Source organism: Phyllostomus discolor, chromosome 8 (genome assembly GCF_004126475.2).
Source record: "Phyllostomus discolor isolate MPI-MPIP mPhyDis1 chromosome 8, mPhyDis1.pri.v3, whole genome shotgun sequence".
NCBI lineage: Eukaryota > Metazoa > Chordata > Mammalia > Chiroptera > Phyllostomidae > Phyllostomus > Phyllostomus discolor.
Genome location: NC_040910.2, coordinates 114,121,066 through 114,374,488, shown reverse-complemented (window position 1 = coordinate 114,374,488; position 253,423 = coordinate 114,121,066). Strand labels below are relative to the sequence as shown.

The window sequence follows — 253,423 nt, the reverse complement described above, 5'->3', positions numbered from 1 at the left end:
TGGGCGCGGGTGAGGGGAACCCAGGGGGCCCAGGTCAGTTCCTGGTGGCGGAGCCAATTTAGGGTGAGGCCAGGAGGAAAGGAGGTGAGGACGACGGCTGCCCCCACGTCCCCCGCTCCCTGGGAGGGGACCCCACCAAATATAGCCCGAGCGCCTGGCCCGCCGCGGGCCGAGCTATTTATACCCGGGACCTGGCCGGGGCCCCGGGCGCAGCCATCTCCTGGCTGGAGCCCAGCCCCCGAGGGCTGTGTGGCTGCGCTGGGCAGAGGGAGTCGACCTCGGGCCGCCTGGGTCCGGGGGCGTGGAGGGGGCTGCCCCTGGGAAGCTCTGGGGCACACCCGCAAGGGGCGGGAGGCTGGTCCGGGCCCCGGCGCCCGGGACCGGGAGGGGCAGGGGCGAGCGGAGGGAAAGCGCGGGCTCAGTGCCCGGGGGACTGGAAGGTCCCGGCGCTGGCCCCCGGCCGGTGCAGAGCATCCGGGCCGAGCCTACCTGCTGCCACCCGTCGGCCGGCTCCTGCCCGCCTTCCTGGCCGCTGGGTCCGCACTGGGGGCCACCGGGCGCCCCGGCTGCTCGCGCCGCACGTCCCCTGTGCACGTCACGGCTGCCGGCGCCGCCCCCGCTGCCCCGCCCGGACCCCACACAGCCGAGGGAGGGGCGTCCCCTGCTCCCAGACCACGGCCGCCGCGCTCCCACCGGGCCCAGCGGCCCCAGAGCCTGCCCAGCCGGGGGACGGGACTCCTCGTCCGGCTCGTCCCGCGCCCTCTGAACCCTCCGTCAGGCTGCCCGGCCGCCTCCCGCTCCTCCGCCTACGGCTTCAGTGCCGCTGGTTTCCAACTCCGGCCATCCCGGGACCTCCCTCCCGGGCAGGGATCCCTCTCGCCCCTGCTCCCGGGGCCGCGCGTCCACCAGCAGCCCTCGTGCAGCGGTGTTTGCGGACCCCTGGGTTTCCCGTCTCCGGCCCCCTCCCCAGCCCCACGCGGGGTCTGCACCCCCATCCAAACCTGCGCTTCCTCGGGGGCCTGGCCTGGGCTGGGGCTGGGGCGCGCTGGGGCGGGCCCTGCGCTGCCTGTGTGATCTCCCCGGGTGAGGCGGCACCCCCCTGAACTTCCGTTTCCCCGTGTGGCTCAGGGCTCTGCGAAGCCGGATAAAGCCGCTCTCCTTCCCCTCACGCACCCAGCACCTTGGGCCGTGTGGGCCGTGTGGGCCGCAGGACACGTCCGCCCTCCCGCAGACACTCGCTTCTGGGGGGGGCGACTCTGCCGGCAGGGGGCAAGGTGCTCAACCCCCCGGGTCTCCTCTGCCACTGGGGAGAACTAAGGTCTGGGGGGCGCCAGGCAGTGTGACTCTGGGGGCGGCACTGGGGCTGGGGCCACGGGAACACTTCCCAGCCACCCCACCTGGAGGGGCACCGAGGCTCCTGGGCTGCGGCAGGCAGGGGCACTGCCCACTCTGGGCTTTATCACAGACATCTCAGCAGGGCGGGGGGCGGGGGGGGTCAGTGGGGGATAACCTCCCAGGAGCCTCGGGGGCCCCCACCCCACACGCAAAGTGGGGCGGGATTGGCCTCCTGGCCGAGTCCACCGTGTCACCACGCCGAGTCCACCGTGTCACCACCTCTTCCGAGGTGCCAAGTCCCTGCTTTTTGTTCTGGACGCTGAGACCCCTCCCCCAAGCTCCTCCCCATGCCCTTGGCCCCAGCCACGGGGAGTCACTGCTGCAGGCCCACGTGCTCCAGGGGTCTCCAGGGCTGTCCCCACCCACCCTCCCCGGCTGGCCCAGGCTTGGGGGCGTGCCCCGCCTTCTGTCTGCTTGTGCGCGGAGGGGACGGAGGAGTTCCAGAAATGACGCTGGGAACCTGGAGAAGCTTCTGAGGGTCTTGGTGGCAGGACCCAGGGAGGCGAGGGGACAGGCCTCCTGTTCCTCCCGGGCCAGGTCCCAGGCTCCAGGGAAGCTCCCGGGGCCTGGTGGAGCCACACAGCACCCAGCCTTCAAGCCCCCACCGGACGTCAGGCCTGTGGTCTGCCCAGCAGCCTGACACCACCCCGCGGACAGGGCCGGGGCAGGCCCGGCGGCGTCAGCGAAGACAGCCGGGTTGTGGGGCAGACGCTCCTGCCCAGCCACCACCCCTGCCCTGGGGCCCACAGGGGTCCCGGCTCAGGAGAGACCCTGCTCTCCTCAGGGGCCCAGTGCACGGTGGCCCGAGCCCCTCTTCACGCGCCCCCTGCCCCGTGGCCACACCTCCCCCGACTCCGGGTGGGAGAGGCCGGCCCGGCCCGACTCAGCTGTGCTCTCGGCCCAGGCGGCTGCCGTGGGGCTCGGCTGGTAAGTGGGGCTGGGGGTCGGGGTGTCCTGCTCCTTGATGAGCCGCTGCCCCCAGCCCCATCCTCGGCCTGTTCCCGGCGTGCCCTGCGGCAGGAGCCACACGCCTCTCGGCCTCTCGTAACCGGCTGCTCTCCCTCGGGTGCTCTCACCTGGCCAACGTCTCCGAGGCTCCTCCGCGCAGCAGCCTTCGCCACGTCACCCCGGTTACGGCCGAGCGACAGACACTCTGCTGTGTGGACACACCCCACTTGTCTGCCGGGGGCGCCGAGGTCCCTGCCGCCTCCCGGCTGCCGTGAGCGACGTGCTGCACCCACACAGACACCACCCCCCCGCGGAGTGTCTGTGGGGAGCCGTCTTCCTCTGTCTGGGGGAGCACGGAGCCGCCCCGGCAGCGGGGACCCGGTTCCTCCACGCCTGGACCGCGAGGCTCCCCGCTCCTGTCCCTAGAGCCGCGCTGGTGGCGTTGACTCGCACCCCCTGAGGACTGACGCCCCCGGAGCGCCTTCCCCTGGGCCTGGGGCGCTCGAGGGCGCTCGGGTCTCTCCACAGGAGAACCGTCCGCTCGCGCCTTTTCGCCAAGTGCCACGAGGTCGGGTTCTGGGCCCTCCGAGACATGTGGCTTGCAGGTGTCTGCCCCCGTCTCCCGGGCGGTGGTTTCACTCTCTGCTGTGAGTTTTTTTTCTCTTTTAAAGATTTTATTTATTTATTTTTAGAGAGGGAAGGGAAGGAGAAAGAGAGAGAGAGAGAAACATCAATGTGCGGTTGCTGGAGGTCATGGCCTGCAACCCAGACATGTACCCTGACTGGGAATCGAACCTGTGACGCTTTGGTTCGCAGCCCGTGCTCCATCCACTGAGCTACGCCAGCCAGGGCTCCTCCGGTGAGCCTCGACGTGCAAAAGCTTTGTCTCCAATTCTTGGGCAGCTGTGTGTTTGCTGTCGTGTCCGACGGCCCCGTGTGGTGAAGACCTACCCCCAGGTTTCCTCCTGAGAGCTTTGCGGGCTTAGCTCTCAGGTCGCGGTTGGCCCATGTGGAGGGGTTTTCCGTATGTGGTGTGGGGGACAGGGCACCTCCTTCCGCTTGTGGACATCCGGCCGTCCCAGCCCTAGCAGGGGTAAGTCCCTGTGGTCAGCCCGCTCCCACACTGAAGCCAGAGTGGGCGGTGCCAGGCAGGGGCCTCCTTGTGGGGCGGGAGGCTGCCCTGGGTGTCCCCTTTCCACTCCTGGGGCAGCAAAGCCCCGCCCCCACCCCTCGCCACCCACAGTGCTGGAGCCTCACACAGGAGGCCCTAGTGAAGGGCACGGAGCAGGGGCAGGCCCATGTGGGTGCTGGGGGAGCAGCTCTCCCTGGCACGAAGGGCGCGAGGTGCCTGCAGCCTCGGCTGCTCTGGGGGGCCACGGGCTCTGTGGAGCCATTGGAGCCCCGCCTCTGCTTTGGGCTGGAGGCTGGACAGGAAATGGCCCTGCACATTGGGGCTTCCCCAGTACCCAGGCCCTTTGGGTCCAGCGCCCAGGGCACTTATCCTCCTGGTTCCACTGCCCCTTCCCATCCTGAGCTATGGGTGGGGTTGGGGGTCCTTGGGGCCCCCTGCCCAGCTAGGCCGGCCCTGGGGGCAGTGCTGGGACACAGGGAAACATGAACCAGTGGGACCTTCACTCGATTCGCCCCTCAGGCTGGATCCCCTCACTGCCCTGTTTGCTGCCTGTGCTGGTGCCTCCAGGCCGCCCGAGCTGCCCTTCCAGCCTCCGTGGGAGGGTCCCGCTGCCTGCTCCTCCCTCCCCTCCTCCTGGAGGTCCCCAGCCCCGCTCTGCTGCTGCCCACAGGCCTGTCCCCACCCCGAGTCCCACAGGCACAGGGAAGGTACACTCCCTAGCTCAGGGACAGCTGTCCACTTCATCTGTGGACGTCTGCCCCCAGGTCTGGGCTGAGTGAGGTGTCGCTGAGAAGCTGTGGGGTGGCCAGGCAAGGACGCAGGATGCTGTCCGTGAAAGGCTGGTGGCCAGAGCTCCACTGGGGTGTGGGGTGTGGCCCTCCCGTGGCTCGGCCTGGCCCCCAGCTTCTGCAGTCTTCTGAGGAGGGGCCCGGGACAGAGCTGGTGGCTGCACGGCTTCTGCTGGCAGGGGCCTGCTCCCGGGTCTGAGGGCAGCCACGCGGTACCTGCTGACCAGGTGAGGTTTGGCACCTGTCACAGGTTGGGGACCACTGAGCTCAACACGGCACACACAGACCCTCCTCAGTTAGGGACCTAGCAGCCCTGGGTGAAAACACACTGCCCCATTCCTGTCCAGGCCTCCAGCCCCAAACGTAGTGGCCGCTTCTCGGGCCTCACTCAGACCTGTGGCCAGACGATGCTCAACTTCTCTCTGCAGCTGCCTCTGGCCCCCAGGGCCCCTCTGCTGGCTCTCCCCTGCAGCTCCCAACGCTTCCCCCAGCTCCCCTCACCCACGCCCACCCAGCTGGAGAGTGGGACCTGGAGCTGCAGCTCCCCACGTGCCCCCCAATCTCAGTTCGAAGCGTCCCAGCCCCTGCCCCAAGGCGGAGGGTGGGCACCTCTTCCCCAGGCCAGGTGGAGGGTGGCAGCCAGGCTTTGTGGGGCAGTGGGAGGGGGCTCGGCTGTGTGCCAAGCCCTGCACATCCCCTCCAGCCCGTGCAGAGCTCGAGGCCTTGCACGACCTTCCTGTGCCAACCGCAGCCCTTCCTCCCCGTGACTCGGCACCCACTGCTACCCGAGGGGCCACCCAGGGGCTCAGAGGAGCAGGACGCCTCCCAGGGGCAGCTGACAGCCCTTGCCCATCCCTTGTCCTCACAGTGACTCCAGCTCAAGGGCAAGCTTCCATGTGGGGCATGTGAAACTGGGAGGTGTGCAGGGTTGCCCGGGGCCTCACGGGCTCTTGGCTTCCTCCTCACGCAGAGGTGGACATCATGGTCCCTGGGGAGTGAGGTGCATGCTGCAAGCCCCCCAGGGAACCCCCAGGCCCCCAGTCACCTTCCACTCACTGGCTGTCTTCTACACAGGGGGCGGGATCGTAAACAAGGTGGATGCCAGCCCCCTTGAAAGACAGCTGGGGGTCCACGTGGCCAAATGCCCACTTGGTGCCCACTGTCCGGACATCTCTCACTGGACCCTTGGGAGACCCTGACACCTTCCACTTCCCACGAAGCCTGGCTTATTGATCTGCCTGATATTTAGTACCTTCTGGACCCCGCTCTGGAAACTGCCTCCTACGGCAGAGCCTTTCTCGTTATTAACCGGGTTGGGACGTTTGCCCAGCACTGGCACAACCAACTTGGGGATGGAGAAAACGGACGCGAGGGGCCTCTGTGCCCATCGCTGCCTGGAGCCCCACAGTGCCACCTCCAGGCGGGGTGAGCACACGTTTTGTCTTTACTTGGGGCAACCGTGTCCCCCTCAGCTCCAGAGGACTGGTGACCGGTGTCCTTACCCAGAAACTGCCTGCAAAGGTGCTTTTGCTTCTCTTTGCAACGTGTGATCGAACTCATGCACAAAAGCGCACCGGCTGCGAGCGCTCGCGGCGGACGAAGTCTCACAAACCAAACCTTCCAACAGCGCCCAGCCCGGAAGACCTGCCCAGCCGCGCCCTGTCGCTGCCCGGGGGACGCACACCGCCCCCTGCAGCCCCTGCCGCCGCTCAGGTCCGCCCTCTGGGTTCAAGACGAGCGCGCTCCGGGAGCTCCCGATCTGGAGGCGCCTCGGGCCCTCCGGCCCACTCCGCCACCCCAAACGGTCGGCGGCCCTCCTCACTCGGCTGGCCCCGCTCGGAGACGGGTCGGCCGGGTGCCCCATGTTCCACGCAGCGCCCGCGCACGGAGCCGGGAGGGGTCGGGCGGGAAGGAAGGAACCTGGAGCCCGGCCGGCGTTTCCCGCCGGCGGGACCTGAGCGCTGCACCGCGCTCGTCCGGATCGCGGCGGACGGACTCGTGTCGCTATGGCAACGCGGCGGGAGCGTAGGTTGCTCAGGGCCCCGCGCTCCGGGTGAGACGAGGGCGCGCGCAAGGGTCCTTCGCTCGCGGTCTCTCGTCGCTTTCCTGGAAAAACTCGGAGAAACTCGAGACTTCGCAGTCCGCGGTGTGGGCGCCAGAGCCGGGCCGCGGAGCCCTGCACGCGGGTCCCCTGCAGACGCTCGCCGGCTCCAGGTTCGTGCGGCCCAACCTTTGCGTCCCTGCGGCGCCCACCCGCGGGCGAGGCTGCCTGCAGGGCGGCGGTTGAGAAAGTATGTGGAACTTATTTTAAAGTGTTAGAGGCAGTACAGGGATTCGTCCAGTCCCGTTTGCCGAGGTCCCCCGACCCCCTGCGGGAGCACAGGGGGTCTGGCAGGCTGACACCGCAAACGGACAGGGAACTCGGGGAGCGAACGCTGTGGCCCGAGTCAAGCCTGAGGCCACCTAAGTCACAGCCTTGGGCGACCGATGCACGTGGAAGGCTGTTGTTACGGGCCCTGGAAGGCGCCACCGCGCGACTCCAGGAGGCGACAAGCCGACCTCGCGCCCCCAGCGTCGGCGAGCCCCGGAGACGCACCGGACCCCGCGTGTCCCAGGGTTAGGGACTGCCTCTGCTGCGATAAAGATAAAGAACTGAGATCAGCAGATGCAGAAATCCTAGGGAAACGGGCTCTGCTCAGCCTTTTTCCCAAACCCCTCCCCTGCCCTTTTCTTCTCAAACAGAGGTCGCCCTGAGAGGAGAGGTTAGGAAGGACTTTAGGGTCCGTACCCCACCGACTCCTCAGACCCGCATCCGGAGGAAGCCGCGTAAAGGCTCAGTCCTGGCCTCCCCCGAGTGGCTCTGGGGGCAACAGGCGGCAGCACGGCCGACCCTTCCGGTTTCCAAATCAGGGTCCCGCGGACAGGGCTCGCCGACCTGGGGCCGGGGCGACTTGACTGCCCAGGGTCCAGCCCACGGCCGGCCGTCCCCGCCCTCCTCTCCTGCGATCCGGAGCAGTTCCTGGCCCGGCTTTGACTTTCACAGTCGGTTACTTTGTAGACTCCTCCTCAGCTTGGGTTTATCTGACGGCTCCTCCTGAGTTGTAATGTCAAGTTCCGCACTTTCCGTGAGAAAACCTGAACGGGGAAATGGTGCTCTTCTCCGTGCATCTCGGCAGCGGGCAGACGGTGTCACTTCGTGCCGTTGCGAGCGGGTCACATGGCCTGCGTGGTGTCTCCCGGGGTCTCCGTCAGAGTCCGTCACTTTTCCCGGGTGATTCATAGGTGCCTCATGGGGAGAGGCCTCGAGACCGAGTCTCTGTCTGTGGCCCCGCTGCTTGTCGCTGGTCTCAGCATCCAGCCCGTGAACGAGTGTTTTCTGACACATGTGCGTCATAGTTGCCAAACGGTGACTTTTCCCCATTACTGTCATTCCTTCCACGTGTGTTAGCAGGGTGTCTACTGTAAGGAGGAATCTTTCTCTCCATTCTCCTGTTTATTCTGTTCGTTGTGTGGGTGTTGACCGTTTTTTCTTTTTCTTTTTTTTTTAAAGATTTTATTTATTTATTTTTAGAGAGGGAAGGGAGGGAGAGAGAGAGAGAGAAACATCAATGTGCGGTTGCTGGGGGCCGTGGCCTGCAACCCAGGCATGTGCCCTGACTGGGAATCGAACCTGTGATGCTTTGGTTCGCAGCCTGAGCTCAATCCACTGAGCTACGCCAGCCAGGTTGACAGTTTTTCTTAATTCCACGGGTTCTAATCCATCACCACCATTTATTCGGCTGCTCTGCTTGTCCGGGTTCAGGCGTGAGGCGCCCCGTCCCGCTGACTTCCGCACGCACTCTGCTTGCGTGTCCCCGCTTGTCTGACCCCTCCTCCTCCCCCGGGCTCCACGCGCCGCTCCAGGCCCACCCGGGGCTTCTTGGGACCGAGCCTGGACTCAGGCGCTTCTCCCTGGGGTGCTGGCGCTTCTGCTGTAGAAGGTGACTTCTGCTCGGGATCACCGTCCCCTGGGGTCGTCCCCACCGGCTCCCTGTGTGACAGCCACCCATGGAGGCCAGAGCACCACCTTGTTGCCCCACGCCCCGGCTTCCCCTGACCTTCGTGGCTGGCCTGGAGCAGCCTGGCCCGGCCCTGGTTTCCCAGAGAGCCTGGCGCCAGCGCAGGGCCCCGGCCCGACCCATGCTGCACACAGGTCACCCACGGCAGGTGTCGCTCATGCGTGCTACCTCCTGTGTGTGTGGTGTGCCGTTTTTGACAGGCGTGTCCCGTGCATGTCACTCGTGACGTGTGTGCCGCCCAGGACCCTCCCGGCCGAGGGAGCCCCTCGCACTGCAGGGCCCGGGGTGACCAGGCAGCAGGGCGCTGGCCAGAGCCCCCGCTGCCCCCGGTAGGGACAGCGGCCGGTGTCAGCGAGGCTCCACGGGGACCCTGTGCGAGGACAGCGGGAGTCCCTGACGGCGCCGCCCCCTCTCGCTGCAGCTGCTGCGATGCCGCCGCCCCCCTCGGAGCAGGCCCTGGGCGAGCTGCTGGCCCGCAAGGAGGAGGAGTGGAGGGCGCTGCAGGCCCAGCGCGCGCGGCTGCAGGAGGCGGCGCTGCAGGAGGCGCAGGGCCGGCTGGAGGAGGCGCAGGGCCGGCTGCGGCGGCTGCAGGAGGACTTCGTCTACAACCTGCAGGTGCTGGAGGAGCGGGACCGCGAGCTGGAGCGCTACGACGCCGCCTTCGCCCAGGCCCAGCGGCTGGAGGGCGCCCGGCAGGCCGAGGTGAGCGAGCTGAAGGTCGAGGCGGCCCGGCTGCGGCAGGCGCTGGCCAGGGAGGCCCAGCGGCGGGAGGAGCTGCAGCAGCAGCTCCAGCAGAAGGAGCAGGAGCACCGCCTGGCGCTGCGGCGGGCCCACAGGTGAGGACCTGCCCGCCCCTGCCCCGTGCGCCAGCCCACACCCCTGCCGGCGGGTGCCTGGCCGTCCCCTCGGACGGGCCCAGAGCCAGGCCTCGGGCCCTCTGAACGGTGTCCACGCCCTGCCCCGCCTCCCTGGGGTCCCGGGCACGAGCGGTGGCCTTCTGCCCAGGCCAGCCCCTCCGGGAGCCCGAGGGTCTCAGCCGCCCACCGCTCACCACCGGCCGCCGCAGATGGCGGTCGTGCACTCGCAGGGCCCTCCATGGGCCGCTGGTCCCCCCCCTCACGCCCGCCTAGCGTCCAGAGTGTCCTTGAGGTGCTTTCCGTTGCTCTGCGACTGTCTCCTCCGGTCCTTTGCCCACTCATTCTTGTCCAATTCGGGGCATTTTCAGCCATTAGTTCCCTGGGATGCATTTCCGTTCCCCCCCTCAGTGTCCTGTGTCCTGGGACCCGGACATGAGTGCTGGCGCTCCTGTTGCCGCCCCGCGGCCCCTCGGCCTGTGCTTTCAGCCCCTTCCCCCTCTTCTCTGGTCCGGTGCTGTCCGTTGGGTGCCATCTGTTGTTCTGTCTGCAAGTCCCGCCTCTTTCCTCTGTCGTCCTCACGCTGCGGTTGAGCCCGGGGCTCTCCCTCGTGTCGGCTCCCGGACGTCCACCGGACCCTCTGCTGAGTCTCCCCCGCCCCCACGGAGGGTCCCCTCCGTTCTGAGCGGGCCCTGCATCTCCGGCTGGGGCGTGCTGATGGTGGGGCTCTCACACCTGGGGGGGGCAGTGCCAGCTGCTGACCCCTTGGCGTCAGCACCTGCCGGCCTCCTGTCCCACCCCAGCGAGCGGAGATCTCCTTGGCCCCCGGCGTGCTTCCTGGACTCCCCGGGGGCGGGCGCTGCGGCGAGGCTCCGCCCCCCTTCCGCGCTCTGCCGCATGCGCAGGCGGTCGCCCGTCTGCGTGCAGCGAGCAGGCGGGGTGGAGGGTGTGAGCGCAGCCCCCGGGGCTCCCCACAAGCCGCCTCTGCAGAGCAGAGCGTCGGCTCAGGCCCCTCAGGCTCACCCCGCAACTGCGTCCTTCTGGGGACGCTGGCCGAGCTGCGTCCCAACGCCGCTGTCTCCGCTCAGCGACAAGAGCGGCGAGGTCGACCGGCAGCGGGAGCAGTACGAGAAGCTGCAGCGGACGCTGGAGAGGAAGCTGGAGGAGCTCGATGGCCAGCTGGCCCTGCAGAGGCAGGTGGGGCGAGTGGCGTCGGGCCCCCGCGTGGGCCGCCCTGTCCCGAGTGTCGTTGTGTCGGCGGCAGGGGGACGACCGTGGGGGCTGCCCGGAGTCCGGGGGGCGAGGCCGGGTGGAGGGGGGGCCCTCGGCGGTCTGTCTGCCCCGGGACCCTGCGCTGCCGGCCGCGAGCTCCGGCCGGGACAGAGCGGGCACTCCTGTGGGCCGCCCCGCCTCGTGCCCGCTGTCGACGCAGAAACGCAGTGGGCCCCGCGCTGGTGACGACCTTTCTCTCGAGAAAGGCAGCGTGAGCGGAGGGGACCCGGCGGCAGGCTGTGCTGCTGGGCGGGCTTGGGGCCAGGGCCCCGGGGCAGAGCGGGGTGACGGACAGAGGGGCTCCTGCCGCGCTGCCCTGCCCGAGGGGGTGTCACCCGCGGGACGAGGTGGGCAGGGCTGACCTCCTCACTCGGGGGTCAGAAGGGAGTCCCGAGAACAGGACACGTGAGCCCACGTCTGCAGGGGCAGAGGGTGAGGGAGCCTCGGCCCCCGTTTGCCCAGGGAGTTGGGGGCCAGCGTCGGCGGGTGCAGGGGCCCTGGGGGCGGGGCTCCCGGGCCCTGCCCAGGAGGGGCTTTGCTCCAGGGGCGAGGGCTCCGGCTTTGGGCTGGGAGCAGCGTGTGCCCCGTGAGCTCAGTCGTGACGCGTGGGCTGGCCAAGGAGTTCGTTTGTTTTTTTCTGTACGACGGCTCTAGTGGCGCTTAGCTGCCTGTAATTTCATTCAAAGCAATTTTGTTAGATTGTATTGTGACAGCTGTCATGTCAGCGTGCGTTCAAAAAAGCGTGCCAAACTTGGTGAGTTTTGTGCAGACATTTTAATATTGAGGTGGAAGAAAACATGCAACATTCTCAGCAGATTGTACTTTATTATTTCCAGAAAGGTAAAATGCAACTGGAACACATAAAAAGCTTTGTGCCGTGTGTGGAGGAGGTGCTGGGGTTGATCAGATGTGACGGGAGTGGTCGGTGAGGCTCGGTGCCGGAGACCTCTCGCCGGACGACGCCCCAGGGGCGGGTGCATCGGCTCAGGTTGATAGTGGGAGGTTTCCCGCGGTCAGACCGAGACATTACTCGAGGGCGATCAGCGTTCCACTGTGTGGGGGGGTCACCAACATACTCAGAGTGTCCCAGTCAACAAGTTACCGGTGAAACTGGAAAGTGTGTCTTTTGAGTTTGTGGGGAAAAGCCACGTGGACTTCGAGGCCCGATGAGAGTTCATGGGCCGTGGGGCCGAGGACGGGCCGTGGGGCTGGGCCGGGGCAGTGAGGAGGCTGCTGCAGGCTGGGGGGGGGGGGGGGGGGGGGGAGTGGGTGCGGAGGACACACTGACGGGCCGTGTGCAGAGATGGGATCGGGTGGGGAGGGCGTTTGCTCGGGCCGCGGGGCAGCGGGCCTCAGAGAGGGAGGTGGGGGCCCCCCAGGGGAGGATGAAGACAAAGTGAGGTCCGGTTGGGGCCGTCTGCTTGAGGGGAGACGGGGCCGGTGAGGGGGCTGTGGCTGCAGGGCGCCAGAGCGGGACTAGGGGGAGGGGACTCCCGGGGCAAGAGGAAAGGGCGGCCAGGAGGCGGGCGTGTCTGGGGGCGGTGGGGGCAGAGGGTGGTGGGCACAGCGGCACATGGGCGGTGGGTCCTCCTGCCCGGGCTGACACCCCTCTGTGTCTGCCCTACTTACCTGGCCCCATGGTCCCAGGCCTGGGGCCGGCTGCCCCCTGGTGGCCGCAGCCTGCAGCGCCCCAGCCACTGGGCTGGCAGCCCGCTTATGGGGGTGCTCCGGGAGGGGCCCCAATGCCGAGCAGAAGGTGTCGGCACTGAGCGTGCACCGCAAGCCTGTCGGTGCGACCAGCTCACGCGAGTGCTGGTCTCCGCGGGGACCTGCCCCACTCACCCTGAGCACCCCCCCCCATCCCCCACCCCAGGAGCTGCTGCTGGAGTTTGAATCCGAAACGCAGAAGCGGGAGCAGGCCTTCCGGCTGCACGCGGACAGCGTGAGCGGCGTGGTCTTGGCACATGAGCTCAAGGTAGCGGGCGCGTCCCCCGGGCAGGGGCCTGCGCTGGGGGGCGGGTCCCCACGAGGCTGCCCCCTCTGCAGGAGCACGGCGCTGCCAGGGCTTGGGGTGGGGGGCGCACACGCCTGGCCTCTGGCTCCAAGGCTCTGGTCTGCAGGGGTGGGCTCAGCAGGGGAGGCGGAAGTCGGGGCAGCGCCCACCCTGCCCAGCGGCCCTGGGGGGGCCCCCGCCCCTCTCGGCCCCCTGGGCCTTGCCTGCCCTTCTGAGCAAGTCCCTGGACTGCTCCCCCCAGAGCAGTGCTGCCCAGACCTCAGGGCTGGGGCTGCCCACAAGGGACCCTCACCAGGACACTGGGGGAGAAGGGACCTGTGGGGGTCACCCTGTGCTCCACAGTGTCGGGGCACACGATCGGGGGAGGGGCTGCAGGGTGGGGGGCTGTGCAGACCCTGCCCCCCTCTGCTATGGGGGTAGGTCACAGACTCTGGACGCCGGCTGCCCGCCCCTCGCCTCCTCCACCCGCTCCCCAGGCAGTGAGTGCGTGGCCAGGGTCTGGGTCACATTCTCTCAGCCCCCGCCTGCACCTGTGAGCCCGGATTTAAATACTGTTCACAGCACGTGCCAGGCGACAGGGCAGGTCGTGGGGCCGCTGGGGGGGGGGCACGGGCTGGGTCATGCCGGCCCCACTGGGGGCGCCCTGCTGCCGGCGGGGCCGTGTGAGGACACCGTCTCCCCGTCCTGACACGGGGTGACGCCAGGCCGCGGCCTCACTCTGAAGGCCCTCCCTGTCTCCCAGGTGAAGCTTCTGAACGAGGAGCTGGGGGCCCTGAAGGAGGCTGGCGCCCAGGCGGCCGAGTCCCTGCGGAGCGCGCAGGCCGCCAACTCGGAGCTGGAGGACAGGCTGCGGCGGGCGGCCTGGGAGCTCCGGGACCTCGCCGCCGTGAAGGACGCCCGGTGCGGGTCCCTCCCGCGTCCTCTCCGGGGCGGGGGGGGGCACCCTGCCACCCGTGGGGACCCTGCCTGGAGCGGGTGCCGGCCCTGGCCACAGGCCGGCCCTGCGCCAACACCTGGTGGTTTTCAGGATAAAGGAGCTGGAGGGCAGACTCCAGTCCACGCAGCTGACCCGGGAGAAGGAGGAGGAGACCTTCAGGAGGAAGTGAGTACCCCCGGCTCCCGGCACCCATGGTGTCGACGGGCACATGGGCCCTGGTCTCGAGGGCCCGCCCCTGCCGGCAGTGCCAGACACAGTCCGCCCGTGGCCTTGGCCCAAGAGGCTGGAGAAGCACCGTCCCTCCTGGTCTGAGTTCACAGCTACATCCAGAACCTCTTACGCCGTGAACTGAAACCGCTGACAGTGAACGTGATTTCCAGCACACGGCGAATGCTGCCATTGAGAGCTACGACGGCTCAGTGATTCCAGTGTGTGCGTGTGTGCGGAAACGCCACGCCAACGCCACGCCCACCGCTGCCAGCGGTCAGAGAGTGCGGGCTGCCCAGGGCCGCCCCTCTCCCTCCGGGGCCCCTGCCTCGGCCCCTGCCTCGGCCCCGCCCCGCCCTCCGCAGTGCCGCCTGGACAGAGTGCGCTGCCCTGCAGTCGGCACCTGCGAGCCCACACGTGGGGAATTGGAGCTCCTGGGGCCACTGGTTCCACGTTCAGACGTTGCGAGGATCATGAGCGTGGACTCGACCGAACAGCAGCACGAGCGGCGAAGCCAGTGTGGTTGACGGACTGTCACGTGCACTCGGGACCGAGCGGCTCTGCTGCCAGGAGAAGGGCCCCCCCAGGCCTCCGAGCCCCGACCAGGACCTGCTGGGCACCGGCAGCTCCGCAGGGGCTGAGTGCCTCCCAGGTCACGCCCCCGGGAGTGGCGCTGGGCCATCTACTGGCCCGGCCACTGCAGAAGCGCCTGCAGCCCGGAGGCCGGAGGCCGGGCAGTGCCCGCTGGCACGGGGGCTGCCCCCAGTGGGCAGCCTAGTCCACCCTGGCAGCTTCCCGAGTTCAGGCGGAAGGCTCTGGGAAGACGTGCCTGTGACCATTGCGGGTGCCTGATGCCTCCTTAGCTGGACGGGGACCCCGGGGCTCGGAGAGGGGCGGACGCCCCACACCGAGTGCACCGCGCCACAGCGGCTGCACAGCACATGCTCCCGTCTCCTCTCGGCCCTCGGTTCCCTGGACCCTCCGACCCGAGGACTTGGCCTCAGGCCGGGCAGGGGTTCACACCCCTGGGAGCCACCTCCTGCAGGGCCAGGGGCCAGGGTAGCTCAGACGCCCCCGTGTGCGTTTGCAGCGGGCCGTCGGGCACACCTGGGGTGACAAGTGCCCACGACCTCGGGGGAGGAGAGTTCAGTGTGTAGGTGCCAGACCACCGACTCCCCACCCATGAGCACGGTCAGCCCGGCGCCGCGCCTGGGACGGCCCCTGAGCTGCAGCTCGGGTGACACGCGTGTGCGTGTCCTCGGCCGGAGGCCTGGCGTTCGCCTTTACAGATGGATGGTGGGCCTGCCATGCAGCCTGGAAAACCTCCGTCCGTCCCTGCCGCCCTGTGGGCGAGCCTTTCCTGTGACTCGGTGCCTGAGAAGGCTCGGGTGGGCGCACAAGGGGGCATGGGGCATTGGGCTCCGGCGCATCCTGGGCGCTGACCCTGGATCCACGCCGGCGGACCTGAGAGGAGCCATGGGAAGCACGGTTTTCAGGGCCTTTGCTTCTGTCGGGACCAAACAGAAGCAGGTCGTGAGCGTCCCCTGCCAGGCGCAGCGGCTCACACCTGGCAGCCTGGTGTGTGCTCCAGCTGGACATCTCCTGGTGGCCGGGTCCCTCAGCTCGGCCCCCTCGGCAGTGCAGGGCGGGCCTCCCCCCAGAGTGGAGCCGGGCCCGAGTGGGGGGGACTCCAGGGGCGCCCACAGCACTTTGCTGTCAGAGGTGACGGCAATGCTGCCGGGCCGTCGCCGGTGCGCTGGACGGAAGCATCTTCCTCTGGCCTCTCCCTGCTTCAGGGCTGCCAGCCCCGGGGGCCGGCCTGCGTCTGGTGCCTCCAGCTGCTCAGCCCCAGCTCTGGGGCGGTGGTGGGCAAAGGAGCGGTCTCCCACCCCCACGGCGACGCCCGCACAGCCCCCACCCCGCAGAACTGGGCGCGCGGCAGGCCCTGCGTGAGCCCTGCGGCCCCGCTGTCTTCCAGGCACGAGGAGCTGGACCGCACGGCCCGGGAAAGGGACGCGGTGCTGGCGTCGGTGAAGGACGCCCACGCGGAGCAGCTGCGGGCGCTGGAGGCGCGGGTCCGCGAGCTGCAGGCCCAGTGCGAGGCGCTGGAGCTGCAGGCCCGCCGGGCGGAGTGGCGGCAGGCGGACGCGCTGCGGGAGAAGGACGCCGCCATCGCCAGGTGAGCGCGGCCGCGCCGCGTGGGAGGCGCATGCGCACTGACGGGGAGGGCGTCAGCCGCGCCGGGAAGGTCGCTGCGGCCCGCTCGGCGTCTCCGAGCGCCCAGTCGGTGCTCCGGAGCCCGTGCAGCCCGCGGGCCCCGCGCCGGGGCCCCATGGGCCCGGCGTGAACGTTGCTGAAGCTCTTCCTCTTGGGGAAGAGTCCCAATTTCTGGCGATTTCACCGGGGAACCGACGGGCTGTTTAGACCCTCGTTTACTGTCCAGTTTGAAGACACGCGTCGAACGTCTGCACGTCGAGGGGCGGGGCCCGGCGCGGGGGCGGGCCCTCGAGCCCCGAGCACCCGGGGCTCACCGTCCCCCGCTGGCCTGGCGGGCCCGGCTCGTCCTGTGGCAGCCGCTCGGCCCGTGGCCCCAGGCCCCTGGGAGGGGGCCGTCTGGTGCTGCCGCCCGTGCAGACACAGGAGGGCGGGAGCGGCACTGGCCCGCTGTGTCCGCCCCCCAGGGCCGCGCCGTGGGCTGTGTCTGTGCTGGGCGCGTGCGCGAGGCCCTGCACGGGAGAGTCGGCGTACACTCACCACTGCCTTCCCGCCTAGACTCCGGGAGGAGGCGTCCACGCTGAGGTCTGACTGGGACGCCCAGGTCGCCCAGCTGTCCAAGGAGATGACCTCCAGAGACCTGCGGGTCCAGTCGCTGCAGCAGGAGGAGGCGGAGCTCCAGGCGCAGCTGGCCCGGTGCCAGCAGGACGTCGGCAGGTGACTGTCCCCTGGGCGCTGGGCGCCGGCCTGGGCCCAGGGCCCCTGGTTTGCCTCCCGCTGGGAAGGGGGGCAAGGGCAGAGACAGAAGCAGGGCTTCCTGGGCTGTCTTTCCGGTGTCAGCTTCGTAGGTGCCTAGGCGTCTCCTTCGGCTTTCCCTCGAGGCCGTTGGAGGGCCTGGGGGCAGGGTCTTGGGGGACTGGCTTCGGACCGTCCCCTTCCCGAAGAAACACAAGCTGTGGTCTAACGCTAGGAACTCTTTCAGTCGCTGCTTGGTTGCAGCCCACACGTTCTGATGTTCCCTAATTTCCTCGTGATTTCTCCGCTGGCCCGTGGGTCACTGTGGACCCAAGAGGCATGTGGCTGGGCTCCCCGTGGCTCTGAGATTTCCAGACACCGTTCCGTTGCCGATTTCTCGCCCAGGGCTGCTCTGGGCGGAGAGCGCGTCCGTGTCTGGCCGTCCTCCCGACCGGCGGCCGGCCTGCAGCGACCTGGCTGTCACGCGCCGGGCAGGGTGTGAGCGGATGTGAGTCCCCGGCCGTCTGCGCGGTGACGTCCCCGCGGTGTCTGACGTGCCACGCAGGCCGCGAGTTTCCGCTTCAGGCCTTTCGCTGTTGGTCCCTCCCTCGCTGTGCACACAGCCGCCTCCGACGACCCCGAAGCGTGCTTTCGGCCGACTCCGGCATCACTGTCTCTGGCCGCTGCTGAGCTGCGGGCCTCTGCGGCTGCATCTTTGCCTCCTCGAGGGGCTGCCGGCGGCCCCTCTGGGTCTCAGCCCGTCGGTGTGACCTCGCTGCCGCCCTGGGGCCACGGCTGCGGCCTGGGCGCCATTTGTCTGTGCCCACTGGTCTCCCGGGCTCCTGGCACGGCTCGGCGGGGGGGCCCCCCTGGGGCCCAGGAGGCTGGCCCTGCCGGCTGCCCGCACTGACTTCCTGCAGGCCGCTGGGCAGGCTGCAGGGTCACCCCACACCGCCAGCCCCTGGAGTGGCTGTCCTCCCCGTGCCTGGCCCTCACTCGGGAGGCTGCGCCGCGCCTGGGCTGGTGTCTGCGCGGCCCCTCGAGCCCTCGGCTGGGCACCTGGGGGCGATCCCACCCGGGCACCGGCCTCTCCCGGAGCGCGCTTCCGCCTGCGTCTCCTCGCTGGCTTCTTCCCTCTGCTCCGGTCTCTCCAGCCCCCTGTGGGGCGGGTGTGTCCCCCGCTCCCGGGGGCTCACGGCCGCACCCAGGCTGCGTCCACCACCGTGCTCCTCTGGGGGCACATTCCCGAGCTCTGGGGTTGGGTCCCAGCGCAGGCCCCGCCCCCTTCCTCCTGCGCGCTGGCTCTCCTCTTGCTTGAGTCTGGCCACATCTTTCCCGGGCTGGGTGTTCTCGGTGCTGGGAGGCCCCTGGCTGTGTAGCTGGCCACCGTGCCCGCTCCTGTCCAAGGTTTGTGCCTCGTCCATGTCCCAATGCAGAAACCCCTCAGCCACCAGCCACGAGCAGGCGGGTGTCCGAACGCACGGGGGCAGGCTGGCCCAGAGCAGGTGGGAGCGGGTGGCCACAGCCCCGGGGCGGCCATCTCCCCGGCGCGCCGCGCAGCAGGCCCAGAGGACGGGCGACACCGGTGACTCTGACGCCCGCAGGTACCAGCGGCAGCTGGCCCTGGCCGCGGAGAGGGAGCAGAGCCTGGAGCGTGACAAGGCGCAGCTGGGCCTGGACTGGCAGCGGCGCTGTGCCGGCCTGGAGAGGGACCACTACCGCCAGTCCGAGGAGCTGGTCCAGGGGCTGACCGCGGCCCGGGAGCAGGTGAGCGCCCCCAGCCCCGCCGTGGGCCGCGCGCTCCGTGGAGGCGGGGTCTGGGCCCCTTACCCTTCGATTTGGAAACGCGATCCTCGAGAAGCGCTCCCACTTGAGACGGCCCCCGCTGTCCTGACCCGCGTGCCCCTGCCTGGCCACAAGCCTCTCACGGTGCGTCCTTAGCTGCGTCCCCGACTGGCCGGTTGGGACAGTGCCCAGGTCCCTGTGCAGCAGGTCCGGGCAGCCTCCGGGGGGTGGGGGGCAATGAGGGAGGGGCCACGCCTGGGGCCCCAGTGCCCACCCAGAGTGCTGGGGCGCCGTCACCGTGCATCGCCAGAGGGAGTCCTGCCCCCGCCCCCCCCTGAGGTGAGCGCATCCCATCCCCCAGGCTGTTGCCAAGCTCCAGGAGGCGGAGCGCAAGCTGCGCGAGCAGGAGGCGGTGCTGCGGGCCGTGACCCTCGAGAGAGACCAGGCCCTGCAGGCCCTGAGGACCCACGGGCTCCTCCCTGAGCAGGAGCTCCAGGTGAGCGCTCCCGCCTCCCTGCCCTCCCCCCACGTCTCTCCTGGCTGCTGGTCCGCCCCGTGCTCGAGGGTGAGCGTTCGGTTTCCTGCCTGTCTGCGTCCGCCAGCTCCTCTCCGGCCGCGTCCGATCTGCTCTCCGACCGTCCGGTCTGGTCGGCCCCAGCCCCCAGCCCCTCCCCGGGCAGCGCCTGCCCTCTCGCTGGGCTCTGTCTGTCTGCGTGTCTCCACACCACGGCCGTCACCGGTGTCACCAGGGGGCATGCACGAGCACGCTTCCACACAGACACGGCGGCTCCCGTGGGCGCGGCCCTGGGGGCGGTGCTCGGGGCTCCCTCTCTCCACGTCCTCGCCGGCGCCCGTCCCCGTCTGTGTCTCTGTCGCAGGCACCTGGCAGGTGACTGAGGGCTGTTTCACTGAAAAGGGGGGTCCGCGAATTTCTCAGTAGAAGTTACGTCCGAAAAGTATCGCCACCTGGTGACACAGGAGAAAGGTCGTCTGTGCCCCCCGTCAGCGCAGGCGGGACCCCTGCGCAGGGCGACTCGAGGACCGAGGAGGGGCGTGGGGGAGGGGCGAGGGGCAGGGGGGCGGGGGCGCGGGGTCCAGAGGGCGGCGTGGCTGAGGCTGTCGCCCCGCCTTGACCTTTGTCTTTGGCGTGTGCTCGGCAGGTGCTCCTGGGGCGCCGGGGGGAAGAAGCCGGCGGCAGCTTCCCGTCGGGGGAGATCCAGCGGCTGCAGCGGCAGAACGCGAGCCTGCGGGACGCCGTCGCCCGCATGAGGACGCAGATGGAGGCTCTGAGCCAGCAGGTGCTGCCCCCCACCCAGCCGGCTGGGGGCGGAGCCTCAGCCCCCACACCGCAGCCAGACACGCAGCCGGACCTGCAGCCGGACGCACAGCCGGAGGCGCAGCCAGACCTGCAGTCGGACACACAGCCGGTCGCACAGTCGGGTGCACAGTCGGGCGCACAGGCCGCCACCCCTGGTGAGCGAGGAGCCGGGACGGTGCTCCCCTGGGCCCCCAGGTGTCTCTGGAGCTCGGGACCGAGCACCCCGGTCATGAACCGCGTCGGAGTCGGACAGCCGCCATCCCCCAGGGCCGGGGGCCGGGGGCAGTTTCGCACGTGGGTGGAGAGTGCAAGGGGAAGTGAAGGGTACCTGACACGCTTAAAAGCCAGAGTGAGACTCGGGCCCGGCTGGGCTGGCCCACCCCTGGTGGACGGCAGGCCTGGCCTGGGGAGGGTGCCCGCTGGGGCGCAGCCAGTCCCCGCCCGCAGGGGCAGAAGGGGTCCCGCCGCGGAGGCGGCTGCCCTCAAGGCTCCATCGCTGCGTCTGTCGCCGAGGCTCGCAGGGGCGCGGGAGGCGTGCCCTCTCCTGGGGGCTGAGCCGGGCGAGCTGGCGGCCACACACGGCACTCCGGCGGCCCAGGGGGGCGTGGCCCACCGGCACCGGGACTCGGGGGGCTGAGGACAGGGCAGCGAGGGGAGCAGCTCCAGCCGCGGGAGCCCTGCTGACGGCAGGACATCCGTCCCCCCGTCCCTCCGTCCCTGCACGCACGTGCCTACTGGGTTGCCCGTTTTATTTGGCAGATTATGTTCTGGGCCTTGAAGCAGAAATACGAAACCTCAAGTGCAAGTTGGAGACGCTGGAAGAACAGCTGGGAGATGTGCCCCAGAGCGACGGCCCGCCCGGCCTCCCTCCCGCAGCTGAGGCCACCGGTGAGCCTCCCGTCCCCCTGTCCTCCGTGCCGTGGGCCAGCCCGCCGGCTCCTGGTCAGCATGCATATGTGCATGTGGACCTCTGTGACCGCCCCCCCCCACCCCCCCCCCCGCGTCGGGCCTGAGGTGGCTTCTCTCGGGCAGCGGGCAGCATGCGTGTTCACCCGCACTGCGCTCCTGTGTCTGCCTAAGGCCGCACCCGGCTTCGGGGTGGGGGTGGGGGTGGGGGGCGCTGGGTGGGGGGCTCCCGGGCCTCAGCCGAGCGGGTGCGCTGGCTCCCGTGGGGCTCCTCCGGGCCCTACCAACGCCGTGAGGAAAGCCTTTCCGGGGACCAGCGTGGGTCTGGGGGCCTCCAGCCGCACGCTCGCTCTGCCTCCCCGCCCCTCGCGTCCCTTTGTCCTCGCGTCCGCTCTGCGGGTGGCCCCCCCTTCCCCCTTTCTGAGTGGGTGTCGGCGCCCGGGGTGTCCAGCCTCCCTCCCTCGGGGAACGAGCCTCTGGCTGTGGGCGTGTCTGGGGGGTGGCTGTGGGCGTGTTCCCGGAGCTCCGTCCCCAGGGTCTGCAGGGCACAGTCGAGGGCAGCGTCCGACGCCCCTGTGCTTCCTGGGCCCGTGGCCGCGCGGCGTCTGTCTGAACGCCCGCTCGGACGCGGAGGCTCGGGGTGGGTGTCTTCCCGCAGGGACCCCGCTTCCTCGGTGTGAGGGCGAGACTCCATGCCGACCTCGCTCTGTTCCCCCATCCCCGCGGGGCCCCCCTGCCCGCGGTCGCGTCAGGGGCCAGCGGTGACAGGGCGTCCTGGGTGGAGGCGGAGGCAGAGAAGCACACGCCTGCCCCAGACGACCCGGGGCCCTCGGGGTGGGGTTCGGGCCTGACGGGCCTGTCTCCCCACAGGGGACGCCGCGGCCCCCGACAGCGTCGCCGTGGGGCTGGCGCTCGGGCGGCTGGGCGACCGGACGCGTCTGCTGAACCTGCTGGTGGCCCGGCTGCGGCAGGAGGTACGGCCCCCGCAGGCCGTGCGGGTCTGTGACCGGGGTGGGGGCGTCCCCGGGAGGGCGGCTGCCACGTGATCGCTGTGCCGTCCCCTTCGTGCCACGTGGCGTCTCCGCACCCGCGCCCCTGCCAGGAGGCGGTGCCCGTGGCCCCACGAACACACGGGAGGGCACTCGAGCCCACACCCACCACAGCAGGGAGGGGCTCGCACGCGGGGCCTCACGGCTGCCACGCTTCCCAGGCGCCATCCCAGGCGCCCGGCGCACGCCCACCCCCGCCCAGGGACGGGCGCTGCCTGCGAGACTGGGGTTTTGTCGGGGAGCTCACAGGCGGTTCCATCTTCCGGGGAGAGGGACCCCCTCCACCTCGAAGTGGTTTTTATTTCTTATCTGACTTCTTATCTGTTCCTTTTTTTAAAGGGTTTATTTATTTATTTTTAGAGAGAGGAGAAGGGAGGGAGAAAGGCAGAGAAACATCAACGTGTGGCTGTCTCTCATGCGTCCCCTACTGGGGACCCGGCCCTCAACCCAGGCCTGTGCCCCGACTGGGGATCGAACTGCCAACCCTTTGGTTTGCCGGCTGGCGCTCAGCCCGCTGAGCCACACCAGCCAGGGTGTGTTTATTTTTTAATTAGCAGCGTCTCCCAAGCCATCAGGTTCTCTAGTGTGTGTGTGGCAGACGTGAGGGCTCCACGTCAGGGTCCCCGTGTCTGACCCTGCCGAGGGTGCGACAGGGAGAGGGTCAGGGGTCTCTCCAGGGGCCTGTCCATGTCCCTCTGGACGGCGGGAGGACGGCAGGCATGGGGCAGGGCAGGGAGGCTGCCCGGGCCCCACCCACACCGCCGCCTGCTGTCCCTAGCCTTCCGCCCAGGCCTGCTCCCAGCCCCCCCGCCCACCCCCTTTCAGAGTGGAGCCCCCTCCCACCCACCCTGAGCCTGATGTCCTCCTCGGGGCCTGTGTTCCTGAGACTCTTTCCCGCGCCCCCTGGGCTCCACCTGGGGGGCTTCAGTCCCCGCTCCGTCCGGATGCCTCCCAGCAGGCTCTACCCCAGGCGCTCCCCCGCCCGTGCAGACGGGCGGGCGGGTCCCCTGGGGCCAGTCTGGGGGGGCTGGAGGGCAGTGGCTCGGGTCCCCAGGGTTGAGCACCTCAAACAAATGAGAGGAGGGCCCGAGGGCCGTGTGTCCCTTCTGATTTTCCGGAACCTCCCACCACCGCCCCCTGCTGCTCTGTCCCCCAGCCCCATCCACGGTGGCTGCCTCCTCCCTAACGCTGCCTCCGACGGCCCCCAGGCCCTGCAGGAGCCCCGGAAGGTGGGCGCCACCCAGTGTGCGCTCCCCCACACGGCGGACCAGGTGCAGCTGGAGGCACTGGAGCTGCAGGGGCAGGTGGCTGAGCTGCAGAGGCACCTGGGGACGGCGGGACCGAGCCGCTGCGTGGCTCTCGGGAGACAGGTGGGTGCCCTGCGCCGGCCTCGGGTGCACCCCAGCTGCTGGCCGTCCTGGGTCCTGCTGCAGGGGTCGCCCTGGGGGCTGCCCTCACAGTGGCCAGCAGAGCCCGGCCTGGGGCTGCCCCCCGCAGCCCCCTGCCATCTCCCTCCCCCTCCCCTGCCGCCTCTCTCGCCCACTCTCCCTTGCTGCAGGCGCGCTGCTGCAGGGCCGGGGCGGCCTGCTCCTCCCGGCCTTCTCGACCTGCCCCTCGGGTCGGGAGCCAGGCCTAGGGCACCTGCGCCTGTGCCCGGGGCCGGGCTCTGTCCTCCCGGAGGCCCCGCGGGGCCTTGAAGCCGTGTGCTGACTCAGGGCCTCCTTCCAGAGGGCCCTGTGGCTCCCGTAAGCTTCTCGGTGGCTGAGGCAGGGCCCCCTGTGCAGGAGGCGGGGCCCCCACCCGGGCTCCTGCTGGCCCCACTGCCCCCGGCGGTCCAGCCAGGCCAGGCCGCCTTTCCTCTACTGAGGACACCTTGTGACGTGCCTCCTGAGACCTCTGTCAGTCCCGAGGTGACCTCTGGTGACCTGCTCGTCAGGGATGGTGAAATGCTGCCTGGCAGGTGCTGGAGGTTCTCCAACAGGCACAGACGCTGAAGACACCACGGCCCCCGGCCCTCACGCGGCCCCCCACCCCGGCCCCACGCTCGCCCCAGGGCCAGGCTTGGAGAGAGGGACCGAGGGACAGACGCCAGGACACACCGCCGGGGCCACGGGGTCCAGGCTCGGGGGGAGCTGTGGTCTGCGGCGCTACCTGCCCAGGGCACGCGAGGATGGGGTGGGGGGAGCAGTGGGTGGGGAGGTGCGGTGCCGGCCCGCCCCCCGCGAGTCCTGGTCCAGCAGGTGCTGTCCCAGCCGCCCGGGTCCGCTGCGTGTCCCCAGCGCTGGCAGCAGGTGGAGCCCTCGAGCCCCAGCTGCTCGCGACCTCGCTCGTCGGAGTGGGAGTGGAGGGAGAGGGGTCGCGCCGGAGAGCGGGGCTCGGACTCCAGGACGTGCCCCGGGGTCGAGGGGCCGGGCCCTAGTTCTGCCCGGCGCTCGGGGTCTCCCGCTGCCCCGAGTCCGAGCCTCCCATGACCCTGGGGAAGGCCGTTCCTGGGCAAGAGACCCCAGGCAAGGAGACCCAGGGGCTGCCTCCCCTCCCCTGCTCCCCTGCTCCCCTCAGCAACCACCCAGGCCCCCCGGCCGCGTGTCTGGGGCCGGGACATCATGAGAGGGGATGGGGCACCCGGAGCCATGTGACACGTGTCCGGACACAGGGCTCTGAGTCTCCCGCGCTCTCGGGAGGAGCCAGGGTGAGTGGCGGGTTCCTTCATGGGGACATTCAGGGGACAGGAGTGGGGGGTGACCCGCTGACCGACGGTGTCCTCGCCTTCACCCTCCGCCCGGCCTGCCGGCCGCTCAGCCCTCCTCCCCGCAAGCAACAGCCCGGCAGGGACATGCGGGTCCACTGGGGGGCAGTGTCCGCCGTCCGTCCCCGCTGGCTCTGCGGGACGCCGGGCACCTGCTCAGGGGTTTGATGCAGGCGTGACCAGCCGAGAGCTGCCCGTCCCATCACCGTGCTCTCTGTGGCCCTCGTCTGAGCTGATGCCCGTGGCGGCCCAGGCCCCAGCCCCCTGGGGCTGCCACACGCTGCCCCGCCCCCCCCACCAGCTCGGAAGCCACTCTGATACCTCAACAGGCTGAGCTGCCCCCCCCCCCCCCCACGTTCTCCTTCCTCGTCACGGGGCAGGTCTGGCCCCGGGCCAGCGCGGCGAGCAGGGCAGCAGTGCGGGCCCCGGCGCCCGTGTGGGAGCTCTCGCCGTCAGTGGGGACCCTCGCCCGAGCGCCCCCAGGGCAAAATCGCCCCCCCAGGAGCCCAGCCCCCTTGCCGCGGGGCTGTGGAGACCAGAGCCCTGGTGCTCGGATGGGAGGCCGGGCAGTGCTGCTGCGTCATCACTCGTGCCCGGGGGACGTTGGGGGGGGCATCCCCTCCCAAGCCCCCAAGGGCCCTGGGGTTGTGAAGCCCGCCCTCAGGGTCACTTTCTCCTCGTGTGAGGAAACACGGAGTCGCACAGTGTGTTCCGGGGCGGCCGGGCCTCGGGCGTGGACGCTGGCCAGGCTCTCACCTCTGGCCCGGCCGCCCCGGCCGGAGCGCCTGCAAGGCCACGACACGCACCAGCAGTCGGGTCAGCCTTGGGGGTGCGTGGGGCCCTGCACACGGGTAGCCTGCTCTGGGCTCTGGCCTCAGGCCTGCCCCTGCCCCGACCCCTCTGCCGGCCCGGGGCCTGGGGGACCCTGGCGGCCTCCAGGCCACTGAGGCCCGTGGCACCTGCAGCACCAGGGCGTTGGCGGCAGCGCCGGGGCCGCCTGGGGAGGGGTGCCTCGAGGGCGGGTGCCTGCCAGGCCCACAGAGGCCCTGGGGGAGAGGGGTCAGGACAGGGCGTGCTGGCCTGGGCCGGGGACGCGGAGCCGCTCCCCTGTGCCTGGGCCAGGGCAGCGGCCCGGACAGGCACACTGTGGCTGTCTCCGGTGTCGGCGGCTAAGTAGGCCACCTGCTTCCCTCGGGGCCGGGCCCCTCCGGCCCCTCCTGGCCCCTGCCTGGCACAGAACCTGCCCCTCTCCCTCCCTTGTCCTCCAGGCCCCGCCTCCCGTGGGGCCGCTGTCCCTGAGGAGCCGAGGGGGGTCCGGGGCTCGGGACCGGAGGGGCTCAGGCCCCGAGTGTTGTCCCCAATGTTCTCCCGTGGCTCTGTGTCCCCGGCCCCTCGGTCAGGGTGGTGGGGAGCCTGGGCCCACCTGCCGCCCCAGGGGAGCCAGAGGGCAGGCGGGCTCGGTGCCTGGGCCGAGGGGCCCAGGAGCTCGGTCGCGGGCGGAGCACAGGGTGGGAGGGGGACTGTGGAGAGGGGTGAGCCTGCAGCCCCAGGGTCCCTTCCAGCCTCTGCTGGGCCATGGCCCCCCAGGGTCCTGTCCCAGGCCCGGCCCGCATGGGTCCGAGGGTCGCTGGGGGGGGCCAGGCGAGGGTGCTGGCTGGGTCTTCACTGAGCTCCCTGAGAAGGCCCTCGGCGGGGGAGGGGGAGGGCGGGGGCGCAGGGCCCGGGCCGGGACGCCACCACCCCCGTCCCCTCCCCCACCCCTGTGGGTTTCCTTTCCAGGTCCTGGCAGCTGGGGGACCCTCCGGGACCGGGGACCCCGGGGCACCTCCCCCACTGGCCCCGTCGGTGCCGCAGCTGCAGCGGAAACTGAGGGCGGCGGCCCAGGCAGCCCTCCGCCTGCAGCGGGAGAAGGAGCAGCTGCTGGAGCTGGGCAACCGGCTGCGCGCCAGGCTGGGCCGGCCCGCAGGTGAGCCCTCGGTCCTGGGGGCGAGGGGCCCGGCGGGGGAACGGCGGCACCCCCGTGGGCGGGTGCGGGTCCAAAGACGGGGTGGGGGGGGGCCCGCATCCAGAGGGACCCTGGGAGCCCGCTCACGGGCCGCCGTTGTGAGGAACACTGCGGGTCTGCGGCGCCGGCCGTGGGGTCCAGGCCGCACGACCTCCGCACCGCAGCTGCCCGGGCCCCGCTGCTCGCGGCCGCCGGGGCCGGGGCCGGGGCTGCGCCGCCCTCCGGCAGCCCTGTCTCCTTGGGCGCTGTTTCCGAGGAAAGGCCGGGGCGCTCTGGTAGTGCCCTGCCGTCAAGACTTTATGCATTTGTTTGTTTGTTTGTTTGTTTGTTTTTAGAGAGAAGGGGAGGGGGGAGGGAGGGACAGAAACATCCGTGTGTGGTGGCCTCTCGTGTGTCCCCTACCCGGGACCTGGCCTGCAACCCAGGCACGTGCCCTGACTGGGAATCGAACCGGCGACCTTTCGCTTCTCCAGACAGGGTTCAACGCTGGCCCCCACCGCCCAGGGCGGCCTCACTCATTAAAAAGATGCGCGCGGCCCTGGCTGGTGGCTGGGTAGGTTGGAGCGCCCTCTCCCAGATGGGAAGGTCACGGGCCGCAGGAAGGCGGCCGATCCATGTCTCCCGGAAAGCAACGAAAAGCTGTCCTTGGGTGCGGGCGAGCAAAACACAGAGGATGCACCCGCGTCCCAAGCGTGCGGGGCACGACCGGCGCCGCCCTAGCCGCACACGCACTTCTGCGCAGGCGCACTCTGGTCGCAGACTGGGGGGAGGGCCCGCCCCGCCCCGCCCCGCCCCGCCCCGCCCCGCCCCGCCCCTCCCCTCCTGCAGCTCCGACCCAGGTCCCCAGGTCTCGCGTGGCTTCCCCCGTCCGTTGTTTGCGAGTTCCCGTGGGGACTGCAATGTGCAGGGCTTTGTGGACGAGACCCTGAGGCCGTCCCCTCGCTCCTGTCCGTGGCCTGAACGCCGGCCACCCGGGGTCCTGCCGAGGCAGAGCGCCCCGGCGACCACGGAGGGGCCGGGGAGCGCTCCCCTGCCGGCCCCCAGCGCCGCGTTCTGAGCAGCAGTCCGAGAGAAACGGGAACCGTCGCTGGCAGAGGGTTGGACCCGCTTCCAGGCCCGGGGACAGTTCGTCACGGTGCCGTCCACCGGCAGTTTGCTTCCGTGATGCAGCTTGTCCAGGTGACAGCTGCACTCGTGGCGGGGGGCCCGTGCCAGGGCACGGCGGACTTCCTGGAGCCCCGCACACTCTCTGGGCGCTGCCGCCCGTTGGCGGACACCTGCCCTGCAGGTCAGCACCCAGCGGCCCGGCCTCCCTTCCGCAAAGAGAGAGGACAGTTCCTCTGAAATGTTCCAGGGCCTTCCAGGAAACGTCAGGGCTTCCTCAAACCTTCCTCGAGCTAAAGAGGGGACGTAGTGTTTGGTGTCGGGGAAGTTTGTGAAACCGCCTGGCCAGACAAGCGGAGGGGAGCCGTGAGCTGGCCCCCAGCCGCCGCTCAGGCACGTGGCAGAGCCCCCGGCAAACGCGGGAGCAGGCGGGTCCTGCACGGAGCAGCGTTCTGATAGGACAGGAAACCTTGCTTTCCGAGTCGATCACTTAAAAAGTGAAGTGGCACTCACAGTCTGTTATCCAAAGCAAACCAGAAGTTCAGGAAAACTTTGTCCTTTTTTTTGAAGACTTTGTTTATTCACTTTTAGAGAGGTGGGGGACAGAGGAAGAAAGAGAGGGAGAGAAACACCAATGTGTGGCTGCCTCTCGTGCACCCCCTACTGGGGACCTGGCCCACAACCCAGGCATGTGCCCCGACTGGGGATCGAACCAGCGACTCCTTGATTCGCAGCCCGTGCTCAATGCACTGAGCCACACCAGCCAGGACAACACTTTGCCCTTGTAACAGAAAGAGAAAACCAGTGAACTTTGGGTATTAAAACCCAGTTTGAAATAAGCATATCTTAGTCTCAGCTTGACCGTGCGTAAAGTCCCTTCCCAAAGGCTGACTCTCCCCAGACGGTCTGCGTGTTTCTGGTTCCACGTTCACACTCTGCCCTCCAGACGCATCCCTCCTCCCTCGCAAACGCGTTTCCACGCCTCGGACCCTTTCTGCTGAAACACACACTCGACCTCCCTGGTGCAGGGGGGGCTTCCCGTGCTGCTGCTGCTGCAGCCGTCGTGCCACACGTCCACGGGGGCGTCTCGCCCTCCGAGACCCCCGTGCCCAGAACGCCACCGGCTCCTCGACCCCAGGAGGCCGAGAGCCGGGGCCGGCAGGTCCGCCGGGCTGGGCCGTCGCTTGCTGCCCTCATTGGAAAGGTCGCGGGCCGGCAGCGCAGGCCGGCAGCGCAGGCCGGCAGCACGCGCTGGCCATGCACTCCCGCTGGACGCGCGGCTCTGAGGGCACGAGTTGCCCAAGGGACTCCGGCTGGTTAAGCAAACACGGCCGCGTCCTTGCAACAGAGCCGGTGCTCATCTCAAGTCCATCTCCTCAGCTTGTTTGCTTTTCGTCACCTCCCGGGTGGTGACTCACGGGGACCTTGCCACAGCGGTCCCCAACCTATTTGGCGCCAGGAGTTGGCTTCATGGAAGATGGTTTTTCCTTGGGCCGGGCGGGGGGTGGGGACGGGAGGGGAGCTCAGGCGGTGCAGCCAGCTTGTCCGGCAGTCACCTGTTGCCCTGAGGCTCCTGTGACAGGCCGCTGACCGCCACAATTTGTGGCCTGGGGGCTGGGACCCCTGCCTGATGAGGTGTTAGACAAGGTCAGCTGCTATCCCAGGCTGTGTTTCTTCTCTTCTTAAAAAACATTTAATTCATTTATTTTAGAGAGAGGGAAAGGGAGGGAGAGAGAGAGAGAGAAACATCCATGTGTGGCTTGCCTCTCACGTGCCCCGTACTGGGGACCTGGCCCACAACCCAGGCCTGTGCCCTGACCGGGAATAGAACTGGTGACCTTTGGGCTCTCAGGCTGGCACTCAATCCACTGAGCCACACCAGCCAGGGCTATATTTCTTAAAAAAAAAAAAAAAAAAAAAAAAGATTTTATTTATTCAATTTTAGAGAGAGGGGACAGGAGGGAGAAAGAGGAGGAGAGAAACATTAACCAGTTGCTTCTGGTATGTGCCCTGACTGGGAATCAAACTGGTGACCTTTCAGTTTGTGGGGCGACACCAGGCCCAGGCCGTCTGTAGCAGTGACGGCATGGAGCTGCCTGACCCACGGCTGAGGCGGCGCCCCGGGGCCTCGGGGAGGGCGGTCCCCACGGGTGGGCCTGCAAGCAAGGCCCAAACCCCCTGTTGTGTCTGACCGAGTGCTGGGCCCCCAAAGGACGGTTCCCCCGAGCCAAGTTCACGAAACAAACTCACGATTTTCTGGGTTGGGACTTCTCTAAGAAAATATTTTTTCAGTTCAGGTGGTTTGCCCATTTGAAGGGTTTATGTCAATAGTGACTCAAGCCGATAAGCCTCTCGTGGCTCCACCGAGGATGCGAGCACCCCGGAGAGAGCAGCCCCCACAGGCTGTGCCCACAGCCCCCGAGAGCGGGGGGCCTGCAGCCTCCAGCCCGGGACCCTCGGCCCCAGCAGGCTCCCCTGCACGGGGGTCCCGGGGGCCCCTCGTGCCGCTCCCCTGAGGGCAGCGGTGCTCCGAGCCTGGTCTGTTTTGCTGGCCACCAGGTGCCCCCGGGCAGCGCACCCTCCCGATGGTGGGGACAAGGAAGCTGTCCGCCCCCCCCCCCCCCCCCCCCCCGTCACAAAGGCCAGCTCCCAGGACCAAGTGGCCACAGAGACAGAGAGGTGGCGTCCCCGGGAAAGGCTGCCAATGGGACCCGGGAGCGTCGTCACGTGTCACGGGGCCGCCAGCCCGGGGCCCGCGTCTCAGATCCCGCCTCCCTCCGGCCCGCGTGCAGAGGAAGGAGGCGGCCCTGACACTCTCCCTTCCCTGGGCCCTGGAGCCCAGGCCCGGGAGGTGGGTGGGGGCCTGGCAGGGACTGAGGGACACAGCGGCTGCCAGTCCCAGAGGCCACCCCCTCCTGGGAAGCGCCCACCTTCTGAGGTTATTCCGGCCGGGGCAATAATTCAGTTGACTCAAGACAGATCAAAGGGAGAAAAAATAACCTAACTTGTGCATGAGGAGGCCTCGCAGAAGTGAGGCCTAAAGGAACGGCCGAAGCAGCTGGCTTTCACGCCTTCAGACAGAGAACCTGTGAGCTCGGGAGGCTCTGGCAGGACCCAGAACCCCGGGCTGGGGGCTCAGCGAGGAGCTTGCTGACCCCGCCCCCTGGGCCCCAGCCCCTGTGGCGGCCACAGGGAGACGGCCCCTCCTTGGGGAGCAGCTGCACGGACCCCTCACCAGGCGGGTCGGGGGCGTCAGCCCAGGCTCCAGTCCTCCTGGGTCTCCCTCCTGGAGAGGCTCCCGGTCACCTCGGCCAGCCCTGCCTGCTGACCCCGTGCGTCCGGGCAGCTGCCTCGAGGTGGGCACATCCCCGCGGCCTTCCTCACGTCCCCTCCCTGATCCCTGTGCGAACCGCCCCTCCCCCGGCTCGTGAAACCCTGCTTCCGGGCGTTGCTGTCCGTGCGGTTCAGGTCCGAGTAAACTTGGCAATGCCCCACAGGTGTGGGCGTTCCTCCCGTCAGGAGCGCGTCTCGGGGGGGGGGGTGCCCCGAGCCGCCTGCGCCCCCCCTCCCGCCTGCCCCCCGAGATGCTGCGGGTGTCAGAGGCCCACCCCCTGAGGCCCCGGCGCCCGGGTCACTGGTGGGTGTTCAGCTGTCTTTGCCTTTTCTTCTGTGACAATCGTCTGCCGGTTTCCCGCCTCCTCTCGGGCCGTGGTGACCACCCACACTTCGGTGAGAGGCTGCCCTTTCTCTCTGTCCAGCCTGCAGGGCGCCCCCCTAGGGGACATGCAGTGGCCCGGGCCGCTGACCCCGGGGTGCTGGCCCTCCGTCCTCCGTGGACATCACACGGGCCATCACGTGGGGTCGGCGGATCCACCTCCCCCGACACTGCTGGTTGTGCAGTGGGAAACACCCCGAAATGAGAGGGAAAGAGGGACAGCGGTCGGTCGCCTTCTGCACACCACCCCCGGCCTGGGGCCGGAGCCGCAGCCCAGACGGGCGCCCGACCCGGAATCGGCCCTTGAGACCCTTTCTGTCGGTGGGTCGACGCCCAGCCCCCGGGCCACAGCAGGTGGGGCCTGCGATGCAGGGTTCTGGGGCTTCGAGCCTCGAAGGAGGTGCGGGTGCGTGCATTGGGCCTCCTTGAACAACCACAGGAAGGACAACGACAAACTTACAAAAAACTTCCCTGGCTGGTGTGGCTCAGTGGGTTGAGCGCTGGCCTGCAAACCAAAGGGTCGCTGGTTCGATTCCCAGTCAGGGCACACGCCTGGGTTGCAGGCCAGGTCCCCAGTTGAGGCACATGAAAGGCAACCACACGTGGCTATTTCTCTCTCTTCCTCCTTGCCTTCCCCTCTCGTTAAAAATAAATAAATAAATAAATAAAGTCTTAAAAAAAAAGCCTTTAGGAAGAGACCTTGTTCTAGGTCCACAAGGGTGGGCCGTGGGGTCCTGGGTGCTGCCGTCTGCGTGCACTTCTCAGACGGGGGATGGCAGGCGCCCCGGGGCCCCTGAGTTCCCGTGAGGTCCCGTGGGGGGTGCTTCTGTCCGACAGTGGAGTCGGGCAGCTGCTCACGCCGACCCTCATCTCCCGTGTCTGCTCGGCCCCAGCCGGGTCCTGCCACCCGAGCAAGACCCAGCCGGCGCATGGCTGCGTGTGCACCCGCAAGCGACAGGCTGAAGGAGCGCATGGCCCCCTGCGCTCCCGGGCTCCCGGGAGAGACCGCACAGGCGGGCGGGCCCGGGGGGGAGGGAGCGCCGCAGTGGTCAGCAGGGCCTCCGGCCCTCGGCCCTCCGCTCCGCGGGGAGGCGTCCTGTGTGAGGTCCCCGGTGGGTGCGAGGGCTTCGGCGAGACCCGTCTGTGGTAAGCTGTGTGCCGCATCCCCCGGCGCCCGGCCAGGCAGGCGGACCCCCGGGTCGGCTGCCTCTGGGCTGGGCCTGGCCCTGGCCCTGCTGAGCCCTGTGCCCCCCTGTGCCCCGCCGGCTCGGGTTGGGTCTTCGGGCCTGCGTCCCGGCCGGGCAGCAGGTGCGTGAGGGCCGCAGGCCGGGCGCCCTGGGTGGGGTGGAGAGCGCGCGTGGACCTTGCTCCTCACTCTCCTCTGCGTCCCTCTGCCACGGCAAGGGGCCGGGCCAGGGCCTGCGTGTCTGCGGGTGCGCGCCCCCGCCTGCGGCGTGGGGGTGAAGGGAGGTGGGTCTGCAGGAGGGACACGGGGGACTCGTGTCCGTCTCCAGGAGGGAATAGCCCAGAAGTGCTGTGCACGCAGAGCCCACCCTCTCACTCACCTTGTCTCCAGGGACACCCGGCCGCCCCTGCCCCGGCCCGGGGGCCCGGAACCCAGGGGAGGGGCCTGAGACGACCTGGGAGCACGGCCGGCCTCTGAGACAGCTGCAGCCCCACCTCGCCAGCCAGGTAACTGTCACCTCAGAAACATCTCTTCAACAACCGTGGCTAACTGGCTTCCTTTCTTTTTTTTTAGACTGTATTTATTTTAGAGAGAGGGAAGGGAGGGAGAGAGAGGGAGAGAAACACTGGTTGGTTGCCTCTTGCACCCCTCCAGCCGGGGACCTGGCCGGGTCCGGGCTTCCCTCTCGAGGCGGCGGCCCCCCCTCGTCCTCCCTCCCCCCTCCCTCCCCTCTTCCCCAAACTGAAGAAGTTTCCTTAAAGCATGACAGCGCACACACCTGTGACCTGGGCTCACCCCAGGTGCTAACTTCCTGCTGCCCTTCCCCCGTCGCCTTCCCTCCCCCGCGCCTTCCTTGCGTGTCGGTCAGAGGCAGCGGACGGACGGACAGACGGCTGACCCCAGGCCAGGGAGCGTGAGCCCCAGACCTCAGGCTGCAGTGTGTCCAGCGGGGGCCCCACACGCAGACGGTCACCGCAGGAGCCGCCACCATCGGGGACACGCACGCCCTGCAGACTCGGCCCCGGGCCGCACGCTCCCTGCTCCGTCTCTGCCGTCCGCTCTGTTGGGCCGTGCTCAGCCTCGCAGCCGGTCCCCAGTGTGCCCGTGCGCGTGTGCAAGCACGTGCATGTGTGCACGTGTGTGCTGACGTGAGCATGGGGGCCCGTGTGTGTGAGTGTGTGTGTATGTGTCTCCTTCAACCGGGGGCCGGTGCTGCCGCCCAGCCGGTCGTGTTTGCACCCGGCGGCTGCGCTCTGCACGGCGGGGAGGCTCTGCCCTCTTCGGCACGGAGCGGGTCTGGGCGCCGACCCTCGTCCGTCGGGCGTCCCGCGGACGTCGGTATGTGGTCGGCTCTGCAGCTGGCCCGGCGTGAACCAACATCAGAGGGAGCCGGGCGGCGGGCGGCCGGCGCTGCCTCAAGTGCCCAGTTCGCGCTCAGGGAGCGGCCGGGAGGGGCAGGGCTGGGCAGCCACCTGCTCGGCTGGGGGCGGGCGCTGGTGTGGGCACCCCGGGAGCGGCCGGGGTGGGGGCTCCGTCTGTCCTGGCTGGTGGGCACCAGCCTGCCCCTCCCTCCGGGCTTGTGACCGGGCAGAGGAAGTCCCTGGTGCCCGCGATCCTGGAGTGACCCCTCCCGGCCTCGAGGGGAAGCTCAGTGACGCGACCTGTCGATGACCCACCCACGCTGACCTCCCTTGCGGGCGTCCCGTGGCAGGGCTCGAGGAGCGCCGACGGGGGACGCCCAGGAGAGGCCCCGCCCCACGCGGCAGCTGCGGTCGGCAGAGACGGCGCTCCCCACGGCACGGCGGCAGGCACAGCGGGGCCGGGGCAGGTACGCGGGCCCCGGAGCGCTGGATGTGTGCACGGTGTTGGGGATGCAGCGCTGAGTGTCTCGGGAGAGGCCCGTGGTGGCCTCCAGCGGCTGGCCTCTCAGTGGCTGGGCGCTGCCGGAGGGTGGCGGCGGGCTGCAGAGGGCCGGACACCAGGGCCTCGGGCGCGGGCCACCCCCTACCCCTCGCTGTGTTCCCCAGGGACCTGGCGACCCGAGCTGCCGACCCAGGCCTCTCTCCTGGTCCTTGGGGTCCCTCTGTCCCGTCAGCTCCCCAAGGGGCGCGGGGAGCCCTGTCGTTCCCTCTGGGTTGGGGAGAGGGCGGTTCTCGAGGGTAATCCTGTCTTTTCCGGATTTTACAGAAGCGACCCAGCGTCTCCACGGCGACTTGCAAGTCGGCCCGTGAGAAGGAGAACCGGTCCCCGGAGCCGCGGCAGGCTCCCGGGCCTCGCCAGGGCCGCGGCCCCCACACCCCAAGGTCCTCGTCGCTCACCAGCGGCTCCCTGCAGGACACCTGGAGGCTACTCGACCTGGGGTCCAGCCCTTCCGGCCTAGCCTCCCAGGATGACCCGGCGCCCGCAGGTGAGAACGTGCGTCCGGGGCGCTGCCGTGGGCCGCGGGCCGTGGACGGCAGTGAGCAGGGTGGCGGCTGCACCCAGGCCGACGGGTGGACGGGGCTCCCCGTGCGCCTCGAGCATTTGAGCCGCACGGCTACATTGCCTGTGGGACGGCTCTGCTGGGCTCAGGGCCCCCGTCAGCCTCGTGGGCCGGGAAGAGCTCTGGCCAAGACGCAGGCGGGCCCGCACCGACGCGCCGCACGGCGTGGGGGGGGGGCCCGGGGGAGGAGGCGACAGTGGCCACGGGGCAGTTTAGCAGCTTCCGGCCTCAGCGTGGGATCCCACGGGCGGCTTTCGCAGCCTGGTCTTTTGCAGAGGGTACCACGGTCTTGGTTTTGAGGTGGGGCTGGAGCCATCTGGGCCTGCCCCGCCCCCCCATGCCTCACAGGTGTGCATGCTCTGCACTTTGCCCACCTGGCCAGGGCTGCTGTCCTCACTCAGGACAGGGACCCAGCGTGCTCCCCGGGGCCCTCGGTCCAGATGACCCTGCCGTGCCCGGGACCTGGACCTCAGGGTGGACACAGCTCCTCCTCCTTGCTCTCCGAGGGTGTGGAGCCCACACCCGCCCTGCCACCTCCCCCCACCCCCTGCCCGTGTTTTGCGGCAGCTGTGGGCCCTCCCCTGCAAGGCCTCCAGGCCTTGTGTTTCCGGCTGCAGGGGCTGCACCTCCCTTCCCGCCCCTCCTGCCGCCCCTGCTGTGCACCGTGGACCCTGTGCCCTGAGGCCCCCACCCCCTGGCTCCTGCCACCCCAGCCCCAGCCCCCATAGGTCCCTCTGTCTCATCCATCTTCACTCTGTCGGCTGCGGGGAGAGTGTGGGTGGGGCCCAGCATTGTCCCTGACCCTTGACCCCTTACCTGCAGGGCGGGCTGACAGTGGGGGAGGGGACAGGTGTTCAGGGAGAGGGCTGGGAGGGGCAACCAGGTGCGCCGGGGGGGGGGGGGGGGGGGGGGGGCTGGGATGGAACCCAGAAACCGGCAGCCACAGGAGGGAGTGTGTGCGAGGGACTGGAACGTCACCCTGGCCCCGTGGCTCGGTGGGCTGGATGTTGTTCTGGGAGGCGAGGGGTCACCCCCCATTTGGTCTCCGGGGGGACACGGGCCTGGGCGGCCGGCCCAGTCCCTGCTCGGGGCCCACGCGAGAGGCAGCTGATCAGTGTCTCTGTCCCTCTCTTTCTCCCTCCTTCGCCCTCTCCCTAAAAATAAATAAAATCTTTTAAAAAAAATCCTTGGGTAAGGATTTTCTAAAAATCACAAATATCTAAGGTAGTTCTTTTTTTGACCGCCAAAATAATCAAACTGGAGGGACATTCTTTTCTTTCTTTCCTTTTTTTTTTTTTTACCCCCACGAGCATGGAAAGACGTGCTTGAGCAACAGACAAGGGCAGCCCCGCGAGTCCCGGAGCCCAGCCTGGAGCCACGCGCCGAGCGGCTGGGCCGCGCTGGGAAGCAGCCAGCTGCGGGGAGCCCCCGCCCCCGGGGCCGGGAGGGCGGGCGCGCGGCCCGCTGGGAGCGCAAGGTGTCGCGGCTGCCCTGCGGCCGGGGCTCGGCGGCCACTGGGGCAAAGGGAGCTCGGCCCCCGCGGCCGGGGAGCCTCCGCCTCTGCTCCTCGCGGCCGCGGCCGCCGCGCCAGGGGGACGGAGAGTGAGGAGGCTTGGAGGTGAAGAGTGAGCGGCCGCCCTCCGCCCCCTCCTCCCCCTGCCCCCAGGCCACGCCCACCCCACTCCCCGGTGGAGGGAGTCTCCCGGCGCCCGCGGGCAGCCGGCCTCGGAGTGCACTTCCGCCCCTCCCCCTCCCCCTCCCTCCTGCTCCGTCTCCAGGTGCTCCCTCCCCAGGTGCTCCCCCCTCCCCCCACCCCCAGCGTCTCCTTCCTCCCCAGTCTGATAGGCGAAAGGCGGGATTCCGTCACTGGTTTACGTTTACGTTTTCATTTATTTTATTTTTTCGCCGACGTCACTCAGTGGGCTCTCGGTTGGGGCGACACCGGCGGGCAGAGTCACGCGGGTCCCGGGGGCGCGGTCCTCCGACGGCCGCCCCGGTGCGGCCCTGCGCTGCGGCGTGGAAGCCGCGAGTGCCCTCGCCCAGCGGCGACCCCGCCTCGGTCGGCCGGCCTCAGGCTTTCGGAAGTGGCCGTGTGCGGTGCGGTGCCCTGCCCGGGGCTCTGCACCGCTCACGGCCGCGGTCCCGGCCGGCGCACTGCGCCGCGCACCAACCACGCAGCGCAACGCCTGGCCGCCGGCACCTCACACTCAGGCCCTTCGCCCTTCCCGCACTTGACAGCGGCCCGCTTCCAGCACCCGCCTGAAGGTGCCCCCGCCCGCTGCCGCGCGGCCTGGGCGGCCCCACTGGAGGCTCCGTGGGCCCGCGGGTCCCTGTGTCACCCTTGCCTGCAAGGGTCAACCGGTGTCCGCTCTCTCTCCCTTTCCGAACGAGGAGTAAGACGGAAACGGCTGTTCCCTGCCGTTTCGGCCGCTCTGGAAGTTCCGTGGGAGCAGCCTCGTCGCCTCCCCAGCGGCGTGGGGGGTGGCGGGGGTCCTGGGAGGGGAGGTGCCCCGTCTAGGTCCCAATCCCCCTCCCGGCGGCCCGATGGGCGACATGCCGTTGTGTTTGGCCCTGGTTTCAGAATTCCCCGTGAATTCCGCCAAACTGGGCTTCCTGCACCCCACACGGCCCTGCCCCTTTGTCCCCCCTGCTCCCCGCCCCCCGGCGCCGGTCAGTCTTGCTAGTGTCCACGCACCGCAGGCCCGGGGTTCTGTTCCTGCTCCTGGGGCTCCCGTTCCCCCTAAGTTCGCCTGTACGATTTCGTCGTTTCTGGTTCTGGTGCGTTCTTCCAGCTTCTCAGGCGGGAAGGAGGCGGTCACCTCCGGGTGGCCGTGGCGTCTCCCGGCGGGTGGCAGCGTGTCCTCCGGGTTCGGCTGCAAGGTCCCTGGCTCATCTCCGGCCTCCTCCTCCAGCCGGGCGTCACTCCGCCAGGGGCTGGGCGGCCCCCAGGCCGAGGCGATTTGGGGTCTGCTCCCAGGTCGATTCCGTCCGTGTGGACTGGGACGCGCTCTGCCCCGGCCACGGCCGGCTCCCACGTCTGATGGTGGCACCGACCGGCACAGTCTCCGTGGCGCAGGCTGCAGCCCCCCCCCCCCCCCCCGAGGGTGGGCGAGTGGAGGAGCTGCAGCAGCCGCTGGGGACCGCGTGGCCCTGCCCGCTCTGCCTCGGCCGGCGCCTGTGGCCGACTTCCGCCCCCTTCGTTCCAGCCCCACGTGTCCTCACCCCCCGGGGGTCGGGTCTCACCTGCCACTCAAACCCAGTCTGAGGCGCTCGTGTCCGTGGACTCGGCATACTCACCCGTGACTCGCACCGGGATTCCGATGCGTTGGGACGCCCTCTCCGGGACTACGTGCGTCTCCCACGCCTTCACCTCCTGGCCCGTGCCCGCGTCGCCCAGGCCCGGGCACAGCCCCGGCCTCGCCTCCGGCGTCCTCGCGGCGTCTGCTGGGAGTCCCCTCCGGACACGTCCTCTGGGAGCTGCAGGGCCATTGTCCCCAGGGAGCGCGAGGCCCCCCCGGGACTCGGGAGGGACCGCAAGGGGCTTCCCGGGCCCGGCCGCTGCAGCGGGGGGGGGGGGGGGGGGGGGCGAGGCGGCACGCTCGGACTCCGTTACACGCCCGCCATGGTCGCGATGCCGCAGGCTTCACACCCGGCAGGCGGGGGCCTTGCACGACAAAGCTCGCAGTGTGGTCCCGCGGACGCTGCTCCCAGAGGCCCCAGACAGGCCCTAGGGACCCCCGGGCCTGCTGCCCACTCGGGCCAAGTCAGGCAGGGAGCAGCAGAGACGCCGGGAGCACCCCTCCCCCCACCCCACCCCAGAGTGGCCGCGCTTCTGTGCGAAAGGAGAGCCTTGCCTCACCGGCCGCCGTCCTCCGGCCAAGGGGAGCAGAGGGCGGCCAGTGGCCGTGTGGCCCGCTGGGGGCCCCAGGCCGGGGCGCGAGGACCCCGAGGGGCTGGGAGTGCCTGGGTCGGGGCCGGCCTGGCTGACCCCAAGGTGCAGCCCCCACGGGTCCCTCTGGAAAATGTATCTTTCATGAATTTTATCTCCTTTATCCAGGTTGTAGGCTTGGATCCCTGTGAGCCCATAGTCATAAAGGGGCTCAGGGCGAGGGTGAGGGGGCGTGGGGTGTTGGACGCGGGGCGTGTGGGGTCCCGTGGAAACAGGAAGTCTCAGAGGAAGCGAGGGCCATCCGCACAGGCAGGTCGTCGCCCCGAAGAAGGGAAGATGGGGGGACAGGCCCGGCTGAAGAGGCCTCCTCCTGAGTCCCACTCCAGCCCCAGGCGGGGGGCGGGCGGCGGGCGGCTCTGGGGAGCCAGGGCGGGCACAGGCTCGGCGTCCACAGCCTCCCAGCATCCGTCCAGAGCCCCGGCCGGACGTGGACGGGGCTGGACGAGGGCTCCGAGCCGGCAGGGAGCCGGGACCAGGGCTGCCCCTCGGAGGACACTCCTCCACTCCACACGGGTCCACAGGGTCCATCCAGGCCCTAGGGCCAGGCCCACGTGCTGGGCACCGTCGGCCAGGGAGCTGCCCCCGGGAGGGGCTGGCGGGCTCGGTCCCGCTTGGTGCCCAGGGACGGGGCCTTGGTCTCGGGGACCAGCAGCAGCCCCATGGGAAGCAGGAGCCCGCCCTGTGCCCGCCGTCTCCCGGGGCCCACCGGGGGCCAGGGCCGGAGGAGACACCCGGGCTGGGCTGGCCGAACAGGTCGGGTGAGAAGGAGAAGGCGAGCTAGCCACTAGACGGAGCGGGGGCACAGGTCGGGCCACTTGGGTGGGACGGCAGCCACAGGGGGTGCCAGGGCCAGCACCCTGTCCTTGGGCTCAGAGTCCCCCCTGCCCCCCCACCCCCAGCCCGCGTCTCAGGGTGCCCAGGTGGCAGGAAGGAAGTGACCGCTGACCGAGGTCGGAGCCTGCCGGTTTGCTTGTCAAGAGGGGCTGGGATCTGAGGCCTCCGCCGCCCCCCCCCGCCCCCCACCAGGAGTGGGCGCTCAGAGGCCAGGCAGTAGGAGGGTCCAAGAGCGAGGGAGGGAGGCCCTGGGGGGTGGGAGCCCAAGGTGGCTTCAGGGAAGCACAGGAGGAAAGAAGGGGCCCCAGGGGAGGTCCCGCAGACCTCTGCCCCAGCACTGGCAGGCCACGGCGCGCCTCCCCGGCCGGTCCTCCCGCGGCCCCCGCCCCACGCAGCCCTGTGCCTCCCTCCCCAGGCTGCCCCGCTGGCCCTCTCCCCCTCAGGCCCGCCAGTGCCTCACACGGCCAGGTGCTGGGCGGCCACAAGACCTCACTCCCCTCACAGCCGGGCGCTGTGCGGAGAGCGGGCATCACCCAGGCCTCCAGCCCGGCCTGCTGGCCCCCACGAGGGGGACCTAATCCTGGGCTTGCATCTTACGATTACTTCTTTTTTATTCATTTTTTAAAAGATTTTATTTTTAGAGAAGGAAGGGAGGGAGATAGAGAGAGAGAGAGAGAGAGAGAGAAACATCAATGTGCGGTTGCTGGGGGTCACAGCCTGCAACCCAGGCATGTGCCCTGGCTGGGAATCGAACCTGCGACACTTTGGTTCGCAGACGATTGCTTCTTAATGACAGCATCATTATTGTACAGAAGAAATACATCCTTAGTTCCAGACATTTGGAAAAACAGCGGAATCTCTAAGGGTAAAGTTCGGGGCTGCCGGGCAGTTGGAGGTGCTCAGGGCCCAGTGCAGGGCAGGCCCAGGCCCACGAAACCTCGGGACCCCAGGGTGGGTCCTTGCTGCCTGCACTGCACGGCCGGCCCCTGTGGGAGGGCCCCTGGCCCGTGTGGGCTCCTGTGGAGAGGACCAGGGCGCAGGGCGGCTGGGCCCCGCCCCTGAAACCCACACCTCCAGCCCCGTGAGGTGACACGCTCTCCTCTGGTTTCTCTCCACCTGGCAGAGCTCACGGCGCCTGCAGCGGCCGACCGCCTGAGACCCGCCAACGGGAGCCCCAGGGAGACGCGGGCGGCCTTCGCCATCCAGGGGGTGAAGATGGACGCCCAGGCCAAGGCCAAGCCCGCCAGACCCCCCCGGGCTCACCCTGCGAACCCTAAACGCTGCCAGCGGGCCCCCAAGATCCGGAACTACAATGTCAAGGACTGACTTCGCCCCTCCCCTCCTCTCTCTCCACAGCGGGGGGTGCGTGTGTGCACACGGGGTGGGGGGGTGGGGGTACCGTGAGCCACAGCACGGGCTCCCCCGCGCTGGTGCGGCATCTCGCAGACGGGGTGCGGATCCCATTAAAGCTGTGCCCCCCCCCACTCGCCAGGGTGTTGTTCACCTGGCCTACTTGGGCAGCAGTGCCAGGGCCTCGCCAGCGGCCCGAGTCGCCGCCCACAGCCAGCCACCTGTGCGCTGCCTGGCAGAGAGCAGTCGGGATGCCCACCCGCAACCAACAGCGAAAGCCCCCCAGAGAGCACTGTGCAGGGGTGGGGGTAGGGGTGGTCCACAGTGAAAGTGGTGGAGCTGGGTGACCCCATGTGTCCAGATGGGGCCCCCGCCGTGTCCTGCACGCCAGGGCGCCCGTGCCAGGGTGCCGCTGGGGTGGATGTGGCCACAGACCCAGCACGTGCAAGAAGGACAAACACGGAAACCGGTGTCTCCCGTTCCGCGTGTTACAAGGCCCCACACCCAACTCCCCCACGAGGAAACCGTGTCCCAAGGACCGTGACCACTGGTCCCGGCACTCGGGGTTCTCTGTGCTGAGTCGGCAGCCAGCCTCAGGCGCCCGTCCCGGGAGGCAGTGGTCGGGAAGGCAGCCCTGGACTCCTCAGCTCCTCCGAAGCCCTCGGCCCTTTTCTCCTCTGTCGTCTGCACCTGGTTGGCACAGCCAGAGGGCTCCCGCCTGCAGCACTGAGGAGGGTCAGGGAGGCCGTCCCCACCCCAGGTTGGGGTGGCAGGCCACATGGCCGGCCTTCAGGCAGGTCGAGGCTTCCCAGTAGGTGCAGCCAGCTCTCCCAGCGGGCTGGGGGTGGGGGGCTATGCCTCCGGCAGGGTCGCACCCCGCCTCCCTGCTGTATGACCCGGGCACATCAGGCGGCCTTTGTGGCCGCAGTGTCCTGAGCCCGCCCAGCTCACAGGTGTGAGGGCACAGGGCGGCACCGAGGCAGGGCCCAGGATCCCAGACCCAGGATTCAGGGGTGCTCAGTGGCTCCTGCCTCACCCTGCGCATCAGAAATTGCTTCCCTCGGCTCCCTGTAAACACCAGTGGGCACGGGGGCCCTCCCCAAGAGGTGAGTTCTGCCCAGGGTGGGGGTCTCAGCAGGGCTCAGGGCGCTGCTGCTTCCACATGCCCCTTCCAGTGAGGCGTGGCCGCACGACTTCCTTTAGCTGAGAAAGGGAACAGAGCTGCCAGGTCACCTTCCCTAGAAGCACCTCAGAGCCCCCGAGCAAGTCTCCGACTGGCACAGCCGCTCCTGGCTCTGGGTACCAGGTATCGTGAGAAAGAAACCTCTACGGAGAGGTGGTTCAGAACAGCAATTCAGCTGTCGGACCTCGGAGCCCTCTGGCCCTTTTTCCTTTTCTGCCCTTCTTTCCACCGCGCGGGAGTCAGAAACCACCCCTCCACCCCCCGAGAGCCTCGGGGCTGGAGCTGAATTCAGGTCGGTAACTGAGCAGGATTACAAGGGAAGGCGCGCCAGTGAGCCGAGGCACAGGGCTGAGCCTCCGCCGGTGCGCCTGCGCGCGCGTGGGTGTGCGTGGCCATGTGCGTGCGCGAGGGCCTCTGCCCAGGGAGGCTCCTTTGTTCCAACCACACCGAGTGGTGTTGGTGAAGAGCCCGCTCGCCAGATGGCCGCGCCCCCAACCCAAGGCCTGCTCCAGGGAGCCGGCGATGCGCCCGCTCGGCTACTGCCGGGCCTCGGAGGGGTCCCCGGTTTGTCGCGCCGGCACCGCCAAGTGGGACTGCAGAGCAGGAAGGACCAGGCCCGCGCTGCAGTGACCAGCAGTAACCCCGCCGGGGGCTCTGGCCGGGTCAACGACCGCGCTAGCCCGAGGCGTCCCGCTCAGTCCGAGACCAGCCCATCACCCTATCGCCTAGCAACGCCCACTCGCACGCCGCCATTGGGCCCGCGAGCACGCCCCCGGCCCCTGATTGGGCGCCGCTGCGGAGCGAGCCACGCCCCGCCCCGCTCTGCGCGGCCCGGACGCGGGCTCGCGCGTCGGTCCTCTCCGTGTGCCGGGCTCCCAGTGTGGCCCCAGTGTGACCCCCCTAGTGGCCCAAACACACCCCGCTCCGTTTCACCCCCGTGCCGCGCACACGTGGTCTCCTTGGCCCCGGGGGTGGGGGCGGCCCGGGAAGGCATGGGGCGGGGGCAAGCCACGTGCCCTCCAAGCGGGGAACGGAAGTAGGGGCCCACCATCTCAGCGCCCCCGGGCGCGCCCCCGCGCGGGGTCCCGGCGCGCGCCCGCGGCGCGCCGCATCACCCCACTGGCGGCGGCGCGCCGGGTCCCGGGGCGCAGCCCCGACGCTCATTGGCCTGGGAGGCGCAGCCAAGCTGTCAGCCCATGTGGCGTGTCCGCTCGGGGACGGCCGCGGTTAAATAGAGTCGGCGCCGGCCTAGAGGGAGCCAGAGAGACGGCAGCGGTCGGCCTCCCCACCTCCGCGGTGCTCCATCCTCGCTCTCCGCCGCCCGCCCGCACTGCCGCCCGCGCTCAGATCAGGTACCAGCCGAGGGCCGGGCCGGGCCGGGTTCGGAGCCGGGGCGGCGCGGCCGGGCTCCGGGGCGGCCGCCAGCCCGCATCCTCCTGCCCCAGGAAGCGCACGGTCCGCCCGTGGTGAGGGGTCGCCCCAAGAGGCCGCCCCGGGTCTCGCGGTCCGAGGCCCCGTCCGCTGGGCGAGCCACCGCGGAGCTTCCGGGGCCGGGCGGTGAAGGGCCGGCGCGCCGCACCCCAGGCCCGGTGGGGCAGGTGGGCGATGGCGAGGGGCGGCCGCCGGGGAGGCCCGCGAACAGCCATTTTGGTCTCGAGGTGGGCCGAGGACCGGTAGGAGCCCCTGCCGCCCGGTGCGCGCCCGGCCTCAGCGCCCACAAAGGTCTCCATGCGGGCCGGGCCGCTGGGCCCCTCCATCTGCGGCACCCTGCGCCCCCGACAGCCGGGAAGCCGAGGCTCAGCCCGACCCAGGGGCGCCTTTTCAGCCAACTGGAGGGCCAGGAAGAAGGGAGGGAGATGGCCGGGAGGCCCCGGAGCCGGGTACCGGGAAGTTTCCCCACCACGTGGGCGCAGCCCCGAGCCCCCAAAGTTCTGGGAGATGAGCAGCTCCCGCCGGGTGCGGTGGCGGCGGGGCGGGGCGCGCTGCGGGGGTCTCCACCCCCGCCTCCTCCGCCGCGGGACTCCGGGTGAATAGCAAGTAGGGGAGAACAGAGCCGGCGCTTTCTGGAGGAAGCAGCCGCCTGGGAGCTGGTGCCCTGGGCCGGCAAAGGACTCTTTATTCAGCGCCGGGGGAGGAGGCTCCCTCCCTGCGGGAACAGCGGGAAGCCGGGCCACCCAAGGCAGTCTCTGCTGTCCTCCACCCACCCACCCTTGCTCAGAGACCTGGGAGTGTCGGTGGTTCGCGGGGCCACAGGTTATAAGCACCAAGAGGCCCCGGGGCCTCGGTGGAAGTTGCGAGACCAACCTTGGCTCTGCCCCGACCCTCGGGGGCTGTGGAGGCGCCTTGGGAACCTGGGTCTGGGCGCTCAGGCCGGCCACAGGGAGCTGAGCCGGGGCGCCCTGCGGCTTCGCCCGCACAGGTGCACGGCCTGGCAGCACTGTGCTGGCGCCCAACCAGGAGAGGCTCCCCAGGCTGGCCCACCGGCACGCGCAGGCCGCCTTCCCCCAGAGCCCCGCCGGGCCTGCGCACCCGAGCTGCCCTGGCGGCCCGGTCCTTGGTTCCTCCCGAGTCCTGGCACCTCCAGGCTGTTCTCGCGGGCTGGTGTCCTCCCCTCCCCACATTTCCCTCCATCGGACTTTGGCGCCTCTTCCCCTCGCCCACTTGAGCCCTGGGCCAGCTCCTAGCTGCTGGGCGGGGAGGCGGGGGATCTTGTCCCCACTGGGTGGCCTCCTGCAGGAGGTCGCAGAGGCCACTGGCTGCGGTGGGGTCACCCCAGGCCAGGGCCCCAGCTGTGATGGGCCAGTGCTGACCGCAGTGGGAGGTTAGGGCCTGATGGACCCGGTTTTGCCACCCCAGACCCCCTGCACACACACACAACCAGGCGTCCATCAGGGCGTCCGCCCCTTGGTCTGGGGCTGTCTGAGCTGCGGCTCTCAGACCTGCGGGTGGGCCACGTGGAGGGGTGGGCGGTGCAGGTCGAGCAAAGCCGTGTCTGGCCCCACAGGGAGCAGCATGGAGGAGGTGGTGATTGCCGGCATGTCCGGGAAGCTTCCCGAGTCGGAGAACCTGGAGGAGTTCTGGGCCAACCTCATCGGCGGTGTGGACATGGTGACGGAGGACGACAGGCGGTGGAAGGCCGGTGAGTGGGCGGCCTGCTCCGCCGAACCCCCTCCCCTTGCTGCCTGGGGCTGCCTGGCTCCCCCTGGAGATGGGGCCGCAGTGGGGTCTGGGCTCCGGCCCCTGGAGGCTGCAGGTCGGCCCTGGCACGGGGCCTTGCCTGTTTCTGCGCCGGGTTGGGTGACCTGCCGGGGTCCAGAGCCTGGGGCACGGCCAGGGCAAGGCCAAGTGGGTCAGCGCCCCTGCCCGCCCACTGCCCTGTCCCCGCGGAGCCGCAGGCCACTGCCGGCCCACGTGTCCGAGGTTAGATAACACGCCGGGCGCTGGGGAAGCTGGTTTGACTCCCTCGTGCCTGTAGGCTCCTCCGCAGAGCCGCCCTACCTGATCTGCGGGGTGTGAGTCAGCGCCGCGGAGCCCGGCCCGGCAGAGCCCAGGCGGGGGTCTGCGGCCGGGGTAGCGGGGCCCCTGCCCGCCCTCCTCCGGGGGAGCACACACACAGCTCCCTGCCCATCCCCTGGGCCCGTGACACCCTCCCCCCCACCTGTGTCCACAGGGCTGTATGGCCTGCCCCGGCGGTCCGGCAAGCTGAAGGACCTGTCCAAGTTTGACGCCACCTTCTTCGGGGTCCACGCCAAGCAGGCGCACACGATGGACCCCCAACTGCGCCTGCTGCTGGAGGCCGCCTACGAGGCCATCGTGGACGGAGGTGGGTCACCGGGCGGCCTGTGGCCGGTCTGGGGTCACAGCAGGACGACAGCATTCCCGGTTTATTTTTCCTCTTCTGAAACCAACACGTGTCCAGAGCCGGGCGAGCACCTCTGGCCCAGGAGGACGGCCAGTGCCTGCGGCTCCACAGGGGCAGTCCCTGGGGCCGGTCAGGTTTCACAACCACCCCTCAGGGCTCCGGGTGTGCCCTGGCGCCCCAGTTTCTTCATCTGCATCCAAGGGCTGGTCTTGGGCCGAGCGGGAGACAGGGTTCTGTCCCCAGGACCTCTGCCCTCCCCTGGGCTGGGACTGACCCAGAGGCAGCTGTCCCTTTGTCCTGGGGTGCAGACCTACCCCTGCTGCGCCCCCACGCACCTAGGAGAAGGGACGGGAGGCCAGCACCCCCCCCCATTTTGGTCAGCAGACGCAGCCGCCCCTGGGGTCGTCACTGAGCAGGGTCTGGGGCAGTGGGAGGGCAGGCGGACCCCCACTGGGCTCCCTGGGGGCTGGGGGAGGTGGAGGCCCGGCGCCACCCAAAGGCCTTGAGAGTCTCTCCCCTGGGGCGATCCCTCCCTCCTCCAGGAGCCGGACACTCAGCCTTTGTCTTCCTTTGTCCCCTTATCTCCGGGCGGGCCACCCTCGGGGCCTGGGTGCTCATTGGCCCGGGGCTCACCAGACCCTGCCTGCGTCAGGGCTGGGGAAGCAGCCTGGGGACAATGACGCCCTCTGTCTGCACCTCTGGCGTCTGCGGCAGCCGCCTGACCCGGGGCCCCGAGCCTCACCTGGCGCCGCCCCCACGGGTCCCGGTGTCTTCGGTTTCCCGTGACCTGGTTCCCAGGCCGTGGCACCTCCGGTTGGGCCAGGCTGGGGGACGCTCTCTCTCCAGCCAGAGAGGCCGGGTGGAGGCCCGCCCAGCAGGCCCGGGTAGGGGGCACGGTGCAGCCCCCTGGCTGACCGCTGCCCCCTGCAGGCATCAACCCGGCCTCGCTCCGAGGGACGCACACGGGCGTCTGGGTGGGCGCGAGCGGCTCCGAGGCCTCCGAGGCGCTGAGCCGGGACCCTGAGACGCTGCTGGGCTACAGCATGGTGGGCTGCCAGCGGGCCATGATGGCTAACCGCCTCTCCTTCTTCTTCGACCTAAAAGGTGAGTGCCCGCGGCGGGGCCCGGGCCCCAGGGCAGCGGGCCCCCTCCAGGCCCGGCCGCCCCTCTTGCCCGGGCAGGCCGGCAGGGCCTCCGGAGGCTGACGCCCGTGCCGTGCCTTTGGCTGCAGGTCCCAGCATGACGCTGGACACGGCCTGCTCCTCCAGCCTGCAGGCCTTGCACAGCGCCTACCAGGCCATCAGCAGCGGGGAGTGCCCCATGGCCCTGGTGGGCGGCATCAACATCCTGCTCAAGCCCAACACCTCCGTGCAGTTCATGAAGCTGGGCATGCTGAGCCCCGAGGGCACCTGCAAGTCCTTCGACGAGGCCGGTGAGGGCACGGGCCGGGGCCCGGGGCAGCACCCCCCCCCAACACACTCCCCCCCACCCCCGCCCTCCCCCCGGGCGGACGCCGTGCCCTGAGCCAGCCTCGCCCTCAGGGAACGGGTACTGCCGCTCGGAGGCCGTGGTGGCCATGCTGCTGACCAAGAAGTCCCTGGCCCGGCGGGTGTACGCCACCGTCCTGTGCTCCGGCACCAACACGGACGGCGCCAAGGAGCAAGGTGGGTGTGCAGCTGGGGCAGGGGGCGGGGGCGGGGGCGGCGCGGGTGGAGCGGTGCTGAGGCCCGGCCCTGTCCTGCAGGCGTGACCTTCCCCTCCGGAGAGGCCCAGGAGCAGCTCATCCGCTCCGTGTACCTGGGGGCCGGCTTGGCCCCTGAGGACCTGGAGTACATCGAAGCCCACGGCACGGGCACCAAGGTGAGGCCTCGCCCGCACCCCGCCGCCGGGCCGCCCGGCTGCCATGCCGACCTGCCCCGTGCCGACCTTCCCTGTGTCCCCCACAGGTGGGCGACCCCCAGGAGCTGAACAGCATCGTCCGAGCCCTGTGTGCCAGCCGCCGGGACCCCCTGCTGGTCGGGTCCACCAAGTCCAACATGGGGCATCCGGAGCCCGCCTCGGGGCTGGCGGCGCTGGCCAAGGTGGGTGGGGGGCCGCCCCCGAGGCCCGGGTGGCTGGCTGTGGACAGGGGGCTGGTCCCTGCCCTGGTTCGCTGTGGGGCCGGCGTTCTGCACGGCACCCCTGGACAGGGCCGCGGGGCGGGGACACAGCGGGAGTGGCCACCCACAGGACCCTGGCCACCGCCGCTCAGGTTCCTCGGCGTGGGGGCTGCGGGCAGCTGCCTCTCTGCCGGTCTCACGCCAGGACCCGCGTGGGCCTGGCCGAGGTGGCCCCTGAGCCCGGGCCGGGGAGGCGAGGGACCGAAGGGGAAGGGCGGGGGCTTCGCGGCGACCCCGGGCGGTGGTGGGGGAGCTGCGGGGGGCGAGCGGAGCGGCAGGGCCCAGGCCTTCATTCCCGCCTGCCGCCCGCAGGTGCTGCTGTCCCTGGAGCACGGGCTCTGGGCCCCCAACCTGCACTTCCACACCCCGAACCCCGAGATCCCCGGGCTGCGGGACGGGCGGCTGCAGGTGGTGGAGCGGCCGCTGCCCGTGCGCGGGGGCGACGTGGCCATCAACTCCTTCGGCTTTGGCGGCTCCAATGTGCACGCGGTCCTCAGGCCTAACCGGCGCCCGCCCCCGGCGCCTGCCCCGCACGCTGCCCTGCCCCGCCTGCTGCTGGCCAGCGGGCGCACGCCGGAGGCCGTGCAGGCCCTGCTGCAGCAGGGCCAGCAGCACAGCCAGAACCTGGCCTTCGTGAGCATGCTCAACGAGATCGCAGCCACCCCCGTCGCCGCCATGCCCTTCCGGGGCTGCGCCGTGCTGGGCGGCGGGGAGGGCGGCCAGGAGGTGCAGCAGGTGGCCCCCGGCCAGCGCCCACTCTGGTTCATCTGCTCCGGTGAGTTGTCCCAGGCCCCCCCTGGGGTGGGGGGCACGCCGCCGGGCGGGGCGGCCCCACCCCTGACACCTCCCGCCCCCCAGGGATGGGCACGCAGTGGCGCGGCATGGGGCTCAGCCTCATGCGGCTGCCCGCCTTCCGGGACTCCATCCTGCGGTCCGACAAGGCCGTGAAGCACCTGGGCCTGCAGGTGTCCGACCTGCTGATGAGCCCCAATGAGGCCACCTTCGACGACACCGTCAACGCCTTCGTGAGCCTGACCGCCATCCAGGTGGGGTCCGGGGCCAGAGGGCCCGGGGCGGGAGACGGGCCACGGGCCTGGGCCCGGCGGGGCGGCCCCCAGGACTGACGGGCCGGGCCGTGGTCCCCCCCACCCCGCAGGTCGCCCTCATAGACCTGCTGACCGCCATGGGCCTGAAGCCGGACGGCATCATCGGGCACTCGCTGGGCGAGGTGGCCTGCGGCTACGCCGACGGCTGTCTCTCGCATGAGGAGGCCGTCCTCGCCGCCTACTGGAGGGGCCAGTGCATCAAGGAGGCCAACATCCCGCCGGGCGCCATGGCGGCCGTGGGTAGGTGGGGCCTGGGGGGCCGCCAGGGGGCGCCGACCGGGGCCGGGGTGGGGACCGTGGTGCCAGCAGCCCAGCCGATGGCCGGCAACCAAGGCCAGTGCGGTGTTCTCGAGAGCCTGACTTAATCCCTCAGCCGTTCTGATGAAGTCGGGGTGTCGGGGCTGCTCGCCCCGGCTCCTGCCCGTGGGACGGAGGGGCCTTGGGTGTCAGGGCTGGGGGGGGGCTGGGAAGGTGATGACGCCTTCACCCAAGAGGAGGAAGCGCGGGGTGGGGGGGGAGGGCCTTGTAAAGGCGCTGCCGTCTCCGTGGCCGCCCTCCGAGTGTCTGCGCCCACAGGCCTGTCCTGGGAGGAGTGCAAGCAGCGCTGCCCGCCCAGCGTCGTCCCCGCCTGCCACAACTCCGTGGACACCGTGACCATCTCTGGGCCTCAGGTGCGCACAGGGGGGCGAGGCCAGGGCCCCGAGTCCCCGCCCCCACCCCCGGGGGGCGCCCAGCCCGAGGGCCCGGGACCACCCTCCGTCCCTGCCCCCGCAGGCCGCCGTGTCGGAGTTCGTGGAGCAGCTGAGGCAGGAGGGTGTGTTCGCCAAGGAGGTGCGGACGGGCGGCTACGCCTTCCACTCGCGCTTCATGGAGGCCATCGCCCCCTCGCTGCTGCGGGCGCTCAAGAAGGTGGGCCGGCCGCCCCGGGGGCCGCCCGGAGTGGGGCTGCTGGGGGGGGCGGGCGGCGAGCCCGAGCCCTGGGCTGACCCTCCCCCGCGGTGCTCGCAGGTGATCCGGGAGCCGCGGCCCCGCTCCGCCCGCTGGCTCAGCACCTCCATCCCCGAGGCCGAGTGGCAGGGCAGCCTGGCCCGCACGCTCTCCGCCGAGTACAACGTCAACAACCTGGTGAGCCCCGTGCTGTTCCAGGAGGCGCTGTGGCACGTGCCCGAGGGCGCCGTGGTGCTGGAGATCGCCCCCCACGGCCTGCTGCAGGTACGCCGGCGCGGCCCCCGGGGAGGAGGTGGGGGCGGCCCCCGGGGGGGGGCGGGGCCCCAGGGTCCGGGAGCCCAGGGTCCGCACCTCGTGGGCGCAGGGGGTGGGGGGCCGGCAGGACCCCGCCCGACTCTGTGCGCCCCCCCCCCGCCCCCCCAGGCCGTCCTGAAGAGAGGCCTCAAGCCGGGCTGCACCGTCATCCCCCTGATGAAGAAGGACCACGAGGACAACCTGCGATTCTTCCTCAGCAACGCCGGCCGGCTGCACCTGGCGGGGTGGGTCCGCGCCTCCCGCCGGGGCCCCTCCCTGGAGCGAGGGGGGTGAGGTGCAGGGGGCCCCCGGCCCAGGCGTGCCGCTGACCCGGCCCCCCCGCCCCCCCCCAGCATCGACATCAACCCCAACGGCCTGTTCCCGCCCGTGGAGTTCCCGGCCCCCCGAGGGACCCCCCTCATCTCCCCTCACATCAAGTGGGACCACAGCCAGACCTGGGACGTGCCAGCCGTGGAGGACTTCCCCAACGGCTCCAACGGCTCCTCCGCCGTCGTCTACAACATCGGTGAGGGCGGGGGGCAGGGTGCGGGCGGGGGCGGGCGGGGCTCAGCCGCCCTTGCTCCCCAGCTGGCGCACTGAGGCCCGTGCCCTCGCAGACGCCAGCCCCGAGTCCCCCGACCACTACCTGGTGGACCACTGCATCGACGGCCGCGTCATCTTCCCGGCCACCGGCTACCTGTGCCTGGTCTGGAGGACGCTGGCGCGCACCCTGGACACAGACATGGAGCAGCTGCCCGTGGCCTTTGAGGACGTGACGCTGCACCGGGCCACCATGCTGCCCAAGACCGGTGAGGCGGGGGGGCCAGGAGGCGCCGTGCGGGGCGGTGCTGACGGCCGACCCCCGCTCACCTCCGACCCTGCTGCCCGCAGGGACCGTCCCCCTGGAGGTGCGGCTCCTGGAGGCGTCCCGCGCCTTTGAGGTGTCCCAGAGCGGCAACGTGGTCGCGACCGGTGAGTGTGGCGCCGGCCCCGGGGTCCCTGGCGGGCCGCTCTGGGCGGGCCCCCGGCTGCCAGTGCGCGGCTCCCTCCCGCCCTCAGACCCCCGCCGCCCCGCCCGCAGGGAAGGTGTACCGGTGGGAGGACCCCGACCCCACGCTCTTCAACAACCGAGACGGCCTGGGCCCCGAGGACCCGGCGGACCCCGGGGCGGCGCTGCGCCTGGCCAAGGGGGACGTGTACAAGATGCTGCGGCTGCGAGGCTACGACTACGGGCCCCACTTCCAGGGCATCCTGGACGCCAACCTGGAAGGTGGGGCGCGAGGGGTCCCGCCTCGCCGGGTTCGGCCTCTCCCGAGGGCAGATGCGGCCGGGCCCGGCCCGGGGGGAGGGCGGGCCGGTCACAGGTGGGGGCGGCCCCAGACACCCGGCCGGGGAGCGCGGAGAGGGTGCGCGGGGCCTGACCCGGGGGCTGACAGCCTCCCTGCCGCAGGCACCACGGGCCAGCTGCTGTGGAGGGACAACTGGGTGACCTTCCTGGACACGATGCTGCAGATGTCCATCCTGGGCTCCCACCAGCGCGCCCTGTACCTGCCCACCCGCATCTCCGCCGTGCACATCGACCCCGTCGCCCACCGGCAGCTGGTGCGCGCGCCGCAGGGTGAGGACCGAGGTAGCCGGCCCGTGTCCCCGTGGCGCCCGCGCCCGCCTGTGCCCACGGTGTCGGCATGGAGGTGACACACCCGCCCGTCCCCACAGCGGTCGACGTGGTGGTGAACCAGTGCCTGAGCAGCACCGCGGCGGGGGCCGTGCTCATCTCGCGGCTCCACACCTCGGCGGCCCCACGCAAGCAGGAGCAGCTGGTGCCCACCCTGGAGAAGTTCTGCTTCACGCCCTACGTGGAGGACGGCTGCCTGGCGGACAGCACGGCCCTGCAGAAGCAGCTGCTGCTGTGCAGAGGTGAGCCCTCCCGGCTGGGCCCGCTGGCCTCCCCCCTCGCAGCCGGTCCCCAGGGCCTGGCCCAGCTTCGCGTCTCCCTCGGGGGGTGCCAGCCCTGCCCTTGCTGGGGGGCCCCTTGTGGGCCCCCCAGGCCCGCTCCTCAAGCCACGCAGACGACGGCTACCTACACTCCCTACCCCAGTCCTCAGAGGGGCCGGGCCTCAAAGGTGACCGGCTGCGCCCCGCCCCCAGCCGCTCAGGCCCGTGGCCCATAGGGCTGGACTGGACCCCCCGAGCGGCTGCCGCGGAGGGGGCGGGGGCCTCGAGCAGTGAGCTCAGCGTCTGTGCAGCCCACCCCCCCGACGGCGCGTAGGCCTCGGCGGGGTGCACAGCAGCCCTTGTCCGGGGGCCCTCGGCGGTCAGCCCAACCCCTGGGCGGCTGAGCTGCACGGTTCCTCCCCCCGCCTCTGCTTGTCCGGTCGGCAGGGCTGAGCGGTGGGCCCTGAGAGCAGGCCGCAAGGGTCCCGGTCAGCGCGAGCCCCTGCTCCAGCCGGACCCTTGCTGCCTGGGGGGCCTGGATCCTGCCCAGCAGGCCCCGCCCAGCACCTGTCTCCCCCACCTCCCAGGGCTGGCCCGGGCCCTGCAGACCAAGGCTGCCCAGCAGGGGCTGAAGATGGCAGTGTCGGGGCTGGACGGGGCCCAGGCCCCCCTGGAGCCCCCGCAGCAGGGCCTGCCCCGGCTGCTGGCGTTGGCTTGCCAGCTGCAGCTGAACGGGAACCCGCAGCAGGAGCTGGGCTGGCTGCTGGCCCAGGAGAGGGCCCAGCTGCACGACGACCCCCTGCTCAGCGGCCTGCTCGACGCCCCGGCGCTCAAGGCCTGCGTGGACATCGCCCTGGAGAACCTGGCCGGCGTCCGGATGAAAGTGGTGGAGGTGGGTGCCGAGCCGGGCGGTCGGCGGAGGGGGCCGGGGCCGGCAGCCCCAGGCCTGTGGTGCACCCAGGCGCTCGCCCCCAGCGCTGGAGGAGAAGGGGCACGAGGCCACTGCGGGCGGGCTGGTGGCCGGGCCCGAGGGCCTGGCCAGGGTGCAGCCGGTCTAGGAGTCTGTCCCCCCACCCCCAGGTGCTGGCAGGCGACGGCCACCTGTATTCCCGCATCCCCGCGCTGCTCAACACCCAGCCCATGCTGCGGCTGGAGTACACGGCCACTGACCGCCACCGCCAGGCCCTGGAGTCCGCCCAGGCCGAGCTGCAGCAGCAAGACGTGGCCCAGGGCCAGTGGGACCCCGTGCAGCCCGCCCCCAGCAACCTGGGGGACGCCGACCTCCTGGTGTGCAACTGTGCGGTGGCCACCCTGGGGGACCTGGCCGCGGCCCTCGGCAACATGGCGGCCACCGTCAAGGAGGGGGGCTTCCTGCTGCTGCACACCCTGCTGCGAGGGCACTTCCTCCCGGAGACGGTCGCCTTCCTGACCTGCCCTGAGCCGCAGCCCGGCGGGCGCGGCCTCCTGAGCCAGGGCGAGTGGGAGAGCCTGCTGGCCGGGGCGTCCCTGCACCTTGTGGCTTCCAAGAGGTCCTTCTACGGCTCCGCGCTCTTCCTGTGCCGCCGGCTGGCCCCGCAGGACAGCCCCGTGTTCCTGCCCGTGGAGGCCACCAGCTGCCAGTGGGTGGACTCGCTCAAGGTCAGTCCCCGCCAGCCGGCCCCGGGGCCCAGGCCCGGCCGACTCAGCGGCTCCCTCGGGGGCCGTTCGGCCTGCCCGGAGCCCGACCGACCCTCCCCTCGCCCCGCAGAGCGTCCTGGCCAGCGCCTCCTCCCGGCCCGTGTGGCTGACGGCTGTCGGCTGCCCCACCTCGGGCGTCGTGGGCTTGGTCAACTGCCTCCGCAAGGAGCCCGGCGGGCACCGTGTCCGGTGAGGGATGCCGTCCGGCTCTGCACCCCCGCCCCCGCCCGCCCCCAGCCCTCCCCCGCGCCCCCACCTTCCCTCACCGGCCCGGCCGCCTGCAGGTGCATCCTGGTGTCGAACCTCCACCGCAAGTCCCCCGTCCCCAAGATGGACCCGGGCTCCGCTGAGCTGCAGAGGGTGCTGCGGGGGGACCTCGTCATGAACGTGCACCGGGACGGGGCCTGGGGCACCTTCCGCCACCTCCCCCTGGAGAGCAGTAAGTCCGAGGGGCCTCTCCCGGGCAGCTGGGGGGGCAGGGGCGGGGCAGGGAGGGTTGGGGGAGGGCGGGGCCCCCCCGCACGGCCCTGGGCCGCACCCAGCCCCCCGCAGCCCCGCCCTCTGCCGCCCCCAGAGCAGCCAGAGGAGCAGACGGAGCATGCCTTCGTGAACGTGCTCACGCGGGGCGACCTCTCCTCCATCCGCTGGGTCTGCTCCCCGCTGCGCCACGCCCTGGCCCCCAGCCCCGGCAGCCAGCTCTGCACGGTCTACTACGCCTCCCTCAACTTCCGGGACATCATGCTGGCCACCGGCAAGCTGTCCCCAGACGCCATCCCAGGTGCAGGCCTCGCGGGGCGGGGGCGGGTGCCAGGCCGGACCGGGAGCTGGGGTGGGTGGGTCCCTGCCCGCAGGGCTCACCCGCTGTGCCCCCCACCCCAGGGAACCGGTCCCCCCAGGACTGCATGCTGGGCATGGAGTTCTCAGGCAGAGACGCCAGCGGCAGGCGCGTCATGGGGCTGGTGTCCGCCAAGGGCCTGGCCACCTCCGTCCTGCTGACCCAGGACTTTATGTGGGACGTGCCGTCCGGCTGGTGAGTGGGTCGGCCCGGGGACCGGGGCCCCGCGCAGACGTGCCGGGCTCGGGCCCGAGTGACCCGCGGGCTGTGCCCCCAGGACCCTGGAGGAGGCGGCCTCGGTCCCCGTCGTCTACACCACCGCCTACTACTCGCTGGTGGTGCGCGGGCGCATCCAGCGCGGCGAGACGGTGCTCATCCACTCAGGCTCGGGCGGCGTGGGCCAGGCCGCCATCGCCATCGCCCTCAGCCTGGGCTGCCGCGTCTTCACCACCGTGGGTAAGCTGGCCGGCCCCTCCCGAGCCCCGGGCGGCCCCGCGGTGCCGCAGCCGGCTCACCGGCACGCGCTCCTCACCAGGGTCGGCCGAGAAGCGGGCCTACCTCCAGGCCAGGTTCCCCCAGCTCGATGACTCCAGCTTCGCAAACTCCAGGGACACCTCCTTCGAGCGGCACGTGCTCCAGCACACGGCCGGGAAGGGTGCGTGGCCCGCGGGCACCCTGCAGCCCCCGACTCCCCCACCCACCCACTGTGTGCCGGGACTCCAGCCCTCCTCCCCCGACACCCCTCCCCCCGGGCCCTGGGCCGGGGCACGGGCAGGGTCTGGCTCTCGGGCTCCTGACGGTGGGTTATCGCTGCTCGTGACCGAGGCCCCTTCTCCCCGCCCCCCGCCCCGCCAGGTGTGGACCTGGTTCTGAACTCCCTGGCGGAGGAGAAGCTGCAGGCCAGCGTGCGCTGCCTCGCCCAGCACGGCCGCTTCCTGGAAATCGGCAAATTCGACCTCTCCAACAACCACCCGCTGGGTGAGGCCGGGCAGCGGGCAGGCGGGGGGCTGGGGGGCGAGGAGGAGCCCACGCGGCGGGCGGGGGGCCCAGGGCAGCGAGCACTGTGCCCCTCCCCCGCACAGGCATGGCCGTCTTCCTGAAGAACGTGACCTTCCACGGCATCCTGCTGGACGCGCTCTTCGAGGGGGCCGCCTCCAGCTGGCGCGAGGTGGCGGCGCTGCTGCGGGCCGGCATCCGGGACGGCGTGGTGCGGCCCCTCAAGTGCACCGTGTTCCCCAAGTCCCGGGTGGAGGACGCCTTCCGCTACATGGCGCAGGGCAAGCACATCGGCAAAGTGGTCGTGCAGGTGGGGGCGGGGGCGGGCAGTGGGCGGGGCGGGCGGCGGGGGCGGGCAGTGGGCGGGGCGGGCGGCGCGGGCGCCCGGGGCCGGCCCGAGGGCGGAGCTCGATCGGTGCCGCCGGCTGCAGGTGCGTGAGGAGGAGCAGGGCGCCCCGCTGCAGGGGCCGCAGCCCGCGCTGACGGCCGCCGTGTCCAAGGTCTTCTTCCCGGCCCACAAGAGCTACGTCATCACCGGGGGCCTGGGCGGCTTCGGCCTCGAGCTGGCCCACTGGCTTGTGCTGCGAGGGGCCCAGAAGCTCGTGCTGACCTCCCGCTCCGGCGTCCGCACGGGTGAGCGGGCTGGAGGGCGTGCGGGGGCGGGCGGGGTTCCTGCGGAAGGGGACGCCCTTCCTGGCCAGCCACCACCGGGTATGCTCCGACGGCGCTGTGGCTCCGTGGCCACTGACCCCCGCCCCGCCCCGCAGGCTACCAGGCCAAGCAGGTCCGCGAGTGGCGGCGCCAGGGCGTGCAGGTGCTGGTCTCCACCAGCGACGCCAGCACCCTGGACGGTGCCCGGAGCCTCATTGCCGAGGCCGCGCGGCTCGGGCCTGTCGGAGGGGTCTTCAACCTGGCCATGGTGAGTCCCTCGTGGGGGGGAGCGGGCCGGCCACCCCAGCGAGGTCCCTGTCGGAAGCCCTGGGTTCGGGGCAGGCCCTGAGGACACCTCCTCCCCCCAGGTCCTGAGGGACGCCATGCTGGAGAACCAGACGCCCGAGTCCTTCCAGGAGGTCAACAAGCCCAAGTACAGTGGCACCCTGAACTTGGACAGGTGGGCCCCGCGGCTGACCCTGGCCCAGCACGGACGGGGACTGCTGCCTCTCCCCACTCCGAGCTCCCACAGTGCAGGCTGCAGCCTCTGCTGGGGTCTCAGGGGAGGGAGGGTCCAGGGAGGTGGGGGGCTTCGACAGGCGGGAGGCAGGGGCAGCCAGCCCCAGGGAGTGACCGGAGAACCCACAGGGTGACCCGGGAGGCGTGTCCCAAGCTGGACTACTTCGTGGCCTTCTCCTCGGTGAGCTGTGGGCGTGGCAACGCCGGCCAGAGCAACTACGGCTTCGCCAACTCCACCATGGAGCGCATCTGCGAGCAGCGCCGGCACGACGGCCTCCCAGGTGGGCCCCGCCCAGCGCCCGCGCGCTCCCGCGCCTGCCGCCCCGCCCGCACCGCCTCTCACCCCGCCCCCTCGCCCGCAGGCCTCGCCGTGCAGTGGGGCTCCATCGGTGACGTGGGCGTGGTCATGGAGGCCATGATGGGCTCCAACGAATCGGTGATCGGCGGGACGCGGCCCCAGCGCATCGCCTCCTGCCTGGAGGTGCTGGAGCTCTTCCTGAGCCAGCCCCACGCCGTCCTGAGCAGCTTCGTGCTGGCCGAGAAGGCCTCGGCCCGCAGCGACAGCGGCGGCCAGCACGACCTGCTGAAGGCTGTGGCCCACATCCTGGGTGAGGAGACGTGGCATCGCGGCGAGAGGGCTGGCCCTGTAGCCGTGGCAACAGCGGCTGGGGAGACCGAGGGGCCTCATCCGCGGTCCGCCGCCAGGATGCTGCGCCCCCCGCGCCCCTCCCAAATTGTCAATTGTGCCTCTCTGCCCAGGCATCCGAGACTTGGCCGCCGTCAACCTGGACAGCTCGCTGGGAGACCTGGGCCTGGACTCGCTCATGGGCGTGGAGGTGCGCCAGACGCTGGAGCGCGAGCACGACCTCGTGCTGTCCATGCGGGAGATCCAGCAGCTCACCCTCCGCAACCTGCAGGAGCTCTCCGCGAAGGCCGGCTCCGGGGATGGTGCGTGCGGGGTCGGGGCGGCTGGGGAGCAGGGGTCCCCTGGGGCGTGGGGCGAGTGTCTCCCGACCAGCCCGCCCTGCCCTGCCCTCCTGCTGCTGGTCTGTGGGCAGCTGGACCCCGGTCGGGGCTGGTGCACTGGCCCGTAAGGGCTCGTTGGGGGCTCGGCCCCACCCTGCCACTGGCCGGCAGCCGCTGGAGCCAGGTGGGCGTGTGCATGTCTGTGTGTGTGATCGCGGGCCCGGCCCTCCCTGGCACCTGCCCCTTTCCACAGAGCTGGTGGCCTCCACACCCAAGGAGGACGGCCCCGCCCGGCAGCAGGCCCAGCTGAACCTGAGCAGCCTGCTGGTGAACCCCGAGGACCCCACCTTGACCCGGCTCAACTCCGTGCAGAGCTCGGAGCGGCCCCTGTTCCTGGTGCACCCCATCGAGGGCTCCACCGCCGTCTTCCACAGCCTGGCCGCCAAGCTCAGCATCCCCACCTACGGCCTGCAGTGCACCCGAGGTGCGCCGGGGTCCTGCAGAGCGGCCCCCACCCAACCAGGCAGGGTGGTGCACCCGTGGGTCTCAGGGGCGCCCGCCCGCGCTGAGCCTCTTCCGCCCTGCAGCTGCGCCCCTGGACAGCATCCAGAGCCTGGCCGCCTACTACATCGACTGCATCAGGCAGGTGCAGCCTGAGGGGCCCTACCGCATCGCCGGCTACTCCTACGGGGCCTGCGTGGCCTTCGAGATGTGCTCGCAGCTGCAGGCTCAGCAGGGCCCCACACCCACGCACAACAGCCTCTTCCTGTTCGATGGCTCGCACAGCTACGTGCTCGCGTACACGCAGGTGAGGGCGGCGCCCCGGGCCCCAGGTGGCAGCCCCGGGTGGCTGTGCCCGCTCTACAGAGCCCCTGTCCCCTCTGCAGAGCTACCGCTCCAAGCTGACGCCTGGCTGCGAGGCGGAGGCCGAGGCGGAGGCCATGTGCTTCTTCGTGCAGCAGTTCACGGACGCGGAGCACGGCAAGGTGGGTCCCGGGCCGGGCGCGGGGCTGTCCGGGCCACCCCGCGGCGCCCGCTCAGACGCCCTTCCCGCAGGTGCTGGAGGTGCTGCTGCCCCTCTCGGGCCTCGAGGAGCGCGTGGCGGCCGCCGTGGACCTCATCACGCAGAGCCACGTGGGCCTGGACCGCCAGGCGCTGACCTTCGCGGTGCGCTCCTTCTACCACAAGCTGCGCGCCGCGGAGAAGTACACGCCCCTCGACACGTACCACGGCAACGTGACGCTGCTGCGCGCCAAGACGGGCGGCGCCAACCGCGAGGACCTGGGTGCCGACTACAACCTGTCGGAGGTGTGCGACGGCAAGGTGTCGGTGCACGTCATCGAGGGGGACCACCGCACGCTGCTGGAGGGCAGCGGCCTGGAGGCCATCCTCGGCATCATCCACAGCTCCCTGGCCGAGCCTCGTGTCAGCGTGCGGGAGGGTTAGCTCGCCGCCGCCGCCGCGCCGGGCGGTCCTGCCGGTGGGACCCCGGCCTGCACTGCGCTCTGCTGCCCCCAGTGGCCGCTAGAAGTAGAACTGACGCCCGGCCCTCCCTGGGCACCTCCTGCACGGCCACCGTGGGCGCCCCTCCCACGTGGGTGCAGGGCCCACCCCCGCAGCCGACTCGGAGACTCGCCCTGGTCTGTGAAGAGTCGGCCCTGCCGGGCACGCTGCTGCGAGCCCTGCGCTCCACGTGGGGTCTGCGCGGGTCCCTTTGTCGTCTCGGTTTGGGTTCTATTTATTGCGTCGCTGGGGAGCCGCCAGGGCGCGGTCCTGGCGCGGCCGGGACGCCTGAGCCTGGACGGCTGTGATGCAGCGGGACGCGGGCGCCCACTGTCTGTCTGCTCTCTGTTCGTTTTTTCAAGAAACACGATTCTCATCGCTGCTCCGATCCTGCCTGTCCTGTTTCATTTCCGCGCCCTCCCCGGGCCCTTGCGCCGGTAACTCGGGGGCCGCAGCCTGCGTCCTTCTTGCCCTGCACCCTGGCCCACCACCAGGAGCCGGGCCCTGTCCCCAGGGGACCACGGGCCACAGCCCAGCCCCCAGGCGCCCCGCGCACACTCTGAGGGTGTTGGGAGGAGTGGTAGGCGACCGTGGTGGGGTCCGCTCCCCCGGCACCAATGGCTGGAGGTGTCCCACTCTCCTGCTCCGCCGAGGGCTTCACTCCGGGTCCGCTGGCTATGGGGGGGAGCCACGCGGCGCAGTCCCTGCGAGGCAACACCGGTGTCCGCACGGCTCGCCAGGTGGGGTGTGAGGCCGGCGGTCTCAAGGTTCAGGCAAAGGAGCAGGGCCGGGGGACCCAGGGCTGCAGTAGGTGTGCTGCTGGGGGGCTTCTGGGCTGGCTGAGGGGCAGGCGGCCGGGGAGCTGGGCCCTGGGGCGCAGAGCAGGTGCCTGCACACGGGAGGAGGTAGGGAGCCGGCCCCTCAGCTTCAAGGAGGACGTGTGGGGCCCAGAGACCGGGGCCTGTGCGGGCCTCAGGACGCTCGGCAGCTGAGCCTGTGTCCCGCCCCTGGTGGGGTCCCAGGAGCGGTGGAAAGCGGGCTCTGCACCGCCAGGGCCAGCGCCCTCGGGCAGCCCCTGTGGCAGCTGCAGGGACACAGCCCAGGCCTCCTGTCCACAGGAGCCCGGGTCAGCAAACAACAGCAGGTTACTCGGCCAGAAAAAACAGGGCTCTGATGGGCACTGCAGCGCAGGCTGGGCCCTGGATGGGTCTGTGGACTTGGCAACTTCACATCCAAGGTCTCAGAGCAGAAGCACATTAGATAGAGCCCGAGGGCCGTTTCACAGGGGTCCCACGGAGGTGACGACCCTAAGCTTCCGTGTCCCTAAAACAGCCCCAAATTACGGCGGGAAGCAAAAGTTGCAGACGCGGAAGGAGAAATGAGGAGCGAGTCCGCAGTGAAGGCCGGAGAGCCCCAGGCCCCTCCGGCGTCACTGAGGGGAGCAGACGGGCGCGCGAGACTGGGGGAGCCGGGACGGGGTTCCGGCCAGGCCGCCCTGACCTGGTGTGTGCTCCTCAGGTTCATGGGAACACCCCCCGAGACCGTCCGAGTTCTGGGTCATAGAGCCAGTCAGTCAAGTCCAAAGAATTGGACGTCTGTAAAAATATTTTTGCTCACCTCAGCTGCATACAGTTAGAACCAACAGCAAAAAGGTCTCGACTGTTCTCAAATATTTAGGAACCAAACAATATACTTCTAAATAACTCGGGTTAAAGAAGAAATCACCTGGCACCTGGCTGGTGTGGCTCACTGCATTGAGTGCCGGCCTGGGAACCAAAGGGTTGCCAGTTCGATTCCCAGTCAGGGCACATGCCTGGGTTGCAGGTCAGGCCCCCAGTAGGGGGTGCATGAGAGGCAACCACACATTGATGTTTCTCCCCCCTTCTCTCCAAAAATAAGATAAAATCTTTAAACTTTTTTTTACTCAAAGTGGATTATACAACTAAATTTAAGTTCTAAAACTGTAAAACTTCTGGATGTAAATGCAGGAGAAGATCTGTGTGAACCTGGGTCACACAAATATTTCTTAAACATGACACCAAAGCACAACCAAAAGAAGTGAATTTTAACAATAAGCTGGATCTTATCTAATCACTTCGACTCTTTAAAAAACACTTAAAAGAATGAAAAAGCCACAGATTCTGAAAGTATTTTGCAAATCACATCTCACAAAGGGTTTGTACCCAGAATATTTAAAGAACTCAAAAGTCAACAGAAGGAAAACAATTTAATTTTTTTTTTAAGATTTTATTTATTTATTTTTTTTAGAGAGGGAAGGGAGGGAGAGAGAGAGAGAGAGAGAAACATCAATGTGCGGTTGCTGGGGGCCGTGGCCTGCAACCCAGGCATGTACCTTGGCTGGGAATCGAACCTGGGACACTTTGGTTCCCAGCCAGTGTTCAATCCACTGAGCTACGCCAGCCAGGGCACAATTTAATTTTTTACCGGGCAAGTAGGAACAGACACTTGAACAGCAAAGACACGGGTGGCAAAGAAGCTTGTGGGGGGGGGGGAGGTGGCACCGTCGCCAGCGGGTAGGCTGGGACCCGGGACCTATGACAAGACCCCAACTTCCCTTCCGGGGAGCGAAGTGCCGGTGACTGGAGCGCCCAGCCCGCCCGCGCTGGGACCCCTCCCCCCCCCGCCGTGGCGGCTGTGCTGGCGGCGCCCTCCCACGCGGGCTCAGCTCTTACGCTTAGAGTCAGTGTCCACCCACGTGGGGTGTTTTAAAGACTAGGAACACCCCCAAGCCTGCGTGCTTGCAGGCGACGCTGTGACGCGTCTCCCTGGTGCCAGGTGCTCAGGGACGTCAACCCCCTCGCCTCCCGAGATGACCTTTGTTGTTGCTGTGACGACGAGGGCGCTCAGATCTGCTTCCACAGCGCCTTCCAACGGCGGCGTGCCCCACTGCCACCCTGCTGGGTGCCAGCGCCCCCTCGCCCCTCGCCGCACAGCCGGAAGGCCCCGGGGCCCTCTGGTCGGAGCCCCCTCCCACCCCGCAGCCGCTGGCAGCCGCCGGTCCAGCCTCGGTCCCTCCGAGCTGGACTTTTCGGTCCCACCTGCGCGTGCGGCCGAGCGGTGTCCGCCCCTCTCTGTCCGACTCACCTCGCGTAGCAGAATGCTCTGTCCCTGTTGTCCCCCAGTGGCGGACATCCCGCGTCACATTTCTGTCCCCACTCGTCATTGGTCACGGGACACTGGGCTGTCTCCGTGTCTTAGCTACTGCAAAGTGTTTTTAGGCTCGAGAACGACACGGAGAGATTGACAGAAGGTTGCAAAGAAAAGCACGCAGGAGGCTCTGCGTGCCCTTGTCCCCATGACAACCGCGTGCTGTGGCTCCCCGTGCCCGCGTGCGTACCCACGCGCGCGCGTGTATCCTCACAGTTCCATCACAAGTGTGTCTGCACAACCACTGCCACGGCAACACAACTGCCCCGCCCCACCCCGGCTCTGCCCCGCCCCCGTACCCTCCGGGCCCCGCCCCCGCGCCCCTACCCACTCTCCGCCTCTGCGAGCCCGTGACCCCGAGGCCCTTGTGTGGACGGAGACACAGTGACCCGGCGAGGTTGCCTCGTGTCACTCGGCAGAATTTCCCTGCGCGCGTGGAGGGCTGCACTTCCCGAGGGGCCGAGGTTTTCAATGCTGTGCCGTGTCCAGGACGCACGCAGATGAGAGAACCCGGAGTCTCCGCCGGCGACGGACGGGTCTGCCTGCGTCTTTATTTCTTCTTGAGTCGGTCTGGGGAGTCCGTGTGTTCGTAGGGAGGTACCCACTGCGTGACGGTCATCTGACCGCTTGCCAGGGACCAAGGTGCCAGGGGAGGAGAGGACGGGGGCCCGGCGGGGCCACGGGGACCTCACGCCCCGTCCGGCTCCCGCCGCCCACCCTCCCCGTGGGTGTGGACCGCCATCTGGCGCCATCTGCTGTCACCTCCGCGCCAGCCACCGTGACTCCTCCCCGTTCTGCTTCTCTGTCAAACCGGCGGTGGCCGCTCGGAGCTTGTCCGGGCTCCCACCGACCTTGCCGCGTTTCCGACAGACCCGCCCGGCGCGCACAGATTATTCTGCAGAGTTGACGCCTTCACGGCGTCTGCAGCCTCGGCTGCTCGGCCCGTGGGCACGGAGGGCCTCTCTCCTGAGCTCTGCCGTCGGAGTCCTGTACTGCGGTCACTGGCACACGGGTCCCGGGCTGGTGCGTGTGACTCACACTTAAGTGTGGCATCTCCTTTGGAGCGGTTGCAAGTGGCGCTGAGACGTCACTTTCGTTTCACACGGGTTTGTCGTTAGTGGGCAAAATGCGATTCCTTTCTGTGTAGTGACCTTGCTGAGCTTACTTGTTGGGTGCACTGTTTTGGTTTGGGTTTGTTTTAGACTCCTTAGGGAATTCTGTGTAGCCAATCGCGCTCTGTACGGAAAGGGGAAAGGGGACATTTCCCTCGTTGCTCTCTCTGTCCACCTTTTATCTCGTTGTCCTGCCCTGTTCTGCTGGGGGTGCCGTCCCTGCCGGGCGCAGAGAGTCCGGTGCGAGCAGGACACGCCCCAAGCCTGAATGTAGGAGAAGAGCAAGCGGCCCCCGTCACCGAGAGCGGTACTCGCTGTGCGGCTGGAGTCCTTTGCAGATACTCGATCACGTTTAGAAAGTTCCCCTCTAGTCCTAGGTCATCGAGGTCTGTTTTTCTTACATCATGGATAGGTGTTGTGTTTTGTTGAAGATTTTTTGTGCACCTATTGAGATAATCATGTGGGTTTTGTGCTTCATTCTATCAATACGGTGTATTACATTTATAGATTTTCAGATAATAAAGCAGCCTTTTCCTTCCACAATAAATATAGCACTTGGTTATGGGATGTCAGTTTTTAAATATATATATATTTTATTTTTACAGAGGAGAAGGGAAGGAGAAAGAGGGAGAGAAACATCCATGTGTGGTTGCCTCTCCTGCGCCCCCTATTGGGACCTGGCCCACAACCCAGGCCTGTGTCCTGACTGGGGATCAAACCCTCGACCCTTTGGTTTGCAGGCCAGCACCCAGCCCTCTGAGCCACACTGGCCAGGGCGGATATCATTCTCTGTGTGGTGCTGGGTTAAGTTTGCGGGCATCTTCAAGATTTTCGCGTCCGCTGGTAGAGGGCATTTGTGCCTAGTTTCCTTTCCCTGTAGCCCCGGTGACTGGTCTGGGCATCGAAACCACACTGGCCTGTTGGAGTCAGTTGAGTCTTGTTCTCTGCTGTGTTTTCTAGAAGAGCTTTAAAGGGTTGGGGTCCGTTATTTTATTTTATTTTATTTTAGTTGTTGTTCCAGGACAGTTCTCTGCCTCTCACCCCCACCCCAGTGGTGCCCCTTCTTCAATGCCTCCTGCAGCTCATAAACGTCATCTGAGCCTGGGCTTGACTTTATGGGGATATTTTAAAAATATATCTTATTGATTATGCTGTTACAGCTGTCCCAATTTTCCCCCTTTATTCCCCTGCGCCCTGCACAACCCCCACCCACATTGCCCCCCCCCCTTAGTTCATGTCCATGGGTCACATATATAAGTTCTTTGGCTTCTCCATTTCCTGTAGTATTCTTACCCTCCCCCTGTCTCTTTGTACCGACCTATTCTGCTTCTTATTCCCTGGACCTACCCTCCCACCATTCTCCCCGCTCCCTGCTGCTACTCCCCGTGTGATCTCCCTTTCTGTGATTCTGTTCCTGTTCTAGTTGTTTGCTGAGTGTGTTTTTGTTTTTTTCAGGTTCGATTATTGATGGTTGTGAGTTTATCATTTTACTGTTCAAATTTTTGATCATCTTCTTTTTGTTAGATAAGTCCCTTCAACATTTCACGTGCATAGGGCTGGGTAACGACGAGCTCCTGTAACTTGACCTTGTCTGGGAAGCATTTACCTGCCCCCCCTTCTAAGGGAAGCTGTAGCCCCTCAGACCCCCGCTTTGTTCCTTCTCGCTGATGTTCAGTAACTTCAACAACAGCAACAACAAAAGAGGAAGTGTTTCTCAGATGCTGTGTGCATGTTGCCAACTCCCGGGGTCCTGGCATGGCTGCTGTTAACAACCTGCCCAGTTCTGTGTCGCCTTCGGAAGGACATTTGCTGGGCTCCTGCACCTGCTCCTCTGGGGGCCCAGCCCACGCGTCAGGGCTCTGCCAGCTCCCTGAAAGCTCTCCACAGAGAGGAACCGGGAGCCCCAGCAAGTGTGGCTCAGCCAGTTTAGAATCTTCCCGAAAACCCAAAAGGTCACCGGTTTAACTCTTGGCTGGGACACCTATTTCTCTCCCTCTCTTTCTCCCTCCCATCTCCTCTCTTTAATACATAAAATCTTTTTTTAAAAAGTAACATTTCAGCCCTGGCTGATGTAGCTCAGTGGATTGAGCGTGGACCTGAGAACCAAAGCGTCACCAGTTCAATTCCCAGTCACAGCGCATGCCTGGGTTGCCTGGCCAGGTCCCCAGTAGCCGGGCGTGAGAGGCAACCACACACTGGTGTTTCATTCCTTCTCTTTCTCCTTCCCTTCCCCCTCTCTAAAAAATAAATAAATGGAAACTTAAAAAAAATTACCATTTAAATAAATGAATAAATCCTTTTAAAAACACCCCCAAAAGTGAAGGCTCTGACGCAGCCTTCCCCGCGAGTCCGCAGGTGCGCCGGCCAGAGGGGACCTTGAGGCCCGCGCCCCACGTCCTGCGCGGCTGGGCTCCATCCCCGCGGGAGGCGAGGGAGGCACGGGGCGACCGCGCGGCCCGGAGTCGGAGCCGGGCAGACCCGGCACTGCGCCCCAGGTCTGCTCTCTCGCTGGGCGGCCCTGTAGCGCCGCCTCCCGGAGGGTGCGTGACGCCGCTGCCGCCGCCGTCGCCCGGCCGCTGCTCCAGCGCCTCTGCCGATCGCTGCCGTTCAGCGACCCGGACCCGCCCGCACAGCGCTGGGCCGCGGGGCCGTGACCTGCGCGCAGGAGGCGCGGGAGAGACCGAGGCAGGAGGGAACCACAGGGCCATGAGGAGCGGCGGTTTCCGGGGCCCGGGTCGGGGACAGGACCCTAAGCGCTGGCCCCGAGCAGCCGCGGTCCCCACTTTCCGCGATCTCAGCCTCGGGAGGGACACGGGCTTGGGCTCGACCCCAGGCGGCGGGCGGCACCCTACTGACACCGGCTTCAGCGACCGGCGGCGGGGCCAGCAAGTCCCCACGGCTCGGGCAGTGGGCACAGGCGGGACGCCGGGGGCGCCGAGCCGCCCTCCGCCCTCTGAGCTCTGACAGCGCGCGGGCCTTCCGCCGCGGGCCGGCCCCTCCTCGACCGGGCGTAGTTTCCCGGGGACGCGTTTCCCGCTGCACCGCGGGCCGCCCGGACCGCCCTGGCGGACGCACCTTCCGACAGCCCCGGCACGGAGCCCTGGGCTCGGCTGCGCCCCGGCGGCAGCCCCGAGCAGGTGGCCCCTGCAGCCTGCGCGAGCCCGGAGCCCCGCACGCCGCCCGGAGGACCCCGCCGGGGGGCGCCCAGCCTCGGCCAACTCAGGTGCGTTTCCCGCAGGGTCTCGCTTGGGGTTGCCGCCGCCTGGCTCCTCCTTCACGGGGGCTGCGCGTGCCCTGCGTGCTTGGGGACCCCGGTGACATTTAGGTAGATTTTTATATATAATTTCAGTTTCCAAAAACACCCCACGCACAGCTGGGCGCTCGGTCACTAGAGTTATGGTCGTGCTCAGCGATCGCGGGCCGAGTCCCCTGGAGTAAGAGCTGTCGGGGCGCGCGTCCCCACGGGTCAGATCCCGTCTGGACCGGGAGGGTGGTTCCCTCCAAGGGGCGGGGAGTGCTGCCCCTGAGCTCACTGGTGACCCGTCCAGGTCCCACCTGTCACCCAGGAGGCCCGGCAAAAGGGTCACCCTGATTCACATCTTCAGGGATGTCCCCACTGGGTGGTCCCACCTTGGGGTCCCCAGGCCTTGTAATTACAGCTTCTTGTCCTGGGGGCCTGCAGTGGCCAGGCGCCGCCCCTTGAGACGCTGCTTCCACGGTGTCATTTGCCCCATGCCATCCCAGCCAGGGAGCAGGGAGGGCCCAGGTCTCCGTGGGGAGTGACAGCACCAGGGTGTGGTCTTGGGGACGGTTTGGTCCTCAGCCCGTGTGGCTCCGTGGCATGGCTGAGCCCCTGTCCCCGCCCCCCCCTCCAGTGTGGAGAGATGCCAAAGCTGCAAGGCTTCGAGTTCTGGAGCCGCACCCTGGGGGGCGCCCGCCACGTGGTGGCCCCCATGGTGGACCAGAGCGAGCTGGCCTGGAGGCTGCTGAGTCGCCGCCACGGGGCCCAGCTGTGCTACACGCCCATGCTGCACGCCCAGGTCTTTGTCCGAGACGCCAACTACCGGAAGGAGAACCTGTACTGCGAGGTGTGCCCCGAGGACCGGCCCCTCATCGTGCAGGTGCGCGGGCCTGGCTCCCGGATTCATGGGAACACCTTCTCATGGGCCCCGGTGGGAGGGAGGGGTAGGGCGAGGGGGGGGCACGGAAGCCTTTCCCAGAGCTGGGCCTCTTCCTGGGCTGTGGCTCAGACCCCGGCGACCCGACAGCCAGGCTGCTGGGAAAGGCCCGCGGCCCCGTGACAGCCCTGTGACACCCCCGTGAGCCGGGTCTCGCTGCCTCTGTGTCAGAGCCATGCAGACGCATGGCTCTCGGCAAGTCTGTGAGCCGGGCCCCCCCTCCAGCGGAGAGAGAGTCTGTGCGTCCGGTGCGTGGGCGTGGGTCCGAACTGAGTTGTCCCGTGAGCCCCGGGGACAGGAGGCCAGCCTCCAGTCCACCCCTGGGGCCATACCCCCACAGGGTCCCATGGGAACCCTGGTGGGCGGCCCAGGGCCAGGGCCTGGCTGGAGTCCGTGGTGACCGTCCCGCCCCTCCCAGTTCTGTGCCAACGACCCGGAGGTGTTCGTCCAGGCGGGGCTGCTGGCGCAGGACTGCTGCGACGCCATCGACCTGAACCTGGGCTGCCCCCAGATGATCGCGAAGCGGGGTGAGTGGGGGGCCGGGGGCGCCAGTGCCCCCGGGCAGGGGGCAGGGGGCTGCTGGGTCTCAGAGGCCGACGGCTCATCAGGCTCCTCTGGGTAGACGTGTTCTGCCCACAGGAGACCCCTGTCACCTGGGCGGCATGCAGCCCCAGTGGCCGTTGCCCTGGTGAGGGGCTGGCCTTCCCTCCGCGGGGCCTGAGCGGCGGCTGCATGGTCAGGGACCGCATGGGGCGGCCCACCATTCGGCGCCCTGGAGCACGGGCGTCTCAGTGACCGTCTGCCAGAGACACCGGCTTGGGGAGGTGTCAGCCCAGGGGTCTGGACGGTGCGAGGCCCACGCAGGGTGCTTGGGCCTGCCTGGCAGGTCAGCTTGTGGCGTGGGTGGACACGGGAGGAGGAGGGGTACAGAGGGCCGTGCTTTTCCCCGCAGGCCACTACGGAGCCTTCCTGCAGGAGGAGTGGGACCTGCTCCAGAGAATGAGTGAGTCGGCCACGCGCCGCGTGTGGGGCCGGGGCGGGGGAGGGTGGTGGCCGGCAGAGACGCCCTCAGCTGTGGGTCCCCACTGCCCGACCCGCAGGGCACGGTGTGCACGGTGGGTCTCAGAGGCCGACTCTCCTTTGCCCCAGTTCAGCTGGCCCACGAGAAGCTGTCCGTCCCGATCACCTGCAAGATCCGTGTCTTCCCGGAGGTTGACAAGACCGTGCGGTACGCCCAGATGCTGGAGAAGGCAGGCTGCCAGGTGAGGGGCTGGGGGCTGGGGGCGGGGGGACAGGAACCACGGCGACCTCGAGGCCTGATGAGGGTGGGGGAGCCCGTTGCCGCTCCCGTGAAGGAGGCGAGTACTAAGCGAGGGGGCGGTGCCAGGCCTTCCCCCCAGCCCCCACCAGCCCTGGGGTCAGGCGGGTGTCCCTCTCTCATGCCTTGGCCTGAGGCGGTGGGCGTGCCTGGCCCCCTAACGGGACTGGGCTTCTCAACTGCACCCTGGCCGCACCCTAGGGTGCCGGCTGGCCCCATGTGCCTTCCAGGGGCACCCTGCCCCGTGTCGGGTGGGGGACAGGGCCGGGGAGACCCAGGCCCAGGGCAGCCCACCCTGCGTGGAGCTTGGCGCCCAGAAGCCTCAGTGGGCAGGGGGCCCCCTGGGTCGGGTGGGGGCTGAGCCAGCACTGCTGTGCCGTCCCAGCTGCTGACGGTGCACGGGCGCACGAAGGAGCAGAAGGGGCCCCTGTCGGGCACCGCGTCCTGGGAGCACATCCGGGCCGTGCGGTGAGTGGGGCAGCCTGGCCCCGGGCATGCTGCTGGGCGCCCTGGGGGACGGCGGCGGGAGAGGTGCACCAGCCGAGCTGGCTGCCGGGCCCCTTCCTGGGGCGGGTGGGCGGGGCGGGGGTTCCGCACCCCTCCCTCCTGAGGGCCCTCCCGCCGCACAGGAGGGCCGTGTCCATCCCCGTGTTCGCCAACGGGAACATCCAGTGCCTGCGGGACGTGGAGCGCTGCATCCGGGACACCGGCGTGCAGGGGGTCATGAGCGCAGGTGAGCGGGGGCTGCTGCCCGGGCGCGAGCTGTCCACACTGTGACGCCCTGGGCCCCGCTGAAGGGCCTGGGCCCGAGCCCCCAGCCAGGGGTTGGCGTGGGGCTGGGCGGCAGCCTGTCGTCGGTGTGGCGCGGCCCGGGGAGGGGGGTGTCCCTGCGGGACGGGAGGGCCCTCAGTCTCGGCGCCCCCGCACCCCTGCAGAGGGCAACCTGCACAACCCGGCCCTGTTCGAGGGCCGCAGCCCCGCCGTGTGGGAGCTGGCCGAGGAGTACCTGGCCCTGGTGCGCCAGCACCCCTGCCCCCTGTCCTGCGTCCGGGCCCACCTCTTCAAGCTGTGGCACCACACGTGAGTCCGCCCCGGGCCTCTGCCGTCGGGGGCATCGGGGGTTGGGACGCAGGGGTCTCCAGAGGCAGGACTGGGGTCGTGGGCCACCAGGTCGGGCCTGGAAGGGCCGGGTCAGGCGGGAGGCGGCCCCGAGCTGGACGCCGGGCCCACCGTGCTGGGCGTCTGCCTCAGGCTGCAGGTGCACCAGCAGCTCCGAGAGGAGCTGGCCAAAGTGAAGACCCTGGAGGGCGTCGCCGCCGTGAGCCGGGAGCTGAAGCTGCGGTGCCAGGCACGTGGGGGGTAGTGGGGGGGCGGGGGGCACCGCCCCGCCCTGCCCTGCACCGCACGTCCAGTTGGGGCTGGGCTGCTGACCAGGGCCCTCGGGGCTGTTGCAGGAGGACATGTGCAGGCAGAAGGAGGGGGAGGAGCCCTCGGGCGGCCTGCCTTTCTTCCACTGGATCTGCCAGCCCTACTTCCGGCCGGGGTGAGCGCCACAGGCGGGGTCTGGGGCGCCCGGCAGGGCACAGCCCTCTCCGTGCCTCCCCCCGCCCCCCGAGACCCCAGCGCCTCTCCCCTGCTTGTGGACGCTGCGGTCTTGAACCTTTTCCCCCTTTCCCTCCGATCCTGGTGGGTTTCCTCTGGGTGCTCAGAGGCGAGGCCAGGTGCCGCCGTGGCCACGGCCCTGCCTGGGGCTCAGGGGCTCAGACCCTGGAGCCCCCCCCCCCCCCCCCGAGTCTGCCCAGCGACCTTCCCCCTCAGGCCCAAGGAGGCGAGCCAGGAGCGCGCAGGTCCCCGCAGCAAGCGGGCCCTGGAGGAGGAGGAGGGCGGTGGGGACCCCCTGTCCAAGAACAAGCAGAAGAAGCAGCTGAGGAACCCCCACAAGACCTTCGACCCCTCGCTGAAGCGTAAGCTGCTGCCGGACCCCAGGCAGTGGGAGATGCCCAGGGGCTTGGGCCAGGCGGGTGGGACGGGCCCCAGAGGCCTGGGGGCTGCAGGCCCTGAGTCGGCTGAGCCTTCTGCCCGCCCGCGGGCGGCCGGGGCAGCCGCGGTGGGCAGGGACCGCTGCGGAGGGAGTGCGCCCCGCTCACCCGGGCCCTCTGCACGCACTCTCCACAGCAAAATACGCCAAGTGTGACCAGTGCGGAAACCCGAAGGTGAGCTGACCCCCTGCACCTGTGGGGGCTGTCCTGCGCCGTCTGCCGGGGTGCAGCCCCCCCTCCCCCGGCCCAGGCTCACCGGCTCCTCCGTGCGCAGGGCAACAGGTGTGTGTTCAGCCTGTGCCGAGGCTGCTGCAAGAAGCGCGCCTTCAGAGAGACCGCCGACTGCCCAGGTGAGGGTCGCCCGCCACCCCCGCCCCCCAACCCTCCCTGGGCGGGCCAGCCGCCTCAGCCCATTCCCTCCCCCGCCCCTTTGCCAGGTCACGGGCTGCTCTTTAAGACCAAACTGGAGAAGTCTCTGGCCTGGAAGGCGGCCCAGCCCCTGCTGCAGGAGCCACAGCCGGCAGGGCCTGGGGACCCAGGGGGCCTCCCTGAGGTCGTGGGCAGCGCCCTGGCCTGAAGGGCCGGCGGAGGCCAGGGCCCCGCCCCTCCAAGTCCCCTCGAGGAGACACCTTCGCTCAGGGAACCTCCGGCACTCTCGCGTGGAAGGGCGAGCTCACGGCCCCCGAGGCCGCGGGGCCCAGAGCCGCACAGCGAGCGGGGGGCCCCCCGGGCTGGACCGGCCCCGGCCCCCCAGCCATGGGCACTCAGACCGGACAATAAACCTCGCAGACACGTGCAGAGCCAGCCTGTGATGCCGATGCCGCAGCCGTGCGCAGGGAGGGGTCTGGGCCCACGCAGCTGGGAGACCGGGGGGGTGGGGGGGGCTGGCAGGGGGCCCCCTCCCTTGGCCTCTGAGCCCAGAGACGCCCTGGTCTGACCGGCGGGAGGGTGCAAGCGTCCCCCTGCCCAGGGGGGCCCAGCTGCTCGAGTGTGGGGGGCCCGGAGCCGACCCCAGGACCGCCGCAGAAGGCACCGTACGAGGGGGTTCTCAGGCTGCTCTTTAATGGACTAAGACTCACAACTGTCTGCAGCCCCAGAGGATGCCAGAGCGGGGGGTACGGGGAGGCGGGGCCCGGGGTGGGCCCTCCTCCCCTTCCGGGCTGACCCCTGCGCCCCGGGCACACGGCAGGGGCCCCCCCAGAAGTGCTGGCAGCAGCGGGCCCAGGAGTCCGAGTCTGCGGGCCGTGGGTGGGGCATGCGGGGCGTCCTGGAGGCGCACGGGGGCCCTCACATGTTGGTACTCATCCGGGACTGGCTGTTGGCGGGCGTGAGCTCGCCCTGGCTGCCCTCCCGGGGCGGGGACTTGACGTGGATCTGGTTGCGCAGCACGGCCGCCCGCAGGATCATGGCCTTGGCGCGCCGCTGGAACTCCTTGCCCATGAGCAGCGACTTCTCGAAGGTGGTGCTGCGCTGGTCCACGTCCCGGGCGTACAGGATCTGCGGGGGCAGGGGGGGGCACAGGTCAGCAGGGCCCGGGCGCACCCCCCCCTCCGGCCCGGGCCCCGCCACCACCTTGCTGTGGGAGTCGATGCGGGCGCTGATGAGGCCCTCCAGGATGAGCTGCGTCAGCTCGTCCTCCAGCGCGGCCACCGTGGTGTTGAAGGCGGTGGCCATCCTGCGCATGTCGGCCGACACGTAGGGGCTGAAATACTGCACAGCAGGGGGCGGGGGGAGGTCAGCGCCGCGGTCCCCAGCCCGGGCCTCGCCTAGACCCGCCCTCCCCCCAGTCCCCCCACCCCCACTGACCTGGATGAGGGCACGGTTGCGAATCTGGGTGTACAGGGTCCTGACGTGGGGGGCCAGGTACATGTCCAGCAGCAGGTTGTCCTGGCGAGAGGGGCTGGTCAGGGGCGGCCGCCCCGCCCCCCACCCAAGTCACCCCCCCCACCCTGCCCCCACCCCAGGGGGGCCCGCCCCTCACCTTCATCTCGTCCAGCATCTTCAGGCAGGAGGCGTACTTGGACTCGTAGAACTTGAAGATGATGTCTCGGATCTGGGGCTCCAGCTCCAAGAACAGCTTGAAGGAGCTGCGGGCGCCACACTCCTCAGAGCCGCCCTGCGCCGCCCCCCCCCAGCCCCCCGCCCGCCGGCCCAGGGGGACGGCAGCCCAGGGGCCCCACCTGCTGGAGATGACGTTGCGCTGCAGCTCCTGCCGGTCGAAGGTGGCCAGGGCACACAGGCCGCCGTACACGGCCACGTTGCTGGGCGACAGCAGCTGAGGGAAGAGACCGGGGTCACTGTGGTCGGGACAGAGGCCAGGGGCGAGGCACGGAGCTGGCGCTGTCCTCCAGACCGCCCCCAGCGCCGAGGCCTCAGGTCCCACAGGGGGCGGGGGGGAGCCCCAGCGGAGTGGCCGCAAGCCCTCCCCACCCCCAAGTGCCCCGACGCCCCTCACCTCGGGGAAGTCGCAGTGGTCGAAGGAGGCCAGCAGGAAGCACTTGGCTGCCTGCTTGTACTTGCGAGCAGCCAGCTCGGCCAGCCCTGGGGGGGGGGGAGGAGGGTGAGGCCCAGCCTGCCCGGGGCTCCTCGGCCCCAGGGATGGAAGTTCTGGCCACTGAGATGAGTGACACCCAAGCGTGCCCCCAGGGCGCCCTCCGGGGGCCGGGGGCCCAAGCCCGCACAGCTGCTGTCACCGCTCTGGGGGCCCGAGGGGCACTGCCCGGACGGCGGCTGTCAGAGGTAGTGTTTGCACTCCTGACCACCGACCACAAGCCGGCCTGTGTGTGGGGTCTGAGGGTCTGTGCCACGTGAGGACAGCCGCCCGCCACGGGGGCAGCTCGGGCCTCACCTGCAGCGCACTTGAGCTTGGTGAGGATGGCCTGGGTCTGGCTGTCCCGCTCCCCACGCTGCTGCAGGGGAAGGCGGCACACGTGAGCCCCTCACGCCCTCCCCACCCTCAGCTGACCCCAGTGACCCCTGCCGAGGGGACAGCAGGGGCACACGGGAGGGAGAGTGAGCCCCACCCCCAGTCCGCAGAGGTTCGTGGGATCGGGCTGGGGACAGGTTACCTCTGCGATCTCGGGGGTGGACTCGGCCTTGCTGACGTAGCTCAGCACGTGAGACCAATTCTGCAGGTACACACTGACCTGGCGGGGTGGGGGGCAGGCTCAGCCAGGGATGCCCCTCCTGGCCCAGGGTGTGGCTGCCCCCCCCCCCAGCCGCAGGGCGCACCTTGATGACGTTGAGGCACATGTTGATGACGTGCTTCGCGCTGGTGCAGTAGTCCCGGGCCCGGGAGTAGCACTTGAGGGCGTTGCTGAGGTCCCCACAGTCGAGGTAGTGGTCACCTAGGTCGTCGTGGCCGCGCCTGTGGGGCAGGCTGTGAGTGGACACTGCCCCGTGGGGGCCTGGCCGCCCCGCCGTCCCCCTGCCCCCGGCCCCGGGGGGCACCTGATGCTCTCCTTGATGGAGTTGCCCTTGTAGTTCTTCAGGTCCGTGTCCAGCTTCTCCAGCTTCAGCAGGGCCTTCTTCCGCGTGGCCTCCACCCAGGCCGTGTCCAGGGGCGGGGGGTCCACGCCACTCTCGGGGATGGCGTCCGGCGCGCTCTGCAGGTCCCTGGGGGAGGGCCTGGCCATCAGGGCTGACGTGGCAGCCGGAGGTCTCCTCCTAGGAGCCTCTGCCCTGCCCCAGCCCCGGGGCAGCACCTGGTCTGCAGGGCGCCCGGAGGGAGAAGTGCTGCGGGCGCCCCGGGGACAGAGGGACAAGCCACCACCGGCACAAGCTCCTCGAGGTCTCAGAGCAGTAGCCCGAGCACAGGCGTGCCTGTGCCTGACGTCTGAGTCCTGACCTCCCCCAGCTGGGGCGGGCGGAGAGCACCCAGGCTGGTCTGCCGGGCACGACCTTCCTGGCTCTTCCTCGGGGAAGGCTGCCGTGCCGCATGGGTGCTGCTGTGAGTGGCCGCGTGCGGGGGCTAGCGTCACAGCAGCACAAGGTGGCCCCTGACGGGGGCATGGCAGGCCGGGCCCCGGCCTCACCTGGTGGCCTCCGAGAGCTTCCGGTGGATCTCCTCGTACACGTCCACGTTGAAGGTCCTCTGCACGAAGGACAGGGCCATCTTCAGGGCCTCCACCCGCAGCGGGGGACAGTGGTCCGCGATGAACTGCAGGCGCTCGATGCGCATCAGGCCGCTGTAGCTGGCCGCGTACTGCTCCAGGTCCTGGGGGCGGGGGAGACCGTGCGAGGCAGGAGCCGCAGCCGGGGCGCTGACCCCTCCCCGGGTCTGAGGGGCCTGGAGCCTGCGGCACAGACCCACACCCACGAACACGCAGGTGGCCTGGGACCCCAGTGTCCCACGGGAGAGGGGTGGGGTGCAGGGTCCCGAGCTAACAACCGTCACGTGAGGGCACTTAGGAACCCCAGGGGTTTCTGGGCTACGGCGGGACCTGGCCCAAGTGGGGCAACCGGCCTGGACCCCCAGAAGCACTAACACCCCCAGCGAGACTCCTACCAGGGTAGGGTTCTCCACCACGTAGTTGACATCAGGGGCGTTCTGAGGATCCTCCTGGGGGTCCACATCAATCTGCATGGGCTCCACGGCCCCCTGCAACACAGCACCGTGTCAGCTCGAGCAGGGGACTGCCCAGGGCGGGTGAGAGGCCCTCACCGCGCCCTGAGCCCAGCTCCGCCGGCCCTCCCCACCCGCCTCCAGCACCGCCCCTCCGCAGGGCTCCTCGCAGGACCAGCGGCTCCCAGAGAGGAGCCCGGGCAGATTCTCTCCGCCCGTCCGCAGAGCGGGGCAGCCCCGACGGTCCCTGCACGTTCCCAGCCACCGTCTTGACGCAGCTTCCTCCGAGCCACAGGGAAGACGCGGGCTCGACCGCAACCCGAGCAGCCCGTGCAGCCGCGCGGGTCAGAGCCGCCGCGGGCCCGGCGCCGACCGCGGGCGGCCGCCTGCCGGCTCGCCGGCTGGCCGGCTGGCTGGCTGTCCCGGGCCCCTGTCCTGGACGGTACCTCGTAGAGCAGCGTACAGGCCGACAGGCTGGCGCTCAGGCTGCAGTCCCCGGCCGTGCCCGGCAGGAAGACGTCTGCCCTACTGCTGGGGGGCGCGGGGCACAGCGCTGTCACGGACGCGGCGGCCGCGCTGGGGGCCGGGCTATCCCTCATCCTGTCCTGACTCTCTGCACCCCCCGACCCTGACACAGAGCTGGCTGGCTGCTGCGGGGAGAAAGAGCGTTAGCGCGGCGGGCCCGCCGGCGCCGACGCGCGGGACGCTGCGGGGCTCGGGGCGGGGCGCGCGGGCCGCTCGGCCGGCCTCGGCCTCGGCCTCGGCTCCGGCCCGGCGGCTGGGACGCGGGGGAGGGGGGCCGCCGGCCGCGGCTGGTTACCTGCAAGTTAAACACCTGAACCGGCAGCGGCATCTTCGCCCACCCCGCCGCGGCGCGCCGTCCGCTTCCGGGGCAGCGCGGCTGGCTGCTTCCGGGTCGCGGCGCGGGCGGGGTGGCTCTTAAAGGGGCCGCGGCGCGCGCTTGGCCCGGGCGCTGCCGGCCGGTCGGCGGCCGCATGAGCCGTGTGCGGGGGGCGCTGTGTCGGGCCTGCCTCGCGCTGGCCGCGGCCCTGGCCGCTCTGCTCCTACTGCCGCTGCCGCTGCCCCGCGCGCCCGCCCCCGCCCCGGCCCCGGCCCGGACCTCCGGCCCCGGCCCGCGCGCGCCACCCGCCCGCGCCCCCGTCCCCCGCCTGCGGCCTGAGGACGTCTTCATCGCCGTGAAGACCACCCGGAAGAACCACGGGCCGCGCCTGGGGCTGCTGCTGCGCACGTGGATCTCCCGGGCCCGCCGACAGGTGGGTCTCGCCCCAAGCCACCTACCCCGGCTGCGTCCCTAGCAGAGGGGCCGGGCCCCGCGTCCTGAGTCCCGGGGACCCCCAACGCCCACCCCCTCTTGTTCCTTCTTGGGTTCTAGGCTTGGGTTCTAGGCTCGGGTGGGTTTCCCCAAGCTGATACAGGGCCGAGAAACTGGAAACTTCTCTGAGCGCAGGCCTGGCCTCAACGGCACTGGACCTGCAGAGGGTGGAAGCAGGCTGGAGCTGGGACACCACCCGCCCCCCACGTCCAAGCCCTGGCTTGGTTTGGAAACACTTACCCTGGGCCCCCGCCACCCCAGCCTCACTCTCAGTCACTGGGACCACGGCCCCAGCGTGCACCTCACAGGTGGTCTCTCCCTAGACCTTCATCTTCACGGATGGAGATGACCCTGACCTGCAGCGCCAGGGAGGTGAGTGCCCCCGGCCAGCGTGCCCAGTGTCCCCCTCACTCTGTTCTCGGTCCAGCGCCATGCGCCTCCCTGCTGTGTACGGAGGCTCAGGGGGGTTAAGTCACCTGCTCAGGGTCACCAGCGGGTGGAGGGCAGCATCCCTGGCCCCACCTGCCCTGGAGAAGCCCAGCCAGTGGGGTCAGTCCGCCCTCAGGCCATTCCCCCGTGCGCATCCACTTGGGGGTTCCAGGTGGTCGTCCCTCTGCGTGGGCCCTAGGGTGCAGCAACAGGGTCAGCCGGGTGAGGCTGTGCCAGACCTGTGGTCAGACCGGCCTCAGGGCCTGGAGCAGAGCAAGGCGGCTGGGGCTTGTGGGGCAGCAGCCACGATTCACCCCGGCCTCAGTGGGGCGGGCTGGCGGCCGGCCTCGCCCTGGCCCTCACGCGTCCCCCGCTCCCCCAACCCCATAGGCAGCCACATCATCAACACCAACTGCTCGGCCGTGCACACCCGCCAGGCGCTGTGCTGCAAGATGTCGGTGGAGTACGACAAGTTCATCGAGTCCGGGCGCAAGTGCGTGGGGGCTGAGCCCCTCGGGGGGGGCCGGGGCCTCACACCTGGCTGCGGGCGCTGACACTGCCCCCTCCCCGCCCCCAGGTGGTTCTGCCATGTGGACGACGACAACTATGTGAACGCCGAGGGCCTGCTGCAGCTGCTGTCCGCCTTCTCCCCCAGCCAGGACGTGTACCTGGGGCGGCCCAGCCTGGACCACCCCATCGAGGCTGCCGAGCGGGTCCAGGGAGGTGGCACCGTGAGCAGGGGCCGGGGAGGGGCGGGTGCCGGACCCGCTCGCGTTGGGGGCTGCAGTGGCCCGGCAAGCTGGGAGGCCCTACGGGAGGGGCTGGGGCTGGGAGGCAGCGGGGTGGCGGCAGCCCCAGCCCCTCGGGGCCCGGGAGCCCCTGCTGCCGGGACCCGGAGCCGCTGAGGAGTGGCTCGCGGGTGACGCCCCAGTGTCCAGAGTCAGGGTGAGGAGCCCTGACTGGCGGCTCCCTCCTCCCCAGGTGACCACTGTCAAGTTCTGGTTCGCCACCGGGGGAGCTGGGTTCTGCCTCAGCAGGGGCCTCGCCCTGAAGATGAGCCCGTGGGCCAGGTGAGGGGGCGGCTTGCGGGGGCGCCGGCGACCCAGGGAGGGGGCCGGGGCCAGCGAGGCGCTGACCGCCCCGCCCTGCAGCCTGGGCAGCTTCATGAGCACGGCGGAGCGGCTGAGGCTGCCGGACGACTGCACGGTGGGCTACATCGCGGAGGGGATGCTGGGGGCGCGCCTGCGGCACAGCTCGCTCTTCCACTCCCACCTGGAGAACCTGCGTCGGCTGCCACCCGACACCGTGCTCCAGCAGGTGCACCCCCTCGGGCGTGGGGGGGGTGGCCGGCCCGGAGGGTCTCCTGGCTGAGAGAGGGATTTGAACGTGGCCGGGTGGGGGGTGGTCCCAGGTGTGGTGGGGGCTCATCTGCAAAGGGCACCCGCGGCCCTTTCCCGGACGGACAGGCCCGGGGCAGCAGGCAGTGGTCTGGGCAGTGGTCTGGGCAGCGGTGGGAGTCCCAGGCCAGAACACTGGGACAGTGGATTGTTTTGGGGGCGGGGGCACCAGCTGCCCTGCGGCAGCGGCTTCTGTCCTGGCCACGCCACTCAGCCCGTCCCCCGAAGTGCTGCTCAGACCCGCCGGGAGGGCCCGGGCACCCGGCGGCCTCTCCTGGCTGGATCTTCAGAGGGCTGCGGGGGCTGGGGGTGCTGCGGTTGGCGGAGGGGGCGGGGGGGGCGGCGCTGGGGCTGAGTTGTCCTTCTCTCCTCGTAGGTGACCTTGAGCTACGGGGGTCCCGAGAACCCACGGAACGTGGTGAACGTGGCTGGAGCCTTCAGCCTGCAGCAGGACCCCACCCGGTGAGTGGGCCGTGGGGAGGGGCTCCAGAGAGCCGGCCCGCCCTTCCCGTGGCCCTGACCCCACGCACCCCTTTCCAGGTTCAAGTCCGTCCACTGCCTCCTCTACCCGGACACGGACTGGTGTCCTGTGCAGAAGCGGGGTGACCTTGCCTCTCAGTGATCCTCAACCCCTGACCTCGGGGTTGGCTTTTGGGCAGTGCCTGTTCCTTCCCGGCCTCAGTCGACTCCCTTAGGCGCTCACGGCCACAGCCACAGCCACGTCCAGGAAGACTTGCGCGGCCCACAGACAAGGCCCCTGGCAGGGCCAGTCACCAGGCACTCCAGGGAGCAGGGTCAGCGCTGCCTGCCCTGCCCACATCAGATGCTCGCCCCACCCCCACCCAGGTCTGGGGCTGGGAGGGTCTGGGGTCAGTGTCCTGGAAGGACTCTCCCTGGGGGGAAGGGAGCCCTGGGCAGGCCCAGCCCTGAGGAGTGCGCTCCAGGCCGGGTCCTGCACGGAGTTCTCTTCAGAGGCCTTAACTCTTCAGGGAGCCTGCCCTCCCTGCGCCCGCGGTCTCGAGGTAGCCCCCCCCGGCCCCCCCGTCAGCTGGGCCCTCCGGCATTTCCATGTAGAAGCCACCTTGCTGGGGGGCCCTTAGCCGAGGCTCCTCTGGGGCTCCTCGGCCAGACCCCGCACCAGGGGCCTCAGAGTCACTCCTGTGCCCTCGCTCGGGGTCCGTGCCGGCCCTCCGCCCCTGGCTCCAGCTCCACGAGACCGGGGGCCTCCCGTGCAGCCCTGCTGCGGCACAGCCCCCGGCTCGCGCGGACCCGACCCACCTGCCGGTGCCTTTCCGGGAGGGGAGAGCGGTGCGGGCCCGCGGCCCCTCCCCGGCCTCTCCCGTGCTGTTGCAATAAGTGAATAAAAGTGCGATTGTTACGCCCAGCTCAGCACCTTGTCACGGGCCGGCGGGGCTCCTGGCAGCTGCGCCCGGCACAGGCCGCCGGCGTCCAGCTGCAGCCCCCAAGGGCTCCCGCCCTGCCCACGCAGCCCCGGCCGCCCTGGGGTCTTCTCTGAGGGCTGAGGCGCAGCGAGGGGCTCCTGCGGGAGGCAGCAAGCCCTGCGTGTGGAGGCGGCCTCCCTGCGTGTCACTTACGCCTCTTCTCTCAGCACGTCAGAGATGGTGTGTGTGCAGAGGCGTGCCCGTGTGTGGCTGTGTGTACGTGGCTGTGTACAGGCAAAGGCAGCTGCGCACGCGGGTGTGCGTGCACGTGGGTGTGCAGGGCTGTGTGCGTTGCATTAGGCGTGTGTGGCGTGCAGACGACAACACCCACATCCGGCTGCTGTGCACGTGGCTGGTGCGGTCAGGAGGACACGCCCCAAGGACACGTGGGGCCAGGCGTCTGGGTCCTCGGCGCCTGGGGCGGTGGGGGCGGGAAAGGCCCCTAACTGGGCGCCCTGTCGGGCTCCGGGCCGGAGAGGAATGCTGGGGGTGGAGCCGTGCGAGGGGTGGCGGGACGCGGCGAGCCCGAGGCCTCCCCGCGGTGGCAGTGGTCTGCAACAGTGGTCTGCCGCAGTGACAGAGCCCCCGAGGGACGGGGGTGCTTGTGGCACAGGGGGCACCGGCTCCCACGGCCCACCTCTGGCCCCGAGTGGCCCTGCGGTGTGCCTGTGCTCCGTTCACAGCCACTGGGGCTCTGCGTCCTGTCCCTGTAATGTCCCAGAAGAACGTCCCTCGTCCCTGGGCCTTGCCCGTGGCAGGCGTCCCGGACGGGACGGGGCACGGAAGGTCTCGCGTCTGCACGGACACCACGTCTGGGTCACCACTCAGGACCTGGGTCTGCGTCTGCAAGGACCGAGTCCTTTCTTTTCCTTCTATAACAACACCTTTCTTTTAAAAATATTTTATTTACTTTTTTAAAAGATTTCATTTATTTATTTTTAGAGAGGGAAGGGAGGGAGAGAGGGAGAAAGAGAGAAACATCCATGTGCGGTTGCTGGGGGCCACGGCCTGCAACCCAGGCATGTGCCCTGACTGGGAATCGAACCTGCGATGCTTACCTACTTTTAAAAAGCGGGGAAGAGGAGCGAGAGGGAAACATCAGTGTGTGGTTGCCCCTCGCACGCCCCCTAGTGGGGGCACAACTTGGCTCACAACCCGGGCACATGCCCTGATTGGCAATCAAACCGGCGACCCTTTGGTTTGCAGTCCAGGCTCAGTCCACTGAGCCACCACAGCCAGGGCTCCAAGGAGGAGTCCTTGCAAGGCCACTGGGAGGGGGGATCGTGCCCGCCCTCCGTCGCCCTGTCGACTGGCCGCAGCCCGGGCAGCACCCTCAGGCCCGCCCCCAGGAACGAGGTGGCCCCCCTCAGGACGCAGACGGGTCTCCGAGGCTGGCTTTCACCATGGCTTTGTGAGTTGGGTCTGTTCCTCCGTGTATGTCCTTGTTTGGTCTGAGTTCAAGTGCGTCGCCTCAGGCCGCGAGGCCTTTTCTTCCAAGGGCCCGGCTGCGCGGCTGCCACTGTGCAGCGTCGGATCTGGACCACTAACTTTCGAACCAGTAATTCCCGCTTCGACTGAAACAGCTGCTCCCACAAGAGCCGGGTCTGGCCTTGCAGGTCTGGAGGGAGGCCCGGGCCCAGGGCGTGCCGGCCTGGTGAGGCCGGTGCAGAGGGTGGCCCGTGGACAGGTGGGGAGAGCACTGGGGGCAGCCAACCCGCAGGGGGTGGGGCTCCAGGAGAGGCCGGCGGAGTCCGCTGGACCCCCGGGCAGCCTTGGAGCCTGCGGCTGGCACAGGGCACCCCGGGGGTTGCAGCCCGTTCCCAGAAGTCCTCTGTGCTCCCACGCCTGCAGACCCAGAAGGTCCGGCGGCCCCAGAGGCCCGGACCCCAGCCGAGCCGCCCCCGCCGCAGGCCGCTCGGTGTCCGGCCCGCACAGAGCAGGGCGGCATCAGATGGGACCACACCGTCACCTCCGCAGCTCAGCCCCCTCCGTCACCGGGTCCAGAGGGCTGGCCGCCCCACAACCTCCTGCCTCCTTCATGGGGAGGCAGGGCCGGGCAGCGTCCTGAGGCCACGGGGTCTGCCAGGGCAGCTGGTGGTCGACAGCTGTCGCAGAAAGCAAAGCTTCTTCATGTGACCGGGGGAGACGGGTGTGGGGGGAGCAGGCAGAAGAGGCTGAGGACCCAGTGGCCTGGCCTGCCGAGGAGCGGCCCCCTGACCCCCTGCAGCTACTCCGGGCCCTGCAGCAGGGCCTCCACCCCGGACTCCCGTGCAGAGGGCAGGGTCTCTGTCCTGCAGCAATGTCCCTGGTCCTAGTCCTGGGTGCCTCCCGAGTCTGCTCACCCTCGATACCCCCCCGCCTCATGGTCAGCTCAGGAGGACTGCGGCCCCCACCCACCACGGGCCACACAAGGGTGGTCCCGAGGCCAGAAGGGCCAGCGCAGGGTCCAGGGAAGATGGAGCTGCAGGGTTGCGGGTCTTTTCGATCCCCACGGTCCGGAAGACAACAAAATAACATGTGAGGTGTCTCCTAACACCCTACCTGGAGGGGTGAGCTTTGCCCCAGCACCCCCCACGTCACAGTCAAAGGCTCCAGGTCCGGCGCCCCCGGGAGACCCAGGAGACCCGGGAGACCCGGGAGCAGCAGCTGTCTCAGGACCTGTCACTCAAGTGCTGTCAGCTGCCCCTCCCTCCAGGTCCGGCCTGCCTCGCCAGCTCCAGGGGGAGCCGGGGTTCCGTCCTCTCCCTCCTTGGGTCCTGCAGGGTGACCCTTAGCAGTGGCAAGGACATGGCGAAGCCTGGCTACTGGCCCAGGCCAGCATGGAGGATGAGCCTGCTGACCCCCAGGGTCCCCTTCCCCCGCTGGCCTGATGAGTGTGCAGCCATGTGCGACATGTGCACACACGTGTGCCTGTGGGCGGAAGCACATGTGTGCACGCCGTGTTTGCCCATGTGTACATGCATGTGTCCATGGGTGCCTGGTCATGTGTGTCTGCACACGTGTGCATGTGTCCCGTGTGTCCCGTGTGCGTGCTCGAGTGTACGCACACACAAGTGGTAGAAGGAGACCTGTGTCCACTGACCTGGTCAGGTTGCACCTTCCTGCGCAGCAGGATCCCCTCGAGCTTTCTCTCTGCTTGCCTCTCGCCTCCTCCAGGAAGCCCCCTGTACTGCCTCCGGCCTGACGCCGCTCTGTGGGGTTCGTGGACTGACAGGTTCCTGGCCTTGTGTCTAGGGGGGTCCAATACCAACAGCACCTTCCTTGGGGACGGGCTCAGAGTAGGAGCTGAAGTCTCCACCACTGTCACCTCGACTCACGCCCCCGAGCCCTCCTCCCGCCCTCTGGGCCTCAGGGGCCCCTCGCGGCGGTCACGGCCTGTGCTCATGGTGGCCACCGGTGGGCCATCGCCCTTGTTCGGGGCATGCACCGCTCACCCACTCACCTGCAGACGAGCGCCGGGGGCACTCTCTGTGCCAGGCGCGGGGGCCGACGGTGGAGAGAGCGCCCCTCCCAGCCTCCCTGGGTTGGGCCGTCTCCAGGCAGGGCAAACATGGCTGACAGAGCAGATGGGGGGGCGTGAGAGCCACACTAGGGGCGCGGGCACCCAGGGAGGCGACCCCAGAGGAGCTGGGCCCAGGGCCAAGCAGGTAGAGGGAGCCCACTGCCGCGAGGAGAGAGCAGGGGCCCCAGCTGCCCCCTCCATTCGGAGGCCCGAGTTTGACACAAAGTGGCCAGTGCTTCTGCCTCCTAGGAAGGGTGGGGGGGGAGGGTGGGGAGTGGGGGGAGACTGGCAGGGGTGAAGCAGGGCAGTGGGTGGGCCCCCGCCCCGCCCCGCCCCGCCCCACCCCGCCCCGCCCCACCCCGCCCCGCCCCTGAGAGACTGCAGCCCAACAGCCAGGTGGGGCCTCCGTCCCAGCCCCTGCACTCCCGCCTCTGGCTGTGCTGGGTGCCTCGTCCTCCCTGGGGCCCCCCAGGCCCTCCCCCTGCAGCCTGGAACAGGGCCTTCTTGGGGGACACCCAAGGGACAGCCCTACCCACGAGCCCACTGGTCCCGGGTCCGGTTTCAGGAAGGGCGGCTCAAGACCTCTCCTCTGGTGGGAAGCAGGAAAAGCAGATGAAAGCCTTTCCCCCCGGGGCCCCACGGGAGGGAACCTGAGCCTGCAGAGCCTTTGCCCAGAGCCTTTGCCCTCTCACGCACACAGGCCTCCCCGCCCCCACCCCCCGTGGTGACACACGCACTCAGGGGCGCTCCCGGGGTCCCCGAGAAGTCCCCCCTCCCCAGCCCTAGCACCCCGGCCCCCTCGCCGCAGCCTTGGCTCGTCCTGGCCTCGCAGCCCCCCACCCTGTGCCCCTGTGTGCACCCAGCCGCTTCTCCCCTGGGCAGACCCCCAGGCTGAGTGGGGGCCTGGAAGTGACCGCTGGGACGGGCCGCTGGACTGGCCAGAGCAGGAGTCCGCCGAAGGCGCCGGCGTGCCGTTCTCATGGCCTGGGGAGGACGGGGTGGCGAGAGCTTCTCTCTCATGGAGTTTTTCTCTGCAGACAGAGCGCTTGAAGCGCAGCTTGTCAGGGGTTGGCGGGGGGAGATTTTTTGGTGTGTTTTTTAAAAAATTTATTTCTTTTTAGAGAAAGGGGAAGGGAGGGAGAGGGGGAGAGAAGCATCAATGTGTGGTTGCCTCTCGTGGGGCCCTGGCCCACAACCCAGGCATGTGCCCTGATGGGAATTGAACCGGCGACCCTTTGGTTCGCAGGTCAGCACTTAATCCACTGAGCCACACCAGCCAGGGCTGGTGGGGTTTTTTTGTTTTTTTTAAGAAGAGAAAATAGCAACTCATTTCTGGTGCTCAAGGGGCGGGCCCCTGGCCCCCACCCCGCACCCCAGAGAAAGCAGTAGGCCCTCTCCGCCGAGCCGCCCCGTGACCCAGGTGTCTGTGATGTGCATGCAGCCCCGCTCAGTGGATAAACGTGTGTCTTTTCCGAGCCTCGCGCGCACGGCACCTCCAAGGACGCCGCATCCGAAACTCAGCAAGTCCTCGTGCTGGGTTCTCGGAAACCGACTCCGAGTGACGGGAGGGATAACAAAGTTACTTTCACCCCGGACTAATTGATGTGAACGAGAGGTAAGTCCCAACGCCACGCTTCTGGCCACAAAAGCACCCCCGAACTTCTGAATGGAGACCCGAAACACTCCCGTGGACCTGAAAATACCAGGCGAAGTGAGAGGCACCGACTCGCACGCCAGAGCCGAGGACACCTGCTGGGGAAGCGGTGACCGGGCGGAAGCCCCGTCGGTGTCCTTCCGCGGAGGCGGGGGTGGGGGGGGCGCTGCCGAGCGGCCGGAGAGCTCCGCCCCAAGCGGGGGGCGGGATCCGGGTGCGGGCAGCTCAGCAAGGCCGCCTGACTCGGGACACTGTTTCCAGTTTTCAGTCCCGCCTCGTCCTGCTTTTCTGTTCTCTTTGCAAACAGCTGTTTGCGTTACCATGTGGTTTACAATGTGCAGGCCGAAGGTTGCCCCGCCCGGTTCTAACTCACACGCCCGCTCAAGGGCCTGGGGCGTCCCCTCAGCACGTGCTGCGAAGGCGGCGCCTCTTCCCGGAGGTGGCTCCGGCCCGCTTCCCAAGTGGCTGTTCGCGTTTTCATACTTCTGGTGTTACACCTCGATCTCAGGGTGAGCTATGCCCACATAAGGAAGATTGATAGCCCTGGCTGGTGTGGCTCAGTGGATTCAGTGCTGAGCTGTGAACCAAAGGGTCTCTGGTTCGAGTCCCAGTCAGGGCACACGCCTGGGCTGCAGGCCAGGTCCCCAGTAGGGGGCACATGAGAGGCAGCCACACACTGATGTTTCTCTCCTTCTCTTTCTCTCTCCCCCTCCCTCTAAAAATAAATAAAACTTTTTTTTAAAAGGAGACAGACTACTTGGCTGGTGTAACTCAGTGGATTGAGTGTTAGCCTGCAAACCAAAGGGTTGCTGGTTCGATTCCCCATCAGGGCACCTGCCTGGGTTTGTGCACTGGGCCCTTGTGGGGGCCACGTCAGAGGCTCCCACACATTGGTGTTTCTCTCCTTAAAAAAAAAAAATAAAAAAAGATTGATACAAATAAGGAAGTCTTTTTAAAAAAAAGATTTTATTTTTTTTAGACAGAGGGGAAGGAAGGTGGAAAGAGAAGGAAAGAAACACCAATGTGTGGTTGCCTCTCACACAGCTCCCACTGGGGACCCGGCCTGCAGTCCAGGCATGTGCCCTGACTGGGAATCGAACCAACAACCCTTTGGCTGGTAGCCCAGCACTGAACCCACTGAGCTACACCAGCCAGGGTGGAAGGTGGCTCTCCTCTGACCCTCTTCTTCCAGGTCCGGGTCTTCCATGGCCAGAGCCCCTCCCTCAGCTCAGGGTCAAACACAGGACCCCAGGTGGGCCGGGCGCCCTTTCCCCCCAGGGTCACTCGCAGACCCCACCCGCATTCTGGCGGCGACGCTCTGACCCCACCAACCCCCGCCCCCCTGCTCCCGGAGAAAACCCGCACAGACGTGGGGACGCCGCGCAGGCAGGGGTCCCCGCTGGGAATCGCAGTTCTTTCTCCTTGACTGACAGTGAAACGACCTTGAACAACAGGTGTTATCCAAAGGCCCGCCGGATTACTGGCTCCTTAACCTTTGTTTCCCAGATTCCAGGAGAGCTTTCGTCTCGAGTTACCCTGACTCACAGCAGTCTGGTAAACCACACCTTCACAAGGCGATCGAATCACTCACCTTTTCTCCCTGCCTGACCCCACCTGGGCCTCCAGGGGCCGGGAGGTCACAGAGACAGCCCCTCTCCGGGAGCCACGCTGGGGGTCCGGCCCCAGTCTGAGGGAGGGAGGGTGACAGAGGCACCCCCAGGCCCATCAGGGCCACACCTGGAGGGCCCACCGCAGGTGTTGAGAGCCCTGCCATGGCCCTTGCACCCTCATATGGAGGCGTTGGTGCTGGGAACCTGTAACCCAAGCCTGGGAGGTGCTCACACACCCCCTCAGGCTTGTTTCCTGCAGTGGAACCGGCGTCAGGACCCACAGGTGTCAGTGGCCCAGAGCGGGAGCACATGTTGAGTCCTTTGCCCCCACCAGAAGGGTCCACGGACTGACACTGCGGTGTGGGCCCCGTGAGGGCGGGAGGGGGCCGAGCGGGCACCCCCATCCCCACAGCCTCACCTTGGAGGGAACGGGGGCGCCCCAGGAAGGCAGAGCCTGGGGGCACAGAGGCAGGGCTCCCAGGCCCTGCAGGGGCAGGTGACGAAGCCTCTGGAGGCCCCAGGGGCCCCCAGATTGGGGTTGTGGTGAGGTCAGGTTGGTGGGGGCAGGGGGCCAGCCATCCTTAAGGATGGTGTGCCTTAGCCGCCACCCAGGGCCGCCCAGCCCAGCATTTGCAGGGGCCAACTCCAGGCCATCTGCCCCCAGCTAGCCGGGAAGGAGCATATATCCCACCCCAGAATTAATTTTAATTTATTTCCCAAAACCCAGGGGGGAGCTTCTGGCTGGCACCTTTCGGGTTGTGGGTGAGGAGGGTAGCCCCTTCCAGGAGGGCAGGTTCCTGTGAGCGAGGAGGCAGAAGCTGCCCCCATGCCCAGCCACGCCCAAGGCCCAGCCTCCCCAGCTGGAACCAGGTCTCCCTCCCGGGTATAAAACCTGCGCTCCTGCTGGACAGGGGCTGGGGTCAGCACCATGCAGCTCAATTTCAGCAGCCTCAGGGCCCTGGTGACGGGGGCAGGGCAAGGTGAGTGTCAGTGAGCAGGTGGGGTGGGGGGGGCTGAGGTGGAGCAAGGTGGCTGGGCCCCCGTGCTGGACAGGACACTGCCCCTCCCTGGTCAGTGCAACACGCAGGATGGGTGGAGGGGGGGTCCAGCCACGGTGTCTTCCCCAGACCAGCAGGCAGGAGCTGCCCGTGGGGGCCTCCCTTGGCCGGATCCTGCTGAGTGAGCCTCTGGCTCGGGCCCCCACACTCCCCAGGCCGGCACCCTCCGGCCAGCACCCTCTCGCTGCTCCTCCCTGAGCAGCAGAGCTGCAGCCCCAGCCCCCATGCTGACCCAGGCACGGTGCGCCGCTGCCCGCCTGGTGCTCCCCTGCAGGGATCGGACGCCACACGGCCAAGGCCCTGCATGCCTCGGGGGCCAGGGTGGTGGCCCTGAGCCGCACCAGAGCCAACCTGGTCAGCCTCTTGGAGGAGGTGAGGCGTCACCCATCCCTCCCCATGCCCTCGGCGGTGCCTCCTGGGCCTGCTGGGACCACCCCGGCCACCGTCCGATGCCTCCCACAGTGTCCCGGGATAGAGACCGTGTGTGTGGACCTGGGCGACTGGGAGGCCACAGAGCAGGCGCTGGGCGGCGTGGGCCCTGTGGACCTGCTGGTGAACAATGCCGCCGTGGCAATGCTGCAGCCCTTCCTGGAGGTCACCAAGGAGGCCTTTGACAGGTGGGGAGCAGGAGGGCAGGGGCCGGGGGAGGGCTGCCAGGGAGGCGGGCCGGCGTGGCCTCGGCCCGCCTGACGTGCCGGCTCCCCCTCAGGTCCTTCGGTGTGAACCTGCGGTCCGTGTTCCAGGTGTCCCAGGTGAGCCGGCGGGAGGGCGCGGCCCCACGGCTGGCGCGGCCCGTGGAGGGTAGCGGGTGTTGGGGTCCAGCTGCCACCCCTCTCGGCTTGCAGGTGGTGGCCCGAGGCATGATCGAGCGCGGGGTGCCCGGCTCCATCGTCAACATCTCCAGCATAACCGCCTACGTCACCTTCCCCAACTGCGCTGTCTACAGTGGGTCGTCCCTCTGCCCAGTCTGTGCCTACCCGCACCGCACCGGGGGGGCCGGGCCTCCCTGCGGAGGGGGCCGAATCCCTGAAGGGTGCTGCGTGCTGTCCTCCCCACAGGTTCCACCAAGGGTGCGATGACCATGCTGACCAAAACCATGGCCTTGGAGCTGGGGCCGCACAAGGTGAACGTGGGGGGCGCTGGGTGAGCCGGCCTGGGCCTGTAGGGATGGGGCTAGGGGTGAGAAGGGAAAGGGAGCAGTGGACGTGAGCGGGCGTGGGGCCACTCAGGTCTCTGGGTGGTGAGGTCAGGGGTTGGCTGGAACACACGAAGCAAGCTCAGCCTGGTGGGGGGGGGGGCGTGCTGTGCGGGCAGGGCTGGTGTACGGGCTGAGGCTGCAGCCTCCCGCCCCTTGGTCCCAGATCCGGGTGAACTCCGTGAACCCCACGGTTGTGCTGACGGCCATGAGCCAACAAAGCTTGAGCGACCCCGAATTCGCCCGGAAGTTGAAGGAGCAGCACCCGCTGAAGAAGTTTGCAGGTCAGACCGGCTGCGAGGAGGGGCGGGCTTGGCTGGGGCGGCCAGGAGAGAGCGCTGACCCGCCCGCCGCCCGCTGCAGACATGGAGGACGTGGTCAACAGCATCCTGTTCCTGCTCAGCGACCGCAGCGCCTCCACGAGCGGCTCCAGCCTCCTAGTGGACGCCGGGTACCTGGCCTCCTAGAGCAGCGTGGAGGTGCGGACTGCCGGGCGGTCCTCGGCTTCTCCCAGCCCAGTCTCCGGGCTGGCACCCCGCCCACCTCCCAGCCCAGCCTTACCCCGCCTCCACGCCGCGATCCCTAAGGCCGCCTGGCCCCACCCTCGACCCACCTCCACCCCGGCCACGCCCCCACCAGACCACGCCCTCCGACTGCATTTAATATCAATAGCCCCGCCCCGCGGTTCCCTTGGCCCCGCCTCTCCACCTCTGCTCCACCGCCCGGCGTCTGGCCCCGCCCCTCCGCCTGCCCTACCTCGCTGCCAGGAGACCCCTCCCGTGTCGCCCTCCACCACTGACTGTGACCTCCGCTGTACTGGGGTCGATTCGCCTAAATAAATAAACGGAGGCCATGCTCCCGGAACCAGGGGTGCCAGGGCTCTGGAGGGGCACACCTCGAGGCTGGGGACCTAGGGTCAGGGACCGTGGGGCTCACATTGCACCTTCCGTGAAGTTAGGAGGGAAGAGATTCTTCCTGTCCACGCCCCATCCCAAATCCCCAACCTGCCCTGGGCAGAGGGCAGAGGGCGGAGGGCAGCCTGCACCACTTTCCCTCCCCTGAGGCTCTGTCCTCGACTGCCCTCCCTCCCGGCGCCTGCGGTCTGACTGCTGCAGGTCGGACAGGGCAGAGGGTCTGTAGAGCCGGAGCGGAGCGCCAGACGCCGGGTCCTCCCCAGGGAAGGCGGGGCCAGAGTGAGGGGCTGGGGGCTGGGTGTAGTTTCTCCAAGGCAGGGAACGCAGCTTCACCTCCGGCACGCTCCCTACAAGACCGTCCACGAGAGGGCGCCCAAGCTGGGGTGGGCGTGCCGCACAGCCGCTGCTGTTCCTGCAGTCCTTAGCTGAAACCCAGGCACGGCCGAGAGGGTCTTGCGGCCCCGCAGGGTTTCGGTGGTGCTGGCCCGGGTCAGGTCCTCGCACGGCCTGTGCCAGCTAGCAGGCCGAGTGTGGACGTAACGAGGCCCGAGGTGGCAGTGTCCATCCACCCCCGGCAAGGGGGCAGGGCAGGAGGGGCTGGTGTGGGGCCTGCCAGGCAACGTGCAGAGTGGGGGTGGGGAGTGTAAGGGAGCTTTTGGCTCCACCCCCCCCCCCCCTCAAGGGCCTCTCAGAGCAGGGTTTGCACCGAAGCTGGCTTGGGTTAGCCCAGCCAGCCCACCCAGGGTCAGGACAAGAGAATGGCTTTAGACACCCGTCTGGGGCCAGGTCAAGCCCCTGAAGAGATCTAAGCAGAAGCACCTTTCTGGAAGGACGAGCTAGGGGCTGTCCCTCCCTTGGCCTCTGGCAGGCAGAGGTCAAGGTCCAAGGCCGAAAGCAGGTTTTGTCTGGCGCCTGGAGGTGTGGGGTGCACCGCAGGGCCAGGCCTGACGGGGAGACGTTCTTTGCTGTTCCCCAGGAGTTTTCTCCAATCCCCTGACCACTTCCCCCAGCCTGTCCATGTATCTGGGCCCAAACCCCAGGGGACCCAGGAGTCCTGCAAGCACCAGTTTCCTACAACTGGCCACGGAAGGTCCTCAGGGCCACGGTTTGCGATTTCCCCACGTGACCCACAGAACGGAACAGCTCGTGCGGGGAAGCCAGTGCGCATGCCTACATCTGTAGGTGACCTCAAAGCCTCAGGGAGCCGTGCTGGCCCTGGCTGGCCACCGTGTCCCCCGAGGACCCCAATCCTGTTCCTTCCTACCGTATACACGGTTTTGAAAGTGCTGGTGGCGCTGGCTGGTGTGGCTCGGTAGATTCAGTCCCCCCCCCACGCGAACCAAAAGGTTTGCAGGCTGGATTCCCAGTCAGGGCACACGTGCCTGGGTTGTGGGCCAGGGCCCCAGCAGGGGGCGTGAGAGAGGCAAGCACATATCGATGTTTCCCTCTCTTCCTCTCTCTCTAAAAATAAATAAATAAAATGCTTATAAATAAAAAAGTCCCGGTGGCCTTCTGCGGGTTGGCCGGGGTGATTCTGGGTTTCAGTTCCCTTCGAGGCTACAGTGAACCCTCGTCGGCACTGAATTCTGGTTGTGCAAACTCTTTCCTTCTGGGCACCCCGAGTGAGCCACTCCGAGGTCTGGGGGAGGGGGACGGGCGAGCGGTCCTCCACGCCGAACTTTTCTTCTCCGAAACAAAAGAAGAAACATTAGCTCTGAGTTCTCCGAGGTATTAACCACCGCCTCTGGTTTTTAGTAATGCGGTTAATCCTCTCGGCAGGGAAAACTCGCCAAACCGCCTTCTCACCTGGTGGGTCTCCACGGAGCCGCGGGAAAACCCCCGCCCCAGGGCGGGCAGGGCCCCTGACCGCCCCGCCCGCGCCGCGCCCACTCCTTTTGGCCAATTGCCTCGCAGGGGGCTGCTATTCGTCTGGCCCCGCCCCCAACCTGGCCCCGCCCAGCCCCGCCCAGGCCCCGCCCCCGCCCAGCCCCGCCCCCGCGCGCGCTCTCCGGACCAGAGTTCTCCGGACCCCGCTCGCAGTGGGGCGACCGGAGCACAGCGCCGGGCTGCGCCGCCATGGAGCTGGGGCTCGCGGGCCGCCGGGCGCTCGTCACCGGGGCGGGCAAAGGTGGGCCGGCTCCCGGGGGCGGCCGGTGGGGCGGGGAGGGTGGCTGGCGGTGGGGGGCGTCTGCATTAAGCCGCGCTCCCCGCAGGCATAGGGCGCAGCACGGTCCAGGCGCTGCACGCGGCGGGTGTGGAGGTCGTGGCCGTGAGCCGGACCCAGGGCGACCTGGACAGCCTGGTCCGCGAGGTATAGACGCCGCCGAGTCGGAGCCCAGGGGGCAGCGGGGGACGCGGGGCGGGGGGGGGCATGCAGGACGCGCGGGCGCCAGGCCCGGACTGACGAGGACCCTCAGCAGCTCTCCCAGGGCGCGCGGACTCACTCCGTGGGCTCCGGAGTGGCCCAGGGAATGGCGACGCCCCCTGGCCGGGAAGGAAGCAGAAATGGCTGCCTCGCAGGCCCGGGGCCAGAGGGCGGGCGGAGCGGGCGCGCGGAGGAAGTGTCCTGTCTGAGGCTCCTGGTTCGGAAGCTCCGAGTCGCTCAGTGGCCCAGGGGCCACGTGAGCCCCCCCTTCCTCAGCCGACTGGGATTCTGAGCCCCAAGAACTGGCTGGCTTCTCTGGGACCCCGGCCCCTCCCCCGTTGGTCTGATAGGTCTCCCACACATCCCACCCCCTGCCTTGTGGGCCGGCAGCCCTGTGCCCGGGGCCCCTTTGGGGGCTTGGAAGCCCTGATGGCTGTGCCCTGCCCACTGTGTACACGCAGTGCCCCGGGGTGAAGCCCGTGTGCGTGGACCTGGGCGACTGGGAGGCCACGGAGCGGGCGCTGGGCGACGTGGGCCCCGTGGACCTGCTGGTGAACAACGCCGCCGTGGCAATGCTGCAGCCCTTCCTGGAGGTCACCAAGGAGGCGTGTGACACGTGAGCCCCAGGGGTGCAGGGGCCCTGGGCGGGAGGGCGGCCCCCTGCCTCGGCGGCCCCCATCCCTGACCAGGCCTGTCCATTGCCTCCAGCTCCTTTGACGTGAACCTGAGGGCTGTCATCCAGGTGTCGCAGGTGAGCGGCCTTCTGGGCAGGCGTGGGGACGGGTAGGTGACGCCCATGCTGCCCCGGGTGCCTCCTGCCGTTGCAGATCGTGGCTCGGGGCCTGGTGGCGCGTGGAGCCCCGGGGTCCATCGTGAACGTGTCCAGCCAGGCCTCCCAGCGCGCACTGCGCAACCACACCGTCTACTGTGAGTGAGCCCCAGCGCCCCGGCCCCGCTCCCCGCTGCCCCCCAGCCTGCAGCCAGCCCAGGCTCCACTCACGGGGGCCCTCTTCACAGGTGCCTCCAAGGGCGCCATGGACATGCTGACCAAAGTGATGGCTCTGGAGCTGGGGCCACACAAGGTGAGCCCCGCGGAGGTGGCTCCCCCCCCCCCCCCGCCCACGTGGCCCGCACGCCCGGGGCTCCCCACCCCGCTGTGCTGACCCCGCCCCTGGCTCGGCACAGATCCGTGTGAATGCAGTGAACCCCACCGTGGTGATGACAGCCATGGGCAAGGCCAACTGGAGCGATCCCCAGAAGTCCAAGACCATGCTGGACCGCATCCCGCTGGGCCGGTTTGCGGGTGAGTCGGCCCAGCGCCCAGCTGGAGTGGAGCCGGGCTCCCAGCTGAGGGGCGGGCGGCCCCTCCCTCCGGGCCCTGACACCCCCCCGCCCTCCCCCCGCCTGCAGAGGTGGAGAACGTGGTGGATGCCATCCTCTTCCTGCTGAGTGACCGGAGCAGCATGACCACCGGCTCCACGCTGCCAGTGGACGGGGGCTACCTGGCCACCTGACTGGCTGCCACGCACATGCCCCCGTGCTCTGCACCGAGCCCTGCCTGCCCCACCACCCCTGCCCCTGCCCCCAGGCCCCTGCAATAAACACAATCCTTCTGCTCAGCCCGCAGGCTGGCTGATTGCTGGGTTGCAGGGCCAGCGGCCCGGAGACACAGAGCTCGGGGCTGGGCGTGGAGATGAGTCCCAGGCGGGGAGGCAGCCCTTCGACTCGTGTCCCGGGCCGGGCAGCCGCCTGGCTCCCCTGCCTGCACCGTTCAGCCACGGCCAGCCCTGCAGCAGAGGCTGGGAGACGGGCCCTCCCAGGGGCCGCAGGTTTCTGTAGTTGGCAGTGATGGCTGTTGAACAGCCGGGCAGCACTCAGTGAGCGGGGCCTTCTGATCGCGAGTCTGCCTGCAGCTGTGCCCTGTGGCCCGAGGGGCAAAGTCCGAGCCCCTGGACTGACCGAGGCTCCTGGCGTGCCCAGGCTGAGCCCTCTCCTCCCCCGCAGTCTCTGACCTCGGCGACACCAAACCGCCCACTTGCCTCCCCTTCTCTCCTCCACACTGTCCTGACCTCAACACTTGGCCGGCCAGCCAGCCTACTGTCTCCCGCCCCCGACCCGGGAGGGCTGGACAGGAGCCGCCTCATTCCTCTGTGCCTGCCCCTCCCGGAGGCCCGACGCCTGGCCTTGTCCAGAAGGGACGGAGTACCCTTGCTGCCACCTCACTCTGGGCCGCCTCTGGGGATGGGGGCGGCTCAGCGGGCTCTTTTCCCGCTCTCTCACTGGGGCGAGGGGCAGGCTCGGCCCCTCTGTACCGGGGGTGGGGGGGGTAGGCAGGGGTGAGCACACAGAAGAGGTTGGTGGAGAACGTTTACTGTATAAAATAAGAAGGGGCCGCCCCTCCCGGCCCATGGACAGAAACCCCCTCCCCTGGCAGGGAGGCCCATCCTGGGGCCGCCCTGCGCCCGCCCCTGCAGCCGGAGCCGGAGGGAGACCCTGCTCCCTCCTGGCCTCCCGCGGGGCCCAGGGCGGGCTGGAGCCGTGCCCCCGCCCCCCAGAGGAGGCAGAGTGGCCAGGACCCCACCACCCCAGCCCACCCCATGCTTCTTGCCCCTCCCCACCCCTCCCCGTAGCAGACTGGGACGCAGACAGCTGGACAGGACAGGACAGTGGACGGGGGCGGGGGGCTCTAGAAGACGGTGCACTTCTTGCCCGGCTTCTTCACGGGGGGCGGGCAGAGCACCGCCCGGATGGCCTCGTCGAACACCGTCTTCAGGCCGCGCTGGGTCAGGGCCGAGCACTCCAGGTACTTGACCGAGCCTGGGGGGGAGTTACCGGGGGGGGGGGGCAGTGAGGAAGGGGGTCCACGAGGGGCACGAGGGTGCGTGTGGGGGGGCAGCCAGCACGGGCCCGGCCCGGCGCACTCACCGATCTCCCGGGCCATGGCCAGGCCCTGGGGGTACGTGATGGGCGCCAGCTTCTTGTCCCGCAGCCGCTCGACGGTGTCCTTGTCGTCCCGGAGGTCCAGCTTGGTGCCCACCAGGAGGATGGGCGTGTGGGGGCAGTGGTGCCGCACCTCCGGGTACCACTGTGGGGACAGAGGCTCTGGCCCCTACCCTCAGCGGCGGCTCCCCAGGGCCCCTTCCTTGCGGCCACCAGACCCACACCCAGCCCTTCCCGCCTCGAGGGTGACCACCACCAGGTTTGGTGTGGGGCAAGAACACCCAGCAGGGAAGCTTCAGGGCCAGTTGGGGACCCCCAGTCGGGGACCCCCAGCTGGGGCCCTTGCCTTCCCAGAGCCTTGTCACCCCCCGGCCCTGGCCCTGGCCCTGGCCGACCCTACACACCAAGCAGAACAGGCACTGCCTCCGCCTGCAAAGGACAGTCTGCCCGGGTCAGGCCTTCAACCCCGAGACCCAGGTCAGGACGAGTCCCCTGGGCACCCCCTCACCCCCAGAGAGGTGCCCCCGGCCTACCCTACCTTGGCTCGAACATTCTCAAAGGAGGCCGGGCTCACCAAGGAGAAGCAGATCAGGAAGACATCCTGGGGGGGGGGGGGGGGCCCAGGTGGATGCGTTCGAGGAGGCCCCCGTGTCCCCGCCAACCCCCCCAGGACCGCGGGGACCCCCCGGGGCCGGCCGCGACCACCTACGGTCTGAGGGTAGGAGAGCGGCCGCAGCCGGTCATAGTCCTCCTGCCCCGCGGTGTCCCACAGCCCCAGGTTGACCGGCTTCCCGTCCACCATCACGTTGGCCGAGTAGTTGTCAAAACTGCGGGGGCAGAGGGTAGGGGCGGCCTAGGCCTCAGGGGGGCGGCCCATGCGGGGCAGGACCCCACGCCCGGAGCACTGCCCCGCCCCCACCCCACCCCCTCTGGCGCCCGCCCGCCCGCGAGCCCCGCTCACACGGTGGGGATGTACTCTCCCGGGAAGGCGTTGGTCGTGTAGCTGATGAGCAGGCAGGTCTTCCCCACGGCGCTGCGGGCGGAGGGCAAGCCCACGTTGCTCCCAGGCCGCGTCTGCCCCTCTGCCCAGCCGGGACGGCCCCCTTGCACAGAGCGGCAGGCCGAGTGAGGGTGCCCGGGGTGGGGACTGGGGTTCCGGGGCAGCAGATCCGCCGCCACCTAGGTCAGGGGAAGGAGGACCAGGGCAAGGGGCCTCCAGGGGGTGCGGACTGGATGGGGCACAGTTCCCACCGCCCCGCGGAGGGCGTCAGGGTGGGAGGGGCCCACAGCCCAGGTGAGAGGCCGGCCCCACCCCCCACCCTCCGGAAGGCCAGGCTGCGGTCAGGCGGGGAGACGAGCAGCATCAGGTGGGCCTGGCTGGAGGCCTCACCCCTGCTAGCCGGGACCCCGCCCCACTGCGCCCGCTGCTCGCTGCTCGGCCGCACCCCCGAGCCACGCGCTCAGCCCAGCCCGGGGCGGGCCGTCCCCGCCCCGCCCCACGGCTCGGCGCCGCCGCGCACTCACCCGTCGCCGACCACCACACACTTGATGGCCTGCATGGGCGCGGGCCGGGCGGGAGCGGCCGCCAGCGAGCTGCGGAGAAATACTCGCGCCGCAGCGGCCGCGGACCCGAGCCGAGCGCCGAGCCGAGCGGCCGGAGACAGCCGAGCGCCGCCGAGCGCCGGGCGCGGAGACAGCCGAGCGTGGCCGGCGGGGGGCGCGGGCTTTCCGGAGAAATCTGGTGAGGTCAGGCCCGGGTGTCCACCTCCCCAGCCTGTCCCTGAGCCCTGCACCCCGCACCCCGCGCCGGTTAGGTGCAGGGACCGGCGCACAGTACTCCCCGATGCTCAGGGTGACCCCGGCCAAGGGGCAGCGCCGGCGGGCGATCCCCACCCACCTGCACATGCGTGAGGGGTTCTGTGCGCACGTGGCTGCTTCTGGGAAGACCACTCCCAGGGCCCCGCCGCCCTCGGGCCAGGAGCGGGCTTCTGAGCTCCGGGGTGTGCGGTTCCCACGCCCCGCCCCCGCCAAGGAGGGCGGCCCAGCCTGGGAGCCTGCGGTTCCCAGCCCCACCTGTCCACCACCTGGCCCCAGTCGGCTAGGAGGTGCTTCCCAGCGGCTCCCCGGAGCATCGGCCCTGCGGGGCCTCGCAGGCTGCAGCTGGGGGCACCGGCCGATGCGAGAGAAAGGCCCAGAGCCCGAAATGTGTCACAAAGTACAAAAGTTCTTTATTTCAGAACGCCCCTGGGCGAGCGGCCAGCGCCACTGCATTCGCAGCTGTACCGTGAAAGGCGACCGTGGAGCGGGGAGGGGGGCTGGGAGGGCTCAGCCTCTGCACCCCCTTCCATCAAGGGAGTGTTTTCTCAGGCGCGACCACGGCTGGGAGACGCGGGAGTGGGGAAGGGGCGGGGCCCTCTCGGCCGGCCAGGCGCCCAGGTGGCGGGCGGTCGCGGCCACACCGGTGTCCCCCTCCCCCGCCCAAGCACACCCCAACCCTGGCAGCCTGTCCCTTGAGAGCCACCCTCTTGCCACTCCCGGCGTCTGTCTGCCTCCCTCACTTTGGGGGGCTCAGGGTCCTCAGGGGGGACCCCTGCACGTAAGCCAGGACCGCATTTTGCAGGAAGCTGGCCCTCTGGGCCTCCTCGTCTCGGATCCGCGCGATCTCCGCCTCCTTGAGCCGCAGCTTCTCCCGGAGCGAGGCGTTCTCGCTCTCCCGGTCCAGCAGCGCCTCCCGGTGGTCACTCGCCATCACTGCAGGGGAGGAAGTTCCGAGGAAGGATCGCGGGGCAGCGGCGGCCACCCCGAGGACCAGAGGCCGCAGACGCGGTTTTCTCAGGGTCCCCTGGACGCAGACACGCCCAGTCTTCCCGGCTGCGCCTCTCCGAGCTGCCGAGCCCTGGGCCAGTCTGCGGTCTAGCCGCCCGGCCTGGGGCCCGGCGAGGAAAGGCCCCGCACAGCCGGAGGGGGGGCGGGGCCAAGCTCACCTTTCAGCTGGCGCTCCAGGGCCGCCACCTTCTCTTTCAGCGCCTCCTGGGCGGTCAGCTCGGCCTGCAGGCGGCCGATCTGCTCCTGGAGCTCCACGCGCACCCTGGTCACCTCGGCCACCTTCTCCTGGTCCTTGCCACTCAGCTCCTGCCAGGCACAGGGCGTGAGGCGGCGGCCGGCGGCCAGAGGCGCCCCCGAGCCCTCCGGTCGCGGCTACCTGCTGCAGCTCCTCCAGGCGCCGCCGCAGGCCCTCCAGCTGCAGGCCCAGCTGGCCGGCCCGTGCCTGGGACTCGGCAACCACCTGTCTCTGCTGCAGGCAGGTGCTCTGCGCCTCGTCCCGCGCCTGTGCCAGCAGACGCAGCTTCTCCTCCAGGTGAGCCAGGTGCTGCTGCTGTGGGGGCCCAGGGGCTGGTGAGCGGGGTGGGGGGTGGGGCGCCAGGCCTGCTGCTGCTCTCGGGGCCGTGACCCTGAGCTTGCACGCAGTGACTGTCAGCACGAGGGGGCGACCCACCTGCTCCGGCCGGGGGAGCTCCTATTAGCCACAGGGGACGTGCACCTTGGCAACCTGTTACGTCTATTCCGGAACTGGGAGCAAGCTTTGGGCGGGGTGGGAGCAGCCCTGCCTGGCTCCCCGCCCTCACTGCCCAGGCCAACTCCCTCCTGGCCCCTGGTGGGCCAGTGGCCGCAGCCCTTCCCTGCCCTCGGGCCTTCTGTGGGACGCTGGACGTGGGGCCCCTGGAACGAGCGTCCTGCTCTGACTCCCCTACTCCTGCACCCTGGGGCTCCCGCCCCCTCACCGCCCACAACTCCCACCGCCCTGGGCAGAGCCGGAGACGGCCCTGGCCTTGCCCACCTCGTACCCACACCGCTGCCTGGTGGGTGCTGGGGACAGTGAGCAGCCCCGCCGTGGCCAGGGCTGTGGGCTCACCTCCTCCAGGCGGACCTGGTTCTTGGCCTTGATGAGCTCCTCCTCGGCCTGGCTGCGTTCACTGAGCGCCAGCGCCTTCGCCCGGCTCAGCTCCTGCGGCCAGAGACCCCCGCCCTGAGGCTCTGGCCCCTGCCAGCCTCCCGAGCGCTGCTGTGCCCACCAGGCCAGGCTTCCACAGCCCAGAGAGTCCCCGGGGCCACTTCACTGAGTCCCTCTGGTCTCGTGGGCAGGTCCCCGACGGGGACGCCCAGCCAGCCCAGCATGCCCCCAGCATGCGCTCACCTCCTCCAGGGACAGCCGCGCAGCCTCCAGCCTCTGCACTCTGTCCTGCATGGCTCTCTCGCTCTCCTCCAGGTGGTGCGTCATGTGCTCCACCTGCCCAGGCGCAGGGCGGGGACAAGGCTGTCAGGCCAGTGCCCCAGCCCTCCCCACGTGGGGTCCCCACCCTGGCAGACAGGCGAAGCTTGGGGACCCGGTCCCCTCCAAGGGGCTGCCCAAGCGGCTCTCGGGAAGCGGAGGCGGAAGGCAGGTCCAGCACCGTGGTGCGGCCCCCGTGTAGCTGGGGTCCCTTCTAGGGCCTGGCCAGGAGGCCCTGCTGGAGGACCGCCCCCCGACACCCCAGGGTGGGTGAGGGGAGCCCGGCCTGGGCTGTGCTTTGGGGACACCGGGCCACACGGAGGCATCTGCAGGCCCCAGGAGGCCAGAGGGGGACAGCAGGAGGCCAGGGGGACAGCACGAGGGGGGAGGCACCTCCTTGGCTCGAAGCTGCTCCGCGTCCTCCAGGCTCTGCCGGGACCGCCGCTTCTCCAGCTCCAGGCGCTCTGGAAGCGCAGGGAGAGGCGTGGAGCGGCTCCCCGGGGCCCCTCGCTCCCAGGACCCCCAGCCGCCTCCCCCTGGCTCCCGTCCCCGGGGCCCTGCTGGTGCCCACCCTCCGCCTGGACGGCCCGCATCTTCAGCTCGGCCGACGTGTTGGTCAGCTCCTGCCTGGTCAGGAACAGCTGGTCCTGCTGTGACTTCACCTTCCGCTCCAGCTCGTCCACCTGGAGAGGCGGCACCGTGGGAGGGACGCTCTGGCCGGGGCCCGCGCCCAGCCCGAGCTCCCGGGGCCCGGCCCTGCACCCCCGCACCCCCGCACCTGGTTTCGCAGAAGCAGGCTCTTCTCGTTGGCAGCAGACAAGTGCCGGAGCAGCTTAGACTCCCGCTCCGCAGCTTCCTGGGGGCGGGACGGGGGAGGGCACCGCCGCTGGGCCACCTGCCGCCACGTTTGCGGTCCCCCCCCCCCCCCCCCCGCCTGCGCCCGCCCGCCCACCTGCTGCGCCAGCCTGTGCTCCTTGGCCTGCCTCTGCGCCTGGTTCCGCTGCTCTTGCTCTGCGGTGACCAGGAGCTCCCCCAGGTCCTGGGCCTTCTGCTCCGACAGAGCCAGGGCCGCCTCGGTCATCTGCAGCCTGCGAGGAGGGCAGGGCCAGGCTGCCGTTCACCTCCTCCGGGAAGCCCTCCAGATGTGCCGCCCAGCCCTTCCCCACCTTTTCTTTATCCGCAGGGGCTTGGGTCCCATGTGGGCCCCCCGGCCCCCCTGGCCCACCGCCGCTCACTTGGCCTTGAGGGCACTGATGATGGAGTGCCTCTCGTCCAGGGCTTCCTGGAGCTGCCCCACGCGTGCAGCCGACGTCCTGTGGGTGGACGGGGGGTGGGGGTCTGAGGAGCCAGCCGCCAGAGCCCTACCGGCCCCCGGGTCCTGGAGCTGCCCGCGCCCCCAGCTGCCGGCCTCGGAAAGGCGCCCCGCGGCCCACCCACCTGCTGCTCCTGGCCATCTCCTCTCGCTGCTTGTCGATTGTCTCCATCAAGTCCAGGAACTGGGGGCACACGGCCGGAGCCCCGTCAGGGCCCAGGCCCGGCCCAGTGCTGTCGGGCAGGGAGGAGAGGGGACACTCCCCACCCAAGGGGGTCAGCCCAGGAAACTGGCACCCGGGCGTGGCCTGGGCTGCTGGGACGGGGCCGGGGCCGGGATGCGGCTCTGGGGCTGGAGGCAACAGGCCTCACCTGCTTGGACTTCTCCTCCCGCAGGTGCCGCACCTCCTTGCTGAGCACTTGGGTGCGGGCCCGGCTCTCCCGGGAGGCGGCCTGCCGGTCCTGGTTGTGGTCCATGGCTTGCTCTGTCGGGAGGAGCGGGGTCACCCACGGGGGGGCGGGAGGGGGGCCGCTGGGCCTCGGGAGGGGCCGGCAGCCGGGGGTCTGAGAGTCGGGGCTGGAGGCCTCCTCTCGCCCCACTGTGGGGCCGACGCCCAGGGCTCCAGGGGCGAAGGGCGTCAGCGTGGCTGGGGGGAGGGGGCAACTGTGGGGTCAGGAGCCGCAGGGGCGCCAGGTCTGTGGTGGGCGCACATGGAGAGGGGCGTCTGCTCTCCGTCCCAGAGGTCAGGGACCACTGTGTGACTTTCAGGAGGCGAACGCCGTGTTGAGCTCCTGTGTTCCGGGAAGACCCAGGCAGCGCCGGGAGAGGGACCAGCCAGAAGCGGCCGTGGCGCCGGAGGTAACGCTAACAGATGTGGTGGCCCAGGGGCAGGCCAAGGGTGAAGAGGCAGAGGTGACAGGGGTCAGGCAGACCCAGCAGGAGGCGGTGAGCGTAGCGGGGTTCCAGCTCACGCACCGCCCCCCGAGGGTGGCTGCCAGGACAAGGAGCTACAGGGAGTGACAGAGGGCTCTGCGGGGACTGGGGCGGAGATGCCAGCCTTGCTGATGGGCTGGGGGTGGGGGCGTGGAGGTGGAGCCTGGACCTGGTGGTCCCGCCCCCCACATGGCGCCTCTGCATGGCGGCCCCGGAGGCACATGCTGCCCCCGAGGAAGCAGCAGGGCCGTCAGGGCGAGGCCCCCGGAGCCACGTGCCTCAGTGTCCTCCCCTGTGAAACTGGGGGGCACCCTAGGGGGGTCTAAGAACCGGGCGCGCGGGCTCCAGGAGCAGTTCTTGTTCTCAGTGTTTGACTGCGGCTGCGCCCGGGACGACCCCCCCCCCCACGGCCCCGCCCCCCCAGAGGCGGGGCCTCTGCCACAGGGAGCCGTCGTGGCGCCCTGCCTGGAACGGCGCGCCCTTACCCACGGCTCTGAGGACGTCGCTGGGCACGTTGTTCCCAGCTAGCTCCAGCTTCCACAGGGTTCTGTTGCTGGGCAGACAGCTCACCAGGGCCCGGCCTCCCAGGAGGCCGACGTTGTTCCAGCGCAGGTCTAGAAGGAAACCTCCTGTCACCTGGGGAGCCGGCCTGGCCTGCATGCTTCCTTCGGGGCATCACCGCCAGAGCAGGGGCCCAGGCGCGTAGCTCGCCCTTCCTCCCCGCTCCGGCCCCTGGCTTTGGGGACAGGACACGGGGAGCATCGGGAGGGCCGAGGGAGCAAGGGGCCGTCCCTGCGCCTCACCCAGCTGCTGGAGGCTGGTGTTGCTCTTCAGGGCCAGGGCCAGCTCCTCCGCCCCCTGGTGGCTGATCTGGTTGTTGCGGAGGTCCAGCCGCCGCAGGACACCGTTGCCCGCCAGGGCCCGGCAGAAGGCGGCGAAGGCATCTTCCCACGTGCCCAGGTTGTTCCACTCCAGGGTGAGGCTGCAGGGCGGGTGGACATGAGGTGCGCAGCCCGAGGAGCGCCCCGCTCCCTCGGGGTCCCGAGGTGCTTGAGGACGCAGGCCCGGGGGTCTCTGGCAGGAAGTTTGCAGCCGCAGAACTTGTGCCTGCCCAATTCCCCGCAGATGGACAGGAAATGTGGACAGCCGGCCGGAAGGCCTGAACGTCTAGGTGGCAGAACCCAGTGCTCCAGGGTCAGCCCTGGCCGGTGCGGAGGACGGGGTGTGGGGAGGGTGGGGGCCTGGGTGGCACCTTGCCTCTGAAGGGACGTGCTCTGTCGCAGGAGTCTCCCCAGCGCCTCGGCCCCTGCAGCCCGCAGGTTGTTGCCCTAGGACAGGAAGAGGCAGGCCCGTCGTCCCCGCCTCCTGCTCACCCCGCAGGGTCCCCGTCCTGCTCAGGTGGCAGGTGAGGTCAGGCTCTGCAAAGATGGTGGGTGGGGGGCCTTCTGGTGCTGGCTTGTTCCGCTCGCTCCTGGTGACTCTGAAGCCACACCCACCCCCAGGACACGCATGCACATATGCCAGAGGCCACTGGAAACCGTGCAGGGCCCTGTGCACCCGCAGTACTTACAGGTCTCCGGCCACTGACCGGCACCCAGGTGGCCGGGACACCCACGTCCTCCCCCCTCCCGTGGCAGGTCCCCTCACCTTCAGATCCAGAAACCGCAGGACAGGGTTGGCACATAGCCCCTGGAGCAGCAGTGTGGCCCCTGTGAGGGGACAGGGCGGTCACTCTCTGCCCCTAGGGCCCTGGGCTCTCCCTAGGGGCCCCATCTCAAGACACCTCCCCAGATATGTGGGAGGGACATCAGGGTTCATGCCACGCTCGAGTCACCCCCTCACTGTGGCAGGTTTGAGACACCTACACCTTCTGCCCGGCCTGGAGCCAGGCCGCCAACGCTCGAGCCCACCAGCACCTTGGGGCCCTCCCGAGGCTTCTGTGTGACCAAGGGACACGCCCCTCTGCTCCCAGAATTCAAGAAGGGACTCTGATGCTTGAGTTTACTAGAGCCCCTGAGGAGCAGCCTCCCAAAGAGGCCGGCGGGACAGAGCTCTTGGCGGAGGGCTGATGACACGGGCAGCCGTGGAGCAGCGGGCAGCTAAGACAAAGCGAGGGGACGCCGCCCGCCTGGCGCCTGCCGGCCCTCGGGCCCACCTTCCTCGCTCAGCATGCAGTCGCTGAGAACCAGCTCCGTCAGCTGTGCCTCTTTCTGCAGCAGCTCGCCCAGGGCCCTGCAGGTGTCCAGGGTCAGGCTCTGCGTGGCCAGGTCCAGCCGGCCCCGCGGCGCCGCGTGCAGCTGCTGCAGCACAGCCTCCTGGGGCTCGGCGCCGCTCTCCCTGCACAGCCGGCTGTAGGAGCGCGGCAAGTCCTCCATGGCCCCGGGCTGCCTCTGCGCGCCTGCAGCCGGGCCGCACAGTGCGCCAGCGGGACCGGGGCTGCTTGCCTGGCGGCCCGGCCGCTCCGTGGGGGGCGCAACGAGCCCAGGTCCGGCCTCGGTAGCCGAGGAACCAGGAACTGAGCGGGTTCTACAGGTGGAAGGCCCCAGAAGGGCGGGCGGTGATCCCGGGAACACCCGAGCATGCGGCGCAAGGACAAGGACCCCTTGGGGGTGGGTCCTCCTGCGCCAGGGCTGCTCTGGGCGTCGCACGTATCCTGGGTCCCGGCTCTCGCGCCGTGGACCCTCGCTGCCCGCTCCTGCCTACGCGGCCATCGCTGCGTCTCAGTATCCAGGAAGAGCAGGGAAGGGGTGAAACTACAACTCCCAGGAGGCTTTCTGCTAGGCACTGGCCAATGATAGCAAGGGGGTGGGCACGCGCTTGGGGAGGAGCCAAGGCAACCCAATCCTGGGTCCGTTGGAAGGGGTGGGGGCGGGGCGGCGGAGGGCGCGCTCAGGTGTGATTGGCTGGAGGCGCGAGAGCCGGGGCCCGAAAGGGCGCGCCCAGGGCGCATTGGTTGGGAGTACGGGGGCGGGGCTCCGAGGAGCGCGGGGCGCGGTGGCGGTCATGGAGGCAACTGGTGCCTGTTTCCGCAAGGTGAGAGGGGGTGGGCGGTGTGGGGTGCTGGGGTCGGGAGACACCCCTGGGGTGGGGCAGTGAGCGCATTACGGCCGCGCCCCACGCGTGACCCACGTGCCCGCTCTTCGCCCTCCGGGGCGGGCTTCCGCGGCCGGGCGGGAGACACTGGACAGGCGCCGCGCCCGCAGAAACGCAGGGGAGCTCAGAAAGGAGCCCGGTCCCGGTCCCGCGCCCGCCGCCCGCGGCGGGGATCCGGTGGGACATGCCCTAAGCCGCCTGCCGTAGGGCCCAGGTCCGCCCAGCTCGCTGGGACTGTCACGCCGCTGCACGGCCTGAAGCTCCCCCCTGCCCGCTGCCTGTCCCGCGAGCCTGTGGTTCCGTCTCACCTGAGCCGAGCTGGAGCCCAGCGGCAGCTGCGTCTCCGGGCAGCACCTGTTTGGCTCGGCTCGGTCGGGTGTGTAGGGGCGTGCTTCCTTAACTACACGCGTGGCAATCAGGCACTGCTGTGTGCGCTCGACGTGAACCCACTGGATGCTCAACCACCCTGGCAGATGGGCGCCGGCACTCGCGCCGCTTGACAGTGGAGAAACGGGGGCAGAGCCGGCGTCTCGCCCTGCGCTCTGCGCGCGGTGAATGCGGCTGGCGCTGCGACTTGTGTGAGCCTCGCTCTGCTGCTCTGTTCTCCGGTGAGCGAGCACGGAGCCCTGGATCGGGAAGGCGCGCCTGGAGGAGGGCCTGCGGGCCTCGGAGACCTGGGTGCTTCTCTGCCTGACCCCCAGCCCCCACTGGGGGTCTTGGCCTTGCAGGGGCGCGGGGCACTTCCCTCTAGCTCACCTTCTGCCTCAGTCCTCTCCTCTGTCACCCAGGGCTGCGGCTCCGCCCCAGCCCAGAGGGGTTAATTGCCTAAAAGGGACAGTTGCCCAGGCAGGGGTGACGGAGCAGAGGGGCGGTGAGAATCCCGTCCCCGACAGCTGGAGAGGGGAGCACAGGGCTGTGGAGCCCTCCAGCCAAGCGTCCTGGCCAAGCTGGGGTTGTGGTCACTGCCCAGGAACAGGGCTCCCCGGGGGGAACCACAGAGGGAGGGGCAGAGGCGGAAGGCACCCGGGTCCCCGGCTCCCTTCCCGTCCTTGTCGCTTCTTCGTTTGGGAGCCGCCCCTCTTCGTTGGCGCTGACCCTTCGCTGCTGGGACGGTCCCCTGCAGCAGAGCCCGGTGCCACAGTGGGGCTGCTTCAGCTCCTCCCGGGGTTCGGGAGCACGGGGGGCAGCGAGCCCTCTCGGTCTTTCCCAGTGCCGTCCTGGTAAGCAGCGAGGAGGGCCAGCAGGTGGCACCAGGCTCCAAGGTCACTGCTGGGAGGGTGAGGCTGCTGGGGCTTCCACTAGTGACCGGCGGTGAGCTCTTTCCCTTCCGAGCTCGGGCCCCGTCGGGGTCCTGGGCCCTGAACTGCGCTGCTTGGAGCAGGCAGCCTCCCACGGCTAAAGCCGGAGGCCCTGCGGGACGCCCAGTTTGGCCGAGCTCCGGGGCGCCCGAGACTACTGCCCGCCCGCCACCGCAGCACCCTGCTGGCCTCGGGCTCCCAGCCCCACGCCTGGCCGCTCTGCCTGGGCGTCTGCGAGCCTCTCATTCAGCCTGTCCCAAGCGGCGCTCCCGAGACCCTGGTCCCCAGGACCAGTCTCCCCCCGTAGCCCCTGCCTCCGCAAAGGAGCCCCATCCTTTGGGGGTTCAAGCCCCTGCCTTGAGCCTGGGCCCGGACCCTCTGTGTCCCATCCGTGTCTCGTCAGGACATCCTGAAAACACACAGCGTCCGTCCTGTCTCGAGCCCCTCGGGGTGCGGGCAGGGACTGCGGGAGGAGCTGACCTGGCTCCCAGCTCGGGGTCCACCGTGAGTCACGTGGTGGCGGCCGCAGTGTGGACAGACCTGCGGAGGGGTCCCCGGGGAGGGCAGGGCCTTGGCCCAGGGGTGGGGTGCAGCACGAGGCTGCCCCGGACGCCAGCAGGTGAGTCCCAAAGGGGAGGGCCGACCCTGGGCTGTGCCCATCGGCCCAGGGCCCGAGTTTACCCTCCGGGCCTGGAGGCGTGCCCACCGGGTCGCCCACCCTGGGAGAGGCCCCAGGGGACAGAGTGTTGAGGCCACAAACCCCAGCCCCTTCCCACCCAGAACAAATGCCTGAGGAGGCTGTGGCCATCGGGTGGGTACAGGGCAGGCCCCGCGAGCCACTGTGTCCTGTTGGTCCCCCAGGAGCTGGTGAGCAAGCTGCTGCACCTGCACTTCAAGGACGAGAAGACCAGAGGTGTGGGCGCCAGCCTGGGGGTGGGTGTGGTGGGCACCCCCACTGCAAGGGGATGAGCCAGGAAGGAGGTGGGGGGCGGGCAGCAGCAGCCTGCGGCCAGGGCACGGCCGTGACCTGTGACCCGCCCCTCCACCCGCAGTCAGTGGGGACGCGCTGCTGCTCACGGCGGAGCTGCTGAAGGTCTTCGTCGTGGGTGAGCCGAGGCCCCGGGGTCCTGCCCCGCGGGGGGACCAGGACACCTGCTTTCCCCACGTCCCATCCGTGCCCCATCCGCGCCCCGTGTCCCTGGGACACTTCGGGTGACAGGGGTGGTGCCTCCGTCCTCTGAGCCGGCAGCACGGGCTGGGGAGGGGCTGGGCTGAGGTCCAGGGCAGTTGGGGAGGGGTCAAGCCCCCTACCCCCCGCCCGCCGCCCACTCCCCGCCCGTGTCCTGGCAGAGGCGGCCATCCGCAGCATCCGGCAGGCCCAGGCCGAGGACCTGCCCTGCGTGGATGTGGACCAGCTGGAGAAGGTGCTGCCTCAGCTGGTAGGTGGCCCGTCTGGCCCCGTGGGCGGGAGCAGGGCCTGGCGGGCAGAGCAGGTGTGGGGGTGGGCCGTGCTCAGACGAGTGTCTCCTCCCCGCACAGCTCCTGGACTTCTAGGGCGCCCCCTCACCGGGCCACCTGTGCGCCCACGGCCCAGCCCCACGCCCGCAGGTCCGGGGCTTCTGGCTTCAGACAGCGACGAGGCTGCCGGTCCCCACGGTGCTCCAGGCCCGGTCCCAGCAGCATGCTGTTGTCCCTCACGCCACCCCGCCCAGCGGGTGACCGGACAGAGGTGTGGCAGAAGCGGGGACTGTGACCTCTGCCGACAGACCGAACTGTGCAGGCCGCCGCCCCGGAACCGCGTGCCGCCCCCTCGGCTGAGCGCCGGCCCTGGCAGGGAGCGCGGGGCCAATAAACCGGAGCCGCCGCGCCCAGCAGTGCCTCCGTCTCGCCGCCGGTCTCCCAAAGTGCAGCCGCTTGGAGCCCGCTCTGCCCCCTGCCCCTGTAGGACGAAGGCACGTGTGCTCGCCCTGCTCTGGTGGGGGCCACGAGGGTGAGCCCTCACACGCAGCCCCTCACCTGGAGGCAGTGCTGCCTCCCGCACCAGCAGGTGAGGCTGGGCCTGGGGGTCTGGCTGCCCTTGGATGCTCAGGGGCCCCCGGGGCCCGGCCACCCCCCAGCCTCACCCTCCCCACCCGGCAGCGCCTGCCCCCTTTGTTCCAGAGGCTGCTTCCCGTGCCCAGGGTGGGGAACACCCAGAGGGCTCCAGGCCCCGTGACTGCAGACGCAAGTCACAGCGAGTGCCCCCTGGGGAGGACCGTCCAGACGGCCCTGCAGCTGCCCCGCCTGCCAGCACCCCCACCCCCACGGGCAGTGTGGGCTGGGGGACAAGCTCTTCACCCCCTAACTTGGCCCCGAGGACCCCTTCCTGCACCCTTTCCCCGCCTCCGTCTCCCACCTTCCTCTCCCCACCCCTCGGGAGGCTCCGGGCTTCAAAGCGCTGGGAGCATGTGGAAGTAATTAGACCTGAAGGGGGAGGCTAGCGACAAGTGCCAGACCCGTGCCCCACCGCCACTTTGAAGTGCCTCCTTGCCTGGGGGGGGGGGGGCAGGGAACCCCGGGCCAGGCCCTGCCAGCCCCGTGGGGGGGGGCACTTCCTGGGGGGGGCGGGGTACCTGCGGGCAGGCCGGCTCTGGCTGGAGGCCCCTGCCCCCCCCAACGTGTTCCTAGGGGGAGGGTGGCTAACATGTCCGTCAGGGGAAGGCCAAGGGGAGGCTGCAAAGGGGGGACACCTTGTGCCCTCGTTAATGAGAACTGGGGGCCTGTGGGCCTGGGGGTCCCAGGGCTGGGGGGGCCTGGGGGCCTCGCTGGGGAGCTCTGGACGGGGGAGGGCAGCAGGGCGGAAGCCCGCGGGCTCTTCTCTGGAGAAGCAGGACCAGAGGGACTCGGGGGAGGCTCCAGTCTTTATTTGAGTCGGGGTGGGGAGGGGTCCTGTCGCCGGCGGGGTGGGAACCTCTGGCTGGCAGCTCTCACCTCTTGCTGGCTGCAAGGAGACAGGCCAGGATGACCTGGGGGCCCCGGGCTCCTGCCAGGTAGCCCTCCCGGCCGGGCTGCCCCCCACAGTACCTGGCAGCTTCAGCCACTTGGGCACCTTGCCCAGGTCCCTCCTCAAGGGCTGGGCCGGCCTGGGGCTGGGCTCGGGGGGCCCCACAGCGCTCTCCTGGGCAGCTGCCTCCGGCTCCAGGGGCGCAGGGTCCAGGGCTGGCAGCGGGGACTGGGGGGTGGGGGCCCTGGACATGCACCTGGGGGAGGGGTCCGAGGCACAGGGTTGCAGGCTTGGTAGCTGCGGACCCTCCCAGCCCCGGGCATGCTCCCTGGCCTCCGGCCCTCACCTGGCCACCAGCGTGTCAGCCGCAGACGGGGCGATGGTGTGTTCCAGCAGCTTGGGGTCCAGGTAGAGGCCTGCGGGGGGCCGGCTCACCCTCAGGCCACGGAGGAAGAAGGGGCCCACCCCACCCCTATGCTCTGGGAGGGGGTGCGGCCTGGGCAGGCGGCTGCCCCAAAGCCCTGGGAGGCAGGTTCCCTTCCACACCCCGAGGCAGTCCCTGCTCCAGGACGAGGGGCTCGTGGTGAGCGGGGGCCCCACTCACCTGCGGGCTCCTCAGCTCCGAAGTGCACCAGGGCAGCGGGGAAGAGCTCTGCCTGCAGGGCGGGCGGGCGGCGGGGGGTGGCTCAGGGCCAGGTGGGCGCTGTGGGTGCCGCCCAGCCGCCAGGGGCTCCTGCCCCTCTTCCGGCCCTAGGCCCCGAGCCAGCCAGGCCGGGTGTCTGAGCACAGAGCCCCAGGGCCCAGCCCCAGGGCCCAGCCCCAAGGCCCAGCCCCAAGCACTGGCTGGTGAGGAAGCTCTCGTCTCTGTGCACTGGCCTCGCTGTCCCTGGCCCCCCGCCCGGCCGCCGCTGCCTGGTCCCAGGGTGCACTGAACACGGTGAAAGCAGTGCTGGGCCCGGGTGCCCCACCCCCAGCAGGCCCACAGGTCAGACCGACTGGCGGGGTGCGGGCAGGGGGGACGCCAGGGGGACCCAGGAGGCAAGGGCAGCCACCAGCCCTTCCTGAGGGCGCCCTGGACTCCCCTCCCCCAGCCTCGCTGCCTGAAGCATGGGGAGCTTGGGGTCTGCAGGGGCGGTCAGGCAGGCCACCCGCAGGCTGAGGGGGGGGCCCAGACCCAGCAGGAGCAGCTGGATGGGGGCCAGCTTTGAGGGACCCTCAGCCGGCTCAGTCGGCCACCTGTGAGGATGCCCGCTGGCACCCTGGAAGCTGCACCTGGGTCCCTGACCGGGCTGGCGTGAAGCCCCTCCCTGCAGGTGGGCCCTGTTCCCAGGCACATCCCCCCCCCCCCCCGCCCCGGGGAGTCCCATCCGAGAGGGTGGCAGCGGGGACTGACCCCACCTGCACAGGTGTGGGGTGTGTCCCGAGAGGCCCCCTTGGCGGGAGGCTGGGCTGTGGTGCAGACTCCAGGCCATAGGGGCAGCCCCAGAGCCCCCGCCTGCCCCTGCGCGGAGGACGGTGGCCATGGCCCGAAGCTGGCGAGGCTCCGGGTCCTCAGCCTGTGTTCAGGGGCCGCAGCTGCCAGCCCCGCACTCGCCTCCCTGCCCCCGGCGTCGAGGTGGGGGTGTTGCCCAGAGGAGCGTCCAGGCCAGGCCGGGGAGTGCTGGGACCACAGCCACGGGCGAGCGACACAGGCGAGGGCCTCGATGCTCGGAGACCCCCACTGCCGTGCCTGGGGCCAGCATCCCGTGGGGGGCGCTGCTCTAGGCTCTGGGGCAGCGGGAGGGCAGGGGGAGGCAGTGCCCCACCCTTCCTGATGTGGCCAGACCCTGCCTCACGGGACCACCCTCACAGCACGCCCACACGCTCCAAGCCCACCTGCTGGGGCTGGGGGCCGTCGGGCTCACGGCCCCGAAGGAGCCCCCCACTGGCACCCCACCAGACAGTGCCAGGCAAGTGGCGGGGCCACCAGGAGGCCCGAGGCAGGTCTGCCCTCAGCTTGGGCTGAGGGAACCCCTTGAGGGTCCAGCACCTGGTGGTGGGCAGGGGCAGCACCAACCCTGGGCCCTGGGCCTCGGGCCCAGAAGGCAGGTCTGATCTGGAGCACTGGGGGCCTCTGTGCCCCCTGACTGCATCCTCTGCCTCCCCAGACGCTCCTGGCCCGGCAGGCAGGCAGGGCGGCTGGGCTGCCGCCCTTGCACCCGCCCAGAGCCGTCTCTCGCCGGGACTCGGGGCAGCCCCCGGGCGGCCGGCAGCCAGCGCGCAGCCAGCCAGGGACATGAAAGCTTCCGTGCGGCGCACCGAGGGCGGGCGGGGGCTTCCTCCCGGGGCCCTGCCAGCTCTGGTCCCGGGCGGGCCGCCACCCCACGGGGGCCCCATGGCTCTGGGCCGAGCCGCCGATGAAAGGAGCCGGCTGCTGGTGGCCAGGGGCAGAGCGGGCAGGGGAGACGGCCCCTGAGGCGCCTCCCGGGGTGGGGGGGGTTCCGGGAGCTGATGCCCGCCCTCCCACAGCACCTCCGAGCCGGTCAGCGGGCTGGCCGGGGGAGGCCCGGGCGGAACCCAGTGCCTGAGGGCCCCCAGGGCTGCGGGCAGCCCCGCCGGGCTCCCGTCCACCCCAACTCCGTGCTTTGGTGGACGTCCAGCTCTCCGCCTGGCCTCGCCCCGTCTCCCCGCGGCCGGCAGCCCCAGCTCAGGCCTCGCAGGGCCTGCGGGCCACTTAACGAGGGCCGGCCTCTGCTAGCAATTAAAACGTCTGAGGAGGCTTTGAAGAGGGAGCCATCAGGCCCCAGGCCGGGGAGGCCCCGGGCTGCCCTCCCAGCGAGAGGACGGGACATTCCTCGGGGCTCTGGAAGGCAGCCCAGGAGGCGCCGGATCAAGGCCCCGTGCCCTCACCGGGAGCCCTGGGGCCCGCAGGGGCGTCGGGCGGAGCCTCAGAGCCGCCGCCAGCACCGAGGGCCCAGCCGGGGAGGCAGGGGCAGGGGAGCAGGCGGCCAGCAGACCCTCCAGCCGGAGCCACACCTGCCCGGCAGCTGGTGCCGCAGGCAACTCCCGGGCAGCAGGCCCCCTGCAGTGAGGGCCCTGACCCTTGACCCTCCCGGAACTGCCCAGCTGCCCTGCCTGTGGGTCCCTGCTCGCCCAGACCCAGAGCCCACCCCCTCTGGGCAGAAAGCAGGGAGGCTCCCTGCACCTCCGGTCCCGAGTGCGAGTCTTGGGGACATCACACTCGGACACCCGCCTCGCCCTGCGGGTGGCCCCAGCAGCCTGTACCTGGAAGAGGGTCAGCGTGTGGTCGTCCAGGGTGGTTTTGGGAGGCGTGATGACTGTGGAGAGATCACTGCCTTAGAAAGGCCCCGCCCCAGGCCCCCCCTAGGCCCCCCACTCCTCAGGGAGATGGCCCGGGGCCTGCGGCCTCAGCTGTCCGCCGAGGCAAATTCTCTGTGAGGGGCTTGGTGGGGGGAGGACCTGGAGCAGAACCCCTGTGGGGACCCGTACCCTCACCACCCCACCACCCCACAGCTTCTGGACGCTGGGAGGCTGGGCTGGAAGTGGAGGGCCGAGAGGCACCGGGGCGGGACAAAGGCCCCCGCTTGCCCGGATCCCCAGACTTGGCCTCGGTACCGGCCGCCTGCCCACAGCCCCGTCTCAGGGGGCAGAGCCCGGGGGAGGGGCGCACGGGCAGGGCCGGAAGCGGCACTCACACAGGTGGAAGGGCAGCTCGGGGTTCCCCAGGTGGCTCCTCACAAAGTCCCGCAGGTCCCCCACTGAGGAGGGAGGGCAGGGTGAGCGGGGGTGCAGCAAGCAGCAGGGCCCCAGCCGGGTGCATCCCAGCGCGGGTCCTCTGTGGGCCGGCCCGGCCTCTGCACGGTGCCCCTGACCTGCAGGCCCAGCCACACAATACCCTGCCACCAGCCCAGGGCGGCCTGGCCTCCTCGGTCTGGGGCCTCTGGCCCACGGCTCCCACCCTCAGGCCCGACCCAGCCCCGGGATGGGTGTGCGAGCTGGTCCCCAAGACCACAGCTGCACCTGGCACAGCCCCCCCTCCCCACAGAAACGCCCTTCCCTTTGCTTCTTGCCCTGCCCAGAGCTGGGGGCACTGGTTGCCTCTCTTCCTCCAGATGAGCGGCAGCCCCAGCCCAGGGACTGCTCTGGGGGCCTCTGTCCAGGACAGGTGGGCACACAGATACCGCCCCCCAGGCTAGCCTGATGAGCATGTTGCCCCCCTCCACCCACCCTGCAGTAGGAGCCGCCACTCAGAGCCCAGGTCCAGGTGGCTGCGGCGCTGCGGCCCTGTGGGAGCCAGGGGGACTCAGCGGGGCCCCAGGGGCCCTGGATGCCCAGGGGCGGCCTCCTACCTGTCTCGCTGGGCCGGAAAAAGCCCTGCAGGACGTGGCGGTCAGGGAACAGCACCCTCAGGGCCACCTGGGAGGGACAAGCCCCGGGGTCAGCACCGGCTGGGCCTCCCGGGGGTGGGGCCTCACCTGGGGGTGGGGCAGGGGCCGGGACTGGGGCCGGTGGAAGTGCCAGCATCTCCTGGGGTCTGCTGATCCCCCTCCAGGGAGGCTGGGTGTGAGGCCCTGTGGCGTGCCCGCCACGTGGGTTCGTGAAGACGCAGTGACCTCTGCTCCCTCGAGAAACCAGGCTGACCGGCCCTCTGCCCACCAAGGCTGGGCAGGGGCGGGGGGAGCGCGGGCCTCTGCCCCCCACCCCCGTTACCTTGGGGTACCGCTCCAGCTTCTCCTTTGTTTGGGCCTCCCTGAAGGCCGTGGTCACCAAGGGGGCCTCCTCCAGGCGCTTCCTGTGGAGAGGGCGGGTGAAGGCCCGAGTCTCCCTGGCTGGAGGGGGACTCTCCGGGGGCCAGGGGCCGGCAGCGGGGCGGGGGACGCCTGAGGGCCGGGCAGGCGGGGCACACCCACCGCTCACTCTTGAGCTGGGCCAGGCGTCTGCGCACGTCGTCCACGGTCACCTCGAAGAACTCGTCGGGCAGCTCTGCCGGCCGGGCCAGCGGCAGCTCCTCCTGGTCGGGGTGGCACACCACGGGGTCCCGGGCCACCGGCTGCTGGCAGGGCGCGCAGGTGAGGAGGGGCCGGCACCGGGCCGCTGCAGACCCCAGAGCCCAGCCCCGGGCCCGCCCGTCCGCCCGCCCGTCCGCCCGAGGCCAGGACCAGGTCGGGGAGGAGAACAGGCGCCCGGGAAGGGGCGCCCCCTCCTGGCCGCCCGCCCAGCGGCACCGACCTGGGACCCTCACTCCCCGGCCCCTGGCCCTGCTGGGGGCACTCAGGCACTGGGGCGCGCAGCGGCTCCTCGCGCACGTCCTGTCTCCGTGGGCGCGCCTGCCCCCAGGGCCCCCAGGGCTCAGGGGCAGTGGTCCGGTCCAGGCCACGTCAGGGGCTCTCGGCGGGGGTGCGGGGGCCAGGGGCAGTGGCAGCCCCCACCCCCCTCCCCAGGGGGCGGCCCGGCCCCGCGTCTGCCCGCCCTGGGGACACAGGAAGGGACGGCGCCGCTCCTGGCCGGCAGCGGGGTTGGTGGGAATCACAAGGCGGGGCCCGCCCTGCACGCGCTGCCTCTGGGGGCACTGCCACGAGCAGGGACCCCCGGAGGCCTGCGCCGCCCAGGGGACAGTCTGGGGAGGCGTCCACGGGGCCTGCCCTCCCCCGCCCAGGAGGGGGCGCTGCTGAAGAAGTGCCCCTGCCCCACGAGGGCCCCGCCTCCGGTCTCTGCCTCGGGGCCCAGTGGCTGGGCAGGCCCTGGGGACACACTTCCCGGGCCGTCCCTTCCCACGGCCGGTCCTGCAGCCCGGCCACCAGCGGGCGAGGCCCGACTGCTGCCCTGGGACGACCAGGCCCAGGCCGTACAGCGTTCAGGGACCCGCTCCCCAGCAAGCGCACCTGCCGGGAGTCCCCAGGCTGCGCCCCCCCCCCCCCCCCGCCCGCAGTCCGGCCGGCCCCCGCAGTCACCAAGCACACAGCCGACACACCCCTCTCCAGTGCTCTCCGCGGGGGCCGGGCGGGGGGCTCCACGGAGAAGCCCCTCTGCCCGCGGAGCACGGAGGCGCGGGGACCAGGGAAGGGCGGGCCGAGGCCCCCGGGGGCTGCCCCTTCAAAGCCACAGCCTCCCCGCAGCCGCCTCAGGCGGTCTGCGCCAGAGCTTTTTATAACAAGTTGCCCGGCGCCGGCCGCCCCCCACAGCCGTGGCGCCTGCATTCCGGCAGGCCGGAGAGCGCCCGGCTCCCTGGGGGCAGGCGTGAGGGCAGGGCGGGCTGTGCCGAGCCGGCAGCTCCAGGAGGAGGGTCCCGCCGAGCCGGCCTCGCCCATGGGCCCCGGCCCCGGGTCGCGGCCTGGGGAACCCGCGGCCTCGCCGTCCACCCAGCACCCCCAGGGACAGCAGGGTCCTGGGGCTGCTGGCCCGTCCTGGCCTCAGGCGGGCCCGTCCCCCAAGGACTCCCAGACGGAGGTGACACGGGCGCCTGGGCCGGCGGGAAATGCCACCGCGCCACCACACGGGGGACGAGGCGGAGGAAACCTGGAGGCTGCACGCCCTGGGCTTCCCGGGGGTGAGCGTCCCCCCTGCCGGGGGCCGGGGGCCGGGAGGGCGGCCGGGACTCGCTCGCTCACCGCTCCCAGTCGCGGGCAGACGCTGCGCAGGGCGGGCGTCGGAGGCTTCTGCGTGGACCGTGGAGGTCCAGGGCGAGACTGGGAGAAGGGCCACAGGCGCCCACCACGAAGGACAGTGCGTGCCCGAGCCTTCCCCGCCAGGAGTGAGCCGCCGCATGCCGGCCTGGGCCAGGCCCTGGGGTCCAGGAGGGGACCCCAAGTCGCACCTCCCAGCGAGCCCGGGGCCGCTGGTGGGTCTCGGGCTCTGGACGACGGAGCCCAGACCTCCTCTGCGCTGCTGACAGCTGACCTCTGCAGCCTGCACGTGCAGGTCCACGCAGCGGGGGGCCTTCGCCAAGAGTGTGGTGTCACCCCACCGGTGACGGCTGCTGCCAGCCAGGTGACGGGGCCCGTGGCCCGGGAGGCAAGTGGGAGGGACGGGAGCGCCCTCCTCGGCCGACGTTCTCGGGGCCCAGGTGGCGGGCCGCTCTGGACGAAGACTGGGCCGTCGCGCAGGCCGCAGAGCGGCGGGGACCCGGGGACTGGCTGCCAGCTGAGGACGGCCACCGGCGCCGTCGGAAAAGGGCCCCGAGGGGGACCCGAAGGGAGCAAGGCGGGAGAGCTCAGCCAGGCGACAGGCCCAGCCGGGCTGGACGCGGAGGGACGAGGGGCCCCCAGCCCGGCGGCAGACGCACTCTGGCAGCCGCCACACAAGTGGCTGGCAGCCCGCCTGGGGCACGGGGCGCCCTCGTGTCAGAAGTGGTCGCTGAGGGTTCGTCTTCCTGACAGTAATTTTCCAGGACGCGATGACGCCCGGAGAAAGAATGTGGAAACCGTCTGGAGGTGACCTCAGCCCAGATTCCCGCTCCCTCGTGCCGCCCCGCCCGCCGCCGCCCCCGACCGGGGCTGGGCGAGCGGGAATGCGAAGCGTTTCCCCTTGAGGCTTGGAGCGGAACCCAGTCACCGCGCAGGGCCGGGGGCCAAGCCTCCCAAGCCTCCCGAGGCGCGCCGGGAGCCAGCCGCCCCGGAGGGCGCGCCGCAGAGTGGACTTAGCCACAGTCCTCGCGGGCGGGACCGCCTGGACGCCAAGACCTCAGCACGGAGCTCTCGGAGGCGCGGCCCCCAGCCCCGGCCACGCCAGGCCCGCCCGCCCCTCCGTGCAGGAGGAGAATGCGCTTCCTCGGGACAGCGCAGGGGGCAGAGCGCTGGGCCCCGCAGGGACACCCACAGGCTGGGAGGTGGGGCGCCCCACTGAGGATGAGGGGGTGAACCCCCAAGGACTGAGGTCAGGTCAGGGTCTCCTCGCCCCCAGGCCCAACAGCTGCCCTCAGGGCGTGGGTCCTGCAGAGACCCCCTCAGGCCCAGTCAGGATGGGGGTCTGCGAACCTGTCCACTGGGCGTCCGTCACTCCCCAAAGCCCATCCCAGAGGCGACCCAGCAGGACAGGTGGCTGGAGGGCACCTGCCCGGCACCAGGCTCCAGCACCTGCTGCCCTGTCCGCCGACAGACCCTAGCTTTCCAGCCGAGGCCGCCCCGGGCCCGGGCCTGCTCTGGGGGGCGTCACGGGTGGGCGCCCGGCCGAGAGGAGGGGGGCAGCTGGGCGCCTCCCGGCCCCCTGCCCATCACGGGAGCGGGATAAACAGAGGCAGGCTGCGCCCGCCCCAGACGGGGGACGGGGCGAGGGACAGAGGAAGAGCCCCAGTCCCGGTCTCCGGAGGGAGGGGACTGGGCGGGGGGCCCGCTGTCAGCGCCCGCCCCGCCCACGGGACGGGGCTTTGATCAGGGACCCCGTGCCAGCTGCGTGGGGAGCGCCTGCGGGGACGGCCGCCTGCGAGCACAGAGCAGGGCGCGCCTCCTGGCCGGGGCGGGACTTCAAAGGGCAGGCCAGGGGCCGCCCGGCAGCCCCAGCCTCTCCCCGGCCCGTTCCGATGGCCAGTTAAACTACCTTCTAATAATTAACGTCCCGACATCAAAGGCAGGGGCCGCCGGGTCTGCAAACCATCCCGGGGCTCCACCGAGGACCTGCCTGTATTTTATCCTGTCTCTTTCGGCTCTTTATTTAAATCCAAAAACCACACACAGGCAGAACGTTAATGGGAAACTTGGGAGCTCCTTTTGATTACTGAAGTGCACCTTTGAAGTTCCCCCAAAAGTTCTGTGTCGTCCCCTCCCCCCCTCCCCCAGCACTGGAGAGGGACACAAAGCAGACACCATGTGGCCGGCCGGCCCTCCGGGCGTGCGGCTGTCAGGGACAGGAGGCGGACAGGAGGCGCGAGGCGGGCGGGGGCTGCTCCGCCAGCAGCCAGCTGCTGGGGCTCCCAGATCAAAGGCAGCGCCGCGGGCGGCTGGGTGGACCCCGCCTGCCTGGGGCCCAGGGTCAGCACTGGCGATGGATACACTGGGGTCCTGTGCCCAACAGCACCCACCTACCGGGGGAAGGGGGGCACAAGCCCAGGCTACCCCCAGATGCCCACGGGGCCCTCAGCAGGTCCCCAAGAGGCCGAGAGCCAGGGCCTCCGGGGTCAGGGGGGCCAGGACCCACTTCACGTAACCTCTGCACCTTCAGGCTGGGAGAAAAAGGCAGCCAGCCCTGGCTGCCGTGTCCGCCCCAGACCCAGAGGCCCCCAGGGAAGAGTAGGCCCGGAGGGAATCCGGCCCCCCAGCACCCGCTCAACTCACCACATTGGCTGATTCCGCCCACAGATTCCAGACCCAGGTGATGGAGACTGGGACTGGGGGTGCACGCCAGTTTCTGACCTGGCCCAGAGATCAGCGTAGGAGCCAGCAGCATCCCCAGAGGGCTGGGGCCCCCCAAGATAAACGCTCATGGAACTCAGCACTGCTTTGCCCCCCCCCCCCACGTCCACTCAGCAAGGGGCACCAACATCGTCGTGTGGGGAGGAGTGAGCCCAGCCATCTGCCCTCTGCAGGGTTCCACTCCACAGCTGAGCCCCCCCCCCGGCCCCCGCAGACAGGCACAGGCGCCCCGACCCTCCAGCCTCCCCAGGTGGGTGACCTGGAGGCAGAACTAGGCAGGGGCTCCCGGCGGACGGGAGGTGGGCGGGCGGCGTCGGCCCTGGGAGCCGAACTGACCCAGGAGTTCCCGTGACCGACGGCGCGGCCGGAGAGGGGTGCACGGGGCCGGGCTGGCGGGGGACTGCCCCGCCGCGCCAAGGCGCTGAAGGAGGGGAGAGGCGCAGAGCGGTCTCGGTGTAGGACACGCAGTCGATACAGCTCAACCAAAAAGAAAAAAAAAAATCCCAGAAAATTAAGACTAAAACCTCAAGTCCGTGAAAGCTTCCCACAGCTCACCGCCCCCCCCCCGAGAAGCCGCAGGCTGCCCCCCGCGGGACCGGGGTCGGGACAGGGGCGCCCACGGGGGGTGGGGGGTGCCGCTCAACGCAGGCGCGCACGAGAAGGGAGCGAAGGAGCCCGCGGGGCCGCCGCAGAGACCGGAAGCTGCCGGAAGTGACGTCAGAGACGTGACGCCAGAGGCGCGCGGGGGCGGCCCCCCACCCCCGGCCAGGCCCGCCCCCGCCCCACGGGCTGCTCCGAGCGACTCCCCCCACCCCGGAGCACCCCGCGGCGGCCCGCCCCCCAGCAGGGTGGCCTGGGGAGGGAAGCCGGTGTCGGCGGTGGGACCCCCTGCACCCGCCGCCGTCGTGGACGGGCGGGCGTGCGAGTGAGTGCGCGCACCCTGCGGGGGCGGGCGGGGGCGGGCGGGCCTGAGCCCCCAGGCCGAGGCAGCGGGCGAGTCCCAGGGCGACGCCCACACCCGCCTGCGGCCTTGGGGGCTGCAAAGGGGACGGCGCGTGGCCCGGCCGGCGAGCCAGGCGGGCACCACGGAAAGGCCTCTCCTGGTGTTCGCGATGCTTCGAGGCAGCCGCGAGCCGGAGGCTGAGCGGAGGCCCGCGGAGCGGGACTCGGGGGCACAGCCCAGGGGACCACACCCGGGGGTCGCAGGGAGCCCTCCCCGACGAGGGGCAGGGGTCTCTGGGCCTCCGAGGAAGCAGTGTGGTGGACAGGCCCCCAGCCCCCGGGCCGACAGCCACCACGCTGCGTGTTCCCAAAGACGCCGGGGCGCTGCCACGGAGCCCCAGCTGCAGAGGGTCCCAGAGGTGCTCCGGGGGGACAGTTTGGCATCACCCCCGGAGAGAGAGCAGGTCTCACGGGCGGCCCCTGCCTGTCCTCCCTCTGGGCAGCTCTGACTGCGGCAGGACCAGCCCGACCCGCGGAGGGCCAGCAGCGGCTGCGGGGGCGGTGGTGCCGCGGGGCACCGACAGGTCCCTGGAGCACTGGGGGTTCCGCGGCCCTGGGGAGCCCGCTCCCTGACCCGTTCCCGCCAGCTCAGCACGGCCCACACACAGGGCGCTCCGGTGGGTCGGCTCAGGCGGGTGTGAGACGAGGGGACCCGTGAGCACTGAGGAAGCCAGAGGCGCACGAAGATGGACCCGACCGGAGAGAGGCGGCCCTGACGCCCCGACGGCAGCCGCCTGTGCCCCGGAACTGGGCGGGGGTGTGGGGTGGGCAGATGGGGCCCGCGGCCTGAAGCTGCAGGGCCAGGGGCGGGCAGAGGCTCCCACCCAAAGACGCCCCCACCGGCTGGTGGAGAGGCCACGCCCCTCCCTGTGCTCGGGCCGGGGCCGGAGTGACGCAGACCGGCTCTGCCGGCCCCGCGCACCTCCCCCCGCCAGTGAAGGGCGCGGATGAGGGACAGCTGCGGGGGCCCGCGGCTCCGGAGCGCAGGCGGCCCAGGCCACCGTCACGGCAAAGCCCCCTGCACGGGCAGAGGGCGGCGCTCAGCACGCCGCACCCGCGAGGGTGGGGGGCAGGGTCCCGGGGCACCCGAGTCCGCCCACACCCACCCCGCTGCGTCTGAAACGGCGACGAGGTCGACCGGAGACAGAACCAAACCGAGGGGTCGCTTCCTCGGGGCCCCGGGGCCCAGAGGTGAGGTGCGGTCAGGAGGAAGGACCCCGCGCCCAGCTCCCTGCTTACCGGCTCTGGGTCTGGCTCCGGCTCGGGCTCCGGCGGGGGCCTGGACTTCTTCGGCTTGGAGGGGCCCCCGGGGCTGGAGAAGGACTTGGGCAGCCTGGGCGACGGCGGACACCGCGCAGACCCACAGGGGCCCCCCAGGCGCTGCCCCCACCCTGAGAAAGGCACGAAGGGGGTGGGCGGGGGCTCCTTGGAGGTCGGCTTTGCCGGGGTGTCTGCGGGCTTCGGGCCCGGGCTGTCCATGGGGCCAGCCCCCGAGGCGGCCGCTCCGTCCTGCCGGCTCACGTCGCCCTGGCTGAGCCCCTCGGAGTCCCAGGGGAGCAGCGGGCTGCCGGCCACCTGCTGGGCTGGCAGGGCGGCAGCCGGGCTGGCCGGGCTCCTGCTCCAAGAGACCCCAGGCTCCGGCCTAGCAGCAGAGTCGTGCGGCCGCATGGCAAACCTGGGGGCCAGACGGGGGTGAAGCTCAGCATGCTGGCCTCGGTGTCCACGGCCCCGCCCACCCCGCACCCCGCCCACAGGGCCCCAGGCTCCACCCCTTTCCATTGAGACCCCGCTTCCCCCACCACACGAGGGCCCGAGGCCCCGCCTTACCTGAGGATGGCGCTGCCCCCGGTGAGGCCCAGCGACTGCAGCGTCGTGCTCTGCAGGGCAGCTCGGCCAGCCACCTGCGCGGGGCAGATGGGACAGGTGGGCCCTGGCCTCCCCCGGCCCCTTGCTGGCCCAGAGTAGGCACCTCGGCCTGGCCCACAGCCACACCCCCTCTGGCTGGGCGTTGACGCAGCCCGGCCGGCACCCGAGGCCCAGGCAGGCAGGCAGGCCCGGGCCTGGGTTGGCCACACGTGGCCGAGTGACCAGTCCTCTGAGGGCTGCAGTGACCACGACGGCCCTTGTTTGGGCCCAGGCGTCCCTCTTCTCCTGGGGACGACAGGCCCCTCCCTCCAGCAGCCTGGGACCCCTCCCCCTCACAGCCCCGGCAGGCGCGTCTCCCCCACACCGGGGCCTCCCAGGGCCCCTCGGGGACAGTGGCTGCCCCAGGCCAGGAAAGGGCACCCCGCCAGGGCCCAAACAAAAAGCCCCTGTGCGCCAGGAGGGTCCCCGTCACGGGCAGGCGGGTGGGGACAGGCAGCGCCTCTGCCCGGCGGGGCCTGCAGCACGCTGGCCTTGGTTTTGAAAAAGATCAAAACGGAGCAAAGCAAATATTTATTAAAATGAAACCACTCTTATGGCTCTTGGGCTGGGAGCGGAGCTGAGAAAACAAACAGGGCGGCTCCGGGGGCGGCTGCCGCGGAGCCGGGCCCTGCTTTTTCCACGGAACACACCGCCCTTCAGAGCCGCCCGCCGCCGCCGCCGCTTTGAAGGCGGGCCGGGCGGGTGCGCTTTCCAGAGTGGAAACCGGGCCCGGGCCAGCGGGTGGGGCCCCAGCGCCTACCTCGTCCCTCATGTACACGCAGACCGGGCTGGCCTCCCATGGCTGCTCCAGACACGCCCTGCGGGGGGAGCGGGGATGGGGGGCGTCACAGGCGGCCTCCAGCGTGCAGCAGGCCGTGCAGTAGGCCGTGCTCTCAAGAGAGCACCCGCACCCCGCCACCCCCGCCAAGGAGAGGGGACCCCGCTGCGGGCCATCAGCACACGGCCCGGGTCTCCCGCCAGCCTCGGCCTCCGGGCTCCCAGTGCAGGGAGGATGCAGAGCTGGGGACAAGCAGCCGCCGCCACCTCCTGGGCGAGCCCCGCGTCACTGACAAGTGTGCCCAGGGTCAGCCAAGCCCAGGGCCCAGGGGCCGAGACCTGGCCCACCCTCCAGGAAGGTCGCCCACCCCAGCAGTGCCAGGAGCATCTCAGGGCACAAATCTGCTGAGTGACCCCAAGGACAGGTCCTCGAGGCTACTGACCCTCTGCCCAGACCCTCGGGCAGTGCTGGGACGGATGGGCCTGTCTCCCCCAGGAGCCTCGAGCTAGGCCGGCGCATGCGACCTGCACCCAGGGCAGGAGGCCCGAAGGGCGGTGTGACCGTGTCCAGATGCCTACGTGGTCACGCAGGACAGGGCCACACAGCGCGCTCTCCAGGGCCTCCGACGGCCCCGTCACCAATGAGCAAGAAAAGCAAAATGGAAGGCTTGGGGGGGGGGGCGATGACCCTGGTGCGCTGGGCCGCCCGAGACCCTCGGCCCCAAGGGGTGGGGGGCAGACGGGTGGGAAGCCCCACGGACACAGCACCGAACCCCGAGGTGGGCCAGAGCAGCCGCTGGAAGCACAGCTGGACAGGCGCGAAGGCCGGCGGGTGTGCGAGTGCACACTCACACCCACCTGTGCTCGCTTGTGTGTGCACACGTGCATACCCACCCACACACACACTCGCGTGCACGTGCACACGCACACCACCACCGGTTCACGCCACGCAGGCCCCGCCGACCACCAGCGGACGGGCTGCAGACGGGGCCAGCGCTGGAGCCCCGTGCAGGCAGGCAGGCTCACTCCCGCAGCCCCGGACGGGGAGGGGTCAGCGGGACCCTCCCCTGCAGCGGGGCCCGGGGGCTGCGCCCGCAGGGCAGGAGGCCCAGGCGACCTCAGGACACGGGGCTCACGCCCACGTGGACTCGGCGGGGCCAGAGGACGCCGGAGTCGGGCTGCCGGGGGCCAGAGGCGGCAGGGGCCCTGGCTGCCGACAGCCGTGGCTGTGCCCTCCGCGTGGCTCCTGCCCACGTCTGTCCTTTGCGTGTAGCTTTTGCTTGCATGCGGCGCGCCAAGCTGGGACCCACAGTCCAGAGCCAACAAAGGGGGTGGGGGCCCCCGGGGAGGTGCACCCGGCCCCAGTCCAGGCCCTGGACCCACCAACCTGGCTGCCCCCCAACAAGGTCCCCACAGGAAGTGGGAGACCCAGGCTGACTGCCTCAACCACAGCAACAGCAACAGTGGGTCTGGCCGGGGGCCCGGCTCCCCAGGACCCAGTGACCCCAGGCTTTCTCGAAAACACGAGCCCCCAACCTGCCAGAGCGACGGCCCGTCCCAGTCCTCCCCCCGCCCCCCCGGACCCAGCGCCAGCGGGACCACAAATCACAACCAGGGCCGAGAGCCGCTCGCCTCCTGCCCTCCGAGGCCTGCGGACATCAAACGCCGGCCCGGCTTTGAAGTGCGGCTCCTCCGGAGGGATCGGGTTCCCAGCGGGTCTGCGGGCGACGCCTGTGCGCACGCGAGGGCGGGCGGGGCGGCCGCAATCACTTCCAGACCGCCCGGCCGATGTGCAGGCTCCCCGGCCCACCCGGGGCACTCGGCTGGTCAGGGGGCAGCCCTTCGCCGGCCACCTCGCCGCCCCCCCCACACGTCTCGTCTCCGAGGGGCCCCGCGCGCTGGACTCGGAGGGGACCCCGGCCCAGGGTGCGGCACAGAGTTCCGTGGGGCGCCCGCCTGCCGCCCTCCCCAGACAGCACCCGGCCCGGCCCGGTGGGGCAGTGCCCACCACGGTCTCGCTCCATCGGCCAGCCGGACGAGCACCCTGGTCGGGCGAGGGCAGTGGGGACGGCCAGGCAGGGCCCACAGGATGCTGATGGCTCTACCCCTGCTGTCCCCACAGGAGCGCGCTACGACCCACCCACCCACCCCGGGCCGGCTGGGGGCAGGCCGAGTGTCTGGAGCCCCTTCAGTCCGTCTGCCCTGGCCTGACCGAGTCGCGGCACCACATGCCCCAGGCCAGAACCACAAGAACCAGTCCGCACCCCCAGGGGCGACTCCAGGCTCAGAGGGGCCCCCGCCGCCCCTGCAGGCCCCCCTTGAGCGAGGCCGCACCCCGGAGGCCAGGCAGCGCCCGCCCACACTGCACAGCAACAAGCTCAAGGGAGCAAGGCGGCTGGCCCCTCCTCCGGGGCAGGCAGCGCGGGGGCAGCTGCAAGGGGAAGTGGCCTCAGCCTGCGAGCTCTGAGCTCCGAGGACGCCCGGGCTGCCCCGAGGGCTGCAGACGGTCACCCGGCCCCAGCGCGAGCCCAGGAGAGGCACGCACATGGCCCGCCCGGCCCAGGCGCACTCCAGGCCCCAGGTTCGCCCTCGACAGCACGAGCAGCAGGCGGCACCGACTCTGAGCTGGGGCGTGGCTCTGCCCTCGGGCTGGGAGCCGAGGGCCAGGGCCATGGGGGGGGACCTGCCTCGGGGCAGCCCTCCCTGCGGCAGACGCCCAAGGAGTGGACAACCGGCCAGCCCCGGCCCAGGCCAGTGCCCACCGAGGCAGCTACCGGTCCCCCGTGGGCCCGGAGCTGGAGCTCGGGGGCCAGCCGGAGGGGGCGTCTGCTCCAGGTGAGACGCCCGCGGGTGCCCACAGCCTCCTACCACAGAGGGTGCAGAAAACCACCTGAGTTTTCCCGTGAGCACGTGTTTGCAGGGTAACGTTCTGGATACACTGCGTCGAGTCAATCGAATTCCTGACGTTAACTGTCGTGTTCCTGCTCCCCTGGGCCGTGGCCGCCAGAAAACTCCCAGCGACCCCTGTGCAGGCCCCACGTGCTCCCCCGGCTCCCGCCCAGACCTGCCCGCCTCTGGCCCTGGGGCACTGGCCTCTCCCCAGGCGCTCCGTGAGAAAAGCCAGCTCCTTGCTTGTCCCACCTTGCGGGGAGATCCAAAGTCCCAGGGCCCCCGTCCCCCACCAGCGGGGTCCCTGCAATGGCCCAGCTCCCTCCCGGCCCCAGCAGGGCACCACCAGCCGACCGGGCGCCTGGCCAGGGCTCCGGGGCTGAGGCCGGTGAGCACCACCAAACAGCAGGCCCGAGGAGAGGCCGGGCTCGGGGCCTCTGGAGCTGGAACTTAGCGACGCCTCTTGCTGTGGGCCCAGCAACTCTGCCCCCGGGGTTTGCTCCTGGGGAGGGACCGGGGGGCGCACAGACCTGTGCTGTCTGCACCCCGGCGGACGGACCCGGGGCCTGGGCGCACACAGGAGCAGCCCCCACACAACCGGCCCGCAGAGCCGGGGGGCCGGCGCCGAGGGAGTTTCTGGGGAGACACGTGATCGACTCGTAAGCAAGACGCACTAGGGAAAGCACTCCCGGGTCACTGACAACTCACGTCCACCCGGCCGTCCAGCCCACCGGGCGTGGGACCTCCTGCCGTCGCCAACATCCCCCCCAGAGCCGTCGCCGTGTCCCTGCCGGCCCCTGAACTGTGCAGCTCAGAAGGCAGCCCACCTGCAGGGCTCTCCCGAACCACGGGTGCCCCCCCCCCGGGGGAGTCCTCACCGGACTCCTCCCCGCCCGCACCCGAGGGACCAGGCTCTCCCCACATGGGGCTCTCACCGACTCTGCAGCAGGGGGTCCCCGGGTGGCTGTGGCCGGCGCCCCAGGGTCCCTGCCCCGTCAGCTGAGGTCTTCCTGGCCCTTCCCCGTCCCTCGGAGCCTCGTCCCTGCCTGTGGTTTACTCTGCACATGTGGGGCGCAGCCTGACACACCGAGGTCCCTTCCCGGGCAGGGAGGCTCGCATCTCACCAGCCAGAAACTGACGCGCACACCCACTGCCGTGGAGGGTAACTTCCTCTTCAGACCTGAGCCACCCTCCCGGTCAGGGCGTCACACCTCGAACACCGGTCCGCCGAGGGGCCCAGCACCCGCTCCCCCCGTCACCGCCGGGGCCTCTCGGGGACCCCACAAGGCGGACCGGCCCAGAGCCAGTGGCAGCGACGCGCTGCCCGCGCCTGGCACCCACCACCATGGCTGACGGACAGGCAGCCCCTGCTGCCGCCGGCCAGTCCCCGCGCCAGGGCCGAGGCTCCCCCGCGGCTGGGGCCGGAGCCCACGCCCGACACTCACCTGGTCTCTGCGAAGTGGCTGAGAAGCTCCCAGAGTGTCTGGCCCGAACAGAAAGTGTCCTGCAGCCGGGAGCCATCGTCCAGCTGCAGAGCGATGCGCACCTGGGGGACAGCAAGACTGAGTGGGGGGGGGGGCGAGTTGCCCTGCTCCGGGGGCCGTGGGGGGGGGGGGCGGCGCTGCCCCCTGCACACTCCGCGGGTTGCTGTGCCTCTAAACAAAACAAATGCATCGCATTTTGTGAACTTTTCCCTGTTAACGGATACACTGTTTCTGCGTGTCCGCCCGTTTGTAATAATCGTTTGTAACGATCGTGTCCCCAAAGCGGGACCCAAGCCTAAAACCCCGAAGAGAAAAAACTTGCGATGACCCTCCTGAGCTCACTGCCCTGGAGGCGGGTGGCCAACCTCGAGCACCCCCTGGACCCCCCTCCCCCGTGGCCCGGCCTGTTTCTCCTGTTTAGATTTTTTTTTTTTAATTGTATTTGAGCCCTGGCTCATGAGGCTAGACAGACTGACTGCCAACCTGCACACCGAAAGGTCGCCGGTTCGACTCCCAGTCAGGGCACATGCCTGGGTTGCGGCCAAGTCCTTGGTTGGGGACGAGCAAGAGGCAACTAATGGATTTTTCTCTCCCTCCCTCCCCTCCCCCTAAAAATACATACACACACACACACATAAACCTTTTTAACAACTTGCAGAGAGAGAGAAACAACAAACTCTCGTCCTCTCTTCCACGCACTCGCTGGCTGAGTCCCGGATGTGCCCTGAGCGGGGATCCAACCTGCAACCTTGGCGCACGGGACGGCACTTCGCCCCACCGGGCACCCAGCCGGGGCTGCCCCTTTCTCTGAGTCACGGTGAGGCCTGCTGCTGCTGCCGCCGCCAAGGGTGTCCGTCTCCAGGGCGCACTGACGTGAAGCCCCGAAACGAAGGGGGAGCTGCCCCCCATGACAGGCGTCATCTCCCGAGGCCCTCGAGGGACATCAGGGCTCCCCCCACGAGAAAGACCGAGCACCACGGTCGTGACGCAGCGGGAGGCACTGGGGTCAGCGCCCTCGGCCTGCCTGCTGCGGGCACCCTCTCCCTGGAGGTGCAGGCGGCACAGCAGTCACAGGGGTGAGGGTCAAGGGCACAAGGGGGCACTCCCTGCAGCCGGCCTCCTGATCTCTGGGGCCTCTGGATGCCGACCCGGTGGACGGCTGGGGGCCCAGACGGGATGGAGGAGGCGGCCCCACGGCCCCCCCACACTCTGCAGGCTCTGGCTCTGGTGACAGCTTTGTGACCGGAACTGGGGGGCTGGGCGCCGCTGCCCATCTGCTGAGGGGGCCGCAGAGCGACTGACCCCTGACGGTGACTCAGCACCAAGGACACCCCCCACCCCAACCGCCAGAGTGGGAGGTGGCTCTGCCTGACCCCGGGAAGGCGGTTTGCCTGTGGGACGCACCCCGCCCAGCCCCCGCTGCCCGGCCTGTGTAGTGCCCGCAGTCCACAGCCTGCCGCGGGGGCCAGGGGCAGCGGCACCACCGCCCCGCCCTGGGCACCTACCGTGTTCTCGGGCCCCTCGCGGCTGCGGGACGCGGGCACCATCTCCAGCTTGGCGTTGTTGGGCAGGTTGGCGAACCTCCACTGCAGGGAGAGGTCGAGCACGCTCCTCTGAAACCTGCAACGCAGAGCACGGCCCCCAGCTGCCCGCGGGGCCCGGCGCGGCCCATCGGTGCCGTCCGAGGCACCCCAGCCAGGGTCCCGCAGCCGCCGGGACTGGCACACGCTGGCGTGTGCTCCTGGGGACGGCGCGCCTTCCAGAGGGAAGAGCCAGGGGCGAGCAGGCCAGCTCGGAGCGGGGGGGAGGGCAGCGCAGGACGGGAGAAGCCGCCTGAGCAGGGCTCCAGCCCGGACGGGAGGCGAGGGCTCCAGAGGCAGGCGTCAAACTCACGTTCCCCGGGGGCCACAGCAGCCTTGCGGGGGCCCTCAAAGGGCCGAATGCAGTTTCAGGACTGTGAACATGTAACTGCTCCTTAACCAGGGGCAAGGAGTGCCGTGCTGCCGCCCGGTAGAAACAAGGTGCCAGGCCGGATACAACAAGGTGGAGGGCCGGATTCGGCCTTCCTGGGGATGGGAGGGCACCCCGGGGCCCTGGCCTGCCTGCAGGTCACTGCCTGTGGCCGCCTCCCAGGGCCACACTCCGCCCACTTCACAACGAGAGGCTCGGGTGAGAAGAGCCAGCAGGCGGCCGAAGCCAGAGCTGGGGCCACAGGGGCTCCCGGGAGGAGCGGTGAGATGCAGGAGGGGCGGGCAGAGACTGCCTCCACCGTGGGCCAGGGTCGGGGGTCAGGCCCGGCGGCCTCCGAGCCTTCCTGACCCTGGCCCCTCTCCTCCCAACCCCCCCCCCGCCAGCTCCCAGGACCCCCACGAGAACCACCATCGTCCATCCTGCGGACCACCAGGTCTGAGAAGAGCTCTGCCCTCGGTGCCTGGCAAAGCCCCGACACCACGTGGCCGAGAGCGTGAGGGGCACAGAGAGTGGGTCGCAGCGCGCGTGAGCGGGGGGGCTCACGGCGCTCACCGGTCAGGCCTGAGCTCCCCTTCTAACGGGAGCTCAGGGAGAGACCAGGGCGCCGGTGAGACCGCGTGAGATCGGGGCAGAGTGGTCACCGGCGGCCCGCAGGCCAGCACTCGGCTGGGAACAAGGTGGTTTCTGAACAGGGGAGCTTGTAAGGCACAGGCCTTCGGACGTGTGAGGAAGGGGCATTCTGACACCAGGCCAGAGGCTCGCACCACTTCCACACCCCGTGCGAGAGCCCGGTGCGAGCCGGGCCGGAGGCAGGGGAGGGGTCGCAGGCACGCACACTCGCCGAGGCTGCCCCCCCTGGCAGGGGCGGCGCTTTGCAACAGATTACAGCTGACCCCTGAACACCCAAGGGGCTGAGGCGCCACTGCGTCACCTGCGGTGCAGGCCTCCCCCCAGGTCCCCACGACCCCTTCCTCGAGCCCTCAGAGCCCCGGGGAACCGCACAGCCAAGTGCCCCACAGCCCTGGGCAGCGGGCTGGATGGCGGGGTGGCCCCTATAAAGATCCGCCCGCATCCTGACCCCACGACTCAGGGCAGTGACCTCGTCTGGACAGGGGACTGTGCAGCTGTGACCGAGTTAGGGGTCTGGAGACTATGTCATCCCGGATCAGGCAGGTGCTCGTGAGAGAGAGAGAGAAGGGGCGTAACAGACGAGGAGAAGGCCACGTTAGGAGAAGGCAGAGGTGTGGGCGACGTGGCCACACGCCCAGGGATGTCTGGAGCCACCAGGAGGTGGATCCGGCCGGAAGCCTCCTCCCCTGGACCTCAGGAGAGCCAGCCCTGCAACACCTTGCGTGGGGCTCCTGGCGCCCAGAACCGAGAGAAGACAGACTTCTGCGGCTTTAAGCTCCTGGGCAGGCCCTGGGGGTCGGGGGGACGGACGGACCGGAAGCCTGGCCAGAGCAAACTCACTTCAGGTCGTATTCCCTGGGGTTGAAGTCCTGCCGCCGGCACGTGTCCTCCAGAACCTGGGGGCGGGGCGAGAGAGAGGCCGTGAGCTCTGAGCTGGCCTGGGGGCGGGGCGGGCAGGCGCTGGGCACTGAGGCAGCAGGAGGTCTGGGGGGGGGGGGGGGACTGGCAGGCTCTGCTGGACAAAGCCTGGTAAAGCCACGGGAGGGACTGCCCACTCCACCGCTCCGTGTGCCTCATTCACGAGCTCCCGCTCTCGGTCCTCTCCTCCCTGGGCCTGGCTTGTCAGCCCAGCTCTGCTGGGCAGTCTCCAGGCCAGTGCCCAGCAGGCCATCACAAGGCGTCTTCCTACACACACTCCAGACCCCTCCCCCACTCGCGGGGAACGAGGTCCAAACCTGCCCCTTTGCCTGCAGCGCTCCGCCCTTCTCCCCAAGAGCCGACACCACACTGCCAGCTGGAGCGAGTCCTGCATGCAGAGGCCCCCCACCCCACACGGGGGGGCTCCCTCCAGCAGACCCTGGTGTGCGCACTGTCCCCTCCACAGCAGGGCCCAGGAAACATTTCTAATGGGATGGATTCGGGGTCAACCAGCTGCCTGGTGCAAGTGCAGCAACTGACTCAGCAACACAGTTTCCAGGCACAAAAGCCGGCACACCCAGCCGTGCGAACACCGGCCAGGGGACCCGCCGGGATGGGGACACGGGCCGGGGGCCCGGGAGGCTAGCTCCGGCGCGCCGTGAGTTCGGCGAGGGGTGCAGACGAGCCGAACCTCGCCAGCCTGACCCCCAGCCCTAGACACGCAGGGACCTGGGAGTCCTAGAGCCAAGCGCGGAAGTGGGCGGGCCCTACCGCCTGGAGGCCGCTCATTGGGTGTCTAGGGCCCCGCCCCGGCCCCGCCCCCGACCCCCCGGAGCCAACCGCGGAAGCCCGCCGGGCGCGGCGCCCCCCCCACCCCGCCCTCGCCCCCCGCCCGGTGTTCCCCGCCCGCCGCCCACGGCCGCACCTGCAGGAGCACGGTGCTCGGCGTCACCTTCACCGTGTGGCGCCGCCCGTTTGGGGCCAGCACGGACACCGCGGAGCCCCCGCCGCCTGCCGGGGCCGCCATGTTCCGCTCACGTGACCCGCCGCCGCCGGCTCAGCTTCAAACAACTTTATCGGTAACAGCCTGGACAGACAGCCACGCGGCCGCGGGGCGGGGCCGGCGTGCGCTTCCGGACACGCCCGGGCCCCGCCCCCGCTCGAGCCCCACCCGATGTCCCGGCCCCGCCCCCTGTCCTGCCTGCGGAGGGAACTGGAGCGCATGCTCACCCCAACCGTCCAGCGGCCTCTGCTCGCCCCGCCGCGTGGCCCCGACGGCAAGAACAGGAAGGCTGTGCGGGACGCGAGCGCCCCGAGGCCTGGACTCCCCAGTGGTCCCCTTCTGGGCCACTGCGCTCCGGCCTGTCCTGGGTCCCATTCGCCCTGCGATCGTGGCCCCTCCACTACAGCGCCCGACCCCCCTGTCCCTGCTCTTTCCCCCAGGTTCCCAGTCCCCGGAGGTTATCTCGGCCCCAGGGGTGGCGTGAAGGAGACAGCCCTAGATGCGGAGAGCAGGCTCGGTAGAGGAGATGAGTGCGGTGCACCGTCAGCGCCAGGCTCCCTGCAGCCGCAGCTCAACTCTCGCGAGAACGTGTGTAGGCGGTGGGGAGGAGGGCTGTGTGGGATCCCACCACTCCTCCTGGGTGGATGCCGGCCCGCCTTCCTGTAGGTGGCACATGCGCCTCAGGCGCACCCCGTACTGACCGACAGACACCCTCGCGCCTGTTAGAGATTTGCATGGGAGCGCTGGGGATACAGCCCCCCGGCCTGCCTGCCCCTCCTTGCCATTGACTGAGCCTGTCCACTCCTACTGGCTCCCGCGGGTCCCAACTGTGTCTGGCTGGGCACACGGGGCCTCGGAGACGCGGCCCTTGGGGCATCTCTGACCAGTGCCTGGTCCAGCTTTCCAACCCCATGCACTTCAACCCATCAGGACCCCGCGTGCAGCAGCGCCGTGGCAGCCCAGCCCCCCTGCACCCCAAGTGACCCCCAGCTCGGCCTCTTCAGCCCCGGCGGCCTGCGGGGGTTTCCCCGGGCCTCACGTGCGCCGGAACAGGCCTTCCGTGCCTGCTCGCTTGTTTACTGTCTGCCTCCGCCCCGGCTGGCCGGCCCGCCCGGCCTGCAGCACACTGACACGCAGGAGCGAGCCTGGCTCGGGGCTGGGGCTCGGCAAACATCTGCCGGGGGAGCGGCCCTTCCCGAGCAGACAGACAGACGGCACTCGCTCCCCCAGGGCACAGCCGCCTCCCGCTGCTGGGTGCTGCCGGGCGGCAGCAGGCACACTGGCAGGGGAAGCGGGAGAAGCAGGGCCGGGCCGGAGCCGAGGAAGACCAGGCAGGACAGACGGAGACCCCTGGGACGTGCCTGCGCAAACAAGCGAACCCCAGAGACGACCTCTAAGTGCTGTGAGGGGACCCGGGGGTGCTCGACAAGCCTCCAGAGGCAGGAAACACCCGGAAGATTCCCCCTCGGGGTCCCCCTCGGACAGAGGTTTATTTCAGGCTTGAGCCATTCAGGTGGCAGGACACACCAGAGCCCCCACACCCCCACCACAGGAGGGGCACTCACCGGCCTGCGGCCAGTTTGCCTCCGGTCAGAACCTGTGTGTGGGGGCCCCGAGTCCACTCTCACTGGAAGGCCGCCTCTCCAGGCTTGCCTGCCCCAGCCTCCCGTGCAACTTGGCACCCTATCCCAGGGCTCCATTCCAGGCCCGAGGTGCCCGGATTCCAGAATGTGATCACGGCAGGGGCCACGGAGGGGGCTGTGGGGTCACAGGTCGTCTCCGGCAGGTCTGCGAGGCTGTGGAGGGAAGCCCAGCCGGGTGCTTCTCGGCTCACCTTTTTCTTTGCAAATCTGGTATCTTAAAAAAAAAGTGCCAATCTCGGCATGAATGTTCCTAGCAGCCCTATTTGTAGCAGCCCCACACTGAGATAAGTGCGGATGTACCCCAGCAGGGGAGCGGGTGGACACCCTGTGGTCCGTTCACGCCGCAGCGGGGTGCAGGGTGCGGGGGCAGCCCTCCGCCAGCCCCGGGGGGCCGAGCGCAGGGAGGCAGCACCTGGGCCGCCCGCCAGCCAGGAAGCCGCCCCGAAGGCTGCGTCGCACTGCAGGGTCCCACTTACCCAGCGCGAGGGAAAGGGCAGTTTAGAAACGGGACCAGTAAGGGCTGCCCAATGCTCGAGGTGGTGGGGCCGGGGGAGGCAGTGAGGCGGACCCAGGAGGACAACACCAGGGACCTGGTGTAGACGGAGCCGCTCGGGGTCTGACACACCCGCCCTCCCAGGACGTACGGCTGGGCCCCAGGGAACCGGGGAACCGGGAGAAGACGGTGCACCATCCCCGGCCTGGTGGTGTGAGCCTACTGAAGTTTTGCCAAATGTTCCTGTCGTGTGGAAAGTGGACAAAGCACAGTGCCGCTCTGCATGTGACTCTGTGACTCCACAGTCATCCCAATAAAAATTTCAAATAAGCCCCCCGGCTGGTGTGGCACAGTGGATTGAGCACCACCCTGTGAACCCAGGGGTCGGCGGTTCAATTCCCAGTCAGGGCACAGGCCTGGATTGCAGGCTGGGTCCCCAGCAGGGGGCGCATGAGAGGCAACAGATTGATGAGTCTCACAAACGTGGATGTTCCTCTCCCTCTCTCCTTCCCTTCTCCTCTCTCTAAAAATAAGTAAAATCTTTTTAACATTTCAATGAAGTCATAACACCTAAAAACAAGCTAAAATGTAGTACAATAAACCCCAGCTTCTCAGCGCATCCCCGCACCTGCAGAGAGAGGCACGAGGTGCCGACACGCTGTCACAGGTGTTTCCCTTTCTGCACCTCCGCCTGCGTATTTCTACCTGCACGTCCCCCAGAGAGGTCCGGGCCCTTCCCTCCGAGCAGCTCAGCACCAACCAAAATAAGGACCTTCTCCGACGTAAGCCGTGACCCGTCTTACACAGCCCTCGTCAGAGCCTCCCTTGTCCCCCCGTGGTCCTTCCAACCTGGGGGTCACACTGATTGGCGGTCACCCGTTCACACCCCTTGGACCGGCCTCCGTCCGTCCACCGCAGACTTATTTTCATCTTTCACCTCTCGGGCATCTCTGAAGAGCCCCGACCTGTTGCCTGGAGGATCTTGCACAGGCCGAGTCTGTCTGACCCCGCCCCGGGGTTAACTGCACGGGGCGGGCGGGCGGGCGGCCGGCGCAGATGACAGGCCATCAGAAGGTCAAAGCATCAGTCTGTCCCGTTGGCGGGCACGTGAAGTCTAAGTGCTGGGCCTGCCAGATTCCTGCGGGGTCAAGGTCCCCTGTCGAGTGAGTAAGCCACAAACGCAGCGTTTTTCCGGGAACCACTTAGTCAACAGGTTCATCGGTGGGCGGCCCTTGGCTGCGTCCACCATTACACACCTACAGTCGCAAAGTCGTGCATGCAAACAGGCCCCGTTTCGTACACCTGAAACCTGTGTGATTTTGTTACCCAGTGTCACCCTAATAAACCAAATCTGCAGAAAGAAAAAGAAATGCTTCCCCCTCCTTTTAAACAGTTCTCAAATATTAGTATGAATTCATGGATTCTCTTTTCACTCAATTCTCTTTTTTGATGCTCAAATTGATCCCCAGTGAGCCAGCCACCCCCCCCCCACCCGCCACTGCCCTTTGAGCTGGTTCCTGTACATCTTTTATGGGGGTGGGTTTTATTTTTTTTAATATATTTTATTGATTATGCTAGTTGTCCCATTTTTTAAAGATTTTGTTTATTTATTTTTAAAGAGGGGAAGGGAGGGAGAAAGAGATAGAGAGAAACATCAATGTGTGGTTGCCTCTCACATGGCCCCCACTGGGGACCTGGCCCGCAACCCAGGCATGTGCCCTGACTGGGAATCGAACCTGCGACGCTTTGGTTCGCAGCCCATGCTCAATCTACTGAGCTACGCCAGCCAGGGCTTATTTTTATATTATTTGAAACTTAGAAGAAAGTCTCAAGAACAGCACCAGGAGCTTCCGGACATCTGCCGGACAGGCCGGCCGTTGTTTGGGTGTTGCCCGTTGCTCTGGCCTCCCTCTCCCCACGTGCACGTGGTGTGTTTCCGAGTCCGGGAGAGCACGTGGGCGGCGTGTGCGCCTGGGTCCATCCGCAGTGCCGTGTGGACCCCAGACAGCCAGGCCCGCTCCCTCCCTGAACCAGCCCCCTGCAGCCAAACCCCGGGGCGCCTCCCACCAACATCACACTCCGACCTGGTCTCCCCCTCACCCCCGTCTCTCCTTGCCCGCTCCCCGTGTCCACATAAGACACATTCACAGAGAATTTTTGTGAGTTTACGTGAGCCAAACTGACGACCAGCGACGGGAAGCAAAATCTCAACAGAGAAAATGCTCTGGAAAAATGGCAGTTTTACAGCTTATTTTATTGTACTTTTTATTTATTTATTTATTTTTTTCGAGAGAGTGAGTGAGAGGGAAAGAGCATCTGTCTGTTGTTCCACTCACGGGTGTACTCATCGCTGGCTTCTCGTATGTGCTCTGACGGGGGATCGAACCCACAACCTTGGCCTATCGGGACAAAGCTCTAACTACCCGACCCACCCGGCCAGGGCCCACTACAGCCTGTTTCACACGTCAGGGTCATGGAGGCGACCCAAGGAGGGGGGCGGGGACTCTGAGGATCGCAGGTCGAGGGGGCGGGGAAAGTGCAGCGGGGGGGCGGGGGGGGGGGGCCCTCCGGGACTGGATGGAGAGTGTGGCCGAGAGACCTCCACGCGCACGGTGCGGGTGGCCGAGGACAGTGCCAGCGCATAGAGCTGGTGGGGGCCCCGAGGGGACCACAGGGGGCTCCGAGGTCTCCCGAGGGGCCTGGAGGAGGGGACCACGTGGAGGTCTCCCGGGTGGGCTGCCTCGGATGCACCGGGCAGGAGACCGACGTCAGAGATGCGTCCTCTAGGATGTCAGGGACCTCGGCGGGGCTCCCGGGGGCAGAGCCTGACCTTTGTCCAGGGAGCTGCGGGCCGAGGACGTGACCGCCCGCCAGACCCGCCGTCGGCCGGGGACCACCGTGTCCGGGACACCCTGTGCGGTCACGTCCAGTCCGAGTCCCGGACCTCCCCCCCCACCCCCACCCCGAGCTGGTCGGGCTGTGTCCGCACTTCCGAGAACCTTCTGAGCTCATCATTCTCTGAACCCTCGGTCACTTCTGCCACCACAGGCATCCTAGGCTCACCAGGACGCTCCCGGTGCCAGCCCCAGCTCCGGTGTTCCTTGTGACCAATGTCGGTCCTTCAGGGAGTGTGGGACGAGGAAGCCACGGGCTGGAGCCGGCCTGCTGAAGGCCCTGGGGGGTCCCCCCCATGGAGCACAGGGCCGCACCCAAACCTGCCCGGGCTGCTCCCTCATCTCCCCCCATCCCGCATCTGCCTTGCACTGAAATCCTCAGCATCCAACCACTTCCCACCGACAGAGGCTGGCAAACCTTCGCAGCCCCTGCGAATACCCCTCTCTCCCCCGCGAGAACCCTGGCATGTTCGGTAACAGGGACACGTTTATTTGCTCCAAATAACCCTCCCATTTGTTCCAAAACACCCTCCACATGCCTTCGGGATTCCGGCAGCAATCCCACCACCGACCACAGACCTGCTGAGAAAATGTCAGGCTCTCCCGGTGGTTATTTCTGCCCTCAGAGCGCGTCCCACTGGAGAAAATCAGGGTGTTGTGTTCGAAAGTTTATCGAGTTCGTTATTTGTTTTCTGTGTGGCCACGTCGGTTTGATGCATGGGTTCGTGTATTTCTGGACAGTCGGGCCCGTGGGTTTTAAGATCTCTCCCACGATTTCCGACTCAGCGCTACACGTGCACGACGCATGGGGTTCGGGAGCGGGGAGGATGGGGCGCGACAGAACGGGACGGACGGCTCCCACCGCGTCCAGTCCCGCCAACCCCCGGAAGCCCCCGTCCTCAGGCCCGGGAGGCCCTGTTCTGCTCTGGGGCAGATGCCTGGACGTGCAGGAGGCTCAGGGGGCAGGGGGGCAGGTTCCTGCTCCCCTTCCTTCACACACAGCAGGCGACACAGGACGCAGCCTGGTTCGTTCTCTGCACTGCGGCCCCCACGGCCCCGCTCAGGACCACTCGTGAGTCGACCCCCCACCCCCCAGGGCGTGCTGCTGCCAGAGCAGGGTGGTCCCGGTGAGACGCAGCGCCCCGCACCCTGGGGTGTGGTCAGGGGTCAGGGCATGGGGTCCGGGCCCCCCTACCTGACCTGCGTCCCCCCCATCCCCCGAGCGAGGACACCTGCTGGTGGCCAGGCCCTCCGCTCTCCCTCTGAAAGTCAAAGCGGCCGCTGCCAACTGCCCAGGGAGGTGGGACGACACCCTGCTGCAGGCAGCGAGTGCCCCAGCGGGCTGCGGGGGCCCTGAGCCCGTCCCGTTCCCCTCCTGACACCCCGTCACAGCGGTCCCCAGGGAGCCGCTGTCTTCATCTGCCCCCTCCTCCAGGAGCTGAGCTTGCCGTGCAGTCCTGGTGCCCCCGAGCCAGGACAGGGCCCCGCCGAGGGAGCCTGGGGTGGTCAGGAACCCTGCCCCCTTCCCCACCCCCCGCCCCACGAGCGGGGAGCTGCCCCACGCCAGGCCTCAGCAGGTGGCCTCCAGGTAGGACACACACCTGGGCAGGGAAGAACCTCAGCTCACACTCTCACACGTGCGAGACAGATCACTCCATTGATCTCACAACCTCCGTTTCCAGCTGTTCCCCCAACGGCGGGAGGAACAGCCACCGCCGCCCCCCGGGGCCCCTGCTCAGCCCTGGGTGTCCTCCTCTGAGAAACGGACCACGACCCCTCCCCCCGAGGTGGGGGGCGATGGTGCTCGGGTGACACTCGGCACAGCCCCCACCTGCCCCCCATCAGCTCCGCAGCAGCGGGGTCCGCGGAGAGCAGGGATGGCCACCTTCCAGCTGCCCCCGCCTGGCCCTCCCTCCTGGCGGGAGGCTCGACAGCTGCTCCCAGGATCTGCTTTGAATTAGGACGTGGCGTGGCCCTTTAAGAGAAGCACCCGCGCCCCGCGGCCCGCCGCCTGCTTTGAAGTCGCTGGCGCTGACAGGTTCCCAGGGGCAAGATCTGAGGGCGGCTCTCTGCCCCCCCAGAGGCCACGTGCGGATCCTGGGGCGGGAGGAGGGTGGACGGGAGGTCACGTGGCCGGCCGGCCACGCTGGCCTGCAGCCGCCGTGCAGCGGGCCCTGGGGGCCAGCGGGCCTGGAGCTCGTTAGGGCGCAGCCAAGCCCGCAGCTGGGAGCGCCCGGCAGGAGCCGGCCCCGGCCCTCGCCGCCGCCGCCGAGGGGCCCGGCAGCCCAGCCCGCCCCTGCCCTGCCCCACCTGCACGGGGAAGGGCCAGCGCAGGCTGGCCCTCTGGGGGCGCTCCCTCGGCCCCCAGGAAGCCCCCCCCCCAGCCCTGCATGGGAAGGCCCTCCCGTGGGCCCATCCCATCCCACCCCACCCCGTTCTGGATCTCAGCCAGTCCCGGGGCGACCCCAGGAGGGCCCTTCTGCATGGGGAGGGCAGGGTGGCGCAGGGGTGCTGAGAGGCAGGCGGGTCCCGACCAGGGGGAGTGAGGCCCAAGGCCCCCAGGGCTGAGCCTGTGGCCAGAAAAACCTGCCCGGCCCTCCGTCCACTGGCGGGAGTGGGGGCGGTCCCAGCAGAGCAACCACAGCATCTCGGCCGGACTCAGCCTCTTCCTGCAGAGCTGGGGGCTCGCACTGGGGGCTCGCGCCCCTGCCAGAAGGGGGCCCCAGGGCAGCGGCCCCAGGGCGGTTGGGGGGCGTGACCCCTGCTGCCAGGTGCCCCCACAGTTGCTCCCGCCAGGCCTGCAGACAGTCACCTGGTGCCCAGGAGAGGACGTCTCCCAGGGTCAGACCCCAGAGCTGCCTGTGAGAGGCCTGGACGTGGCCCAGCCGCCCCAGCTCCCCCATCCTGGTCCCCTGGTGAGGGGCTTTGCTCCTCTGGTTCACAGGATACGAGGCCGAGGGGGGTTCCCATAGATGGGGAAGTGGGGGCTGGCCTTGAGGCCCCTCCCTGGCTCCGAGCTGCAGATGCACCCCTGGCTGGCTGGCCGGGAGCAGGGCCTCCCCCGGGAGTTAGCCCTGTGGGGAGCGAGGTGGTCGCCTGTGCCTCCCGGCCTTCCGGGGCCTCAGAGGCCAGCAGCTGGGGCTTGAGGCCGCCCAGGTGGCTGTGCGAGGCGGGGCAGCTGAGGCCAGCAGGCAGCAGCTGGGCCCCAGACAGCAGGCGGCAGCTGGAGCACAGAGCTGCCGCCCTCAGGCTCAAGGCCCTCCAGGGGCCCAGGGGTGAGCAGGCTGGGTGGCACGGGGCGTCCCGTGTCCGTCCAGTGGCCCTGGGTCCGGGGCTGCTGATCCCTGGGGATCGGTCCTTCAGACCCTGAGGCGGGTCCCAGCTGGGGCCCCTGGGCACTGACCGCGCCCCCGCCCCAGTCCTCTGCCCTCTCCCGGGCCACCAGTCCGCCCCAGCTCAAGCCCCGGGTCTTGTCCCCTGAGGCGCGATGTTTCCAACGCCTTTTTCCCAGGACGTGGCACCTGCCCATGAAGACCACAGATCCCAGTGGTCAGTTCCGTGCTCCCCTGCAACCCTGCCCTCCCCCCACAGTGCCCCCCCCCCCAGGAGAGCGGCCCCTGCTCCTGCCGAAGAGGCAGTTGTGCTCTGGGCTCCCGGATCCCCAGGCTCCCTGGGAACTAGGCCCGGGGGTCCCAGACTCAGCAGGACCTGCCCTGGGGGTGGCGGCAGGGCCGGGGGAGGGGATCCGGCGGAGAAGGCCAGGCCCCTTGGCGTCCAGGTCAGGGGTGTGTCAGGGTGTCCGTGGCCCGCTGGACCTCTGCCGCAAGGTGACCTGGGACCCAGTTCCTGCTCCCCGTCCCCCGGGCTGCGTGTCTGCCCACCAGGCGTCCCACAAGGCCCCTGTGCGGCTGCCCGGGCCCTGAGGGACGGCCAGCGGCCACCCGAGGGCGGTTACGTCACTTGTCACCTGCTCCCTGTCCGTGCACGTCCTGCCTCCTTTCCTGCTCCCACCACCTGCTGAGGCTGGCGAGGCAGGTACGCAGGACGACACAGGCTCGGGGGCCCAGCCTCGGGCTCAGCGGGGGCGGAGCCAGGCCCCGGGTGCAGAAATGGGGCACAGCCACACCCCCCGTGTGGGCCCCACAGATACCTGTCTAATGAGCCCGCGGAGGCCCAGAACACTTCCCGCATCCGAGGGGGGTTCCAGAGCTGGACCAGCCCACCCCAGCACTCCCGTCCCCTGGCCCCACCCTCCCAGTCACCCGTGGCCCTAAGTCCAGCCTGCTGACCCTCTCTGGTCTCACCCGCTGGTGCTTTGGGGGTTTTAGGGCTAAACTCACACGACATGGAGCCAGGCACTACGAAGTGCACAACCCCACGCCCTCAGTGCTGGCGGGGCCTCGTGCCCCACCGCCCTCCAGTCAACGACGGGAGGTTCTCCTGGCCCCATGAGGAAGCCCCGCCCCCCCCAGCAGCCCCCGCCCCCCCCAGCTCTCCCTGAGCCCCTGGCCACCAGCAGCCTGCTCTCCGGCCCCGGGCACCGGCCCACCCCTCACGGTTCCTATCGAGGGACTCACACAGCTCTCGGCCCCGAGCCTGGCAAACCTCCCTCAGCTCCGGGGCTCTCGGGGCCCCCCCGTGCCGTGGCCTGCGCCAGGGCCTCGGCCCTCCCTCTCTCTGCGGCTGAGCACCAGCCCCCCCCGGGCGGCCTACCCCTCCGCTGGTGGGCGTCCGGGGCCTTTCTGCCTTTCGGGGACTGTGACTCGTGACGCTATGAACATCCACGTGCAAGCTTTTGTTTGAACACCTGGGTTTAATCCTTTTGAGGACACACCTTGGAGGAACGGCTGGATGCTGCGATGACCCCATTTAACCACTCGGGGACCTGCCCGGCGGGGCCCCGCCACGGCCACACTGTCTCCCATCCCCACCAGCGGTGCCCGCGCTCCGCTGTCCCCACACCCTCACCAACACTCGGTGTTTTCAAGTTTGTTTTTTACCCCAGTCACCCCAGCCGGTCTGGGGTGGCCCCGGCCCACTGCTGTCCAAGGTCCCCTCCTCCCCTGTGTGGGGGCCACAGCGGCCACCGCGCTGCGTGCGGGCAGCGTGGAAGCAGACGACCAGACCAAAGGGCCTGCTGTCCCGCCCAGGGTTCGGGGCGGAGCCCTCCGAGTGGGGAGTCTGAGCTGCAAAGGCAGAGCTGGTCCCCGGAGGGACACGGGGGGCGGGGGGGGCGGCACAGGGCAGAGCCTGCCCGTCTGAGTGGAGGGAGACCCTGCACCAGCGACCAGGGTGGCCCAGGGGCGGCCGGAGAGCAGCGAGCCGGGTGGGCGGGTCGCATGCAGAAGAGCTGGGCTTCTGTACCTCTCTGCTCCCGCTCGCAGCCTCAGCCAAACCCAAACGGGAACTCACCCGGGTCCGGTGTGCGGGCTGTGCCGCCCCACAGCCGACGCCAGGGAGCCCCACATGCTCTTCCCCGGTCCCCGGGCGCCGCTGGCAGCCGAGCCGCCACCCTGCCGTGCGCTGCGCCGGGTGCTTTCACGCATGGGCTCCTGTAATCCCACAGGAGCCCGCTGACGGGGGGCGGTCACTGCCCCGCTTTAAAGAGGAGGAAATGGGGGCACGGAGAGAGGTCACGGGCCTGGGATCGGCTGGCCAGGAAGTGGCTCGGAGCCAGGCCGGCGTCCAGCACGGCCCTCGCAGGCAGGCTGTCCAGCTGGGCGCAGCGTTCCCCTGCCCGGGCCTGGGAACCACAGGCCCCTGGTGCCGGAGGGGCCGAGGGCAGGCTGTCCCCAGCGCCTGGGTCAGCGGGGGCGGGAGACCCCCCCCCCCAGACAGGGCCTGTGTCGGAAGTTGCTGCCTCTGGTCTGTCCCAGGCAGGGCCTTCAAGCTGGCCCAAAAACAGGGGGGTGGTGTGGGGGAGGCCAGTGTGGATTTCCGGACACTCAGAGCCGCCTCAGCACCTCCATTAGCCGCCCGGGGCCCCGGGCCCCCCCCCACCAGGAAGATGGGTGCCCAGCTGCTGCCCCCAGCATGCCTGCGGAGGGCCCTGCCCTGCCCTGCCCTGCCCTGAGCCCAGGCTCTGAGGGCTGTGTCCCAGCACCTCGCAGCCCTCAGGCGCCCACAGAGCAGCTCCCAGGGCCCCGGCCGGTCTCCCAAGGCCACCGTGGAGAGCCCGGCCCCAGCAGCCCGCTGGGTGCGTGCAGGGTGGGTGTTGTAACTTCCTAATCTCAGTTCATCATCACTCAGTGCTCAGGGCCAAAGGGGCCCGGGCGGACTACAAAGGCAGGGGCCAGGCCCAGCTCCGGACAGAACCCCTGGCTGCGGCCTCTGCTCTCCCGGCCCCGAGGAGCTGCTGGTGTCTGTCCACGGCCCCGGATCAGAGAGGGCTTGGGAGGCCTGCCCCAACTCCGGACTCCGTCCCAGAAGGTAGGACTTCTCTCCTGCCCCTGACCCGGGTGTCGCGACACCCAGCAAGCAGGCTGCCGCCGGGAGGGGGGTGGACACCGGGTGTGGGGTGTGCGTGCGGAGAGAATCCATGCTTTTCTGTCTTTGTGTCCCCACCCGCCCTGGGGGGGGAGAAACCCCCTAAGTAAACACCTGCCCCCCCTCCCCATCTTGATTTCTGACCAGGCATCTCCTCTGTCCCCGGTTTGGTGGGCTGGGAAGGTGAGGCGATGGTCAGACACAGTGGTCAGTGTCGGTCACCGAGCTGAGGCCAAGCTGGCAACCCTTCCATCCTAGCCCACTGCTGCGCACCCCCCACCCCCCAGAGCTGCAGGGCAGGGAGTGGCTCTGGGGGCCTCAGCCGGAGCGCTGCAGCAGCCAGGGCGCATGGAGGAAAGATCCAGAACCGCAGCCGAAGCCCAGCGGCCTCGGCAGATGGCAGCGCCCCCTCTGGCCCCAGTGCCTCCGAGGGCCACCCAGAATCTGTCCCTCCAGGCGCAGGGCCGGGCGAATCCTCCTCGGCGCCGCGTAGGGGCGCCCGGTCCCTCCCGCACCGTTGCCTACGGCGCCCGGGCCTCGAGCCACACCTGTCCGCTGCTCCAGGAGGCCCCGGGCGCGCTGCAGACGGCCCCTAGACGCGGAGCCCCGTGTCCGCCGTCGCTTTGATCCCGGGGGCCCCGCAGGATAAAAGTCCTGGGAGGCGCTGCGCCAGCGCTAGAGAGCGAGGCAGCGGAGCCGGGCGCACCGCGGGCTGGTGGTGCGGACGAGCGACGCGGAGAAGCCCGGGCAGCGGGGCCGCGGTGAGCCGGGTTTTCCGGCCCGCTCGAGGAGGAAGTGTGCGCCGGGGTCCCGGGCGCGCGGCAGCTACACCCCGGGCCAGGGCGGCGGGGGTGAAAGACCGCTCAGGTGAGCGCGCCCACCCTGCGCCCCCAGTCCGTCGAGCGGCGGGCGGGGTGCCCGCGGCTCGGAAAAGCCTCCGTCCTTCCCCGCCGCCGCCCTCGCCGCACCCCCTTCCTGCTGTCCCGGGGGCGGGAGCAGCGGCGCCGGGCAGGCCGCGGCGAATGGAACCGCCGGGGCCGCGGGCCTCGCTGCCCCCCACGGAGCCGGGCCGGGAGCGCCTCCGGCGGCCGCGCCGGGGTAGTCCAGGCCCCTCCGTCAGGCTTGCGGTTTGGGAAGAAAAGGCGATGCCTCCGCCAAGAAAAGAGCGAGAGCGGTCCCCTCCCCCTCCGCCGAGCCCGGGCGGCGGCGGCGGCGGCACATCTAACGCGCGGGCACCCGGGCCGCCGCGGCCCCCGCAAACTACGCCCAGGCTCGGCCCCCGCCGCTCATTGGCGCGGGCGGGAGCCAGCGCACCCAGACCCTGCGCTGCCCTCGGCCGGCCGCGCGCGGAGCCCCAGCTGCCCCGGCCACGGCGCCTGGCCCCCAGAGCCTCGACGCCGACCTCCTGCGCCTCCTCGGCCGGGCACAGCGCGGGCAGCCGGGGGAGCCAGCAGGCGCGCCCCGCGCCCCTCAGCCCCGGCGCCCCCGGCCCGGCGCCCCCACCGCCGCCTCACGGCCGTCCGCTCTCCGCAGGTGGCCGCCGGCTGGAGCGGCGCGGTCATGGGCCGAGGGGTGCGCGTGCTGCTGCTGCTGGGCCTGCTGCACTGGGCCGGGGGCAGCGAAGGCAGGAAGACCTGGCGGCGCCGCGGCCTGCAGCCGCCCCCGCAGCCGTCCGAGGATGCGCCCGCGGCCGGACGGCCGGTGGAGAGCTTCCCGCTGGACTTCACGGCCGTGGAGGGCAACATGGACAGCTTCATGGCGCAGGTCAAGAGTCTGGCGCAGTCCCTGTACCCCTGCTCCACGCAGCAGCTCGACGAGGAGCTGCGGCTGCACCTTCTGCCCAACACCTCGGTGACTTGCAACGACGGCAGCCCCGCCGGGTAAGGCCGCGCCCGACCGCCCGGCGCGCCCCTGCCGGGGCCCCCGCCGGCCTCCCGGCCGCCTTGTCCGCAGCCGCGCTGCGCGGTCGCCTCCCTGTCCCGGCCCCGACGCAGGGAGTCTCCGTGCTGGACCCTCGGACTGGCCGTGGCGGTTCCCGCCCCCAGGGGAGAGGCTCCCGTCGGGCTCCGGAGGCGCTGCGCTCGGCAGAGCCGGCGCCCTGACTCCCCGCGCCGGGGCTGGGGCAGCGCTGGACGTACTGGTCCCCGTCCGGCCCGGGCACTGACCTCTCGGCCACCGGTGCCCAGACCCTCGGCTCGTGTCCTTCGGTCCCTGGGCGGGGAGATGGCAGTCCTCGAGTGGCCCTGGCTCCAGCGGGAGGAGGCGATGCAGCGGGGCGGGGAGAGCCCTGCCGTACCCCACCCCCACCCCAGCCCTGCTCAGGTCGGCTCCCTGCTGCTGTGCCGGGGTCCCAGCCGGCGGAGGGCCGGGGAGGGGACGCGGGCGGGGCGGAAGAACTGGGGAGCAGCATTCACCCCTCTCCACCCCCAAAATAGATCAAGGCAGGATGCGAGGCTGAGGGCCGGGGAGGAGCTCGCGGAGCTCAGCCGGGCGGCAGCCCGAGGAGCCGGGTGTTAGGTCGGGCCTCGGCAGGAAGGCAGCGACCCGCCTGGGTGGCGCCCGCGCCCCTTCACGCCCGCTGGCGGGTCCCAGTGCGCCCGCGCCGCGCACACTGCTCCGGCGGGGGCGCTTTGCGCTTTCCAAGCGCCACTGCGCGTCCCAGGAGGATGCCGAGCCCCAGCGAAGGCTCCCGCCCCCCTGCCCGGCCGCCGGCGCCGAGGTTACAGCCGGTCCCGCGCGGGGCGGGCCGTGGGGATTTTCCACGGACCACACAGCCCCTCGCGGCCCGTCCCCGCCCCGCGAGCGCCACCTCCCGGGCCTGGCCGCCACTGGCCGCCGCTGCGCGCGGCGGGGACATGGCCGCGGGCGCCCCCGTGCGGCCCGCGCGCCCGGCGACAGGTGGAATGACCCTTTCCTGCCCGGAGCCGGGCGTGGCGCACAGCTCACTGCCCGCCCGCGCTCCTTTGCAGCTACTACCTGAAGGAATCCAAGGGCAGTCGGCGGTGGCTCCTCTTCCTGGAAGGTGCGTCCCAGGGGCCCCGGGCGGGAGCGGTCGGGGTTCCCCGGGGTGTGCGAGCCCTGAGTGGTGGCTGTGCCCGCAGGCGGCTGGTACTGCTTCGACCGGGAGAACTGTGACTCCCGCTACAACAGCATTCCGCACTTCATGAGCTCCACGGACTGGCCGCCCACCCGCACAGGTCAGTGCAGAGCGGCGGCCGGAGACATGGGGCGGGGGCGCAGAGGGGAGGATCGGGCCTCCGGGGGCTCACCACTGCAGGTCCTGGCTCTGCTTGCTGGAACCCCAGAAGGGCCCCACTGTGCCCCTCGCTGAACCTCCTAAGCCCAGGGTGCCCTCACACTCGCCCTGGCTTCCTCGTCGCGGGTCACCTGCCAGCGCAGACTCTCGGCTCAGGGACACGGGTCATCCCTGGGTCAAAGCGGCAGGTGGAGGGCAGGGGCAGTTCAGGGCCACATCCAGGGGTCACTCTGGCCGTGATGACCGCGTCCACTCTCCACTTCCCCAGCCACCTTGGCTCCAGCCGGCAAGACCACCCACCTTTTTAGGGGCCACCCGAGACCTGCCCACGTCCCAGCCCTCCCTGTAGTCCCCACCCTTGCACGCCCCCCTCCACCAGAAGGACCCACCGTCCCTGTCCCCCCTGACAGGCACGGGGATCCTGTCCTCCCAGCCAGAGGAGAACCCCCACTGGTGGAACGCCAACATGGTGTAAGCGGGAACTCGAGGGGTCTTCCCGGTGGGGGGGGTCCTTCCCGGCCCCGGACCGTGGAGGGGCAGGGCGGGCTCACCGTCCCTGTGTTGCAGCTACATCCCCTACTGCTCCAGTGATGTCTGGAGTGGGGCGTCACCCAAGTCCGACAAGAGTGAGTGCCCTGCCCGCCCCCACCCTGTTCCTTCACCCCACAACCCCAGACCGGGCAGGGAGGGGCGGGCTCCCGGGATATGCGGACCCTCAGCCTCATGACTCCCTCTGTCCCCGACCGACGCCGGCATGTCCCAGGGCCGTGCTGTCCGGGCTGGCCCGGCCTCCCTGGGGGGGTCCCCGCTGCTGCTGTCCCATGGGGGAGGGGTCCCCAGCACGGCCAGGAGGGCCTGGCACACCCCCCTTCAGTCTCCCCAGCCCCCAGCTGGGGCTTCTTCTCCTTCCGACCTGGAGCAGGAGGCCCGGCCCCAGGTCCGGCCCCCCTCTCGAAACCCCTTCTCCGTGCAGCTGGATACGCCTTCATGGGCGCCCTCATCATCCAGGAGGTGGTGCGAGACCTGCTGGGCAAGGGGCTGGGCAGCGCCAAGGTGCTGCTGCTGGCCGGCGGCAGGTGGGCTGGGCGGCGGCCGGGGGGCGGGCGGGCTCCAGCCTGACCGTCTGGAAGATGCTTCCGGCACTCCGTGCTGCGGCTGGGAGGGCGGCCCTGGGCCGGGGGGCCTAGGCGGGCGGTTGGCCGGCAGCTGCAGACCAGCGTGCCTTCTCCGAGGCGGCGGGTCCCGGGAGGCTGGGGTCTCAGTCCCTGTGTCCCAGCAGGCATGCACGGGGCCCTGGGACACCTGGAGGGGGGTGGGGACGGAGGAAGGGCTGAGGCCCTAGAGTGCGTCGTTATGGTCAGACCAGGAAACCGAGGCAGAGGGCGAGAGGAAGGGGAGGAGGTTCCGGAGGAGGCGGGTCACCTGCCCCCCAGCGCTGGGTCCCCTCCTCGGGGCGGGGGCTCGGCCCCGCAGGCTCCGGGGGCTGAGCACCCTCCTCCCCCGCAGCGCGGGGGGCATCGGGGTGCTGATGAACGTGGACCGCGTGGCTGAGCTGCTGCAGGAGCTGGGCTACCCGGCCATCCAGGTGCGGGGCCTGGCCGACTCGGGCTGGTTCCTGGACAACCAGCAGTACCGCCGCACGGAATGCGAGGACACCATGACCTGCGCGCCCACCGAGGGCATCCGCCGAGGCGTCAGGTGCCCTGCCTGGGGGGGAGGGGCTGGGCCCGCAGGGCGCGGCCGGAGGAGCGGGGGCGGGGCTCCGGACGGCCTAACCGGTGGGCGTGGCCCAGGTACTGGAACGGGCTGGTCCCGGAGCGCTGCCGGCGCCGGTTCCCGGAGGGCGAGGAGTGGAACTGCTTCTTCGGCTACAAGGTCTACCCGACCGTGCGCTGTGAGTGTGTCAGCTGGGGGCCCGCGGCGCACGCGGGGGCGGGGGCCCCGCGCCTCCAGCCTGGAGTCCAGCCCCCAGAGGCCAGGCTCAGGCCACTGCCCGGTCCCGGAGCCGAGCGACAGGCCTGACCCGTTTGCCTGGGACTCTCCTGGCCTCAGCACTGAGTCCTCTTGGTCCCGGGCAGGCCGGGAGGGGGCTGGTGGGGAGGGTGGGGGGCGCGGGGGGGAGTGGGCTAGGGAGCCGGCCTCCAAAGCTGCTCCTGGGCAGCAGGGCCGGGCTGCCCCCCCACCCCCACCCCCACCTGCTGGGGAGCAGTGAGGTCCCATGCCAAGAGACATCGTCACCACCAAATCTTGGTTCAAACAAGTCCCTGGGAGGCAGGGTAAGGTGGTGGGGGGACGGGGAGGGGGGGCCCGGACAAGGTACTTCTTCAAGGAAGGGCGGGTGCAAAGGGGGGAGGCTAGCCGGCCGGGACTGGGAGACCTGAGCCAGCCCAGCCGAGCCGTGCCCCGCAGGCCCGGTGTTCGTGGTGCAGTGGCTGTTCGACGAGGCCCAGCTGATCGTGGACAATGCGTACCTCAATGGGCCGCCGGTGCAGGAGGGCCAGTGGCTGTACATCCAGAACATCGGCCGGGAGCTGCGGCACACCTTCAAGGACGTGTCGTGAGTGCCGGCCCCTGTTCGTGGGTGGCGAGCCGCCCGGCTCCGGGGTAGGGGTCCCCAGGGGCGCCAAGGGCCTGCGGCAGGCCTGGACCTGCCTCTGGGGCGCGCCCACCCCGGGACGCCCCGGCCCCGGGGGCACAGGGGGAGACGTGGGCCGTCTGGGCGCGAACAGGGCACGTCACCCGGTGACAGAGGCCTGTCTCCACATCGGGGACTGTCGGTACAGGAACCGTCCCAAACGCACCCCCTGGTGGGGTGTTGCGAACGATTATGAGGGAGAGAGGGTGCACGGGAACTCTGGGTCGCCCCTCCCCTCCGCTTTACTGTGCGTATAAAACTCTTTAATAAAATAAGGCCTGTTTTTAAGATGACATGGGACCTGCCCGTCCGGGGCAGCCCCCCGGCGGCCGGGAACCAAACGGGACACGGGGGCAGGAGGCACCGGGGTCATCAGGGCGCACGTGGGTAGAGATGAGACTTGGGCCGAGGAGCAGCTGCCCAGGCGGGGTGGGGAGGGGGGCAGGCTCCGAGGGTGGGGGGCACGGAGTGGGGGAGGGGGTGAGAGGGCGGGGCCGCTCACCGGCTGTGCGCCCCTCCACACAGGGCCGCCTTCGTCCCCTCCTGCGTCTCCCACGAGGTCATCCTCGAAAGGTCAGTGCGCCCTCGGCAGGCCCACTCGCGGCACTGGCTCTGAGCCCACGGAGCCCCCAGCGCCCACCGCCCGTCCCCCCGCCCCCCAGCTCCAGGGCTGCCAGGGCCTCACAGACGACCCACTGTGTGTCGGGACTCGGCGGCAGCACGCCGTCACCCGCTCTGGCCGCAGCCCAGTGACCCACCCCCCCCCCGCCGGGGTTCCACCCGCAGCCACTGGACAGACATCCAGGTGAAGGGGACCTCGCTGCCTCGGGCCCTGCACTGCTGGGACAGAAGCCTCCAGGACGGCCCCAAGGCCGGCAAGGCCCCTCTGAAGGGCTGCCCCATCCACCTGGTGGACAGCTGCTCCTGGCCGCACTGCAACCCCTCCTGCCCCGCCATCCAGGATCAGCACACGGGCCAGGAGATGAGCGTGGCCCAGTTCCTGCTGCACCTGGGTGTCGACATGCACACCGTGGCCCAGCAGCAGGGCCTGGAGCCGGGCCGGCTGCTGGGGATGCTGGGCAGTGGGAGCTAGGCCGGCCGCCCGGGGCTGGCCCGCCGCCCTCCTGCCACCCCCCGGGGCAGACAGGGCCCCCCCCCGCCCCCCGCAGCCTTCACTGCCCCTCTGTCACCGCCGACGGGAGGCCCAGCCGCGCCCGGTGGCCTTGGGACCCCTCCGCCCGCCCGCCAGCCCCGCCCGCCTCCAGCCCGCGGCGGCGGGGAGCCAGAGCACTGGATTCCCCAGCACCCCCGCCCCCCACGCCCCCAGCCAGCCCCGGCCTCCCCTGCCCTCTCGTATTATTTTATAAAGTGACTTTTTTATTACCTTAATTTTTAAAGAAGGAAAATAAGCAAGAAATATATGATGAATGATATTGTTTTGTAACATATATTTTTAAATAATGAAAAACGAGACAACGAAAGAGCTTCTCCCTGCGGACGTGTTTATTTGGTCGGGAGTCGGCCCACCTTGCACCCCCTCCCCCACCCCTGACCTCCCGCAACCCTGGCCAATGGGGGGAGGTTGGGGGGAGAGGGAGGGCGGGTTGTACGAGACCCACACCCCACCTGGCCTCCCATTCCAGACCCTCCCTGAGGAGGCCCCCTTCTGCCCACTCGCTCCGCTGATGCGGGCGGCAGACCTTGAACCCGGGACAGCAGCTCGCAGCTCTGTTTATCCCGCCGCCGAGGTGGCCTGCGCAGGCCCCCACGTCGCGGTTTCTTGGTGTTGGCTCGGCGTTCGCACACGTGGAGCCATGTCACCGCCAGCGCCCCCGGGCACACCGTCATCATCACCCCAGAAAAACAGTCCCTCCTCACCTGGAGCTCTGCGTGCCGGCTCTGTTTCGTTGGGCACCACCTGCGCTCAGCTCCCGGCCTGAACGTGGTGGGTCTGAGGGCGAGACGTCCCCCCAGTCCAGCCCCTGGCCCTGTCCCCCCAGAACAGAGGGGCCAGTCCTCCTGTGGGGGGTCCCGGAGGACCCAGCCCCCTTAAAGGTGTGCCCACACGCGCCTGCACACTCTTCACACACGCCAGTCACTTCCTGAGGTGCCTTGGGGCCCAGGAGAGCCACGCTGGCGGGACGGTCCTGGCCAGCGACGCTGGGCACGAGGGCCAGCGTGTCCCCTTGAGAGTCCCCAGAGACGAGACTGGGTCTCCCCTCCTGTGGGTGGGGCTTCCCCATCGCTCCCTGCGTGAAGCACCTGAAGTTGCATCCGTTCCCCCCAGCTGCCCTACAGGTGGGTTTTATTGCAAACCCCAATACACAGACAGACAAACTGAGGCCCAGAGAGGCTCCCCGGGGGGTTGTAAGGGGTAGGGGTGGGATCCAGGCCTCGTCGGCCCGGGCTCCACTCCTGGCCTCCGCCCACACCTGTGCGGGCAGCCCGGGCCTCCGCCCCGCGCACCTGAGGCCCACGTGCCAACATGGCTTCCCCAGGTGGAGCTGAGTGGCCCATCCGAGGTCTCCTGGGGGACCCACAGAGCCCCAGTGGGAGACAGCAAGGTGAACAATGGGGTGGCCAGAGGCGGGAGAAGACAGGAGGGGTCCCTGGAGGTAGCTGCTGGCTTGGGGGAGCAGCCCCCCAACTTCCCAGAATGGATGGCCTCAGAGAGCGTTCCCGCAGGGCGGTGGGCTCCCAGCAGGACGGGGGCCGGGAGGACCCGAGAGCGTTCCCACGGCCACCCACCGGGGGAGACTGTCCCAGCCAAGGGCTGCCACGCAGGCAGGGCAGGGGGCGCACAGGGGGCTCGCAGGGGCCGCTGCCCAGGCACACTTCTTCTGCAGAGACGGCGGCAGGCGCGGCACCAGCAGGACCCCCGGGATCACCCGGCCGGCTGGCCCCCTGCCTCCGGCAGAGGTGGGGCTGGAGGGCCCATGGCACCCGACACTTGTGGGTCAGGCCCCGAGGGGTTCGCCAGTGAATAAACCCTTTGTCCCCGTGGCCCTGTCGGGGTGCGGAGGGAGGAGGAGCAGAGGCCACGTGTGTGTGGCCAGGAGGTGTGGCTGGGTTCGCTGCTGGGATCCTCGGAGCCGGGGACTTGGGCTGGATGGTGGTGGCACCGTGTCCACCTGAGACACGCCGGCTGCTCCCAGCAGCAGGGGGCCTCCGCACGCCCGGCCGCTGTGGCCCGGGGCAGTCGGGTTGGACCAGGAACACTCAGGAGGCCCACAGGGATCCCTCCCGAGGGTGCGCTGGACCTGCGGGCGACCCGCCCCCGAGTGACAGCAAGTGGGTGGGCGTCCCTGGGGTGGGCAGGGCCACTGCGGTGCTCACACTCCCCTAGAAGCCCACAGGAGCCCCCCCCTACTTTATCACTGCGGGGACTGCTCTGGAGACACCCCAAACGAGCAGGTGAGGTCAGGGGGCACGAGTCTCCTTTTAAAGGGAGGGGCGTCGCTCCTCACAGAGCAGCTGCCCACAGAAACCAGGACCCCCCCCCCACCCGGGAGGATGTAGCCCAGGACACTCCCCAAGCAGCCGGCTGGGCTGCCGGCGCTCGGGCACACCGGTGTCACTCACTCCCCCGCGGTGGACGTGGTCAGGAGGCTCAGGAAGGTCACCTGGCCGGAACCCACCCACGAGGAGACCGTGCGACTGCACACGCTGAAGGGCAGTCTGTGGAGCCAGGGGCCCGGACCCCCCCCCCCCCCCCCGGGCAGCAGAGCGGGAAACGGCGGGGGGTGGGGGGGCTGGGCGGCACAGTGGCCGAGCACGCAGGCCCCACGGGGCAGGGACGACAGAGCTGGTCCAGGGCCCGAGTGCCTTCCCGGCGGGGGCCCGAGGGGGCCGCGCCTCCAGACGGACCCTCGTGTCCGCAGAGCCGCAGAGCCGCCGCCAGCGTTGGGGGTCAAGTACCCTCGCGTGGGGGGGGGCAGGGGGCAACGCAGCGGCGACTCCTGCCTCCGGGTGAGAGGGCGTCCGCGGTGCCACGTCACAGCGCTTCCGTGGACGTGCAGTTCTCCGGCGGCCGTGGGACACGCCTGCAGCCGTGCAGCCACATGCACACGCGGGAGGCGTGTGCTCGCCGGGGCGGCCGGGCGCCGGGGACGGTTCTGTGACTTTTCCCGCACCGACTGGGCACGCCCGGCCCCTGCGCTCGGGAAGGAGTTCGTCGTTTTTAAAGACGTTTCGTGCATTACTGATATTGGGGCCTAAAAAATGGGGGGAGCTGAGTTTTTTCTAGGTGTTTACGTGTCTGGTACAGGGACAAGCAAAAGCTCCATCACGCCCCCTCCCATGTAATAAGTGCAGCTCCACCCCAGGTCAGGCGGGGGGCCGTGGGAAGAGGGGGGCACCGGGTCTCCAGGGTTCCCCTCCCTGCCCCACCGTCTCCCCAGAAGAGAGCTGAGCGAGGGCCCCAGGCGCAATGACAACGGGGTCCCGGAACCGCCTGGGTCTGGGCCAGGCCACCTTCTGGAAGGGCCCGAAGGGACCCCTCCCCTCCCCCTCCCTCCTGGCAGGTGAGAGCCCTGGAGGCTGCCGGAGCCGAAGGGACTGGGAGGAACCTGGCTGAGCTCCGGGTCCCTGCCCTGGGCTCTCTCCACCCTCCCGCCCCCGAGGGCTGGGAAGCCACTGACAGACAGTTGCAGGTGCTGTGGTGGGGGCGGTGCCAGCAGCCCAGGGGTTAATGACCCTGGCAGGGGCTTGGCCCGGACACAGGGGTCAGATGTTCCAGCCTCTGATCACAGCCGCCTATTTATAGCGCGGGGGGGGGGGGGGGGGAGCCTTGGCCCTCCCCACAGCAGCGCGGAGAGGCCGCCTGCTGCAGTGTCCCCGCGTCACCGGCTCCGCCACTGCAGGCTGCCGGCGCCTGACCCGGCAGCTGAAGGAGACGCAGGGGCCGCAGCCCGGCAGGACCCCGGGCCTCCGCCAGGCGCCGTGCGAGGCCAGGGAGCGGCCGGCCGGATGGGCAGCACCCTGGAGCCCCCCGGGGGTGCGTACCTGCACCTGGGCGCAGTGGCCTCGCCGGTGGGCACGGCCCGCGCGCTGCAGCTGGCCTTCGGCTGCACCACCTTCAGCCTGGTGGCCCACCGCGGCGGCTTCGCGGGCGTCCAGGGCACCTTCTGCATGGCCGCCTGGGGCTTCTGCTTCGCCGTCTCGGCCCTGGTGGTGGCCTGCGAGCTCACCCGGCTGCACGGCTGCCTGCGCCTCTCCTGGGGCAACTTCACGGCCGCCTTCGCCATGCTGGCCACGCTGCTGTCGGCCACGGCCGCCGTCCTCTACCCGCTGTACTTCACCCGGCTGCGGTGCCCGCCCGAGCCCGAGGGCTGCGCGGCCCGGGACTTCCGCCTGGCCGCCAGCGTCTTCGCCGGGCTCCTCTTCCTGGCCTACGCCACGGAGGTGGCCCTGACCCGGGCCCGGCCCGGCCAGGTGGCCAGCTACATGGCCACGGTGTCCGGGCTCCTCAAGATCGTCCAGGCCTTCGTGGCCTGCATCATCTTCGGGGCGCTGGTCCACGACAGCCACTACGGCCGCTTCGCGGCCACCCAGTGGTGCGTGGCCGTCTACAGCCTGTGCTTCCTGGCCACAGTGGCCGTGGTGGCCCTGAGCGTGATGGGCCACACCGGCGGCCTGGGCTGCCCCTTCGACCGCGTGGTGGTGGTGTACACCTTCCTGGCCGTGCTCCTGTACCTCAGCGCCGCGGTCATCTGGCCCGTCTTCTGCTTCGACCCCAAGTACGGCGAGCCCGGGCGGCCCCCCGACTGCCCTCGGGGCAGCTGCCCCTGGGACAGCCAGCTGGTGGTGGCCACCTTCACCTACGTCAACCTGCTCCTGTATGTCATCGACCTCGCCTACTCCCAGAGGATCCGCTTCGTGCCCACCCTGTAGCCCCCTTGGGCGGCCGCCTGCCCACTGCTGCTCTGCCAGGTGCCGGCAGGGGGAAGCCCTGGGGCCCCTCAGCTCGGGAGGGGTGGGGGGGGGGACAGAGTGGTGGGAGGCCCCGAGCAGGGACACCAGAGGTGCCTCTGTCTCTCCAGGCCCCGGCCCGCCCGGCCCAGCAGCGGTCGCCGGAAGAGGCAGGTGCTGCAGTGGCCCCCTTTGCACATGGGCTCGCCGAGGCTGGGATTTAGGCAGCCCCGGGGGTCCGTCAGGGTCTGCAGCCCCCGTTCGGGCTGGGCGACCGACTGTTGAAAAGGGGACAGTTCCCAGAGGCGTGGGAAGGGAGTCCGGGGCAGAGCCAGAGCTACGCCAGTGGAGGGCCGTGGGGGCCGGCCCTTCCTCCAGCCTTCAGGGGGCGGCCCCCCCGCACCCTAGAAGGACGGCCATCCCAGCAGGGCCCTGCTGGGGTCTGTGCCAACGCGGAGAGAAGGCGCTGGAATCGGGACCCCAGCTCACATGCCTCCCGCCAGCCACGGCGTGGTCAGCAGAGCCAGGACTGTGGTGTGGTCACTCAGGGCAGCCTCAGCGGCCGGAGAGGACACAGGTGGCCTGCGGGGGCCCCCAGAGGCCAGCAGCACTGCCAAGAGCACGCTGAGGAGAAGCTGGGTTCCCGCCCAGGCGGCTCCCCACCACTGGCCTCCACGCAGCAGCTTCTGCAGGGCCTGGGGCAGCCACTGGGGCTCCGAGCCCGTGCACCGGGTGCTTCCCTAGGGCGTGCAGGCCCAGCACCTCCACCTGCTCACGTGCCTGTGTGCCTGGGTGCTGACCTCCAGGGCCCGACAGGGCCACTGTCCGCCGCGCTCCAGACAGCTCCTCCCATTCAAGAGCCCAGCCTGGGCCTGCCCAGGTCAGCCTGCTGGCAGCCTCCGAGCCCGGAGGCCCCTCAGCCCACAGACTGGAACAAAGCCTCGCACAGGAAATAAATGCTGATGCTGATTCCCACCCGGGTCTGGCGAGCAGTCTCAACCCTGGGCTCCACCCTGCCTGCTGGAGGGCGGCCGCCGTGGGCCCCAGGCCACGCCGGGGTGGGGGTGGGGGACACAGCCTCCGAGGAGGGGGCAGGTGGTCTCCTCTCCCTCGGTGAGGCGCACGGAAGAGAACGGTGAGGCAAGCTTGTCCGTGCCCAATCCCGGTGGTGCTCAGCACGCACTGCCCCCAGCCCCCCCCACAGGGGTGTCTGGGGCCCGAGCACAGTGGTGGGCAGAGGGGTGTGGTGCCACCGTGGGCAGCGGAGCCCAGGCAGGTTCCAGGCAGGGGCTGCAAGGGCCCTGAGCTGGCAGCCGGCAGAGCGGGAGACCAATCGGGCCCCTGCCCAGCAAGGACGGCACTCGGACGGGGAGCCGTACGTACGCCGGGGCAGGTGTGCCAGGCAGGTCCCCGAAGGGGGCAGGAGCCCAGGTCCTGAGGTGTGCCGAGGGACCCCACCCACTGCGGGGAGTCTGCGGTTAGGGGGCACGTTTCCAGGTGACAGAGGAGCACACGGGCCCCCCCTTCCCAGGGCGCACAGGGAGGCCTGGACACCAGTCGTCCTTCCGCTTGCAGCCACACTCCTGGGACCAGATACCTGCGCCAACTTCCCGGTTCCCCCACCGCCCAGAGGCCCTCCGCCCCCAGCTCTGCAGCCACGCCGGATTTCCGAAGCCCACGGGGAGGCAGAGGAGGGAGGGGGCCGGGCCCGCGTGGAGCCTGGAGGGCCTGGGGACGCGGGCCCTCTCTGCAGACGAGGGGTCATGTGCTGCGGCTGCTGCAAGGTCAGTGCGTTGTTGAAGAAGACGGTTCCGCTCCCGGGGTGGGGACAGTCCGGGGAGCCCCGGGTTTGCGCAGGCCCTTCCCGGAGCAGCCCCGCCCTGGGAGGGCGGGGACTGACGGCCAGGACAGGTGCCACTCGGAGGCCTGGAACTCGGCCACGCACGAGATCCGTGCACAGGCTCGGGCGGTGGTCACCGTGTCGACGACACGTCTGGGTTTCCGCGGCACAAACGTGGTTTAGGCCTGCCCATGTGCCGTCTCACGGGCACAGCTGACCCAACGCAGGGGCCCAGCCCTTCGCTGGGCAGCGGACGGGCTGCCCACGAGGGTCACTTCTCTCTTCTGCTTTGCCTTAACCCTGCTGCCGACTGGGACCCCAACTATCCCAAACCAAACCCCCCACTCGACTCGGGTGAGCCCTGAGAACGACCCTGGGGGGACCCAGTGACTGGGGCCGTGCTCCCCCAAAACTTCCCCAGGCCCTGCAGACAAGATGGCAGCAGACCCTGGGGGCTTCCTGGGAGCCGCGAGGCACTGTGGGGGTCGCAGTCTTTCTTCCGTTTGCCGCCCCCCTCAGTGGCCCGCTGGGCCAGTTGACATGGCAACAAGCCTAGTGGGCGTGTCAGGCCGCTTTCAGACGGGGCTGGGCCCAGAGGAGACCTGTGGAGGAGAACCCCAAGTGGGAGAAGCAGGGGCCCCAGGGAGCAGCCTAGAGGTCCCAGGTGCCTGCGGGTCTGAGGAGGCTGGGCTCTCCCTCCACGGGCCAAGCCTCCTGGCAAAACAGCAAAACAAAAACAAAACAAAACAAAAAACCTAACTCCTAAAAAGATACAGTATCGAACTAGTGATACATTTTAAATGTTTCCACTTGGCAAACTGTTTCTAACCTGCCTCCCCACCCCTCCCCTCCCAAATCCAAGCAAGCAAGCAAACACTCTACCCAGTGGGGTCCTCCGAACGGGATCGTGTGAGTAACAGCTCCGGACTCACAGCCCGCGTCTGCCACGGGTGGCGGCCACCAGCCTGGCACACTCGTGTCCGTGCAGCCCACGACAGGGCCCCGCGGGTGGTGCCGCCCTGCCCAGGACCCCTCCCTGAGAACCGCACTCCCACCGCCCCTTTCCGCCCACCCCGCGTCCTCAGTCCCCACGCACGGGCCCGGGCCCGGGTCTGGGGTTGGGGGGGGCGGGTCAGGGGGCGAGGGCCCCAGGGACGGGGGTCCTAAGGGACGCGGGTTCGGGGTGGGGCTTCTGGAGGCGTGGATGCGGGGTGCGGGGTGGGGGCCGGGGTCTCTGGGTCTGCTGTGCGGGAGGCGGCGGGGAGACCCCGTGGGGCCAGCGGGGGCGTGGGCCCGGGCGAGAGGATGATGCAACCCCCCCCTGCGCCGCCCGCAGCCTCCGATTGGCCGGCGCCCCGGCGGCCGCGCTGCGGATTGGCTGGAGCGCCGGAGGCGGGGCCGGCCGGGCGCGGATGCCGCGTGGCTGGCGCCGCGGGCTGGGTGGGGGGCGGCGGGCGCTGGGCGACTCGGCCAGGGCTGGGGTCCGGCTCCGGCAGGTGGGTGGCGCTGCCAGGCAGCGCAGACGCGCGTGTTCGTCCCCGGGCACCGGGCGGTGGGGGTGCTAGGACAGGAGGGTCTTGCCCCTGGGGGGCCTCCGGGCGCCAGTCGGTCGCCCCCCCGGGCCCCCGGACCCCGTCTATAGGCCGGCGCCCGTGGGACGCTCTTGCAGGTGGGGGACCGGAGCAGGTACCCGGCTCGGGGCTGTTGGGCCACCCAGGGGAGAGTTGGAGCGGACGGGGTGAGGGGCGCCAGCTGTCGGTGCAGTGGCCGGGCCTGGCCCTGCCCTCCCAACTTGTTGCTGGGGGTCCTGCCCCGTCTCCTCCCGCAGCTGCTCCGGCAGAGCAAGTGCCGGCTCTGAGGGTGTGGGCGCGCCCGCGGCACCATGAGCGTGGGCTTCATCGGGGCCGGCCAGCTGGCTTTCGCCCTGGCCAAGGGCTTCACGGCAGCAGGTAGGCCCCGCGGCCAGGAGGGGACCCAGAGTGGAGGGCGGGCGGTTACTCCTCTGTGGCCTGGGGAAGGAAGGGGCCCGGGTTGGATAACATGCCCCCCAGGATGGGTGGGGTGGGGTGGGGTGGGGGTCCCTCTTGCCCCGGGCGGTGGGATTGCGACTCTCCGACTCCCCTTCCCGGGAGCGTGGGTCAGGGAGGAACTCTGTCCCTGTAGGTGTCCTAGCCGCCCACAAGATAATGGCCAGCTCCCCAGACATGGACCTGGCCACGGTTGCGGCACTCAGGGTAGGTGAAGGTGGACAGGGCGGCTGTCCCCGCAGGGGCCGGTCGGTGAGTCGGACGCTGGGAGGAGGGTTGGGACAGCCTTGACCCCCGAGGGCCAGGAGCAGTGGCCCAGGCACGGTGAAACCGTCCCCCCACCCCAGCGAGAGGAGGGGCCTGGGCCAGGGCACCTCACAGGCCCAGCTCTGCTCTTGGGACCTGGGCCACAGACACAAGTGCTGGTCTGGAACGGGGTGCTCTGGGGGGCCAGGCAGGCGGGGCTGCGGTGTGGGGCCAGGTGAGACACCTCTGGGGCTGGTACAGCTTCGGTTTGCCACAGCTGAGTTAGGGCTCCGGATCCAGGGGTGGGGCAGGCGCCCGGCTTGGGACCATGGCTCACACCCAGAGGGCCTGGGGGGACGGGGGCTGGGGCTGCAGCCCATGGTGGGGTGGGCCAAGGCTGCGGCACGGACACCGAGTGTTTTTTCTCTTCGCAAAGAGAACACATCCCAGAGCAGGACACTTCCTACCCGTTGGGATGGGAGAGGTAGTTGTGGGGCGTCACAGCCCCTTTTCCTGCTGAGCCCCCAATGCCTCGGCCCCAGAAGCCTCGGGGCTGGGGCTGGCCCACAGGACGGCCCTCGGCTCGGGCAGGGCAGGGATGCTGAGAGTCCAGCCGGCTACGGCCCCGGGCTGAGCCGGCCTCGTCACTCCCCGCAGAAAATGGGGGTGAACCTGACACCCCACAACAAGGAGACCGTGCGGCACAGCGACGTGCTCTTCCTGGCCGTGAAGCCCCACATCATCCCCTTCATCCTGGACGAGATCGGCGCCGACATTGAGGACCGGCACATCCTGGTGTCTTGCGCGGCCGGCGTCACCATCACCTCTGTTGAGAAGGTGGGTGCCGCGGGTCCAGGCCCAGGGGGTCTGGGGAGGGGATGGCAGCGCGTGCTGCAGAGGGCCGCACTGCAGAGGGCCCGGGGCTCCGGTCCCCTCGGCGCCGCTGTTCTGCATCCGTGAAATGCGCGTGGGGGCCCAGCCCTCGCTGAGAACCCCAGAGATGCTCAGCAGGGAGGGAGGCTGCTCACGCCGGCACCCGGCACAGCCCGCCGGGTGTGGGGCCGCGGCGGACACACGGCTGGTTTCTCCTGCAGAAGCTGACAGCGTTCCAGCCAGCCCCCAGAGTCATCCGCTGCATGACCAACACCCCGGTTGTGGTGCGGGAGGGGGCCACCGTGTACGCCATGGGCACCCACGCCCAGGTGGACGACGGCAGGCTGCTGGAGCAGCTCATGGGGAGCGTGGGGTTCTGCACGGAGGTGGAGGAGGACCTGATCGACGCCGTCACGGGCCTCAGTGGCAGCGGCCCAGCCTATGTGAGCCCCTGGGGATGGTGGGCAGCGGCTGCCTGCGGCGGGAGGGGCTCGGGGCACCTCTGTCCATCCCTCACCCTTGCCCCCTGCTTGGGCCGCCGGGCAGCCCTTTCCCCGAGGAGAGGAGGCCCGGACGGTGTCTGAGGCGCCTTCTCCCTGCAGGCGTTCACCGCCCTCGATGCCCTGGCTGACGGGGGTGTGAAGATGGGGCTTCCCAGGCGCCTGGCAGTCCGCCTCGGGGCCCAAGCCCTGCTGGTCAGTATTTTTCTGGACCCTCTTTGTGGGGGCGAGGCTGGTGCCCTGGGGTGGGAGAGTGGAGGGTCGGGGGGTGCCGCTGGGGCTGGGGTCAAATGCCCTGTGGACCCGGGCGGGTGCCCGCCCTCACAGCCACCGGCACCGCTCTCTGCCTGCAGGGGGCTGCCAAGATGCTGCTGGACTCGGAACAGCACCCAGGCCAGCTCAAGGACAATGTCTGCTCTCCCGGAGGGGCCACCATCCACGCCTTGCACGTGCTGGAGAGCGGGGGGTTCCGCTCCCTGCTCATCAACGCGGTGGAGGCCTCCTGCATCCGGACATGGTGGGCCCCCGCTGCTGCCTGACCCCGGCCACCTGCCCTGGTGCACTGGGGCCCTTGCCTCGCTCGAGCCCGCTCGGTCATTCACGCAGCCGATGTTGACCGAGCTCTGGCCTGGCAGTGGGTGGGGCCTGGGGAGCCCTGAGGTCCCTGGGGGTAGGGCCTGTGGTGTTCCCCACCGTTGTCCTGCCAGGGAACCTCTGTGGGCTGCATGATAACCCTGCCTCCTGGCCTGGCTGGGGAGATTAGCAGGTTAGACACTCGGGAGGCGGCGCCCTGGCTCTGCGAGGGCTGGAAGGAAGCCAGGGCGGGGGCGGATGGCATTTGGTGTCACTGTCCCTCGTTCAGGGCCTGCGGGTGGACAGGCGTCTTTCTCGCCCCGGGGGCTCGCCTTCCAGTCCTGACCTCCAGGCCCCTCCCAGTGCCACTGTGTAACTGGGAGACCAGGGCACAGAGCCGCCTTCCCGGCTCCAGCCAGCGGTGGGGGGACGGGCCAGGCACATGTCCTGGGCTCAGAGGTGGGGGCTCTAGGTTTGGCGGCTGAGCGGATCTGAGCGAGGTGGGAGCAGACCAGATGGCAGTCTAGGGGAGGGTGGCTGGCAGAGAGGTGCGGGTGCCAGGGGCCTGGGCTGGCAGGTGCTGGGGGCTGTCTCCCTCGTCCCGCATGGATGCTCGGGCTCCAGGGGCAGGTGGAGCCCTGCACCCAACCCCCTTCATGTCCCACCAGGGAGCTGCAGTCCATGGCCGACCGGGAGAAGGTCTCACCAGCGGCCATCAAGAAGACTGTGCTGAACAAGGTGAAGCTGGACGCGCCTGCTCTGGGCCACTCCAAGCTGCCCCCCTGCAGCAAGGCCCCAGCGGGCAAGAAGAACTGAGATGACCGGGCTGCCCTCCGCCTTCTCTCTCCTGGGCTCGGAGGTCTGCGCTGTGCGTCTCTAGCCCCAAGCCACACGGGGTGTGTTGACCTCGTGGTGGCCCACTGCCCCTGGCTCTGGTCCACTTGGGTCAGCCAGGGTCACAGCCGGGGAGGGGGCATGTCACTTCCCAGTGGGAATCTCCCTGAGTGCCTCCTGGCCCACGAGAGGGATGGGCCTTCTGACGTCAGTCTCCCCCTCCTCCTGTCCCCAAATGGAGTCAGGACCACTGCCTGGGGGCGCAGAGGGGTTTCACACCCCAGAGTCCCGTGGCTCGGGGTTTGACCTCTCCCTGAGCACAGAGGTCCCCGGCCTCCCCTCCCCGAAGTCCTGGCTACGGGGAGAGCTCTGCCCCTCGCCACCCGCCACTCATGGGACGGGGGCGCCGTCCTCTGGGTGGGAAGGGCCAGAGATTCCCATGCACCCTGAGTGGAGGGGGAGGGACGGTGGCTCCCCTTGGCGAGCTGCCCACGACCCCTGATCCCCATTGGACGTTCGAGAAACGGCTCCCCACACAGCTGGACTCCCAAGGTTGCCCGGATACTCAGGCCACTCTCTCCCATTCCTGATTTGACCCACAGGTGCTGTCACTTGTCTCCCTGACCCTTTAGGTTAAATAAATTGCTTTCCAGTCCAGCGTCCTAATTTCTAACTTTGTCACCACATGTAGAGGGGCACCCCCAGCTGACCCAGAGGGTCATTGCTATTGGGGGTAGCATTGGGTCCAGCCATGGACTACTGCCCATGGCCCAGAGCCCTTGCTGCCCAGGCAGCCAGGCTGTGGGTGAGGGGTAAAGGGGAACCCCCCCACCCCGAGCAGCGGGGACACAGCCTCTAGGGAGAGAGAGGCTTAGCCTCTCAGGCCTTGGGTGCTGGGAGGTGACACCATAGGCTGGGCCGGGCCTGCCCTGCTGTGAGAGGGGCACCAGCCTCTACATCCTCCAGGCCCCCTGACTCAGTGGGGGCAGGTTTCTGCTTCGCTCACGCAGGCACGTGAGCCCACCTAGGCAGGTGGGCCCTAGAAGACGAGCCGTGTTAGGGTTCTGCAGGGAAACAGAACCGGCGGGACGTGGAAATAGATGTTAGATTTGCTTCAAGGAAGTGGTTGGCGCAGCCGTGGAAGCAAGCAAGTCCCTTCTGCAGGGCAGGCTGGCGGGCTGGGTCCCCGGGCAGCTGGTGTTCAGCGGCCACCAGGCAGGGAGAGCAGGCCTGCTGGCCGGTCTGAAGACGGAGGATTCTCCTGGGAGGCTCCGTGTCTGCAGTTGGGGCCTGCCGCTGATGGCGTGAGCCCCGCCCACGTCGTGGAGGGCGATCTATTGCAACCTACCGATTTAAATGTTAATCTGCTGCAAAAATACCCTAAACGGAAACAGTGTATTTGACCCAATATTTGGGCATCCCGGTCCCGGTCACGTGGACACATACAATTACCTCTCACTGGAGGCCCACAACATGGGAGGAGCTGACAAAGGGCAGGACCCTTTATGGGACCAGGAGGGTCGCATCTGCACAACCAACGAACAGGTTCAGAGCAGGGACACAGCAGGATGAGGCCCCTTGCCTCCGACGCTGTGGACGCTCCCCGCTGCCTCACCTACCCCCGCAACTGGGCGTCTGTAATACGTATCGCGTCGGGAGCACCCAGGCCAAGGTGTGGCTTTCCCCTGAGGGGCGGGAGGGGGAGGCCAGGAGAGCCCCGGAGGACGGGCACTGCAGTTCCTCGCGTCATTTGTCCCCTTCCCCTGGGCCCACTCAGAACCAAGGCCCAGGGCACGTGGGTGGAAGGATGAGGCACTTTGGGAACAAAGGAGGAAGGGGCAACAGGAAAAAACGGAAGAGCATGCACGACAGAAGAAACAAGGGTCACGAAGGCGTTCCCAGTCTCGGCCAGGGTGGCCTCCAGGGGCCTGGCCCCTCCCCTCGCACCCGCTGCCTGCGGCCAGTGCTGGGCCTGGGGTGCTTGTGGGCCCTTGTGTCCCCGCGCGGCTCTCCTAAGGCGAGAGCGCCAGGCGCAGGCCGCCACCCCGCGCAGGTGGCAAGGGGCCTCTTGGACACGTGGCCTTCCAAAGTGTCAGCACACAACGGTCAGGAGAGCGGCTGGGCAGGCCAGGAGACCCCGCCTTGAAGGCCGGGAAGGGGGCGTGGCCGCTGGGGAGCGCGCGCCGCAGCCAGTCCCGCGAGACCCCGCCGGGCAGGGAGCGCTGCGCGTTGCCGGGGCGACGGAGCCCGTGTACGCAGGCGCAATGCGGCCTCGCCCCGCCCCCGCCGCCGCCGCCGGCGCGCCTTCCCCTTTAAGCCCCGGCCGGTCGCGACGCCGCTTCATGAATGGAGCCCACGTGACCAAACATCATGTGACGTCTGTGGAGCGGCGGCGGCGGCGGCGGCGGATCCCGAGCCTGGTCCAGCCCGGCCTTCCCAGCGCGCTCGGCTCGGCCCGCGCAGGCGGCGAGCCCCCATCCCGGGCCCGGAGCCCCCGCGCGGCCCAGTCCCGCGCAGCCTCCGAGCGACCGCCGCCCCCCGTCCCGCCCTCGGCTCGCCCGGGCCCACAGTGTGTTGGGTGAGTGCGGCGGCGGGCCCGGCCGGGCGGGGGGTAGCGGGCGGCGGGGGCCCCGGGCCCGGGCGCGGCCGATTGGGCCGCGGCTCTTGCTAGTGGACCCTAGAGGCACGGGCCGAACGCTCCTGGCGTCGGGCCTGCCCCGCGCCCTGCTGGCGGCCCGTGCCTCGATTTCCCCGCCGGGCAGGGCACTGCTAGCCCCTGCGCCCGGGGTGCTGGGGGGTGGGCCGCGTTGTTGGCGAAGGGCGGGCGGGCGGGGCGGGCGCGCGCCTCGCTCAGTGGAGGCTGGGGCGCCCTGGAAGGAGGGGCGGCCAGGGTGGCGGGAGGAAAGGGTGGGGTCGAGAGGGGTGCCCTGGGCTTCGCGGAGCAGCCCGGTGGCCTCGGCCCGAGCTGCTGATTCATCAGGTGTCTGTGTCTGCCCCTTGCCAGGCGCCGGGGCCCTTGGCCGGCCGGGGGAGGGCCGGCATGCGGGGGGGCGCTTTGAAGACCCCGCTCGCGCCGGCTGCGCTCCGCCACACGCGTGCCAGAGCCCGAGGGAGACTTGCTGAGTCATCAGCATGAGGTCACTCGATGCTCATCCCGGTGCCTGGGGGGATTTGCGCCGGGGCCGGGGGCCTGAAACGGCGAGGCGCGAGAGGTGGAAGGGACCGTGAGGACGTGGGGATGTGGATGGGGTTGGGCCCAGCGGCTGGGGAGCCTTTTAAAGTGTGGGCTAAGGTGCGAGTCGCAGGCCGGGTGGTGAGGAGGACGTGGAGGGAGCCACGGTGAGGTAGAACGTGAAGCCCCTGACCCGTCGGTCGCCTTCCGGCAGGCTTTTCCCAGGCAGCTGGTCCCCGACCCACGTCTGGGACAGTTCCCCAAACTGGGAAATAGTTCTCAGAGTGAGAGAAGGGGAGGAGCTTAGAGGGGCCGAGCGAGGGGCCGGGAGCCGAGGCTTTCCCTGTGACTGGTCTGGTCTGCGGGCCGCGCGCCCTTGGGCGGGGAGGAGAGGAGTGCATTGACCAGAGAGGGAGTCGGAGGCTGGGCAGGTCTGCAGGGAGGGGCGGCCTGGGAGGCGGGAGGAAAGGGTGGGGTCCCGCGGGGTGCCCAGGGCCCTGGGAGAGAGCTGGGCGAGAGTACACCTTGTTCCGAGGCCTGGGCGACAGTGGACGGGACTGCTGGCAAGGAGGCACGGCTCTACCAGGAAATTGCAAGTGAGAGGAAGCAGCAGGACTTAGGCGTTGGGGACCGAGGTGCCTGGCGAGCAGGTCCTGCCCTCTTTGCTGCGGGGCCTGGGCTGAGGCCGCAGGTGGCGGGAGCTGGAAGGGTGTCGTCTAGTCTTCAGGACACAGCAGGTGCGCTGGGGTGGGGGGGGGTGGGATACAATTTCCCGTCACCCCAGAGTTGTCCCCTGGAGGTTGGGGCTCCGTGTCCAGCAGGTTAGCAGGGAATGTGTTCCCGTTTGGTGTCTTGCCAGGTGTTGTGGACTGCTGGAGAGTGACAGCTTGAAGGGTGGTGTGTGGCCTGGGCCACCTCTCCGGGGGGTGTGGGGGGTGCCCGGCCTGGAGGATGCGAGGTGTTTCGTCTAGACCAGAGCGGAGGACCCTGTTTGCCCTGGGGCTTCTGGCTAGATTGGGCTGGCATCGCGCTGTGTCTTCAGGGATTCGCCCCACTGCCACGCACCTCAGGGTGGGGCGAAAGGAGGCTGTTGTGAGCACGTGAGACAGTGTATTCTGGTCAGGTTCGCTGGTGTCTCATTTTCCGTGCGAACCCCTGGGAACCTAGTTTTGCCCCACCTGGCGCACACGGCCCGGGGCTTAGGGATGCCAGACGTTTTGACACCTCAGCTGGTGTTTTGGCTAGAATTTTGTGCCTTAGGAAGATGCAGATTCCTGGAGGGATGTTTCTTTAAGGCTTCCCAGCTACTTATGCTTTGGTGGAAGTTAAGTTTTAGACCCTTTTCAGAGTGGCTTGCAGTGGCTGAGAGCTTCTGGGAGGCGGTCAGAAGAGAGTAGGGTGGAAGTGAGGCTGGCTGGGTTGGGGTGCCAGACTGGCCCCCAAGACCACGCTTGCCTGGGAGGTCTGGCTGCCGGGGTTTGCCGGCCAGGAGAAGGAGCAAGAGCCGGCTGTCTCGCTTCCTGCCTGGAGTCCATGCCCTGGACTTGGGCCCCGGGGGAGCAGGGCTGGGCCACCTGAGCCTCTTTCCCTTTCCTGCCTGGCTCTCCGCCTGAGTGGGTGGTCCAGGGTGCTCTGGAGGCTTGGGGACATCTGGGTCTTCTCCACAAAGCCGACCGGGCCTCTGGGGGAGCTGAGATGGGGGGTAACTGGGCCCCAGCCCTGATCGTACCTTAGGGCTGGGGAAGAGGGCACGGGGGTGGGGGGGGTGGAAGGGAGCTTCCTGATCAGCCTTTGGGATCTGCTCCGCCTGGCTTCCAGAGGTGCTCCGAGCCATCGGTCCCATCCTGTCCCGGGTCTCTGTGTGTCCCCAGGTGGGAGGAGGCCGGAGGCTGGCAGCCCTGGCTTTGCGGAGGCTGCCCCTCCCCCGAGAGCTCCTGCACACCTTTGATTCGGAGGCCACGGCTGCGCTTGTGCTGAGTCCAGGCCTTCTGCGGAGGGGAAATCTGTCGAGGAGGCACTTTTCTGTGCGATCTCGTCAGGAAGTCACCGCTGCGCTCAGCACGGGGGGGGGGGGGGGGGGGGGGTGCGGGGGGGAGCGCGGCGGTGGGAAAGGCTGGTGCCGGGGCTTCTCCTCCCGCAGACAGCCCGGGGGCCCGGGCAGCGTCCCTGCCCTCCGGCCTGTGCTCCCGGTGCCCAGGGTGGGCGTGGCCCTCAGGGCCGGCCGGCCTCCAGCTCTGGTCTCGCCTGCTCTGCCCTGGAAGAGCCAGGCTCTGGGGCAGCAGGCCTGCCTGAGACCCTCGGTGGCCTGGCCGTGGGGAGACGCCTCCGGCCTCCTGGTGCGGGGCTGCGTGGGGTGGGGCCGCCCGGGAGCCCACCGTGCTTCCACTTCCCCAGCTCGCACTCCAGCGCCCTGTGAGGACCAGAGCCCCGCCCTGGACAAGCCAGAACTGCCTGAAGTTCTGTGGCTTCCCCCAGGTGGGACACTGGGGGCGGCTTAGCAGTCCAGCCGTGCACCTGCCTGCATCTGACCTGGAAAGCAGAATGCAGAGCTCGGGGCAGGGGCGGCCAGCCTGGGGGTGGTGCACCCCGCCGGGGGTCTCAGCACGAGGTGTGCAGAGCTGTTCTTGGCAGGGCTGTGGGAAGCAGAAAGTGAGGAGGGTGTGGGAAGGGTGACCAAGTGGGTGGCGGGGGCCCTCTGGTCGAGCCACCTAGCCCTTTTGCTTCTGTTGCCTGCCCTGTGGGTGCTGACTCCGATGGGGGCCAGAGAGCTGGTCACTGCCCAGCGGGGTCTAAGCTGGCCCCCGGGGGTCTGACTGCGGGCACTCTTGTGAAACACCCTGGACGGGGAGGGCAGGGCCGGGAGATGCTGCAACCCGAAGCCGCAGGGCAGTTACTCCATCAGCTGTGGGTGCCGCATTGTGCCTGCCACCTGGAGGGTGGGCGAGTCCCTGCCAGGGCCAGTCGGGTGGCCCGCCTGCCGTTCTTCCAAGTGAGAAGGCTCTGGGAGGACTGGGAACCCCCCTGCTGTCCCCTCTGCCCCAGTCCCCAGTGGGGGTGGCCCCCAAGCCTTCCCGGGAGTGGGCCTTTGTCCCGTGTGACTTGGGGGACAGGGCTGTGGGAGGCGGGCCCCTGAATGCACACATGCAGGGTGGCTGGCCCTTGCCCTCACCTGCGGCGGCCGCTGGCCTTTCTGGCCCCAGCAGCTTTCCTGGCTGCCGGTCCCCTGGGGCCGCGCTGGCTCTGGGCCTGGGAGCCCGGCCGGGAGGGAGCAGAGGGATGTGCTGAGTCAGCATGACTCGCCAGGAAGAGCCGCTCTGGGCGCGCACTGGGGCTATTTTTAAAGCCGTGGGCTTCCTTCTAGGCTGGCCCCTCCTGCACCCTTCTAATCTCTCCCCCAGCCCCTTTTCTGGCCTCGGCTCTTCTCACGGCCCTCCAGTCCCCCCTTGCCCTCGGACCCTCCTGGCCTCCCACCTGGTTTCCCAGGGGCAGGGCAGGCAGGGAGGAGCCCGGCTCGGGAGAGGCGAGGCCAAAGGGCAGTCCCCGGGGCCAGGTGTGTGGGAGCGGGCAGGTGGAGGGACAGAGGGGAAGGGGTGGCCCCCAGGATCCTGACCTCTGCCCCCTGTCTCGCAGAGTGCCTGCCCGCCGAGCCCCCGGGTTATGACGACCCCCAATAAAGGAAACAAGGCCTTGAAGGTGAGCGGACGGGGTGGGCGCGTGTGGGGGCCGGGGTGGGGTGGCGGCCGCCCGGCCGTGACGGCGTGTGCTGTGCCGCCCCCAGGTGAAGCGGGAGCCGGGCGAGAATGGCACCAGCCTGACGGATGAGGAGCTGGTGACCATGTCGGTGCGGGAGCTGAACCAGCACCTGCGGGGCCTGTCCAAGGAGGAGATCGTGCAGCTCAAGCAGCGGCGCCGCACGCTCAAGAACCGCGGCTACGCCGCCAGCTGCCGCGTGAAGCGGGTGACGCAGAAGGAGGAGCTGGAGAAGCAGAAGGCGGAGCTGCAGCAGGAGGTGGAGAAGCTGGCCTCGGAGAACGCCAGCATGAAGCTGGAGCTCGACGCCCTGCGCTCCAAGTACGAGGCCCTGCAGAACTTCGCCAGGACCGTGGCCCGTGGCCCCGTGGCGCCGGCTCGGGGCCCCCTTGCCGCCGGCCTGGGGCCCCTCGTGCCCGGCAAGGTGGCTGCCACCAGCGTCATCACGATAGTAAAGTCCAAGACGGACGCCCGGTCGTAGGGGCGCGCACTTGCGCGGGCGGGTCTGCGAGGGGCCGCTAGGCGTGTGTGATTTCAGCAGCCCTGCCCCCTCCCTCCTCTGCCCCTCCCTCCCCTCCCCCCTCCTCCCTCCTCCCCTCCCTGCAAAGCACAACCCACACCCCAGGGGCGCTGGGCTGAGCCCCTTGATCTCGTCGTTGTCATCGTGTGTTTTGTGTGTTGGGATTGGTCAGTTCGGCGGTGACGTGGGGTCGCCCAGCCCACTCCACGCCAAGGCCACGTGGGCTTCCAGGTGTAGAGTTGGCCCCGTGGGAACGGATGGAGAGACGGAGCGGCCGTGGGGCCCCAGTGTCCCGAGCCGGGGCCGCTCCGGGGCAGGAGGGCCGCTCCCTTCCGGGCGGCCCACGGGCCCTGGCAGCGGCCGGGCTGGCGGGATGCCGGGCGGTTCGCTCGCAGCTCGGCCAGCAGGCATAGGTGGGCTCTGCTTCGAGGAGTCGGGTGTCCTCCGGGGCCCTGGACAGGCAGGCCGGCGGCCCGGCGGGGGGGAGCGGTGTCGGGTGGCCGCGGGCCCGGGCCCTCGGCACGCTCGCCTGGCGCGCTGCACTGAAGAAGACCGAGTCGCTGGCAGCGCTCGAGCGAGCGTGAGGGCGTCCAGTGTCCTGCGGTGGGCCCCGTGTCACTGTTTACACGACCTGTCTGTGTGGTTACATAGCCCTTTATTTAAAGAGAGAGGTTTCTTTTACGAAGTTATTAAATTATATGTTTAAAAGCTAAAGGAAAAAAAAAGCTGCAGAGTATTTATAAAACTGTCTTTTTACAAAAAACAAACAAGAGCATTTGACCGTATAAATGGAAAAGGGAAAGAAGTATAATAGAAACTTTGCTAGTTTAAAAAAAGAAGAAAAAAAAACAAAAAAAAATCCCTTTCTTGTAAACTTACAGACAAGTCTTTGTGGCTGTTGGAGTTTAGTTTTTATATACACAGAGTTATCAGATGTTATTTATAAAACTTAGTTTAAAAAAGACAAAAGACAAAAAACAAAAAAAAAGCCCAGCTGCGAGCGACCAGAAGGCGCGCCCGCCGCCCTCTTTGCTGACTCTTCTGCAATTGTACCGAAAGTGACTTACTCCCCGCCCCTCCCGCTTCCGCCCCCTGCCGGTGCCCGTGCCGTGTCGTCCCGCCTGGTGAGGTCTTGTGCAGCGTCTCGTGCTGGTGCTTCTGGTGACCTTTGACCTGTGGGTGTCGCTTCTCGTGTCCGTTCTCCCGTGTTTGTTTTCGGAATTGGTTGTGTTTTGCTTCTGCCGGCTTGCAGGGCGCAGGCTGGGGCGCCGGGCGGGGCCCGCTCCGACAGTTTCGGGGGGGGGGGGGGGGGGAGGTTCTGTGCCCACCAGCCCAGTGTCTTCGGCCTAGCTGTCTGCCCCAGGCCTCCAGGAGGTCCGATTCAGGCGCCCCCTAGACCTGCTGCCCTTGGCTTCGCATGTGTGTGTCAGGCTTGGGCTGATCCAGCGGCAGGTGGGTGAAACTGGGGGCTGTCCCGGGGGCCCCGCACGCTGCTTCCGTGCCCACCACCTCTGGCCCTGGGTGGGGGCTTTGCAGAGACCAGGGAGTCACTGTGGGTGCCCGCAGGGCCACAGCCAAACGGCCCGCCCTGCCTGTCTTCCTTCTGGTGTTCGGGTGCCCCGCTCCGGCTCTGGCCGCTGCACCCCACTTTGTTCCACGTGGGCCTCAGCCGGGGCACCCAGGGGCCTACTGACCCCAGAACTGCTTCCGTGCTGCGGGGTGGTGCTTCCTGGGCAGAGCCGGCGGTTCCAGGGTCCACCTGGGGCAGCCCCTGGTGCCTGCCTGAGGGCCTGGGGTCGCCACCGGGGCCAGACAAGGGCTTCGTCTCCAGGGCCAGGGCCCGCCCTCCCTCTCCCTGAACACGTTGGCAGCTCTGGGCTTCCAGCCTTCTTCCGCCTCCCTTTGGGACCCGTCTTCCAGGGATCCGATGCTTGGCTTGTGGGCGTGCTTGTCTCCGGGGCTGAGCCTGCCCCCCCATCCTGGCCTCTGGTGAAGGCCGCCGGTTTCCCATGCCTGGCCGGGAAAGCTCCTTGTAGTCACAGGAGCCTGCGCTGTCTGTCCCCAGGAGGCCAGTGCCATCTCCATGGGGCTGCCGGTTGGCTTCTCTGGGGCCCCTGAACGCCTGTGAACGCACAGGAGTGCAGCAGTGCGGCCTGGCGGGGTGTCACCTGGCGAGCAGCTGGGTTTTCATCCCAGTGATCGGCCCTGGGCCCAGATGTTTGCAGACACTCCCGGCTGTACCTGGGTCGCCTGCCAGGCTGGTTTTGACTGTTGGTGCCACACCACCGGGTGGCGTCCTCCCCTCCAGTCTGCCTCTGTCTTGGGGTCCGGACAGAGGTTGTTGGTGGTTGTAGCAGCAGTGCCCTGGAACCAAATCGTAACGACTCCTGAAGAGAGGTCGTGCCCAGTCCCGGTGCTGAGAGGGACAGGCCCTCCGTGGCCGTTCGCCGTCCCCACGTGTGTCCCGGCCGCGTCTGCACACCTGGGCCAGGCTGCGGACCTGGGGGACGGAGGGAAGAGGTGGGTGAGGCAGGAATGAGGAGGGCTTTCCAGCGGGCGGTGCTGAGCAGAATTGGCAGGGTTTTGGTTTGGTGTACAGGAGAAGCGTCTGGAGTCGGTGAGGACGGGGTTCCTTTCGGAGTTTCTGGGCATGAAGCCGCTGCCCCCTGGGTCGGGGGAAGCGCCCCGTTCCCATGAAGCCCGCCCTGCAGGTCCCCCCCCCCGTGCCCCCTCCCTTGGTTTCTCGACAGCAGGTTCTGTGTCCACGTGTGGCTGGTTGGTGTCTTTCTGGTTCTTGTTGATCAGGTTTCCCTGCTGTGAGGGTGTCGTGTTCCCTCTTCCTCCGCTCAACTTTTCTGACACAGCAAATCGAGGGCTTTGGCCAAAGCCACGGCTCCCAAATGTGTCCACTAAGTAAACCATACTGTGCCCCTCCCCACCCCACCTCCCGCCCACCTCCTCCTCTACCCCAGAACGGACATTCAGACTTCAGAGAGCCTTGTGGGAGCAGGTCTGCTCCTTCCCCAAGCTTGCCCCAGGGAGCCCTCCCCCAACCCCTGGCTGCTGCTCCAGGCGGCACTGCCCTCCGTGCAGGCGAGACGGCATGGCTGCTCAGTGGCAGTTGGGAGGTGTGCTTCTTTCTGACGGGGGCTTTTCTTCTCTCGGTCCGCGCCTCAAGTCTGTGTGCCCGACCCTGACTGGCAGCAGCAGCCTCAGTGGTCAGTGCCGGGGCCAGAGCTCTGATGTGCTGTCACTTGCTTTGGGACCAGTGGCCAAGCCCCACCTGGTCCCTGGTGCCTCCAGGCCCGAGGTGGCCTGCTGGCCAGAGCTCCGGTCCACAGCTGGGAAGCCTGGACCACAACCTACAGCACCGTTTCCGCTCTGGGATCTTGTAAGCTACTTTTTTAGGCTGTGGTTTGGTGAAAGGAACCAACACATTAACGATTTTTTCCCCCAGAAGCCACTAAATAATTCTTTTTGGCGCGTTTTTGCCTTCCTGTTGGCTGTCTGGTCTTGGAGCAGATGGGGAGCCGGTGGGGGGAGGGGCGCTCCTGAGCAGGCGGCCTGCCGCGCTCTGGCCTGGGTGCCCTGGGCCTGTGCTGCACCTGCCGGGCCAGTGGCACGCAGTTGCTCCCCACCTGGAGCAGCAGCCTTGATGCGTGGGTCCCCGGTGAACTACGAGAGTGACCCTTCCTTCTTCCCCTCCCCTCAACCTGCCAGTCCCGGAAGCCTTTAACCAAACGGGGGCGGGGGCGGCCAGCCTTCTCCTGGCATCTGGGGCGACGGGACAAGGGCTGCCCGGTGTGTCCTGCTCTGCTGCTCTCCTGGCGCTGAGAGGGTGGGTCCGAGCGCTGTCGTTCGCACCCCGCCAGCCCTGCCCGGGGCTGGAGCCAGGGGCAGGTGGGGGTACCCTGGGGTCTGCCCGGCGTCGGGGGGGGGTTGTTGGAGGTGGGGGGGGCTCGTGGGGGCGGCCCGCCTTGGAGCCACCCTGCCCTGTGCAGTATTTATTGCTAAATTATTGTCCAGGAGGGGCGGCACTGGGCCAGGCCCCGGGTATTTATTGCTGTACATAGTGTATGTTTGTGATATATGAGGTTTTCTTTATTTTGTATATGATCAATAAACTCCTTTTAAAAAGACTGGCAGGTGCTTCCTTGGGGCGGCGCGGGCGGGGCCGGAAGGGCGGGGTCTCGCGCGCATGCGTCAGCGCGCGGCCTGCCGGGAGGCGGAAGCGGAAGCGCGCGTCTCCCCGGGAGCGATGGCAGCCGGGGGTCTGAGCCGCTCGGAGCGCAAGGCCGCCGAGCGGGTGCGGCGGCTGCGGGAGGAGCAGCAGCGGGAGCGCCTCCGTCAGGTACGCTGCCGCCGCCCGCCCCGCCCCGCGTCCCTGGCCCGCGCCGCGCTCACCGTCCGCCCCGCGCCCGCAGGTGTCGCGCATCCTGAGGAAAGCGGCGGCCGAGCGCAGCGCGGAGGAGGGCCGGCTCCTGGCCGAGAGCGCGGACCTGGTGACCGAGCTGCAGGGCCGGAGCCGGCGGCGCGAGGGCCTGAAGCGGCGGCAGGAGGAGGCAAGTCCGGCGGCGCCGCGGGCGGGCCGGAGCCGGGTCGGGGCGGGCGGGCGGGCCGGGGCGAGGCGGGGCTCACGGCCGTCCTGGGGGTCTCGGCAGGTGTGCGATGACCCAGAAGAGCTGCGGAGGAAAGTGCGGGAGCTGGCCGGCGCCGTGCGGAACGCCAAGTACCTGGTCGTCTACACGGGCGCGGGCATCAGCACGGTAGGGAGGCGAGGCGGAGGCGGCCGGCTCCCGGGTCCGGGAGCAACTTGGGCCTCTGGGACGGGGCGGGCCTCGGGCGCCCCCTTTTGGTCGTCTGACCCACGGGCCGAGTCCTGATTCGCTTACCCTTAACCAGCGGCTCTGAGGTTGAGAAGTTTGAAATGACTCCATTTGACACCGCACTAAGGAAACAGTTTCGAAGGCCTGTACTCTGTGTCCTGCCCAGTTAAAGGCAAGGAAGGAACATCAAAAAGGATACAATAGCTTAGTATTTGCAAGCACCTCGTTTCAAACGGAGGCGCTGAAAGTGCTGTCCCAAGGCGACAGGGGAGAGCCGAGCCCCGCACTGCCTGGGTCCGCGTTCACTGTTTTCCTGGGTGTCAGAGGGAGGTGAGTGGGGAGCAGGGCAGCGCAAATGGGAGGACGCCAGGTGAGGGAGACGGACCTCCTGTCGAGAAGCTGTCCTGGGCCACGGGGTACGTGTGACCAGCTTGGACACTGAAGGCACGTTATTTGCCTCATGGGTGGGTGGGTGCGTGTCTGTTGTGGCCGACGTGTACGCCCTGCATCCTGGAGAAGCTGGTAGATGATAAGGAGGCACGTCAGCACCCGGCTGTCCCATGAAGCTGGCTGCGTCAGGTCCCTGGAGTAGAGTGCAGGCACACCCTCTGTGGTCTCGGGGCTGGGACTCCAGCCCACCTGGGTTTCTGTAGGCCGGGCCTCGGCAGGTGGGTGAGATTTCACAGGCCAAGGTGGGAGCCAGGCTCCAAACAAGGGAGCGGGCCCCGGAGGAAGGGCGTGCCAGGCCTCTGGCCGCTCTGACTCACAGACAGCTGGCGCACAGGCAGCCTGGTCCCTCCCCCACGGCCGCCTGCAGGCTGGTCAGGAGGTTGTTTCCAAGCGGCCATCTCACCTCTCACAGAGCTGGGGGTGGCCACAGGGCGCCCCGAGCCGCTCATCAGTCTGCTCCGAGCGCCACCGGGTGAGGGTCCGCTCTTTGGTGTGAGTGCGAGCAGCTGATCAGGGCGGGCACTTTTCTGAGCGTAAGCAGCAGGGAGATCGCCCAGCCTGCGGGGCACGAGGCACCTGGGCCCTGGCACACTTTGTCCATCTGTCTGTCCCGTGGCTTTGTTCCGCTGGATGGGGAACCCACGAGACTCCGCCATGTTTACCTACCCTGGAGAGGCCAGCCTGTCCCCACGGAGGTTTGAGCAGACAGCATTTTCATCGTCTGCATGGGAGAGCTTGGGCAGAGGTGGGCCACACCTCGAGGGTCCCCTTTCTTCTGCACTGGCTGGGCTCTGGGGACACAGGTGGGCCTGACCAGCACCCCCCTCTGTGTGGAGGACAAGAATGGCCATACATGGTGCTGGAGGAGCCCCTGGAGGGAGCAGGGTTCTCTGGAGTCTGGGGGGAGGAGCCGGACCAGCTGGGAGTGGGTCCGGGCACTGGGAAGGCCACACACACACTCCGTCCGGGTCCCGGTGGCAGATGCTGAGCCCGTGGGGTGAGCAGAGGCCAGTGCAGGGGCCAGCCTGCCACGTGCTGGGGAAACACTGGCTTCCTCTTCCTGGGGACCCTGCTGGTGCCTGCAGGAGTGCCTGTCCCCGGGGCTCATCTTCCTTTCAAACTCACAGGCGGCCTCCATACCAGATTACCGGGGCCCTAACGGCGTGTGGACGCTGCTCCAGAAGGGGAGGCAGGTCAGGTAAGCAGCCCCGCCTAGCCTGGCCCCGCGGTGCGCGCAGGGCCGGTGCAGGCCTGACCTCCGCTTCCCTCCCTCCCGGCAGTGCCGCCGACCTGAGCGAGGCCGAGCCCACCCTCACGCACATGAGCATCGCCCGGCTGCATGAGCAGAAGCTGGTGAGAGCCCGGGGAGGCTGGCTGGCTGGCTGGCGGGTAGGGGTGCTTGCCACGTCCATGGCCTGGGCCCCGGAGTGCCACCTTGGTGCTTCCTCTCTGTGTCCACACGGGAGGGCTCACGGGGAACCTGGAGACCCTCTGTGGAGCCCCTCCAACCAAGGGAGCTTCCAGGGCTGAAACATAATGACCCAGAAGAGCATCTGGGCCCCAGCCCTGCCTGGCTGAGGGGGGCGATGCAAACATTTGCCTCCCAGGCTGCTCTGGGTGCTTCAGGGTTGTTGGGGGCGGGCCCTCCCTGGTCCTGCCAGGACCTGCCTGCTTCCCCGGCCTGGGGGCACGGGGCCAGCCGGACTTGGGGTGGTCCCGCCGCTGATTGCTGTGTGTCCCCCCTAGGTGCAGCACGTGGTGTCCCAGAACTGCGACGGGCTGCACCTGCGGAGCGGCCTGCCCCGCTCGGCCATCTCCGAGCTGCACGGGAACATGTACATCGAGGTGAGCGACCCCCCTGGCGACTCGGGGGCCGGGGCAGGCCTGCAGCTCTGGCTCATGGTGCCCGCCCCCCACCTTAGGTCTGCACAGCCTGTGCCCCCAACAGGGAGTACGTGCGGGTGTTCGACGTGACGGAGCGCACCGCCCTGCACCGGCACCAGACGGGCCGGGCCTGCCACAAGTGCGGGGCCCCGCTCCGGGACACCATCGTGCACTTCGGGGAGAGGGGCACCCTGGGGCAGCCTCTGAACTGGGAGGCGGCCACCCAGGCTGCCAGCAGAGCAGACACAATCCTGTGTTTGGGCTCCAGCTTAAAGGTACCCAGAGGGCACTGTGGGTGGGACGGGGGCGAGGCTGCTGGGCCCGCTGGGCGCTGGACCCTGGACCCGGCTCCCTATAGCCCTCTTCGCTGGTGTGTGCGTGTCCCGCCTGCCCCCACAGGTGTTGAAGAAGTACCCTCGCCTCTGGTGCATGACCAAGCCCCCCAGCCGGAGGCCCAAGCTCTACATCGTGAACTTACAGGTAACTTGGTGCTCAGAGCCGCGTCTTAGGCCCAGAGTCCCAGGATGTTCCCGCCCGGCACTCAGGCACCTCGGGAGGGGGCGAGGTGCTGGCCTCACTCGCCTTCCTCTGCCCCCAGTGGACCCCGAAGGACGACTGGGCTGTCCTGAAGCTCCATGGGAAGTGTGATGACGTCATGCAGCTCCTCATGGATGAGCTGGGCCTGGAGATCCCCACCTACAGCAGGTGAGGGGGCCCGGGCCCCGCCCCCTCCCTGCCCCCGTGTGGATGGGCTGTGTCTGTCTTTTCTCACGAGCTGAGCGTAGAGAGTTTGGAGGTGTCGCAGGCAGTGTCTGAGGCGTGACCACGGTGCGGTGGCCTCTGCAGGGCCTGGCCCAGGCGCTCCCCCCGCACGGCAGGCAGGCAGCCTGGAGGGGCGGGCAGTGCTGCTCGGACAGGTTCTTGGTTTGGGGAGCTGGCGGCCTCGGGGAAGCTTAAAGGAACTGTTCCTTGAAACAGAATTTGTGATAATTTAGACGTGGTGTGTGTATTGAGTAAAAAGTTTACACTTTCTTTCTCTGTGAATTTTCAGGGTCTTATAGGGGAAATCAATAACCTCTTTTAATCAAAGGGTTCAAGAATTAAGGATCCCTTCACCTTCTGGGCCTGGCAATTCTTGTATGTTATGTTTGTGGTGTTCTGTAATGTGGGCCTATCGTGTACTGTACTTTTTTTTTTTACATTAACTTAGCTCATTTTCCTTATCAGTGCTTATCTGTATCTTAAGTTTATACTATGTGGTTTACATCTCAGACACATGACCTCACCCGGGAGCCTGTAGGCCACACCTCCCTAGTCAGCTGACCTTCCCTCCCATCAGGTCTCCGGGTCCGGGAAGGGGGAGAGGGTCTGGTCCACCCGCCCTGGGCCTTCCAAGCGACAGTCGGGGCCCAGAGTTGCTAGTGACTCACCCCTGCCGGGACTCCTGCCGCCCCAACCGCGCGCGCCTGGCCGCTAGATCTCCAACGAGGACACGGTCTCCGACGAGGCCGAGCTAGTCTTGGGAGCCTACCCCCCTGCAGCTCAGGAAAGGTGGCACTGCCACCCAGCAGAGGCCGCCGCGGCTAAGACGGGGAGGGAGCAGGGCCGCCTCCCCAGTCAGCTCTCCTGTCCCGGGGCATGCTGTGACCTCGAGGGGCTCCCAGGCGCACCTGACCCAGCTTCCCCCTTCCGGCAGGTGGCAGGACCCCATCTTCTCCCTGGCTACCCCCCTGCGGGCCGGCGAGGAAGGCAGCCACAGTCGGAAGTCGCTGTGCAGAAGTCGCGAGGAGCTCCAGGCGGAGGACCAGGGTGCACCTCTGAGCTCAGCCCCCGTCCTGGGTGGCTGGTTTGGCAGGGGCTGCGCCAAAGGCACGAAAAGGAAGAGAGTGACATAGCGTGGCACTTGACTGACAGCAACACTGGCACTTTGCAGGCGGCTGGAACTCTCGACTCCGGGGGCTGGTGGCACCCAGGAGGCCAGGCCTGCCCCTCGGGGTCTAGTGAGACTTCTCTAGGAGTGACACCTTCACCGTGACCGGCTTAGCCATTCGTCTCGACGGGAAGCCCCTTGCACTGCTGTGGTTGCCCCCACACCCGGCCCATCCAGCCTCTTCTGAAGAGGTGGCGGCCACGCACTCCCGCGAGAACAGAGCTCGGGCTGTCCCCACCTGGCGGGCCCAGAGGAAGAAAACGCTGCCTTACCGCCCTCGCCAGGCTACTCTCAGGGCCCTCGACCCCGTTTCTACTTCCTACTACGAATGTTCACTTTACGGCAAACCTTCTTCTGCTTTGGTGTGCGGCACGGGGGCGGTTTGGAGCCTTGGCTCTCGGCAGGCCTTTCCGTGGCTATTAAACATCTCTGCACTGGCTTCCCCTGCCGCTGCGTGTCTGCCTTCCCCGCGTCGTCCGGAGCCGGCGCCCGCGCCCAGCGCCCGCGCCCGCGCCCAGCCGGGCTCCTCGGGGGCGTGGGGGGTGGGAGGTACTCCACGTAGTTATGCCCCGCCCCTCCGCCAGGTGCGAGCTCGGGGGACGGTGGTGCGCGCGTACACCATTGGCGGTGAGCCAAGGGAAGGGGGTGGGGCTCGGCCCAGGCGAGGCACGCCAGTGGCTGCACTCAGGGGGCGTGGCCCAACCCTGGTGAGGCCCGTGGCGCACTCCATTGGTCGCGCCAGGCAGATGGGCGGGGCGGCGCTCCCCATTGGCCGCGTGCGGCTGCTGAGGTCCGCGTGATAGCGCGTGCGCGGGCCGGGGCTGGGCAGACGGTGGCGGCTGCGAGCAGTTTCCGAGCCGTCCCGGCGAGCTGCTGCGGCGGGGCCATGATCCGAAACGGACACGGGGCGGCGGTCGGCGCCGAGCAGCCGGGCCCGGGGGGCAGGCCCGCCGTGCGAGTGTGGTGCGACGGCTGGTGAGTGTGGCGGCGGGCGTTGGCGAGCGTTGGCGGGCAGGGACTGGGTCGGGGCCGCGGGGGCCGCTGCGGCCGCTGCGCTGCCAGCCGCAGAGGCGTGTGTGAGCTGGCCTTCGCTTGGGGCCTTTCTTGGGGCCAGGGTTGGCCGTCGATTGCGGGGAGGGAGGCGGTGGTCAGCAGAGGCCGACCCGGGCTACCGGAGCCTGGAGGACGCTTGGGACCCGGGGCCGCCCCCACCACGGCTGCCCTGCCCGAGGGACCGCGACGCAGTCCAGGACGCTAGCCCCGTCTCGGAGACTCGGAGGGTTCTGGGAGAGGCGCCCTGCCTGCAAGCGCGCCTTCCCCGACGTTTGCCAGCAAGCCGCAGACAGAGCCAGGCCGGCCGCCCAGCTGGCGGGTCGCGGTGGCGAAAGTCGCGTGATGAATTTAATCGTTTTAGTGCCTTCTGAAGGAGCCAGGCACCCGCGGTCTCCCCCAGGGGTGTCTGTGTCGGGTTCCCCGGCCTGGCCAGCGCAGAGCCAGAGAGATTCTTCTGGGTGCCTGGGCAGTGTCAGCCGCGGGACTGGGGGACTGTGTCCAGGACCCCCACTGAAGCCCCTGGGTGCCCTCCTGCCCTCTCTTCCGTCGGGCCACATGGCGGGGTTGTTGGACGCTGTTTGGGGGTGTCAGCTGATGACTTACGGCCTGTGATGCTTCCTTGGCCCTCTCTCTCCTGGGGCGAGCAGAGAAGGAACTGTGCCCTTACCTACGGTGCCTGCACTTGAATCACCTTAGGCAAAGGGAGGGTGGCCTCGTGTCCTCGGACTCTGACCTTGGCCCTGGCCAGCAGGCCCTTGCCCCTGCTGTCACAGCCACAGGCAGCAGTGACTGGGACACACCCTGGCCCCACTGCCACCCTGCATTTCGTGCACCCCCGGCCCAGCCTGACCAGTGGGCACAGGGGACCGGCCTGGGTGCCCCTGGGCTTGGACTTCTTTCTCCCCTGACCCCAGAGCCAGAGCCCGGCCACCCCACGGGCTCGGCTGCCAGACCTGGTGTGGTGAGACCAGGGTCACAGATGGAACAGCTCTGAGTCCCCTGGAGAAGCAGCACAGCTGTGCCCACTCAGAGGGCGGCGGTGCTGGTGCGAGGCCGGGAGGAGCAGAGAACGGGCTTGAGGGCGCAGCCCGGGCCGGAGAGCAGCGTGGGTACCGGCACACACAGGGCACGCGGGGCCTTGGAGCCGGGAGGCCACTGTAACCAGGCCTGGCTGGGAAGATAAAGCTCCAGACCCAGCGACGGGAGGTGGCGGTCGCCCGCTCTCGGAAGCTCTGGGGACCCTGTGGGAGCAGCAGGCACCGCCCCCCGGGCGCTGGTTGGTCGTCGCTGCCTGTCGGCCTAAAGACTCTCCACTTGCCTCGGGCAGCAGCGGGTTCAGCCCGCCCTTGAGTTCTGCAGCTTAGAGGGACCACGCGTGGCATTTCCCATCTGGGAGAGGGCCCTGAGGGCCGTGCTGTCCCAGGAGTGGGGGGCAGGGCTGTTCTTTCTGCGCTCCGGCCCTCAGGACCCGCAGGCCTGGTCCCTGGGCACAGCTGGGCGCTTGCCGCCTCTGGCCCTGGGCCTGGGGACCAGCGCTGTGCGGAGCTGAGCACCCACCTCCCCGCCGAAAGCTCAGGCCCAGCCAGACGCTAGGGAGAAGGTCCTGGCAGTGGCCTCTGAGGGGGCTTTCTGGGGAAGGCACAGAGGAGCCAGGCCGTGCCCCTCGCTGCCCACGGGCCACTCAGCCCCAGCCCTCCCCAGCCCAAGGTGTGACTGCCCTGCCCTCCCGCAGCTACGACATGGTGCATTACGGCCACTCCAACCAGCTGCGCCAGGCGCGGGCCATGGGTGACTACCTCATCGTGGGTGTGCACACTGACGGTAGGCTGGGGTGGCCCTGCCCCCGTCCCCCCTCCCCCAACGCCCGCCTGGGGCGGCCCCGAGTTACCTGGGACTCTGGTTGGGTGAGGGGACCACGCACTTATCCAGCACACCGTCCCGAGCCGGTCGGGGGAGGGCAGTCGGGGGGGGGGCAGGGCGGTGGCCGCGCGGGCGTGGGAGGGCCCCCCCGAGGAGGGGCCGGTGAACCTGCAGCCCGGCCCAGCACACAGAGGGGTCACCAGCGTGTCCACCCCTCTGCTCTGGCCCCAGCGGAGATCGCCAAGCACAAGGGCCCGCCAGTGTTCACGCAGGAGGAGAGGCGCCGCATGGTGCAGGCCATCAAGTGGGTGGACGAGGTGGTGCCGGCGGCTCCCTACGTCACCACGCTGGAGACGCTGGACAAGTACAGCTGCGACTTCTGCGTCCACGGCAGTGAGTGGGCGCTCGGGGCAGGCTCCGGCTGTGGGGCCCCGGGCAGCGCTGGGCTTCCGCACGCTTCGGGGGGCCCTGAGCCCTTGGGGGCCTGAGGACACTCCAGGTCCCACCCCCCAGAGACAGGCCGGGCCATGAGGGCAGGCCCGGGAAGGGGGGTTGTGAGCCCAGCGGTCTCGGTGGTTTCGGGCTAAGGACCCTGCCCCCACATCGCCCTGTAGATGACATCACGCTGACTGTGGACGGCCGGGACACCTACGAGGAGGTGAAGCGGGCTGGGAGGTACAGGTGAGCCCCGTCTCGGGCCCTTTCGAGGGGCGGGACTCAGCGTTCGGGCGGCACGTCCGGGCCGCAGCCTGTGCGGCCTGGGCTGGGGCCGGGGGTCTTGCCAGCAGGGCGCCCCAGGTCTCTGCCACAGCCGGGAGCAGCCGGGAGCGGCGAGGACGTGCTGGTCTGTGGGCGGTGCGCCAGGAGGCGGGGCTGCCCTCGGCGGTGACCCGAGAGCTCCGACCCCACGTCTCCACCGCCACTCCTGTCCCCAGAGAGTGCAAGCGCACCCAGGGCGTGTCCACCACGGACCTCGTCGGCCGCATGCTGCTGGTCACCAAGGCCCACCACAGCAGCCAAGTGAGTCTGGGGAGGTGGGGCCGGGTCCCCAGGGTCCCCAGGGTCCCCCGGCTGCAGGCACCACCGGGAGGGAAGGAGGAACGCCTGCCCGCCCCGCCCGGGGCTGAAGGACGGTGGGCTGTGGTGTCCCGGGCTCGGCTGCGTCTGGAGGGCGCGGCACCTGACTCCCCGCCTTGCCTGGCAGGAAATGTCCTCAGAGTACCGGGAGTACGCAGACAGCTTTGGCAAGGTGAGTGTCCCCGGAGCCTCGCCCGCCACCCTGCTTCCTGCCTCTGGGCTCTGAGCGGGGACTGACCGTCGCTGCCTGGGGGGGGGGCGGCCTGGCCCCCTCACCTTCTCTAGTCCCCTCATCTGACCCCCCCCGAAGGAGACGCTTTTCTCAGAAGGCTCCTCCCAGGTGACCAGCGGTGCCCTTGGGGTGTGGGGCCCGCACAAGTGCTGTGCCCACTGGCCGCCTTCCTTCTGGACCTAGGTGGCAGTGGCTGCAGTTTCCGCTGTGACCATGGGGTGGGGCCACCACCCCACTTACCACAGGGGCCCTGCCCAGCCTGGCCCTGGTGTGTAGGGGAGACAGCCAGGAGTCAGCTGGCAGGCTGCGGCTGGGGTTTCGAGTCCTACCTTGTAGCCCCTGCACCTGCTGCCCCCCCGAACTGTGGCCCTCAGAGCAGGTGGGCAGGCACGCACAGGTAGTGCCAGGCTCTGGAGGGGGGGCAGGTGAGAAGAGGGGGCACGTGCCTGCAAAGTCTCTGTGGCTGATCAGAGCCCTCTTGGCCTGCAGTGCCCGGGGGGGCGGAACCCCTGGACGGGGGTGTCCCAGTTTCTGCAGACGTCCCAGAAGATCATCCAGTTCGCCTCGGGGAAGGAGCCGCAGCCCGGAGAGACGGTCATTTACGTGGCCGGTGCCTTTGACCTGTTCCGTATCCTCTAGGCCCTGGGGGTGGGGGAGTGGGGGGTGGCCCCCGCCCTTTCCTCTGTGTCCACACCGGCCCAAGGGACGTCTGGAGGCCCTGGGGTTGGCGGGCGGGCAGGCAGGGAGCGCGGGGCCTGCAGCGGCCCGGCCGCGTTGCTCGCTCCTGAACCTGGCGCAGACATCGGGCACGTGGACTTCCTGGAGAAGGTGCACGGCCTGGCGGAGCGGCCCTACATCATCGCCGGCCTGCACTTCGACCAGGTCTCGGGTCCCCACGGCCGGGTGCGGGGGGTGCGGGGGGGGGTGCCGTGGGGAGCGAGGCCCCGGGTGCTATGGGGGCCTCTCTGGGCGGGGCTGCCCTCCAGGCCACGCCCCCCTCCCGGGGGCCACTGGCGGGAGGCCCGCTGACCCGCCCTCACCCCTGCCTTAGGAGGTCAACCGCTACAAGGGCAAGAACTACCCCATCATGAACCTGCACGAGCGGACCCTGAGCGTGCTGGCCTGCCGGGTGAGCGCGGCTGGGCGGGGGGGCTGGGGGCCCCTCGGGGGCCCTGGGCACCTGGTCCTGCCTCCCCACGTCCCCTCATCCCCACCAGCAGTCCCGGCTGTCATCTGGGGCCACCCCTCACCCCGCTCCAGCCCGCCGGGGCCCCGCTGACCGGCCGCGCCCCCCGCCTCCGCAGTACGTGTCGGAGGTGGTGATCGGGGCCCCGTACGCAGTCACCGCGGAGCTGCTGGACCACTTCAAGGTGAGGCTCCCGGGCCAGGGTCCCCCAGCAGCTGGGCTGGGGCCGGGGCTGGGCAGTGCGCAGTGGCTGTCTCCCTGGGGTGGGGGCCACCTGACCCCCGCTCCCTCCGCAGGTGGACGTAGTGTGTCACGGGAAGACAGAAATCGTGCCTGACAGGGACGGCTCCGACCCGTACCAGGTGGGGCGTGCTGGGCTCGGCCCGTGCCGGTCTGGGGAACGGGTGTGGTGGCGGCGGCTGCTGCTCCGAGGGCCCCACAGTCCGGGGCGGGGGCAGGACGCTAACAAGCGAGGGTGACTGTCCTCACTGCGCTGGGCAGCCCCTGGGGGTCCAGGGCAGGGCCCACATTTCCCCCCTCCTCGACTCCAGGAGCCCAAGAGGAGGGGCATCTTCTGTCAGGTGGACAGCGGCAGCGACCTCACCACGGACCTCATCGTCCAGCGCATCATCACGAACAGGTGAGGTCTCCGAGGGGCCGCGGGGCGCGTGGAGCCCGAGGCCCCGGGGCTGAGCGGGCGGCTCACGCCCGCTGGCCCGCAGGCTGGAGTACGAGGCCCGGAACCAGAAGAAGGAGGCCAAGGAGCTGGCCTTCCTGGAGGCCATGAGGCGGCAGGAGCCACAGCCCGAGAGGGGGAGCGACACCCCCTTCTGACGACTGGACTGCACAGAGAGCCCTGGAGCTGGAGCGGGCCGCTCCAGCCCCGCCCACTGCCTCTAGGTGTCTGCCCGCCCTGGGTTTCACAGCGTGGCGGCCCCGCCCCCTGCGAGGCACCTGGCGTCCTCTCAGCCTCCCCCCTCAGCTGCACCAGGAGGGAGCCCCCAGGCAGGATGAGCAGAGGGGGCCGGTGACCAGAGGGGTGCCGCCCCGTGTGCCTGGAGGGGCCCCGCCCCCACCCTCCTGGCTGTACTGCCGCCCCGCCCCCTGCCCCCTTGGGAGGCTCCTGCAGACCCGAGCTGACTTCCTGCCCACCCACCTTGGCGAGAGTCCGCTTCAGGGAACAGGGACCCGAGGGCCCACAGCCTTTCCTCCTTGGGGCGCAGGCCAGGCCACCGCCCGCGCCAGCACCCTCTGGCTCGCGCTGTGTCCCTGGTGCCCCGAGCCCAGCTCCAGGGCCCTGCGCCCACCCCCCAGCCAGCCTCCTGCTCCCCCCATGGACTCCTCCGCTTTGTGCGTGACTGGCCGGTGTGCAACCAATAAAGCCGGTGGGAGACGCACTGTGTCGGGCTGCCAGCCCTGCTGCCCACCTGTCGCCTGAGGGACGAGAGGCTGCGTCCCTGCGGCTCCCACGCGGGAAGGATTGGGGCCCTCAGAATCTCGGGGTCTCCTGCACCCAAGTGACACCCACTGGGGGCAGCCTGGCGGCTGCAGGGCCACTTCTGGGGGCGGGGTCCCTGTGCAGCCGCCCCCAGGGAGCCGACACCCGCTCGGGCGGGACCCGAGAGCCAGCCCTGCCTTCTGACGTCGCCGTTTTGCCGACGTCAGAGGCAGAAGGGCAGCCTGTGTCCCCCGGGCGCACGCACCCGCTGGCTCACCTGCGCCCTGGCCGGGGGTCGGACCCGCGTCCTCAGGGCAGTGGGACAGCGCTCTCACCCACGGGGCCAAAGGGAGCGAGGGAGGGAAACCTCAGTGTGTGGGGCTGCCTCTCATGCGCCCACAACCCAGGCCTGTGCCCTGACTGGGAATCGAAACTCTGGGGCTTGTGGGGTGACGCCCAACCCACGGAACCACACTGGCTGGGGCTCAGTTTCACCCTGGGGTCCACCTCGGAGCCCCCGGCAGGAAACTGAAGCAAGGTGGCTGGGATGGTTCACACCCCAGCCGGGCAGCCACCACCCGCTTCCCCTCCCCACAACAGGACTTGAGGCTGTGAGAGGCCCAGGGCTCTCCCCACACCTCCCCCCATCTGGGCCCCCTGACCTTAGGAGCCCTATGGGGCCAGGCCTCCCTGCACTCAGACCCCTGGGCTCCAGGGAACCCCTGAGCAGAAGGACCGGACATCCCCCCGTAGACTCGGAAGGATAGGGCCAATGGGCCTTGGGACAGCTGGCTCAGCCCCAGGCCTTCCCAGAGCCCCCCTCCCAGGGTGCCACCTTGAGCGGGACACAGCCCCAAAGCCCCAGCTGGGGCCTGGGCGTGCGGGAGGGCACCCTCCCCAAAGAGACATCTATCTTGGTACAATGGAATTGTGAGGTCCACCCCCAGCCTCCCTGAGCAGCCACACTGCACAGGTGCTCCGTGGGGTGTGGGCACCCCCAGGGAGGCTCCGGACCTCCCTTGAGGCCCCAGCTCATGCTCTGGAGGGAGCTCGGGGGTGGGGGCAGGGGCCCACTTGCTGGGCTGCCCCCTGACCCTGGGCGTGCAGCTGCCCGCCTTCCTCAACGGCCCCTCCGCCCGCTCGGCAGGGGCGGCTGCCTGGCGCCAGGGGCACTCGCCCCAGTGGGTCAGTTAGAGGGAGGTACTCTGGCCACCCCGGCCACAGGCGCAGCCGCCCCGTCCTGCTGGACCCACCCTGCTCGCCGGCACCGCGCCAGACCCGTAGCTCTCGGCCGCTGCTGAGGAGGTAGGTGCTGGGGCTCCAAGGAGGGGGCGGCCCTAGAAGCCGTCCGTCTAGTACGGGACAGCTCTGGCCTCGGGAAACCCGGGGTTCGAGGCAGGAGGGCCGTCTGAGCGGGGTGATGGGGAGGCTGGCAGAACACCCCTCCCAGTGGCTGGGTGGGAGGTCAGGTGTGGGGAGCAGTGGGGACACCCGGAAGGCTCGCAGCACTGGATTGGAGCCCGGGGCCACGCCTGTGCGGGGTGCTCCCGCAGGGACCCGCAGCAGGCGGTGTGTGGCCGGACTCACGGACTGACCCTCGGGCCCTGCCCCCTCCCGTGGCGCCCCCACCACACACATGCGCACACAGGTGTGTCGTTGCCTCATTTAGCCGTTTACTGTGGAGACCCGGTGGGCGGTGCCCGGCGCCATCTCCTCGGGGGTCGAGGGGTGCGAGCCGGACTGCGGGAGGCGGGGACACCGCGGGCGTCAAGCGCGGCGGCAGTCGGCGGCGCGGAGCGACAGGAAGACGTCCGCCTTGCACTGGAAGGTGGCGCGGCCGTCGGGGAGTCGTTGGCAGCTCTGCAGGTTCGGGGCCACGTCCTTGACGCACACGGCCTGCGGGCAGGAGGCGGCTGAGGGGGCGCTCGGGGCCCGCCCGCCCCCCCACCCATCCCCCGTGGCCTCCCACCGGCTGCACTCACCGGGCTCCGTAGGCTGGGGCGCAGCTGCGGGGCAGTGCCGGCCCGGCCCGGGGGCCCCGCGCCCACGGGGGGTTCAGAGCGCCGCGCGTACGGGGACCCGCGCAAGCCGGACAGCAGCCCCGCGGCGCGGCCCACCGAGTGGGCGCGGGGCCCCGCCGCTGGCTTGTACCAGGCGCGGCCGGGGGACGGCAGCAGCAGCAGGCTCAGCGCCAGGGCGGCGGCCAGTGCCGAGGGCTGGGCCATGGGGATGGGGTCGGGCGTCGGGCTCGGCGCCGCAGCAGCTGGGCACCTTATATCTGCGGCGGGCGGGGCGGGGGCGGCACGAGGACCTGTCCGGCCTCCTCAGACACAGGAGCTGGATGCGCTGGGCGGGGGGGGGGGGAGCCGACGCCCACACCCCCTAAACTGACTGCCCCGCCTGCTGCTGGGAGGGGGCGCCGGGCAGCTCCTACCACCCTCAGTGGGGCCCGAGGGCCCCTCAGAGCAGCAGCAAGTGTAGCTGCTGCACCCCCACCCATCCGAGGGTGCCCCAGCCCTGAGTCGCCCCCAGGGGCCCCCAAGGCTCACAAGACAGGAGAGCCACTGAGCGCACAGCGCCAGGGCTGCTGGAGGAGCGGGGCCTGAGGGTGGGTGGACCGGGGTCTGTCTCCCACGCAGCGAGGAGGGTTGGCCCCCTGTGGGAGGGGGGCAGCAGGCAGTCAGGCGGGGAGCTCTGGGAAGTGGACAGAGGAGTGGGTGGCCTCGGGCTTGGGGTGTTCTCTCCCCACCCCAAACGCTGGTCCGAAGACAGAAGTGCCACCAGAGGCTCATTTTTCACACACCTACTGTGTGCCGGCGTCCAGGAGACAACGGGACCCACTGGACCCAGGACTTAGGTGAAGCCCCTGGGCCCCCAAGGGCAGGTGAGGAGGAGGCAGATGGGGCTGGACTGTGCATGTGCAGGGCCTGGGGGACGACTGTGTGTCCTGCTTGAGGGGACCCAGCCAAGCACAGAGGCGTCCAGGTGGTGGGGGGTGTGGGTGGCCCCCAGCTGGGTGCCTGTGACTGGGGCTGAGGGCACTGTCCCAATGGGCAAGGGGGAAGCTGCCTGGGAGGCTGGGTCCCCGTGGGTCCCTCCTGTCTCCAGAGACAAGTCCCCAGGGAGGGAAGACGTCCAGGGGGCAGCCCAGGGTGGCCACACGCCCTGGGAAGCCGGGGGCCCTCTGCCGTGGCCGCGGCTGCCCCTGCTCCCTCCAGAGGTGCTGGTGAGCCCACAGCCCCAGGTGCACTGCACACCGGGGGGCCCCACCCGCGGAGGGGCTGTCCGGAGCCTGCGGATGCCGGGCAGGCCGCCAGACCTCGCCTGGCAGGGGACATGGGCCCACTCGGGCCCCTCCCCCACTGCCCAGCCGTCGCCCACGACCACAGGGACGGGCAGCCTCAGCAGTCTCCAGAACCCGCCCCAAACTCCTGGGGCTGGGACTGCAGCCCCCCAGGGCCACGCCCCCAGGGAGCTGTGGGGAAGCAGAGGGGCCTGGAGGAGCCACCCAGGGCTGCCCTTCCCTAGGCGGGGCGGCCCCGGACACCGGGGACACAACCTGTCCCTACCCAAGTCACAGCCTTGACGAGGAGCTGGCCCTCCGTGCCCCGTGGGAGACCGGGCTGCCAGACTCCTCCTCACTTCTTGGTGCAGCCACACGGGGCACAGCCTGGCCCCGCGCCACCAGCACCCGCTCGGACCGCCTTCTGGTGGGAGCTGTGCCCAGCCAGGCTCCCGTCAGGGGAGAGGCTGGCCGAGGGCCACAGGCCTCTGACCCCGGTTTCTCGGCCATCCGCAATGCACCCCTGGGCCTCTGTGCTGGCCCCCCCAGCCAGGGCCCGCCACCCTGCTCCCCTCCCCCGGCCGGCCCCGCACCCCTCCGCCCGCAGGAGTCGTGACTCGGGGCAGCAGCACTGCGGGGTGTTTATTCATGAGGCGTCTCGTATCCGTGCAGGCCGAGGCCGCGTCAGCGCCTCGCTCACAGGCACCCGGAGGCCTCCGGCGAGGCCCGGCAGTTTAATGAGCTCCACTTATCGGATGACGGTGTCGGCGTCGTGACAGCAGAGACAGCAGCGCGCCGAGCCGCCCGCCCGCGGGCCAGCGGCTCACTCCTTGAACTTCCACTCCTGGCGGCACATGGGGCAGTGCTGCTGCACCTGCTGCGCGTTCAGCCACTTGAGGATGCAGTGCATGTGGAAGCAGTGCGAGCACTGGCCCCACACCAGCGGGCAGTCGTCGCCCGGCACCTTGCCTGCGCGGGGACAGGAGAGGGCGTGGGTCACACGGGGCGCGTCCACCGCCGGGGGGTGGGGGGCAAGGCAGGGACCCCTTAGAGAGGACAGGTTCCGGAGTCAGGACCAGTCCTGCAGCAGGGCCACCCCTGTGCGAAGGTCGCAGGACCCCTGCCTGGTGGGAGCCGCTCAGGGTGGCTCGGTGTCAGGAAGAGCCCTGGCCGGTCCCTCGGCCCCTGACCGCTGGACTTCTAGAGCCTGGGCCCGTCGGCAGCCACCCCGCGGCCAGGACGCTGGACCTGCCACGCCAGGCTACAGTGTGACTGTGCCCCCCGGCTGAGCGGGACCCACTCCTCCAGCCAGGAGCCAGAGGCAGGGACCTCGAGACCTCACAGGGCCCCTCCCCGGGCAGCAGGGGCCCAGCGCAACACCCAGGAGCGGGCAGGGGGCCTGTCACAGGCTCCCTTCCCCTTTCTAGCCTGAAGGGCTCCCGCCTCCACGGCCCAGGGCTCCTGCTGCTGGCTCTCCACACCGCAGCCCTGGAAACTCGCCTCCGTGCAGGGCCCGAGGCTGAGAAACCACCGTCCTGACCCCCAGAACCTGGGGGACCCGGTCCGCCAGGTGCAGCCACAGTGCACAAGGACCTCCCCAGGCCCCACGGAGGGTCCCCACAGTCAGGGAGGAGTTGAAGCCTGCTCCCCACACCCTCTTCTCCCAGGGCCTCCTTCCCCCCACACCCCCGCCCTGGGGGGCCCTCTATACCTCACAAGCACTAGCTGTACCAGACGTCGCCGGCACACCCACGCGAGGAGCCACAAGGACGAGCCAGGGCCAGCTGGGCAGGGGACGAATTCTCCGGGCAGCACCTCCCTTTGCAGCGTGCATCCTAAGCGCGGAGGGCAGACACTGCCTCGGGGGGCCCGTGCCCAGGGGGCCCAGCCAGGTCACCTGTGGTCCTCACCTTGACACCAAACATGCAGATGCAAGGTTCTGCGGTGAGTCTGCCCCACCCTCACACCCAGCCCCCCAGGCAGGGGGTGGGGCCGCAGCTCCGCCTTCCTATCGATGGGCTGGGGGCAGTGTTTCCCCACCTTTTTTAAAAAAATCCTTTGGAGTCCCGAAAAGTCTTTTTTATAAGGCCCTGGACAGATAGTTTAGTTGGTTACAGCACCTTCACAAAGCCAAGGACTGGAATCCCTGGTGTGGTTCTGTGGGCTGGGTGTCATCCAGCAAAGTGAAAGGTCGCCAGTTCGATTCCCCCGAGGGCACGTGCCCAGCGTGCGGGATCAGTCTGTGGTGGGGCGCACTGAGAGACAACAGACTGATGTTTCTCTCCCTCTCTTTCTCCCTCCCTTCCCCTCTCCCTACAAATAGTCTTTTACAAAATTACTTATTTTAGAGAGAGGAGAAGGGAGGAGGAAAGGAAGAGAAACATCGGTGTGTGGTTGCCTCTTCTGTGCCCCCTACTGGGGACCTGGCCTACAACCCAGGCGTGTGCCCTGACTGGGAATTGAACCAGCAACGCTTTGGTTTGCAAGCTGACCCTGAATCCACTGAGTCACAACAGCCAGGGCAACAAATAATTATTTAAAAATCCTTTCTCCGAGGCCCTGGCCAGGCTGTTCAGCTGGTTACAGTGTGGCCCCCACGTGCCGAGGTTGCGAATCCCTGGTCCAGGCAACCGATTACAGAGGCAAACGATTAAAGAATCAGTAAGGGGGGCAGGTCTAACGATCAGGCTCTCCATCCCCTGGCCTCTGCAGCTGGCGGGCGGTGGACACAGAGACAGACACCAACCCCGCTGGGACTGCCCGCGGGGCTCTGCAGCCCACCGGGCCGGCCACGCTGGCTCCCCCGCCTGCATCACCCGGGGCCCCACCCAAAGATGGCCCGGAGCGCTTTTCTTCCCAGAGGGGAACAATCAAACCTGTGCTTGGAAAGTTCCCAGCGCTTGCCCCAGGGCCCTCCGCCTCTGCAGCACCCTTGGGAGACTAAGTTTAAACCACATTGAGTCAAACCTTGTGCCCCGCTGTTCTCATCAAGTAAAATCAGATCAAGCAGAATTAATCGGTTCTAAGATCCGATCCTCTTAAGATCCCAGCCCCTGACCTGATTAAATCAGGAGGGATTCTCTCCTGCAAATGAGATTTCCTGCTCAGCCCATGCAAGAAGGCGAGGTCTAGAACGAAACGGTGTTTGCACTGAAACTGAGTGGTTTGCACTTTGCGGCAGGAGTTCCCAGGCCCCACTTTCCTCCCGGGACCACGCTGGTCCCAGAGGGGACGCCCTGGCCCTTGCTTCTGCATTATGTTCACTTGGGCCTGAAGAAAAACAGTGCAAAAACCTGCTTTTGACCCAAATACACAATAAAACACCTCCGTGCGGAACACGGTGGGGACACAAGAACCACAAAGGAGAAATCGCACAAAGCCTGATGGTAGGCAGCGAGTGCAGCGGCCTCCCACGGGAGTCCGGAGTCAGAAGGAGAGAGAGAGAGGGTGGAGGAGGGCTGCTCCAGAGGAGCCAGCCAGGGGCAGAGCGGTGGGAGGCACAGCCCTGTCGCAGCCCACCCGAGAGCGAGGAGACATGGGGACAGCTGGAGCGGTGCGAACCAGCCCCGGGAACGGGCGACGACCGGGGGAATGCTGCCCGGGGTCCGGAGAAGTTAGGGACGCGGGTGCAGTGGGTGCCACGGGACGCCCGTTTTACCGCGGACTTTAAAACGCTTCCGCAGAACCACGAAGCAAACCCAGAACCGCCCCTCCGAGACCTGCGCCGGGCGAGGGGGGCGGGGTGTGCTCGCACAATTCCATGGTGTCGTTCGAGAATTTTCAGCTGACAAGGTAGCGCGTTCTCTGCCCCAGGTGTTTCCCAGCCCAGTCTGATGGCAAAAGGCTGCACTATTTTTCCTAACGAAAAACGTTCGCTGGCGTCTGGCGTCTGCGTATAAACAGGGACCCACGTCTCCTGCCCCTTTCTCGGCTAACTTTGCTCGAGGCCAGCGACTCGGTGCGGGCGGGAGTTTCTGGGGAGCCGCCTCGGCCGGGCGAGCTCGGGGGACACTCACAGTCCGGACAGCAGCCATTGAAGGCCATCCGGCAGATGCCGCAGTTCTCGTCGTTGGCCACCCACAGCCAAGTGGCCACGCCGTTCCAGCACTTAATCTTCACCTTCATGGCGGCAGCGCCTGCGGATGAGGGAAGAGAGCGCCTGCTGCCCTGAGTCGGCCGAGCCACAGCGCGCAGGCACCAGGCGAGGGTGCTGCCCGAGCCGGGGTCCGCTCGGAGAAACCGCTTTAGCCGCCCAGAGGAGCAAGGGCACCCGGGGGCGAGGTCGCCCGCGGGAACCCCGGGCGCCGCGGGGGCTCCGCACGCACTCGGGGCACCCGCAAAGGCCGCCGCCGCAGGGCGCGCTGGCTTCCCTTAACAAGTGCACAGATGCGCCGCGCAGCGCGCCGCTGACTCGGGGGCGGCCAACACACGGAGCCCCAAAGCCGCTCGCTAGGCTTGGGCGAGCAAACCGCCGCCCCGCCGGGGTCGCCCGAGGTGAGGGTGGAAAAGCGGCGAGCCCCGCCCCCGCAGCCGCACCCGGACCCGCCCTCGCACCCGAGCCGTCTTAATCGCGCGCAGCCCCGCCCGCCTTCAGTTGGCAGCGCCAGCGCCCGCGCGGGAAGGTACAAAAACGACCGCGACCGCGGCCGGGCGCCTCGCAGCGTTCCCCGCCGAGCCCCGAGCCCCAGCGCGCAGAAGCCGGCCCGCCCCCCGCCGCGCCCTTGGCCAATCGGCGGCCGCTCCGAGGACGCGGCTCCGGAAGACGCGGCGCAGCGTCGGAAGTGACGGGCCGGCGTGCTGACGCGCGGGCTTGAGCCGAGGCCGATTCCGCGCCCGCCATGGCCGACAAAATGGACATGTCCCTGGACGACATCATTAAGCTGAACCGGAGCCAGCGAGGCGGCCGCGGCGGGGGCCGGGGTCGAGGCCGGGCCGGCTCCCAGGGAGGCCGCGGCGGAGCGCAGGCTGCTGCACGAGTGAGCCGGGGCGGCGGGCCCATCCGGAACCGGGCGGCCCTAGCTCGCGGCGCGGCGGGCGGCGGCGGCAGGAACCGGCCGGCGCCCTACAGCAGGGTGAGTGCAGGGGCCCGCGGCGGGGGAGCGGGCCGGCGGGGTGGCGCGCGGCGGAGAGGGTGGAGGGCCGGGCCGAACCGGTGGGCGTGGGCGCCGGGCCGGGCGGGAAGGTCGCGCGCCGGCCGGGCCTGGGAGGCGGGGACCATCCCCGCCTTTGTGTGGGCTGGGCGCCTGGCCTCGTGGCGGCGGGGTACGAGGGGACGCAGGGCGCGGGCTCCTGGGCAGCGGGAAATTGGTTGGCGGGAACGGAGAAGTTGGGGCCCTTGGGGCTCCTGCGCGGGCGGGAAGCCGAGGGCTTCAGTCCCCTCCCCGCACTTTCCTCCGGGCCCAGAGGAGCCAGGGGTCTTGCCGTGCCTGCGAGGGAGGGAGACCGCTGGAATGAGACTCACGGGCTGGTGTCTGTTCTCGTGTTTTCCCCACTTTCCAGCCGAAACAACTACCTGACAAGTGGCAACATGACCTTTTCGACAGCGGTTTTGGGGGAGGCGCCGGAGTGGAGACCGGCGGGAAGCTGCTGGTGTCCAATCTGGATTTTGGAGTGTCCGACGCTGATATCCAGGTGAGGGACGCGGGTTTCTCGGTCAGCAGTTCACCCGCGCCGAGTGGATGGTGCTGTGTGGGCTGTGGCCCTGGACCCCTTTCCTCCTCTGGAGAGTGGGCCCTCCCAGGGACCCCGGGGGCCGTGTCCCCCCTAAGGGGCTGCCAGAGTACCAGGCAGAAGTCCCGCTGGAGTCGAGCCTCTGGCTAGTAGGTCGGTGTGTGTCGGGACAGGCCGCCAGCCCGGTCCGAGGAGCTGCTGCTCTTCCTGCTACAGCGTCCCGCGGGGGAGCGTTTCTGCTGGCGCTTCCTGTTTCTAGCGGGACTCGGTGCTCCCGTGAGAGTGGTTCCCTTGCCCGGCAGAGCCGGGCTGCTTGCGTGCCCTGGTGGCCGGGTCTCGGTTTGTGGGGAGGAGAAGGAGTGCACTCCGCAGAGCTGGCGGCACGGGGGCCAGAGCGGGCGCGTCTCCGGCTGCTTCCCCCGAGCCCCGCGTCCTATCTGTGTTGCTTCACTTCCCGCTCCTCCCCAGGTCTCGTCAGGGGCCTGGCTTTCAAACCCAGCTTGGGTTGAAGTCTCTAGTTTTTGTGTTTGTTTGTTTGTTTGTTTTTTTAATTGCCATCGATTGAACCCCAGAGGCGTTTAAATTTGTTCTCTGGTTCGGCGGCGACACCCTGGGGGTCCAGGTGCTGGGCCGTCCTGGGCTCAGCTTCCCAGCGCTCAGCTGCGGGAGTACGGAGCGAGGCTGGTGAGCACTCACAGTGTCTCAACGCTTCTTTTAAGGTGGTTTCTGGCCTCCACTGGAAACCGCTTTTGGTGACCTCCACTTCCCGCTGGGTGCCTGCAGCCGGAGTAGCCCCACACTCTGGGTTCCCTCTCCATCTCCCAGCCTGCCTGAGGTCAGGGCAGTTCCCATGGCAGCGCTTGACTTCAGACTTTGCGGCAGGCTTGAGTAGGAGGAGAGGGAAAGGTGAGCCAGAACTGCCCCGGGGGAGGGGCTGGGTCAGGGCTCCCAAACCGGCGGGCCCTCTGAGCTGGTCCGCCTGCCGGAAGGCCTCCCGTGTTGTGTGGTTTTGGCCTTTGCTGGTCGTCGGCACAGTCCTTGGGTGTCTTGCGGCCTTTCCTTTGTTGGAGAAGACAGCGACTTCGTTGCGTGCCCTTCACTGACGTGCTTTGCGGTCCTTTACCTGCATCGGGTGAAGGTGTCAGGCCCCCAAGTCGGCCAGGGTGCTCAGGCCCAGTGCTCCTGGAAGTTGCCTTCCTGCCTGCCCCAACCCCCTACGTCTCCCGCGACCACCTCCTGCCCCCGTGTGTCTGTCTGCCTCCCAGGGAAGCACCCTCAGGGTAGCTCGCACCCCCTGGGCCTGGCCCCTGGCCCCGCTGACGGTTGTGTTCTCTGACGCCAGGAACTCTTCGCTGAGTTCGGGACGCTGAAGAAGGCGGCCGTGCACTACGACCGCTCCGGCCGCAGCCTGGGCACGGCCGACGTGCACTTCGAGCGGAAGGCAGACGCCCTGAAGGCCATGAAACAGTACAACGGCGTCCCCTTGGACGGTGAGTGCGGGGGTGTGGGTCCCCCCCCCGTCTCTCGGCCATTCTGCTGCCTCACGCTGCCCCACACATCTGGCCGACCCCTTGTGAACCCCGGCCAGCAAGCTCCTCCCCTGCCCTTTCCGGGAGACCCATGCTGGGAAGTCTTCTCAGAACCTCTGTCTCGGGTGCAGGGCTGCAGTTAGCTTCTCTTTCTGTTCGGGCCTCCCACACCTGCCCCCCCCCCCCCCCCCCCCCCCCCCCCCCCCCCCCCCCCCCGCCAGCGACACCACCTGAGCCGGCCTGAGAACGGAGCAGGATGCTGGCTGGTTGTCGTCGCTGGTGCCCGCTCCTTCCCCCCACCCCTGCGAGGCCAGGGCAGCTGCTTTGGTGGGGGCGTCGGGGGCGCCTGGGGCCTGCAGGGAGCCGGCTCTGACGGCGGCGCGCCACCCTTCCCCCGCCACAGGCCGCCCCATGAACATCCAGCTCGTCACGTCACAGATCGACACACAGCGCAGACCGGCACAGAGGTGAGCGCAAAGCGGCGTCCCCCGCGGCTGCCCGGGGGCGCGGCGCCAGGCCTCCGAGTGACCCCACCCCTTCTCTCCAGCGTAAACAGAGGCGGCATGATCCGGAACCGCGGCTCCGGGGGCTTCGGGGGCGGTGGCGGCACGCGGAGAGGCGCCCGCGGAGGCAGCCGGGGCAGAGGCAGGGGCGCGGGCCGGAGCTCGAAGCAGCAGATCTCCGCGGAGGAGTTGGACGCCCAGCTGGACGCTTACAACGCGAGGGTGAGTCCCGGGCGCGGGCGGCCGGGGCCGGCGGGGGCCGGACCGGCGCGGGCAGGGCCCCTGGTGAGCGCGCCCCTCTCTCCCTTGCAGATGGACACCAGCTAGAGCGCCGCCGAGGCCGAGTGCGGAGCTGGGCCCAGATGCCTCGTCCCCGCGCCCGCCGGGGGTGGGCCGGGCTGTGTGGCTGACGATGGATTTGTTTCTTCTGTTTTAAAATAGGATTTAAAATTCATGTAAAGGTTTTCCTTTTTTTTTTCTTTTTTTTCTTTTTTTTAAATTCTGGAACCGACCTGTTTTGTACCGAGTTATTTTTGGGATAAACTTTACTGGTTGCTGTTGCGGGGGAGGTGGCCTGCGCACCTCTGCCCTAATAAACAGACGCGTGTGTAGAAGCGGAGCTCTGGTCGTCCCTGGGGCGGGGCCTCGCCTGCGGCTCTGGGAGGGGGGGGAGGGGACCCCGGCGGCGGGGAGCCGCCCTCCTGGCGCCTGGCTTCCTGGCAGGTGTTCGGCACTAGTGGGGGGTCGCCTCTCCGTCTGTCCTGCAGGCTCTGACCCCCTTTCCCCTGGCCTGGGAGGTGGGGGACGTGCGGCCGCCTGGGCTGCCGCCAGGTCCCAAGTGACTGGGTCGGGCTGTGCTCCTCTGCTGCCCAGGGCCTCAGGAACCTGGCGTCGGCAGCTCTGGCTCTGCGACGCCGTCCCCTCGTGGTGCGTGGCCCGGGGTGTCTTCTCAGTGCCAGTGGTGGAGGCAGCTGGTGGGAGCCGGCAGTGCCCCCTCTGACGTGCAGTGCGGGAGGGCTGGTGGTCACGTGTGTCCCTGAGCGCCCTTGGGACGCAAAGAGTGGGCCGGGACCACGCTGGGGGTGCACTTTGGGGGCTGAGGCCCCCAAGGGAGACCGTGCGAGGAGCCCTGCCTCACCTGTTTGCATCTTCTCCCGGGCCCCCTCTGGAGGGAGTGGCTGTGGCTGTGCAGGTCCTCCTGCAGCCCCGCCGGAGCGGAGGGTCCTGTTCTGCGGCCGCAGCACATTCTGGGGAGGGCGCGAGGGGCAGCCCTTAGCGCCCGAGGGCCGGCTGCGGGAAGGTGGCCACAGCCTGTGAGAACGAATCCTGGGAGGGCGGGGTGGGGACGGAGAGCGGAGCTCCAGAGTCTGCCCCCCCCCCCCCCCCAACCCAGTCTGCTGGCCGGGACCAGAGCGAGGTGGTCGCAGCGGGAAGGTGCATCCACACCTGCTCTGCCTGGCCTCTCTTGGGGGGGGGGGGCCACCTGCAGCTCAGGCGGCTCTCGGGGCACCACAGGGCTGGAGGGAGCCTCGCAGGAGTGTGGCCCAGGACGGCCCTTGAACTGCCCGCTGCCGCCCTGCCACTCGGCCCGAGCCTCACCAGCGCTGCGCGGCCCTCGGGCGTCAGACACCTGCCTTCAGCTGCTGTGACCCAAGGGGTGGCTGTGGGAGGGGTCGGGCCACCCGGCAGGGCAGGGCGAGTGTGGCCCTCCAGAGGTGGCCTGGGCTGAGCAGGCACCGGCCAGGCAGGGTGGCCCCTTTGAAGTGTGCGGGCAGACCGGGCAGGGTGGCCATGCTCCCGCTTTCTGGAAACTGATGCTCACACTGGCACAGCGCTGTCACCGGACCGCAGGCCGCACCCACCTTCAGCCAGTGTCCCAGTCGCCGGGGTCGTAAAGGCTGTTCCCGGGGCACGGGGAGAGGGTGCCGAGGCACTCTGGAGTGGCCGTGCCACCGGGCCTGGTCCGGCTTCGTGCGCTGGTGCACCCGGGGGGCGCACGGTGACACTGCTCTTCCCTACCGTTCCCGCGGGTGGGAGCTGCTCCCTTCTTGCAGGGGGAGCCCCCCAGTTTCTCTGCTGTGAGGCCAACATCCTTCCCTTGGCAGTCCACAACGTGGGGCGGCAGCTTTGAAACTGAGTGAAGCCCATTTCTTCAGCGCTGCCTACGAACTGCAGCCCCCTGCAGTGCCGGATTGGGGGTGCGGGTTAGCGGGGAGTTTCCACATCCCCCCTCCGCCCTTGGGCAGCAGTCAGAGCTTGGGGGTCGGGGGAAACGGCCTGTCTCCGCCCACTGTGGGCTACTGTGCCAACTCGGACTTGCCGCTCTCTGCTGACTGCGACTCACCATCTGCTGCCTGTGCTGCTCACGCTGTTTGGGCTCTGGCCGAGGGGAGCTCCTGAGGGCCGTCCCGTGCCCTTCGAACCTGCCAGGTCCTTGCCGAAGCACTTCCTGACTGCCCGGCGACTCGAGGGGCTCCGGGCTGGCCCATCCAGGCTCCTCTCGCAGAGGCTGGACCGCAGCCGCCCAGGCCCGGGTTCTGTGAGAGCGCCTCACGCCCAGGCCATTGCCCCAGGCCCTCTCGGGACAGAGCTGGGAGGCCACGGGCCCCATGCACACGGCCGCGTCTTTCCAGCCGTGTGCACACACGGAGGACCTGTGCTCAAGCCCCCGCCTCGCTCCCGCCTCCCACCCTTGCTTGGGACAAACCCAGCTGTCTTTGTCCCCATACGTGAGCTTCCAGGGCATGAGCATGCCCCCTGCCCCCACACCAGCCTGCAGCCCGCGGGGGAGCAGCACCGACACCTGCTCCTCCGGGCGGGGCTGAGGGCCGGGGAAGGCGCTGGCCCTGAGGTGTCTCCCTGAGCCTGTCCTCTTCCCGCCCCCTCGCGGGGTCTGTGCTGGCGCCGGGCTCCTCCTCACAGCCCGTGTCCCCGTGTGGCTCCCCCACGTCCCCTGCTGTTCTGCTGCTGGTGATTTACACGTGTTACCTGTCCTCAGGTTATGGATGGTTTTGTGATTAACGAGTCACTCTAGGATTACAGACTCTTTGGGGGAAATAGCAATAAATACTGCATCCTCAAAAAATTCAATGTAAAAATAAAGCCAGAAGGTAATCTCTTTAAGTGCCTCGCTCCGTCTGTGATCCGTAGCCTAAACTAGGACTGAGTTTGCTTGTATGTTATCTGTACTTGTTATACAAATAAACTGAAGCATTTTGGCACACTAGTTGTGCACTAGTATCTGTAAAAACCCACGTGAGCACACCGTTCAGGATGACGTAATGACACTTGAGAACACCTGGTGTCGCCTGTGGCGGCTCCTTGCTCACTAACTCATTCTAAAAACGGGCAAATAACAAGAAAGTACCAAACATTTTTTTCTTTACAAACTATTGTGAACGAATTAAGTCACTGGTGACAAAATAAAATTCTGGCTAAAAAACGCCAGTGAATTGGAAAGCGAGCATCGTGCCGGGCGTGGGAGTTCTGCACACACACACACACACACACACACACCCCTACCCCTCCTCGCCCTGTACACTCCTTGCCTCTGGCTGTCCCTGAGCTGCACCTTTTGGAATGACCCGGTGATCGTAAGTAGACAGCCCCTCTGAGTCGCGGGAGCTGTTTGGCAAAGCTTTGTGCCCGAGGGGGCAGTCTGCTGGCCCCACTGGGGCTGGCGCCTGCAGTCGGGGCGGCCCACGGGCCATCCCCGGGTGGAAGGCCTGGCTGGGCGCTGACAGCCAGCCCTCCCTGGGCCGCAGGATGTCCGCCCGCCCTGCACGCCCAAGAACCCGGCCAGGCTCCTGGGGCCCTCGGAGCGTGAGGGCTGGTGCTCGGCCACAGCCACCAGTCTGGAGCGTTTGCTGCGGACAGCCGGACACCGGGGCAGGCGCGATAATGGTGCTGGGACCCCAGGAGGGGCTTGCTCCTCAGACGTGGGTACAGGCTGAGGCACCTCCGGAGGACATGCTGGCGGAGGTTTGTGCTTCAGACTCGCTGCACGCGCAGGGGGTCGGGGCGCGGACGGAGCAGTCGTCCACCAGCTGAAGACCCTCAGGCGGCGAGCCAGGCCCACAGGGCTCCCAACACCACCCTTTGCACCTCGGGGCCGGCCCCGTGGCTCCCCGCCACGCCAGCCCGGGACAGGCTGTGTGGCCAGCACCGCGGGGGAGGTGGGTGGCGCAGCGCTTCTGAGGCCACACCATGGGGCTCTGCAGCCTTGCCCAGAGTGCTCGCCGTTCCTGCCTCTCCATCTGTCCATCTAGGCATCCTGTCCATGGGGGGGGGGGGGGGGCTTGGAGACCACAGCCCCCCACGAGAGACCCAGAGCCAGGACCACAAAGCCACCGAGCTACTTCCTGGCCCTCAGAAACTGTGGGAGATAATGAATGGTGGTCGAGTTACTGGCTTTCAAGACAGGAAGAGGGAAGGACGGAGGGAAACATCGACGTGTGAGAGACGCCGGGCGGTCTCCCATACTCGCCCCAATGACCGGGGACCGGACTTGCAGCCCAGGCTTGTGCCCCAATAGGGGGCAGACCCCTCGACCTTCCAGTTGACGGGATGACACTCCACCCCACCGAGCCCCACTGGCCAGGGCACGGCGGTGGTTTTCAGCAGATAAATTCCAGGGCACATTTTCACAGGGTGACAGATTCCTAGTGACGCGCACGGTCGACGTGCTCTGTAGGCGTCTGGGCTCTGCAGGGCCCTCGGCTGCCTCGGGGCAGACTCATCTGGGGACAGACGGCTTCGGCGGCAGCTGGCTGGTGCCCGGCTGGAGGGGGCAGCTGGTGGCCGACGGCACTTCCCACACGGGAGCCTGGCAGTGGGGCTCCTGGTCGCAGAAAGCTCACAGATACGCCCTAAAACCCGAGACACTCCCAGAGAGTAACGGGTCTCTCTCGAGTTGCTCTGTCACCCAGAATGCTCTCCCGTTCACAGTGGGTGTGGGCACACGGGCGACGCACGTCCACCCTGGGCTCCCCACCAGGCAGGGTGGGCTGGACAGGAGGCCCTGCCTCCCTGGAGTATAAGGGTCCCTGAAGGAGGCATCGGCCACTTCCACGTCATCACAGTCCCACAGGTGCTGGGGTGGAGGAGGGCAGCTCCTCCCCAGGGTGCCAGGAGGAGCGCTGAGGACTTTGGGCCCCAGGCCGGGGAGGGGTGCCCGGCTGGGGTCTGGGGGCACGGGCTCGGCCAGGCGAGCTGCGTCCCACGAAGCCCCTCCTGGTGCCGCAGACGTTTCTGTGTTTGGTGTGTGGGCCAGCACCCGACCTCTGGGACAGCCGGAGCGCGGAAGCGGCGATGCCTGGAAGCAGCCAAGTCACCTGTGCCAGAGGCTCCCCAAGTCCCAGGGGACAAGGCCTTCCTTGGGGACAGGCTTCCCCGAGGGTGCTGAGCCCGGGGACTTGCCTTGGTCTGGAAGGAAACGGCATGCAAGGGGGCCGGCTGCGCCAGGACCCCAGGGAGCGGCCCTGCCACTGAGCCTGGATCTTCATGGGGGTCCCCGGCGACAGAGGTCCACCTAGGGGCAGGGGTGTGACGAGAAGGACACGAAGTCCATGAAGTCGGTGTGGCTCCGCTGGCTTAAAATGGAGTCCGGACCGTGTCGAGCAGACCAAGTGGGCTGAGCGTGAGTGACAGGTTTCATTTCACCAGCCTGAGCGCTTCAACCCGCGCCCTTCCCGGCCGGGGGGCGCACGCCCGGAGAGCCGCGTCAACCCTATGGACAGCCCTGCGAAGGGCTCAGGGGAGACCGCCTGCCCTATCAGGCCCCACCCACGGGCTAAGAACGCGGGACCGTTCCTTTCCCGGGAAAGTGCCTTTTGCTTTTACAACGCTTGGCTTTTCTTTCTTCTCTGGGACACTCCGGCCGCGGTCCGAGCGTGTCTGCGGGTTGGCGACCCCAAACCCCTTGGGGGAACCTTTGCCACTTCTCTCATGCCAAAGCCTCCCGACTCAGGGCTGGGTTGACAAGACACCTGGAGAGGCCCGGCCCTCGGCCGTGGACGGGCGGACCCCGCGGGCGTCCTGGGAGCGGTCAGTGCAAACTCGAAGGGACGTCCTCTGGGGACTCCCGGGAGAGCGGGGCAAAGGCGGCAGGTGGAAGGGCTCCCGGCGCGGGCTCGTGCGGGCCGTGGGTGGGCCCGGCCGAACGCGTGGCTGCGCAGTCCGCTCGTCCCCGCACGCGGGCCGTGAGCCTGCACCGGGCGGCGTCCCCGCGCGTTACTGGCGGCGACAGCGCCCCGCCGAACCGCCACGACGTCCAGGCGGGGCGCACGCAAGACTGTGCCTGCCTCGTCCCCCGAAACAGTCTGAGCCGTGGGGTCCCGGGGGCCGGAGGGCGCCCGCAGCGAAGGGCACAGACCTCCGGGCGGACCGGCTCTCGCGAGCGACCACACACACTCTGCGCCGCCCACGCGGGACGCGCCCATAAGGCAGGTCCCGCAAGATGGCGGCCGCGCATGCGCCCCTGCCGGCCCGCCCGGCGCGAGCGGAAGTCGCGTGACCCCGGAAGTGGCCGGTCGGGCGCGCGCGGGCGGGGCACCGACGTTCGTCATTTCGTGCGGGAGGGAGCGCGAGCGCGGTGCGGTCGAGCCTCCGGTGAGCGCCAGGGCGGCGGCGGCGGGGCGGCGGCGGCGGCGGGGAGGCGGGGCGGAGGCCGAGGCTTTGCCCGCCCCGCCCGCCGGGGGGCGATCGGCGCCTGGCGGGGGCGGCGGTGACACCGGGCGGTGGCCCGAGCGCAGGGCGGGTCCCGGGCGCAGGGGCTTCCACGTGGGGGCGGGGGGCGCAGGCGTCCTTTGTGGCCGCCGCTCGTGCTCCGCGGCGCCCCAACCCCGCCGGTGCGCGTGGACCTGGACCAGGCCCTACACCCCTCCCTAGGCGAAGGCGCACCCGGCCTCGGGCCATTCCCGAGCGCCTAACCCCACCCCACCGCGCCCCGCGACCGGCCCAGATTGCGGGGCCTTGCGGAAGTGCGGGGCCGCGGCTTCGCGCGCGTAGGATCCTGTCGCCCGCGGCCTCACTTGGTGGCGTTAGGGCGTGAGCCTTCTAGAGGAATTCCGGAGAAAGCGCCTGGGAGGCCGGGAAGAGCGGGCGCGTCCGGCACGCCTGCAGGCGGCGGATCTGCTCGCACGGGGTGCCCAGCGGCGTTTTGTAGGATCCGGTAACGCGCGCAGGGCCGGGCTGCCAAGCTGGGGGCAGGCGTTGGTTACTCACCCGCAGCAGCCGGAGGTCTGCGGTTTGCTGGGCCCTGACCCGACTTGCACAGGCAGGACGGATGTGAGGGGTTTCGGATACTCCCTCAGGGATTTCACAGGGGCCAGGAGGGGGGACCTCAGCCTTACGCAGCTCCAAAGGCTCCAGCACCGGGGTCCACAAAGAGGGTCCGAGGAATACCCAGCGGTTGCAATTTCCAGCTCCAGGTCAACAACCCTCCCAACTGGAGAGAGCCTGGGCAGACACTGTGGGTCCCCGTGTCCTCTTGGGACCTACCTGTGGGACGCAGGCTGGCCCCGTTACCTGTTTCCTGTACAGGGGCCTTGCTTCCTGGCCAGGGCAGGGTCCAAGGGGCCTCTCTGGTCGGGGAGAAGCCCCCTGGTCTAGCAGGAGGGGTCCTTGGGGGTGAGGGCTTGGGCGACTTGGAAGGAGCAGCAGAACCTGAGGATTTTCCCCAGCCGGCGGCACTGGGGTTATAGCGGCCTCTCCCGCGAGGGGGCGGGGGGCGGGGGTGAGCCCAGTCTGTGGAGCAGGCTGCAGGGCCCGCTCGGTCCTGGGCCACCGGCTTCACGCGGCCCCTCTGGGCCTCGGAAGCCTGCGCTGGGCCCTTTGACAGGCTCGGGCTGCCGCCGCCCTGTGCCTCCAGGAGGTGCCCCGCCCCTCAGGCAGAGATAAGGGGCCTGGCTCTGAGAGGCCCCTTCCCTCAGCCTGCGCCTGGTGGCTGCTGCAGGGCCTGCGGAGGGCTGGGGGGAGGGCGGCACTGGGAGTCCCCCAGGCCGCCACAGTGCGCCCCTCCCGCAGGTGTCCCAGACCAGCCAGAGGGAGCATGGCCGAGCAGGAGCCCACCGCGGAGCAGCTGGCGCAGATCGCCGCCGAGAACGAGGAGGACGAGCACTCGGTCAACTACAAGCCACCGGCCCAGAAGAGCATCCAGGAGATCCAGGAGCTGGACAAGGACGACGAGAGCCTGCGCAAGTACAAGGAGGCCCTGCTGGGCCGCGTGGCCGTGTCTGCGGGTGAGTGGGCTGCCCGGGCGCCCCCGGCCCTCCCTCGGGTCCTGCTGCTGGCCCAGCCTGCTGGCGGCGCAGGGTGGGTGCCGCGGGCGGGAGGCCCCGCGGGTGGAGCCCTGACCTGCTGTCACTCTGCAGACCCCAACGTCCCCAACGTCGTCGTGACCCGCCTGACGCTGGTGTGCAGCAGCGCCCCGGGCCCCCTGGAGCTGGACCTGACAGGTGGGTGGGCCCCCAGGTCCCTGGCCCGGCTTCCTGGCTCCATATTACTTCCCTTACAGACAGTTTCTGGAGAGCTGGCGCCCTCTTGTGGGCAACACAGGAAGTGCGGTCAAGTGGTCTTGGAAGTTGCCTTGGCTTTGGAGAGACCTGAGTCTGGTGGGGGGTGGGGGCGGGTGGAAGGGGCAGTCAGGAGGGGAGCGCTCCCCCACCCCCCCACCCCAGGGCCCGAGCCTCCTACTGCAACGTCCTCCCAAACCCAGGTGACCTGGAGGCCTTCAAGAAGCAGTCCTTCGTGCTGAAGGAGGGTGTAGAGTACCGGATAAAGATCTCCTTCCGGGTAAGGCGGAGGGGCTGGCGGGGACCCGGAGGGGCTGGGGCCAGGGAGCCCCGCTGAGCCCCACTCGGGATCCTCCCCGCAGGTGAACCGGGAGATCGTGTCCGGCATGAAGTACATCCAGCACACGTACCGGAAAGGCGTCAAGAGTGAGTGGGGGCGGGCCAGCCCCGTGGGGGAGAGGGGAGGCGGAGCGTGCCCTCCCGGCGCCCTGCTTACTGACCCCCCCGCCCCGCAGTCGACAAGACCGACTACATGGTGGGCAGCTACGGGCCCCGGGCCCAGGAGTACGAGTTCCTCACCCCCATGGAGGAGGCGCCCAAGGGCATGCTGGCCCGCGGCAGCTACAACATCAAGTCCCGCTTCACGGACGACGACAAGACGGACCACCTGTCCTGGGAGTGGAACCTCACCATCAAAAAGGATTGGAAGGACTGAGTCTGGCCCGGGAGGCGGGCAGGGAGGACAGACGGAGGGATGTGCGCACCCCCGCCCCGCCCCGCCCCACCCCCCATACCAAAGTGCTGACGGGCCCCTGCCCACCTGCCCTCGCTGCCCCGGTCTGCCGCCCCCAGCCCACAGGCCCCGGCCTCCTGGATAGTCTAGTGTCGCTGCTGCTTCCGCCTGTGCCGTGGGGGTGGAGGCTGCGGCTCAGGCCTCCCCTCCCACGCCAGACCCCTCCAGGGCCCCCCACTTGTCCTCACCCGACCAGAGGCCCTGGCTGTCCCGAGTAGGGGGTTCTGTCCCCGCTCTGGGGGGTGGGGTGGGGGAGGGCGCATGATGCAGAGCCCGGGGGGCCGGGCACCCTCCAGCTTGCACCCCCTGGTCAGCTCACCCATCGCTGTCTGTACCTGTCTAACCATGATGCCTTAACATGTGGAACGTGTGCTGTGGGGGCCGTCACTGACCTCTGACCCCTGTGTCTGCATGAGCATGTGGTCTCCCCCGGTCCCCGCCGCCCCGGACGCAGCCCTGCGGCCGGGGTGGTGTGGGACGTGCTGCTGCTGCTCCCGGGCTGCCCGGCCTGGCCAGCCCCTCTCCCCTCTCCCCTCTCCCAGCCAGGCTGTGGGGGACAGCTCCAGGGGCCTGGGGAAAGCCAAATTGCCAAAACCCAAGTGGCCTCCAGTCCCATCCGAGAGGCTGGGTGATCTTACGCCTTTGCTTTCTCCGTCCCAGCGGGCAGCGCCCAGACCCAGAGCCCCCGGCCCCAACAAAGCCCTCGGCGGACACAGCCGGCGGCCGAGCCTCACTTGTCCTGCCCGGGCCCTCGGGCCCGGAGGGGCATGCCTGGCCTGCCAGCATTTATTGCCTCCACCTGTGCCGTCCTCTGGGCCAGCCGGCCTGCCGCCTCTGCCCCCAGGCCCCAAGCCACCACCCCCGCCGGGCCCTCCCTGGACCCAGCCAGGACCACTGTGGGACCAAGCGTGCATGGGCGGAGCTGCCCCAGTGCCTCCTCCCAGGTCGGGCCCGGGCTGGGGTGCACAGGAACCCGTCCCTGCTTCTCCTCCGCTGACCGGGAAATAAACTCCCCCGAAGGAGCCGAGGCGTCTGCTACTGTCTCTGGGCAGGGGGGAGGGCGGGGCCAGGCTGTTCCCCTGCGGTCCCCCGGGGGCAAGGTGGGGCTGCCTCTGCCCTGCCCTGGTTGAAGGGTTCCGAGCCCTGCTTAAGCGCACTTGGCCCGGGTGCCCCATGGGTGCTTCCGACCTGGAAACTCCCCAAAGGACCAAGGGTCGAGGGTGGGGTGTGTGGCCAGGTCACAGTCCAGCTGACTGGTCCTCGAGCCCTTGGGCCCCCTGTCTGGTCTTGGAGGAAGTCCCCCGACCCCAACAAGTGGGGAGAAACCTCCGTGGAGATGAAACTCCCCAAGAAGCAATACTTGGGATCCTGAGGGGCGGGCGGCCAGTCCCGGGAAACCACCCCTGCCCCCCAAGCCACCATGGATCCCCTGGGTGTGGCTGAGCCCGAGGCCTGAGGGGGAGTGGGGCAGGGCAAAGGTGGAATGGCGAGGGTAGAGACAGTGTCCCCAGCTGCACGGAGGCCAAGGGATCCCTGTGGGCTGCCAGAGGCCAGGTGCATGGGACCACCTGCCCCACTGGCCAGCAGGGTCTCTGAGGGGCCTGGGGTGGCAGAGAGGGTGCCGTCTCCTCTGAGCAACACCCCCAAGGGTGCCCAGTGACTGACGCCCTCACCTGCCCTGGGTTGGGAAAGTGCACGTGGGCAGCCCAAGCTCCAGACAGGGCAGGCTCCAGAAACCACTTTTGCCGGGCTGATGTGGGTTTGTGGTCTGCGCCGGCCCAAGTGGTTCTGTGTTCCGTGGGCCGGGGCCAGGATGCTGCTGCCCGGCCATACACTCGGGCCCGCCCCCCTTCCCAGTGCTTCCAAGGTGAGCCCCGCCAGCAGGGGTGGGCTCCGAGATGCTGTCTCACTCCATAGGCCAGTGGCCACAGGGCGAGACAGGGCAGCTCCCATGGGGCTGGTCACCTCCTCCAGCCTCACTGGAACCCCTGTGGGACCCTGGAGGCTGGGCATGTGCTGGATGCCAGAACAGAAGGGTGCTTCCTGCAGCCGCTGGCCCAGACACGGGCCAAGAACAGCCCCAGGAAACAGCCTGGGACCCTGGCTCTCAGTCCATGGGGGCGAGGGCCCTGCCGGGGCTCTCTCAGAGCCGCCTGCCCCAGGCCCGGTGGGGCAGACTCAGGCGGGGCGGGGGGGGGGGGGGCCCTGAGGTTGCGAGCTCAGGCCTCGCCCACCGACGTCGGGCGCTGCCACCTGGACGCCATGCCCCTACCTCCAGAGAGGCCAGGCTCGGGCAGCATGCACTCGGCAGTTCAGCTTCTCGGGGAGGGCCTTGTGAGGCTCCATCAGGCCAGAAGGTCCCGTTTCCGTCCCTGGGTTTTTCAAGCTTTCGCGTGAACTCAGCCCCCAAGTGCCAGGTTGTACGGGCACAGCGCCAACAGCCAGGACTTTGTTCTGGCCCCTCCCCCGGTGCGGGGTAATGTGCGCTGGCACCTATAGAACCTGTACGACGTGTCCCTCAGGTCCCAAGTCTAATGGGATCTTCCTGGTTGCACCCTGACCCCCTGTCCAACCTGGTGCTTCTGGGCCTGGCCTCCCCACCCCATGGAGCAGAAGCCCGTGGTCCCCTCCCCTCCCGCTGTCCCCCAGTCACTCCCAAATAGACCCTTCTTCCTCTGAGGGGGTTGCCACCTTCACCAGATTAGGGCCCTCTGTGTGACCACCTAATCACCGAGACTTACGAGAACCTTCTCCATGCCCAGCACGGTCCACTCTGCAGTCCAGGCCCATGTCAGTCCCCCAGGCCCACACTCCCCAGGGCCGCTCCCACCAGGCCCCAGTGCTCCGTGACAAAGTCCCCGCCCCAGCTGCCACTCAGCAAAGAACCCGCAGACACGAGCTATCCCTTGGCAGCCAGGTGAACACGTTCTGGGTGTCTGCCAGCCCACTGGTCACCTCTCAGCATCTCCAACCCAGCTGTGGGCGAGAAGAGAACGGTTTCCTTCTGAGGACTATTTCTGAGAGTAGTTATTTATCAAAAACACACAATCACTCACGAGTTCAGCCGATGTTTAATGGGCACTGTTTCTGGGCATGAGAGACTCCAGGGGACACCCTGAAGCAGCTGTGCCATCGAGAAACGCCCAGCCGCAGCCACGAGTGGGGCGGCCCTGACCTCCAAGGGCAGCTCCAACTCGGGGCCCGAGCACAAGGGGGAACTACAGCCCTTCCCCTCCCCCCCCCCCCCCCCGAACCCAGGGGAAGGCCAGCGGAGGTGCTCCTCAGGCCTGCCTGGCCGTCGTGGGTGCTGGTCGCCCCTCTGCAGCTCCCTCACCCAGCTACTGACTGACCACCCGAGAGACCAGACGTCAGGCCTCCCCCAGGTTTGAGAACCCCACTCTGCTGCTCCCGCACGGCGGGTGCACGAGAGCAACCCGAGAAGCACCGAGACACGGAACCGTGTCCCTCATCTCAGGTCCCGAACTGCGGTCTGTAAAACGAGGTCGTCGCCACTACAAAAGCGCTGGGAGCCGGGAGCAGCAGACCAGGCGATCCCCACCTATGCCCAGAGAGCAGAGGGGGCTGCGCCCCGCCGAGCTCACAGCCCTTCCAGGCAGAAAGTCCCAGCTCCCGTGAAGGCACCCCTGGGAGGCAGGCAGGTATAGCCCAGCAGGTACAGCCGCCTCGGGCTGACCCTTCGCTACTGGAAGTGGGGGAGGTGCAGAGAAACCGGCTGTGACCTTCAGGGACTGGCCTTCCAGCTGAAGGAGTCCCACATAGCAGAGTGCAACGTACGAACAAGTGCAAACTCTCCAAAATAGGAAAGCATCGTTTTATTTCCTCATTTCTGAGACCAGAATGTTAGCCGACGTGTACATTTTATGTGCGAGTGTTTCCCCTTCCCCCGACGTTATAAATTAATGATGAGTCTTAAAATCGGCGGCGGCTCGCAAAGGAGGAAGTGACTACAAAGGGGAAAGGTTCTGAAGTGGGGGAGGGGGTTAAAGCGGTGAGCACGGGGAGGGGGAGGGGGGCGGACTCCCCTAGAGCCCACCTTTTAGCAAAAACAACATGCGAGCTACGTGTTATTTTATTTTTATTTATTTATTATTTTTAAAAAGATATATTTATTTTTAGAGAGAAAAGGGAGGGAGAGAGATCAGTGTGCGGTTGCTGGAGGTCATGACCTGCAACCCAGGCATGTGCCGACTAGGAATCGAACCTGCGACACTTTGGTTCGCAGCCCGCGCTCAATCCACTGAGCTACGCCAGCCAGGGCGAGCTACGTGTTATTTTAAATGTCCGTGGAGCCACGTTAAAAAAACGAAAAACACTCCAATGTGTCAATATAAAGGTCATTAGGGGAATATCGTTCGATCATTTCCCCGTACTATCCCGATCCGGTGTGCATTACACTCCGGGCCCGTCTCACACCGGCGGTCAGTAGCCTTGGTGGCAGTGGCGACCACCTGTTCCACAGCGCGCGTCTGGAGGGAGCTGCGCGCGGCCGGGCCTTCTCCGGCTGCTACTCAGCGCCCGAGGTATCTCGGGCAGCCTCGGGACGAGGCAGCCGAGAGCAAGGAGAGTGTAGTCCATGGGGCCTTCCGCCCGGGCGGGCGCCGAGGAGTCCTCTCGGCCCGCGGGCGGCTCCAGCCCTTGCGCAACATCTGCGCGGAGCCCCGGGTCGGTTTCCCCGTTTCTGGACCATTAGGAGGACCAGCCTGACCTCCCCTTCCTCCGCCTCACTCCGCGCAGGTCCCGCAGCCCAGCCCGTCCCACCCGCCGCCGCTGAGAGCGCGCCGGGCCCCCGAAGCGGGCGAGCGGCGAGCCGCGCCCAAGCAGCCCCAGACCCCCCAAGACCGGAGCCGCACGAGTCTCACGCGCGCCGGAAGTGGCGTCAGCCCAGGGGCCGGAGGGCGGTGCCAGTCGCGGATACGCGGTCCAGTAAGAATGCAACACGCGGGGTTTCGGGTGCACAGGCGCAGCCCCGCCCCCCGGCGGGGGCTCCGCCCCACTGCCACGTTTGAGGGAGGACTGCTCTGGGTGCGCGCCCCTCTCGGCCAATTAGGAGCCGCAGAGCCGGGGCCCCCGATGGTGGCAGCCATTCCCCCAGCGGAGAAAGTGTCGGAGAAAGCCACCAGTCACAAGTCGAGGGGGAGAAAGTTCTCCGTCGGGAGCCAATGAGAGGCGGGGTTACAGTGCGAGCGCGAGCCCCTCGGCCAATTCCGGGCGAGGGCGGTGGAGTCCGGCGGAGCTCTTCCGAGTCCGGGCCGCAGGCAGTGTGCAGGTCCACTCCGGGAGCGGAGGAGGCGGGCCCCGGCATCCGCCGGCCAATAGCGTGCGGGGGCGGGCGGGCACGCGCGCGGCGGCCGGCTTTATAAAGGCGAGGCGAGCGGCGCGCGCTCTCGTGGCCTCGCTGTCCGGCGGCGCCAACTGAAGCGCCGCGCTCGCAGTCGACATGCTGCGCCGCTCTCTGCTCTTCCTGGCCCTGGCCGTGCTGGCCCGCGCGGGCGCTGAGCCCGAGGAGGAGGACAATGTCCTGGTGCTCCGCAAGAGCAACTTCGAGGAGGCGCTGGCGGCCCACAAGTACCTGCTGGTGGAGTTCTGTGAGTGCTGCCCGGGCCTCGCCGCCGTCGCGGGGCGGGGACGGGGACCGAGCGGCGCCGGGGGCTCCCGGGACCCGAGGGCCGGGGGCGCGAGGCGGGGAGAGGGGGGACCGAGGGGCGGGCGCCCGTCCCACCCTCCCTCCTCAGCCCGGCGGTGGGTCGGGGTCCTGGGGGCTGTTAGCACTCCGTCCACCCCTGGACGCGCTGCTCCCCGGCCCCGCGGAGGCTCATCCCGGACGGGGCCATCCCCCGGCCCTGCTGTCAAAGCCTCTGCGCCGCAGGTGCCCTGGGGACATCCCTCCTGCCCCAGCTGGACCCTCGGGGAGCTGTGGGCCGAGAGCCAGGACTGCCATTGTGTCTGACATCCGCATGGCAGGACCCCTCTGCGCAGACAGGGTCGACGTGGGGCGGGGGGTGCTGCCGCGAGTACAAAGGGACCCACCAGGGTGCGGACCCCTCATCGCTCCCCAAAGCGCCCTGGGCCTGTGACAGCTCTCTCCAGGACCCAGACCTGGTGTTTACATGCGTTTAAGCCCTGCCCACCTGGGGTGCACACCTCGGCCCGACACAGCTGCTGCCCTTGGCTGAGAAGTAGTCTTGTCCCCGCAGTGTAAAGACCCAGCTGTGAACCTGAGGGCAGGTGTGCACAGGTGTGCACCACGTATTTGTGACCAGGTCCTGATGCGGGCGGCCTCCACCTCTTAACCTCTCAGCTTTCCCGAAGGGAATTTCTAAGGGCAGGTCTGCCCCAGGTGCCTGCACTCGGGGAAATAGGAAGTGGCTGGTCGTTAAAGAGTGTGTCTTCCTGTGCTGAATGGGGACGAAGCAGAGTGGGAAGTGGTGTTGGCTTGTCATTCATGGCCTCTGTCCCCACATTGCCCAAGAGCACCACGCTATCAGCTCAGCCTCGCACGTTGAGAGGGTTATCTCGCTGAGCAGATAAGGAGTTCGGGGAGGGAAGCGCCCAGGGAGGAGGGAAGCAGGGAGTTGGGTCCACTGCTTTCCAGCGTCTTGCTTTCCTTTCAGATGCCCCCTGGTGCGGCCACTGCAAAGCCCTGGCCCCCGAGTACGCCAAAGCGGCCGGGAAGCTGAAGGCGGAGGGCTCGGAGATCAGACTGGCGAAGGTCGACGCCACGGAGGAGTCCGACCTGGCCCAGCAGTACGGCGTCCGCGGCTACCCCACCATCAAGTTCTTCAAGAACGGGGACACGGCCTCCCCCCGAGAGTACACAGGTGTGGGCTCGGCTCCGCCCGTCCCCGGCCCAGAGCAGGTCCTGGGAGATTCCTGAGGGGTGGGGCCCCTTTTCAGAAAGGTGGAGGGAGCCGGTCCTTGGACCGGGTTCTTGGTCTAGTTCTCGTTCAGCCTTTGAGGAAAGCTCTCATCCTGGAAGAGCTTCCCAGGTGGAGAGGGACGTCCTGGCCGTGGACAGCAGGCCAGGAGCGGGGGGCGAGGGGCTGGAGCACCAAGGGCAGCATTGCCGTCAACCGTGCCGGCCACTAAGCCGGGCGCAGCCTGGGGGCTTTCCACCGGGAAGGGCCGGGGATCAGGTGGCCGGCTCACAGCTGTTGGGCAGAACTTGAATTCAAGCCCTGCTCCGTCAGCCCAGCCCTCAGCTGCTGCTGGCTCACTGTGACGCTGCTTGCGTGGGGCTGGGCCCTTTGTCACCCAGGCAGGACCTGTGACAACAGGAGACTCTTTTGTCCACAGAACCGGTTCTGTGGCTCAGCCGTCAGGGCCCACTGAGGCCGCCTGGCTCGTCAGTTCTGATGGCGACAGCTCTGGTCTGCCTGGGGTGCTGTGTGTGTTTTTTTGTTGGTTTTATATCGTCACCCAAGAACGTGCTTATGGATTTTAGAGAGGGGGGAGGAGAGGGACAAAGGAGGGGGAGAAACATCTGTGTGAGTGAAACAGTGATCGGTTGCTTCTTGTGTGGGCCTGGACCTGGGGCAGAGTCTGCAGCCCGGGCCTGTTCCCCGACCGGGAGTCAAACCCGATGAAGCCCAAGCAGCCGAGCCTCAGGGCGGCAGAATCTCACCCTGAGTGTGCGCCTCGGCTGGCCGGGGGTCAGACCCTGTCTCGGGAGGACGAGCTGTTTTCCTTCCCACTCTCCGCTCTGGGTGGCCGCGAGAGACCGTCTGTCGTCTTGCTGGTCCAGGGCTGTGGGGACGGGGCGCTTGGCTGGCCTGGGTGAGGGGGGCCGGTTCGGTCCGGCCCGTTTGTACCAGGAAGACCGGCAGCAGAGCCGGCTTTTCAAACAGTCCTGGTGCACCTCTAGTTGAGACGAAGCCGATGGGGGGGCCCTGCCTGTGTGTGCAGTGACCATAAACGTCAGGGACGGTCAGGAGGCGCGAAGGGGCTCCGGGAGAGAAGGACCAGCGACCCCGTGAGCCAGAGGCGGCCTCGGCCCCACATGCAGAGAGCCTTGGTGGGCCCTGGACCTCCCCCCCGGGCACGTGCACAAGGCACCTCCTCGGGGCGAGAGGCAGCTGTGCTCGGAGAGGGCGGAGGCGCGGGTGTGAGCGGGCCCTCCCTGTGTTTGGGTGCAGCTGGCAGAGAAGCCGACGACATCGTGAACTGGCTGAAGAAGCGCACGGGCCCCGCGGCCACCACGCTGCCGGATGGGGCCGCCGCGGAGGCCTTGGTGGAGTCCAGCGAGGTGACGGTCATCGGCTTCTTCAAGGTAGAGACTTTGGGGTTCGTCTCGGGTCTTATCGGCCAGGGCCCCCTGGCGGGCACTGCGGGCCGTCCTACTGGGGTCCCGGGGTCCCCGGCTCCGGGGGTGCCGCCACCTCTGGTTCTCCTCGACAGGACGTGGAGTCGGACGCCGCCAAGCAGTTCCTGCTGGCAGCGGAGGCTGTCGACGACATCCCCTTCGGGATCTCGTCCAGCAGCGACGTGTTCTCCAAGTACCAGCTGGCCAAGGACGGCGTCGCGCTCTTCAAGAAGGTGAGCGCCGGGGGCGGGGCCGGCGGGGCCTTCCTGTCGCCATCGCTCCTCAAGGACCTTGCTCGGGGATGCTGGGCTGCCAGCCTGGCGGTTATCGGGGCCTGTTGTGCAACGTCAGCCGTTAGCGCCGCTCCAACGTGCCCTTCGGCCCTTGCCTGCTCCTGTGGCAGCAGCGCAGCCGTTGTGTGAGGGCGGAGCCGCCTCGCAGGGTGAGCTTGGAGACAAAGTAACAGGCTGGCGGTTTGCAGTTCTGTGGCGTCAGCCACACCGTGTGTGTGATGCAACATTATTTCTCTCTCTGAAACTTTTCTTCCCCCAGCCTGGCCTAGGAGCTCCCCGGGCCCTGGTCCTGGTGTTCCTCTTGCTAAAGGGCTGCTGGTGTCGCAGCTGCAGGGAAGGGGCTCTGCCTCTTTTTTTTTTCCTTTTAATTTTCCCACTGATTGATTTCAGAGAGAGAAGCATTGTGTTCCACTTGTGTATGCGTTTGTTGGTTGATTTTCGTCTGTGCTCTGACCGGGGGTCAAACCCACAACCTTGGAGTATTGGGACAACGCTCTAACCAGCTGAGCTCCCGGGCCAGGGGCTGGGGGAGTCTTCGCCTTTTATTTCAGGCGGTGGGCAGGGGGGAGGCAGCCAGGCACCCCTGCTCTTGGAGCGGGGCTGTCCCTGGGTTGGGGGACAGAAAGCACGTGCGGAGTGGAGGAGGAGAGAGGGCTGGGCTGGGAGACGGGGGGCAGGTGCAGGCAGGGCTGCGCCTGGGGTATCGGGTACGCATGAGGACACGGGGCAGCCTGGTGTCCGAGGAGGGGAAGCTGTCGGGTGTCGCGCGAGGCCACGTCCGGAAGTCAGTTCAGGCTGAGAGACGCTGTCCGAGGCTTGGAGACCCGCCCGGGCCATTCCGGCCCCCCGGACACCCAGGGCGCCTGTCCTCCTGGAGGCGTGGGTTGGGGCGGTGACGCGCCCCCGAAGGGTCGGCCCGCCGTCCCTGTTCTGCGGACGCTGCGGTGACGGCCGGGGTCTGGCGCAAGCCCCCGTGGGGACCGGCCGTGTCCTTCCTCCCTGCACTGGCTTCCCGTCCTTCGGGCTCTTCGTCCCTGCTCCTCACGGCGCACGGAGTCGGCACGCGCTCCCGGGGCTGAGCCGGCTGCCGCGCGCTGGCCGGGTCCCGTGGCCGCACCGGCGGCACCGCAGCCCGTGAGCCCTGCTGGCGTCGCCGGCCCGGGGCCCGGGCGCCCTGCGTCTCTGTTCGGACCCCGCTCTGCCGGCGCCGTCTCCGGGGCCCGGCGGGGCTGGCTCCCGCGGCTGGACCCAACTCAATGCCCGCGGGCTGGCCGGCTGCTGGGGACCCACGTGGCCGGCGGACGTGGCGTCACGTGGCCACGTCACCAGAAAGACGGCGCGCAGCAGAGCGGCGGCCCCACGTGACATCGGGCCGACGCTGCTCGGAGGGGCGGTAGGGGGCGCTGTCTCCCCGCGCCGCCCCCCCATTCCGGGCGCAGCATCTCCCTGGGCGCGTGGGCCGGCCAGCGCCGCCGCCTCGCAGCGTCCGTGCTCTTGGCCGTGGCGGTTCTGCCCCTCTGACCGTCACTCCGCGCATCTGCGGGTTCGGGGAGGATGGAGCCGGCCTCGGCCGGCCCGGGCCTCACCTGGGCTCCTGGCGCCCGGCTCTCGGTGCGGCCTGTAGAGGGAGGCGGGAAGGGCCCCCTGCTCTTCTGGAAGTCCCTCGGGAGGAGTGCGGAGAGGACTGGCAGGAGGAAAGGCCTGCGGTTTCCCCGCAGGGCAGCCGGAGGGTGGCGGCGGGGGGCCCCCTGGACTGCCGCCCGGAGACGCTCGGGCCCGGGACACACCTGTGTGGGACAGCCCCCCACTTGTGGCCCCAGCACTTGACAGGGGCCCTGGAGAGCTGTTCGATTTTTGTTGTTGTTGTTGTTGTTGAAGAGCTTATTTATTTTTGGAGAGGGGAAAAGGGAGGGAGAAAGAGGGAAAGACATCAGTGTGTGGCTGCCTCTCGAGCGCCCCCAACTGGGGACCCAGCCTGCAACCCAGGCGTCTGCCCTGACTGGGAATAGAACCAGCGACGCTTTGGTTTACTGGCCAGTGTTCAATCCACTGAGCCACACCAGCCGGGGCTCAGAGAGCTTCTGTTTAAGTGCAACGTACTTGTTGGTCTTTATTATGTTACAAGTTAGAGCTGAGAAATGTTTTGAAACTTATTAAACGTAATTCATTCTAAAACAATAGAAAACTAGTCACAAGCTATCAAAATAAGGTCTTTATAAATGTTACCTCTTCCCGAGCTCAAGGCTTGGGCCGCTGGCCTCAGAGGACTGTGCAGGGCAGAGGGTGGGCTCCCCCGAGCCTAGAGGGCTGGGGGCTCCCGGCGGCCCCGGGGAGGCCTCGGCGCTCAGGGCCCTCTCTCTGCCCGCAGTTCGACGAAGGCCGGAACGACTTCGAGGGAGAGGTCACCAAAGAGAAGCTGCTGGATTTCATCAAGCACAACCAGCTCCCGCTGGTCATCGAGTTCACCGAGCAGGTGCGGCTCGCCGTGTGCCTGTCCCGGTGGTGGCGGGGGGGCCCCAGGCACCCCGCTCCCACAGCCCCCAGCCCGAGGCCGAGCCCCAGTAACCCGTGTGTGTGTGGTGCAGACGGCCCCGAAGATCTTTGGCGGCGAGATCAAGACGCACATCCTGCTGTTCCTGCCAAAGAGCGTGTCCGACTACGCGGGCAAGCTGAGCGACTTCAAGAAAGCCGCGGAGAACTTCAAGGGCAAGGTGCGCGGCCCTCCCCGGGCTCGAGGGCGGGGCCGAGGCCTCCCGCCGCTGGCGGCTGCCCCGTCTGCAGGGCCCTGCCGCTGCCGGGCGCCGCCCTCCTGTGGCTGTTCTCAGCGCCCCCTCTCTCCCCCAAGATCCTGTTCATCTTCATCGACAGCGACCACGCCGACAACCAGCGCATCCTGGAGTTCTTCGGCCTCAAGAAGGAGGAGTGCCCGGCCGTGCGCCTCATCACCCTGGAGGAGGAGATGACCAAGTACAAGCCCGAGTCCAACGAGCTGACCGCGGACAAGATCACGGACTTCTGCCGCCGCTTCCTGGAGGGCAAGGTCAAGGTGCGAGCCATGCCCGGGCTGGGCCCGGCCCACCAGCTCCTCATTTCCCAGTGTGGCCCCAAAACCGTGCGCTTGGGACCCTGAGGACGGGCCCCTGGCAGCGGGAGAGCGACCTCTGCTGCCGCTCTGCGTGGGCAGCTCGGGGCGCCTGGGGGCGGGGGCCGTGGGCGCCACATCCCTGACCCTGGCGCACCCGCCCTGCAGCCGCACCTGATGAGCCAGGAGCTGCCTGAGGACTGGGACAAGCACCCCGTGAAGGTGCTGGTCGGGAAGAACTTCGAAGAGGTTGCGTTCGACGAGAAGAAGAACGTGTTTGTGGAGTTCTGTGAGTGGGGCCGCTCCAGGCGGGGCTGGGGGCGGGGGGGGGGGGGGGGGGCGGGCTCCCGGCCCCGGGCACTGAGCCCCGCTCTCCCTCTGCCGCCTCCAGACGCCCCGTGGTGCGGCCACTGCAAGCAGCTGGCGCCCATCTGGGACAAGCTGGGGGAGACGTACAAGGACCACGAGAACATCGTCATCGCCAAGATGGACTCGACGGCCAACGAGGTGGAGGCCGTCAAAGTGCACAGCTTCCCCACGCTCAAGTTCTTCCCCGCCGGCGCGGACCGCACGGTGCGCCCCGGGCCTCGGGGGTGCCGGGGGTCGGTGGGGGGGAAGGTGCTGCCGGGGTTGGCCGCTCACACCCCCCTGCACCCCCCACCCCTCCTGCACACAGGTCATCGACTACAATGGGGAGCGGACGCTCGAGGGCTTCAAGAAGTTCCTGGAGAGCGGCGGCCAGGACGGGGCCGGCGATGACGACGTGAGTGGTGGTCCCCCTGGCCGGCCTCTGGGGCCACGGCCCGCAGGCCCCTGACACAGCGGCCGGGCCGGGAGAGGCCACCCCTCGCGCCGATGCCCCTCGCCCGTCAGCACCCGTGCTCGGGGGGCCGTGCAGGGGTCTCATGAAGTCTTAGCCCCGCCCCACATGGTTCCCTGCTGGACGCTGAGGTCCTCCCCCAGCCCCTCGCCGGAGGCACCCTCCGTGAGCCCCAGTCAGCCATGGGGCAGCAGAGGGGATGTCAAGACTTGGTCACAGGCCCCGAGGGTGCGGGGGGGGGGGGGGGGAGCTGCTGGCCACAGAACGTTTATGTTGAGAGCAGAGGCCCCAGGGAAGTGGGCGAGGGGCCCCCCCTCTGGCTGATGAGCTGGGCGTGACGGCATGGGTGGGTCGTCAGGCTGTCGCTGGCCCCACACCCCCTGAGGGCTGGAGGGGGCGGACCCGTGGGGGGCCGGCCGAGACCTTCCACGGACCCCCTCTCCCCACCCTGCACTCCGCCCAGGACCTGGAAGACCTGGAGGAGGCAGAGGAGCCCGACCTGGAGGAGGACGAGGACCACAAAGCTGTGAAGGACGAGCTGTGAGGGCAGACCGAACGGGCGCCCCGCCCCTCGGGCGCCGCACCCCCCAGCTCCACCGCCGGCCGCGCCCCCCGGGAGGACGGAGCCCGCTCGGAAACACAGGGGACTCTCTGACGCGACACCTCGCCCTCACACTCACGTCCGCCAACGCCCGTCCCTCCCTCTGCTTCTCAGGCCCCGGGCGGGGCTGCCCCGGGCCTCGGCGCGGTGGGACGCCCGCGTGCCGTCTGGCCTGCAGCGGCCGGGACTCGCGGGCTCGCTCGGGCAGTGCCGCCTCCCCGTCCTCCTGGCACTTCGGCGAGATCCCGCCTGGGGGTTTCTGGACATTTCGGGGTATCAGGGTGTCTGTGCGTCCCGCCTCGGCCGGGCCGCCCCGGGGACAGATGTCCCCGAACGGAGAGGGACTGCACCAGCCGGACGGGCCCCTCCCACCTGTGCCAGTGTTGCCACGACCGTGTGTGGTTCCCACGCAGTCTGGTCGGCGCAGACCCCAGGCCCTCTGTCCCCGGGGCCCTGCCACAACACTGGGGCCGTGGCCGCCGGCTGGGCCCAGATAGGGCCCCTCCCATAGCCAGCTCCCGGCTGCCCCGCGCCCAGCAGAGCCCGGGCCCCCGCCTCCGGGCCGGGCAGCAGCCGGGGGTCTCGACCCTGCCGGCTGTCAGCAGCTCTGCGGGCATCTCTCCCACACGACGAATTGGGACACATTGGCCAAATAAAGTGGAAATTCACTGCCCGCCTCTGCCTCCCCATCTCCCGGCCGGGGGGGGGGGGGGGGCGCTGCTCCCGCCCAGACACCTCCTTGGAGCGCCGAGAAGTGTGAGGCTTGCAGGGGCTGCCGCCACTGTCCCCCATCTGGCACCAAGTGCCTGGCCTGGGGGCACAGGCAGGTTGCCCGCCCCCACCCGTGCCCTGCCCTGGGGCTGGCTCCCTGGTCCGCCTGGGGCAGGCTTGTCCGCGATCTGGTCCTCCCCGGGGGGGGGGGTTCCTGCTTGGGACGCTGGGCATGGCCTGCCGTGGGGCAGGCCGGCCACAGGAGCAGGGGCCCTCCTGCCGCCGCCCGTGACCGCAGAGGGCCCCGAGGGGAGCTGGCCTTCTGGCTCCACGGACGGGCGAACTGTCCCCGGGAAACCGGCCATCGCCGGGTTTCTGAAGCGTGCTCTGACCTGCACATGCCCGACCTGCGGTTTGCTGTGGAGAGACGGGCTCGGGGGTGTGACGGGGCACCCGGGGGCCTGCAGGGCTCGGCGTCCGTGCCGACCTGCATTCCTGCAGGTGGGAAGGTCCCCCGGGCAAAGCCCCGTGGGGCCCGTCGAAGCCCCGTCCCTGACTTGCTGCCTGGAGCAGGGCCAGCGCGGGTCCTGGATCCAGCTGGGGGCTCCCGGGCTCTGGGTGCCGTCTCCCCCAGACTATCTCGCTCCTAGCAGGGGGCCCTGGTGCCCACCTTGCCCCCTCAGTGCCGCCAGCCAACACCCAGGCCCTCGGGACCCAGGGCCGCCCTCCCAGGGGAGGGCATGGCGTGCAGGACGACCGAGTGGACTCCCTGGGCAGCACCGGCCGGCCCGCCCGTCCCTGCTCCTTGTGTCCGGCACTGCTCCCCACAGCCAGCAGCCGTGTGCTCCCCTGGTTGCTGGTTACAGGGCAGCCCGAGTGAGGGCCGCTCTCCAGCCGGCCTGCCTGGGTTGGTGTGTGGCGCCCCCGTCCTGCTGACCGAGACATGTGCGTGGGGGTGGGGGTCGCTGAGAAGTCGGCTCTGCAGCCCAAACCTGGGCAGTGTCTCACTCAGCACAGCGGGCTGTCAGGCTCCCAGCTGGCAGGGGCGGGTTCTGTCCAACCCTGTGCTCCCCGCCCTGTGATCTCCCTGCCCCGTGACCGCACCGGGGGCCCCGGGAGCTGCCGAGGGAGGGAGGCCGGCCCTCCGCGCAGGCCACACCTGTCACGTGCCCCAGCAGGGGTGTCACCGATACCCGTCCCTTCTGCAGACTGCTGACGAGGCCGCCACTGGGCCTACTGGCTGGGAGGTGGCGGGTGGAGCCCGAGACCTGTCAGGGCCGCTCCGCCGGTGACCTAAGCAGCAGCCCCTCGAGGTGCTCCGGCCACCCAGGCTGTGGGGCGGGAGGCCCTGCAGGGGGCCCAGCCTGTGTCCCTGCCTCCCGGGTGGCGGGAGTGGGGAGGAGCGGGGCCCTTGGCCTCTTCAAGGTGAGCTTTCTGCGTCTGCTGCCCCCCAGGCGGCAGGAACTCAGGGTCCCAAAAACCAGCCACCTTGCCAGCCCGGCAGGCTGAGGAGGGTCAGGGCAGAACTGCCCGAACACACGCAGGCTCAGTTCCCACGGGGCTTCGGGAAGGGCAGGCCGTGCCCACGGGGGCAGGTCAGACTGCTGGTGGCCAGCGGCAGGGGAGCCGTCCCCAAGGAGCCAGCTGCAGGGCCCACCCACGGTTCTGCAGCCTCCCAGGGGGTCCGCAGTAACCTGGACGCTTTGCACACCAGCCCCTTCCGCAGCTTGCCATCAGCAGGTAGACCGGGAGACAGGCCCCTCTTGGGGTCTCCAGCCCACCCCCGCCCCTGCCCCCACCCTGGGCTTGCCCAGCCCGCCTCTGGCCCAGGTCCTGGTGGCTCCTGGGGAGGGCCGTGCCTCTGGGGCAGCGACACCCGTGGCCCTTTCATCTGATCCTCCGGGCGGGGAGGGTGCACAGAACTTTCCACAGCACCAGGAAAGCTAATCTTCATGTCAAAGGAAAGTTCTGTCTCCTGTCCTCAGGCTAGAACTTTCAGTCTCCGAGCTTCCTGTAAACAAGCCAGAAGAAACCACACCTGACTCCTGCCCAGAGACCAGGAGTGGGACCACCAGCCCGTCCTCCAAGCCCCCCGGGGGGCAGGGATGCTGAGCAGCACCCTTCCTTCTCTGGGGGCCCCCGTAGGGCCTGGGGTCACGAGGCAGCCAGAGAAAACCCGCCAGGGCCGGGGGCCATCTCGGGGGGCCCACTCTCCACAGGGTGGGGCTCGGCAGAAGGCTGTGCACCCACAGGGTGTAGAGTCCAGGGGTGAGCAAGGGCAGGTGGAGTGAGCGGCCATCGTGACCTGAAGGACAAATCATAAGTGAGGATACCACACGGTAACAACAGTAAGAAGACATGACAGCCCTGGCTGGCGTAGCTCAGTGGATTGAACTCGGGCTGTGAACCAAAGTGTCGCAGGTTCGATTCCCAGTCAGGGCACACGCCTGGGTTGCAGGCTATAACCCCCAGCAACCGCACATTGATGTTTCTTTCTCTCTCTATCTCCCTCCCTTCCCTCTCTAAAAGTAAATAAATAAATTATTAAAAAAAAAAAGACAAATGATACAAATAAATAATACAACAATGAATACTGGGCAACGCGAGAATAAACTGTGTCACGTATTCACAGCTGTAAACCCAGTTTTGCCCACCCTGTCGGTGTGGTGACTTGAGTTCGTTAGGCGGGGACCAGCTTGGTGACACAGGGAGCTGGTGACCCCGCTGCCTGCCCCTGCCCCGAGAAGCGTGCTGGCCAGCAGGGGCATCTCGCCGCGGTCAGGGGCTGCACTGCGTCACCCCGCCCCCCCCCAGCAGCCACACGTTGAAGCACCGACCCAGGACATCCGGGTGGGGCCTCATTTGGAAATGGGGTTGGTGCGAATGTCGTACAGAGAGGACTCCCTGGAGTGGGGGGGCCCTGCTCCGTCGGCCAGTGTCCTGACAAAGAGGGAATGTTGCCCACAGGCAGCCCCCGGGGGGAGCGCCCTGTGGACACGGGGCCGGGGACAGACCAAAGCACCGGCAGGGGAGAGCACCGAGGCGGACCGCCCACAGAGCCGGAGGACCCAACTTTCCCCGGAAATCCCAGGCCCCAGAACCAGGAGAGAATCGAGTCCTATAGTTGAGGGTCCCGCATCCAGCGCCCTGTCGCCGTGGCGAAATGGCCAGCTCAGGCGGGCAGGGCTTCCCTGACCCCGGCTCGGCCGGCCCCCACACGCGTCCAGGCTGCCATCCTTTCTGCCGGCTCCTCTCCCACAGACCCAGGCCCACACCTCACCCCGGGCCTCGGCGGCTGCCGTGACGGCAGGTGGCCCTGGCCCAGCCCGCTGGGCTGTTTTCTGAAAGTTCCACTGGCTGCTCTCCCGCAGGTAAGTGGGCACCGGGCCGGCTGCAGAGGACACACCCGTCCCTGGGACATCACGTCCCGTCCCTGGGGCGCAGACTCGGTGGCACCCGCCTTGTGAGCACGTGTCCCATTGCCAGCAGGAACCTGGAACTGGAACTGGGGGGCAGGGGCGGGGGGCGGGATGCAGAGGAGTGGGCCACGTGGGCACGGCCCGTGGAGGGTTCGGATGGGCCGGGCCGCACAGTCTGAGAGGGAGCTGGGGTGTCGGGACTCTAGCCTGGGGGGTTCTCCGGCAGGAGGGCGGCACCACCAAGACCCAGGTTTTGGTAGAAGTGCCGAGACTGGCAGGGCCGTACTGGAAAGGGATGTGCCAGGGAGGGGAGGCGGGTCGGGCCGGGCCGGGCCTTCTCCCCAGCACCGCCCCAATCTTCCTGGGAATCTTCCTGGGACCGGGCAGCCCTGGCCTTCTGGGAGGTGGAGGCGCCTCCTTCCCCACTGGATGTCACACGCCCTTCTCCCAGAGTTCCCGGCCCGGCCCTGGGGCCGGCTGGCCTGCCTTCCAGGCCCTGTCCTTCAGGTGCTCTCTGTGAGGCACCTTCTAAGTCCGGCCGAGGGGCCGGTGCGACGGCCGGCCAGGAAGGATCTGACCCCTTTGGCCGGGCACGGCGACAGGTGGGCTGAAAGACGAGCCGGTGAACTTGATCTGAGCGTGAGGCGGAAAGCGGCTCGGTTTCAGCTCTCATGGTGCGAGGGTGACCGTGCGGCTTTATATAGCCCTCGGGGGCCCATATAAATGGGGGCCGCTCCTGCAGCAGGGCCCAGGGAGCAGCTCCGTAGCCGTGCTGGAAGCCGCGGTCCCAGGCTCCAGGACCCTGCCCGCGAGACTGGGTCGGGCTGGGCCCCGTTCCTCCCCTGAGCAGTAGGGCCCTCCCAGGGCGGCCCACACGCAGCCCCCAGGATGCCCAGCAGAACGGTCCGCTACGTCCGCTACAGCCCACGGCAGCGGCGGCGGCGCCTGCTGGCCCAGCGCACCGTGCGCTTCCCCAACGACGTCCTGTTCCTGGACCACATCCGCCAGGGCGACCTGGAGCAGGTGGGGCGCTTCCTCCGGGCTCGGAAGGTGGCCCTGGACACCGTCCACCCCTCCGGTGAGTGCCCGCTGGGCCAGCCCAGGTCTGCGGGGGGGGGGCGGGCAGCGTGGGGAGGCCTGTGCCGTGACCCCGCCTGCCCTTCCCTCCCCAGGGCTGGCGGCCCTGCACGAGGCCGTCCTGTCTGGAAACCTGGAGTGCGTGAAGCTGCTGGTCAAACACGGGGCGGACATTCACCAGCGCGACGAGACGGGCTGGACGCCCCTGCACATCGCCTGCAGCGACGGGTACCCTGACATTGCCAGGTGAGAGGGTGAGGCCCCCGCTTCCTCCCAGCCCCTCCTGCCTCAAGTGGCCTCCAGGACGGGGTCTCCAAAGGCTGGTGGCCCTGGAGGCGCAGCCGAGAACCCTCAAGGCTCTTGGGAATCTCCTCTCTGCCCCGTTGCCCTCCCTAAAGAGCACGGAAAAGTCCGAGGTAGTTTCTGCAAGATCAGGTTTCCTACCCCTCACCCCACCTGGAAAAAGGAAAAGCAGGCGGGTCTCAGGGCTCCAGCCGGCTCCCCGGGGCTTTGAGGGGTTCCTCCAGGCCATGTCCCCACTGCAACCCGGGCGGCCCTTTCACCCCAGGTACCTCATCTCCCTGGGGGCAGACAGAGAGGCAGCCAACGACGACGGGGACCTGCCCTCCGACCTCATTGACCCGGACTTCAAGGACCTGGTGGAGCTCTTCCAGGGGACCAGGATGGACTGAGCCCGGCCCTGCCCTCCCGCGACTCGCACCCCGCGCCGCCGCGGGGCCGGGGCTGGCCGGGACCCCGTCAGCTGGGCACAACCCCGTTCCACCCCTCTGGCCTGGCTTTTTCTCCAGGTGAATTTTTTATTGTTGCACTTTTTACTTTTTCAATAAACATGATGCTTCAGCCCGTGGTGGTGCCATGACTGCTGGCGACACCTGCCCGTCCCGGCCTCAGGCTGCAGCCGCTCCCGGGGCTCAGCCGGCCCTGCCCTGCCGTCCCCGCCGGCGCGGAGCCCGGGGCAGCCCCCGAGCCCCGCAGGTCCCGAGGCTGCGGCCCCGCCGCCCCGCGGGCCCGAGCGCCGGCCGCCCGTCACGTGGCCCGCCGCGTCCTGCGCGTGCGCGTGCGCGGCGCGCGTCACTTCCGGCCGGGCCCCAGCTGGCGGAGGCGGCGGCGGCCGAGCGGCGAGGTGAGGCGGCGGCGGCGGGGGCGGGGGCGGAGCGGGCGCGGCCGGGACCCGCCCTGGCGCGGCGGCCGCGAGGGGAGGGCAGGGGCGGGTCGCGGAGGCCGCGCGCCCCACCCACCCCGCCCCGCGCCCGAGCCTGCTGGGGGCGCCCCGGCCGCGGCGGCGCGGGCGCGGGAGGCGGGTCGTGCGGAACGTGGCGCCGGGGCCACGGGGCAGGGCTGGGAGGGGCGGCGGGGCCGGGGCGCCCCGATGCGCCGTCTCGGGCTTCAGAGGGCCCCCCCGCCGCGTGCCCCCGGGCCCGGCCGCGGCCTCCCGCCCCCGGCGTCCTGCCTTCCGGGGCCGGGGGGTGCGGACGGGAAGGGGGCGGCGCGGCCTGCCACGCCCTCGCGGGGCTTGGGGCGGCCGCGGCGAGTGGGGCACAGGGTGCCCCCGCGGGGCCGGGCTGCCCGGTGGGAGCCGTGGGCATCCCACTTCTCTTACGGGCGCAGCCGGGGGTGTGAGAAGCCCAGGTCCTGTGCGGCTGCGAACGGAGCGTCCCCCGTCCGGCCCCGGGGAACTTCCGAGAGAAGGTGGTCTTTTAGCGGGACCCCAAGGACGAGGACAGAAGTTGGGGCAGAGGGGACAGCTTGCGCCAAGTCCCGCGGATGCCAGTGGGCAGCAGAGAGAGACCCTCGGGGCGCAGGTGTGGAGAGCTTCGAGGAGGACCCCGGGGGGCCCAGGGCGCAGAGCCTGAGTCCTGAAGGCGCGGTGGGGTTTCCAGGGGGCGCACACACTGGGGTCCGCTGCTGGCGCCGGAGATGCTGCTGTCACCCAGGGCGGCGGGGCCAGGGCCGGGCGCTGCTTGGAGGCCTTGCCCCCGGTCGTGTGGGGTCCAGTTCAGCAGTCTCCTGCTGGCCCTGCCATGGCAGTGGGTCATTCTCCAGAGGTCTCGTGGGCTGGACACCTCCGGGCTGCAAGCGCCCTGCACATACACAGCGACAGGCAAAGCGGAACCTAAGAACGTCTGAGTCTCGGAAACCCCGAAGGAGCACAGAACGCCCAGCCAGGGAGTCACGGGTTCCCACGGCGCCGTACCCGCGGTCACTGCTCCGGACAGCAGTGTCCTCCTCCCCTGTCTGCGGCCCACGGCTGCGTGGGGGGCAAGGGTTTGAGATGGGGGCGTCGGAGGCTAGGCTTCGGCAACCCCCACCCCCATCCCCCCTCATCCCCAGGGGGTTTCTGGAACCTTTGGTTCCCCTGGGAGAGCCAGGTGCCGGATGGACCCACCAGGAAGGCTGCCTCCAAGACCGAGCAAGGCCACGTGGGAGTCTAGGGGCCCAGGAGCCCGGGGCGGGGGGCGGGGGGGGGGGTCAGGCGAGGGAAGAGGCGGGCTCTGGGGTGCTCCTCCCCGCTGAGCCGTGCAGGCCAGCCCTGGCCGCCTGGCCCCCGGAGGCCCAGAGGTGGGTGCAGGCCCCGCTCTGCTGGGTGGCGGGCTGCTTCCCGCTGAGCCTCCGCGGCGCCCTGGTGTCAGCCCCTGGTGAGCATTGGCTGTGGGCCGGGGAGCTCCTGCTCCACGGGCCCCACGTTGTTTTCCCGGGGCCCCTCCTCCTCTGCGTGGGCTGGTTCCGCCCTGGGGTGCCCGGGACTGGCCTGGTTCACGCTTCGCCGTCAGCAGCGTCCCCCTCGCTCTCTGGAGCGCCTGTCCGGATAGACAGGATGTCCTTCTGTCACCGTCACGTGGGGTCAGGAGACCCAGAGCTCTCCTTCCAGGAGGTGCCCGTGCCCTGCTGGGGGCACCTCGGGGGCCACTGTGGCCCCCAGAGGGAAGGGACCTGCCTGGGGCAGCAGGGGTGGATGGCCCGCAGCCACAGAGCAGCTCAGGACTCTGCCGTGCACCCAGAAGCCCATGGGTGCCCAGGCTGAGGCCGCAGCAGCGTGCAGTGGCCGGGGGGGCGGGGGGGGGGGCGGTTCCCGGCGCTGACGGCGGCAGGCAGAGGCCGCTCTGTGGCAGAATCTGTGTCTGGGGCAGGATGGGGGCCACAGCAGGGGGCACCTGATGAAATAGGCTGGGGCCGTGCGCAGGGCTAGACGGCCGTAGAGGGCTGGGCGGCGGGCGGACGGCACGTGACTTGGGGAGTTGGTGCTGGTGAGGTCGTGCTGGCAGCAGGTGTGCGGGGTGAGGGAGGACAGCGCACCGGGAAGGGGGAGGTGACCGAGGTGCGTGGCAGCGGCTCTGGGCCTCGGGGAGATGGGACGGCGTCCTCAGCTCTAAGACTCGGGTCGTGGGCGTCCCGGCTCCTGCGGTGCTGCCACAGGGAGGCGCCGTCTCTCAGGGTGACGGCACGAGGTGTGTGACAGTGCGTGTGATGGTGCGCGTGTGACGGTGCACGTGTGACAGTGCGTGGGACGGTGCGTGGGCCAGTGTGTGGAGCTCAAGAGCCGAAGTGGTTGTGCCCCGTGACCCGTGTGAGTGAGAGCGAGGAAGACGACCAGCAGGGAGAGGGCCTGGGAAGGGGACAGCCCCCGCCCGCCCTTGCCCCTGGCGTGGCCGGGAGGGTTCCTGGACTCGGGCGGTGCAGCCCGCCCTCCCCCTGCACCCACCGCCCCCACCGAGCGGCCCAGCAGCTGCTCTCTGTCCAGCCGGACTTTGGTCTCTGGGCTCCCTGGTGCCCCCGGCGCTTTTCCAGGCCCGTGTCGTTCCCTCCAGCCCCGGGTCCCCCGGCCCCTCCGCCCCTTGTCGGTGGCCCTGCGCACGGCTTCCCTGGTGGGAAACACACCCCCGAGCCCTCGCTCAGCCAGACGCACGCTGCCACAGGCCCTCCCCGGGCTCCAGGCCTCCGGACCGGCCATCGGGGCTGAGCCCCACCCTCCTCCCCTCACCCCTTGAAGACCTGGCCACTGAGGGGGGTGGGGGTGGGGTGGCGCCGGTCCGGATGGAGGTCAGCTCTTGGTCTGGGTCTTCGCTGCCCCCTGCCCTGGAGTGGCTGTCACAGGGCATGCGCGTGTGCCGTCGGTTTTTAAAGTTTCATTTACTAACTTAGACGGGAAGGGAGAGAGAAAGAGAGGTGCAGAAACATCCATGTGTGGGAGCCTCTCACACACCCTCCACTGGGGACCTGGCCCACAACCCAGGCAGGTGCCCTGACTGGGAATCGAACCAGCGACCCTTTGGTTCACAGCCTAGTGTTCAGTTCATGGAGCCACACCAGCCAGGGCTCGTTTGATTTTTAATGGGAATTTTGGGGGCCAGAGTCGGGCCCAGCTCCTTGCAGGAAGCCCAGGAGGTGACGAGGGTGCGCGAGCTGCTGCCCCTCCTGTCCGTCCCCCGGGGCAGCAGGTGCCTGGCCTTAGGGGAGGCTGCCAGCGGGTCCTCGGGTCACCTCGGTGCTTGGAGTCCGGCCAGGGGCAGGGTCTGAGCGAGAGAGACCCGGGGACGCAGGCCGGGCTGGGGGGGGCGGGTGGGGGGGATTTGAAGGCCCCTCCCATCTGGGCTGGCCTGTCGGTGAGACACAGCAGGACACAGGCCGTAGGAGTCAGGCCCGGCGGGGTGTGACCCCCCCCCACACACACACACACCGTGAGAGGAGGCAGGCAGCGGCCCTCCGGTGTCAGGGCGTGGGGGCCTGCTGTGTGTCTGGCCCCTGGCACCTCCGGAGCCGGCCGCCTCCACAGGCTCCCAGGCTGGCCAGGAGGCCCGGCCAGTAGCGAGTGCTGCGAGGTGGTCCCCAGCACAGAGACCAAGGGCTCTGGGGGTCTGGGGCTTATCCCTTGGGTTGGGTCCCCTGCAGACCAGCTGCTCTGGGCCCAGGGCGACCCGGCCGGGGACCGCAGAGGCGAAGGGGGTGGGCGAGGCTGCGGGAGGCCAAGGAGGTGGTTGGCCGGGGGGAGGAGGGCCTGTTGGCACCTCCATCCCGGACGTAATTGGAGCTTCCGCCCTCTGGTGAGGGCCGGCAGCCCCTTGGGAAGTGTCCCAGGGCGACCTCCCGTGGGGTGACCCCGGGCGAGAGAACGGGGCTGGAGGCCGTTGGATGCCTTTTTGCTGTTTCTGCCTTGGCCTGGGGGCTTCCGCTCACCTGGGCAGGAGTTTCGACGTGGCCGTTTGCCAGGCAGGACGCCCACCCTGTCCTCCCCTGGCCTTCTGGGGGGGGGGTTGCTGCTCGGGCTCAGGGTGGGTGGGGCAGGCCCTTGCGCTCAAAGCCCCCTCCCAGGCCCCCCCACCCCCGGCAGCTGGGGGTGCCCAGCAGTGGGGCAAGGCAGGGCTGCGGCCAGTCCTGTGCAGCCAGAGAGGGGACACTGTCCAGCTGGCGAGTCCCAGGGCGAACCTAAAAATAGGCTCACACCGCGGGCTGCAAATCCCCGGGGCAGAGTGTCCAGGCCTCGGTCACTGGGTCAGGCCCCCGGCCGGGCCACTTCCTCCCTGTGCACACCCCTCCCCCGCCCTCCCGCCCAGCTGGCCCCCAGGACCGGGAGGCCGCAGGGGCAGAGCTAGGGTTTGCCGGGGGGGGGGGGGGGCTCCCCAGGCAGTGGAGGTCCAGGTCGCGCATGTCACTGCCCCTCCCCCGCCTCTACCTCCCACCAGTTGAGCCTGCCGCCTCCCTAGTCAGTCAGCGGGCTGCACCCTCGGGTCCCCTGGTGACAGTGAGGTCACAGCAGTGGGCCAGCAGCTTCAGGGCAGGAAGCTGACGGGGGGGGGGGGGGGGGGGCGCGCCCCCTCCCCTCCTGGAGGCCCCGCCCCTCCTGGAGGCCGCTCCGGGGAGGGTGACGCGCCCGGTGGCCCCGGCCCCCCTTTCAGAGGCTGAGGGGATCCCGCAGCAGAGTGAGCGGACCGGACGCCCCAGCGATGACCAGGTGGGTCTTGGGCAGCGGAGTGGCCTCCGCCTGGGGGTGAGGGGAGTGGGGCCCCTGCCCTGCCCCCGCCGCCCCTCACCGGCCCGGCGCCCCAGCTCCCCCGTCTCCAGGGTCGTCTACAACGGCAAGAGGAACAGCAGCCCCCGCTCGCCCCCCAGCGGCGGCGAGATCTTCACCCCGGCCCACGAGGAGAACGTGCGCTTCATTTACGAAGGTACCGGCCCGGCCCTCCGCCCGCCGCCCCACCTCCGAGGCCAGTCTGGGGGAACAGGCTCCTGCAGCGGGGGCGGGGGCAGTGCCCCCAGACGGGGCAGCGCCTGGAGCTGGTCGGGCTCCTCCGGGGAGGGCGCGCCACGGGAGACAGTTGCCCGCTCTGGGTGAGCCTGAGCCGCAGGGCTGCTTGGCCCCGCAGCGGCTCGCCCGTGCCTCCGTGACCGGAGCCCTGGTCGCGGTGGTCCGGGCAGGGCTTCCTGCCTGAGTGGGGGCGCGCTGGGGGCCGGACGCTGTGAAGGGGGGGGCTGGGGGTGGGGGCAGGCCCGCGGGGACCCTCTGAAGGGGGCGGGCACTCCTGGCGGGGGACCGGGCCCTGGGCGGGGCCCTGAGCCGGCCCCGCCTCCCCGCAGCCTGGCAGGGCGTGGAGCGGGACCTGAGGAGCCAGGTCTCCGGCAGCGAGCGGGGCCTGGTGGAGGAGTACGTGGAGAAGGTCCCGAACCCCAGCCTGAAGAGTGAGTGGGCCGGCCCGCGGGGTGGCGGGCGGAGGGCTTTGGGGGGGGGGGCCGCCCCCGGAGCCCACTGCTGACCTGTGGCCTGTGTCCGTGCAGCCTTCAAGCCCATCGACCTGAGTGACCTGAAGCGCCGTGGCACGCAGGATGCCAAGAAGTCCTAGAGCCCCCGCGGGCGCCGCCCCGGCCTCCGGGAGATGTGGGCGCAGCCTGACGCCCGTCTGCCCCCCTGCGGGCCCAGTTCCTGGCAGGGGGGGCGGGGCCGTGCGCCCAGGGGCCCACAGGCCCCAGGACCGGGACAGCGAGATGGCAACAGGTGGCCATGGCCTGCCCCTCCTCCCCCAGCCCCCTCTTCCCCTCTTGGCGGGCTCCGCTGCCAGACACCGGGAGGGTCTGGGCCCTGCCGGCCCCTGAGCCCTCCTGGGCCCAGCTGCCTGGGTGTCTTTGCGGCCCCCTGGCCCTGCCTGCCCCCAAGGACTCGACCCTGACTCCTCTGCCCTTTCCTCTTCCCCACCGCCCCACTGACCCCTGGCCACTTCCAGGATCAGGACAGAGATGAGAGGGCCGCTGTGGTCTGTGGGCCCGTGGGGCTGTGGCCCGAGTGCCACATTTATCCCCGAGGTGGCCGGAAGGCAGGACGAGGGCAGCCCCGCCCACCGCTGGCGTGGGCCTGTCACCTCGCTGCTGCTCTGGCCCGGACACGGGGAAGCGTGTGGGCCTCCCCACCCCCCTGTCCAGCCTGGCCCCTTTTTTCCTGCATTAGCTTCTGGGCAGCACCAGCTACTAGCCTGGGACACCTCGGGCACCCCCACGGGTCCTGGGCACCCAGGCTGGGCCCTCGGTGTCCACAGCCTCCTGGGGCAAGACTGTGCTGGGGCCTGGAGGGGTCACCGGGGCCCTACCCCCGTGGCTGGAGCCTGGGACTGGAGAATAAAGGTGGGCAGCCCTGGTCGGCCTCCTGGCGTTCTGTCCCTGCAGCCCTCGCAGTGCCCGAGACCCGAGTGTGCGGTCACGGCCCCCAAGCCCGGGAACTTTGGTCCCTGGGCTCCCCGGGGGCTCAGCCTCTGGGGGCGGCTGCTAGGGGATGGGAGCCTCCTGGAGGGCAGGGAGGGGGTTCCTGCAGGCTACAAGGGGCCTGTCCCTCTGGGGCCCCGCCCACCCGGAGACCCTGCCTGCGCTGGCCCTGCATGCCCAGAGGAGAGCCGAGGCGGCTGCAGCAGACACGGCATGCCAGACCAGAGTTCCCTGCAGGGCAGCATTCCCCGGAGGAGTACTCTGGGGCGGGATTGGCCCCACGGGTGTCCGTGGGAGGCCTCTCTCCCTGGGGGTGGCTCCCCCAGGGCTGGAGCACAGGAAGGACAGCTCTTGTGTGTGTGCTGATGGGTCTCAGTGGGAGAGGGAGGGGAAGAATCTCTGGTCTGTTCCATCTGCTGAAGCCATCCTGGATCACTGAGCGCGCCCTGCCCGGGGCGCGAGCCTGCAACCTGGGAGGGCGGGATGGTGCCCCGGCCGGGGTGCACGGGCCCACTTAATGAGTGGCCACCGAGGGTGCTGGCCGGTGTCAGGCCCTGAGCTGAGTCCACGTGACCCCGTGACCACCTCTGCACCTCGGGGACCTACCTGTGAGGGTTTTAACGCCTGCTGGGCTGGGTTGCCTGAGCCGTCCCCCCACTGTCTGGGGCCGGGAAGGGGTGTAGGTGCCCTCCAGCTGGGGTACACATCACACCCCTCACCCCAACCCCACCTACACCGCGGAAAGTGGGGTGGAGTAAGGCTGGGCAGAGGGCCAGCCCCCTGTGCTGCCCTGGGTGGCCAGCAGGGGTCCTGCTGGGGCGTCAAGCGGTGGCCTGGCTGCGCGTGTGGCCTGAGCAGCGTCTCAGCCCGAGTTTCCTCTCGGAGACGGGTTCCTGCCCCTGAGGGCGCTGCCCGGGACTCGTGCCTGCTGCCACGGCGGATCACCTTGTGGGTGGGTGACTGCACCCTGGGCCTTGGCACAGTGAGCACAGCCCGCGGGACCTCAGGGTCCTGGACCACTGCTGCTGGCGGCCAGGTCCGCCCAGCTGTGGGCCAGGGGGGTCACACTGCCGTCCAGCTGGAGTGTCCGTTCTGGAGAACTCAGCTGTGGGCCGTGGTGGTCAGCCCCCGGCCTGAGCTCCCTTCAGCCCCACGGCCCTGGAATCAGCCTGCCCTGCCCCCCTCACTAGCGGTGGTCCTGCTGGGCCTGTACCTGCTCCCCACGCGGGTGGGCCCCTGGGGCACCCTCAGGCTGTTACACACACGGACACACACACACTCCTGCCAGTCCAGCTTTCCTGCAGGGTGGGGGGCCTGGGGCAGGGACAGGGGTGGGGGGGAGAGGAAGCACAGAGAGGGTGTGTGGCGGGGGAGACAGGGCCCAGCCCATGGAGGCCTGTCTGGGCCTGGAGCCCCAACCCGGCGGGCCTGTGGTCCAGGGCCCCTTCCTCCCGCGATGCCCGGATGCCCAGGCATCCCCGTGGGCGGGCACCTGGTGTGCTCACAAGTGGGGGTGGGAGTGTGCCCCCTGCAGGGAGGCCTGGACGGGGGCATGGCCGTCCCCTCCCCCTGCCCCTTGTGGGGCGAGGACAGCGGAGCCTCGGGCATGTCCTGGTGGCCCTGGGGCGCGTGCTCCTGTCTACTACACCCGCCTGGCCAGCGGGAGCCCCAGCCGGACAGCTCCGGGGGCGGGTCTGCCGCCCCGGTCCTCCTGCTGCTGCTGGCGCGGCCTCGCGCTGGGCCGCTCGCCTTCACGCCCCTCACGTGTGCGTGTGGTGAGTGCCGATCCCCTCGTGTGTGTGGAGGGCGCGCAGCCCGCCCCCGGGCCGCGTCTTCAGGCCTCCTCTGCCCTCCGTGTGGGTCGGAGCCCACCCCACCTCCGCACGGGGGGCGGGGTTCCCACGCGGTGGGTTTGGCGGGCTGCGCCCTGTGGGGGCGACGGGCCTTCTGCCCCCTCGACCTGTGGCCTGGGCCGGGACGCGAGGGCTTGGCTCCGTGGGCTTTGCAGAGGCCTCGGGCGTCAGAGGACCCCTCGGCCCCCGTGCCCAGCACAGGCTGGGGGGCCCCGGAGGAGCGGGGGGACCTGCAGGGGGGGCTCAGTGTGAACGGCGTGTGCGGCCTGGAGGTGCCCCGGGTGAGCAGGGTCCGAGGTGCAGAGTAGGGGGGCCCTGGGGCTGCAGGCGCAGACGGGGCGTCTCCGAACACCGAGTGCTAGAGCTCCATGACGGAGGGAGCAGGGCTGGACCCCTGGGCCCCTCGGTGGGAGGAGGGGGTGGAAGGACTGAGCGGAGGGGGGGGGCCCAGCCGAGCGCCCCCCCCAGAGGCAGCCACCTCAGCCCCAAGGACGGCCCTCCGCCCTGTGTCCCCACCTTCAAAGCACAGACTCTCCCGCTGGGCTCCCCCTCCGCCCTCCCTAGAACCCGCCCCCCCCCCCAGGACTTCCGCGTCTCGGCCGAGTTTACATCGTGACGCCTGTGTTTGTGCTCGGGCTCAGCTGCGCCGTGAACGGGGATCTCTCCCTCCCGCCCCGCTCGCTGTTTTCCTCGTCGTTACTGCCTGCCTCCCCTCCCTCTGGCCCCGCTCCCGGGCGCCGGTCCCACTGGGGTCCTGACTCCCGCCGGGACCGCGCAGTCCCCTCTCGCTGGGCTCGGCCACTCTGGCCCACCGGAGGGTGCAGCCCCTGCGGCCTCGGCCCTGCCCCGGTCCCCAGTGACCCCCTGGGCCCAGCCCCCACTTCGGGCACCTGCCCTGGCACTCCCGGGTCTGACCCCCCCCTCGGTGTCCACCCTCAGCCCAGCAGCACCCGGGTGGGCAGCTCCGTCATTGTGGGGGGGGGGGGGGGGCCTGAGTGAGGGGAAGGACTGGGGTGGGGGGGCAGCAGAGCTAGGGATGGGGCAGAGGAACTGGGGTGTCCACCTCCCAGGCGGAGTGACGAGAACGGCCCCCCCCACCTGCAGAGCTCCCCGTCAGAAGCGGGGTGCGCTGGCTGCTCAGGCCCAGCCCCCGGCGGGCCTGCGCCTCTGAGCCCGCACCCACTGGCCCGCTCTAGTTCCTCTGGGGACAGACGGGGTGACAGAGGACAAGGGCAGAGGGATCCGGGTGGGGGGGGCCATCGGGAGGCCCCCCGTGAGCACGCGGCCCCAGGCGGCGCCGGCCCGAGCTCAGCTGGCGTGAAGGAGAGCCGGAGCCGTCCCTGTGCCGGCGGCCGGCGCCAGCTCCCCAGCACTGAGGGCTGGGGGGGCCGGGGGGGCCTGGGCGGCTGGGGGTGCAGACCCCCCCAGGAGGGCCCCAGTGCCTGTGGGTTAGTAATTCTATTTACCTTTCCTGAGAGGCCTCCTGTCCTCTCATCTGCTCCGATCAGCCGGAGCAGGCCCAGCCCACGTGGCTGCAGGGCCGTGGGCGCCCCTCCCCCCGGGCGCAGCGAGGCCTCCTGGCAGCTCCAGGAGCAGGGACACCTGGCGGGCCTGCCCGCTGCTGCCTTCGGCTCCTGCGCCCGCTCCACGCCACGCACGCACGCCCCGGCAGGCACCTGGCCCTGCTGCAGGGGGCGCTCTGGAGGGGTGACCGCCTGCAGCCCCAGGCAGCCCCCGGCCCTGCCCCGGCCTCCGGCCCCGCTGTCAGGCCCACTGCGCTCGGTGGCCGCCGGACCTCGAGGTGCATCCTGGGCCGCTGCCCACCCCCCGGTGCGCGCCCGGCTCTCTCTCCAGCCGACACTCAGCTCCCCCCTGGCAGCGTCAGCCCCCGCCCCACCCCCCACCCCGGCCAAGCAGGGGGCCCAGCACCCCGCAATGGCTGTGTCCTCGCTGCGCACAGCTGCCCTCGTGGGCGAGGACGGGGCGGCCACACCTCGGCCAGTGAGCACCCCCGGCTGTGCAGAGACCCGTCTCTCTCCACCTCACCCGCTGGGCCGCCTGGGACCTGCCGGGATCACCCACCGCAGCCAGGACAGGGCCGAGGCCGAGAGGACGCCAGACCTGGAGGGGGCCGTGTGACCGTGCCCCCCTCCCCCAGCCCGAGCCCGGCCCTGGTGGGTGTCCACAGCCGCCGGGACAAGTGTGATGTAGTTCCTCCCTCAGCTGTCACCCCATGAGGTCCTCTCGCTGGCAGACGGTGACCTTGTGGGGGCCGGGGGCAACAGCTCGTGGGGGGCTTCCACTCTGGCCTGGGGTGGGGGTCCGGCCCCCTGAGCCGGAGGGGAGGGGCGCTGCCAGCCACCACTCACACTTTGGGTCCCCTCAGGTGCTCTAGCCCCAGTTCATCTGCCAAAACGGGGGCACCAGCTCAAGGGGTGGGCAGGCCCCCCACCTGCGGCTGCTCCACCTCCGCTCCCTGGGTGGCCCTGGGCCCGGCCCACCCCACCCCCAGGCCCAGGGGGTGCACGGCAGCCCTGCTGCGAGCTCCAGCTCTTTATTGTCGGGGGACCCGCCTTCCCTCCCCGCACCTGCGCACGCAGGCCCACCACACCCGTCCCCCACCTGGCCGGCAGGTGCTGGGAGGCCCCGCCCCTCAGACTGCCGCCTAGGGACCCCCCCACCAGCTCCCCCAGCCTCTCCAGGAGAGTGGGCTGAGGTCCGAACTGTTCGTTGCTGCCCTTCTGGCTCCTGAGTCCAGCCCCGGCTGGGGCTCCGAGGGCCTCAGAAGGGGCTGTCGGCCGGCCCGGGGAGGCTGCCGGCTGTGAGGGGCCCCACGGAGGGGCCCTGGCTGGTCCCGCTGCCGGCCCGGCCCCGGGAGAGCAGCAGCTTCTCGGTGGCGGCTCCGCTGGTGGGCCTCGCCGAGGCCGGGTGGCCGCCGCCCTGGGTCTCCCCTCGGAGAGCCTCGCCCACGCGCCAGCGGCGCCAGCTCCGCAGCAGCTCCGCCTGCACCTGCGGGCGGCCAGCAGGTGGGGTCGGGCCCAGGACCCACCCCTGCCCCCCAGAACCCCCAACTCTGGCCTCGAAGGGCATGGGGTGCCGGGGTCGGTGGGCGTGGCTGGCTGGCTGGCACCCCTCCCTGCACAGTCCCCGAGGACCAGGCTGAGGGGGGCACGAGGGCCAGCTGCCCGAGCTCCACCCCCGCCTGACCCCGGGCCGGCCCCCGACCCCGGCGCACCCACCTCCTTGTTGAGGAAGCAGTAGAGGACGGCCACCAGCAGGCCCTGCAGAGAGGGGGGTCAGAGCAGCCCTGGGGAGCGGGGAGCGGGGCGGCCCCGGGGGGCCGGGGGGGGGTACCTGGAAGGAGCTGAGGAAGAGGTCGAAGAAGAGCTTGGCGAAGCGCAGGGCGCCCTGGGCCTGCTCATCCGTCACGAAGGCGAACACCACCTCATGGACACCCAGCAGGGGGATGAGGGTCAGCGTGGACTTGGCCAGCCTGTGGGGTCCGAGCCTGAGCGCCGGCCGTGCCCCGCCCGGACCCCCGCCCCGCTGCCGCCGCCGCCGCGCACACCCACCGGAACTTGTAGTCCGAGTGGCGCATCTGGCGGGCGCGCAGCTTGGCCAGGAGGATGTGCAGGATGCGGATGAAGATGAAGAAGTTGATCTGTGCCCGGGGGGGGGGGCGGGGGGGGCAGAGGGCGGGGCTCAGGGCGGCCCCCGGGCCCCCCCACCCCCGCCTGCGCCTCCTGGCTCTGTAGACCCGGGGCTGGCGGGCGCCCAGCCAAGGACGGGCAGCCGGCTCCGGCCAGGGCGCCGGCCAGTGTCCCAGCTGAGTGCTGGGGCCCCCCTCCCCGTCCACCCAGGCAGGATGCTGTCTGTCTCCTCGGCCACCGCAGGCCCCCAAGGAAGGGGGGGCCGCAGGCTGACCCCGTGTCCCCCCCACGCCTCCCTGCGGGGCGGCCTGTCCCGTCCTCACCAAGATGGCCAGGAAGACGGGGAGGCGCAGGATCCACCAGAAGGCCATGTTGTTGTTGCTGGTCCAGCACCTGGGTGGGGCGGGGCGGGGGTGGGGGGGCCCGCTCAGGTTCTGTTGCCACCCCCCGCCCGCCCCCGAGCCCCAGGGAGCTAGTGAGGGCCCCGGCAGAGAAAGGGAGACAGTCACCGAGGACCCGCACCCTGGGCACCCGGTTTGCTCGCCCCCCGCTGCCCAGGGGCCGGGCTGCATGGCCGCGGCCCACAGGCCCTGCCCGGTGCCCGGAGGGGCCGGCCCGGACCCCGGCCCAGCCCGCACTCACTGGACGTTCTCGAACACAGACTTGACCACGGCCCAGGGCACCACGAACAGCATGGGGGCGCCTGCGGGGGGCGGCAGCTGTGGCTCCGGGGCTGCGATCGGCCTGCCCTGCCCCCCCTCCCCCCCGCGGGGGCGGCCCACTCACCCCAGCCGATGCCCAGGTAGAGCGAGAAGAAGCTCCTCTCGGGGCCGGCGGCCAGGCCCAGCAGGCTGTGCAGGTACACGCCCTCCGCCAGCAGCCAGCAGTAGTTGGCAACCACTCCGTACTGCATGAACACCGCGGCCACCCGGCAGCCGGCCAGCGCCTGGCCGCGGGGCGGCGGGCGTGAGCAGGCCGGGTCCCTCCTCGCCGCCCGCCTCCGGGCCCCGTTGGGTGGGGAGCGGGGGCTCTGCACGCTCACCCCGCCGCTCAGCCAGCTGCTCACGCTGAGGTCGTCGCCGATGTTCTGGCTGTAGCGGGTCCTGAGCAGCGCGTCCACGGCCAGCACGGAGCTGGCCCTGAGCACGAAGGACAGGAACAGGTTCGCGTGGATGTAGTTGCGAGTGCAGTGCAGCCTCCTGCGGGATGGGGGGTCAGCGCCTGCCCGCACCCGGCCCGCTGCAGCCCCCGCCCCCGAGCAGGGCCGGTGGGCGTAGTACCTGAGGCCCAGCAGGATGGCCAGGGCCAGCAGCAGCGCGCCCAGCGAGAGGCAGTAGCCCACGGTGTACATCGCCTGGGAGGCTCCGTACAGCTTGGCCTCCTCCCTCTGCGAATCACGGGGCAGGTCAGGCCGGGCTGCGTGGAGGCCCCCCGCCCCGCCCCCGGCCTCTGCCCCGCCGGCCGCCGGCTGACCTGGACCTTAACCTCTTCCTCGTCCATCTGGCACTGCGAGGCGTTCCTCCACGGCTGCCCCCGGGGCCCGCGCACCCACTGCCCGTCGGGCCCGCACGTCTTGTAGACGAAGCCGTGCTGGACTGGGGGGAGGCTCCGGTGAGCGCCCCGCCCGCAGGCCGGACCCCGGCCACCCCCACCGCCCGCCCCTGCCGTTACCTTTGCGGTGCCAGGGCAGGTACCAGGGGCAGGGGATGCTGGCCGTGGTGTTGGGGGGCGTGTCGGGCCAGCAGGAGTACTTGTCGAAGGTCCGGTTACAGACCAGCTCTGCGGAGCAGGGCCAAGGGCCCCTCAGCCAGGCCCTCTGGGGACCCCTGAGCATCGCCCGCTGCTCCCCAGCACCAGCTGTCCCCCAGGTCTCTCTGCCTGCCCTCCCACCCCACCCCCCGGACCTCCAGCCCGGCCTGGTCCCTAGCTGCAGCCCCCATAGCCCCTCCGGCCGTACTTTGTATCTCCAACTTGCCCCCAGTCCACCTGGGGGACCCCCCTCCCCAGTTCCCTTCCTGAAGTGCCTCCCTCTCTGGGGGCTGAACCCCGATTCTGTGGACGCCCTTCCAGAGCCCGGCACCGACTCTGAGGTCACCTCCTGGCCCCCTGCCCCGCGCACAGGGCCCTGCTCCGTCTGGGCAGCGGCCGGGCCCCAGGGCAGCGCCTCCTGCTCTGGCCCCTGTGCTCTCAGGGGCCTTCAGAGCCGGTCCCTGTGCTCCACCCCCTCCCTGCTCTCCCCCGCCCCCTCCCAGGCCCCCGAAGCCCCTCCCCCATGCTCAGCCTGCCCAGTGGCCGGGGAGGGCATGAGACGCCCAGCCCTGGGCCCAGTCTTTCCTCTGCTCCCCTGTTGGGTGCCCGTGGGCAAGTACCCGGCCTCTCCGGGACCCCGTCCCCTCCCCTCACCAGGGCCTCCCCCACAGCAAGAGCTCAGGGAGGATGCTCCGGGCAGGCGGAGCGGGGCAGAGCGGGGGAGCAGGGGAGTGGGGGCTCACCCGTGGGGGGCGGCAGCAGGCTCAGGTTGTGCAGACACTGCTCCCCGTACAGCTTCCACCTCTCCAGCAGGGAGTCCATCACCTGCGCGGACGGGGCCTGCGGCTGGGACAGCGAGGGGTGGGCGGAGCGTCCGGGGTCAGCCCCGGCAGGCCCGCGGGTGGGCACCGGGGGCGGGGGCGGGCGGGTGAGGGCTCACCTGGCAGGCCAGCAGCAGCAGCAGCAGCAGCAGGAGGGCGGGGGGGCCTCGGCGAGGCCGGGTGGGGGTCATGCCTCTGGGCGGCCGCCCCCCACATCTGGCTGGGGCTGCGTGGCTGGAACACAGGGTCCTCGTGGGCTCGCAGGCGCCTGGGGCCGGGGGGCGTCGGGGCGGCAGGGGCTGGGGAGAGGCCCCCGAGTCAGTAGACTCAGCTGGGCTCTGCCGTGGCCACCGGGGTGTCCTGCCCCCCAAAGGCCACCCATCCGAGCCGCCGGGTCCCATGGGTGAGGTCGGGTGGGGGGAGCGGCCACCCTTTCCCAGTAGGCCCTGCCCGTGTCCTGGGGGCTGTGCCGCGCCCCCGGGGTCTGCTGCTCGAGGCTCTGAGCCCACGGGGCCCCGCCCCTCCGCGCTGGTGGCGGGTCCCAGCACTGGGGCAGGGGGTCGGGCAGGGTCCCCAGGAGCCCGCGGCCCCCCTAGGCCCGCACTGGCCTCCCCACCTATTCTTAGTCCCTGGGAAAGTCATCTTGCCGGGCGGGGGCAGGGTGCCGGGCCATCCATCACTGAGCCCCGGTGCCGGCACTACCGGGGCGGCGCCCGGCCAGCTCCCAGCCTGGCCAGCGGCCAGGAGCACCAGGGCCCCTTTCCCGGGGCTGGAGTGTCTAGGGGGCCCCCTGGGCTCCACCCCCAGGCCCAGGCCGAGTTCTGGGTCCCGGGGGCCCAGTGTGCAGGCAGCTGGCAGCACATTCTTTCGAGATTAGAGCTGCTGGGTCCAGACACGGGCCCTACCCTCAGGGGCCTGCGGGGGGGTCAGCCAAGGGGCCAGGCCTTGGGCTGCCCGTCTGACCCGGGGTTCTGGGGCAGCGGCAGCCCCATAAATCCTCCTTCCAGGCCCCCAGAGCCCTCTTTTGCTCAGACCGAGTCCCCTGGGGGCAGAGGGAGGGGCCTCCCTCGGGGCCCGGGTGCAGGACCCAGGGGCTCTGGGTACGCCCTTCTTTGGGCACACTGGCATGGGGGGGGCAGGTGACGGATGGACAGATGGACAAACGGGACAGCTGCCTGGCTGGGCCTTGCTGGGGAGAAGCCAGGAAGGGGGGGGGCAGGCAGTGCAGGCTGTGGCCTGAAGGTGGAGTGTCTCGGGACACCCCGGATTTCAGCCTCCTCCCATCAGTCCCACTAGGTCCCTGTGAGTCCGTTTCCACCCAGGGGTCACCCCAGTGGGGACCCTGAGTTGCCCCCGTGCCGGGTGAGAGCTGAGTGGCCTGGGCAGACATGTGAGTCACAGCCTGCTCTGGGGCGCCTGACCCCAGCCCCAGGCCTCAGACGGCGGCCAGGCCAGGCGAGGGGAGCCGCAGTGCGGTGGGTGCTCCTGGCGGAGAAGGTGGCAGGCAGAAGGGCGAGGGGCCAGGCAGTGGGAAAGGGTCCGAGGTGGAGACGAGGACCAGACGGCCCATGAGTGGCTCCGCCCCACAGAGCTCGTGGGGAGCAGCAGCCGGGGGCAGGCCTCCCCCCTGCCCGCCGCCGCCCGGCTGCTGGTGTGGGAGGGGTGGTGGGTGTGCAGGCTCCGGGCTCCGGGGTGGCCTGAGCAGCGAGGGGCTCTGGGATCAAGGGAGGGGCTGGCCGGGGCCGAACGGACAGAGGAGTCGCAGCAGGGGGTGAGGGAGGAAGGACACTGCCCGATAAGCTGTTCCCCGCTCAGGGGCCCCGCTCAAGGGGGTGGGGGAGCGGGGGTGAAGCTGCGGACCGCCCAGCCCGAGGGGAGCTCCGCCAAACCCCGACGGGCCTGGGGGCCGGCCCTGGGGCCTGTCAGGGCTCGGCAGCCAGGCCCCCCCAGTGGCCGGTCATTCTGGGGACCCAGGGAGAAGCAGGGCCCAGGGGAGAGGGGAGGGCCGGGTGGGCTGCCCTGGGGCTCCTCCTTCTGCCCCTCCCAGACTATTCTCCTCGGCAGCCACGGCCAAACAAGGGGGGCTCTCTGGGTCCCCCATGCCCACCCCCGTCTGGTCTGGCGGTGGGGTTAGGCAGGCGACCCCCACAAGGAGATTCTAGACACTGTGTGAACAGGGGTGCAGAGCCGAGGTCCGGGGGTCCCTGCCCTGGGCACCCGAGGGTGAGGCCGGCTCCATGGGGTGGCACCATTGCAATGCGCAGTCCCGGGCCCAGGGCAAACCGTCTCACTTCCCGGAGCCTCGGTTTGCCCACTGGTGACGGGGGTGGGGAGGGGGCTCCCTTGGCCGTGGTGAGCTCTGCCACCCGACGGGCAGGCCCCTCGCTGCCGTGGGGGCCCGGGACCACGGGCAGCCCCCACCCCCCATCAGCAGCTGGGAGGACGACCTGTCAGAGGAACCGGAGGACGGAGCCCCAGACGGCGAGGAGCCTGCACAGAGGCTCGCTCTGGGGCTCCCCTGGTCACTTCAGTGTCCTCCGGGCACTGGCCGCCGGGCGGGCGGGGGATGCTGGCAGGGGGACCACCCCTGTCCCTTCAGGGACCAGGACTGAACCCACACGGACGTCAGCCCAGGACTGGAGACGCAGGGCGGGGGGAGTTGGGGGCTCACGTGGACACAGGCGGGCAGGGGGCTCTCGCCCCTGGATTCACCCCGCCTGCCCCCCACCTGCCAGGCTGGCCCGTGCCTGGCAGAACCCACCACTCCCGAGGGGTCACGGCTTGGCCAGTGTCCACCAGCTCCCACTGGGGATGGCGGAGGGACTCGGGGACCTGGGGGAGGGACTGCTGGGCTGGGGGAGGGCGGGAGAGTCCGCGGGCGCAGGGCCGAGGCCTCCCAGGCCCCGAGGTGTGTGACATGGGGGGGGGGGGGTGTTTTTGTGAAACCGGAGCAAATGCCGGAACGCGGTGGCCGGGGGCGGATCAGGGGACAGGGCTGTTGATGCGGCCGGAGCCCTGCGCCCTTCAGCCCCAGCCCGTGGGGGCGGGGCGGGCCGGCCTGGGCGCGGGCCAGGGTGCAGTCCCCCAGCACCGGGGAGTGAAAAGCAGCCCCGGCGGACGCGAGCGCCCAGACGCCAGGGGTCAGCGGGGCCGGGTCGGAGGAAGGAGAAACCCGGCGGCGGAGAGGCGGGAGCGGGGACGGCTGGGGCGGCGCGGCAGGGCGTCACTGGCCCTCGCAGCGGGTCAAAGGGACAGACGTGGGCTTCGCGGCGGAGCGGACCCGCGGGGCGCTGAGCCCCTCGCCCCCTCCCGGGACTGGGACACTGCTGGGGGCGTTCGGGGTGCAGGGCCCGCAGAAGGGGCGGCCGGGCTCGGCAGGACCCGCGCCCAGGGGTGTCTCCGCTGGGCTGCCCGTGGGGGAGGGGTGCCCCCCTCGGGACGGGAGCCGCAGCCGAGGGGGACAGACGGACACCCCCACCCTGGCAGCGCTCCCCGGGGAGGAAGCAGGTCTGAGCGCAGAGACCCCCAGCCCGCCCGCCGCGTCCGCGCCGGAACGGCGAGCCCCGGGGGCTGGGGACGGCGGTGTCCGACGGGGATGAGGCCTCGCGGCCCACGACAGGGGTCCCCGTCTGCCCCGCGCCCCGCACTCTGCCCGTCCCGCGCCGGCCCGGGCGGGCTCCCCGAGCGTCCCCTCGGTCCGGGCCCCAGTGCTCACCGCTACAGTCCAGTCCGGCTCCGCGCTCCCCGCCGGCTCCGCGCCCGCGCCCCGCGCCAGCCGCGCGCAAACTTTCCGGCCGCGACGCTGGGCGGCGGGGGCGGGGCAGAGCGGCGGCCGAGGGTCCGCGCTCGCGCCCCGGTCCTCCCGGCGGCGCCCCGGCTCCCGCCTCGCGGTCTCACCCCCTCGGTCCCGGCGGACGTGGCGCCCAGACGCCGGACCAGGAGCCAGAGGACGCACAGGTGGGGGGCGCGCGGCCGCGGTGGGGCTGGGACGCGGCGCCCCCTTCTCTCGGTCCCTCTCCTTCCCGGTCCTCACCGCTGGGCCCCGGGCGTGGCGCTGATTTGCTGAGAGGACTGACCCCCAGGCACCCCCACGGCGGCTCTTGGTGACGCCTCCACCCAGCGCGCGCGGAGCAGGCCCGGCCGCGGGGCAGGGGCAGACCCGGCGAGGAAGGCCCCGCGCGGGCTGAGCCCAGGCGGGCGGGAAGGGCGCCCGGTTGACGCGGGTCTCAGGGTCCCCGGCCTCTCCGTCCAGCCCGCTCACGGCCCGGACTCCCACACTCGTCTCCCCAGACCCCTCGTGAGCCAGCGCGTTCCCTCCTCCCCTCTCCCCGCCCCCGGGTCTAGAGCCCGCACCCCAGCCCCTGCTCTGGGACCTCTCCCCTTTCTCACCTGCCAACCGCTCCCGCACGTCCCACCCAGGGTCCAGCGCCCTCAGGGCCCCCGAACCTGCGGGAACTTTAGGGCCCCGCCAGGCTGATGCCCTCCTTCTAGAAAGTTCTCCCGGGGCCATGGCTTCCAGGGCGACACTCCCCTCCACGGTCCCTCACGCAGTGCCCACCCTGGTCTCCAGATGCCTCCAGGGCCGCTGCTCCCACTTCCTGGGTGCGCCTCGCCCCCGGGGCCGCCCGGCAGTGGCCCGGAAGCCCCCACATCCCGACCCCCCCCCCCACGTCTCCCCGGTGGGGCCGGGGCCTCTCCTGCTCCGACAGCCACCCTCTGGCCGTTGCCACCCGGGACTCCCCGCTTGCCGCCCTTCGTCTCCGGGGCCCCCTCCCTACCCCCCTTCTGTCTTGGGGTCCTTGGAGCCCGCGGCCACCCCCTGTGGTGCCCCCCCCCCCAGCTCACGGAGCTGAGCAATGCCCAAGCCGCCGCCCGCAGGTGGCCGGTCTGTCAGCACACCTGCGTCCAGCCACCGTCTGAAGCCGCAGGGGGAGGGGCACCCCTGGGGGCACGCTCCAGACCCCCATCCTTACCACGCACGCCGGAGGCCCTGCCTCCAGACAGAGCGGCCTTTCTGTGTCAGCGCAGGGGGTGGCCAGAAGGCAAAGGTCAGAGGCAAAGGTCAGAGGCAAAGGTCAGGGAGCCGGGTCCCGCCGCCAGTGCAAAGGCAGGGCGCTGGGGTGAGGGAGGGGTCTCCCCAGCGTGTGCCCAAAGACCCCTCCCTCCTGTCCCCTGCCCCACACCCCTCCTCCAGCCGCCCCCGCCTGACCCCCAGGGGCCCGTGCACCCCTGTGGCCGGCGCAGGTCTGGGTCAGTGCCGGAGTGTCCTCCAGCCTCGGTGAGTTCCACCCGTGAGTGGGGTGGCCGGGACCACCTCTGGGTGGCCCCCACTGGATGGCCCTTCCTTCTCTGGACGGCATCTACCCCCGGACGGCTCTGGCTGGGCCTGGGCCGGGCAGCCCGGGGGAGGCAGTGGACAGTGGAGTCGGGGCCCAGCGGGAAGGGACATGGAGGAACCCGTGTGGGTGGGCCAGGTGGGGGGGTGGGGGCAGCACCTGAGACGCGTGGCCGCAGTGGGGAGCAGAAGGAGAGGGGGGCTGGTCGGGGGGGGCCCCGCTCTGGGCAGGGCCACCTCTATTTACATAACTGAATTCATAACCCGTAAACACAGCGGGCCTGGGAACATGGGGGGCTGGGCCTTCCCACAGAGCAGCCGGGCGGGCACCCCGGGACCGGGGAGGCGCGGCCCCCTGCTGACCCCCAAGGGTCCTGTTGGGGGTGGCCGCCCCGGAGGTGTGCCGGCCCCTGTGCTCCGGGACAGGGTGGGGTGTGCAGCTCCCCACCCCCTGCCAGCCTGCCTCGCCCCGGCCCCCCAGTTGGGGCTCCGACTGCCTGCCCTGGGGGCTCGGGCGTTCCACCAGGTTCTGGAGCTGGCACTGCCCCCAGGGCCCGGCCCCGGCCTGCCCGCCAGCCTGGGGGACCACACACCCCACCCTCCTGGTCTGTGGGGAGGACCAGGGTGAGCAGCAAAGCAAGAGGTGGCCGGGCGGGCAGGCAGTGCCGGCAGGAATCGGGGCAGAGGGGCCGGGGTTGGGGGCTGCGGGGACGGATGGACGGAGGAGGGGGAGGGGACGGCGCCCCAGGCCCAGCTGCTGGTGGTGCCCCAGGCTGCTGCGCCCGGGCCCCTGACTGCGCCCTGACCCGTTACCTCCGACACAGATTTCTCCGCTCCCCTCGGTACGAGCTACGGGCGTTTGTCCCCTGAAGACGTCCTGTCACGTGGCTGCGCTGGGGCGCTGCGGGCACTGCTGTGCGGCCCCTCGGGCCTGAGCCCGCGGAGCCCAGGCGGCAGGGACCCGACACCCCACACCCACGCCCGGGGGAACCGCCACCGGCCGGACCGAGGGCCCCAGGCACGTCCGCGAGGCTGGGAGCCACCGGAGAACAGGGCAGTGGGGGAACCGGCTGGCACAGGGAACAGAAGAACGTTCCAGAAACATCCTAACGACTCGGCGGGCCTTAGAGAGAGGCGGAAGATGAGGGACCCTTCCCACCCCGACGGGCACTCGGGAAAGCAGGCCGAGGGCGAGCGAGAAGGGGCCCTGGGAAACCGAGATGTCCTGTCCACAATGTCCCAACCGCGGCGGAGCCGGAAGGGCCAGCTGAGGACCCCCCTTGGGAGCCAGCGCGGGGCGCTGGAGACGGTGGCACAGAGAGAGGACGGGGACGGCGGGGGCTCCGGAAAGGGACCCGGGAAGGGGAGACGCCCAGGAGAGCGACGGGAAGCACGGCAGGGCGGCCCAGCACGACCAGCGCACAGAGACAACGGCGGGCAGACGAGCCAGGGACACGACGCGGTGAGTGGCAGCGTGGTGCAGTGCCAGCGCGACCGGAGTGAGCAGAAGGTTCCGGGAGTTCCGGAGGGAGCAGGTTTCCCCGGCCTGAGCGTGGTCAGGGGGACGCCTGGCGGTCACCCTCGGGCACGCCACCCCCAGGGCCCACGGCCCATGTGCGGGGGCGGACGGGGGACGCCGCAGGGGCCGTGGCTGCCGGGAGCCGGAGGGTCAGCCGGGGGCCGGGACGGGGAGCGGGGGCCCCCTGCAGGGTAAACTCCGGGGTGCGAAGGTGGAGTCCAAACCCCAGAGCGTAAAACCGCCCGAGAATCATCCGTGCACCGACCGCACACTGAGATGCTCTTCCCGACACGGGGTCCACAGAAGGCACCACGGACACTGATGTCGCCCGTTCCCCGTTACCTCGTGGGCGTGGCTCGGAGGCGCGCTGGGCAGCGGTTCTGTTGGGACGGGCGCTCCCCGCGCCTCCACGGTGAGGTTCCCACCGTGAGGGTGTGAGCCGGACCGTGGGCCCCACGGAAGGGCACGGCGCCCCTGAACCGGGAGGCCCGTCCCCGACTGGGCCATCAGAGAACTGAGACCAGGCCAACAGCACGGGTCCGAGTGAGCGCCGACTGTGGCCGGGTGCCGTGGTGGACCGGGGGACAGGTGACCGTGGGCAGGGACGGACGGCACAAAGCCCCGCAGGCTGGCCGTGATGGTGGGTTCTGGTGAGGGCTGGAAGGGACAATAAAGCAGGGTGATGAGATAGTGAAGAAGTTTCCATTTTACTTTATTATTATCTGTCTTCATTACTATTATTATTGTGAAGATCTGTTTTCTTTCAGAGAGGGGAGAAGGGAGGGAGAGAGGGAGAGAAACATCCGTGTGTGGTTGCCTCTCGTGCGCCCCCTACTGGGGACCTGGCCCACAAACCAGGCTTGTGCCCTGACTGGGGATCGAACCAGCGACCCTTAGGGTTTGCAGACCAGGATTCAATCCTCTGAACCACACCAGCCGCACCAGCCAGGGCTCCCCTGACTATTTTTATCACTGGCAGTTGTACTTCTTAACCTGTTACATATTAGTATCTGTTTTAGATAGTTTCTTTTAAAGATACTGTGAAACATTTCAAACAAACGAAAGTATACAAAGTGTCAGTTGCCTGCGCGGATCCCCTGCCCGGCGCACGCGGCAGCAGCTCCTGTCCCTCTCTCTCCCACATCAGTAACATCAGTAACAGTAACGTGAAAAGCCAGAGCACGGACGCTCACCCAGCTGCCCCTGCCGCCCCTGCACTCCCTCAAACCCGGGTCTCTCTCTCTGTGTGCCCACACCCGGGACACCGGGGAATGTGGACCCGGTGTGTCACGTCAGAGGGACCTTCCCGAGGGAGCGGGGGCACTGACCGCACACAGTGGGCTCCTCGGCTCAGGGGGAGGCTTGGCCGTTCGCCTGTGCTGGGCCCCGCTTGGGGTCCCCCGCCGTGCTGCGTGACGCTCCAGGCCGTGGGAACCCGCCTGGCTCAGCCCCCAGCCACGCATACCTCCGGCCTCTCCTGGCAGGGCACCGCTGTCTCGGGCTGGGCAGTGTGCCCTGCCCGTCTGCTCCCCGGGATGGCTGTGCCAGGGCACAGCCCTACAGCAGGGATGGAGGGCTCCTGGGCACACCCTCCCCAGCACCCTCGTGTATTCCCAAACGCGCACAAGTGTCGATGTGACGGCCTATCTCAAGAGTCAGATATACTGAAGCGGCATTTACAGACGGAACGGTTGACCGTGAGAAGCGAGTGGGTCAGCGGTTTTCCGCAGACGGGGTGTGGCCACAGGGGCGAGCCTGTAGGGGGAGCCGCCATCCTCCACTGGGAGGGGCCTCGGCCCCCCGAGCACGGGGGGGGGGGGGCATAGCGGGCTGTGCACCCACTGGGCGGGGTGGGAAGCAGTGAGAAGACCCGCGTGGGTCTGTGGTTCCGGGTGAGTCCGACTCAGGGCAGTTCCAGGTTTAATTTACTGAGACCCGGTGGGACCCTCCCTGTCTCTCCCAGCGCCACCGCCCCCCCCAGCCCCCCTTGGCCTGGCGCGTCCTGCGGGAGCCCTGTCTCCCTGGACCCCCCCGCCCCGGGCTCGCCTCCCGGCCCGACAGCTCAGATGGGGCCTGTGGCTTGTCCCTTCCCTCCAGACCCCGAGCTCCTGGGTGAGGGGCGTCTTGCCCTGCTACCTGCTCCCGTGTCCCTGCCCACCTGTCCCCAGCCAGGGCCACTGCCCCCTCCCCCGCCGCCCCTACTCTGCTGTTGACCCAAGCCTGGCACCAGTCGCTGCTGGAGGCCCCAGGGCCCCTCCCGCCGCCACCACCATCCGTCTGAGCGGCCCCTGATTCAATCGAGGCGGCTGGAGGCTGCCCTAATGCGACTCCGTGGAGCCTGATGGCCGTGAGGGTGGCTTGGGGCGGGAGGCGGCTGGCGGGACGGAGGACAGGACCCCGGCACCTCAGGACGCGGCTGCCTCTGGGGGGGGGGGGCCTCACACCGGTGGTGCGGGCAGCCTGGGTCGTCAGGGCGGGCCCCGTCCAACCTGACCGCGAGGACCTCAGGACAGACGCAGGTGGAGGGACGAAGGGCTCAGGACACAGGGAGGGGGGCCTCCGGGGAGACTCCCCTGCCCACAGCTGGACCGCAGAGCCGGGGGCCCTGGACTCGGAGGTGAGAACCGGCTGTCGGCAAAGCCCCCTGGCTGCGGCACCCGCCATCGCAGCCCGGGACGCGCGCTCGGCCACCAGGGCGGCGCCTGGAGTCCTCGCTCCTGCAGCCAGCGGGGCGGACTCCTCCGAAGACCGGGCTGCAGCCTGTACTCCCGGGGGAGGGGGGAGGGGAGGGGGCGGGGCTGCCAGGGCCGTGGGGGGCTGCCTGACCTCCAGCCCCGAAAGGTCAGGAGTGGGGGACCCCCCACCCACACCTCAGCCCCCGCTTGGTCTCAGACCGCTGCGCCCCGCCCGCGGGGGCCACTCGGGTCCTCCCAGACCTGCAGAGAAGGCTGTGAGCCGAGCCGCCGTGGGGGGCGGTGTCGCCCTCGGCCTTGAGACGCAGGACAGCCGGGCTCAGACCCGTGCGCTCCGCGGCCCCGGGGAGGGAGCGGCCCGGACGCCGGCGCAGAGGTGGAGGGAGTCGGCCTGGGAACCGCAGGGCGTCCCGCCGCCTGCCGCCGCCAGGGGGCGCGCTCGGGGAGGGGGTGGGTCCGGGTGGGTCCGGGTCACCGCGCGGCGCTGAGCCCCCGGACCGCGATGCGGCGATGTCGCGGCGAGCCAACCCCACGCCCGTCCAGGCATCCCCGCGCACATCGTGGGGTCGCCTGCACCGCACACCGCGGGCTCCCGAGGGTGCCGCAGCGCGGGGCGAACCCTGGCGCCCGGCGTGAGGACGCGGGGGGGTCTCGCGGGCGGGGCGCCGGCCTGACCCCGATGGGCGCGCGGCGCCGCTGGTGCACGGCCCAGAGAGGCGGCCCGTGTTCAGGCGTATCACACGCCTGTACTGTCCGCTCTTCGTTGTGTTTTACTGTACTTGAGCACAACGCAAGATTTAGAAAGGCGACAGGTGCGGGGAGGCAGTGCCCCCGGGGCCTGCTTCATTCTGGGCCACGAGGCCCGCTGGGTCTCGGACCCAGAGCCCCTCCCAGGGGTGGGGGGAGCAGCGGGGCCCCCGCAGGCACAGGACAGGCCACTCTGGGGCCGGGGGAGGGGCAGCGAGCTCGGCACTCCCCACTCCCCCGGGAGCCGGCTGCACGCGCGCCCGCCCTCCGTCCAGGGCGCCTGAAGGCTCCTGCCCGCACCCACGAGTCCCGTGTCTGGAAATGGGCCGCGTCAGCAGGGCTCTGCCAGCCGTGTGTCCTTGGAAACTGAAGTCGAGGGGGCTGGAGGGGCGAGTGGACCCGGATGGGAAAGGGTCGGGTCTGGCCTGAGGCCAAAGGGCACGACCCCGGGAGGGACGGCCTGTGGAGCCCGCAGGCCTCCAGGGAACACAGGCTCTAGCGGGGTGGGGGGGCACCTGGGCCCCCCAGGCCTGTCGTGGGAGGTGGGGCCCCTGCAGTGGCTCTGGGGGCCGGCGGAGGCGGTGGGGGCCGGCCCTCCAATCGCCGCTCGTGTCCGGGGCTCTCAGTGCTGGGGGCAGAGGACGGACCAGGACAGGGGCCAGGGCCTCCGGGCAGCCCTCGTGGGCCCTGGCGCTGTCTCCCGGGAAAGGAAGCTGCGCTCGGCTGGCTTTCGGGGGGCGAGGGAGCCCCCGGCTGCAGGCAGGACGGACCGGCGCAGGGTCTGGACCCACTCTTCCTCCGTCCCCCAGGCTGGTGCAGGCCCCACAGGCCCCGAGTGTCCCTCCCGCGCCACCACCCGTTGCCCTGTGCACCCGGCCCGGTCCCTCCTCCCGTGTCTGCCCCGGGCTCCCCAGAGCAGGGGCAGGCTGGGGTCAGGCCAGGAGCCTCCCGCTCCGGCTCCCGTCCTCAGGGCGGAGGGCACGCGGGCCTGAGGAAGCCTGTGATCTAGGGCCCTCCCACCCAGCAGCCCCGTCTCCGAGGCCCCTGGGGCCGGCTCCTCCACTGGGTGAGCGGCTGGGGCTCTGGGCCCCGGAGTTTTCCAGAGTGTGTGTGTGTTCCGGGCCAACTCCGGGAGTCTCGGCTGCCCACCCTTCCTGTGTTTACTCCCTCCACCCTGGAAGGTCCCCGCCAGGCCCCGCCCGCCGCCACAACACCCCTGGGTCACCTCCGCCCAGGCGACCGGCCCTCCTGGCCATCAGCGTCACCTGGCTGCCACCCAGTGGCCACTCGGGGAGTGACATGCTTCTCCGGGGCTGCTGGCCTGCCAGGGGCACCCACCCACCGCTGGGTTTCTCCCGTCCGGTTCTTTCCTCCCTGCCCGCCCGCTCACGGGGCACACAGCCCTGAGCGCAGCTGGGCAGGTCTGTGGCCGCAGGGACGCGGAAGTCACAGCCCTGTTCCGCCAGCAGAACGCGGACGAGACGGGTGGGGCGGGGGCCGTCTCCTGCCCCGGCCTCAGGGCCGCTCCTGCCGCCCCGCCCGGGGCCCCTGCTGGGCCGGGGGACTCGCCGGAGCAGGGGCATGCGGCCGAATCGCCCGTGGACACCGCTGTCCCCAGGGGCCACCCTCCCCCCGCCCCTCCCTTCTTCACGCAGCTGCAAGCAGTGACCTTTTTTCCGTTTTTTAAAATCAGCTTTGTTGAGACGCAGTTCCCGCGTCACACGCTTCACCCACGAAGGTGCAGGCGACGGTCGTTTGCATGTTTTCGGAGTCACACAACTGTCCCCGGCCAGTCTGAGGACATCTCCCCGCTTCAGAGAGAAGCCCCTGAGCTCGGGCCTCGCCCCCCGCCCCTCGCCCCCCGCCCCAGGCCAACCAGCTGCTGAGTGTCTCCCTGTCGGTGCACACGCGCCCGTGCCAGGGCCTCGCACACACGTGGGGTCTCCACGTCTGTCCTTCGTGGGGGGCAAGGCCCTCACGCTGGGCCCGGAGCGGGGGGCACCAGGGCTCCGCCCGTCGTCAGGCTGGGAGCCGCCCGCCCATGGTTTGCTGGTCCAGCCCCCGCCGATGGACACCTGGCTGGCTCCCCGCTGTTGGCCACTGGGGGTGCGGCTGCTGTGGCCCCGGCCCTGCAGCCTCCTGGGCGGACCCGTTCCCATCATCTCGAATGCCCACCCGCCCAGGAGAGAAGTGGCTGGGCCGGGCGCCGACTCTGCTCCGTTGTCCAAGAGCCACCGGCCACGGGATCCTCCTCGCCCCTGACCCTGGCCTGGGAGCCGGGCTGTGCTGCCACCACACCGGGCAGGGCCCTCCCTCCGCTCCTTGTTGGGGTCTCAGCCCCGGCAGGCCGGCTCCCAGCCCCTCCTGCAGTCCGTGCGAGGAGAGCCCAGGCCTGGAGGCCCCAGGAGGGCGAGCGCAGGGTTTCGGGGTGCACAGCAGACACTCCCTCCCCGCCCTGAGGTGAAGAACAAGTCCTTCTCACAGGAGGGGACCCAGAGCAGTTCGAGCTTCCGGACCGGGCGGCGGTAGGCAGGGCTCCCCCCTCTCCCCCCCGTTTTCTGTCAACAGCCTCTTGGGGTGTGCTGTGGGGGCTCTGCCCCCACTCCGTCTTCGGGGGGCTGGACAGGCAGGCTCGGCTGGCCAGCCCACACTTGACTCAGGTGGGCAAACAGCTCAGGAGCTCGGGTGGGGCCAGCGAAGTGTCACCCAGGTCCCTCCCGCCCGTCCCCGTGGGGAATCAGGGCTGGTGGGACGCGGCCACGGTCGGAGGAGAGGCCCCCCGGGAGCGATGCCACGCGGACGCCGGCCAGGCTGGGGACAGGAAACGAGGACTGGGCGAGGCACCTGGATGGAACCAGACCTGAAGCCGCACACCCACGCCTTTCAGTTCTGCGAGCCAACCCCTTCCCTCTCCCCCCGCCAGTTTAAACCGGTCACCAGGCCTCGTCACCCAGCGGCTCCTGGTTCGTGAGGCGTCCCGGGGCCACGAAAGATGAGCCGCCAGCCCACTCTTCTCCAGGTGGGTCTTCCTTTTGTTTAGCGTGGTTAGGATGGCGAGTTTTATTTTGTTTGATTGACTTCTTGGGGCGACGTTGGCTCTGAACCACACAGGGTGCAGGTGTACCACCCTAAGACACAGCGCACCACCTGTGTGTCTGTGTGCTCCCCGCGGTGACCGGTAGGAGCGGGCAGCTAACACGCTGAGGACCTTTGATCGTGTGCTCTGTTCTGCAGGTGTTTCTTCTGGCGTGTAGTTTGCATGTGTGCTTGCCGATAGAACATTTTCCAATGCACGACTTTAGTTATTTGAAGATTTTTATTTATTTATCCCCAGCTGGCGTGGCTCTGCCTCTTCAAGGGGGTGCCCTTCAGCAGACCCGGGGATTGTTTCTCCCTCCGGGGAGGTTTCTGAGAATCCCACGTGGGCACCAACTCGTGCCGTGGGCTCTTCCTGCCGCCATGGGGGTGGCCAGGGGTGTCCCCCTCCCGTGGGTGAGGGGCAG

The 253,423-nt window shown here is 69.4% G+C and overlaps 26 protein-coding genes across 48 annotated transcripts in view; 18 read left to right on the top strand and 8 right to left on the bottom strand.

The window, feature by feature from the left end:
* The window catches only part of SLC16A3 (solute carrier family 16 member 3), a 13,524-nt gene extending 7,397 nt beyond the window's left edge, over positions 1 to 6,127 (bottom strand). The window contains 4 exon segments of the mRNA XM_028520164.2: positions 185 to 327; positions 811 to 1,313; positions 2,239 to 2,406; positions 5,948 to 6,127. Coding sequence (XP_028375965.2) covers positions 185 to 327; positions 811 to 1,313; positions 2,239 to 2,406; positions 5,948 to 6,127 — 994 coding nt within the window.
* Positions 6,128 to 6,320: 193 nt separating this feature from the next.
* Positions 6,321 to 41,120, top strand: CCDC57 (coiled-coil domain containing 57). Its single transcript, XM_036009085.1, has 22 exons — positions 6,321 to 6,477; positions 8,743 to 9,157; positions 10,264 to 10,372; positions 12,321 to 12,422; positions 13,204 to 13,361; positions 13,489 to 13,563; positions 15,584 to 15,784; positions 16,378 to 16,536; positions 18,159 to 18,321; positions 18,701 to 18,835; positions 19,500 to 19,695; positions 19,786 to 19,812; positions 20,417 to 20,545; positions 21,422 to 21,574; positions 22,438 to 23,088; positions 23,171 to 23,230; positions 23,341 to 23,572; positions 26,041 to 26,324; positions 32,759 to 32,874; positions 34,080 to 34,196; positions 34,556 to 34,775; positions 40,757 to 41,120. Exons 2-22 carry the CDS (start codon positions 8,751 to 8,753, stop codon positions 40,957 to 40,959), a joined length of 3,897 nt encoding a protein of 1,298 aa, XP_035864978.1. The 5' UTR covers positions 6,321 to 6,477; positions 8,743 to 8,750; the 3' UTR covers positions 40,960 to 41,120.
* Positions 41,121 to 43,361: 2,241 nt separating this feature from the next.
* Positions 43,362 to 60,003, top strand: FASN (fatty acid synthase). 3 transcript variants are annotated; one of them, XM_036034284.1, is made up of 41 exons: positions 43,362 to 43,518; positions 45,171 to 45,305; positions 45,837 to 45,989; positions 46,959 to 47,132; positions 47,260 to 47,460; positions 47,570 to 47,692; positions 47,773 to 47,888; positions 47,975 to 48,109; positions 48,500 to 48,962; positions 49,046 to 49,233; positions 49,344 to 49,533; positions 49,870 to 49,964; positions 50,068 to 50,202; positions 50,302 to 50,505; positions 50,665 to 50,780; positions 50,889 to 51,061; positions 51,153 to 51,344; positions 51,427 to 51,507; positions 51,617 to 51,805; positions 51,986 to 52,165; positions 52,252 to 52,452; positions 53,058 to 53,362; positions 53,551 to 54,108; positions 54,218 to 54,336; positions 54,432 to 54,586; positions 54,722 to 54,925; positions 55,027 to 55,177; positions 55,260 to 55,438; positions 55,518 to 55,637; positions 55,838 to 55,960; positions 56,065 to 56,288; positions 56,410 to 56,611; positions 56,746 to 56,897; positions 56,998 to 57,089; positions 57,278 to 57,429; positions 57,511 to 57,756; positions 57,908 to 58,090; positions 58,362 to 58,598; positions 58,702 to 58,922; positions 59,002 to 59,100; positions 59,171 to 60,003. In XM_036034284.1, the coding sequence occupies exons 2-41, from the start codon at positions 45,179 to 45,181 to the stop codon at positions 59,558 to 59,560; spliced, it is 7,548 nt and encodes a 2,515-aa protein (XP_035890177.1). In that variant the 5' UTR covers positions 43,362 to 43,518; positions 45,171 to 45,178; the 3' UTR covers positions 59,561 to 60,003. The 3 variants fall into 3 exon arrangements, with proteins under 3 accessions (XP_035890177.1, XP_035890178.1, XP_028375607.1); XM_036034285.1 differs by having other exon boundaries at positions 57,908 to 58,093; positions 58,368 to 58,598; XM_028519806.2 differs by having other exon boundaries at positions 57,908 to 58,096; positions 58,368 to 58,598.
* Positions 60,004 to 66,979: 6,976 nt separating this feature from the next.
* Positions 66,980 to 72,232, top strand: DUS1L (dihydrouridine synthase 1 like). The gene is made up of 14 exons (XM_028520294.2): positions 66,980 to 67,120; positions 67,773 to 68,018; positions 68,494 to 68,602; positions 69,028 to 69,078; positions 69,225 to 69,337; positions 69,779 to 69,861; positions 70,023 to 70,126; positions 70,329 to 70,473; positions 70,645 to 70,741; positions 70,848 to 70,936; positions 71,212 to 71,357; positions 71,569 to 71,606; positions 71,707 to 71,782; positions 71,870 to 72,232. The coding sequence occupies exons 2-14, from the start codon at positions 67,782 to 67,784 to the stop codon at positions 72,007 to 72,009; spliced, it is 1,428 nt and encodes a 475-aa protein (XP_028376095.1). The 5' UTR covers positions 66,980 to 67,120; positions 67,773 to 67,781; the 3' UTR covers positions 72,010 to 72,232.
* A 244-nt stretch (positions 72,233 to 72,476) lies between these two features.
* On the bottom strand, positions 72,477 to 76,904 carry GPS1 (G protein pathway suppressor 1). 4 transcript variants are annotated; one of them, XM_028520534.2, is made up of 14 exons: positions 76,817 to 76,904; positions 76,443 to 76,646; positions 75,940 to 76,032; positions 75,467 to 75,648; positions 74,883 to 75,047; positions 74,664 to 74,799; positions 74,501 to 74,578; positions 74,281 to 74,341; positions 73,888 to 73,973; positions 73,613 to 73,707; positions 73,414 to 73,519; positions 73,239 to 73,319; positions 73,005 to 73,142; positions 72,477 to 72,929 (listed from the first exon to the last, which is right to left on the bottom strand). In XM_028520534.2, the coding sequence occupies exons 1-14, from the start codon at positions 76,847 to 76,849 to the stop codon at positions 72,720 to 72,722; spliced, it is 1,668 nt and encodes a 555-aa protein (XP_028376335.1). In that variant the 5' UTR covers positions 76,850 to 76,904; the 3' UTR covers positions 72,477 to 72,719. The 4 variants fall into 4 exon arrangements, with proteins under 4 accessions (XP_028376335.1, XP_028376336.1, XP_028376338.1 ...); XM_028520535.2 differs by having other exon boundaries at positions 74,281 to 74,338; positions 76,817 to 76,864; XM_028520537.2 differs by lacking the exon at positions 76,443 to 76,646 and having other exon boundaries at positions 76,817 to 76,903.
* On the top strand, positions 76,846 to 80,533 carry RFNG (RFNG O-fucosylpeptide 3-beta-N-acetylglucosaminyltransferase). Its single transcript, XM_028520725.2, has 8 exons — positions 76,846 to 77,270; positions 77,653 to 77,701; positions 78,149 to 78,251; positions 78,336 to 78,489; positions 78,740 to 78,828; positions 78,910 to 79,075; positions 79,532 to 79,617; positions 79,696 to 80,533. Exons 1-8 carry the CDS (start codon positions 76,992 to 76,994, stop codon positions 79,775 to 79,777), a joined length of 1,008 nt encoding a protein of 335 aa, XP_028376526.1. The 5' UTR covers positions 76,846 to 76,991; the 3' UTR covers positions 79,778 to 80,533.
* Positions 80,534 to 88,180: 7,647 nt separating this feature from the next.
* Positions 88,181 to 90,480, top strand: LOC114503966 (carbonyl reductase [NADPH] 2-like). Its single transcript, XM_028521564.2, has 8 exons — positions 88,181 to 88,343; positions 88,696 to 88,793; positions 88,884 to 89,038; positions 89,131 to 89,173; positions 89,267 to 89,366; positions 89,480 to 89,544; positions 89,783 to 89,900; positions 89,980 to 90,480. Exons 1-8 carry the CDS (start codon positions 88,292 to 88,294, stop codon positions 90,081 to 90,083), a joined length of 735 nt encoding a protein of 244 aa, XP_028377365.1. The 5' UTR covers positions 88,181 to 88,291; the 3' UTR covers positions 90,084 to 90,480.
* Positions 90,481 to 92,505: 2,025 nt separating this feature from the next.
* On the top strand, positions 92,506 to 94,472 carry DCXR (dicarbonyl and L-xylulose reductase). Its single transcript, XM_028520545.2, has 8 exons — positions 92,506 to 92,658; positions 92,744 to 92,841; positions 93,357 to 93,511; positions 93,604 to 93,646; positions 93,723 to 93,822; positions 93,913 to 93,977; positions 94,081 to 94,198; positions 94,306 to 94,472. Exons 1-8 carry the CDS (start codon positions 92,607 to 92,609, stop codon positions 94,407 to 94,409), a joined length of 735 nt encoding a protein of 244 aa, XP_028376346.1. The 5' UTR covers positions 92,506 to 92,606; the 3' UTR covers positions 94,410 to 94,472.
* A 776-nt stretch (positions 94,473 to 95,248) lies between these two features.
* RAC3 (Rac family small GTPase 3) lies at positions 95,249 to 97,833 on the bottom strand. 2 transcript variants are annotated; one of them, XM_036034282.1, is made up of 6 exons: positions 97,733 to 97,833; positions 96,797 to 96,868; positions 96,545 to 96,662; positions 96,374 to 96,436; positions 95,821 to 95,980; positions 95,249 to 95,712 (listed from the first exon to the last, which is right to left on the bottom strand). In XM_036034282.1, the coding sequence occupies exons 1-6, from the start codon at positions 97,738 to 97,740 to the stop codon at positions 95,582 to 95,584; spliced, it is 552 nt and encodes a 183-aa protein (XP_035890175.1). In that variant the 5' UTR covers positions 97,741 to 97,833; the 3' UTR covers positions 95,249 to 95,581. The 2 variants fall into 2 exon arrangements, with proteins under 2 accessions (XP_035890175.1, XP_028376205.1); XM_028520404.2 differs by lacking the exon at positions 97,733 to 97,833 and adding an exon at positions 97,360 to 97,687.
* A 208-nt stretch (positions 97,834 to 98,041) lies between these two features.
* Positions 98,042 to 105,095, bottom strand: LRRC45 (leucine rich repeat containing 45). 2 transcript variants are annotated; one of them, XM_028520018.2, is made up of 17 exons: positions 104,506 to 105,095; positions 103,998 to 104,059; positions 103,608 to 103,678; positions 103,154 to 103,332; positions 102,836 to 102,964; positions 101,789 to 101,901; positions 101,543 to 101,601; positions 101,341 to 101,418; positions 101,058 to 101,193; positions 100,884 to 100,961; positions 100,677 to 100,788; positions 100,499 to 100,569; positions 100,031 to 100,123; positions 99,749 to 99,841; positions 99,038 to 99,211; positions 98,820 to 98,967; positions 98,042 to 98,586 (listed from the first exon to the last, which is right to left on the bottom strand). In XM_028520018.2, exons 1-17 carry the CDS (start codon positions 104,723 to 104,725, stop codon positions 98,390 to 98,392), a joined length of 2,013 nt encoding a protein of 670 aa, XP_028375819.1. In that variant the 5' UTR covers positions 104,726 to 105,095; the 3' UTR covers positions 98,042 to 98,389. The 2 variants fall into 2 exon arrangements, with proteins under 2 accessions (XP_028375819.1, XP_035890171.1); XM_036034278.1 differs by lacking the exon at positions 103,608 to 103,678 and having other exon boundaries at positions 103,939 to 104,059.
* A 192-nt stretch (positions 105,096 to 105,287) lies between these two features.
* Positions 105,288 to 119,101, top strand: CENPX (centromere protein X). Of its 3 annotated transcripts, XR_004904982.1 has the most exons (6): positions 105,291 to 105,383; positions 107,603 to 107,654; positions 107,794 to 107,847; positions 108,092 to 108,180; positions 108,281 to 108,388; positions 119,090 to 119,101. XR_004904982.1 is itself a non-coding variant. In XM_036034283.1 (5 exons), the coding sequence occupies exons 1-5, from the start codon at positions 105,354 to 105,356 to the stop codon at positions 108,458 to 108,460; spliced, it is 315 nt and encodes a 104-aa protein (XP_035890176.1). In that variant the 5' UTR covers positions 105,288 to 105,353; the 3' UTR covers positions 108,461 to 108,561. The 3 variants fall into 3 exon arrangements, 2 of the variants coding, with proteins under 2 accessions (XP_035890176.1, XP_028377800.1); XM_036034283.1 differs by lacking the exon at positions 119,090 to 119,101 and having other exon boundaries at positions 105,288 to 105,383; positions 108,371 to 108,561; XM_028521999.2 differs by lacking the exon at positions 119,090 to 119,101 and having other exon boundaries at positions 108,281 to 108,408.
* Positions 109,627 to 131,725, bottom strand: ASPSCR1 (ASPSCR1 tether for SLC2A4, UBX domain containing). Of its 3 annotated transcripts, none has more exons than XM_028520806.2 (16): positions 131,570 to 131,725; positions 130,567 to 130,622; positions 128,631 to 128,745; positions 127,087 to 127,187; positions 122,736 to 122,793; positions 121,898 to 121,971; positions 121,310 to 121,745; positions 114,635 to 114,774; positions 114,435 to 114,516; positions 114,074 to 114,140; positions 113,420 to 113,482; positions 112,989 to 113,041; positions 110,329 to 110,380; positions 110,071 to 110,140; positions 109,805 to 109,980; positions 109,627 to 109,721 (listed from the first exon to the last, which is right to left on the bottom strand). In XM_028520806.2, the coding sequence occupies exons 1-16, from the start codon at positions 131,669 to 131,671 to the stop codon at positions 109,708 to 109,710; spliced, it is 1,659 nt and encodes a 552-aa protein (XP_028376607.1). In that variant the 5' UTR covers positions 131,672 to 131,725; the 3' UTR covers positions 109,627 to 109,707. The 3 variants fall into 3 exon arrangements, with proteins under 3 accessions (XP_028376607.1, XP_035890172.1, XP_035890173.1); XM_036034279.1 differs by having other exon boundaries at positions 114,635 to 114,775; positions 121,323 to 121,745; XM_036034280.1 differs by having other exon boundaries at positions 121,328 to 121,745.
* Positions 131,726 to 143,045: 11,320 nt separating this feature from the next.
* Positions 143,046 to 150,538, top strand: NOTUM (notum, palmitoleoyl-protein carboxylesterase). Its single transcript, XM_028521096.2, has 12 exons — positions 143,046 to 143,106; positions 144,697 to 145,043; positions 146,133 to 146,185; positions 146,265 to 146,360; positions 146,830 to 146,890; positions 146,987 to 147,045; positions 147,393 to 147,495; positions 147,926 to 148,117; positions 148,213 to 148,313; positions 148,829 to 148,976; positions 149,580 to 149,627; positions 149,841 to 150,538. Exons 2-12 carry the CDS (start codon positions 144,724 to 144,726, stop codon positions 150,145 to 150,147), a joined length of 1,488 nt encoding a protein of 495 aa, XP_028376897.1. The 5' UTR covers positions 143,046 to 143,106; positions 144,697 to 144,723; the 3' UTR covers positions 150,148 to 150,538.
* Positions 150,539 to 153,608: 3,070 nt separating this feature from the next.
* MYADML2 (myeloid associated differentiation marker like 2) lies at positions 153,609 to 157,475 on the top strand. The gene is made up of 2 exons (XM_028521672.2): positions 153,609 to 154,985; positions 157,462 to 157,475. The coding sequence occupies exon 1, from the start codon at positions 154,023 to 154,025 to the stop codon at positions 154,944 to 154,946; it is 924 nt and encodes a 307-aa protein (XP_028377473.1). The 5' UTR covers positions 153,609 to 154,022; the 3' UTR covers positions 154,947 to 154,985; positions 157,462 to 157,475.
* Positions 157,476 to 158,208: 733 nt separating this feature from the next.
* On the top strand, positions 158,209 to 162,523 carry PYCR1 (pyrroline-5-carboxylate reductase 1). Its single transcript, XM_028520514.2, has 8 exons — positions 158,209 to 158,300; positions 158,633 to 158,753; positions 158,968 to 159,038; positions 159,735 to 159,914; positions 160,172 to 160,393; positions 160,553 to 160,645; positions 160,804 to 160,967; positions 161,692 to 162,523. Exons 2-8 carry the CDS (start codon positions 158,687 to 158,689, stop codon positions 161,837 to 161,839), a joined length of 945 nt encoding a protein of 314 aa, XP_028376315.1. The 5' UTR covers positions 158,209 to 158,300; positions 158,633 to 158,686; the 3' UTR covers positions 161,840 to 162,523.
* ANAPC11 (anaphase promoting complex subunit 11) lies at positions 159,345 to 193,213 on the bottom strand. 4 transcript variants are annotated; one of them, XM_036034274.1, is made up of 6 exons: positions 193,073 to 193,213; positions 192,535 to 192,654; positions 189,346 to 189,487; positions 184,722 to 184,751; positions 175,429 to 175,434; positions 159,345 to 159,396 (listed from the first exon to the last, which is right to left on the bottom strand). In XM_036034274.1, the coding sequence occupies exons 2-6, from the start codon at positions 192,641 to 192,643 to the stop codon at positions 159,360 to 159,362; spliced, it is 324 nt and encodes a 107-aa protein (XP_035890167.1). In that variant the 5' UTR covers positions 192,644 to 192,654; positions 193,073 to 193,213; the 3' UTR covers positions 159,345 to 159,359. The 4 variants fall into 4 exon arrangements, with proteins under 4 accessions (XP_035890167.1, XP_035890170.1, XP_035890168.1 ...); XM_036034277.1 differs by lacking the exon at positions 193,073 to 193,213 and adding an exon at positions 192,844 to 193,000; XM_036034275.1 differs by lacking the exon at positions 193,073 to 193,213 and adding an exon at positions 192,853 to 192,974.
* Positions 164,159 to 171,425, top strand: MAFG (MAF bZIP transcription factor G). Of its 3 annotated transcripts, none has more exons than XM_036034271.1 (3): positions 164,159 to 164,435; positions 168,660 to 168,722; positions 168,808 to 171,425. In XM_036034271.1, the coding sequence occupies exons 2-3, from the start codon at positions 168,687 to 168,689 to the stop codon at positions 169,258 to 169,260; spliced, it is 489 nt and encodes a 162-aa protein (XP_035890164.1). In that variant the 5' UTR covers positions 164,159 to 164,435; positions 168,660 to 168,686; the 3' UTR covers positions 169,261 to 171,425. The 3 variants fall into 3 exon arrangements, with proteins under 3 accessions (XP_035890164.1, XP_035890165.1, XP_035890166.1); XM_036034272.1 differs by lacking the exon at positions 164,159 to 164,435 and adding an exon at positions 164,817 to 164,837; XM_036034273.1 differs by lacking the exon at positions 164,159 to 164,435 and adding an exon at positions 167,157 to 167,504.
* SIRT7 (sirtuin 7) lies at positions 171,773 to 178,838 on the top strand. 2 transcript variants are annotated; one of them, XR_004904981.1, is made up of 11 exons: positions 171,773 to 173,650; positions 173,724 to 173,861; positions 173,961 to 174,065; positions 175,703 to 175,773; positions 175,856 to 175,928; positions 176,322 to 176,420; positions 176,498 to 176,734; positions 176,859 to 176,939; positions 177,058 to 177,164; positions 177,511 to 177,596; positions 178,156 to 178,295. XR_004904981.1 is itself a non-coding variant. In XM_028520106.2 (10 exons), exons 1-10 carry the CDS (start codon positions 173,498 to 173,500, stop codon positions 178,352 to 178,354), a joined length of 1,263 nt encoding a protein of 420 aa, XP_028375907.1. In that variant the 5' UTR covers positions 171,776 to 173,497; the 3' UTR covers positions 178,355 to 178,838. The 2 variants fall into 2 exon arrangements, 1 of the variants encoding a protein (XP_028375907.1); XM_028520106.2 differs by lacking the exon at positions 177,511 to 177,596 and having other exon boundaries at positions 171,776 to 173,650; positions 178,156 to 178,838.
* PCYT2 (phosphate cytidylyltransferase 2, ethanolamine) lies at positions 179,216 to 185,199 on the top strand. Of its 2 annotated transcripts, XM_028520419.2 has the most exons (13): positions 179,218 to 179,364; positions 181,175 to 181,263; positions 181,534 to 181,695; positions 181,917 to 181,983; positions 182,238 to 182,322; positions 182,507 to 182,551; positions 183,101 to 183,239; positions 183,411 to 183,493; positions 183,663 to 183,740; positions 183,916 to 183,981; positions 184,094 to 184,159; positions 184,349 to 184,437; positions 184,520 to 185,199. In XM_028520419.2, exons 1-13 carry the CDS (start codon positions 179,276 to 179,278, stop codon positions 184,629 to 184,631), a joined length of 1,170 nt encoding a protein of 389 aa, XP_028376220.1. In that variant the 5' UTR covers positions 179,218 to 179,275; the 3' UTR covers positions 184,632 to 185,199. The 2 variants fall into 2 exon arrangements, with proteins under 2 accessions (XP_035890160.1, XP_028376220.1); XM_036034267.1 differs by lacking the exon at positions 181,534 to 181,695 and having other exon boundaries at positions 179,216 to 179,364; positions 184,520 to 184,699.
* Positions 186,896 to 187,551, bottom strand: NPB (neuropeptide B). Its single transcript, XM_028519213.2, has 2 exons — positions 187,218 to 187,551; positions 186,896 to 187,131 (listed from the first exon to the last, which is right to left on the bottom strand). Exons 1-2 carry the CDS (start codon positions 187,458 to 187,460, stop codon positions 187,003 to 187,005), a joined length of 372 nt encoding a protein of 123 aa, XP_028375014.1. The 5' UTR covers positions 187,461 to 187,551; the 3' UTR covers positions 186,896 to 187,002.
* A 16-nt stretch (positions 193,214 to 193,229) lies between the features above and the next one.
* ALYREF (Aly/REF export factor) lies at positions 193,230 to 196,834 on the top strand. 2 transcript variants are annotated; one of them, XM_036034269.1, is made up of 6 exons: positions 193,255 to 193,590; positions 194,018 to 194,149; positions 195,531 to 195,678; positions 196,121 to 196,184; positions 196,265 to 196,442; positions 196,533 to 196,834. In XM_036034269.1, the coding sequence occupies exons 1-6, from the start codon at positions 193,357 to 193,359 to the stop codon at positions 196,545 to 196,547; spliced, it is 771 nt and encodes a 256-aa protein (XP_035890162.1). In that variant the 5' UTR covers positions 193,255 to 193,356; the 3' UTR covers positions 196,548 to 196,834. The 2 variants fall into 2 exon arrangements, with proteins under 2 accessions (XP_035890163.1, XP_035890162.1); XM_036034270.1 differs by lacking the exons at positions 195,531 to 195,678; positions 196,121 to 196,184; positions 196,265 to 196,442; positions 196,533 to 196,834 and adding an exon at positions 194,908 to 195,501 and having other exon boundaries at positions 193,230 to 193,590.
* Positions 196,835 to 202,726: 5,892 nt separating this feature from the next.
* ARHGDIA (Rho GDP dissociation inhibitor alpha) lies at positions 202,727 to 206,546 on the top strand. 2 transcript variants are annotated; one of them, XM_028519840.2, is made up of 6 exons: positions 202,727 to 202,829; positions 204,246 to 204,460; positions 204,593 to 204,676; positions 204,937 to 205,013; positions 205,096 to 205,159; positions 205,249 to 206,546. In XM_028519840.2, the coding sequence occupies exons 2-6, from the start codon at positions 204,271 to 204,273 to the stop codon at positions 205,446 to 205,448; spliced, it is 615 nt and encodes a 204-aa protein (XP_028375641.1). In that variant the 5' UTR covers positions 202,727 to 202,829; positions 204,246 to 204,270; the 3' UTR covers positions 205,449 to 206,546. The 2 variants fall into 2 exon arrangements, with proteins under 2 accessions (XP_028375641.1, XP_028375642.1); XM_028519841.2 differs by lacking the exon at positions 202,727 to 202,829 and adding an exon at positions 203,284 to 203,391.
* Positions 206,547 to 210,908: 4,362 nt separating this feature from the next.
* On the top strand, positions 210,909 to 219,315 carry P4HB (prolyl 4-hydroxylase subunit beta). The gene is made up of 11 exons (XM_028519703.2): positions 210,909 to 211,132; positions 212,159 to 212,365; positions 213,680 to 213,813; positions 213,942 to 214,079; positions 216,508 to 216,612; positions 216,725 to 216,850; positions 216,985 to 217,185; positions 217,390 to 217,510; positions 217,613 to 217,794; positions 217,898 to 217,984; positions 218,505 to 219,315. The coding sequence occupies exons 1-11, from the start codon at positions 210,985 to 210,987 to the stop codon at positions 218,583 to 218,585; spliced, it is 1,530 nt and encodes a 509-aa protein (XP_028375504.1). The 5' UTR covers positions 210,909 to 210,984; the 3' UTR covers positions 218,586 to 219,315.
* Positions 219,316 to 223,473: 4,158 nt separating this feature from the next.
* On the top strand, positions 223,474 to 224,710 carry PPP1R27 (protein phosphatase 1 regulatory subunit 27). Its single transcript, XM_028521929.2, has 3 exons — positions 223,474 to 223,850; positions 223,945 to 224,095; positions 224,418 to 224,710. Exons 1-3 carry the CDS (start codon positions 223,661 to 223,663, stop codon positions 224,539 to 224,541), a joined length of 465 nt encoding a protein of 154 aa, XP_028377730.1. The 5' UTR covers positions 223,474 to 223,660; the 3' UTR covers positions 224,542 to 224,710.
* A 4,984-nt stretch (positions 224,711 to 229,694) lies between these two features.
* MCRIP1 (MAPK regulated corepressor interacting protein 1) lies at positions 229,695 to 231,495 on the top strand. 2 transcript variants are annotated; one of them, XM_028521183.2, is made up of 4 exons: positions 229,695 to 229,817; positions 229,913 to 230,031; positions 230,441 to 230,542; positions 230,639 to 231,495. In XM_028521183.2, the coding sequence occupies exons 1-4, from the start codon at positions 229,810 to 229,812 to the stop codon at positions 230,701 to 230,703; spliced, it is 294 nt and encodes a 97-aa protein (XP_028376984.1). In that variant the 5' UTR covers positions 229,695 to 229,809; the 3' UTR covers positions 230,704 to 231,495. The 2 variants fall into 2 exon arrangements, with proteins under 2 accessions (XP_028376984.1, XP_035890157.1); XM_036034264.1 differs by lacking the exon at positions 230,441 to 230,542.
* Positions 231,496 to 236,080: 4,585 nt separating this feature from the next.
* GCGR (glucagon receptor) lies at positions 236,081 to 240,097 on the bottom strand. Of its 2 annotated transcripts, none has more exons than XM_036034257.1 (13): positions 239,746 to 240,097; positions 239,549 to 239,651; positions 238,728 to 238,835; positions 238,530 to 238,651; positions 238,337 to 238,443; positions 238,099 to 238,255; positions 237,843 to 237,963; positions 237,699 to 237,759; positions 237,380 to 237,449; positions 236,979 to 237,067; positions 236,761 to 236,899; positions 236,646 to 236,687; positions 236,081 to 236,415 (listed from the first exon to the last, which is right to left on the bottom strand). In XM_036034257.1, exons 1-13 carry the CDS (start codon positions 240,025 to 240,027, stop codon positions 236,188 to 236,190), a joined length of 1,629 nt encoding a protein of 542 aa, XP_035890150.1. In that variant the 5' UTR covers positions 240,028 to 240,097; the 3' UTR covers positions 236,081 to 236,187. The 2 variants fall into 2 exon arrangements, with proteins under 2 accessions (XP_035890150.1, XP_028377294.1); XM_028521493.2 differs by having other exon boundaries at positions 237,843 to 238,002; positions 239,746 to 239,983.
* Positions 240,098 to 253,423: the final 13,326 nt, after the last annotated feature.

Coding starts and splice junctions, on each gene's coding strand:
- GPS1 (XM_028520534.2), bottom strand. CDS start 76,849: ATGCCGCTGCCGGTTCAGGTGTTTAACTTGCAG. Junction 75,048..75,466: donor AAGCTCTCGGAGGCCACCAG/GTGAGGCCGGGG, acceptor GCCCTCCCCCAG/GGACCTGCAGAGCGCGCCGG. Junction 73,708..73,887: donor ACCACTGCGACTTCCCCGAG/GTGAGGGGCGTC, acceptor CTCTTCCCTCAG/CTGCTGTCGCCCAGCAACGT.
- RAC3 (XM_028520404.2), bottom strand. CDS start 97,394: ATGCAGGCCATCAAGTGTGTGGTGGTCGGCGACGG. Junction 96,437..96,544: donor CGCTCTCCTACCCTCAGACC/GTAGGTGGTCGC, acceptor CCCCCCCCCCAG/GATGTCTTCCTGATCTGCTT. Junction 95,713..95,820: donor GGCCATGGCCCGGGAGATCG/GTGAGTGCGCCG, acceptor ACTCCCCCCCAG/GCTCGGTCAAGTACCTGGAG.
- LOC114503966 (XM_028521564.2), top strand. CDS start 88,292: ATGCAGCTCAATTTCAGCAGCCTCAGGGCCCTGGTGACGGGGGCAGGG. Junction 88,794..88,883: donor TGGTCAGCCTCTTGGAGGAG/GTGAGGCGTCAC, acceptor TGCCTCCCACAG/TGTCCCGGGATAGAGACCGT. Junction 89,039..89,130: donor ACCAAGGAGGCCTTTGACAG/GTGGGGAGCAGG, acceptor GCTCCCCCTCAG/GTCCTTCGGTGTGAACCTGC.
- PPP1R27 (XM_028521929.2), top strand. CDS start 223,661: ATGCCCAGCAGAACGGTCCGCTACGTCCGCTACAGCCCACGGCAGCGG. Junction 223,851..223,944: donor GGACACCGTCCACCCCTCCG/GTGAGTGCCCGC, acceptor TTCCCTCCCCAG/GGCTGGCGGCCCTGCACGAG. Junction 224,096..224,417: donor GGGTACCCTGACATTGCCAG/GTGAGAGGGTGA, acceptor CTTTCACCCCAG/GTACCTCATCTCCCTGGGGG.
- ALYREF (XM_036034269.1), top strand. CDS start 193,357: ATGGCCGACAAAATGGACATGTCCCTGGACGACATCATTAAGCTGAAC. Junction 193,591..194,017: donor GGCCGGCGCCCTACAGCAGG/GTGAGTGCAGGG, acceptor CCCACTTTCCAG/CCGAAACAACTACCTGACAA. Junction 196,185..196,264: donor CAGCGCAGACCGGCACAGAG/GTGAGCGCAAAG, acceptor CCTTCTCTCCAG/CGTAAACAGAGGCGGCATGA.
- DUS1L (XM_028520294.2), top strand. CDS start 67,782: ATGCCAAAGCTGCAAGGCTTCGAGTTCTGGAGCCGCACCCTGGGGGGC. Junction 69,079..69,224: donor GGACCTGCTCCAGAGAATGA/GTGAGTCGGCCA, acceptor CCTTTGCCCCAG/TTCAGCTGGCCCACGAGAAG. Junction 71,358..71,568: donor CTTCGACCCCTCGCTGAAGC/GTAAGCTGCTGC, acceptor CACTCTCCACAG/CAAAATACGCCAAGTGTGAC.
- P4HB (XM_028519703.2), top strand. CDS start 210,985: ATGCTGCGCCGCTCTCTGCTCTTCCTGGCCCTGGCCGTGCTGGCCCGC. Junction 217,511..217,612: donor GAACGTGTTTGTGGAGTTCT/GTGAGTGGGGCC, acceptor TGCCGCCTCCAG/ACGCCCCGTGGTGCGGCCAC. Junction 217,795..217,897: donor CCGCCGGCGCGGACCGCACG/GTGCGCCCCGGG, acceptor TCCTGCACACAG/GTCATCGACTACAATGGGGA.
- DCXR (XM_028520545.2), top strand. CDS start 92,607: ATGGAGCTGGGGCTCGCGGGCCGCCGGGCGCTCGTCACCGGGGCGGGC. Junction 93,512..93,603: donor ACCAAGGAGGCGTGTGACAC/GTGAGCCCCAGG, acceptor CATTGCCTCCAG/CTCCTTTGACGTGAACCTGA. Junction 93,978..94,080: donor TGGAGCTGGGGCCACACAAG/GTGAGCCCCGCG, acceptor GGCTCGGCACAG/ATCCGTGTGAATGCAGTGAA.
- LRRC45 (XM_028520018.2), bottom strand. CDS start 104,725: ATGGAGGACTTGCCGCGCTCCTACAGCCGGCTGTGCAGGGAGAGCGGC. Junction 101,902..102,835: donor CGACGTCCTCAGAGCCGTGG/GTAAGGGCGCGC, acceptor TCCTCCCGACAG/AGCAAGCCATGGACCACAAC. Junction 100,789..100,883: donor GCCTGCTTCTGCGAAACCAG/GTGCGGGGGTGC, acceptor CCGCCTCTCCAG/GTGGACGAGCTGGAGCGGAA.
- CCDC57 (XM_036009085.1), top strand. CDS start 8,751: ATGCCGCCGCCCCCCTCGGAGCAGGCCCTGGGCGAGCTGCTGGCCCGC. Junction 21,575..22,437: donor CGTGCGGGTCTGTGACCGGG/GTGGGGGCGTCC, acceptor ACCCCCTTTCAG/AGTGGAGCCCCCTCCCACCC. Junction 23,231..23,340: donor CTTCTCGACCTGCCCCTCGG/GTCGGGAGCCAG, acceptor GCCTCCTTCCAG/AGGGCCCTGTGGCTCCCGTA.
- NOTUM (XM_028521096.2), top strand. CDS start 144,724: ATGGGCCGAGGGGTGCGCGTGCTGCTGCTGCTGGGCCTGCTGCACTGG. Junction 147,046..147,392: donor GTCACCCAAGTCCGACAAGA/GTGAGTGCCCTG, acceptor TTCTCCGTGCAG/CTGGATACGCCTTCATGGGC. Junction 149,628..149,840: donor CACGAGGTCATCCTCGAAAG/GTCAGTGCGCCC, acceptor TTCCACCCGCAG/CCACTGGACAGACATCCAGG.
- NPB (XM_028519213.2), bottom strand. CDS start 187,460: ATGGCCCAGCCCTCGGCACTGGCCGCCGCCCTGGCGCTGAGCCTGCTG. Junction 187,132..187,217: donor GCCCCAGCCTACGGAGCCCG/GTGAGTGCAGCC, acceptor TCCTGCCCGCAG/GCCGTGTGCGTCAAGGACGT.
- MAFG (XM_036034271.1), top strand. CDS start 168,687: ATGACGACCCCCAATAAAGGAAACAAGGCCTTGAAG. Junction 168,723..168,807: donor AAGGAAACAAGGCCTTGAAG/GTGAGCGGACGG, acceptor TGCCGCCCCCAG/GTGAAGCGGGAGCCGGGCGA.
- MCRIP1 (XM_028521183.2), top strand. Junction 230,032..230,440: donor CGTGCGCTTCATTTACGAAG/GTACCGGCCCGG, acceptor GCCTCCCCGCAG/CCTGGCAGGGCGTGGAGCGG. Junction 230,543..230,638: donor CCCGAACCCCAGCCTGAAGA/GTGAGTGGGCCG, acceptor GTGTCCGTGCAG/CCTTCAAGCCCATCGACCTG.
- PCYT2 (XM_028520419.2), top strand. CDS start 179,276: ATGATCCGAAACGGACACGGGGCGGCGGTCGGCGCCGAGCAGCCGGGC. Junction 181,696..181,916: donor CGACTTCTGCGTCCACGGCA/GTGAGTGGGCGC, acceptor ATCGCCCTGTAG/ATGACATCACGCTGACTGTG. Junction 183,494..183,662: donor CCGGCCTGCACTTCGACCAG/GTCTCGGGTCCC, acceptor CCCCTGCCTTAG/GAGGTCAACCGCTACAAGGG.
- MYADML2 (XM_028521672.2), top strand. CDS start 154,023: ATGGGCAGCACCCTGGAGCCCCCCGGGGGTGCGTACCTGCACCTGGGC.
- PYCR1 (XM_028520514.2), top strand. CDS start 158,687: ATGAGCGTGGGCTTCATCGGGGCCGGCCAGCTGGCTTTCGCCCTGGCC. Junction 160,394..160,552: donor GTGGCAGCGGCCCAGCCTAT/GTGAGCCCCTGG, acceptor TTCTCCCTGCAG/GCGTTCACCGCCCTCGATGC. Junction 160,968..161,691: donor GCCTCCTGCATCCGGACATG/GTGGGCCCCCGC, acceptor ATGTCCCACCAG/GGAGCTGCAGTCCATGGCCG.
- GCGR (XM_036034257.1), bottom strand. CDS start 240,027: ATGGGACCCGGCGGCTCGGATGGGTGGCCTTTGGGGGGCAGGACACCC. Junction 237,964..238,098: donor GCAGCTGGCTGAGCGGCGGG/GTGAGCGTGCAG, acceptor GTGTTCATGCAG/TACGGAGTGGTTGCCAACTA. Junction 236,688..236,760: donor TCTTCCTCAGCTCCTTCCAG/GTACCCCCCCCC, acceptor CCCTCTCTGCAG/GGCCTGCTGGTGGCCGTCCT.
- ASPSCR1 (XM_028520806.2), bottom strand. CDS start 131,671: ATGGCGGCCCCGGCAGGCGGCGGGGGCTCCGCGGTGTCCGTGCTGGCC. Junction 128,746..130,566: donor CCCAGGGAATACGACCTGAA/GTGAGTTTGCTC, acceptor TCTGCGTTGCAG/GTTTCAGAGGAGCGTGCTCG. Junction 109,981..110,070: donor GCTGACACGCTGGTGGCCAG/GTGAGGGCCGGA, acceptor CCCCTCCCCCAG/GTGCATGTCCAGGGCCCCCA.
- FASN (XM_036034284.1), top strand. CDS start 45,179: ATGGAGGAGGTGGTGATTGCCGGCATGTCCGGGAAGCTTCCCGAGTCG. Junction 52,453..53,057: donor GCAGCTGCTGCTGTGCAGAG/GTGAGCCCTCCC, acceptor CCCACCTCCCAG/GGCTGGCCCGGGCCCTGCAG. Junction 54,337..54,431: donor CCCGGCGGGCACCGTGTCCG/GTGAGGGATGCC, acceptor GGCCGCCTGCAG/GTGCATCCTGGTGTCGAACC.
- ARHGDIA (XM_028519840.2), top strand. CDS start 204,271: ATGGCCGAGCAGGAGCCCACCGCGGAGCAGCTGGCGCAGATCGCCGCC. Junction 204,677..204,936: donor CCTGGAGCTGGACCTGACAG/GTGGGTGGGCCC, acceptor TCCCAAACCCAG/GTGACCTGGAGGCCTTCAAG. Junction 205,014..205,095: donor GGATAAAGATCTCCTTCCGG/GTAAGGCGGAGG, acceptor TCCTCCCCGCAG/GTGAACCGGGAGATCGTGTC.
- CENPX (XM_036034283.1), top strand. CDS start 105,354: ATGGAGGCAACTGGTGCCTGTTTCCGCAAG. Junction 107,655..107,793: donor CAAGGACGAGAAGACCAGAG/GTGTGGGCGCCA, acceptor CTCCACCCGCAG/TCAGTGGGGACGCGCTGCTG. Junction 108,181..108,370: donor AGAAGGTGCTGCCTCAGCTG/GTAGGTGGCCCG, acceptor TTCTGGCTTCAG/ACAGCGACGAGGCTGCCGGT.
- RFNG (XM_028520725.2), top strand. CDS start 76,992: ATGAGCCGTGTGCGGGGGGCGCTGTGTCGGGCCTGCCTCGCGCTGGCC. Junction 78,829..78,909: donor AAGATGAGCCCGTGGGCCAG/GTGAGGGGGCGG, acceptor CCCGCCCTGCAG/CCTGGGCAGCTTCATGAGCA. Junction 79,076..79,531: donor CCGACACCGTGCTCCAGCAG/GTGCACCCCCTC, acceptor CTCTCCTCGTAG/GTGACCTTGAGCTACGGGGG.
- ANAPC11 (XM_036034274.1), bottom strand. CDS start 192,643: ATGAAGGTGAAGATTAAGTGCTGGAACGGCGTGGCCACTTGGCTGTGG. Junction 189,488..192,534: donor CAATGGCTGCTGTCCGGACT/GTGAGTGTCCCC, acceptor GTCCCCGCGCAG/GCAAGGTGCCGGGCGACGAC. Junction 184,752..189,345: donor CAGGAGTGGAAGTTCAAGGA/GTGAGCCGCTGG, acceptor AGAGGACGCCAG/GTGCCTCGCAGGGGGCGGGG.
- SIRT7 (XM_028520106.2), top strand. CDS start 173,498: ATGCGTCAGCGCGCGGCCTGCCGGGAGGCGGAAGCGGAAGCGCGCGTC. Junction 174,066..175,702: donor CGGGCGCGGGCATCAGCACG/GTAGGGAGGCGA, acceptor TCAAACTCACAG/GCGGCCTCCATACCAGATTA. Junction 175,929..176,321: donor GGCTGCATGAGCAGAAGCTG/GTGAGAGCCCGG, acceptor TGTCCCCCCTAG/GTGCAGCACGTGGTGTCCCA.